Source organism: Peromyscus maniculatus, chromosome 4, assembly GCF_049852395.1.
Source record: "Peromyscus maniculatus bairdii isolate BWxNUB_F1_BW_parent chromosome 4, HU_Pman_BW_mat_3.1, whole genome shotgun sequence".
Classification (NCBI taxonomy): Eukaryota; Metazoa; Chordata; class Mammalia; order Rodentia; family Cricetidae; genus Peromyscus; species Peromyscus maniculatus.
Window position 1 is genome coordinate 136,901,983 of NC_134855.1, and position 283,713 is coordinate 137,185,695.

The window sequence follows — 283,713 nt, forward strand, 5'->3', positions numbered from 1 at the left end:
TTCCCTGGTACCAGGTTTCTTCCTAACCCCCTAATGGCCCCCTCTATCAAGATGTTTCTTTTGTTGCTCTCACTCTCTGTCCCTCCCCCAACTCAACCATCCCAATCCCTCATGTTCTTATCCCCCAGCCCCTCCCTTCTACCCCCTCTACCTGACCCCAGTATACCCAGAAGATCTCATCTATTTCCCCTTCCTAGGGCAATCCATGTGTCCCTCTTAGGGTCCTCCTTGTTACATAGTTTCTCTAGGGCTGTGGATTGTAGCCCAGTTATCCTTTGCTTTACATCTATCCACTTATGAGTGAGCACATACCATATTTGTCTTTCTGGGTCTGTGTTACCTCACTCAAGATGATTTTTTTTCTAGTTCCATCCATTTGCCTGCAAATTTTGTGATGTCATTGGTTTTTTGCCATTGAGAGTAATACTCTATTGTGTAAATGAACCACATTTTCATTATCCATTCTTCGGCTGAGGAGCATCTAGATTGTTTCCAGGTTCTTGCTAGTAGGAATAATGCTGCTATGAACACAGATGAACATGTGTCCTTGTGGTATGATTGACTGAGCATCCTTTGGGTATATTCCCAAGAGTGGTATTGTAGCTAGAGTTTTCCTGCCTTGCCCACAGTCAGGACAAATCTTTGTCACCCACCAGTCCCACAGACGCTCAGACCCAACCAAGTAAACACAGAGACTTATATTTATAGCTTAAATTAATCCATTTCCATCAATCTATACCTTGCCACGTGATTCGTGGCTTACCGGCATCTTTTCATGCCACTTGTCAGGGTGGTGACTGGCAGTGAGTCCTTCTGCCTTCCTGTTCTTTTATTTCTCCTCTCTGTTAGTCCCGCCTATACTTCCTGCCTAGCCACGGCCAATCAGGTTTTATTTATTGACCAATCAGAGCAACACATTTGCCATACAGACCATCCCCCAGCACAGCCAAGTGCAGACCATCTCAGACACCTGCACTCAGGCCTGTGGTCCTAATCATCTTCTATGCGGACCTGCTGGGTAAAGCCATGAGGAACCCAAGAACGGGCTCCCACAGGACATACAGAACATCCCACAGCAGTGGTATCACTGGGTGTTGAGGTAGATTTATTCCCAATTTTCTGAGAAACCATCATACTAATTTACAAAGTGACTGTATGAGTTTGCATTCCCACCAGTAGTGGAGGAATGTTTCCCTTGCTCCACATCCTCTCCAACATAAGCTGTCATCAGTGTTTTTAATCTTAGCCATTCTGACAGGTATAAGATGGTATCTCAGAGTTGTTTTGATTTGCATTTCCCTGATGATTAAGGATGTTGAGCAATTCCTTAAATGTCTTTCAGCCATTTTAGATTCTTCTGTTGAGAATTCTCTGTTTAGATCTGTACCCCATTTTTTAATTGGATTATTTGGTATTCTGATGTCTAGTTTCTTGAGTTCTTTATGTATTTTGGAGATCAGCCCTCTGTCAGATGTGGGATTGATGAAGATATTTTCCCATGCTGTAGGCTGCCGTTTTGTCTTATTGAGGTGTCTTTTGCTCTACAAAAGCTTCTCAGTTTCAGGAGGTCCCATTTATTAATTGTTGCTCTCAGTGTCTGTGCTACTGGTGTTATATTCAGGAAGTTGTTTCCTGTGCCAATGCATTCAAGGCAACTTCCCACTTTCTTTTCTATTAAGTTCAGTGTGACTGGATTTATGTTCAGGTCTTTGATTCACTTGGACTTGAGTTTTGTGCACAGTGACAGATATGGATCTATTTGTCGTCTTCTACATGTTGGTATCCAGTTATGCCAGCACCATTAGTTGAAGATGCTTTCTTTTTTCCATTGTACAATTTTGGCTTCTTTGTCAAAAATCAGGTGTTCATAGGTATAGACCAGATTTTTAACATTTATCCAGTTGAGCTCCTCCTTCTCTCTCTCTCTCTCTCTCTCTCTCTCTCTCTCTCTCTCTCTCTCTCTCTCTCTCTCTCTCTCTCTCTCTTTTTAGACAGGGTAGCTTTGGAGCCTATGTAGCTTTGGAGCCTATCCTAGAACTCACTTTGTAGACTAGATGGCCGTGAACTCACAGAGATTCACCTGCCTCCGCTTCCTGAGTGCTGGGGTTAAAGGTGTGCGCCACCATTGTCAAGCACTTTTTTTCTCTTAAAAATATTTATTATTGGACTAGAAAGGTGTCTCAGCAGTTAAGAGCACTGGATGTTCTTCCGGAAGACCTGGGTTCAATTTCCAGCACTCACATGGCAGCTCACAGCTGTCTGAAACTCCAATTCCAGGGGATCCAACACCCTCACACAGACACACATGCATGCAAAACACCAATACATATAAAATAAATTATTAAAAATATATATTTATTTGTGTGTGTGTGTGTGTGTGTGTGTGTGTGTGTGTGTGTGTGTGTACACATGACATGGGCAGGAAGGCACACATGCTATGGCACACATGTGGCGGTCAGAGGACAACTTTGTGGAGTTGTCCACTTTTATGTGGGTTCTAGGGATTGACCTCAGGTTACCAGACATGTGCAGCAGCACTTTGACAGAATAAACTATCTCCTTGGCATTCTTTTTTGTTTGCTGGTTTGAGACAAGTCCACTTTATTTAGTCCTGGCTGTCCTGGAAATTGTTATGTAGATCGGGTTGGCTTGGAACTCATAGAGATCCTCCTGCCTCTGCCTCCAAAGTGCTGGGATTAAAGGTGTGTGTTACCATACCTAGCTTTTTTTTTTTTTAAGACATTGTCTCATCTTGTAGCCCAGCCTCAAACACATGATAACCCTCCTGCCGCAGGCTCCCAAGTGCTGAGATTACAGGTGTGAACCACTATGTCCAGCTGATATACTTTTATAATGATCCTGTCTCCACAACTTGGTAAAGCTCATTTTCTGGTATGACAATGAATAAAGAAACAGGGTGGTGGACCTCAGGGTCTCCATAGAATAAGAAGCCCTGGACCAGCCATCCCAGCAAGAACGGGAGAGGGAGAGGACCTCGGCTGCTGAGGATGCCCTGTTCCAACTCGGCCCCAACACTGAGTTTCCATCCCAGACCCTTGGAAGGAGAGGAGGGGCTTAGGGAGCCCTATTCTGTTCATACCATCAATAAAGTTCACTGCACTCCTCTCCCGCAAAAAGATCCTGTCTCCAGATAGTAGTGAAGGTTGGTTCCAATATATCTTTGGGTGGAGGATATATAACTCAACTCATAAAACATCTTCCTTGATAGGTATGGTGGCTCACACCTTTAATTCCAGCACTAGGGAGTCAGAGGCAGACCTATCTCTGTAAGCTCAAAGCCACCTGGTCTATGTAGAGAGTTCCGGTCCAGCTAGGGTGACATAGTGAGACCCTGTCTCAAAAACAAACAAACAAAAACACCCCCAAAACAAAACTGCTGTCCTTATCCAGGCTTCATACTTACCCCTTTAGGACAAGTCCTGTGTTAAAGATTTGTTCCCTTCCGACCTCGGCTCCATCTCTGTATTAGCTACTTTCTTTTTTGTTTAGTTTTCCTTTATATATATTTATGACATTGTCTCATCATGTAACCAGGCTGGGGTTCTCTCTGTATTTCAGAAATATTACCTTTTCTTTATATACAGGCCAGAAGAAAGCTTCTGACCCCTTGGAAATGGAGTTATACAAGATTCTGTGCCACCATGTGGGTGCTGGGAACCGAACCCAGGTCCTCTGCAAGAGCAGCAAGTGCTCTCAGCCCCTGAGCCACCCCTCCAGCCCCTAGTTAGTCACTTGCTTATTGCTGTGATAAAATACTTTGACAAAAGCAACTTAGGGAGTTCGTTTTGACTCACAGTTTGAGACTATAGTCTGTCATTGGGAGGAAGTCACAGCAGCAAGGGTTTGGAGCAGCATGCTTGAGGTTTCATCCACGGCATTGGAAAAGAAAAAAAACAAAACAGAAATCCATCTACACAATTGATTTCGGCACTGGGGATGGCTCCGTGGGTAAGAGTGCTCGCGGAGCAAGCATGAAGATAGGAGTCTAAATCGCAAGTACCCAAGTACAAAGCCAGGTGCGGTCACACATACACCTTTAACCCCAGTGCCAAGGCAGAGTGGAAACAGGATCCTGGGGCTTCCCTTTCTCAAGGGAAAAACGTGGAATGTAATAGAGCTGGACACCTGCTGATACACGCCTCTGGTCTCAGTCTGTATAGGTGCATATGCCACACCCACCCACCCACACCTACACACCCCACACACAATTAAAAGATTTAGGGGTCAGAACCGCAGTCAGCTGACCTGGGACTGGAGGATGAACTCTGGAGATAGTTAATCCATTTGGCTGCCATGCTGAGTTAGTTGTCGACCGGAGGCTTGGTAACTGCCCATGTGAACCTCACTATGTGGGATTTCCCATGAGTGATCAAGAGAGAGCAAAGAGGAAGTCACAGTGTTTTTCTGACTTTGGAACTCAAGCTCTGTATTTCCCCAATATCCTATGGGTCACACTTGTCAGCTCCATATAAGAGGCGACTGTAAAAGGCCTGGCTATCAGGCACCGCTAACATCACTGCCTATTGTGGAGGCTGGCTACCACCCTCTGTCTAAACTGGAGACAAACACACCCGGCTCATTTACTCCGATACTCTGTTATTTACCTTTCAAACACTTATGGCATTATGAATTCCATATCCACACTTGATTTCCCTCTCTGACTATAAATTCCATGGGAGCAGAGATGTTCAGTGGCCGCTTTTAAATTTATTATGGTGATTTCTTTTTGTCTGAATTATGGCACATGAGTCTGTCTTCCCCTTATAGTATAGGTTTCCAGCTCAGTCTTAGAATTCATTTCTAGTGTGGAGACAGTCTGCAATCAGACAGGAAGATCGCTCCAAGTTCGAGGCCAGTCGGGGCTGCACTGTGAGCTCCGTCTCAAATCAAACAAAAAAATCGTTAAGGCGGCAGGACGAGCGCGACGAAGTCGTAGCCCCAGGAAAGCCGGCAGAGCGGAACCTGCGGCTGCTTTGGGCGCGTCGCTTCCGGGTCTCGAGGAAACACTTCCGGAGCAGCGGAGCGGCGGTACTGGAGGTAAGTATTCAGGTGCCGGTACCCGGCCCGGGGCGGGCGGGATCGGGGCGGAGCTGCCGGCCTCAGCGGCTTCCCCGGGCCGCGGAGGAAAGTTAACTTGGGATGGGCAGTCTGCGTGCCGAGGAGACGGGGGCCTCGCCTGGGTCAGAGCTCGGGGTCCGCGAGGCCAGGGCCCAGCCTGCCCTCCGCCCGGTGGAGCCGGCATGGCAGCTCGGGTGTGCCCCGCCCTGCCGTGTAACCCCCGACATCTCGCCTTTTCCCTGCCTGGTTTCCTCCTCCGCAAAGGGGCACAGAAGCCTGTGCAGAGGGTGAAAAGACCATGCATGTGAAAGTGCTCAGGTGCACGGCATGTGCTTGAGAGACAACTCTGGAAAAGAAAGGGACGATGACGCAATGGCCTCCCACTTAGTTGCGGTTTCCTTTACCCGTAACCTGAAAATAGTAAGCGGAAGACTCCAGAAACAAACAGCCCGTGGCTTTTAAGTTCTGTGTTTTGAGTAGCGTGTTTAAGAAGTCAGTGGTAGAGTGCTTACCCAGCGTGTTTGAGCCCCGGGTTCAATCCCCGGTACTGCTCTTCCCGGCCTCCTAAGAAAGAGAAGCATGATGAAGTTTGACCCATTTGAAGTTTGCTTTGCACGGACATCATCTTGCTCATAGGATCCCTGCATGTACGCTACCCACTCATTAGTTACTGCGAACAGCTGACTGTGCCAAGTAACCCCATGTAATCAGCACGAGAGTAGAAATGCTAGCTTTTCGGTTCTGCCGACGCAAAACTAAAAAGTGCTAATGTTAGGTAAAAAGATGCTTGGCATAAAGTAAATAAAATAAAATGAACCCAAAGGCTAAAGTTGCTAAAATCTTCAGTAAGAACAAATCTTTTATTGTTGTTGGTTTTTGTTTGTTTTCCGATGCAAGGTTTCCCTGTGTAGCTCTGGCTGTCCTGGAACTCATTCGGTAGACCAGGCTGGCCTCGAACTCAGAGATCTGCCTGCCTCTGCCTCCTGAGTGCTGGGATTAAAGGCCTGCGCCACCGCTGCCCTACAAGAACAAATCTTGTATCTGTGAAATTATGAAGAAGAAAAGTTTGTGCTGATGTGGTGTTGCAGCCCTCTAATCCCAGCATTTGAGGCAGGAGGTAGAAGGAAAGTGGGTTCGAAGTCAGCCTGGGCTCGATTGCCAGACTTGTGTAAAAACAAACAAATTAGGGGTGGAGAGATGGCTCAGTGGTAAAGAGCCCTTGCTGCTCTCCCAGAGGAACGGATTTCACACCAGGCAGCTCCCAACCAGCTCCGAAGTGTCCAATGCTTCTGAGGCTTGTGTACAAAACAGGCAGACACAGGCAGCTACTCAGAACTGAAAAGAAGTATTTAAAAAATTAAAATCGGGGCTGGTGTGTAGCTTAGTTGGGAGAGAGCTTACCCAGCACGCAGGAAGCGGTGGGTTTTATCCAGAGCACCGTAAGACCCGTGTGCTGGAGCAGACCCGTGTGCTGGAGCAGACCCGTGTGCTGGAGCAGACCCGTGTGCTGGAGCACTCCTATACTCCCGTTCTCGGCTGCATGGCAAGTTTGAGGGCTACATGAGAACTTTTCTGAAATCTAAATAAATAAGTGGCCCAGGTTACAGCCACAGTGCCTAGTAAGTGTTTACTTAGGGTAGACAAGCCATTACATGGTGAGTAGAAAACAAGACTGGTCTTCTACTGGACAAGATGCCATATGTCAGACCTTTATGCCTGTGTGGAGGCTTCAGCTAGGCAGGCCCTGAAACAAGAGCACAAAGCCACTCCTGGGAGTAAGGATTGGCTACGCAGGGTTAGGAACAGTTTGTTCTGAAAAGCTCTGCATGGAGGCTGTAGCTGCCAATGAAGCCTCTGCCACATTCCCACATACCCAGCAGAAGCAGAACACACTGAAGGCCGTTGCGAAGTGCCAGCGAGGGGGGAATTGGAAGATGTTTGCTTTTCTGTGATGGAAGAGGACAATGAAGCAGAGCTAGCCATGTGGACATCATCAAATTTTGTCAATGTGTTTCAAGTTCTACATGCCCCGAAGAATAAGATTATGGATTATGATCCTTGATGGAACAAAACATTGAAGTCATCCATGGGATCGCTTAAGGACTGTAGCCCCTGCAAACATTATTGATGAATTAACAGACAACTTCAGATTGATATGCCATTAAACATTTTATTTGTTTATTTTTAGACAGGACTTCACTGTATAGTTCTGGCTGGCCTGGAACTCAATATGTAGACCAGACTGGTTTTGAACTCACAGAGATCTGCCTGCCTCCCTTGTGTGGGGACAAAAGGCATTGTCTTTTTGAAAGGTTTTTATTAACTGGAGATTTTAGGGCCAAAGTCTGGGCTCTGACAGTGCTAACAAGGGAGATTTGGCCACTGGTCCCCAATATTTCAATTTATGAGACAACTGACAGCGAGAAGCAGTAAGAGGAGATGATTTAGTGTGCCCACATTGGGAAAGGAACAAATAAAGGATCCTCTGACTTCCGGTTCCTCCCTGGAATACTGACATGAGCTTTAGGCATAACTAGAGGGGTTAGAGGTGTGCATAGCTGAGCAGTCCTGGTCAGGATGCGGTCCCTTCGGCCACTGGTCCACCACTGCCCTGGCTCCAGTCTGCCCTGCACGGTCGTCTGATGCTTTGTAAACACTGAAATTCTTTCTGGGCAAGTTTCTCTTGTGACTGGCACCAGAGCTTCATCCTTTCTCTTTCCCCAGCATGAGATCCCTAGGGAAATACCGCCTCCCTTTCACCAGGTGTGGTGGCACATGTCTTTAATCCTAGCACTAGGGAAGCCGAATCAGGTGGAACTTAGTGAGTTCAAGGCCATGGAGGTCTACATGGTGAACTCCAGGCTAGCCAGGCTAGTAAGACTCTGTCACAAACACATAGAGTATCTCCTTTTCCAGCCATGGTGGTTACAGTGCTTATTGAAAAAAAAAATGCTAGGTGGCAGTGGCACACGCCTTTAATCCCAGCACTCAGGAGGCAGAGGTAGGTGGCTCTCTTTGAGTTCAAGGCCAGCCTGGTCTACAGGGCGAGTTCCAGCACAGCCAGGACTACACAGAGAAACTCCGTCTGGAAAAACACAAAAGAAAAGAAAAAGTCGTCAGCTGTCACAGGTCCCCAGTCACCATTACCCTCTGCTCCTGACACCTAGCCGTTCCCATCATAACTGTGGCTTGAATGGTTCCCCTTTGTTGTCAGAAAGTCAGAGGCAGCCTAATGCTGCATCACAACACCCACCTCACCCACCACACCTTATTTCACCATACAGGCATTTGTGTCATCCATTCATCACAACCTGGGTTTGATCCTTGGGACTCACATGGTAGGAGAGAACTGACCCCCGAAAGTTGTCTCCTGACTGCCTGCCACACAGGCTTCTCCCCACCCACTAATAATAATAGATGTAATTCATTTGTTTAAAGATACCTAGAGCCAAAGGCCAGGTTTAACGAGCTTTGTTGCAGCAGATTCGTTATCATTGTTACTCTCTCGCTGGCCTCATCTGTAGCCTTTATCACAGCTGTGTGTAGAGAGGAAAACAACGTATTTAGGGTTCAATATGAGCATGGTCTCAGGCATCCACTGGATAAGAATGAACAACTCCGGTATCTCATACTTTTAAATGACAATAAATGGATCAGCAATTATATTTTGCAAGATGGCTGCACATCAGTTTCAGGCCATCAACTACCGACTCCCTTTAGGAGGCAGCTTAGCTTTCTATCAGACAAAACTTGCCCAATTGTGAGCAGTTCTTGAGAACTTGTCACGATTGCTATAAGGAAGTATCTACTGATATTTCTATTCCCCTGCCTCTTTTTAGTTGAATTCTCAGAACAGCTTTGGAAAAACCCCTCATTAGGAGGCAGGAATCCCTGCCCAGAGTATGTACAGCACCCAGGAACAGTTGGGAGATGCTGAAACCTCTGGCAGTTTTGGAATCTATGTTTTCAGAGTTAGTACTTGATACGTCTTGCGATCTCTATGAGTGCCTGTAGTTATTTATTTTGAAATGTTGTTGGTTTAGAAGCATTTTAAGGGCTGGGGATGTAGTGCAGATGAAAGTGCTGTCCTAGCGTGCATGATGATCTGTCTGGGTTCAATCCTCAGCACTGCATAAATGGTGACTGATGGTTCATACCTGTAATGCCAGTTCTGGGGAGGTAGAGAGAGAGAGAGAGGGCCAGAGTTCAGGATCACCCTTGATACATAGTGAGTTCAAGGCTAGCCTAGGATACATGAGACTGGCTCAAACAATATTTAAAAACAATTTGGTGTGTGTGTGGGGGAGGGGGAGGCTGGAGAGATAGCTCAGCAGTTAAGAGCACTGGCTGTTCTTCCAGAGGTCCTGAGTCCAATTCCCAGCAACCACATGGTGGCTCACAACCTTTTATAACGGGATCTGATGCTCTCTTCTGTCATGCAGGCAGACATGCAGATAGAGCACTTGTATGCAAAAATAAATCTTAAAAAAAATACCCCCCAAAATTTTAGGTTTATGGCTATTTTGATACACTATTGAGTTTCCAGATAGAACATTTACCATAATTAATGAACCAGTAACAGTACATCACCATTAACCGGAATCCCTGCTTTGTTCAGATTTCCAGTTTCTTCCTAAAGCCCTTCCTCTGTACTCTGTCCAGGATAGCACAGTACATCCAGAGAGCCTGTCTCCACAGGCTCCTCTTACTGGCCACAACAGTTTCTCAGAACGTCCCTGTTGTAGATGACCCTGATGGTTTTGGGGATTACTAGTGTGTCAGTTATCCTGCAGAAGAACCTCCTGGTTGAGATATGTCTCTTTTTCTTGTGAGCAGACTGAGTCACAGGCTTCGAGAAGGAAGGCCCCCAGAGGGGCCTGCTGTGGGTGTGAGTGTCACTGTTGATACTGTCCAGGGTCTCTTGGCTTCAGGGAGTGGTCAGGTAATTCCAGAGTTACTCCCGCTCGGCTTTGACACTGTCCTTGTAGAAGAAAGTCGTTATGTGCGGCCCACATTGGGATTGTGGAAGTATATGCTTCACACACAGGCGAGTGGCTGCGTCAACACTGCAGTTCATATGAAAGACGAGTCTGTTCTCTGCTGGTCGTCTCTGCGTCAGTATTTTATACCCGGGCTTCTTGTTCTTGTGTCCCAACTTGGGCTGCTGAATCCCTGCTCTTGACAATTCCCTGGCAATGTTTGGTTTTGCTTTTTTGTATTTTAAAGCACTTGCATGCTTTCTGCCCCAGGCTCATCCTGTTTATTCCTGCTTAGAAATTAACCACTTCCTTAAGGAGTCCTGGTTTCTTTTATGGAAGCCCAGAAACCAAGATGTGGACACATGTGTGCTCATTGCTCTGGGGCATTCTTGTTTCTGTGTTTTCTCAGTGACCAGAGGATGATATGTATGTGTATACATGGCTATAAATATTTCTGTAAATGTCTATAGTAAGTACACTATGTCTCTAATCCTTGTTTAGTATCCTGTGAATGATTGTAGCTTCCTTCTCTTATCTGGAACCTCCTCCCCACTGCAGCAAACCCAATTTCCCTGTGGTAGTTTGAATGTAATTGGCCCCCATAATCTCACAGAGAGTGGCCCTGCTAGGAGATGTGGCTTTGTTGGAGTGGGTATAGTCTTGGGGGAAGTGTGTCACTGTGGGGGTGGGCTTTGAGGTTTCCTGTGCTCAGGATACCACCCAGTGTCTCAGTTGACTTCCTATTGCCTGCAAGAAGTAGGACTCTCAGCTTCCTCTCCAGTACCATGTCCGCCTGCAAGCCATCATGTCCCATCATGATGGTAATGGACTGAACCTCTGAAACTGTAAGGGAGCCACCCCAGTTAAATGTTTTCGTTTTGAGAGTTGCTGTGGTCATGGTGGTTTTTTTACAGTAACAGAAACCCTAACTAAGACATTCCCCCATCTATTCACTTACAGTCAGCCCTGGCATGTGTGTGCGATGGCTTCACAACTGGACCAGGTAGAAAACAGCTGTTTTGTTTGGTTTTGGTTTTCAATACAGGGTTTCTCTGTGTAGCCCTAGCTATCCTGGAACTCACTCTGTAGACCAGGCTGGCCTTGAACTCGGAGACTTGCCTGCCTCTGCCTCCTGAGTGCTGGGATTAAAGTGCCACCATGTCCAGCCTGGGCAGCAGCTTTTGGCAGCTGGTGCGAGGTGCCTATGCCAGGTGCCTATGCCAGGTGCCTATGCCAGGTGCCTACGCGGGATGCCTATGCGGGGTGCCTATGCGGGGTGCCTACGCGGGGTGTCTATGCCGGGTGCCTACGCCGGGTGCCTATGCCAGGTGCCTACGCGAAGTGCCTATGCGAGGTGCCTATGCAGCTCCTCCAGCCTTTGTTTTAGAGACGCCTCTCGTTTTCAGAGTCACTCGCGCCTGGACCTCGTTCCCACCACTTCCTCAGTGTTTAAGATCCATCAGACTCAGAATGGCGCCCTGTGTTCCCTTCTCAACACTTAAAACCGTTTGTGTACATTGTGATGTGGCTTTTTCTAGGGGGTTTTGACCTTCAGGGCTTAACATTTTCTGTTTACAGTATTAAGCTGAGCACTTTCCCCTCCAAGTATTTGAACTTCATTCATAATTTTCCCATCAGTACTGTTGTTCTCTCTTCAGAGTACGTCGTAACTTCAGAATTATCACCTCTGTGGCTCCTGCCTGTCATGAGCACTTCTTGTGAGCATACTAGTATTATTGTAACTGTTTGTACTCTTGTTCCCTAGTCTGGTCTCTATACAGCAGCCAGAGGCAGTATGTGATTTCTTTGACAAGCACCTTATAATGGCTTCATTTCCACTCAGACTGAGAGCCAAATCCCTTTTAATGGTCCACATGGCCCTGCCCAGCTTGCTCGCTCTCCTGCTCACCTTGGAGCATATTCCTGTCTTGAGAACTTTGCCCTAACTATTCTTCCATTCTAGAATATTCTAGTAGGTAGTTAAATGACATTCTTTGCTTTCCTTTTTGGGGGGTGCATGTGTGCTGGGGATTGAGTCCAGGGGCTTGCATCCTCAAGCCTTGTCAGAAATGTCACTTTCTCAGCTCTTCCCTGACCACTCACGTAAAATAACATGCCATGCCTTCTGCTCTGGGTTTTCGAATTTTCAGCTCTAACATCCCACTGTACATGTCTATAAGTGCTCACTAGAGAGGAAGCTCATGACACACCAGAATGGCATCTGTCTGTCTGTCTGTCCACAGTGATACTTTGCAAGTGTCTGCCTTTGGTCTTCAGCCAGTGAAAGTCGTTTATACAGGGCTGCCGTCGCTCTGTTGATATCTTAGTATCGCATTGCCAACCCCCCCTCCCCCGGCTTGATCACAGTGTTTATGTGCTGGCGTGCTGTCCTTTCAGTGAAGCCCCACTGTGTCTGTCCTCCGTCACCAGCCCCCTTCCTGCTGGACACTGATGTTGCTTCCTGCCTTCTTCCAGTGTTAGGAATGGTGCTGCCAAGACTGCTTGTACCTGGGGCCTTTTCTTTTGAATTGTTTCCTTAGTCTAAATTCTAGGAAGTAAGTTATTCAGACAAAGGATATCATCAGTTTTATGACCCTTGTTACATGTTGGCCTGGTGGCCACTAAAGAAAAAAAAAAGCCTAAGTAGATATGGCTTTGGGCACATTTGTTGATGGCTGAAAATGACATCAGCTCTCTAAGCAGTCAAGGGATCAGCCACAGTGTACTAGATGTCCGTAATCAAGCCCTGTGCACCTCCAGCTTCCTGATGCCTAGCCCTGTCTATCACAGTACCTGTGACCCTCACAATAATGATAAGTCTGACGATCGATACCCTCGGTAGACTTCTCACAGCCTTGAGCATGAAGTGTGGTCAAGGGCACTAAGTTTATGAGGTGCCACTGGAGGAGTACAGCTTTCTTCAGCCTTGGCACTAGGGCTGGTGCTCTGGAGAGCCTGGCAGTTCCTCCAGGAGCCGTGCTGGGCTGCCTTGGAATTCACTTCAGGGCCAGCTTAGGAGCTGCTCCAAGCAGTCTGCCTGCTGTCTGCACCTCCCACCTTGTACATGACCAAAGATGGTGTCCCTGAGCACCGGGCCCCACCTGATTCACCATAGTTGGAACCAGACAACATTGGGCTCTTTCCAGAAGTCTCGGGAGGAGGGAGATCGGACAGCTCTCAGGGTGGGGGTGGGGACAGTGAGTGAGGGGTTGCTCAGGCTTGGAAAGGCTTCTAGAGTAAGCTGAACTGATGCCAAAATTGGCTGTTTTGCTGGCCAAGCACATGGCCTTCCAGAGTGACCAGGTTGAAGGGGAAACAATAATCATTTGTGTAAGACCCACCCCGTTTTTACATAGTGGGCCATTTTATAATCCTTCAGTTGTTTATCATGTTGGAAAAATCATTTAAAGTAGAGGAACAGCAGGGCTAAGATGGAGAAGGTCATGAGGATGGCCTGTGGTGGCGGGGCTAGTCTACAGAACCATATAACGTATGTTCAGCTAGTTACATTTAAAGCATACAAAGCAAGTAAGCCAGGCATGATGGTATAGACCTGTAATCTCAGTACTCAGGGGTTGAAGGCAACGAGATCAGCAAGGCTAGCCTGGGCTACATGAGAACCTGAGTCCAAAAAAGTGAAATGAAAATAAACAGAAAAAAAAAAAAGAAAAACAGATGAAATTTTGTTTTGTATTAAAATATACCATAAAGTTAGCCTTTGTATTAAAATATACCATAAAGTTAGCCTTTTGGAGATGGTCTCATGTAACCCAGGCTGACTTTGAACTTGTGATTTTCCTGCATCCACCTCCAAAATCCTGGATTTATAGATGTGTGCGTTTAAATGTAGCTCAACATTTACCATTTCTGAAAAGTTCAGTGTCATTGGCTGTGTTGTGCCACTATTACCACTACTTCTGGAACTTCTTAGACAAAAACTCCACAACCTACACAGAAACTGGTTGCCACAGCTACTGTGCCAGCTTTATGCTCCCATCAGCAGCTGTGGCGGTGTGGATGAGAATGACCTCCGTAGGCTCATATGTTTGAAGCGTGGTCCCCAGCTGGTGAACTGTTTGAGAAGGATTTGGAGGTGTGGCCTTGGAGGAGGTGTGTCACTGAGAGATGAGCTTTGAAGTTTCATAGCCCACACTATGCACATTCTCTCTGTCTGCTGCCTGTGGATTAGGATCAGGGTGTAAAGCTCTCAGCTACCGCTCTAGCACCATGCCTGTCTGCTTGCTGCCATGATGATCATGGACTAACCCTCTGAAAATGTAAGCAAGTCCCCAATTAAATGCTTTCTTTGCTAAGAATCACCTTAGTCATGGTGTCTCTTCACAGCCATAGAACAATAACTAAGATAGCAGTGTATACAGCTTCCAGTTCCTCCACATTTTCACTGATGCTTGGTGTTCACCTGCCCATTTTATATACTCTTTTTACAGTTTAGAATTCCACTCCCCACCCCCTCACCCGCATCTGCGTATGTACGCGTGCATTTGTGCGTGTGCGTGTGTGTGCATGTGTGTGTGAACAACTTGTGAGAGCTGATTCTGGGCTTCCACCATGTTGATCCTAGATCAAGCTCAGGCCTTCAGGCTTGGCCTCAGGTGTCTACCTGCTGAGCCACCTCACCAACCCCACCCTCCTGCTTTTGAGACTGAATCTCATTAAGCGCTCATGCTGGCTTTGAACTTGCTGTTTTTGTAGCACAGGCTGGCCCAGAACTCATCTTCCAGCTGAGTACTGGGATTACAGACTTGAACTGACTGCCTGCTGTGCTCCCCCTTTATTTACTTTCTCACTTGGTTTTGGGGGGCAGAGGCCCACTTGCTACAGCACATGTGTGGTGGTCAAAAGATAACTTTTGGGAGTCTGCTCCCTTCTTCAGATTCAGGTTGTCAGAGTGGGTGGCAGGTGCCCGAGCCAGCTGAGAGGTGCCCTGTCTCCCAGACCCACTTTGTGGCTCTGTTTTTTGTTGCCTTGGGGAGTTCTTTGTCTGTCCAACCTAGACCTTTACCGTAGGAGTGAGTCACAAATGTCTTCCTCCATTCTCTGGGCTGCCTTTCACTCTCTGAGAAATGTCCTCCAAACAAAAGGTTTTGATTTTATGTGGAGTCTAATTGACTTCTTTCTTTTGTTATTTGTGCCTTTGATGTCACTTCCGAGAAATCGTTGCCAAATCCAGTATTGTAGAGATTTCCCTTACGACTTCTAACAGTTTTATACTTTGGACTCATGCTTAGATCTCGGGTCAGTTTGAACTGATCTGTGGGGGGTACAAGGGACCGGCCGGCCTCTCTTGTTTGTTTTTGCGTGTGGACACTGGATTTCCTAGCACCATTTGCTTAAAAGCCGTCCCCTCCTGTATGAGTTTATCTGGAGCTCGCTATTCCATTGGTCTGGATGTCTGTTCTCATGTCGATAGCTCTCTGTTTTGATTGCCTTAGCTCTCTAGTAAGTTTTGACTTCATAAAATAAGTTCCTCAACTTTCTTTTTTAATTAGCTTAATTTTAGTAATTTAACAATATGCCATTTCAGCATATAATCAACATAAAACATTACTAATGAGATATTTTACATTCTTTCATAATAAGTCTTGAAGTTAGGTCTGATTTAATTTAACATTCACTTCACTTCACACCAGCTGCATTTGGGGGCCACTGGTGGCCACGAACACCATATTGGGTGGCTCAGAGTTAGCTGGAGATTGCATGGCATGGCCCAGATCTCTCTCTGAAATCTCGAAGGCTGTCACTCACGTGCACCTGAGGCCACATTTGTCTCTTCACTGTTGGGGCGGCAGAAGGAAGCCACCTGGAGAGGCCCTGATGAAGAAGTGAGGGAGAAGGGTAACCCGAAAGGCGCGATGGGGAGCGTGACTCTTACACTCAGAGACTGGGCCGTAGAGTAGGGCTTTGGAAAGCAGTCATGGTGGGAAGGCTGTTCTGGGCAGATGGAAGCTTCCTAGAGGGCTCAGGGTTCGAAAGACTCAGGTACTCTTGGAGAGCCACAGGCAGTTCTTCCAGCTTTACCAAGGCATTAAGAATGGGATGGCGGCCAGGCGGCGGCGGTGGTGCACACCTTTAGTCCCAGCACTCACAGAGACAGGAAGGTCTCTGAGTTCGAGGCCAGCCTGGTCTACAGAGCAAGTTCCAGGACAGCCAGAGCTATTATATAGAGAAACCCTGTCTCAAAAAACCAAAGAGAGAGAGACAGAGAGACAGAGAGACAGAGTGACGGGGTGGGGTGGGGAGGGGAGAAAAGAATGGGATAGGGCTGGTGAGAGGAGAGGTGGGCTAAGGCCTGACTGGCCGTCCACCTGTTGCCCTATCCACCAGCTTTCTTGTGTGGGCGAGGTTTTCATGTGTCCTTTGCCTCTCCATTCAAGCTTGTAGTTTAGAGCTGGGCGTGGTGGTGCACACCTCTGTATGCCAGCACGTGGGAGACTGAGGCAGGAAGGTTTCCTTGAGTGTGAGCAGACTGTGTCCCACAGGCAGATCCTCTCTCGAAATAACAGCAACCAGGCTGGGTGGTGGCGCACGCCTTCAATCCCAGCACTTCAGAGGCAGAGGCAGGTGGATCTCTGTGAGTTTGAGGCCAGGCTGGTCTACAGAGTGAGTTCTAGGACAGCCAGAGCTGTTACACAGAAAACTCTATCTCAGGGAAAATAAAGAAAGAAAAAGAAATTTGGCTGTGGTGGTTTGAAGGAAAATAATCCCCAAAGGGAGTGGCACTATTAGGAGGTGTGGCCTTGTTGGAGTAGGTATGGTCTTGTTGGAAGAAGCGTGTCACTGTGGAGTCGGGCTTTGGGATCTCATATGTTCAAGATACTGCCCAGTGTCTCAGGCCACTTCCTGTTGCCTATGAGTCTAGATGTAGAACTCTCAGCTCCTTCTCTAGCACCATGTCTCCCTGCACACTGCTTCCCGCCATGACAGTAATGGACTGAACCTCTGAACTGTAAGGGAGCCACCACAGTTGAATGTTTTCTTTTATAAGAGTTGCCGTGGTCATGGTGTCTCCTCACAGTAATAGATACCTAACTAAGACACTGACATTCATCCTTTTCATTTAGAATTTCGTTCTGGAGAAGGACGACTCTCAAGAGGCTCCTGGCAGTGGTGACTTGGGCCATGGCCTCCGACCTGGACTTCTCGCCTCCTGAGGTGCCAGAGCCCACCTTCCTGGAGAACCTACTGCGGTATGGGCTCTTCCTGGGAGCCATCTTCCAGCTTATCTGCGTCTTGGCCATCATCGTGCCTATTCCCAAGTCCCATGAGGCGGTGAGTCCTTCCCTGGGATCCCAGCTTTCTGAATGGCAGGCTAGGTTCTTGTCCCAGCAGTTATCACCACAACCAAGAGCAGCAGGGACTGTGCTGGCCCTTATCAAGTTAGCATGGTCCCTGGATTCCTACCTGATGGATGAGACCAGGTGGTCAGCCCTTCAGTTGTTCAGGTCTTTTTTTTTTTTTTTTTTTTTTTTTTTTTTGGTTTTACGAGACAGGGTTTCTCTGTGTAGTTTTGGTCCTGGATCTCGCTTTGTAGACCAGGCTGGCCTCGAACTCACAGAGATCCGCCCGGTTCTGCCTCCTGAATGCTGGGATTAAAGGCGTGTGCCACTGCTGCCCAGCGTTCAGGTCTTTTTTATATTGATCTATTTTTTGAGGCAGCGTCTTACTGTATAACCTAGGGTTGGCCTCAGACTCAGTATCTCTGAGTCCTGAATGGTAGATTTCTATTAAGCTTTTTATTTTATTCTGAGACAGAGTCTAGCTGGCTTTAGGCTTGAGGGAGCCTCTCTGCCTCAACCTCCTGAGACTAGAGGTGTGAGCCATCACCCTTGGCTTCTGTTAAGACTTCTCTTAACTCCTTCTGCATGTCAGACTGCTAAAAAATGTGACCTCTGCCTTCAAAGAGCTTCTTGTCTTTGGGAGGGATACAGATATAAAGCAGTTCTTACTGATGATGCATGCCTGTAGTCCCAGCACTTAAGAGAGCAAGGCAAGAGGGTTGTGAATTCAAGGCCAGCCTGGGCTGTATAGTAAGATCCTGTCTCCCAAAGTTGGGAAAGAAAATAAATAAATTTGCTTTCATGAGCCTGGTGGTGGTAACACACACCTTTAATTTCAGCACTCAGGAGGCAGAGGCAGGCAGATCTCTGTGAGTTCAAGGCCAGCCTGGTCTACACAGTGAGTTCCAGGACAGCCAGGACTACACAAAGAAACCCTCTCTCAGAAAAAAAAATATTTTTTTGCTTCCATGAGAAGCACAAGGTAGAATATGAGTGAGTAACTAGGAGCAGGGACCCAATCATACCCTGGCCTAGGGCTGGGCTGTCCCTGCTGCTGAGACCGAGTGAGGAGGCTGCTGCCAGGCGAAGGGGGAAGGGTGGGAGGGTAGCGTTCCAGGGCAGGGGGAGTGCTACAGGGAGCCGGAGCACTGGGCTAGTCCAGGGACCTCAGAGATGACTGTGGCAGGAACTGAGGGGACTGGCGGAGAGGTGCAGCCAGAGGTGTGGGCGGGGCCCAGAGAGTGACGTGATCACCGTGGCTTTGGGTTTGACTCTTACTCTATGAATGTCTTTATTCTGCAACACCCTTCTTCCACCCACTCTTGTACAACACCCCCATTTTCTTCTGACATTGATTGTTAGAGAAAGCGAGTTTTTATCATCTGTGACTTACATGTTCCAGGATTTGGCTGATTACTTTGTGTGGCCACTGTTCCCACAGGAAGTTCCATATAGGCACCTAAGGCCATTCATTCTGTTATTTGGTGTACCTGTCATAACTGGTGCTTTGGACTCGCTGTTTTTACAGTTGTGGTTGGCGTCAGCAGGATCTTGGTGTCTGGCTCCTGTACATAGGGAGATCATCATAAGTTCAGATGGTCTTCCCTGAGTCTGAACTCTTTGTCCTAAATGGCTGCAGCATCCACTGCTGGTCACTGCTGAGATTCATTATTCCCCTCTGTATTGCCAGCTACAGTTCAGGGAATTTGTGGATGCTGGGAACTGAACCCAGGGCCTCTTGGAAGAACACTGAGTACTCTTAACCACTGAGCTATCTCATTGCTGTGGTGGTTTGAAAGAAAATGGCACCCCAAAGGGAGTGGCACTGTTAGGAGGTGTGGTCTTGTTGGAGGAGTTGTGTCACCGTGGGGGAGGGCTTTGAGGTCTCTTGCTCAAGCTTCCCTCAGTGTGACAGTCAGTTGACTTCCTGTTTCCAGCTGTTCCTCCAGCACCACATCTGCCTGCATGCTGCCATGCTCCCTGCAATGTGATAATGGACTGCACCTCTGAACTATAAACGAGCCCCACCCCCCACAATTAAATGTTTTCTTTGTAAGAGTTGCTGTGGTCATGGTGTCTCTTCACAGCAATAAAAATTCTAAGACACCAGCCCTCTATTTGATATTTTGATTGTTTTTTTTTAATTTTTTTTTGGTTTTACTTTACATGTATGAATATTTTGCCTGCATATGTGTATATGAACATGTGCATGCCTGTTGGATCCCCTGGCAGTTCACAATGGACTGTCCTGGGAATTGAACTCAGGTCCTCTGCAGTAGCAACAAGTACTCTTAGCTACTGAGCCATCTCTCTAGCCCCCTGTTTTAATTTCTAAATTACATTTATATATGTATTTGTTCGTTGGGAGTGTGTGTGTGAGAGAGACAGAGACAGAGAGAGAGAGAGAGAGAGAGAGAGAGAGAGCGCTTGTGTGGAGGTCAAAGGACAACATTTGGGAGTTGGTTCTCTTCTTCCAGGGATAGAACTCCCTTTGGCAGTCTTGGTAGCGGGTAACCTTTATGCCATGAGCCTTCCCACCGTCCTGGTTTTTGTTTCTTTGTTTTGTTATTGAGACAGGCGGGTCTTGCTTTGAAGTCCAGTCTGCCCTTGAACCCACTCTCTTCCCACCTCAGCCGTGCGTGTGCACTGTGAAGTGTGCCCGGAGTGTGCCAGCACACCCAGCCACACTGAGTTTTTCGGGAAAGCACTTGTACCAGGTGTCGTGGCTCACACCTCTAATTACAGCGCCTGAAGCTAAAGCAAGCAGCTGCTGTAAACTGGAGGGCAGGCTAGACCCTAGTAAACTGTAGGCCCGTTTGCTCGCGGTGAGACCCTGTCTCAGTGGACAAAGAACTGGAATTCACGCTGGTGTTTAGAGTTCAAACTGAAGACGCTGGTGTTTTTTCTTGTGAGGTACATTTGTATCTTAAGACTTTTTCTTTACATTTATTTATTGTGTGTGTGTATATGTGTGAGTGTGTGAGTGTGTGCATGTGCCAATGTGTATAGAGGTCAGAGAACAAACAGCCTTCAGGAGTTGGGTTTTTCCTTCTACTGTGAGGGTCCCTGGGATTGAACTTAGGTTGTCAAGCTTGGCTGCAAGTGCCTTTACCCACTGAACCATCTTGCCAGTTTTAAGCGTGTATCTTTGGTTTATACTGGCAGTCTTATTCCCTAGAAAGACTAACAAAAATGACTAATTTGTTCTGTCCTGCTATGTTGGAGGTCGCCAAGGCCAACTTAGGGTCAGTGATTAACTAGGAGGCCTCACAGCTGTGGTAACCGCAGTGACAGGACATAAAAGGCATGGGATAAAGCTGGAGGGAGGGACACTGACCCAAGTCCAGAAATGCCCCCACTGGAGCTGCACAGATGTGTCCAACTCCAGTAGCAAGGAGTCGATAGGTCATGAAGCATTGTCCAGCCAGGAACTCTAGAGACTGTGTGCAGCGCGTGCGTGCGTGCGTGCGTGCGTGCGTGCATTGGGTTTGGGATGTTTTTGTTTGAGACAGTCTCATGTAGCAGAGGTTGGCCTTACATTCCTGATCTTTCTGTCTCTGGATCCCTAGTAATGTGATTTCAGATATGCATTGCCACGCCTGGTTTATGGGGTGTTGGGGCTAAACCCAGGGCCTCCTGCATGCTAGGCAAGCCCTCTCCCAGATGAGCAGCATCCCCAGTCTGTAAACACAGCCACTGAAAGCTAAGTTTTCTGTTTCTGTGACAGTATTGGGCATTGGATCCAGAGTATCACGTACTGAGAAGCAAGCTTTCTACCCATGAGCTCTAGCCCCGGCCCACAAGGCTTTTTACTGGGGTCACATGACTTGTCATATGAGCTATAGCCCCGGCCCACAAGGCTTTTTACTGGGGTCACATGACTTGTCATATGAGCTATAGCCCCGGCCCACAAGGCTTTTTACTGGGGTCACATAACTGGTCACATAAGCACTGGCTTACTACTGTATACCCAAGTTCCAGACTTCCGGAAAAGCAGGTGTCCACCATAAGCCAGATTGCTTGACTGGTTAGGCAAAGTGCACTCTTGGGAGCTGTGGGAGGGAGGGGAGTTTTTGAGGTGCCCGTGCCCAGTGCCAGCAGGTTCCGGAAAGACACCATTGTGTTTTATGTTACTTTATTCTACATACCTACAGTGTCTGATTCTCACTACTAACCTGGGGCTCAGGCGGAAATGTGAGGGTTTGTTTTGGGCTCAGGTTGTGTTCCTGAGGGAGATGGGGGGCAGGGGGGACTCAGGTTGTGTTTCTGCGGGAGAGGCAGCGGGCACAGTCCTCTCAGCCAGCTCTCTGTGTGTCGCTGCACTCTGGAAGACATTGGGCACATTTGCTACAACTTGTTTTTAATTTCTAGGAACTTTTCTTTTTAGTTTAATTTGTTTTTGAAGTCTTATGAAACATTTATATATAACATTTCCAAACTCTATAATAAGGTACATTCTCAGAAGTTTCCTTTAATCTCATTATGCCCCTCCCAGTCCCCTCTTCCTCCCATAGGAAGCCATTTTTATTACTATGATTCATCTTTATCATTTTGATTCATTGTTGTTTTTTAAAACCAAACAACGGCTTGTGTGTGGTAATGTATATGTATATGTAATTATAGTCCTTCCTCTGAGGTACTAAGTCAGCACATAGTCATAAACATAGTTTTGCACCTTCTTTTTATTTTTCTTCCTGGATTCTCCCCCCCCCCCCAAAGTCTCACTATGCAGCCCTGGCTGGCTGGAACTCACTGTATGCAGACCAGGCTGGCCTCACACTCACAGAGACCCACCTGTCTCTGTTTCCTAAGTGCTGGCATTAAAGATACGTGCCACTACACCAGACTTTTTTAACAACGCACAGTACGTTCTGGAGACTGTACAGTCTTGGGGCTTGCTGTGTTCAGAAGCTCCTGCTGATGTCGTGGAAGGGTGATGGGTACTGGTGCAGCAGGGAGCCAAGTCCAGGGGACAGGTGTGACATGGGGCCAGGGGAGGGAGCATGCCAGGTTTTAAGTTTTAAAAAAGTGCCTTTAAGGGGCTGGAGAGATGGCTGAGTGGTTAAGAGCACTGACTGTTCTTCCAGAGGACCCAGGTTCAATTCCCAGCACCCACATGGCAGCTCACAACTGTCTGTAACTCCAGTTCCAGGGCTTCTGATACTCTCACACAGTCATACATACAGGCAAATGCCAATGCACATAGCTTTGTTGGAGTGGGTGTGGCCTTGTTGGAGGAAGTGTGTCACTGTGGGGGTGGGCTTTGAGGTTTTCTATGCTCAGGATACCACCCAGTGTCTCAGTCTACTTCCTGTTGCCTGTAAGACGTAGCACTCTCAGCTGCAGCACCACGTCTGCCTGCACACTGCTGTGCTCCCCACCATGCTCCCTGTCATGATGATGATGGACTGAACCTCTAAACTGTGAGCCACCACCTCAATTGAGTGTTTTCCTTATAAGAGTTGCTGTGGCCAGGTGGCGGTGGCGCACGCCTTTAATCCCAGCACTCGAGAGGCAGAGCCAGGCAGATCTCTGTGAATTCGAGGCCAGTCTGGTCTACAGAGCGAGATCCAGGACAGGCACCAAAACTACAGGGAGAAACCATTTCTCAAAAAACAAAAAAAAAGAAAGAAAAAAGAGTTGCTGTGGTCAGGTGTCTCTTCAGAGCAATAGAAACTCAGCTAAGGCAGCTACACGGTAAATTCAGGACCGTGCTGAGCTGCATAGACAATGTCTGAAGCAGGGGATGTGGACATGGCTGAGTGGATAGAGGGCTGGCTGAGCAGCATGAGGACCTAAGTTTGGGTCCTAAGCGTCTGCATGGCTAAGTGCATGTGACCCCAGCACTGGGGTGGGTGAGTCAGGCAGAGTACTAGGGCTTGTTGGCCATCAACCTAGCTGAAAAGTAGCAAGCCCCAGGATTGATGTCTTCCTTTAGTCTCTGTACGTGCACATGGATGCGTGTGCCACATACATCATGAGCACAGACTCATGCACACATACACAGACGAGACAAAGGCAGAGCGTTGAGGGCTCCAGCACACACAGGCTCGTGGCCTCTGGTGGTTTTGTCTGTCGTGTGTTCTGGTGCTTTGTGGATGTCACCATTGGACTTTCCGTCCATAGTCACATCATACTTTAAAAACAATCCCTGGCCCCGGTCCTCAGACAGGGCATGCTGTTGGGTCTAATAGTGACAAACTTTGACTGTCTCTAGTTGCTGCTGAGTCTCCAGGGAGGGAGGTGATGACCATTGTTTTATTTGGAGGGCCAGGAGGGGAAGCCATGTTCCGCTCATTGTTCTTAACCCTTTGAAGTGAGCCTCCTCAGTCCCAAGGCTTGCAGGGAAGGACCACAGCAGGTTAAGGGCCTTTGAGGCAAGGAGCTGACAAAGGGCTCAGAAGTAAGTCTCCCCCAAATCAAATCAAAGTTTCTCTTTGACCTTCACACATGTTCACTGTGCCCCTCCTCCATAGTAAATCAATAGATGTAATTTGAAATTTTTAATACATGCCTCCTAAAAAACGGGCAAAAAAAATTTTTTTAAGTACATGCCTCTTAACTCCCCCAACAAGCAGGAAGACTTAATTTACCTCCATCTTTTAAAATACAAATACACTGCAGCAATTTTTAAAATTATTTTTTATTTTATTTTAATTTTTTGTAGTTTAGAGGGAGGGAACACAGGGGAGCTACCTTTCTACCTGAAGTTTACTGTATTAGCTTTGTTTTACTGAAACAAGATTTCACACTGTAGCCTAGGCTGGCCCAAAACTTATAGTAATAGCCTTCCTGTGTCAATTTCCCAAGTGCTGCCATGCAGAACTATTCTAGCAATCTTTGTGAATGCGTGTGCGTGTGCGTGTGTGCGTGTGCGCGTGTGTGCGTGTGTGCGTGTGCGCGTGTGTGTGTGTGTGTGTGTGTGTGTGTGTGTGTGTGTGTGTGTGTGTGTGGAATCAGAGGACAACTTGCATGGGTCAGTTCTTTCTACCCTGTGGATTCCAGGTATCAGACTCGGGTCAGCGGGTTAGGTGGCAAGTCCTTTTACCTGCTGAGCCATCCCATTGGCCCCAGTTTTAGCTGGACTGGAACTCTCTGTAGAGCAGACTGTCCTCAAACAGATCTGTTCTCCTCTGTCTCCCAAGTGCTGGGGTTAAAAGGGTGTACCACTATATTTGCCCTTTTAACCTTTAAAAAAGTCAATGAATACCGCTTGCCAGGGACTAGAGAGCTGGCTCAGTTGAGTGCTTCCTGCTCTCTCAGAGCACCTAAGCCTGCTTCCCAGCGCCCACACTGGCAGCTCACCACACTTGCAACTCCGGCTCCAGAGGCTCCAACACCCTCTTCTGGCCTCTGCAGGCACCCACGTAAACACACATACACATAAATGCAAACAAAATAAATCTTAAACAACCAAAGACTGAGGTTGGAGAGATGGCTTCACTGTTAAAAGCATTTGTTGCTTTTACAGAGGACCTGGGTTTGGTTCCCAGCACTCATGTGGTGGTTCACAATCATCTGTAACTCCAGTTCCAGGGGATCCCAAAACCTCTTCTGGCCTGACGTCCCATCTCTGTAGGTACCAGGCATGCACATGGTATATATACAGGCAAGGAGACAAATCACTCATGCACATAAAATAAAATACATGCATCTTTAAGCCGGGTGGTGGTGCACGACATAAATTCCAGCACTCGGGAGGCAGAAGCAGACAGATCTCCATGAGTTCAAGGCCAGGTCTACAAAGCTAGTTCTAGAATAGCCAAGGATACACAAAGAAACCCTATCTCGAAAAACTAAAAAAATAAAATAAAATAGATGCACCTGAAGAGCCTGGTGGCCTGACCAACTCTGCAGCTATCCAGGCCCAGATTAATGCTTCAAGTCAGTCAACCCCAACTCCTACTCCATCTACTAGCTGCTGGACCCTGAGGAGGAGCTGGTGCTGCAGAGAACTAGATCTGGGAGCACGTCGTCACCACCAAAAATGAAAACCTAAAGCATGACTGTGATTGAAGAAGTCTCGAAAATGGTCCAGTATTTGTGGTGCTTCAGAGACCAGAGGCCTTGAGTCAGTCCAACGACTCATGGCAATGAGTATTTGCATGTAGGGCTATATGGGCAAATGTGCGTGTGTATGTGTGTGTGTGTATGTGCGCGCGCGCACACACACACAGAGTGACATGCTGCAGTTTCCAGTGCCACTGCAAAGAATGAATTTTTGGTGAAGGTGGGAAGATGGCGGAATAAAGCAGTGCATACTCAAAGGAGAGAGGCTGAACCATGTTGATGTCTGAGGCCTGAGCTACCACTGGAGGCCATGTTGATTGATGTCTGTGGTCCATGCTGCCACCAGGTGCCATATCTGAGTCCATGATCCTGTTGTGCTCATGGCCAGTGTTAACCACTGAAGGTCATGGAGATGTCTGTGGTCCAGGCTGCCACCAGGGGCCATGGACCTGCTACAGCTGGAGGCTGTGTTGATGTCCGTAGCCTGTGTTACTAGCAAAGGCCACGCAGATGTCCGTGGTCTGGGCTGCCACCTGAAGTCATGTTGATGTCCGTGGGCCAGTCTGCCATGGAGACCATGCTGAGGTCCGTGGCACATGCTGACACTGGGGGCAGGTAGATGTCTGTGGTCCATGATGTCACCTTGTGGAGGTCCATGATCCGTGCTCCTGCTGAGTATAAAGGACAAGAAAGCCTCTGCAGTGGCATCCATGACTGCAGACTCACAGTTGAGAAAGAGAGACATGGAAGGTTTCTATGGCAACCCCCATTCCCCAAAAAAGTAACAACCTAGACCGGAAGCCATTGAAGAGAACTCTTAGAGATTGTGATGGGGATGCTGAAGTGCAGCTCTTGACAATAGCCAGCTACTGGTGGTGGAGGGGAAGGTCTCACTCTTCTTTGTGGGGGCTGGCCACCGGAAATTTAACCGTGCTTCAGTAACTAGATTGACAACGCAAACTGGACTTTTTTTTTTTTCAATTTCTTTTTTTTGGGGGGAGGGGGAGGCCACAAGAGTAGGGGTGGACCTGGGAAGTAAGAGTGATCCAGGTATATTATGTGAAATTCCCAAATAATCAATGAAAATATTAAGAAAAAAATACATCTTAAAAAAAAAATTATGCCGGGCGGTGGTGGCGCATGCCTTTAATCCCAGCACTCAGGAGGCAGAGGCAGGCAGATCTCTGTGAGTTCGAGGTCAGCCTGGACTACCAAGTGAGTCCCAGGAAAGGCGCAAAGCTACACAGAGAAACCCTGTCTCGAAAAACCAAGAAAAAAAAAATTTAAACAAAACCTTTTCACTGGTTCAGTAGCGATGATGATGATGATGATGGTGGTGGTGGTGGTGGTGATGGTGATGATGATGATGGTGGTGGTGGTGGTGATGGTGGTGATGATGGTGATGATGATGATGATGATGATGATGATGATAAAGATAAAGTGCTGTGAACCCACTGCCTTAGGCCAGCACATGGCCCCTGGGACTAGGGATTCTGCTACAACTTTCTTCTGTACGTTGCCATGAGACAGCCTCCTCTCCCCCACCACTCCTAACGGCCCCCAGGGGAAGAAGGGGCTTTAAGTGGAGGACAAGGGAGGTCTTAGGGAGGAAGGGAGCCTGGGAAAGTAGGGGCAGCTTGTGAGCCTCCTCGCGGCCTGAGGGCAGCAGGGAAGGGCGTCCTTGGTTGCAGAGGACGTAAGGGAGGCAGCGGAGGGGCAGAAGTGGGACAGACGAGGAGACCCAGAGAACAACGCTGCTCTTTGCTGGTTTGCTGAGGGCAAAACTGTCCTCTGGTTGGCATATAGAAACAAGGTTTATTAGTAGCTTTTTGGGTCAGAAGATAATATTTTTGGCTTCAGACGATGGGAAAGCCTTTGAAAAGCAAAAGAATGTCTTTCCTCTTGTTCCAGTAAGCTGATTTCTTGCAACTGGTTTATGACTTCAGTGCTTCAATACTTAGCAGATTATTTGAAAGCTCTTTGGGGGCTAATCAGAGAAGAAAAAAAGAACACATAAATGCTTCCCACCCCACCCCCTTCCTTTTCAGAGGAGAACAAGAGCCCATTGGCCAACATAAGCCAAGTCTCTTGAATTCTAAGCCAGATGGAAGGCTTTCTCATTGACACCTCATTAAGCTGAGACCTGAGAAAACATTTATTTGCCCCTAAGGCCAAGGCCACACAACCCAAGTCTTTTCTTGTAGGCTGGATTCTAAACTGTGAGATAGAAAGAAGGTCCTTAGACAAGACAGCAGATACACTTGTCTCTCAAGCCAAGTTTGGTTGTATGGAGGATGGTAAAAAGGATCCTGGGGACTGGTGACATGGCTCAGTGACAAAGGCCCCAAGCCTGACGACTTCTTCAGTCCCAGAACCCACGCAGTGGCAGAAGAGAACTGACTCCGTAAAGTTGTCCCCGACCGCCACAATATACCCACACATGTACAGGCCCATAGTAAATAATGTTAATAAGATTTAGGCTGTACGTAGTGGCACACACCTTTAGTCACAGCACTCAGGGAGCAGAGGCAGATGATCTCTTCTAGTTCTCTGTGTGGGGGGGAGTCACGGTCTTGAAACTGGGTCTACTCCTGTATCCCTGACTGGCCTTGAACTCACTTTGGCTTAACATATTCACTTGAAACCTAAGAAGGAGTTGCTGGTCTCTGCAGGGAAACTAAGATTCCAGAAAGGTCTGAACTTGACCCCAGCTACCTACGCTGCTTGAAGTTTCTATGTACTGTAGAGAGACTGAGATGTAGCTGCTGCTTGGCTGGGAACCCAGGACTCCTAAGGTGCCCTTCGTCTCCCCTCTGGCCCTCTCTTGTCTCATGGCCCTCAATAGGGCCTGCTTCCTCTGCTCCCTGACCCTGTGGTGAGATGACGGCTTCCAGGCTTTCTCTCCTTCAGCTGCAGCATCCCAAGGAGGCTGCCTTCCCGCTTGGTCTAGTTCAAAGGCTTCTAGAAGGAACTGTATGGCTGGCCGCTGGGACGGCAGTGGTCCGTGGGTAGGAGCTGCAAAGTGCCAAGAGGGGAGGTCTATTCCTGCAAAAGATGGAGTCCTGGGGAGCTTACGTAAAATCTACCTCCGAAACTAGAGGCGAGCAGGCTCGGCAGCGCTCTTCAAAGAGGTTCCGGCAGAGCTGACTTTGGGCCTCACTGGGTGTGTTTCTGGGGAGGTCTGTGTAGGTTTTCCTAGGTGAAAGGCAGCAACCCTGGGTAGTAAGCCAGGCATGCTTGTGCACACATTTAACCCCTGCACCCTCAAGGAAGAGGAGGTGGGCGCTGTGAGTTCGAGGCTAGGCTGATCTACATGGCAAATTCCAGACCAGCCAAGGCTCCATAATGAGACCCTGTCTTTTTTTTTTTTTTTCTTCGAGACAGGGTTTCTCTGCGTAGCTTTGTGCCTTTCCTGGAACTCACTCTCTAGACCAGGCTGGCCTCGAACTCACAGAGATCCGCCTGCCTCTGCTTCACAAGTGCTGGGATTAAAGGCATGCACCACCACCGCCCGGCGAGACCCTGTCGGAAAGGAAAGGAAAGGAAAGGAAAGAAAAGAAAGCTGGATGGTGGTGGCGCATACCTTTAATTCCAACACTCGGGAGGCAGAGGCAGGTGGATCTCTGTGAGTTCGAGGCCAGCCTGAGCTACAGAGCAAGTTCCAGGACAGCTAGAGCTGTTACACAGAGAAACCCTGTCTTGAAAAACAAACAAAAGAAAGAAAGGGAGGAGGGAGGGAGGGAGGGAGGGAGGGAGGGAGGGAGGGAGGGAGGAAGGAAGGAAGGAAGGAAGGAAGGAAGGAAGGAAGGAAGGAAGGAAGGAAGGAAAAGAAAGAGAAAAGACAGGAGAAAAGAAGCAGTAATGAGGAAGTGTAGGTGGATGCTCCTCTGCCTCATCTGGCCTGAGCTTGCCTCCCAGGCCTTTTGGATCAGCTTCTGCACAGAATGCCGATCCAGTTGGCCCTGCGTGAGTGGGTATTTGCTTTGTTGAGTGACTCACGTAGCTAGCTGCCAGCACCTAGAGGGTAGGCAACTTTGCTTGCTCGTGTGTCTGTCCAGGTCTGTGGTATCAGTGAAGACTCAGCAGAGAGCTTCCCCGCAGAGGATAGCGAGGCAGAGCAGACTTGGACGCTGAGAGTCTTTGGAGCCATCTGTCTCCAGATCCTGCCTTTCCCAGGGGCACTGACTTCCTTCTTAGGCCCTGTGGTGGATGGGGAGGATGTTGCTATCAGTATCCCCGTCGTCCAGGATTTACAGCTCAGAGCCATTTCTCTGCTGTGTTCACTTTGTAAGTTCCCTGGCGGCTCTACTTGACCACGTGCTCTCCTGGGCAACTCACCAGACTAGATAGTGAGTGCGGTGGCATTTAATGTGCTGCCCACGGAGATACCACTTCCAGCCTGAAGCCTGCGGTGTCTGGAGACCTGAAAACCCTTCCCTGAGCTCGGGGAGAATGGCCTGGAGAGCCAGAGCTCTGTGCAAAGCTCTGTAGAGGGCCTTGAGTTTCCACGCCCATCAGGGCCACCGTAACTGGATAGTTAACTTGAACAAGCACGTGCCCAGTCCTGGCATCCAGGGACAGACTAACAGCCAGCTCTGGTTCTGCTGCCATGTGGTTGCAGCTTGGGAGGAGCTTGTAGTTGGCTTGGGGGGCGGGTGTGCTTTACTTAATGACCTGTTCCTGAGAGCGCTGTGTGGTGAGCAGGGTGAGGGCATCATCATGCTCCCACAAGCACCAGGCTGCAAGTGTGTGCCAGACTAACCAATGGGAAGGACCTGTAAAGTCCTGCCAACGTGTTTCTAGAATGAGCTTCTGGGGCTGGTGTGTGTGTGTGTGTGTGTGTGTGTGTGTGTGTGTGTGTGTGTGTGTGTGTGTGTACTCAAGCCCCAGGCATCTTGTCTCTGTCTCTCTAATGCTAAGATGCCAGCTGCATGCTGCCACACCCCACTTTTTACTGGTGTGTGTGTGTGTGTGTGTGTGTGTGTGTGTGTGTGTGTGTACTCAAGCCCCAGGCATCTTATCTCTGTCTCTCTAATGCTAAGATGCCAGCTGCGTGCTGCCACACCCCACTTTTTACATGGTTCCGGGGATCTGGACTCAGGTCCCTTACACTCGGACACCGGGTACTTTTCTAGCTCAGCTGTCTCCCAGCCACCCCTCCCAGACCGATTTTCCTGTCACAGTTCTACTTGCCTGCCACGCATCTGAGATGCCATGTCTTTGGCGCAGTTGAGCCCTGGTGGACAGCTTCCCTGTCCCCCGTCCCCCCCCCATTTCTGTGGTGTCTTGTCCTCTTCTCGGGCCACTGCCTTGCTCGTCTCCATCCTCAGGGGGAAGGGCCAGAGCTCCAGTGTGAGGCTGACCTGGTCCCTGTTCTGTCCAGCCTTAGTCTAGCTGAGCCATAGGAAGAGGAGAGCGCCTGGCAGGTCAGAAGAGACGGTTCGCAGCGGTGCCCGGTGCCGAGCAGAGCTTGTGCTTTCCTTCCCGGGACTGTTTGCAAGGGAAGAATGAGAGTGTTGAGTGACACACTGTCCCGATTACAGGCGCCCAGCCGCCTCCAGCCGCTCAGGGCAGAGTGCGGCTCAGTGCCTCTCCATTGCCACTGCACAGATCCCATGGCCGGGGCCTGACGGGAGCAGCAGTCTTCTGGCCTGGGGAGCTGTTCTCTCGACACTCCATTGTTGATGGAATTGTATCCACAGGCCAGGAAGCTCCTGGCAATGGAGGCTTCTTTTTTCCCTCAGTCACTTCAGATGGGACGGCGCCCCCAGTCTTCAAGGTGAGGCTGTCGGGTATACAGTCCGCTCCTCCCTGGCTTTTCCTAGCCGCACACATCTGAGGAGAAATGAAATCACTCACTTGTTGAGCCTCTCCTGTCAGCCTAGAGTGGAAACTACCCCTGTAGGCCCTGAGGACCCTGTCACACTGGGACTGCCCTGTGCTTCCCTGTACCTTGCCTGCAAGTTCCCCGGGTCAGAGCCTTGGCCTTCTTGCCAGGAAATGAGGCTCCAGTGGCTGCCTCATCATCCTAAGGCCCAGTGAGCAAATGACTGGGGTGTACTGACCTTCTGCAGCGCCCCACGGGGAGCACACATGAAGACACGCTAAGCACCTCTGCAACAGGTAGATGTCTGCTCTGAAGAAATCACTGAGAGAGCCTTGGCGGTTTGGAATAAACCTTCCCTTTTCCACACGTAGCAGCTATTCTGGTTTCTTTACTGCACCTATTCCGTTCATGAGGATCCTCTTTGTCTTCCAGAACCAGGATGTAGCCTTAGTCTGCTTTTTAATTTTTCTGTTTTAACTTAAGATCAAGGAGGCTGGAGGCTGGAGCGATATCTCAGCAGTTAAGAGCACTTGCTTCTCTTCAGAGGACCTGGGTTCCATTCCCAGTACTCACATGGTGGCTCACAGCCATCTGTAGCTCCAGTTCCAGGAGATCCAACAGTCTTTTCTGACCTCCGGGGGCACCATGTGTGTATAGACACACATACACAAAACACATAATAAAATTAATAAATCTCACAAAATTAAAAAAAAATAGACCAAGGGGGTAAAACACACAAGCAGCAACTTTCCCCATATTGAATTCCAGACCAGCCAGGGCTACACAGTGAGACCTTGTACCCTGGGGTGTGCTGGCACCTTGGGGTGTGGTCTGTGAATACAAGGACAGTGCTCTTGAGCCATTGCCACCACGAGGGGACACGGAGCTACCGTCACTGTGTGTATAAAGTATCCAAAGAAGCTGGGAGTCCAGGTTTCATGGGAAGTCATCCAGTTGTGTGTTTTTGTGTATGATGTGTGTGTGTGAGAGAGGGAGTGAGTGTGTGTGTGTGTGTGTGTGTGTGTGTGTGTGTGTGTGTGTAAGTCAAGAGGACAGTTGCAGAGTTAGTTCCTGTCACCTTCATGGAGGGCCTTGAACTTGAACTGCATGCCAAGTGCTTTTCCTCACGGAGCCAGCTCACCAGCCTGGCATGGATTGTTTTTATCACATTTACTTGTTTGTTGGTTTGTTTTGCGGGGGAGGGGAGATACATGCCACGGTACATTTTTGGAGGTCAGAGGACAACACAGTTTTAGAGTCAGTTCTCTCTTTGAACTGTGTGGGCCCTGAGATGAAACCCAGATCACTGCTGTTCCCTCACCTGCCGAGCCGCCATGCCACACACCCCACCCCACCCCCACCCGGCCTGGATTTTTGAGAATAAACACTGCGTACCAAGTACAGCTTGCAGACAGAGCCCAGGCCGCGGCTGCCATTCCCTCAGCTGACCTGCTGCTGGGGTCCTTCGGGCTACCACACAGGCTTGTTATCACCGAAGGAGATACACGAACACCAGATAGGCGCATTCCTGATTCTGCTCTGGTACAAGCGCAGTAGCCTGGGGCAGGCCAGCCCCTTCCTGGGGCTCACTTTCTTTATCTGCACAGTGAGAGCCAGACCTAGATCTGTGACTTTGAACTTATTTTTTTCTTTTCAGCAGTAAAACCTTTGTTTCAGCCAAATCTTACAAGGGGATCATCACAGGGTATGAAACTGTCCCAGTTGCTGAGAATCTGGGGTTCTGGCCCGGGGCTGCCTCAGCCCTCCCTGGGGCACCCTGCCAGACTCTGCAGAACACAGTGTAGTGATAGCCCACCTGCCCGCTGCCCCCCCCCCAGCCCAAGGTCTGTGGATGACGAGGGGGAGGAGAGCAATCTCCAGGAGTGTCAGCCATAGCAGCCCCCCACAGCGACCCTCACTAATGCTCTCCTAGCATGAGGCATCCTGACAGCCACTGGGTGCCACCAACCCTGCTGGTGCTCCTGTGACTTCACCTCCCCCAGGTGTCTGTCACCGTTCCCAGCTTATACATGGGACATGGGACTGAGGGGCCCATAGACCACTGAACTGGGAGGTAAAGGAGCCCGGATGCCACCTGGTGCTGTGTCCATTCAGAATCTAGTCTGGGTAATAATCCTTCCCTTGTGTTTCTTCATGCTTCAGTTGACAGAATCCCGTCCGTCAAGGTGGATTTCTCTAAACTTGACTCTGTCTTTCTAAAAATCACCACACAGGAGGCCGAGCAGTCCGAGCCCAGAAGTGCAGAGGTGCCGAAGAAGCCCAAGGCTGCCGTACCTTCCATCAACAAGAGGCCGAAGAAGGAGACGAAGAAGAAGCGGTAGAAGCAGAGGCCCCAGAGCCTGTGGCCTTGGCCTTGGGGGCAGCCCTCCTGGGAGCCGGCATCCTGTTTCCGCTCACGGACTGTCTCTGTCCTTGGCTCGAGGTCTGAGAAGATTGAAACTCCCTCTGACCACAGAGATCTGAGCAGGCCCGAGGCCCCAGCTGTTCAGACCACCACTTCCTCTTCCATCACTCTGGTACACAGAGACTCTCCGAGAGCAAACACTGTCCCGGGGGCGTTCGGAGTCAGGTCAGGCTCACAGAGCCAGTTATCACGTTAGTCCCCGGTCCAGTGGTCTTCGGGCCAGGGGAGTCACATCGCACTGTGGAATTGTTACCTAAGGCTACAAGCACACCTTTACTTGTGTCACATTTGTGGGTGTGGGTGTGGGTATTGTGGGTGACTTTTGTATGCACAGAACTTCACGTGTGTTCAGCCCTCTCACTGCGGCAGCCAGGTCCTGAAGATGACGGGGGACGGCAGGACAGCAGAAGGCCTGGCCCGGTGGCGCCTGCCCGGGAAGGTGGTAGCCGAACGAGGCCAGACTTCCTGGGCACAGACTTCGTAAGCCTTTGAAGTGGACTTGTCACGTGCAGACAACCTCATTTCACCATTCTAACATTCAAAGTGCCTTTGACTCTGGCCTGTCACCCCCGCATCTGTCATTCCCTGACCAACCAAGAAAAATTACGTGAAGTAAAGCCAATAAACTGTCACGCACGCTGAGCCTGCCTGTGTTGGTGCTGAGGAGGGGAAGGGACAGCCTGGGTTTCTCTCCTGAGAGTAAGGAGAACACTGTCCCCATAGAAGTGGGGCAGTGTGGGCAGAATGGGCAGCTGTGGGCGGAGCCCTCCAGGCCAAGCCGCCCTGGAACAGGGTTTCAGAAAGGGTCCAGTCAGTGGCTCTACGATGTCTAGTCATTGGGAACACTCGCGAGTTAGTGTCCACAGGGCCCAGGCCCCTCTCACTCCATAGGTTCCTACAGCCAAGAGGACAATGCTTGCCCTTAGGGATGTGAGAAATACACTACAATATGGTAGAAAGCCTCAAGACTCCAGGCAGCTCTCATCACATGCCCTGAGTCAGCTGCCCAGAAAAGCAGGCTCATTCTCTTGCCAGACCCTTTCCCAAGAGTCATGGGGGGGGGGGCGCTAAGGGACTTAGGTACGGACACCTGTCCATTTCAAGTGCTAGCCCAGGCCACCTGAAACGTGACAGTAGAACAGGATCCCAGGCCCAGGATCCTGGCTATGCAGTTTAGCAGGCGTTTACCCTGGTGTGGTATTGGTGTTACTGGGGCAGGTGCTCGGCTGTGCAGAGGGCTTTGACAGGGCCTCCCAGAACCTCAGGTCTCCGGAAGTTCAGTAATTCTGCCTGGCAAAGAGCCACCTTGTGCAGACAAGCGCGCGCTTCCGCTGAAGGCTTCTGCTCGTCAGTCACCTCTCAGACCCCTGGATCTCAGGCCGCAGGAACAAGGGGCCTTTGTGGAAGCCCCGGGTGCACCTGGCCTCGTGGGAGCCTGACATTCAGTAAGTCCTAGCGGGTTCTATGGGAGCCCAGTACAGGGGCCCCGTCTCAGACCGAGGGGCAGCCCAGATGCCTGGCAGAGTGCAAGTGAGGAGCTGGCCACAGGCAGGAGCTGAGAGCTGAGGGTTAGGGTGGGTGTGGGGCCAGGCCACTGTAGATCTGTCCCCTGAGGGAGAGAACACCTAAGCTCCCAGGAACAATTCCACCTTAGGGTCCAACTCCTTAGGTTGCCTCAAAGGCTGCTCCAGAGACCATCCTAGGTGGCAGGGGGATGTGCTTTCTCCACACCACAATGTGGGACAGAATTCTTGGGTAAAGCAGGTTTGTTAACAGGTGAGATTAATAAAGTACACTCACAACACTGATTCAGTTGTCTAGTCCTGCCGCTCTGCCCAGGGGATATGGAGCCAACTGCAAGCTCCCTCATGTCTCCTGACCCCCAAGAGAGCACACAACCCTTCTCCCTCTGCTCTTAATCGGTCACATATTCAGACAAGACCACACCCTGAGGCTTGGTACCTCAAAGCTATTGGCTGAACTGAACTAATTCCCACAACACTTCTCCTTTTTTGTCTAAATAAAAGGGTTCTAATCCTAACACAAAGCTATATACAATAAAAACAATTATAAAGCATTATCTAGAAGAAAGGGTAATAACATAAACAAAAATGGAACTACAACCAATAAGAACAACATCAAACAAGAAACACAAATTAAATGTCCAGGCCAAAGGTAATTGGCAAGTTACAGAGATACTCCAATAGCTCTCCTATCCTGAGGAATCTAAATCTTGTGGGGGTTTTGTTGTTGTTTTGTTTTGTTTTGAGACAGGGTTTCTCTGTAGTTTTGGTGCCCATTCTGGATCTCGCTCTATAGACCAGGCTGGCCTCCAACTCACAGAAATCTGCCTGTCTATCCCCCTTTTTCTATTCCAAAAGAGATCCCTCATTCTAAACTTTATTGTTCCACCCCCAAGCCTATAACAACTTATAACCAATCCCTTACAGATGACCATTATCCATAACCCTGACAAAAATCAAAAACCTGTTGGGAGAGGGGGCATCGTTTTTCTCAGAATTCCTTCTTGCTATCTAGGGGGTGACGGTAAATAATAAAAAAAATAAAACTGATTAATTCCCATGAGGACTAGCTGTAACATTTGTAGCCAGTTTCAGAGTAATGGGTAAAGTTTATCTGGAGTTCTGGCTGTAGTGGTGTAAGCTAGCCTGGCTAGCTCAGTTGGTAAAACTTGAGACTCTTGGTCTCAGGGTCATGGGTTCAAGCCCCATGTTGGGAGCCAGATAATGTGGGACAGAATTCTTGGATAAAATCAGGTTTATTAACAGGTGAGATTAATAAAATACACTCACAATGGAGATGAGAAGCTGCCACTGATTGAGTTGCAGAGTCCTGTTGTTCTGCTCAGGGGAGAAGGGGACCAGCCACCTGTGGTTTCACGCTGCCTGACCCAGTCCTCACCCCCAAACAAGCTTGCACGACCCTCCTCTCGGCTCTTAAGTAGTCAGACTCAGACAAGACCACGCCCTGAGGCTTGTTACCTCAAAGCCATTGAACAGAATGAATTCCCACAATACCCTCCTCCCCTCTGTACTGTGGAAGAGGTGGCAGCATCAGGCTCTGGTGGCTTCTGACCATCTTTCCTAGGTCCCTGGTTCCCACTAATCAGAGAGCCCTGGAGAAGCTCCAGCCTCTACCTTCTGCCTGACACCTGCACCCTGAGCTCTTGTCTAGGCTCCAGCTTTCCTGAGTTACCTGGGATTTCCAGAGCAGAGGAGCTCTCTCTCTCTCTCTCTCTCTCTCTCTCTCTCTCTCTCTCTCTCTCTCTCTCCCTCCCTCCCTCCCTCCCTCCCTCCCTCCCTCCCTCCCTCCCTCCCTCCCTCTCTCTCTCTCTCTCTCTCTCTCTCTCTCTCTCTCTCTCTCTCTCTCTCTGTGTGTGTGTGGTTTTACGAGACAGGGTTTCTCTGTGTAACAATCCTGGAACTTGTCCTGTAGACTAGGCTGGCCTCACAGAGAGATCTGCCTACCTCTGCCTCTTGAATGCTGGGATTAAGGGCTCTCTGATTGTAAGTTTGACAAAGGAGATCATAGTATCCTATGTCTGCCTGTGTCACTTAGTACATCATCCTCCAGTACCCTTTCTGTTGTTACAAATGGATAAAAAATGGATAAATCCTTCCTTTCTTCCTCCCTTTCTCCTCCCTCAACCTCCTGAGTGCTGGGATTGTAGTCATGCACCACAATGCCTAGCTTTTTGTTAAAATGAGTTATTCTATTGTTTATATAGCCCCCTCTCTCTTTCTTTGAGACAGGGTCTCACTGTGCAGTCCTGGCTGTCCTGGAACTCACTCACTATGTTGATCAGGCTGGCCTCAAATTCACAGAGATCTACTTGCCTCTGGCTTCTGAGTGCTGTGATTAAAGATGTGTGCCACCATGGTAGACTATTTTTAACTTCTTGAGCCTTTTTTAAAAAATGTTAATTTACATTCCTGCTGACAGGCACCAGGGTTCTAACTCTTCTGTGTCCTTGCCAACACTTAGGCCAACACTTAGCTTTTCCTTGAGACAGCTATCCTAACAAGTGCGAGGCGACAGCTCCTGGTCTTGTTTATACTTTTCCGATGATGGGAGTTGAGGACTTTGAACATGCCAGTTGGCCACGTGGAGACCATCTTTGGAAAAGTGTCTGTTCGGGTCATTGAGCTGTTTATTAAGTCAGACAAATGGCTGTTTTGGTACTGGGTTGTGTGCATACTGTTTTAGACGCTAGCCCTGTGTCAAGTGTTACTTGCCACTTTTCCCTTACGTAGAGTGACTTTTCGTCTTGTTTCCTTTCTCGTGAACCTTTAGTTTGATTAAGTTGCACCTGTTTATTCTGTCTTTGCACCATGTGCTTTTAGTGTCCTTTCCAAAAAGGAAAAGAGAAGAAAAGCCAGGCGCGGCGGTGGTGCACACCTTTAACTCAGGAGCTGGAGACAGGCAGATGGATCTCTATGAATTTGAGGCCAGCCTGGTCTACACACTGAGTTCCAGGCCAGCCAAGGCTACATAGTGAGAGTCTGTCTCAAACAAACACCTGCGGCCAAGGTTAATGTCTAGGGACTTCCCTCCTTCTAGAAGTTTCCCTTTGTCAGGTCCTATGTCTCAGTCTGGGCCCTGTTTTAATGGGCCAGAGAGATGGGCTTAGTGACCTGAGTTCAGTCCCCAACACCCATGTATGTCAGACATCTGTCAACCCCAGCTGCAGAGGATCTAGATGCTGTCTTCTGGCCTCCAAGGGCACCTGCACTCACATGCATATACCCACACACAGACACGCACACGTACACATAACCAAAATGAATCTACTTTGAGATCAAATTTGTATATCATGTAAGGTGAGGGTCCAGTTTCACTTTTTTGCATGTTGCTGTCTCCACACCATGGATTGCAGAGAGATTCATTTCTCCACTGTGCATTTTTGGTGCCCTTGTAGAAGATTAATCAACAATATGAGCTTGGGTTTATTTCTGGGCTCTCATTCTGTTCTCCTGCTCATGTGTTTGTCTTTATACCCGTAGCATCCCATTTTGCTTATTATACCCTTGCTGTTCAGCTTGAAATGGGTGTGCATCTGGCTTTACTTTCACATTTGGCTTTGTTCTTCCTGAAGACATTATCTGAGGTCCTTGGCACCATATGAATTTTGAGGTGCTTTTTTTATATTTCTGTAAAAAATTAATTTTGGAAGGGATTACACTAAATCTCTAGGGCACATTGGCTAGTGTGGACATTTTAACAGTATTGTTAATTCTTCCAGTCCATGAACATGGGAAATCTCTCTTCGAGGCTTCAAGAATCCTGTGGCTTGCGTGTGGCTTGTCTCCTAAGGCCTCCTGTAGTGGAAGCCTGGTACCTGGTGTGGTGGTGTGGGATGTGATGGAAACCCTCTTTAGCACATGGGCCAAATGGGAGCTTGCTCTGGCCTTGGGGGGCATCACCCTCATAAGGGAATGTTGGTTTCATGAACTGTCATGAGAACAAGTCAGAAAAGCGTCAGCCTGTTCCCTGAAGCCCTCTGTGGCCTCATATCCTTTGAGGTGATGCCCCTGTTCCTAAGCATGCTCCTGCCATGACGTTACCAGCTATTAGCACTACGCAAAGCCCAAACAGAAAGATTGCATCTCTCATTCACTCCATCTTATTGGAGTAAAGGCCAATTTTCTCTCCAGAACCCACAAGGGCTGCAAGAGCTGTTTCTTCCAATCCCGGATTTTCAGTTTCCAAAATGTGAGCTAAATAAACTTCTTTTCTTCTTAAAGTAGCCTGCCTTGGGTATTTTGTTATAGTACTAGAAACATACCAATACAAACAGTGGTTTTTTTTGGAGGGGGGGGGAGCAAGAGTTGCCAGGATTTGAACTCAAGAGCTTTGTGCATGGTAAACATATGCTATACTAGCAAAAAGCTATATCCTAATGAGGCAAACATCTGGGAAAAAAAAAAAAAAAACTTGGAGTCATCTTAGATTTGCCCCTCTCTGTTGATCCTGAAGTATCTCCCTGCAACTCAAAATCTCACCTCTTCCTGCCACTGTTGAAGTCTGGTCTACCATCATCCCAGCCTGGGTATTGAGCAGCCTCCTCGTTGTGAGATTGGGCCAGCAAGATGGTTCACCAGGTAAATGTGCTTGGCTCCGAGGCTAACATGAATTTGATCCTTGGGAAACACATGGTGGAAAGGGAGAGTCAACTCCAGCAAGTTGTCCTCTGACTTCCACCATGTATGTGCCCCTCCACACAAAATGAATGAATGAATGAATGAATGAATGAATGAATAAATAAATAAATAAATGTGAGAGTGAAAAACAAACAAAAACTAGTGAGATCATTTCTCTCACCTACTCCCGCCTCACTCAGGGAACGACCAAAGTTCTCAGTGGAACCCACAGAGGCCCCAAGAGACACATCACCTCCTCTCCCTAACTCTACTTCATTTTTATGGCTTTCCATCTTCCGAGATGCCAGGCAAGCCCAGCTCAGGCTTCTTCAGCCCCATGTCCCTTCAGATATGGTGCCCCACGGATATCTGTGTTCTAATCCCCAAGCCTGGGCCAGGGGGCGGGAGTGCATGTATAACCAAGTTAAGGATTTGAGCATGGGGAGTTATTCTAGAATATCCAAGGGTAATCACAAGGGTATAAGAAAAAGAGGGAGAAAGGAAAGTTGAAATCAGAGAGGGTGTGACCCAGAAGCAGAAGTTGGAGCCATGAGCAAGGAATGTGGGCTGACTGTGGAAGTCGTAAGATGAGGTAGAGAATTCCCGGCACCCTATAGAGGAAGTTCTTCATGGTGAAAGCCAACATCTTGATTTTCATCTAGAGAGACCCATTTTGGATCCTTAATCTTAAGGACTTTGAAACACTAGGTTTTGGTTGCTTGTAGCCTAAAGGAAGTGAGGTGTATTCCTTTCTCAGCATGAACTTTCAACCTGACAGGTTCTAGAGCAATGTTTCTCAACCTGTGGGTTGTGACCCCTTTGGGGGTTGTCAAACGACCCTTTCACAGGGGCCACATATCAAATATGTAGATTACGGTTCATAACTATAGCAAAATTACAGTTATGAAGCAACAACAAAAATAATTTTCTGGTTGGGGGTCACCACAACATGAGGAACTGTTTTGAAGGGTGGCAGTATTAGGAAGTTGAAAACCATTGTTCTAGAGTCACCTGAGAGATGTGCTTCTGGGCACGGCTGCAGGGAATTGTCTTGATGGCATTAACTGAGGAGGAAATACCTGCCCATTGTGGGTGGCACCATTCCCTGTTAGGATCTGATGGGCAGCGTACATTCATTCTTCTCTGCTTCCCGATTGTGGATGTGATATGAACAAATGCTTCAAGCTTCATCTGCCATGATATCTCTGTCGTAATGGTCTGTACCTTTGAACCTGTGAGCCAAAATAAACTGTCCTTTCCTTGAGACGCTAGACAGAGGCAGTAGCTATAAACAATAATGCCAGGTTGTACACTTTAAGATGCTTAATTTTATGGTATGTGAATTTGACCTCAATAAGTTAAGAAATGGGAAAAAAAAAGAATCCTAAAACCAGGCATGATTTGGTGGCCCAAGACTGTAATCTCAGCACCTTGGAGATAGAGAGGCAAGATCAAAAGTCCAAGGCCATCCTTAGCTACATAGTGAGTCCAGGGCCTGCCTGGGCTTTTCTGAGCCTTTCCTCTCCCCCAGCAGAAGCCCTCCTGGATAATTCCAGAAAAAGGGAAGAGAACAGCGGCATGGAGAGAGTGGGCACCGGGGCTTTGGAACCTAAGCTCAATTACGGGCACCTCCACGTCCTTATCTGTGAAATGGAGGAGGAGATCATGCTGCAACCTCATAGCGTTACTGTGACAACGCAGAAGTCATGAGCATAAACGCCTGCACCCTCAGAGCCTTAGTCACTACAGTGTGGTGTCGGGTGGGACACCTCCCACTCTCGCTCATACCCCAAACGTGCGAAGCCATCTTCTTTTGAGCCCGCGTGGAGATTCAGCCCCAACCCCTCTCCCTGGGTCCCCACTTGCCCAGCCATGGAGTTACAGGTGGTTCTGGCTCTCTTTCCCCCCAGGACGGGTGCTGGGGATTGAACTTGGGTCCTTATGCTTGCACAACAAACACTCTACCAGTTGAGCCGCCTCAGCAGCCCCATCCTTTCTTCCAAGAGCTCATGTTCTTCTTGGAGCACACGGAAGGAAAAGTAAACAAATATTCTGTGTGTGAGATGGAGGTATATGCTAAGGGGGAGGAGCAAATAAGGGCCGAAGAACAGGAAGTTTGGGGCAAAGTTTAAGATTTCAATTTGATGTTTTAGTTACCTGTTTCCTTGCTGTGATAAAATACCATGAAAACAGCTACTTAAGAGACAGTTTATTGCCAGGCTGTGGTGGCACACACCTTTAATCCTCGGCACTTAGGAGACAGAGGCAGGATAATCTCTGAATTCGAGGCCAGCCTGGTCCACAGATTGAGTTCCAGGACAACCAACAACCAATGCTACACATAGAAACCCTGTCTTGAAAAACCAAAGGAAAAAAAAAAAGGAAAGAAAGAAAGAAAGATGTGTGCCTATTAAGCACTTCTCCGATTATGAACTGTAGTTCCTGCACTGGCAGTCTGCTGTCTATATGGATTTCTCTGTTCTGAATATTTCCTATCAATGGATTCATGTAACATTCGGCCTTTTGTGAATGGCTTCCTTCTTTCAGCATAACCATTCCCACGCTTACCCACTGTGTAGCAAGAACCAGGACCTCACTGAATAATATTCCTTTCAATGTGTCTACGAGACAGGATTTTCCTAGAAGACAACTCGGTGAATGAGATTCTCCCATCAGACACTTGCCTTTTGGGTGTGGATCCTTTGAAGACAGAACTGAGGGATGTGGAGGGGGGTTCCCAGCTCTGACCCTCAGAACTGCTGTGATGAAGGTCAGTCACATGACAGCCTTGAAGGACTATAGTAAAAACTGGACATACTAGCTGGGCCTGGTGATGCATGCCTGTGTTCCTGGTACTGGGAAGGTAGAGGCAGTAGGATAAAAAGTTCAAGGTCACCCTCAGAGACTCAGTGAGCTTCAGCCCAGGCTTGGAGACATGAGACCCTCCCCGCTCCAAAAACAGAACTTTGGATATGGTGTGTCTATGAAGTGTGCAGAGTATAGTAAAGAATTTATAAGTGGGGCAGTGAAAAGGACTGGAAAATCAAGAACACCATTATTCTAAAAATGGCCGTCCTCGGGCCAGCCGAGATCGTGGGTACCGTGGAAGCTGCACATGGGATCTAGGCTGATGTCATGCTAGCTCTTGTATTCACAGATCACTGAATAATCTAGTAGATTTTGCCATTCACTTTTCCTTCCCTCATTCACTCAACAACCCAGATCATGGAGGGTGAAAGTAGCAAGGACGTGCTGTGTGTGCATTGTTAATAATAAAACTGAAAATACTCTGGAAAAAATAATTCCAGGGTCATTGAGGAGGCCCAGGGAGTAAGACGTCTGCCCCCACGCCTGCTAGCTTGTGCTAGACGCCCTGAAGTCACGTGGGAAAAGAGAACAGGCTTTTGCAAGGTGTCCTCTGACTCTCTACACACGTGCCATGCCACTTGAGTGTGTGTGCACATCAACTTAACACAAAACAAATACAAATACACAATAAATATGTGTAAAAAGAGTTGAAACTTTTTGTTTTAATTTCGGGGGGCATAAAATGGCTCAGTGCTTAACGGTGTTTGTTACCAAGCCTGATGACCTGAGTTCAATCCCTGGGACCCACAGGTGGAAGGAGAGAACCGACTCCCACAAATTGTCCTCCAACCTCCATATACACGCCATAACACACGTGCCCTCAACCACAAAAAATGAATAAAAAATGTAATAAAGGAAACCCAGGGGAGACTGGGGATGTTGCTCAATCGATAGAGTATTTGCCTAGCATACATGAAGCCCTGGGTTCTTTTCTAAACACTGCATAAAACAGGCCTGCCCTTTATTCCCAGCACCCCGTGCTTGCAAGCCGGAGAAACAGAAGGCCAAGGTCACCCTTGGCTACACTGTGAACTCAAGGCCAGTCTGGGCTCCGGGAGACCTTGTGTTACAACAGCCAACCAGCCTGGCAAGGCCCTGGCTCAGCGTGTGGGGTGGCAGCTGTGGAAGCACGAGGACCTGAGTTCAGATCCCCAGCACCCAGGTAAAAAAAAATAGACGTGACAGCATGTGTTTGCAGCCCTGGCATACGGGGGAGGTGGGAGGGTAGAAGAAAGTTTGGGGGTTCGGACAGATGAGATTGTGGTGCCCACGGGCAGCTAATATAGCAGGAACAGTGAGAGGCAGGCTCAGCCAGAGACCCTGTCTCAAAACTAAAGTGGAAACAGAGGAAGACAATCTACATGAATCTATGACTCCTTCCTTCCTTCCTTCCTTCCTTCCTTCCTTCCTTCCTTCCTTCCTTCCTTCCTTCCTTCCTTCCTTCCTTCCTCCCTCCCTCCCTCCCTCCCTCCCTCCCTTCCTTCCTTTCTTCCTAGATTTTGTTTTCTTTTTCTTTTTTTAAATTAAGAAATGTTTTATTCATTTCACATACGAATCACAGATCCCCCTCTTTTCCCTCCTCCCACCCCCCCCCTCCAGCCTTTCCCTGTCCCAACCCACCCCCCATTCCCAGCTCTGAAAAGGTAAGGTCTCTCATGGGGAGTCAGCAGAGCCTGGTACATTCAGTAGAGGTCGGTCCAATCCCTTCCCCCTGCATCAAGACTGTACAAGGTGTCCAGCCATAGGTAATGGGCTCCAAAAAGCCAGCTCATGCACCAGGGATGGACCTGATCCTACTGCCAGGGGCACCCTTAAGCAGACCAAGCTACACAACTGTCTTATGCAGAGGGCCTAGTCCAGTCCCGTGCAGGCTCCACAGCTGTTCATCTAAAGTTCATGAGTTCCCACTAGCTTGGTTTGGTTGTCTCTGTAGGTTCCCCATCATCATCTTGGTGCCCCTTGCTCATAGAATCCCTCTTCTCTCTCTTCAATTGGACTCGTGGAGCTTGGCCTGGGGCTTGGCTGTGGATCTCTGCATCTGCTTCCATCAGTTACTGGATAAAGGCTCTATGATGACAGTTAGGGCAGTCACTGATTTGATTACCAAGATAAGCCAGTCCAGGTGCCCTCTTCCCTATTGCTAGTAGTTTAAGCTGGGGTCATCCTTGTGGTTTCCTAGGAACTTCCCTAGGACCAGGTTTCTCCCTATCCCCATAATATCTCCCTTTATCAAGGTGTTTTGTTTTATTTTTGAGGGAGAGTTTCTCTGTTGTAGCACTGGCTGTCCTGGAACTTGCTCTGTAGACCAGGCTGACCTTGAGCTCAGAGATCCACCTGCCTCTGCCTCCCAAGTGCTGGGATTAAAGGCGTGTGTCACCACTGCTGACTAAAAAGATTTATTTTTACTGTTTTAAATCACGTGTTTATGCCTGTGTGTGGGAATGTGCACATGAGTGCATGTGCCAGCAGAAGCCAGAGGGGTCCAGTTCTGTTTGGAGCTGGAGTTACAGGTGGTTGTGAGCCACCTGATGTGGGTGCTGGGAATTGAAACTGGGTCCTCTGGAAGAGAAGGACATGCCTTTAACCACTGAGCCATTTCTCCAGCCCCAATCTGTGACTTTTGCACACATGTGTACAGGCTAGTGCACCTCCAGCCCCACAACATTCTAGCTCATTTGGTCAAGTACTTGCTGTGCAAGTATAAATAAGGACTTGAGTTTGATCCCTAACGCCCCCCAAAAAGTGGGTGTGGTGGCTTTTGGCCTCCATGTGCTCAATTGCACACACACACACACACACACACGCACACGCACACATGCACACGCACACACATACCTGCGCACACATAAACATGCATGCTAGGTCTGCACATATACAAGAATTCTAGATAAGTCTGAGAAACGAGTTCACCGTGAAGTCATCAGGGAAATACAAACGAAACCATAATGTTCCTAAGTGCCCCAGATGGGCTGGAGTCAAAAGAATGAACGCACCAACTATGGAGAGGTTGGCGTGGCTGGCAGAAGTGGCAGGAGTGGGCGAACCTCAGCAAAGCAGTGGGAGTTGCTGTAGGCAGCTCCACAGGCCTCTCCGCCCAGGGGCTCTGCATTCCCTCCTCGGCATCACCCAAGGGAGGTCCAAACATCTGTCCACAGAGTCTTGTGCTGGATTCTAGCAGCAATGTTCATGGCGGCTTTCTTCGCAAAAGCCAAAAACTGGAAATAGCCAGATGTGGTGGCTCATGCCTTTAATCCCAGCACTCGGGAGGTAGAGGCAGGAGGATCTCTGTGAGTTTGAGGCCAGCCTGGTCTACAGAGTGAGTTCCAGGCCAGCCAGGCTACATAGTGAGATCCTGTGTCAGAAAAACAAAACCAAACCAAACAACTAGAAATAACCCCAGTGCCATCAACAACAGAATTGGCAAAGTGTGCCAGGCATGGTGGCACACATCTATGTCATCTCTGTACTCAAGAAGCTGAGGCAGGAGAATTGTAAGTTTCCCATCAGCCTGGAAATACATAATGAGACCCTGTCTCCTTGCCCCATCCCCCTTTCCCAAAAAGAGAAGAAAAAAATTTCCTGAAATGGGTAAAATGTGGTATATTTAAAACCAATGTATCTAAATAAATCTGAAAAGTATTTTTGTGAATGCAATAAGCCAAGCGCACATACAATATATACCTTCTGTTTCTAGTCAAATGGGATGAGAAAACAGACAAGCTACGCTGGAGGCCTCTAGCAGGAGGGCTGAGTATAAAGGCTTTCTGGAGGGATCCAGATATCCGAGGGTGGAAAGATGGTTCAGCAGGTAAACACATTTGCTGCCGAAGCCTGGCAGCCTGAGTTCAGTCCTTGGAACCCAGGAAGGAGAGAACCGACTCTACAAGGCTGTCCTCTGGCCATCACGTGTGTGCGGCAGCATTCACATGCATGCATCCCACACATACACATACACACAACACACAGACATACACAACACATACACAGCAGTAATCAGTACACTTGTAAGATTGTCTGTGTTGACGTTCAGTCCTCAGGATGGACGGATGCTGAAGAGAGCTCTGGCTTCCCCACTCCATGTAAACAGACTGTACTAAACAAACCTTCACCCAGAGGACCGGACAGTAAGTCAAATGCTCTGCCATTTGCCTCCTCGGCAAATCTCTTCGGCTGGTTTGCCTGTCTCTGGTTGCAGATGAGGGAACTGAGGCACAGGCACATTAAGCAACTTGCCTTGAGGAACTTGCAGGAACCGTGAGATCAGAGCCCAGGTGCCGGTGACTTCATGCCTCTGGCCAGCTCTTTCTCTCCAGCAAACCTTTTTCTTCCCCAAGGGTTTGCTGTGCTGGCGGCTGACTGGAGACCAAGTTCAACACAGCCACTGAACTCATAGGTGTCAGTATCGTGCCGGGACCCAGAAAGCCTGGGGCAAGGAGGCCAAGGTCATTCTCACATCTGCCTAGCTTGGGCAGCTGTGAGTGTAGTTTTATTTGTCTATTTCTGATGAAGGTCAGGACGTCTACCGGGCTAGGCAAGTACTCTGTTCTGAGTTATAACCCCGGTCCTAAAGTTTTGTTTTTCTCATTTATTTGCGTGTCTGGGTGTTTTGCCTGCATGAACGCATGTGCACCACATGGATGCAGTGCCCTCAAAGGCCAGAAGAGGGCGTTAGATCCCCGGCACTGATGGTTGTGTGTCATGGATGCTGGGAATCAAACCTTGGTCCTCTGGAAGAGCCACCAGTGCCCTTGACCCCTGAGCCATCTCTCCAGCCCCTCTGTTAGAGTTTTGAGACAGGGTCTCATTCTGTAGCCTAGAATGGCCTTGAGCTCATGGCAGTCCTGCCTCATCCCCTGAGGCAAAGATGACTGGCAGGAACCATCACATCTGGTTTCCAAAAGTATACTTTTTAGTTTTAGTATGTAGCCCAGGCGGGCCTCAAACTCAAAACGTAGCTGAAGATAACCTTGAACTTTCTGGTCCTCTTGCCTCTGCCGCCCACATGCATTGCTCAGCCCTGGCAGCCTGTCTTTTTTAAATTAGAAGACATGGGCGGCCCATAGACTGGAGCATCATTGTCCTATGATTCAAAACGAGCTCTTCCCATCTGTCTTGGTTTGTTTGTTTGACTGTTGGTTGTTTGACAGGGTCTTACTATTAGCCCTGGCTAACCTGGAACTCACTTTGTAGACCAGGCTGACCTTGAACTCATCGGTCTGCCTGCTGGGATTAACCTTGTGTGCCACCACACATGGCTCGCCATCGTCTTTATAATGCTAGGCTGGTTGTCTGTGAACCATGGAGTTGGCCCATATTCCTCCAGACTTATCACCTCCCTTCTTGTCAATGCGGAGCAAACAGTGTCCAGCTCCAACAGTGAGCAAACTGTTTCATGTTAGAGGAATATGTGTGACGGATTAGTTCTGGCTGGATTAGCACCCAGAGCAACTAAAGCAGCCACTCTATAATTTTGTTTCATTTTCTTTGTTGTTTCTTTAGACAAAACCTCACTCTACTCTATAGTCCAGGGTAGCCTGGAACTCTCCCTCTTCCTGCCTCAGTTCCCCCAAATGTTGGGATTCCAGGCACGTCCCACCGTGAAGGGCTTCTAAACTGGATTTAACTGCACACAGTAGGTCAGCTGTCTCAGTGGCTGTGGTCATGCCAGCCACCCCTGTTTAGAGAGCAGTGGGTCTTCTAGTGCTGTTGGCCAACACTCTCCTGGGATGTGAGTGGACTCGGACGAAGTCTCAGTCCTCTCAGAAGGCTCGTCTCTTGGGGAGGAAATGTACACACACACATCCAGTGTCCCCAGCTGCTGTCCACCAAGGAGAGGCACTGTCTGGGAATCCCCTTCTGCCCTTAGAAGTCCCAGGACGGGTTTCATGATCTATGTTTTCCCAGGAACTGGCAGAGGATGCTGTGAGTGAGTCATTCTCTTCTTGGCGGGCTTTACTCCAAAAGCCTGGGGTGCGACAAGATGACCAATAACCTCCCTGCCCCCACAGGCCGGACGGAGCCTGTGAATTCCTGGAACCAAGCAGTGGCCGAAATTCTGGAGACTATTGGGGCTAGCACAGTTGTGAAGGAGGACCCAGATGTCGCCTCAGTGGGAAAGGGCCATCTAACCTTAGACCATGCCTTACAAGCCTCTGCTGGAGGGAAGTCTAATGTGCTTTTGTCTTTCTATTACTCAGGGTCTCTGAGACTTTGCACTGTGGTTAGCTACTCTGCTTCCCAAGTCAGAGGCTGATGGAATCCCTTAGCAAAGCAACAAGGCGCTCAGACACCCAGGGCTCTCCAGCCACATACCAAAGCCCTTTATCTCCTCAGATCTTGTTCTGGCATGATGGGTATGACTTTCATTTTACAGGGCCAGGAGATCACAGATAATTACAATAGACTCTGGCAGGGCTGGAGAGATGGCTCAGTGGTTAAGAGTTTGTAGTGCTCTTGCAAAGGACCTGAGTTCTGTTCCCAGCATCACATTAAGCAGCTCACAACTTCCTGTAACTCCAGCTCTAGGGGACCCCATGCCCTGGGCACCTGCACTCACATGCACATACCCACACATAATTTAAAATAAAATAACTCTTTGGGGTCAGACTTGCCTGTGCATGCCTTTAATCCCAGCACTGGGGAGGCAGAGGTTAGCAGATCTCCATGAGTCGAAGGCCAGCCTGGTCTAGTGAGTTCCAGGACAGCCAAAGGTACATAGTCCGACTGTCTCAGTAAACAGAACAAAACATCAGCAACAACCAAGACAATAGACTGTGGCGAGCTTGTTGACATTATGGCTGAGAGGCTTTGTAGAGGAAGGCCTAACTCAGCCTAGGGAGGGATGAAAGGCTTCAGGAAGTGGAGGGCTCGCGACCTGGTGCGATTACAGGAAGCGACGGCCACGGAGAATGAGGTCTTAGACAAGCCACTTTCCAGTTATGCTGGCTGGTTTTTCGTCAGCTTGACACATGCTGAAGTTATCTGAGAGGAGAACACCTCAACTGAGAAAACGCCTCCCTAAGATCGGCCTGTAGGCCAGCCTGTGGGATATTTTCTTGATTGATGATGGATGTAGGAGGGCCCCGCCCACTGTAGGTGGTGTTACCCATGATACGTGGTCTTGGAGTGTATAAGAAAATTAATGAGGGGCTGGAGGGATGGCTCAGCAGTTAAGAACACTGATTACTCTTCCAGAACCCCCAAGTTCAATTCCCAGAAGCTCACAACTGTCTGTAACTCCAAGATCTGACACCCTCACAGACGTACATGCATGTGCTGGACATATCTTTCTTGACCTGGTCTTCCAGGAGACTACTCCTGGGAATCCCAGGCACTTTTTAACAGGTCCCTGCAGAAGCCGGTTAGATAGGAGCGCTCCCTGGATGCTGTCTGGCTTTCTCACATTATCCACAGCATCCTATTCTGAGCCTGTTTCCACAGCAGAAGAATGGGGCTCATAGCAGCACTCTTCCCTAAGGGCAAATACCCATGAAGCACCTGGCACCTGCTGCGGTATGTTCGGTATTATTATTATTTTTTTTTGGCATCCCCATGGGCAGCTAGAAAGTTTGACCTTTAGAATTCAGTCCAAACCTGACTGATTCTTCCCTTTCAAGAAGAGGAAGTTCCTACTCAGCCCCCCCCCAACACACACACACCACACTCCCCCACCCCCAGCAATCAGCAGCTTCCTCCACTCACCCTGAAGCCTGAGGATCAGTTCAACCGTCCTCTCGTCCTCTCGGAACAAACGTCCACATTCCTGATCCACCAGCAGGCGCTGGGGAGGGGGGGAGTAGGGGGGGGTTCTCTGTAGGTGCTCTCGCCACCTCCTCTGCCACTGGTGAGCCGCTGTCACCCACTCCGGCGTGACTTCCCAGCATTCCTGCTGGCCTCCCTGCCTCCCTGCCTCTCCCCGGCCCTCCATCTGGCTGCCATTGGGATCTCTCAGAAACAGACCCTGGGACACGTGGCCACAGGCTGCCCCTTCATTTACTGTCCCCAGGGAGTCCACAGGTTGTCCCTTCCCACAGTCAAGGCCCTCCAGTCCTGCTAAGGGCTCCAACTTCCTCTCCCATGCTTCTCTGTCTGCCCCCACCCAGGAGGTCAGTTCAAACCCACCTGTGCATGGCCTCTGCCTGAAGGCCTCTCCTTCACACGGGCCCTTCGAGCCTCCCCAAACTGCAGTCTTCGGGGGACCCCCGAGCCCCTGTCCTCAGAGCTCTCCACCTCTTCCCCACCTAACCATCTCAAACACCAACCTGTGACCTCCCCAAGAAAGGAGAAGGCCTCGTGTTTAGCCAGTGTGTCCCCACACTGAACACTGAACCTGCTCCCAAGGCCTTGGCCAGAGCCAGGAGTGCTTCATCCTTTCTGACACGGAGCTTCCGGTGTCTGGCAGATAGAGGAACAAGGTTAGTATAACGCCTGAGCTTGGTCCTAGTCGGAGCTGCCCAGGTTAGCCCTCTCCTGCTTTCTCCTGAGGGCAAGATTCCTCCAGAAGGTCTGAGGAGCTGGTTGAGTCACATAGCCCTGCCCTGAGGCCCAGCAGGCACAGCTGCCTCAGCTTCAGGAATAGGAAGCCTAGGGTGAGCCAGCTCACGGGCTAGGCAGCTGATTTAACTAGTGGCTACTTAAATAATGCCCAATTGTTGGGGTTGCAATGGAAAGTCGAACACAGGCCACACCCCGGCTCAAATCTGGGGGTGAAAAGGACCCTCCCTGCTGGGCACCCCCAACTCAGACAACTGGACGGAAGTCCACAGTCCGACCTGTGGTCCTGGATTACTGTAGAATGATCTGGGCTTTGTCCAGCCCCCTCAGGAATTCCCTCCCTGAGGCTCCTCCCTGAACTGGCAGGGGCTGTGGAGAAGGTGAGGCGAGACCCAGGGTGTGACCCAGGATGGAGTGGCTGGCTGAGTTCCCACTCTGGGAGCCAGAGCTGATACATAGCCTCAGGCCAGGGCTGAGCTTGCCTGGCACCGTTCCTGCCATCCAGGGGAATCTAGGGTCAGATTCTTGTTCCAACAAGTCAGATGTGGTCTGAGCAGTGCTTCGACCCAAACCTAACCGGGGCCCAACCTCTACCCTAGCATTCCTGGCATGCTGGGACAACACATAGGTCACTATTCATTCCTCAAGAGATACAGATGTGGTTCATGGGGCGAAGACCCAGCCTTGGAGATCCAGAGAGAGCCCCAAAGCCATCAGGAGCTAACCAGGGAGTTAGCAGAGAGGAGGCAGGGCAAACACAAAGGTGGAGAGCAGGTGAAGGCGGAACCAGACTGACCAGGCCCCGTGTGACGTCTTAAATGTGGGCCTGTGTTTGTGGCTGCACAGGGACCCACAGGAGGAAATGGGTTTTGGAAGGGGACCTGGGGCGGTGGCTGGTTGAGTGTTCTGAAAGAGACCAGGGTGGTTGAAGTGGACGGAATCTTAAGCATGCCAAGCCCAAGTTCAGAAATGATCGAGTAGTCATCCCTAGTTGGGCCAGCGTGAGGGGAAGGGCTGGAGGCTGACTCCACCGCTGCCTCTCTCCCAGAGCGTCAGAGGGACAGTTCTCTGGAGGAAGGGCGAGGTGTAAGAAGTGAGATCTGGCCGGGCGGTGGTGGCGCACACCTTTAATCCCAGCACTCGGGAGGCAGAGGCAGGTGGATCTTTGTGAGTTCGAGGCCAGCCTGGTCTACAGAGCGAGTTCCAGGAAAGGCGCAAAGCTACACAGAGAAACCCTATCTTAGGGAAAAAAAAAAAAAGAAGTGAGATCTGGGGCCTGGGGAGATGGCCCAGCAGTTAAGAACGCTTGCTACCCTTAAATAAAACCCAGATTTGGTTCCCAGAACATCCATAACTCCATAACTCACAAGCATTCATAATTCCAATCCCAGGGATTCAACATGATGCCCTCTTCTGACTGCCCCATACACTATGAATACACAGAAAACACCAGACCCTGCTAATGCCTGCTTGTCTAGCTGTCCACTTCACTCAAATCCTAGGATGCTCTCCCATGCCTCGCCCCAAACTAGAAGTTTCGAGTTTAAAAAAAACAAAACAAAACAAAAAAAAAACCCTAAGAGTTGAACTTGCCTGCAAGGTCATGCATCTGCATCTGATAAGATTTAAAATAAACTGGATATAAGGCAGAGAGAACCCACGCATAGATTCTGTTGAGAATGAATGAATAAATAAATAAATAAATAAATAAATAAACAAACAAACAAACAACCATAAGCAATGAAGGGAGAGACAGGACCCCAGGACTCCAGATGGCGTGCTCCTGCTCTCTCAATAGGAGAAAAGAGAAGGGTCACGTGTCAGGGTTTCTAAATCCTTCTCTGCACCTCAATGGGCGGCCTGCCTGCGGTTCCAAGCTGACACCCCAACCCTGTCAAGTAAGCTGTCTCCTTTCTCTTCTCTGAGTCTCCAGTGCTCTTATTATGACGTGAGGACCACAGACTCTAGGGGGCTAATTCTTCTGGAAGTTTCACCTCTCTTCTGCTCCTTCCTCCCGGTTCCCTTCTCGCTTACTCTTCCCTTCTGGGACCACTTAAAAACAGTCTCCGCTCTACCTCAGGAGAAGTCGGACTAAGATCCAGCGAATCCACCGTGCACGGCTTCCCCAGACCAACATTAACAATGAGCTTGCCCCAACCCGGGCCAAGGGCAAGGATTCCACTACTCAGGACCGGGTCCTTCCGGGGAGTTTGTGGACAAAGCCAGGGTCTCCAGGGACGCAGGGAAGGGGCGGAGCCAGGTCCTAAAACAAAAACTGAGTGCTCGCCAAGGATTTCCACTCCTCAGGAGGTGGAACCGGACCTAGAGCAAATGAACAACAGAAATAGATTTCCCTCCGAGGTGTACCTGGAGGAGCCCACTTAAGGGGAGAGGCGGAAAGGCCAAGTTTGCCATGGAGGACTGGAGGACTCTGGAGGTCTTTGGCCTCTAGGAACTTGGTGCTATGGAGCTGTGAGCAGGTCATGTTCTTGGACATACTGACTGACCAACTGGACCCAGATAATTTGTCTTTATTTTTATTATTTTAGACAGGGTCTCACTCTGTAGACCAGGCTGGCCTGGAACTCACAGAGATCTGCCTGCCTCTGTCTAGTGAGTGCTGGGGATTAAAGGTGTGTGCCGCCTCCTTCTCCTTCCTTCTCGTTATTGTTATTCTTTGCAATTCTGGGACTGCTCATACTAGACAAGTGTTCTACCACTGAGCCACATCCCTGGGCCCCTAGCTGAAGCTTAACAAATAACATTATTTTCTATGGCACAAGAATTATATAAGTTCACTGTAGAAAACTTAGAAAACAAACAAAAATCACAAAGAGCTTCACTTCTTCAAACAATTGTGACCTGTCTTTTAGTCAGGTGTTGGGGGCACAGCCTGTAACCCAAGAACCTGGAGGTAGAGTTGAGAGGATCAGCAGTTTAAGGCCATCTTTGGCTACATAATGGGTTTGAGGCCAGCCTGGGACACATGAAACCTGTCTCAAAAAACTGAATTCCACACAGAGAGGACATTATTAAACTCATTTCAGATGCCTGCCCTGCCCTCGGGACAGCAACTGAAAATACTGTATTTATCCCTTCGATTTTCTCCACGTCCACATTTTGAAAAATACATAAATGGGGTTATGTCATCAATACTACAATATTTAAATCCAGGTGTGATGGATTATGTCTGTTATCCCAGGACTGGAAGGCATGGGAGCTTGCCATGAGTTCTAGGCTAGCCTGAGATACATGAGCCCCTGATTCGAACAACCACCAACACTACAAAGGCCAGCAAGATGACGCAGTGGGTAAATGTGCTTGCCACAGCCTGACAACCTGACATCGACAGTACAAGATAACCTATAGGATATCTTCTGGTTTGTTTGTTTTTTTTTTCTTTTGAGACAGGATCTTTCTATGTAGCCCTGACTGTCCTGGGGCTCCTTATGTGGATCAGGCTGGGCTCAGACTAGAAACCTGCCTGCCTCTGCTTTCAGAGTGCTGGGATTAAAGGTGTGCATCACCATGTTCACACACACACATGCACACACGCATATAATCACAGAAAGTGAACAAAAATAAAATGTGATGATAATAACAATAATAATTAAAATAACCACTAATTATCCTTGGCAAGCAAATGAGAGAAGCCAGGGTCAGGCAAGGTTAAACCTGGTCCGTGAAGCTGCTTTTTAACCATCCTGTCTAGTCACCTGCTGGTCCTCACTTCGTGGAACCCACATCAGAGCCGTGTGTGCACTTTACTGGTTCTCCACGGAGGAACTTTGTTGGGATGGGGCTAAACTGGGGTGAACTAGAGTGGGGTAGAACAGTCTCCCTTACCTCGTCCACCAGTTACTTCCAGGATCCCAGGACAGGGTACCTCTACCCTGAGCTGTGGAGTCAATACTTGCCAGAGAGGAAAAAGAACTTGTTAAGGCCACCCCGTGCATAGGCTGCAGAAATCTGAGGTCCCCACATACCGGATGTAAGGATTAGAGTGTGTGGTGGTCTGAATAGGAATGGCCCCCATAGACTCATGTGTTTGTATGTTTGGCCCATTGGCACTATTACGGGGTGTGGCCTCGTTGGAGGAAGTGTGTCACCGTGAAGGCGGGCTTTGAGGTCTTAGATATGCTCAAGCCACGCCCAGTGTGGTAGTCTCTCCTGTTGCCTTTGGATCAAGATGTAGAACTCTCACTTTCTTCTCCAGCACCATGCCTGTATCAGTTAGGGTTTCTATTGCTGCAACCGAACACCAAGACCGAAAGCAACTTGGGGAGAAAAGGGATTATTTGGCATTGCTGATCATCACTGAAGGAAGTCAGGACAGGAACTCAAACAGGACAGGATCGCAGAGGCAGGAGCTGATGCAGAGGCCATGGAGAGGTTGCTTTCCATGGCTTCCTCACCCCACCTTCTTACAGAACCCAGGACCACCAACCCAGGGATGGGACCTCCCACCATGGGCTGGGCCCTCCCCAATGATCACTAAATGAGAAAATGCCTCGCAGCTGGATCTCAAGGAGGCATTTCCTCAACTGAGGCTCCTTCCTCTAATGACTCTAGCTTGTGTCATGTCGACACACAGAACCAGCCAGTGCACCTACTCTAACTCACTCTTCCAAGTTCCAAGGAGCAGAGACCAAATCTGTTTGGTCAACTGCTACATCTGTAAAGGGCCCGACTGGCAAGAGGAGAGAGGGTGGGCGTGGAGGAACCTCTGTGGAAGACTTCCAGGAGGGGCCCAGGGTGACCTTGGGCCAGCAGAGGCAAGGTGGGAGGGACCTACAACACATACTTGTTTTTGAGACAGGCTCTCACTAAGTAGCCCTGGCTGGCCTTGAACTACAGATACCCACCTGTCTCTGCCTCCTGAACACTGAGGTTAAAGGTGTGCGCCACTACAGTCAGCAGCCAGCAGACTTTTAAGGGAGGAAGGATGAGCGTGTAGGAGGTTGGCGATGAGACCATTGGAAACTCCACCAGCAGTGAGTGAGCCTGGAGTAGCTGGAGAACAGCTGGGAGGCTCCAGCCCCAGCCTCTGGGCCGCCAACCCCCGCATACCTGGTAACCCCTGAGTCACAGCAGAGGAAGTGGCACTACCACTCAGCTGGTGAGTGAGAGTCGGGCCTCAGCTTCCCTTCCTGACGTGCCCTGAGTTTCTTCAGCACTGGGACCTGCCCCCAGCCCCAGCCCAGCCTCTGCATTGTGCATTGACTTGGGCGGTGGTAAACTCAAGATCCCAGGAGGGCTGAGAAGGAATCCCAAAGACCACGACTAGAGAATCCTAGGGACCGTGGCTTGCTGTGTCTACTTATTTGGAGACCATGTTGTGGTTGGGCCTGGGCTGCGGCTCTCAGGTCTTGATGGGACAAATTCCTTTCCATTCTTCAAGTCTTTACCCAAATGCCACTTGTCTGGGAAGCTCTGGGAGTCCTTGTAACAGTCGGGTCCTCCTCTGAGCTCCCGCAGCTCTCAGAACACTCTGGAAGAGACCCTGACCACTGAGCACTCACTGTGAGTGAGGCCTTCGGTGTCACACAGTAGGGCTTCTCACAGCATCGTGGTGCCAACATCTCCTTCTGTCCTGGGCCTTTTGGAAGTCACATGGTATGCAGATGGCCAGGCCAGGCCTCCAGGACACTGACTCTCCTGCTCAGTGTTCTCTCTTTCTCGCTGGGAAATACCCGAATGGCAGGCCAGTATCCTTGGAGACCTGGTTCAGGACCCCACCCCTCCCCTTCATCATTATGAGTCTCCAGGCTGGTCTCTTGTATACAGTAGGCAGTTAATAAGTTCTTATGACACCGATTCTAAGTTCTAGTCTAGATGCTGTTATGATCTTGGGCGAGTCACTCTGTTCTCCTCATCCTCAATGTCCCCAGCTTTAGGAGGCACGTTCAGAGACAGCTTTGGCTGGCTGGTTTTATGTCAGCTTGCCACAAGTTAGAGTCATTTCGGAAGAGGGAACCTCAATTGGAAAAATGCTCCCACCAGAGTGCGACAAACCTGGGGTGCATTTTCTTAATTAGAGATGGAGGTCGGAGGCCCGGTCCATTGCGGGCATGCTCCTCCATGGTATCCAAATCAGCTCCTGCCTCCAGGTTCCCACCCTGCTGGAGTTCCTGCCCTGACTGCCCTCACTGATGGACCGGGCTGTGCTGTGAAATCTGTCTCCTCTTTGTCTCAAGGTTCTTAAATCTGGGAGTGAGAACACGGGACATGCCATTCCTGTCACCACGCCAGGAGCACAAGTTATCAGGGTGACTAGGCATTGGTGACACTGACGTGGTCACCTGACAGAAGGAAGCCTGGGTCAGGTGTGTCCCCTGTCCAGTTAGTCCCTGTTCCTTTGCCCACTGTTTCCTCTGGGACACGCACGCAGGGAGCAGGAGCTGGCGCCTCCCCCTCATGGGGAATAGCAGCGTTTTTCTTCTGAGCACTCAGACACTGCTGCATTCCATCTCCAGGGGAAAGTGGAGAGAGTTTCCAGAGGTGCAGACACAGGCCTGAGGGAGGGCTGCCCGGTGCGGGGCTTGTCCCGCAGGTATGAAAGAGGGGAGCCCAGAGACTCCCAGCAGGAGCCTTCCGCGGTATCTGAGCCCAAATTAGGGAGGCTGACTTCTGCTCTCCCTCGCCATGTCACCAACCACCATGTCACCGTCGTGTTTCCGCTCTGAGCTCATCCATTCCAGGGAAAGGCAGTATCTGTTCTCTCTCTCCAGTGAGGAACAAAGGACTGTTCTGAGGCTACACGTAGGCATTATCAGTGAGTGCATTGTCTCTGTAATTATCCCCCCACCCCTACCTGGAATCCCCCTACCCCCACTCCCCCCACCCCTCCCCAGTGCCCTTTCCCTCAGCAGGCTTCTAAGCTGCTCACACTTGGAAGAGAATCTCTGCTTTTGCTGCAGACTTCCGGCTTGCCCTCTGCCCTCCTGTCAGGCTTGGGGAGGGTGCGGGAGGGGGGGGCACGGCGGGATATCAAGGGCCTGACTGACTTCTTTCATGTTTCTTCACAGACATTTTAGAGGAAGGAGGCCTGGGCTGGAGGTCTCCACCCCTCTGCTCTGGGTGACCTTGGGAAGCTGTCTGGCCCTCTCTGGGCTTCTCCTAGGGCCTGAAGGGAGTGATTCCATAAGCCATTGAGTTTATTGGCACTTGGCCTTCTTGAGGGCCTGGTGGGACTGGACATCTCCCTAGTTTCCCACAAGCAAATTTCATTTTTTTCCCCCTCCGGTGCTGGGGACCCTCATGCCCACTAAATGAGCATGCTACCACTGAGCTGTATCCCCAGTCATTTTCTACTTTTAATTCTGAGACAGGATCTCACTAAGTTGCCCAGGCTGGTGTTATCTTTGTAGCCCAGGCAGAGATTGAATTGTGAGTCTTGGGCCTCAGCTTTCCTGGGTACCAGGTTGACAGATGAGACTCCTGCCTGCTCTTGATATCACGTTTGTTTTTCTCTCTTCCCTGGTCAGTGGGTAGGGGGAGGAGGGCCCTGCTGGTGGCTGGTCATGCTTCCGTTTCCGGGTAGCCAGCCTCTGAAGGGACGGCACTCATGGCTCTGCCTGTTTCCTGGCTCACAGGAGGCTGTGTTAGGGTTTAGTTGTCCAAGACACTTGGCCTTATTTCCTCCAACACAGATCTGTGGTCACGCTCATGGGTGCGCGTGTATTCACACACAGCATAGGCGCTCAGGCGCTCAGGCATCCATCCGCCTCACCTGTGTTCTGGCCCCCTGGGCCTGCCATCAGCATGAGGTCCCCACTGCCCCCTCCCTGCCTTTCACTGTCCCTCCCACATTCTCTACTTCTCTGCTCACCATCCTCTCTGGGGTCCCACTTCTGTTGGGAGGAAAGTAAAGCTGAGTCCCTCACACTTGCTGGTCTTGGCTTCTCCTTGGGTCACAGGAGAGGCCCCAGGAGCCTCAGCCCACGCCCCGCTGCTCCGCTTAGCCAGACCCTCACCACACCCAGCACACCACTGTTCCGTGGCCCGCTGGCACTTTCCCTAAGTTCTAGCTATGAGAGTGTGTGTAGCCTTGGTCCTCCACACAGCCCCTCTGCCCACATATTTGCCGTACCTTACCTGGTCACCAACTCTCCAGCTCTTCAGATTCCACACATGCTGGGTGAGCCCCACCTCGTCCCTTAGTCCCCTCTGTGCTTGCCCGGCCTCTTACTGTGGGCTCTTGCAACTCACAGCAGGTCTGGCTTCCTCACTGCGGTGTCCCCAGCCCCGGGCCCAGACCCTGGTTATCTACTAGAGACTCAGTAAGTACCCGCAGAAGAGAGGGAGGCCTGGGGGTGTGGGGGAGGGGCACTCCAGCAGAGATCAGGCCATGCAAAGGCCCAGGGTCCCAATGAGGCACAGCAGAGAGCAGGCTTGACAGAAAGGCCAGGAACCTGAGAAGCTGGCGGAGGCCAATCAGAGGACAGCTCTGTGTAAACTGTGAAGTCCTGGACCCGGCAGGAAAGGCCAGCCTCATCTAACAGCCTCAGGCTGGAGCCTGGCTGGAGCCTGTCCGGAGCCTGTCTGCCCCTCTACCCTCTCCTGCAGTTTCCAGGCTGGTGGCTTTAAGTAGAGGACTCACAGAAGGTCGTGCAGGGTATGGTGGGACTGGGTTGGAATTCCCCCGGAAGACTGTGATGGGTCTGATTTCCCAGCCTTTGCTCGGAGGGTGCTCTGATTTCCCTGCAGATCAGCTCCCATAGACGAGGGCCACCAGGGCTCCTAGTGAGGATGGGAATTGTCCCTGAGCCCATGACATGGGACAGCCTTGACCCATGCGTCCACTACCATGTGTGAAGGGCCAGGCCTCTACAGGCTCCATCCTGTGTTCCATCTTTAGGCTTTTTTCCTCTATAGGGGAAAAAGGGGTCTGAGGCACGGCACTGTGTGCAAACATTGCTTTAAAAACCAATGTGTAGTGGCACACGCCTTTAATCCCAGCACTCGGGAGGCAGAGACACTCAGATCTCTGTGAGTTCGGGGCCAGCCTGGTCTACAGAGTGAGTTCTAAGACAGGCTCCAAAGCTACACAGAGAAAACCTGTCTCAAAAAACAACAAACAAAAAACCCCAAAAAACCAAAACAAACAAAAAAACCAACCAAACAACCCCCCCCCGCCCCCCGCAAAAAAAAACCAAAACCAATGTGTATATATATTGTGTGTACATGTGTGTGCATGTGGAAGTTCACGCACAAGTGTGTGTGTGTATGTGTGTGAGTATACTTGTGTGTACGTGTGTGGAGGCCAGAGAAGGATGTCCAATGTCTTCCTCTATTGCTCCCCCCACCCCCCTCTCTCTCTCTCTCTCTCTCTCTCTCTCACATACACACCCACTCCCCTCTCACACACACACACACACACACACACACACACACACCCCGCCTTACTCCCTTGAGGCAGGGTCGGTCACTGAAGCTGAATCCTGCTTTTGTGGAAGCACTTTATCTCCACCCTCCACCGATGAGGTTTTCTGCAGGTGCAGCCGTAGGTGGCCGGAGATTCAGACTCAGATCCTCGTGTCTGTACATTGTAGGACAAATGCTCTGACCCACTGACTCATTCTCCCCTTCTGGCTGTGCAGTGCTCCTGACAATGTCACACGAGTAGAGTCTGCCCAAGCTAGGCAAGATGGCTTCTGCCTGGGCCTCTGGGCCTGGGAGGCCGAGACAGGACGGTCAGAAGTTTGAGTGAGGCCAGTGTGGGCTACAGAGAGAGAGATTTCTCTGGGGATGGGTGCTGGGTTCCAAGCCTGGCCCCGGATGTTTCATAATAATGATGTGCAGACTCAAAGCTGTAAGTTGCTATTTTACTAACACAGAGCAAAGTCATGTACACAGTCATTTGTCTGCCGGGCCAGACCACCAACCCTCCCACCATGTTCTGCAAAGTGGTGGGACGCTCACTCCCATTTGACTGATGAGTAAACTGAGGCCCACAGAAGAAGGGTCACAGTCAGTGACAGAAAGTGTTGGAACTTGTTCTCAGAGAGTCTGTGGAGACCATGCCAGGGTGTTTTCCACAGCCAACTGGCCAGTGACCATTAGATGCTGGGCACAGGCCAGGCCATGGTCCCTGCCCTCAGGGTGGGGACAGACACACCCAGAATGGACTCGGGTTGTGTCTCTATCGGGGGCGTGTCTAGAAACAAGTCCTGGAGGACATGGCCCTTACCCAGGATCTTGAAGGTCTGGGAGGGTGGGGAGGCTGGTGATAGCGGTGGGCATTCCTGGTGGGGGCTATAGTCTGAGCAAAAAGCCCAGAGGGGTGGTTAAAAATAAAGAGCGCTCTGATAGCTCAATAATGAAACCATTGTGCTGGCCATTTTCTCAGAGAAACTCGCCTGTCACTCTGCCCTCAAAGCGAGGTAGCTCCAGGTGTGAGGCTGCATCACACCAGAGTCAACACCAGTCTTCTGTGTAGGGCTGTGAGCGCTTAACCCTTCAAACCTCCCTCACCTCTCTGTACCCTCATGCCAGCCTTCTCAGGAGGTGTCCTCCTTACCCATTTTGCAGGGTTTTGGCACGCTGAGCTCGGAAAAATAGCATGCTCTAGGTCATTCATTTATTTTCAAAGTGGTAGAGTTGAGGCTTCAACACAAGCCTGTGGGTCCAAAGTTTGTGCTTTGAAGCTTTGTCTCAGTTCTAGCAACGCCCAGATCTTTTTTGTTGAACTTCTGGCAATGGATTTAGTGATATGCTGGCAAATATTTAACAGCCAACTCTCAGGAAGAAAAAGCTAAGGCATGGTTTGTCAGATTTCTCCATTTCCAAGTAGAATGTACTTCCTCTGCGGCCGATGCCAGGTGACCAATCTGACATCACCGAATATGGCACTGGGAAGGACAACGGTCATAAGTTCTTGCAAGCCGCTGAGAACCAGCTCCAGCACCTCATAGGAAGAGTATCCACCCTTCCCCCAGCCCAGTGTGGCCAGTAGAGGCCATTAGACAACTCTTTGGCGGAGAAGAGGGCGGAGAAACCTGCTCCTCCAGCCGGGGCCTGCCAGTGGAGTCCTGGGAACTGCCGTTAATCTTTAAGCAAGTCTTGCAAACAGGAGTGGCTAGTTTGCCTGCTGTTCATGAGGAACCCTGATCAGCCCCATTCCCTCTTCAGCCTCAGTGGGCTACCCTGGCCACACGTCAGCAGTCAGGCCTCCAGTTCTCCAGTTCTCCAGTTCGTCCACTCCTACTTCAGAGGGGGCTGGAACAGGAAGCTGATGGGCTGAGCAAGCCCTGAGGCACCTGGCCTAGATGTGAACTCAGATCAGCCTGACTCAAAGCTTTGCTCCTTCCTGGTCTCCTGGAAGAGAGATTGTATCCTGAGGCTGGAGCCTCTTACATTCTAGGAGGATAGGGAACCTGCCCTTCAGGAGGGATCTCCAATCAGGAGAAGCTCAGGCCTGGTGCCATGGTGCCACATTAACCGGGTTGGATCTCAGTTGCCCATCTGTGAGATGGGAGCAATTTCAAGAAAGGATGGTGGAGGCAGATGGTGATTGACAGCTGGTCAGACCCATCTTTGTAGAGCAGAAAGGAGGAGTCAAAGGTGGACCCCTGCCTGTCCCCAAGGGGCAGCCCTAGAACCTGGACAGGGACTGATTGTGTGTGGAGTGGTCTTCAAGACCAACCTGAAGCCACATCCTGCCCCCCTCATCCCATTTTCCTTCTCCACTTCCTCTCCAGCTGGTCCTGCTGTCCTCAGTGGCTGGCTACCTGCACACTGCCCAGTAGATGTACATAGTCTCTGTATGCATTGAAAATGAATTTTGGTTTGGCCTGATGCAGTCCCTTCCCTCCGTAGGCAGAGGCTGGAGGCTCCCACAAGTTCAAGGCCAGCCTGGGCCACATAGTGAGCCACTGTTTCGCCTCTTGATACATTTTTAATAATGCTGCCTCTCCTCAGCACTCTGCCCTTCTGAACCCAGTCTCCGTTTAAAGACACCCAGGGCAAGGCTGGTGTGACCAGTGCCTCAGTTTCCGTGTCTGGAAGACAGTGCCTGCCATCGGCGCGTAGCTCAGGTAGCTAGGGTGCGATCCTAACGTGGTTCCGGGCGGCCGAGCCAGGCGCGTGGCGTGGAGGGCGCCCCCGCGGGCGGAGCTGCGGGGAGGGGGCTGGGTGCGGGAGGCGCGGGCCCGGCTCGCGCAGCAGGTCCCCCGGGTCGCCGGCGGGGCCCGGGTCCGCTCTTCCTTCTTTCTCCGGCTCGCCGCGACCGCGGCCCCTCCTCCCGCGCGCTCCCTCCCCCTCGCCGCCGCCGCCGCCGCCGCCTCCTCCTCCTCCCTTTCTCTAGGTCTGTCTCTCCCGGCCCGGAATCCACCCGGCCGCCCCGCCGGAGCGGCCAGGCCGCCGCCCGCCAGCGCCGCGCGCCCCGTTGGGGTCCGCCCGGGCGCATCCGGAGCCCGCGGCCGCCGCGCAGGTGAGCGCCCCCGCCCCGCCGGCCCCGCGCCCCGCTGCGGGCTCCCGCCCTGCCCACTCCCCGCCGCGGCCCGCGACCTGCCCGGCGCGGCCTTTTGTTGGGATGCGCGGGGAAGGCCGGGCGGGGCGCGGGGGGCACCGGCGCTTGGGGACCCTCGACCGCGGACTCCCCGGCCCGGCTAGGCCACATCTGAAAACCCGGCCGATCGGCGCCGCCCGCGATCGCGGCTGCGGGGCCCTGCGCCCCCGGCCCGGAGTGGGTGGTGGGGGTGGGGTGGACCCTGAGGACTGGGTGCCCTGCCGGCCACACGACCTCCTTGGGTCTCGGGGCCTCGGTTAGGGCCTGGTGCTCCTGGCCTGGAAGAGACTGGGCCACTCTGTCCTCGGCCACCCCCAGCCCCCCAGCCTCGCCCCTGCTCAGGCCCAGCGACCGGCCGGCTCAGAAGTTGGCAAAAGTTTTGGGGTTTCACTACCACCACTAAGTCCGCTTGCCCACCCGGGCAGGTACTGGAGGTGAGTTTGTGTCCCCTACTAGGACCGACCACCACTTGTCATGCATGCTGTGTGTCTTGGGGACAACTGCCTTTGCTCTCTGAGCCAAGGTCCTCCTCAGTGATGGGTGGGCCTGGCCAGGACTGCTGAGCTGGTTGAAGGGTGGCGTGAACAGAGGGGACTCACCCCTGGGTAACCTTTAAACCTCTGGGGTATTCAGAGGGAGAAAAGTGGACAGAGGCATGTGAGCCCTATGAGGCCCTGAACAAGATCTTTCCAGCCCCACAAACTGCCCAATAAAGGCAATGCTGACGGGTTCACCTGGGTGGAAGTCAGATTCAGTTTCCAAGGTGGGCATGGGGGCGGGGCGCGCGCGGGGTGGGGTGGGGGCTCTTTCCAGACTTGTGAGTCCAGGCATCTAAGTCTCTTGTGTTTCGGCGTGATTTGAGCTGGGGGCCAGCCCCTTGGACCCTTCACACCAGCGACAGGGCCCTCAGGTGACTAGTCCCCGCGCTTCTGCAGCTGAGGAGTTGGCATACATGGGGACGGGGAACTCAATAAATGAGTCCCATCCTGGAGCCTGCTCAAGATGGCTGGGGTGCTTGTGGCACAGCCGCCTGCAGAAGAGGGTAGCTCTGTGCCTCAAAGGGTGCCCTAGAGCCCCGCCAGAAAGAAATAGCGGGGCATCCTCCAGCGGCCCACAGCTGTGTGAATGTGGTTCTCTTTGGCCTCAGTCCTGTCAGGGAGGGATGATCAATTGGGTTGTGAGGGAACGCAGTGGTAGAGCACGGGCTTCGAGTGCCCGAGGCCCCGGTGCTAGCCGCGGCACCTCAGGGCGGACAGAGACATCAGATGGAGCCATGAGGACCAGAGATGCTGAAGTCCGCTGAACTCCTCCTGGGGCTAGCTCAGTCTGCAGCTGGAACCGGAGCCTGGACTTCAGAGGAGCTGGCTGGCTGCCCTTTAACCAGCAGGGACACCGAAGGCTGTGCAGTTTGGGGTCAGGCACAAGGCATTGTTGGAAAAGGCTCCTCCCATATCACCCCCACCTGGCAGAGCCATAAGTCTCTACTGGAGATGGGGTGTGTCCCGGTGAGGTGGCCTTTTCACAGGGGAAGTGAGTGACTTACAGTGTGTCATCTCTCTCAGCTGACCGCCTGCCTACATCCTGGGGTACACACTGAGAATGAGTGCTAGGAGCACCCCTATCTCATGTTCATTCTTCTTCCAGCCTTAGGGCAACCCTATCTCTCCCATCCCATCCTCTCCTGTTTCCTGTTGTGCCCCGTCCCGTTCCCCCCCCCCCCCAGCCTCCAGCGCACAGGCTGCCTCCCCTTGTCATCTGGGAGTCCGGGTGGGGATGGGCTTGTCTGGGTCCTCTAAGCCCCAGGGTCTAGGGAGGACTTGGTTAAATGACTTTTGTCCCTGCTGTCCATCTGGTCCTCGGCTCTCTTTGTTCATTGAGCACTTACTATGTGCTAGGGCCTGTGAACTTTGGTGAACAGCTTTGTGGGGCTTCCTGGAGGAGGGGCTTGAGCTGCAGGCAGCGGTGGCCAGCTAGCCAAGAGTGCAGCTGGGCCAGTGTTCTTCCTCTCTGCCCAGAAGGTCATCTGCCTGGGGACTTGCTGGGAAACTGTGAGCAGGTCCTTGCCTCCTAGAAACTGGACAATGGGGGATAAGCCAAGTGGCCAGATAAATGAGTATATAATCATGGCTGTGATAAGGGCAGGGCCTAGGGAACAGAGGAATCTTGAAGGAAGGGTGTAGGAGGGACCTGGGCATGAAGCTAGGGGAAGGTGCCCCAGGCAGAGGGGCAAAGTATGTGCAAAGGCCCTGAGGTCGGGGGAGTGTATGCCTTGCTGTGGAGAAACAAGGGGAGAGCCGTGAGAGAGGACTGGCTGGTCTCTGTGAGGGCTCCCAGAAGCCTTGAGAAGGCTCTTCTCCTCCATTTTTACACAGGGAGCTGTGTGAACCCGCTTCTGGAGGCCAAGGCCCAGAGCTAATGGAATAGATGTGTAGGCTGGTCTCTAATAATATTCTGTGGGGGCCTGCTCAGGTCTCAAGAGGAGGCAGTGTGTGAGGCTAGACTCTGAAGGTACAGTAGGAGTTCAACCCATGAAGCCAAGAGGCGGTGAGAACCAGGGATCAGGAAGCACAGGGCCGTGGAGGGGGGTGGGGGGCTTGGGAGTGAGCTGGAGGACAAGGATGGTCAGTCAGGAAACCGGAGATCATCTTGTGCGTCTGATAGGCCTGAGTTCAAGTTCTGACTGCTGACTGTCCCATTTGCTGTGTGTCTTTGGGTTCTTCGCTGTGTCTTTCTGAGGCTTGCCTTCTTCATTAAAAATGAGGACCAACAATCTCCCCCTTTCCAGTTAGGGTTGAGAGAAGGCCCTGTGCCTGGCACTACTAAATGCCCGGGAAATGGGACCCAACTGGCTGTATGTGGCATTGGGAAGCCTGTTGGTATCTCTGGGCTCAACCTTGCCATCTGGCCATGGCCTTGAGTGATGGCATGGATCTGAAGGTCTCAGTTTGGGCAGAGCTTGTCTAGAAGAGGATGTTGATAGGAAAGGACATCAGTGTGCTGGGTGACCGTGAACCCCGTGCTCTGGGGGTTGTGCACATGAGATGGTCTAGCTTTCTGGATGTAAACTGTTGTTAAGACCTAGAGAGAAAAGGCCACTTGCCTAGGGTTTCCCAGGTGACGTCCAGGGATGAGCTGTAGAGGTCTGAACTCCGCATTCAGAATTGGTGCTACTGGAGTCTCAGAGCCCTGCAGAGGCCCTGTGTGGAGGCCCCACTGTGAGCCACAGCCTCAGTTTGAGGTCCTCCTGCCCCTCTGTGGTCCTCCAGACTTCACAGCCCTTTGGCTCTCTCATATACCTTTCCCCTCCTCGGGGAAAACCTCTCTGGTTTTCTGGGGAGAGGTCATCACCTTTGAGGGGCCTCAGTTTCTTCATCCATGAATTAGGGCTGACACATTCAGGGCTTACTAAATGTGAGCAGGTTGGAACCAGACATGGGCCAAAGTCTTGCCTCCTCTAGCAGTTGGTCCTGGTCCTGGGACACAAGGCTGGAGCTGTAAAATGGACTAGCAACTGACAGGGCCAAGGAGAGGCTGGGATCCCACAGGCCTTCACTGGACCTGGCTCTGCCTCACTGCTCTTAGAGAGGGAGACCTGTTGCTCAAGGCCTCATTCCATTGGTGAGCCCTGAGTCAAATCACAGCCTCTTTGCTAAGGTAATCCCAGTAGCTTAATCTACTGATTTTTTTTTTTTTTTTGTACATTATATATATTTTCCCTTCTCTGGCTCAGACAAGAAGTTCTGACTTCCAGTTCCACAAACTGAAGTGCTGTGTTGAGCATTCTGACATCCAGTGTTGGCTTCATGGGAGACAGTGCTGTGATAGATTAGTAATGTCTGCTCTGGGCAGAAGATCAGCAAACATCGTCTATGTTCTATGAGTTTGTCATTCCTGATCTATCCAGACCTTCTCCTTCATTGTGGGGGACGTGAAGGAGACAGACCCAGGGCACGTTAGCCAAGTTGGGAAGAAAATTCTAATGTCTTTTGATGTAGGACTGTCCCCACCAGCCAGCCTGCCCACAACATTGTCAGACGGCCTGATGAGAGAGAGGCCAGGCAATGAGGGAGAATCCCAGAGCAGGAAGCCAGAACCCCCATCTCGCCACTCGTTGCTATGGGACTCGGGGCGAGTGACTTCCCCTAGGACTACTCAAAGGAGTTCTAGAAAGGAGAAGCAGGAAGCGAGAAGAAATTGAAAGAGAGTGGTTTATCTCTTCCTGTTCTGGTCCTCCGTGTCTTCGTCATGGAGCTCTTCCCTTGCTTGAGAACCTGAGTCAGGGTCCTAGCTGGAGTCGGGTAGGTGTTCAGGATGGGTAGAGGGCGTCTGTCAACTGTTGGTGACGGTAGCCGTGGGTCCATAGGTGTCCTTGGGCCTGCTGGACTGCGCAGCCAGCACGATCGAATCTGACACTGGAGGTTGGAAACAGGGCTGGCGTGGCACCGGGAGGCATGGTGGTCTTGCTGGAGGCTGGTAGCTTCTCTCAGGCCACTCTGTCCAACTTGTGGCCTCCACTTGGCTTTATCTGATGTCAGAATCCACACACTGTGTTCTCCAAAGCTGGGCCACAGCAGGATGACCCACCGTATCTGTTCCTTATCCTGGAGTGGGTGGAGCTTTTATTACGTGGAAGATGAGCAGGGTCCCCGAGAAGCAAAGGGCTGTGGCTGTAGTCATCCAGCAAGTGAGATATGAGCATGGACTTCTGGAGTCTGCATGACTGTGGATATCTGATTCCTGCTGAATGTCCCTGTGACCCCAGTGTGGCTGACATCTTTCTTAGGCAGAGTATGAGTTCCCTGACTGCCTGGGCCTGTAATGTGGCTGGTGGATATTGGAAGGTCCAGGTGCATGATCTGGTACTAGGAGATCCTAGGGAGGCAACTGGCTCTGGGTTTGAATCCTGGCATAGAGACCTGTTTGTTGCATCTGTTTGTGGGAAGAATGACTGCTCTGTGACTCAGTTTCCCCAACATGTGTAGCTCTAGTATAGCTGTGAGAAGATGGCCTGACCGTCAGGCATGCTAGTATATGTCCAGTGCTTGGGCACAGGGCCCATCAGGGTGTTTTTGAGGCTATGAGGGAAGGTGATTCTGTGGTGAGGCAGAAAGGCATATTGATCCGGGAACCCTCAGGGCTGGCACGGGCCACCTTGGTTTCTGGTTGTCTTGCCCTATGCATCTAGGAGGGATTGCATTGATTGGGACCTGCCAGCTCCGTCTAGCTAGCTCCCGCCTCTCCCTGCCCCTCCTAGAACCTGATCACATATCCGTCCCATGACCTCCAGTGCCCGAGACTCCCCTTACTTGTGGAGCCCTTTCTAGGAGGTATCTGCCAGTGGGTGCTCCGCATGCTGGTCCACACGGCTTGGGTACAAGCTGCACTTTCCTTGTGGTGGCAAGGAGAGTCTCATAGAAGGGCCCGAGCTCTGCCTAGGTCCTGGAGAAATCTCCTGTTGGGACAGAGTTCCTTCCTGAGCCCCAGCCTCCCTTCTCCCATGCGTCTCTGTTGTGGGTTACCCTGCAGGCGCTCTGAGCCACTGGCTGGTTTCATGTTGGTCTAGATAGTTGGGTGTCCATGCCTTTGGCTATACAGGTTCTCCACTCCCGGGAAGGTCCTCTGTTCTTTTATTGGGCAGGTGTGTGTGTGTGTGTGTGTGTGTGTGTGTGTGTGTGTGTGTGTGTGTGAGAGAGAGAGAGAGAGAGAGACAGAGAGACAGAGAGAGACAGAGAGAGACAGAGAGACAGAGACAGAGAGACAGAGAGAGAGAGAAGGAGAGAGAGAGAGAGAGAGAGAAGGAGAGAGAGAAGGGGAGAGAGAGAGAGAGAGAGAGAGAGAGAGAGAGAGAGAGAGGTCTTGCTATATAGCCTAGGCTGATTTGGAACTCATCTTGTAGCCCAGACTGGCAGCAGTAATCCTCCTGCCTCAGTTTTCTGAGAGCTGGAATTACAGGATCCACCATTACACCTGACTGGGTACCCCACTGTTGCCCAAGGCCTCTAGTAGCTAAAGTATCTCTGGCCCTCCCCTTTCTCTGCTGTCCTTCAAGACTCCAGCTCTGTCTGAGGTGGCAAGTCCTGACTCTAGGCTGGTTTTCTCTGCCTCTAAGGAAATGTGTGGTAATTATCACTCCCATTGGTATAGCACTTTATAGTTTACAAAGCACTTGTGTGTCGTTACCTGTGCACCCCAGCAGGGCTGTGAGGGAGGTGGAACCCAGTGAGCAACTTCATTTGACAGGTGAGGAAAATGGCCTCTGGTTGGCTCTCCCTGCTTGGGTAGCTAGAACACCCCCCACTTCTGAGTCTTGAGTTTGCCTTCCTGTGAGTTCCTAGATGGATCAGAGAGGTAAAGCGACTTCCCTGGGGTCACATAGCACTGGAGGGGTGACATTGGGAGGTTCCTTCTAAGTAGTCGATGGCCAGGGTGTGCCCTGTGGACTTTGTTCTGAGCTGTCCCTCGTCCCCAGAGCAGGCTGAATCAGCTGGCCCTGTTCCACTTGCCTCTCCTGGAAGCCCAAGAAAATGGCTTCTTCCTTGTCCATGTCCGGAGGCAGCAGCTTTTTTTCTCTTGGGTTAGCTGGAAGATGACAAGCTCCTCCTCTCTAAATATCTTACAGCTTTAGGAAGTTTTCCCTCAGTGGTTGAGGTCGAGGGGCAGGAAGGGGAGATTGTTCCTGGCAGAGGATGGTGTGATCCAAGGCTTGCAGGTGGGGCAGCCTGGCATCCAAGGGGGGAAGGTTGTGGGTTCAGTGGGTCCCCACTGCAAGAGTTGCCTCCTGTTCCCCACCCCCACCCCTCCAGGTGTTCCAAAAGCCCGGAACCAGATGAGCCACCGTTCTATTTGGGGATAATTCTGCTGTTCCCGTTTCAATCCTGTGCCCTAGTTTTAGAAGCAATGTGGGTTTGGTTACCAGTTGGCCATTTGCAGGCAGCTCCCCCTCCACCCTCTCTGCCCACACCTTAGATCCATGGGCATCATGGTCAGAACAGGCCTTGGCTGCCTTTGGGGTGCCCTGCCTTTGGGGCTGTCTGCATGGGCGCTGATTGGCAGCTGATGGTGTCTGAGCCAGTGATGGGACGCCCACCTGGTGGGGTGGGGTGAGGTGGTGCACGGGCGGCCGTTCCCGGGCTCTGAGAGGAGATGGACTTGGGAGGACAGGACAACTTGATCAGTCTTGGGGACTGATCTGGGACTCTCTGGGAGCAATGCTCTGGGGAGCCAAGTACAGACCCTGATGGTTGCTCTACTGTGAGCTAGGTACCACAGGAATAATGGCAGCCTAATAATGCCGGGAGGACTTCCCGGAGGTGACACCTAGGACTTAAAGGGTGAGCAAGAGGTCGTGAGAGAAAGAAAAGAGTGAGGGCATGCTAGACAGAGGGAGCCCAGGGACCAAAGTGGTGTGTGTGTGTGTGTGTGCGCGCGCGCATAACTTGGGGCTGTGGTCATGCATAGGTACTAAGAAGTGCCCTTGGTTCATCCAGCACACTCGGACTCTTGTCTTAGAGTGATGGGGGCAGGGCAGGCGTAGGTGGTGGAGGGCAGAGGAGGAAGAAGGGCTGGGATTCAGAACAGGGATCAAAGCCCCTCACTGGGTGGAGGACAGCGGCTGGTTGAGGAGGAGCCTGATCAGGGCCTGATGGTACAGTGTGCAAGCTCCCTCTGAGCACTGGGAGCTGAGGTTTGGACCTGGTGCCCTCTGTGGACACCCCAAGCGTAATGCTGAAGTGTTTACACACAGCCTTACGGGGTGGGAGGGCTCTGGGGAGATGGATATAGACAGTTCTGTGGGTCATGCCTGGCTCAGGCAGTGTGGCCACCCTGCAGTGGCCCAGGGAACTCTGCCGAGTGCTTCTGTCTGGGAATAGCAAGAGCCTGGGTGGGGTGGGGGAGCAGGGGGGCTTGCCACAGTCCCCTCTTACAGCATTCTTGGTCACACTGCCCCTCAGGAAATGGGGGGATCCAGTGGTGGGTTCCACAGGCACCTGGGCTGGGCTCTGGTCCAGGTTCCAGCCTCCTTCCTTTTGAGTGAGCCTCCCGGGGCACAGTCCACCCTCTCTTGAGCTCCCCGTGGTCTGGGAACTATCTACTGTGGGACCCAACAGGCCTGGCTTTGAAGCCTCACTTTGATTCCAGCTGGGAGAGCTTGGCTAAGTGATTTTGCCTTCCTGAGCCTCAGTTTCTCCCCCCACAGAAGTGGAGACTATCCTTTGGAGGGCTGTGTCCAGTGTTGTACGGTCCTGGGAGAACCTGGCTCAGAGCCGAGGCCTTGCCGAGCTGCCAAGGGGCAGCTTCCGGGCGCCCTGGGTTCTCAGTTCCAAGGACAAAGCCCCTTTGTGGGGAGACAGATGGAGCCTGGGAGCCCCCGCCCTGGGGAGCAGAGCTGTCTGCCCCTCCTCTAGACTCCATCCCCTGGGAGAAGGAGTTTTCTGAGGCCGAGGGTGGGAACCCCATGGGTTGCACAGCCTTGCCATTATGGCTGGGGAGCTCATGTCTCTTCCCTGTCTTGACCATTTCTCAGGGGCCCAGGCATCCCTGGCAAACCCTGAGCCTGCTGTGGGTGCTCTGTGCATCTGTCCTTCTGTCCACTATTCATCCTTTCATTCACCCATTCATCTTCCCATCTGTCCATCTTCCTTCCATCCCTCCACCCCAGGAACCTTCCGCTTGCTGGGCCTGTGCTTTTAGCCACACTGCTCTGCTGAAGGTGTCCAGCTATGTGTTAGTTTTGTTGTTGTTGTCTGTTTGTTTTTTTGGAGACAGGGTTTCTCTGTGTTGCTCTGACTGTCCTAGAACTCACTCTGTAGACCAGGCTGCCCTCGAACTCACAGCAATCCACCTGCCTCTGCCTCCCAAGTGCTGGGGTTAAAGCCGTGCACCACCACTGCCGGGCACTGTGTGCTAGTTTTAATACAACACTAACTACCAACTATCCATCTGAGAGCGAGTGGAAGTGGCCCTGCCCTCATCCAGAGATTGCTGCCGTCAAAGCAGAGATCCAGGCTAGGAAGGAGACATGGAGGGCCTCAGGCTGAGGGACCCTCCAGTGCCCTGAGAACGTCTCTTTTGAACTGAGCCTGGAAGAGTGGAGATGGCTGGGGTGCTGTCATGGAAGTGCCTGCTGGAGTGGGGGACATGAGCCCTGAAGACTCAGAGAAAGTGAGGGAGGGAGGCATGTAGATGCGGGTGAGGTAGAGTAAACTCCGGGCAAAGAGAATGGCCTGTGCAAGGGTCCTGAGGCAGGAGCATGCTGTTTCCAGGGAAGGGAGAGCTATTGACTGTACAGCAGAGGGAAAAGAGGGGAGGGGAGGGCTGGTGTGGTGACCGGGAGGGTATTGGGGCCCCTGTACAGACCTGGTCTATCCTTTCGGGTAGGGCCTGTGGGGAGGACAAGGGCTGAAGGATTCAGATCAGAGTTTCTGAGAAGCTTTCTGCTCCAGTTTGGTGGTGCATGAGAGAAGGATCGGAAGTGTTTGGAGCTGGGATTGACAAGGTTTGGAACCGGGCTACTGAAGACAGGAAACTGAGACTGAGAGTGCCTTCTCCATGGCCAGGATCACAAGCAGGGAGGGCTGGATTGGGGCTGTCAAGGCCTAGGGGATCTGTGGCTTTAGAGAATACAGACCCTGGTCCCCAAATCCCAGCCAGCAATTTAAAAATATACCCATTTCTTGTCTTGGGAAGCGGAGACTGCCCAGTATGCCTCTAGGCTGGGGAAAGCTTGACTCCAACCTGCTGTATGAAGTGAGCCTCGGTTTCTTCTGCTGTTAACGGTCTCTCCCTCACAGTGCTGCAGGGAAGCCTCAGTCAGTGTCTGGGGTGTGAGGGCCGGCCCGTCCACAGCTGGGCGTTGGAGCAAGGCTGGAGTTTCTTTTGGATATCTCAGCACCTTGGGGTTGAAGGTTCCTGGAGTCAGAGCCCAAAGCCTCTTTCCACGTGGAGAAGCAGCCCAGAAGGGCTCCACGGTTCTCAGAAGGCCCCTAGCCTGGCAGAACCGGACAGAGTTCTTTGTTCAGTCACTTAACTGCCTAGCCCCAGGGCCCGGCTCGCCCTGCCCTGCTCAGGCTCCACTCACTTCCTGGCCTTGCCCTTCTTCATCCTGGAAGCCAAGTTCCCAGCTTCTTGTCATTTCGACACAATGTTGTCATCTATATGGTTCAAGCTCCAGGGACTCTTGAGTTACACAAACAAAACAAAACAAAGCGGGGCGGCGGGTGGGGGGTGCGGGGGATCTTGTTTTAAGCAAGTTACAACTTTGTGTTGGGTTGCATTCATAGCTGGCCTGGGGTGCTGTGGCCTGAGGGCCGCAGTGTGGACACCTTGGACGTCCAGGCTTAGGATACAGCCTAGTGGGAAGGGATCTTGTTCTTCATGGCCCAGGGCAGGGGCTGAAGTCCAGAAGAGAGCAACAGGGACCAGTGTGCCTGCACCAGGCTTGCTGCGTGAGCCTCGTTTTCCTCTTGCTTAGCTTGTGTCTTCCCAGGCTGCGGGTCCTGGGTCCCAAAGCACCACCCCTCCACCTTTGCCAGGGCCAGCTGGAGCCTGCAGGCACTCTGCCCGGCGGCCCTGGCAGAGCCGGTTTGAGGCGTGACGGCCCCCAGCATGCCTGTACCGAGAATGCAGGGCCAGGCATGTTCTGACTGCTGTGGCCCTTGGAGCTGCCCGCTCCCCCACCCCCATGCGCCCTCGATCACTCCTGCTCACTCCTTACTCACTTGGCAGACACCTCCCCCACCTCCCACCCCGTTCCTGGCCCAGGCCTGTGCTGGGTGGGGCCTGGGACGGGAGCTGCTTTATATTTTACTTTGCCTGTGTAAGCTGGGTGGTCAGAGTCTCTGCGGGGAACTCGTGCAGTTCAGGGTCCATGGAGAGCAGGGCATGGGGCTCAGCCTCGGGATGAATAGACCTGTGGTTTAGGCTCCCTCTCCTTCCTGGGAGGCTCTAGTGGGGCCCATCCATCCCCCTAACTACCCACCCACTTGTCCACCTACTGTCTATCCACTCTTTAATCCCCACCCTGCCATCTTCTGTCCATCCGTCCATCCGTCCGTCCGTCCATCCATCCATCCGTCTGTCTGCCCATCCATCTGTCCACCTACTTACCTACTCATTCATCTGCCTATCTCTTAGTGGGGTCCATCCATGTGCATATCTGCCCACTCACCTACCTATCTGTCCTTCATTCATCCACCTACCTAGCCATCTTCACCCATCCATCTACCAATCCATCCTCCTACCTGTCCATGCATCCACCTACTATCCATGCATCCATGCATCCGTCCACCCACCATCATCCATCCATCCATGCATGCATCCATCCATCCATGCATCTATCCATCATTCATCTATCCATGCATCCATCCATCATCCATCTATCCATCCATCACCATCCTTCTATCCATGATCAACCCGTGCATCCATCCATCCACCATCATCCATCTATCCATGAATCCATCCATCCATGCATGCATCCATCCTTCCATGCATCAATCCATGCAGTCATCTATGCATCCATCCATCATCCAGCCATGTACACTGGGCACTTCTATGCACTGGACAGTGTTCTGGAGGCTGGAGACACATCAGAGAACCAGCTGGACACAGCCCCTGCCTTTGCAGTTTGTTGACCCACAGGGCAGCCAGAAAAGCAGCAAACAAGGGATCAGTGCTCATGGTCTGCTAGAGGGAGCCAAGTGCTGTGGACCCTACATAAAACAGGGAGGGGAAGTGGGTGGGCAGCCGGGAGGGTGCTCACACTGAAAGACTGGCTGGCACTGGGAGAAGGGTGGGCTTACAGCTCTCAGGAAGAGAACCTAGGGAGGGAATGCCAGTGCCAAGGCCCCGAGGCAGGGGCATGCCTGGAGTGTCGGAGCATCATCAAGAGTCTGGGGAGCAGGGTAGAAAAGGAGGAAGAAGAAGGCAGGAGGCTCTGAGGGGCAGAGCTGGTGCCCAGGGTTGTCTGTGGGCTGGAAGTGGGGCGGGGCTGCAGTACATGCTGGCGAGGAGCAGATAGCTGTCTGCTTGGAGTACTTGGGTACTGAGTACTGGAGTACTCAGGCATAGTTCGCTGTTCATTGTAGCCATCTTCTTTCTGTATCGAGGAGCCACAGCAGAGCCCTTGGCCCCTGGCCCTTCCTTTGCTCTCTCTCATGTCGTGATAAAGTAGATCTCCAGTGTCCCACGTCGAGTGTACACATTTCTGCAGAGCCACGGATCTGTAGTCTGCCCAAAGCCCACTGTTCCTTCCCACCAGTGGCCTCCTCCTTCCCCTGGTACAGTTTGCTGGTGAGGTTGATGTGGGTTATATGGGCAGCCTCCCTGCTGTGATGAGTGGCCACACTAAGCCCAGGGCCTAGCACTCAGTAGGTGCCCCGCACACAGTAGCCACTGCTCTGACGGGCAGCAGATACACAGAGCATGCTTGCTGGGCTCTAGGTCCTATTCTCAGGGCTCCACAGACAGGAACTTACTTTATTCTCATGGCCTTTCTTTAAAGTAGGCTGTTTGTGTACCCTGATTATAAAGGCGAGGAAACAGGCACAGAGAGGTGGAGAATCTGTGCCAAGGTCACACAGCGAGGAAGGGTTGGAGCTGGGTTTTGAACCAAGGTGGTTCTGTTCTTAATCCCCATGTTGAGGGAGGGCTCTGTTAGCCCAGATAAAGAGGAGCACCTCTTTTCACCTGGGTAAAGACAGGTGAGGTTGGGAACTGACCGTGATCAGCCCCTGAGGAAGGAGCAGCATGTGCAAAGGCCGGGAAGCTGGAGAATCGTTTAGGGGTGAAGTATTGGGAGGGGGTGGAGAGAGATGGAGCAAGCCCCCAGCAGGCAGGGGCGTGTTTGGACCATCTTGCCGACCACTGCCCCCACTCATATTCAGTGCCTTGCCCTCAGTTCATGGAAAGGGAAAGGAGATGGCACCTTTGGACCAAGGGGTGGGGGCGGAGCTTAGGACTGCTAGTGCTGTGGGGCCCTGGCCACTTGGTGTTCCTGCCCACCCGTGTCCCCAAGGGAGATGCCACCTGGGTGTGGGCGGGGAGGAGGGGGCACTGTGTTCCCAGACTCGAGAAGCAACCAGAGCTGTTGGCAGGGAACAGCGGGCACCGTGGGCAGGGGCCGGCTGGCAGTCCCCCTCAGGGCCCATCCTCCTGCTGCCAGTGGGGAGAGGCCGCCCAGATGACCTTGGAGAGGCTGGGGAAAGATTGGAACTTGTTGCCTCCGCGTCCCACGAAGGTCACTCCCTCATCCTGAGCTTGTCAGAGACCGTGCCCAGATACTGGCTGAGGCCCAGAGCAAGTGTGGCCTGCCTGTGTAGGGCCACACAGTGATGGGGACCTCCCTGAACTCATCAATAAGCCATCCCGGGGTGTCCCTTAGGCCTCAACTAAGTTGGGATAGCTCTAGCCATCCCTGCCTGCCTTTTTCTGGGAGAGCATAAAAAGGAAGGGTTTCCTGGCCCCCAGGAAGTCTCCCGAGCCCTGCCTTCAGATGTGAAACCATGAGGCCGCGGCTGCTGAGCGCTCCATTCTGGGTGGTGTGAGCTCTTCCGGGAGGATCTGTCCCTGCCCAACGGCTCCTGTCTTCTTCCCAAGAGTCTGAGCTGGGTTCCAGGAAAGACCAGCCCAGGTGCAGGCTCTTAGAGCCTTTTGCAGCCCCTGGAGGCAGCCTGCTGTAGGAAAAACCTGGGGGCTTGTCACAGGAGTCACCAGCTATCACAAGATGGGACCTTAGACTTGCCTGTTCTCATCTGTAAAATGGGCTGAAGAGTGACGCAAAGGGCCAGGCAGTGTCCGTGCACACCTTTCTTTGATCTTAGCACTTGGGAGGCAGAGGCAGGAGGATCTCGGTGAGTTCAAGGTCAGCCTGGTCTACAGAGTGAGGATAGGCAAGGCTACACAGAGGAACCCTGTCTTGAAAAAGGGAAAAAAAATGACACATAGAACTGGTATGGTGGCACACACCTTTAATTCCAGGACTTAGGAGGGAGGCAGAGGCAGGTGGATCTCTGAGTTCAGGGTCAGCCAGATCTACATTCTGAATTCTAGGCTATCCAGTGCTACTTAGCGTGACTCTTATCTCAGGAAAACTCATGAAAGGTGCTGGGGATGCCGCTGGGTGGTAGAGTGCTTACTCAAGGCCCTGGGTTCAGTCCCCACCACTGTGTAAGCTGAATTTGGGACGTGAAGGCAGGAGTTCGCACTTCAAGGTTATCCTCAGCTGCGTAGTGAGTCTGAGGCCAGCCTGGGCTATATGAGGCCCCGTGGGGGTATTCAGTAGATGCTAAGTAAGTCTCAGTCACCACTGCTGTTGCGCATATTTCCTTAGTCCTTCATCCTTTCCACATTGTTAAGCTGCTTGTGGACGGCTACCCAGGCAGTTCCCATGGTAACGCTAAAGACAGAGTCAGGGAGCTTCCCCCCAAGAATGCCGCAGGGAGGATCCCTCCTGTGAGATGGGTGATGCCCTCCCAGGTCCTTTGACCCACTACAGGAGGCCACTGCTGGGACCTGTCAGAATGTCAGCTGGGAACCCATCCTTTGGTCCCTGCCACACCCCTCTGCCTGGGAGGCTGGAGGGGAGGCTGTGGCGGCTTGGCTCCTGGGGCCTGTAGTGTGTACCCCTCTTTCTGTCTGGTCTCTGTTCCCCTTTGGAAAAATGAGCTGGACCGTGAGCTTAAAGCTCCCCATGAGGTCAGCTGGGACAAGTGACCTTGGGAAGAGGCCTGGAAGATAGCTGGGACCTCAGATGGTGGCCCAGGCACCTACCTGACTTCGCTTCTTTGAGTATTTCCTGCCAGCTCTGCAGACAGATATGGCTGTGTGTCTGTCCCTGTGCCCAGGGCCTGGGGGAACTGGGGAGCTGGCAGTGAAGGTCCCTTGCCAAGGCAGCCTGTGGGTTAGGGTGCTGCCCCCAAGGATGACACCAAAGGAGGTTTCTAAGGACTTGTCCAGGAAATCTCAAACCATGATGCTCTCTTGACCTGGCTGAGTAGATGCCTGTGGGGACCGCTGCATTGCCCAATGTATGTGCCACCTCCTACTCATTCCTACATGGCAGACATGCCCACTTTCCCAGTGCTCAGTGGTGCTGCTGGTGTCCTGACCTTGCTGGGAACAGCCTGAGGGAGAATGGACAATGGCAGACACAGGCCCTGCTAGTCACCATGGGATGGTCCCTGGGATATAGGAGACTCTGGACCCCAGACAATCTATGCTTGCTTTCTAATGCTGTCTCTTAGCTGCTGTAAACCTCTTTGTGCTCCAGTTTTCTCTTCTACAGAAGGAGCTGACCACACGGGTTGGGTGGAGCATCCTGGATCCATGCATGGAGTGTACTGTTTAGCATGGTGTCTGTCCCTGGGAGTCACCCTCCTCTGAGAGCCCCCAGTTGAGATAGATTCTGGGGTTTGTCCTCTGGGTTAGGGGAGAGGAGGGAGGGCTGAGAGTGCTAGGTGACTTTGAACAGTCCCTCTCCTGATCTGTGGGGTGGGGGCTGGGGGAAGATCTGCTGGTCACAGCGCCCTCTCTGGTTCTTCCTTTGTGTGCCCATCCCTTGGCTGCAGCCAGCTGGTCGACCATTCAGGCATGGGTGACTGAAAGACCCCCTCTGCCAGAGACTCCGTCCCTACTCCGTCCCTTCTCTCCCCGCAGCCCTTCGTGGGGCTGCCCCTGCAGGAAGCCTGCCTGCTCTCTGCTGCTCTCGCACGCACGCCCCCTCTAAGGCTCTGGGTGACTAGGACAGTCAGTCACCTGGTGTCCATAGCAACATTGATCAGAGACTAGCCGGGACTGGGGCTCACCACAGCCATGGGGAGATGTCACTGACAAACATCCTTCTGCAGGACAGAATACGGAGACTGAGAGCGCCGAGTGGCCTGTGCGTACAGCCATGACAGGTTGAGCCAGGATCTGATCGGAGGCAGGTAAGCTGGGTAAATGTCAGTTTCTGACTCAGGGGGGTGGGTCTCATGTGGTCTAGGCTGGCTGTGAACTTACTGTATAGCCCAGGCTAACCTCCAACTGGCTGGGTAGTCCAACTCACTATAAAGCACAGAATCACTTCCAACTGATTGTGTAACCCAGGCTGACTACAACTTACTGTAGCCTTGGCTGGCCTCCCGCTCACTATGTAGCCCAGAATGGTCATGAACTCATGTATAATTCTGAGGTTTTAATTTGGGTAGTGTTAACAGAGTATCTTTTGGAGAAACAGTAGCTATGTGTGCTACCTTTCCTGGTTCCCCTCTTTCCTACCAGAGTGGAGATGTTACTGGATTTGAAGCTGAATTATAGAAGTATCAGTTTGCCAATCTCTTGGGTGAACACTGATTTCCAGAATAGCTTAAAAAAAATCACAATGATATAAGATAAATTTCAATGGCATTAATCCTTTTGAAGTGGTACATCACATGGTCTCATCAGAGTTGATTGTCTCTGTTCACTTAGCATAATATTTTCAAGATCTACTTAGTTGGGGCATCATGTATCCAGCTGTGCCAAGACTTCATCTTATCAAGTAATATTTCGTTGTTTGGATATACCCTATGTCTGCCTGTCTGTCTCTGACCTCTGTCTCTCTCTGAGTGGGTGTGTGGGTATGCGTATGCACTTGGAGACTGGATTTGACGTCTTCCTCAATCACTTGTTCATCTTAATTTTTGAGATCGTGTCTGTCACTGAGCCTGCCTCTCACTGTCTTAGCTAGACAAGGTCAGAAAGTCCTCGCAATCTGCCTGTCACTGCCTCCATCCCTGGGGTCACAGGCATGTGCCGCCATGCCCGGCTTTATATAGTGCCAGGCATCTGAACTCAGGTCCTCATCATGCTTTCATAACAGACACTGTACCCACTGAGGCATCCCCCCAGACCCCCTATAGATCTATTTTTAACACATTGAAATGTTTTTGAGGGCTGGTGAAATGGCTCCATGGGTAAAGAAGCTTGTCACCAAGGCTGACAACCTGAGTGTGCTCTCCAGGGCCTCCATGTAGAAGGAGAGAACTAACTCTTCCAAACTGTCCTCTGAGCTCCACATGCACACAGTGGCAGGAGTGTCGTGTCCCCCCACCACCACATACACACAAACTGTAGAGGCCAAAGAGATGGCTCAGTGGTTATGAGCACTGGCTGCTCTTCCAAAGGACCTGGGTTCAATTCCCAGCACCCACATGGTGGCTAACAACAACCTGTAACTCCAATTTCAGGAGATCCAACACCCTCTTCTGCACAAGGTGCACAGACGTACACGCAAGCAAAACACTCACATAAAATAATAAATAAATCTCAAGACATGAAATGTAGTAAAAAATACCTTTAAATTTACATAAAATTGTTTATGGATAATGTGATTGATTGGTTGATTCTGTGCTGAGACGGAACCTTCTCTCATTCCTGCTAGGCAATTGCTCCATCCTAAGCCATAATATGTGTGTGTGTGTGTGTGTGTGTGTGTGTGTGTGTGTGTGTGTGTTTCTCTGTGTGAGAACATTCAGAATCACTCCTTGTGGCTTTTTGAAATGGGCAGTGCATTATTACCTATTGACACCCAGCTGTTCAGTGACAGGCACACAGGGACCTTAGTCCTAGAACATTCTGCACACTGATCCATCTTTCCCATCCGCTTATTTTCTCTTTCCTCCTCATCCTCTGGTAAACACTGTTCTATCCCAGCATATGTGATGTCAACACTTCTTTAAAAAATATTTTTATTTATTTTACGTATATAGATATTTTATCTGCGTGTATATATCTGTATTCCAGAAGAAGGCATTGAATCTCATAGGACTACAGTTATAGACTGCTGTGAACTGCCATGTGAGTGCTGGGAATTGGACCCAGAACCTTTGGAAGAGCAGCCAGTGCTCCTAACCACTGAGCCATTTCTCATGATGTCAACATTTTAAAAAAACATTTATTTTTATTTTAAATATGTGTGTGTGCATGTGTTTGTGAATGCAGATTCCTGAGGTGGCCAGAAGAGGGCATCATTCCTCTGGAGCTGGAGTTAACAGATGGTTGTGAATCACCATATAGATGCTGAGAACTGAACTTGGGTCCTCTGCAAGAGCAGCAAATACTTTTAACTGCTGCCTCTTCAGCTCCTGAGAGTAACTTTTTGAGGCTCCACATGTGAGTGAGATCAGGTGGGACTTTTGGTACCTGACATATTTCACTTCCCACATGTCCTCCAGTTCTGTGTTGATTCAAATGACAGAGCTTCCTCTTTCTTTACTCGTTGATTGGTAGACATTGGGCTGTTTCTTGGCTATTATGAATACTGCTGTGATGGACGTGGAAGTTACCATGTCCCTCTGATGTATTCATTTTATTTTGAAACCAGAGGGCACTTTTATTGGCGTTTGAGAGAAAAACAACAGGATAGGCAGGCTGAAGACCTCGGGTGCCAGGTGGAGGGGGATAGATAAGAATAAGGGAAAATCATGGCTTCCTGAGTTGGAGGGCAGGAACCCAGGTGGGCTCTGTGATGGACATCTGCCAACCAGCCTAATGGAGTTAGGGAACTCTTCAGATGGAGTAAGGATGCCCAATAGTGCCCAAGTGCCAAGCCATGGGAGATGGAAAGAGGAGAAAGACAAACAGACTTTCCGAGTGGGTGGGCACAGCAGTGAGCCCTAAGGCCAGTGTTACTCCCCTGGCTGTACCCAGCAGGTGCACATTCTGCTCACAAGTTCATCAGTTGATGGGCGTTGGGTTGTTTCAGTGTGAGGCCACAGTGAGTGCTGCCCTGTGTGCGGTGGGGTGTGGGTTTTTGTGTGACTGTGTCTTGTCATTGCTGCTGATGTGTACCTGGGAGTGGACTTCCTGGATGGCGTGGTAAGTCTCTACGGAATCTTTTAAAGGAAGGCCAGATTTTTTCCAAGTGGCTGCATCGCCTGATGCCCCCCAACTATGGAGGAAGGTCCCAGTGCCCATGTTCTTGACAGTGCTTGGTGCTGGCTGCCTTTCTGATGACAGATGTTCTGTGGGTGGGACACAGCATCTCACATGACTGACTTGCCTTTTCTTGTGGGTGCTGGTGATGTGCTTCTGTCCATGTGGGCTGCAGGTTGGTTCTTGGGAGAAATGCCTGTTTGTGTCCTTTGCCCGTTTTTAAGTTGGATTGTGATTATTGTCCATTTGTAGTGCTGGGGTTTATACCTAGGCCCCCACTCACACCAGCAAGTGCTCTGCCCCTTAGCCACCAGCCCAGGATTTATGTGTGTGTGTGTGTGTGTGTGTGTGTGTGCATGAATACAGGTTCCCTCCAGGCCAGAGAGGTTGTCAGTTCCCCTAGAACTGGGGTACCAGTGGTTGCGAGCTGCCTGATATGAGAACTGAACTCTGGTCCTCTGTAAGGACAGCAAGTGCTCTTAACCACTGAGGCATCGCTCCAGACTTAGAATTTTTTTCCCCTAAAACAGGGTTTCTCTGTGTAACAGCCCTAGCTGTCCTAGAACTCACTCTGTAGCCCAGGCTAGCCTCAAACTCACAGAGATCCACCTGCCTCTTCCTCCAAGTGCTGGAATTAAAGATGTGCACCACCACCACCCAGCCAGAACTTTTTTTTAACATTGATTTTTCTTTTCTTCCTTTCTTCCTTCTTTCCTTCCTTTCCTCTCTCTCTCTCTCTCTCTCTCTCTCTCTCTCTCTCTCTCTCTCCTTCCTTTGGTGTGTGTGTGTGTATGTGTGGTGTGTGTGTGTGTGTGTGTGTGTGTGTGTGTGTGTGTTGCTCAAGTGTCATGGCCCGTGTGTGATAGTCAGAGAACAGTTTGGGGAGTTATTTTGCTCTTTCTACCATGTGGGTCCTGGGAGTTGAACTCAGATCTTTGGGCTTGGTAGCAAACACCTTTACCTCTCTGAGCCATCTTGATGGTCTAGGGTTCTTTATATCTTCTAGATATAAATCCCTTGTCACCTGATTTGGAAATATCTTCTTCCGTGCTTTGGACAGGGATTATCTTAGTTGCTTTTCCTGTTGCTGTCACGAAACACTTTGACCAGAGGAGAAAGGTCTCTGGTTCACAGTTCAAGAGCACAGTTTATCATGGCAGGGGAGTCAAGGTGCAGGAGCTGCACCCAGCTGATAACGTTGCATCCACAGTCAGGAGGCAGGGAGGGCGAATGCAGGCTGCTGCCCAGCTCTCAGTCTGCTTATACGGTCCAGGATCCCAGCCAGGGAATGGTGCCACCCACGGTGGGTGTGTCTCCCACTTCAGATAAAGCAATCAAAATAATCTCCCACAGTCTTTCCCACTGGCCTGTCTTCCTAGTGAGTCTAGATTCTGTCTAGTTAACAATTAACATTAGGTGTAACGTGCCTTACTATGTAGCTCAGGCTAGCCTCTAATTCATGATCCTTCTGCCTCAGCCTCCCACATGCTGGGATTCCAGTCCTGCTATACCTTGCCTGGCTCCTCTCTTTGCTTTGTTAGGGGTGTCCTCTGGAAAGACCATCAAAATTTTAATTTAGGATAAATAGTAACTTCTTTTTCTTCTGTTGCTTGCTACCTTATTGTCCTGTGTGAGAAATCATTATGCCCAAGGTCATGAAAATTTTGCTTATATTTCTTTATGAGTTTTTGCTTCTTTGTTTCTTTTTTTGCTCTTTTTGACTTTGTAGTAGAGGTTGATGCCCCTGCCTCCACTCCACTTCCCAAGTCCTGGGGTTACAGGTGTGTGCCACCATGTCCAACTTTCTTCGTGCATGGTTTTCATTTTACCTCTTAGGTTCAGGCTTGTGATCCTTTTCAAGCTGGTTTTGTGTCTGGTTGGAGGAAACTGCCAAGCATCCTCCTGCTGTGTGTGGCTTCCCAGTTGCCCCAGCAGCCTTTGCTGAAAGACTGTGCTATCTCCACTGAGTTGTCTTGGCACCCTTATAATGTCACCTGACTCTTTGAGTGTGTATTTCTTTCTTTCTTTCTTTCTTTTTTTTTTGTTTTTGTTTTTGTTTTTTTGTTTTTCAAGCAGGGTTTCTCTGTGTAGCTTTGCGCCTTTCCTGGAACTCACTTGGTAGTCCAGGCTGGCCTCGAACTCACAGAGATCCACCTGGCTCTGCCTCCCGAGTGCTGGGAGTAAAGGCGTGTGCCACCACTGCCCAGCTCATGTATTTCTTTTTAAAAATCCATTTATTATTATTAATAGTGTATGTGTATGGGTGTGCATCGAGACAGGTTCTCTCACTGACTTTTGGCTCTCCCTGTAGGCTAGGGCGCTGCAAGTGAGCTGCAGGGATCTGCCTTCTCCACTTCACACAGCTGGGCTGTCGGCAGTGGGTGCTGGGCTGGGCCTACAGGCGGTGGGTGCTGGGCTGGAATTACAGGCGGTGGGTGCTGGGCTGGGCTTACAGGCAGTGGGGTGCTGAGCTGGGCTTACAGGCGGTGGGTGCTGGGGCTCAAACTCAGATCTACATGGTTGTATGGCAGGTGTCTTGCTGACAGCACCCCCCCCCCCCAGCCCACGTTGCGATCTGACCAGTATTTGCTCTCGTGACCTGTGAACAGGGTGACTTTCCTTTCATCAGCTCTTTAATTTCTTACAGCAAGTTCATAGCTTTTGGGAGCTTAGGTCTTTCCTTTCTTTTGTTGATCTTGCTCTAGATTCTTTGATGTTATGGGATATTCTTTTCTTATTTTCATTTTTGGTTTATTAGTTGCTAGTGTCTAGAAATGTATTAGTTGCTAGTGTCTAGAAATGTATTAGTTGCTAGTGTCTAGTTTCTGTATTTTGTGGGGCTGGGGATGAAACCCAAGGCCGTGTGCAAGCTGTGAGCACTGTACCATTGAGCCACACTCCAAGCTCAATTAAAAAAGGTTTTTAAAATTTTTTATTTTGTGTGTGCGCACGTGTGCATGTGCCACAGCATGGCATAAGTGGAGGTCAGAAGGCAGCTTTTGGGAGTCGGTTCTCTCCTTCCACCACGTGGGTCCTGGGGAATCAGTCAGGATGTGTGGCTTGGCAGCAGGCACCTTTACCCACGGAGCCGTCCATCTCTCGAGCCGCGTTTTTATGCGTTGATTCTGGAATGTTCAACCTTCCTGAGCTCACTCCCTAGTTCTGAGATTTCAGTAGAATCCTTAGAGTTTTCTCTGTATGAATCATGTTGGCCCAGCATGGCGGTACATGCCTGTAATCCCAGAATTTAGGAGATGGAGGTAGGACAATCAGTTAGGAGCGAGCCTTGGAGCTCAAAGCCATCCTGGGCTACCTGAGACTGCTGTCTGCAAGGAGAGGTCATTTGGCACCTTCTTTCTTAGCCCGAGTGTGTTGTAGGTTACTTTCCTCCTCAGCTGCCCTGGCTGGAGCCCTAAGTACAGTTTCAGACGGAAGAGCTGCTGGGGACGTCTGTCTGGGCTTTGCTGTCTGTCACCATTAACGCCACGTGAGAGCTGTGGCTTTTCTAGACGCCCTCTGTCAGGTAAGGTAGTTCCCCACTTGCCCCGTCCATCTTCCCCATCTCTTCCTCTCCCTCATCCTCCTCTCTCACTTCCTCCTCCTGTTCCCCGATTCTTCGATAGCCTCAAAACCCGTGCTCTTTCTTCTTCTGCTTCCTGAGTATTGGAATCTCAGGTAGGGCCCTCTGCTTTTTTTGTGTGTTTTGTGGTGAAAGGGTGTGGGGTTCCATCAGACATCTTTTCCGTGTGTGTTTAGATCACCCCACGTTGAGATCATCGTGTGGGTTTGTTCTGTAGGGTGGTGTGTTAGTCACCGGCTTTTAGAAATGAAACCAAACATGCACCCTGGGATAAAGAGGCACTTAGCCTGGGATAAAGAGACACAGATTTTTCCCTATGTGTCCGGAGGCAGTTTGCTTGTTATCTGTGGACAGTTTTTACCTCCAGATTCTGAGATGTCAGTCTGTTATTGCCTATGATGTCTTTGTGGCATTCCAGTGTAAGAGAGCACTGGCTTCATGGAGTGAATTGGAGATGTGCTCTGATGGAGAACTGGCCTTAACGCTCCCTGAGTATCTGGTCCAGTCCACCACTGAAGTCTCCCAGTCATTCGGCTAAGGTCAAGGGAAGTGAAGCAATCTGGGCCTCTTTCTTTCTTTCTTTCTTTCTTTCTTTCTTTCTTTCTTTCTTTCTTTCTTTCTTTCTTTCTTTCTTTCTTTCTTTCTTTCTCTCTCTCTCTCTCCCTCTCTCTCTCTTTCTTTCTTTCTCTCTTTGTTTCTTCTTCTTCTTTTTTTTTTTTTCTGTGTAACCCTGGCTGTCTTAGAATTAGCTCTGTAGACCAGGCTGGCCTTGAACTCACAGAGATTCGCCTGCTCTCTAATGCTGGTATTGAAGGCATATGCCACTACTACCTGACTTGGTCTGGGCCTTTTTAAGGGAAGTTTTTTTTTTTTTTTTTTGGTTTTTCGAGACAGAGTTTCTCTGTGTAGTTTTGCGCCTTTCCTGGAGCTCACTTGGTAGCCCAGGCTGGCCTCGAACTCACAGAGATCCGCCTGGCTCTGCCTCCCGAGTGCTGGGATTAAAGGCGTGCGCCACCAACGCCCGGCTTAAGGGAAGTTTTAAAATGACTAATTCAGGGACTGGAGAGATGAGTCAGTGGTTAGTAATGTGTGCTACTCTTCAAAGAGGATCTGAATTTGATTTCTTGTTCCCATGTTGGGAAGCATATGACCACCTGCAAACCCAGCTCCAGAGGATCTGACACCCTCTTTTGGCTTCCATGGACACCAACACATGGGTGGCATGCGTATATGCAGGCACAGACATGCACAAATAAAAAATGTACTGATTTAGGGCCAGCAAGGTGGCTCAGTGGATAAGGACACTGGCTGCCAAGACTCGAGTTCAGTTCCTGGGACCCACACAGTAGAGGGAGAGAGTTGACATTCACAAGTTGTCCTCTGATGGTGGTCTCCCCTACCCTTCTAATGTGCTTTCATTATGTAGCTCAGGCTACCCTCAAGCTCACCATCCTCTTGTGTCAGCTTCCAGAGTCCAGGGATTACAGGTATGCGTCACCACATCCTGCGTATTTTATTTCTTTCAGGGTTTTGATGATCTGCTTTCACTCCGGCCTGGGTAGTGTGAGTCTTCTCTTCCTTTCTTGCTCAGTAGCTATTAGAACTGTATTGTTGATCTTTCAAAAGCACTAACGTGCTTTTGTTGATTCTTCTCGCTCTTCTCTGCTCTGTCAATTCCACACTGAGCTTTATTATTTCTTTCATTTTGCTTACCCTGAGTTTGTTTGTTTAGACGGTGGTAGGTCAGCGTATTGTGTCGACCTCCCTTTTCTGGCAGAGACATTTAAGCTGCAAAGTCCTCTTGAAGTTCCCTGTTCACTGCATTCAGAATCTTGCTATGCTGTGTTTTCACTTTCTTTTCTAAGTATTTTCTGATTACTTTAGTGCTTTCTTCCTCTGGAGTTTTCACCTTTGAGGTCCCCGATCACTTTCTGTTATCGGCGTATTCCACTCTGCCAGGGCTGGAAACACGCTCTGTGTGATTTCATTTCTTTTAAATGTACTGAGCCTTGTTTTATGGCACAGCACATGGTCTGACTTGGAGAATGTTCCATGCACACTTGAGGAGCCTGTGGACTCCGCTGTTGCTGGGTGTCCAGTGAGGTTCAGCTTGTGTCTGTCTGTTGAGGCTTGTGGTATGTTTACATCTCTTTCAGTTTGCTTTTCCTGTGAACTGACTGAGCTTATTTTTTTAATCTTGTGTGAGCTCTTTATATATTAAGAAAAAACTCTTGTCTATCATATGAGTTGCAAACATTTTTTTCCTAATTTAAATTTGTTTATCAAGCCAGGCAGAGTTTGTGGCTGTTTTGTTTTTTGTTTTGTTTTTTTTTTGTTTTTGTTTTTGTTTTTTGTTTTTTTTTTTGAGACAGGGTTTCTCTATGTAGCCCTGGCTGTCCTGGAACTCGATCTATAGACTAGGTTGGTCTCAAACTCACAGAGATCTGTCTGCCTCTGCCTCCCAAGTACTGGAATTAAAGGTGTGCGCCACCACGCCTAGCCTAAGTAATATTTTAAAGACTTAGGTTTCTTTAGAAAAAGAAGACAAATCAGTCCACATAAAAAACTTAGACCATAGCTAAGCATGGAGGCACACTTGGGAACCCAGCACTGTCCTGGTGTAAGTTCCAGGACAGCCAGGGCTTTGAAGGAAGGCCTGTCTCCAAACAAAAACCAAAAGCAACAACAAGAAAATTGACTCGCTAAAAGAAAAAGAAAAAAAATCAGGCCTAGAAAGATGGCCCAGTAGTTAAGAGCACTGGCTGCTCTTACGGAGAACCTGGGGTTAGTTTCTAGCACCCGCATGGTGACCCACAGTTGCCTGTATTCCAGTCCCCAGGGACCCAGTGTCCTTTTCTGGCCTCTGTGGGCAAAAAGCACAGCAAGGTGAACATATGTACATGAAAGCAAATACTTGTATATGTAAAATAAAAATAAAAATATATTTTATAAATCCCATTAGCGTCTTTTTTTTTTTTTTTTTTGAGACAGGGTCTTATTATGTGGCCTTGGCTGTCCTGGAACTTACTTTGTAGACCAGGCTGGCCTTGAACTCACAGAGATCCACCTGCCTCTGCCTCCCAAGTGCTGGGATGAAAGGCGTGCGCCACCACAACCAGTCCATTAGGTTTTTTGTTTGTTTTGTTTTGTTTTTTAATTTGTTGGTTTGTTTGATTTCTGGAGACAGGGTCTTACTATATAGCCCTGGTTGGCCTGGAACTCACTATGTGACCAGGTTAGCCTTGAACTCACGGAGATCCACTTGCTTCAGCCTTCTGAGTCCTGAGATTAAAGGCAATCACAACCTTGCCTGGCATCTCATTAGGGTTTTTACAGGGCTCACACTCACCTTGAAGGTTTTATGGGAATAATGCTGTTTATAATGCTAAGCTTTCCTTCATTTCACGTTTAACGCTAATGGTGTGTGAATATGTTACTGACTTTCAGATAACAGCTTAGCCTACTGTTGTGTGTGACTGATTTTCGGTGTATTCTTTTTTTAAGATGTATATTATATTTTAGCTATGTGTATGTGTGTGTCTGTGTATGGGTGTGTGTACTTTAGTGCCAGTGCCCATGGAGGCCCCGGAACTGGGGTTACAGGTGTCTCGGGGCTCTCTAAACGTAGGTGCTGGGAACTGGATGTGGGGCCTCTGCAGGAGCAGTATACACTTTTAACCACGGAGCCATTTCTCTGGTCTCTAGAATGTTCTCTCTGGCCTCCATACTGTCTATAGACTGTGACTCTCTGATTCCTTTCCTAGCCTGTCCCTTGGTGCTTGGGGAGACTTTGGGAGGTCTTTGTCCGATGGTGACAACAATCAAAAGAGGTCAGAGTTCAAGACAGCTCTTCCACAGAAATAGCGGTATCAGCAGACACTTCCTGCCTGCTGAAGCCTGTGCAAACACCACTACCCTGAATCTTCCCTACAACACGCTCGATTAAACAGGAACAATCATGCCATTTCAATTTTGGAGGGGTCAACCGAGGCCTGCCTAGTCTGTGTGCCTAGGAGAAGGTGAGCTGGCACCTGCCCATGGCATTGTAGCCCCAGGCCTGAGATCACTCTTTGACTCCTGTGGTGCCTTAGGCAATGGGGACCCTCTGCATGTTGGGCAGAGTCCAGGGGCATGTCTGGCACCCTTTATTTCCTCTGTTGCCTTGGGCCAGGCTCTGGCTTCTCTGAACCTTGGTCTCATCTTTGAGGGGTGCAACCGTAGCCTCTACTTGGCTATGCTGTAGGGACAATGGGAATCCCTTGTAAGTACCCAGCTTCGTGTTGGCATCCAAGGCCCCCCCAGCCCCTCTTGTACTGCTTCTCTGTTCTCTGTGAGGACAGTGTTTATCATAAACCAATTCTGTCCTGTCATGTGGACTCTTAGCTCCAGATGGTAGGCTTATTATCAACCCTGTCTGTCTGTCCATCCGGCTGTCTGTCTGTCCACCCACCCATCCACCCATCCACCCACCCACCCACCCATCCATCCATCCATCCACCCACCCACCCATCCATCCATCCATCCATCCATCCATCCATCCATCCATCCATCCATCCATCCACCCATCTACCCATCCATCCATCCATCCATCCATCCATCCATCCATCCATCCATCCATCCATCCATCCATCCATCCATCTCTTCGTTTGCTTGTTTTGATTGTGGTGTTAATGATGGGAGTGGGGTCTCATGTGTGTAGGCGAGCATCCTCCACTGAATCATACCCCAGCCCATGCCCACTTGACAGGAGGGAAACTGGAAGGGCACCATGGCTTGTGGAGAAGATTCAGTTATATGCAAAGCCATGCCCCCGCCACACCTGGCCTCCCTCAGCCTGAGAAGAGGAAACAGGTCTTCAGGGAAAAAGGACTATTGTGAACCTCCCAGAGAAGGAGTGTGGAGTCCCGGGCAGTGGGAGGCTGGGCAGTGAGGGCCATACCCAGAGCAGATCAGTGGACCCTGGGCCAGCCACTTAGGCCTTAGCACAGGGGGACTGTGCAGTACTCTCAAACGTTCTTAAGTACTCAGTGGTCCCGGGCTACTTGCCCAGTGAGCACGAGACCTCAGGTTCCACCCCTAACACTGCAGATAATAGTTATTACCATGAGAAACTAACTTCCAGATGTCACCTGACACAGGATATAAAGTAAAGAGGAGATTTCCCTTTTCTGGTCCTACCCCTTGCCAGATAAAACACGTGAAGACTTGGGGATTCTTCCAGAATGTTCTCTAAGCCTTGAGCACGTGAGCATACATCTGCACACACAAATCATGCACAAACCAGTCTTACTACAGCAGTAGTAGTTCTTGTTTGTTGTAGACAGCACAGAGCCCAGGGCCCGGGTCATCTCAATCCCTCACCAACCCTGTAGGGTCGGTAGCTGGTGAGATTGACCCCACTTTCCAGATGAGAAAATCAAGGCTCCACGATGCCAGTGGAGATAGCTCCCTGCCATCAGGAGACCATAATCTTTACATTTTTCTCTCTACTTTGACAGGCAGGAGCATCTTTCCAAACTATACTGAACTCTGGCGCTGCCCAGTGTCCTCAGGGTCATGAGACTGTTGTTTCTTTCTTTTCTTTAGATGGTTTATTTATTTTTATTTTATGTGTATTGGTGTTTTGCCTGCATATATGTTTGTATAAGGCTATCAGAACCCCTGGAGGTAGAGTTACAGGCAGTTATAGGCTGTCATGTGGGTGCTGGGAATTGAACCCAGGTCCTCTGGAAGAACAGCCAGTGCTCTTAACCGCTGAGCCATCTCTCCAGCCCCCTGTTGTTTCTTTAGAGCCCCCGATCTGTGGAGATCATTAGCCCTATTTGATTTGTAGAGAAGCCTCTGGCTTTAGGGTGGGGGTGAGGGGATTCGATGGCTGTGTCTTTGAGGGTGGCAGGGCCCTGGCTTGAGGGATGGGGCTGGGTTGGGTCAGGTTATATTGGGGGAAGAAGGTTCTGGAGTTTCCTCAGGGTTCCGTGCTGCAGCAGCTAGACGAGGCTCTCCCAGAGCCAGTGCTCTGCAAGTATTTGGTGACAGGCTGAGCTTCACAGGGCGTGGGGGCAGGCCTATGGAGATGCTGGCTTCCGCAGGCCCTGGTCTATGGGTACTGGGATGTGGCAGGGGGTGTGGAGTTAATCAGGAGCCTATGGTCAGGCACTCGACCCACGGGAAAGGGCCACCTTCCTCTTGGGACCTCAGGCCTCCCAGTTCACATCCTCCACCGCTTCCCTTTGGCCCTCAAGGACCTATCTCTCCTTCATAGCTTTCAAGTGGCGGAAGAGATGAGGGGGGCCCTCAAAAGGGTGACTCATGGTGACTGGGCAGATGTCACACCCCTACTCCAGGGAGCCTGAGGTCTGGGTCTGAGTTCCAGGAGAGATACCCTCCAAAGGGAGCCTCAACTCCACCCTGTATGTCCCCCCCACCCCCCCAAAAAGCAACTGCTGAAGGCCTTGTTGGTGTACTCCTCAACTGAGGGAGGGAGGGAGGGAGGGAGGGAGGGAGGGAGAGAGGGGGGAGAGAGAGAGAGAGAGAGAGAGAGAGAGAGAGAGAGAGAGAGAGAGAGAGAGAGAGAGAGAGAGGTCGGTCCTGGGGCGCGCTGAGTTCCCTCCGGTCCCCTCAAGGAGCCCTTTTCCCTGCCTGCCCTGTGTGGCTCTTGCCGCTGTCACCCTCCCCTTTTCACTCTTGCTGTGTGGCTCCAGGCAGGTTCTTCAACTTCTCTGGGCCTGGGCCTCCCCATCAGTGAACTAAGGATGCGGTTAACACCCACATCCAAGATGCTCGTGAGAATGTAGTGTTTGTCAAGAGCCTAGAGTGGGACCCAGCTTCTGGCGGGTCTGGACACTGACGCCCAGCAATCCTCGCTCGGTCTATGTAATGTGACCCTCTCAGTGACTAAGCGGGCCACAGTTTTGCGAGGCTGTGCTCAGTCAAATGTTTCCCGAGCAGCTGGTAGCGGCCTGTCTGTCCTGGGTGCTGCTGAGAGGGAGCCTGGTGTCCAAGGTGCTTGGTGTCCATTGCCTCCTCATAGACAGCAGTTCCCAAGTCCACTTGGGCTGGTTACCGTGCTCCGAGGCCGGTACAGGCCCTCCGTTTCCGGTGCTGAGCTCGTCTATCCCTGCGGACCTATGCACAGAAGTTCCACACTGCCGCCTGCAGCAGCCTGCAGGGTGCTGGTCGGAGAGCTCCACTCATGTGGCGCTGCAGAAAAGAATTCCAGGATGAGTCGGTATAAAGCAGAGTTGAGTTCATTTAGGAAAGAGTTTGGGGGGTGGGGAGCTAAAGAGAGGGCTCAGCAGTTAAGAGCACTGACTGCTCTTCCAGAGGACCTGGGTTCAATTCCCAGGACCCACATGGCAGCTCACCATTGTCTGTAACTCCATTTCCAGGGAACTGACACCCTCACACAGACACGCATGTAGGCAAGACGCCAATGCACACGAAATAAAAACAATCATTTTTAAAAAAAGAAGAAAAGAATTTAGGGCTAAGTGCTTGCCCCACATACAAAGGCCCTGGGTTCCCTTTCCAACGGGATAAACAGGGCTTGGTGGATCAGGAGGCTATCCTCAGCTACCTAGCAAGTTCAGGGTCAGCCTGGGCTATGGGAGAGCCTGTCTGGAAAAGATAAGGTGACGAAGCAGCGGAGGAAGCCGCCCTCCTGCCAGCATCTGGCTTCCGGTGTGCATGTGCTGGTGAGTGTACCCACATATGCACAGAAGCATGTACACCTCGCACGCACACACAGACACAGATGTAAACATGGTTCGTTGCTGGTTCAGTATATATTTATTATTGTGTGTGTGTGATATGCGTGAGTGTGGGCACAAGCATGCCACAGCGAGCTCGTGGAGGTCAGAAGACAATTTTTGGGAGTCCCCCCCTCCTGTGGTTCTGTGGCTGGAGCCCTGGTTGTCGGGCTCCACAGTGGCCTTGGCTGGCTGAGCCGTCTCGCCAGCCCTCCTTTAGCTTCTTACTGGAAATACCTCTACAAGGAAGGACGTTGTCTAGGTTGGCAGCCTCTCGGCAAGCTTTAGTTGTGCTGGAGTTACTAACTCTCAGCTAAAGAGAGACTTGGACAGTCTCTGTGAGAGGTTCTTTTCCTTTCCCACAATCCCTTGATTTCCCGTCTCTCTGTTCGCCCTCAGACTCAGAGGCTGCTGAGTGTCGCCTGCCCATCTGCCGCAGCTCACTCCTGGGCTGGCTCCCAACCTTGCTGCCTCTTCAGATACCTGGTGTTTGTATAGCCAGCATTAACCACAGACCTCTTCCACAGACAGCTCCTGCCCCCCACACCAGCCAGCATTGCCACTGTGGTCCAGGCCCCCTTGGATTTGCCTTTAAGGCCCCCACTTTACTTTTCTGTATACTGGGCAGGGGTTCCCCTTGGTGTAAGGTCTCGGGTGCAGGGCCTATACCCGTGTTCTACCTCCTCAAAAGATGGGGCATACATCTTCCGGGGGCTGGTTCTCCCCCTCCATTCAGGCACATCTCTCGATAGACATGTCTGACCCCCCCTCCAGTGACAGGGGGCACACTATGCACTGCTGTGATCATTCCAAAGAAAGCTCTTGCTTCCAGATAGTTCTTTGTATATGGTAGATAGATTTTATTTTTAAATCTGTTTTATATTTTGCATTGTCTCTTAAAATCCTTCTGGAACTGTTAGCCAAGGACCTGATGTCCAGGAACTATACAACTTCCTGGGGATTGGGGCGGGGGGTGGGGTGGGGGGGCAACTGGGTTGGCTTCTAGCAAGCCAGGCTGTAGGGAAACCCATTGATCAGCAGACCCCTCAGAACAGAGTCTGTGAGTGCGGATGGGCACTGTGACCTGGAAACAGGCCCTCCCTAACTGCCCACTGCTGGCCTGGCCCTCAGGAGTCTCTGATGATCCCCTTGGGCCATTGGGCAGGCCTCCCCAATCCCACGTCCCCAGTGTGAGCCTCCACAGCTCTGAGAGTAAAGGACGGGCTGCTGTACCCAGGTCCTGGTGGGCAGGAGCCACAGCGCTGGGCTTGGTACTGAGGACACCTGAGGAGACTTGTTCTGTCACTGTACTTTGAGGAGCTCTGGCCTAATGCTGAGGTCCTCTGCATCCCAGGGATTTCCCCCAGCCCCGGCCCATCCAGAGCACATGCCAGTGACTTGGTGTGCAGAGTAGCCGCTGCTGTGGCCCCATTTGGTCACGCCATAGCTGTCACAGAAAGGGAAGAAATGGCATAGGGATGATGTCTCATACCAGTGTAGGCTAGACAGCTGAGACCAGGACTGGGGAGTTGGCTTCTGAGCCTTCCAGACCACTGTGCCGCCTCCTTTCTCCTGTTCCCAGGATCTTTGGAAGGGACAACGGGCATTTTGGCAAGGGGAGGCTTCTGATGATCTTAGGGTGAGAGCGCTAACAGTTTCCATGTTCCCATCCCCACAGAGGCTCTGCAGATGCGGACGTTGAGGCCCAGAGAAGGGGAGCCACTCGCCTAGGGACACACAGCAAGAGAGGTGGAGCAAGGTCTCTAGGTCAAGACCCCGGACACCACAGCTGGCATTTGTGCCAAGCCCCCAGGCTGCTCCCCAGACCCGCTGGGGTAGCCTTGCTGCCCCCCAGGTGAGCGGAGATGAGAAAGGGAGCCCCTGCCCAGCCTCCTGGCTTGGGCACAGATGTGGAGGAGGGTAGCAGGGTATTGGATGCCATGGAGCCTTCAACATGGTTCTCTCTGTGTCCTGGTCCCAGGACCTCCCAAACCTTGGGCTTCATCTTTGAACTCAGGCTTCTCTCACCACTCATCATCCATTTGGCTGTTTATTAAGCACCTGCTGTGTACCTCACTCTGCACAGCAGTGAACAATTATGGGAATTAAAAGAAGAGGGGTTGCATGTAACCAAGGGCGGGTACAGTGGTCAGGGGGCTCATGAAAGGATTTGGAGGCCCCCTCCTAAAGGAAGTGACTGGAAATGTTTTTGTTGTGCTTTATTTATTTATTCTGTGTGCTTATCGGGAGGCGTGTGTGTGTGTGAGCCATGGCATGTGTGGAGGTCAGAAATCAGAGGGTAACTTGCAGGGGCATTTCTCCCCTCTCTTTCCACCGTGTGGGTCCTGGGGATTGAATTGAGGTTGTGGCTACCTGCTGACCTCTACCTGCTGAGCCGTCTCCCCAGCCCAGGAAGTTGAGTGTTGACGGGTACTGATTTGTCCTGGGGAAGCTGTCAGTGAACAGTTTGCAGAGGTCCTGTGGCTGGAGGGAAGGCCCAGTGGCCATCCCTTCTTCAGGCCACACACTGTACTGTTGCCTCGATGACCACATTTAGCACAGCACACCACACCCCGTGGTAGACAACTGGTCAAACCTGAGTGAGCCTCCTATGTGCTGGGGACACAGATATGACTCAGTGTCCCTGCAAACGAAAGCCTGAAACTGACTTTGGGTAGCGGAGGTCAGAGCTTTGGACTGGCGTGTCTTCTCTCCGTAGCTCGGTCCTAAGGTGCCAACAAGTGAAGAAACCGTGAGGCCAGCTCTCCGGGGCTGGCTCTTCCCCTTCTCAGGACCTGTTTCCCTACCCGCTGAGTGGGTGGGGTGCTTGTCTGCTCCCAGAGGCTCCCCTCTACTCAGGGTCTTCTGTCGCCCCCAGCCAGGACCATGGGCAGCAACAAGAGCAAGCCCAAAGACGCCAGCCAGAGGCGCCGCAGCCTGGAGCCCGCCGAGAACGTGCACGGGGCGGGGGGCGCCTTCCCGGCTTCGCAGACACCGAGCAAACCCGCCTCCACCGACGGCCACCGGGGGCCCAGCGCTGCCTTCGTAGCCACCGCGGCCGCTGAGCCCAAGCTCTTTGGAGGCTTCAACTCCTCAGACACCGTCACCTCCCCGCAGAGGGCGGGGCCTCTGGCAGGTCGGCTCTCCCCCTTGCTGTGTGTCTCTGGGCTGAGGTGCACCCTCTCTGGGCTCCGGGGGCTTGGTTTACCGGAGACTGCGAGTGGGGTAGGACTTGTAAACTGGAAAGCGGGGTTCCTGTCACTTTGGAGGCTGCTAGGCGCATAGCATAACGCGTTCCGAAGGAGAGGGCTGTAGGGGACCCCGAAGTCCAGAGGGAAGGACCGCCCCGGACTGCCTAGCTGCAGCCTCCCGCCCAGCCTTTGTTTCCGACTGTGCCGTGCGGTGGCCCGAGTGCGCCCCTGCGCCCTCTGTTGGCGCTGCGAGGTGCCGCAGCCCTGTCGCCGAGGGGCTGGGCTGGGTGACTCACGCTCCTGCCAGATGAGTGCACGGCTACACACCCACTCGTGCAAATCCTACGCTTAGACCCAGCCACACGCACGGCTGCACACCCCCACGTGCAAACACCATGCTCAGACTCAGACCCAGCCACACGCGCGGCTGCACACCCCCACTTGCAAACACCATGCTCAGACTCAGACCCAGCCACACGCGCGCAGCTGCACACCCCACACAGGCACCTCTCATGGCCAGACCCAGCCATGATATGCGCCCACATTGGGCATGTGCCCACACTGAGTGGAGACACCAATGTCCACTGTGCACCTGGACGCACAACTAGGCCAGACACCCGCAGTGCAACACACAAGGATACAGGTGTGCCTACAGCCTTGCACCCTCAGACGCACTGTGCACCTCCAGTCATTGCTTGCACACGGGATGCAGACAGAGGCTAGGGTGCCCGGCCCCACAGCCCACCCCAGGCGACCCTTGGACAGGCTGCCGACTTCTGCCTGAAGCAGCCACACACCATCCGTTCATTTGAGAAGCATTTGGGGGCCTTAGGCCACAGAGGGTGGGCTGCAAGAGTCCAAGGAGCCGCTGCAGGTGAGGAGAGACTCTGAGGGGCCGGGCTTTGCAGCTCGGCCCAGATACCCAGAGCTTCCAAGGACACAGACACCGAGGCAGAGTCCCCACTGCATGGGGCCTGAGCAGAGCAGGACGCCTGTTCTCCGCGGCCTCTGATTGTGTCGATGGGACGCACCAGGCAGGGAGCACCTAGCCTGCCTGTCGCCCCTCGCTCCCTGCGCGGGGAGGACGCAGTGTGCCACTTCTCAGGGTTGGGCAGGTGGCTGAGGCAGGCAGTCTCCTATCCCAGCCCCAGGGCTCTGACACCTCACGTCCCTCTCTGCAGGTGGGGTGACCACCTTTGTGGCCCTCTATGACTATGAGTCACGGACAGAGACTGACCTGTCCTTCAAGAAAGGAGAGCGCCTGCAGATTGTCAACAACACGTGAGTGGCACGCCGGGAGAATGCACTGGGGCCGTGGACCCATCTCTCCCCAGAGCTGCCGGCAGAGGGCAGTGCAGATCCCGCACGGCCCCTCTGCCCGTGGTGGGTGGTGGCCCTCCCTAGACCCCCCCACCTCTGTCCTCCCTCGTCCCGGGCCCTGCCTTCGCACCTCAGCCTCTCCCTCTCTCTGCTTCTCTCTCGCTGGCCCTTAGGAGGAAGGTGGATGTCAGGTGTGTACCGAGGCCAGGTGGAGGGGGATGCTTCGCTGAGGCTGGGGGCTGCTCTCTGCATGCGCTTCCCCCCACTGCCCCTGGGTGTGGTCTCCAGCTCCCCCTCTCATCCTGCATCCCGCCCTTTAAGCCAACCCCTCCGTCTTCTCCCCACACTTTCCTGTTGGCTCCCCCCACCCCCCCACCCCCCGCCCTTTCTGGTTTGTGATTCCACTCCGAGTGCCAGCGACACGCGGGACCCAGTGCATTCCGGAGGCCAGGGAGGGCGGCAGTGTGGTGGGGAGTGGGCTACCCCAGGCCAGGCCAAGGGTGGGTAGAGGTAGGCTGGGGTCCCCGAGAGGTGGCCCCAGGAGAGGGGCTGCCCATCAGAGGAAGGAGCAACCTCCCTGGGAGGTGGGCAGCTGATGGTTGGAGGTGCGTGCTGGGCTGCGGGGAGGCCGGGGGCCCTCTCCTTGGAGCAGGTAAGGTTTGGGGAGTTTGATTTGGGGCGTTCTAGAGCGTAGAGGAATCCGTCACTGAGAGCCCACAGGCCTGGCCAAGGAGGCAAGCTTTCCACATCCTTCGGTGTGTCTCGCTGCATTGCGCATGCTGTTCATTTGCCTGCAATATTCCTTCTCCTCTGTCCATCTGGTGAACTCCTATTCATCCCTCACGATCCAGGGTGGGACTGCCCGCTGTGGGAGGCAAAAGCGAGCAGGTGCCATGTGCTGTGCCAGTCCTTCTCACCCATGCCCCCCATCATCTTGTCGTCGCTGACCCTGGGGGCAACAGTAATGGGGGAGGGGCCGGCCCTAGTTTACATATGAGGAAACTGAGGCTCAGAGTTGTGAGGGCCCTTGTCCAAGGTCACATGGCTCCTGGGTAGCAAGCCCCGGATGGAACCTGGACGTTTGCCCTCCCTTTCCTAGACTGCCATCCTGTCCCCTTGCTTCTGGGGGCCTCAGCCTCTGTGGATTCGGGTTGCTGCGTTTGGCTGTGGACGCCAGAGGCTCCTTGGACTTCAACCTCTCTCTGTCGTGGACTATGCTGTGTGGCTTTGGGCAAATCATGACTCTCTCTGTGCCTCATTTTCCCCATTGGGGAGATGGATGCTTTGGATTGAAAGATTTTAGAGAGCTTCTGACCTGAGTCTGTGTAGCTTTGGGCAAATCCTCTCCTACTCCGTGCCTCAGTTTCCCCAACTCTATAAAGAAAACACTGGTCTCTCTCTCCAGAGTGACTGCGTTTTCCTCCTCTCTCAAATGTGGTTTCTTCAGCCGGGGGTGGGAGTCTTGCCTTCTTCCTTGTAGGATGACCTTGGGGGTCAAATCAGACAGGAAACTGTGTGCACCCCAAGCAGAGGTGGAGCTTTGGGGCACGGGTGCTGGGTGAGCTTGCACCCTGCCGTGTGTCTGTCCTGCACGGCTCAGTCATACCCTTTCACTGCACATGTCCATCTAGAAGGGACCCCTCTGGCCCAGCACCAGTCACCAGAGCCAGGTCTGATGCCCGCCTGGCCTCCAGCAGGTCCTTTGAGCTTTCCCAGCCCTGCTTGCCCCTGGCCTCAACCTCTCCGTCTATAAAGCTGGGTGCAGATATGCTCAGACATCAAGTGTGTTCAAGCTGGGACTGTGTGATGTGAGGCCAGGGCCTTTCTGTCTCTGGGCCGGGCTGGGGTCGCTGTACATCTTCTCAGGGTCGAGGCAGGGGCCAAGGACCACACCAGCTGGCTCATTTGATACCCACCTTGCCCATCCCCAAACCTTGCATGGAGATGAGCTGGAAAGCCACTGAGCCTCACGGTACCCACAGGGAGGCACCTTCCCCGGGACCAGGACCTGGCTTGGCTGTGTGACCGTGCACAGAGCCCTTTGCTTCTCCGGCCTCAGTATTTCCATCTGTACAGGGGGTGTGGGAAGGGCTGGACCCTACCTCCCAGGCCCTGTGCCCCGATCTTCCCTCAAACCTCCAGCCTTTGCCCTGTCCCCTTCGGTTGCTTTGGATGTGAGGCCTCTGGCTGTCCCCTGGCCCCCCGTTCCCAGTGTCCCCAGCACTGCCTGGCTCTCGCTCTCTCCCTCGGCCCCCGGCCACGGCCTCTCACCACCCCCATCTCTGCCTCTTCTCTCCCGTCGGGCTCTCGCTTGCTCCCTCCTCCTCTGTCTCTGGACCCCTGCTCCAGCCAGACCTGGTTCACATTCAGATGGCTGCAAAGGTACTTCCGCCCCCCCCCCTCCTGCCCAGGCCCAGAGCCCGACCCCTGCTGGGATCCCTTCTCCCTCCTCCCTCTTCCTCCTCCCTTCCCCTCTTCCTGGGGCAGCTATTGTAAAGGGCCCTGGGCACCGGGGCTCTGACACCTCCTTCCCTAAGACTCGCTGTGTGACTTTGGGCCTGGCCCAGTTCTCTCCGGCTTCACTTCCCCTGTGGACAGGGGTAGGCTGTAGTTTTGGTTAAGGACCTGTAGGAGTGAGCTATGATTTGGGACAGCGGCAGGTATGGCTTGTTTGAAGGGATGGACCTGGACTGTTGCTGGGCCCCAGAAGGGCCAGCCTTGTCTCCATTGGGTGTCAGGGCTCTCAGGGCTTGGCAAGACGTTGAAGGTCTAATGTGGCATTCATCTCATGTAACCCCTGCTTACCCCTCCTTCTCCCCTAGACAGGGAGCTTCCTCCCTCCCTCTCTCCCCAGGCAGCCCTTGGCACCTGCAGGCCGCTATGCACTTCTGGACAGTGCCTCTGGGCTCAGTCCTGGGGCTGACAGGGCTCAGTTTTGCTGAGGTTTTGGGTGGCATCCTTCTGGGTCAGCGTGACAGGGAGGTGTGAGTGCCAGGCTAGCTCCTGCTGGCTTGCTGTGGACACAGGCTAGCCCAGCTTCCTTTGCGGCAGAGCCTGGCCGTGCACCTGGGAAGGTCAGGGTTGCTGACCCTGCTCCTCTGATGATGCCGTTCTTTGCTCCCTCCCATCAGAGAGGGGGACTGGTGGCTGGCACACTCGCTGAGCACGGGACAGACCGGTTACATCCCCAGCAACTACGTGGCACCCTCCGACTCCATCCAGGCTGAGGAGTGAGTATGTGGTTTAGCGTCTGCCTGCTGCCATTGCCACCGCGAGCAGTGGCCCTCCTGGGCCTGAGTGGCAGCAGTCTGGCCACTCTGGGTCCCAGCACCCAGCGCCAGCATGGTGGGCAGTGAACACTGGCCAACCAACACAGATTTGTCCCTCCCACCCCAGGTGGTACTTTGGCAAGATCACCCGACGGGAATCCGAGCGGTTATTGCTCAACGCCGAGAACCCGAGAGGGACCTTCCTTGTGAGGGAGAGTGAGACCACAAAAGGTATGTCTGAGACATCTGTGGCTGGTGGAACTCGGCTTTGAGGGTATTGTCTGGGCTGGGTATTGGAGAGTAAGTAGGAGTTTGGTACATGGGATGGAGAGGGAAGAGCCCTTCGGTGGAAGACAGATAATCCAGAGGTTTTCAGGGCAGCCACACTGAGGCTTTCTGTGTTGGCCTTGGTTTCTCACACGGGGGTGGGCACAGGTAATGAGGAGCTCTGAGTGCACACGGCCACACTTGTCCCTTGTTCCCGGGACGGTACAGATGCTGGGGGGCCCCCTCTGTTTCCCTTTCCCCTTTCCCAGGGGCCTCTCCTGGCCTTCCCCTTCCCCCACAGTCTGTTTCTGCTCTGTTCCTGCCTCTTCTCCTAGCCCATCACCATGGCAACCAAGCCAGGCTGCTTCCTGTGGGCCTGGGGCTCAGCGGGAGATGGAAAAGTGCCTGCTCCCCCCTTGTGTGCTTATGCATGGCTGGAGCTGGCCAGTGCTGCTTGGGAGTGAGATGTGGTGTGGTCCTGGTTCCTGGGACTCGGGGGTTGGGCGGTGATGGGCAAATGTGGTCACCGGGCATAGGTACATTACTGTGGGTATATGTGGTCCCTCTTGGCTATGGCCTTTAGCCCATGCCTTCCGTATAAATGTGATGTGTACCTTCTGCAGAAACCATGACTTCCCAGTGTAGCTTTGAGACCGGGAAGGATGGGTCCCAGGTCCAGCCCCGCCTAGCTCGCTCACAGGTTACCCGAGGATCATCGTATCTACCTGCCAATGTCAAGTGGGACTCCAGGGGCCTCAGCAGTGGGTCGTAGGGAGGCAGGCCTTCCATTCAGAGCTGCCCACTGCCTGTCAGATCCCTGGAACCTGTGCCCCTCCTCGGGGGCTCCCCTTGTTCCCTGATGCTACCCCCAGATGTCCCTGGCTCTATTTAACAAAGGTTTCTGTCTAGGACATTGCCAGCTGTGGTTTTTCTAGGCTCCAGGGAGGCGGGGTGGCCCCACAGGCCACACTCAGTGTGTGCCTCCTGCCCTGGGCTGCTATGGCTGCCAGGGTCAGTACTCACACATGTCCACATAGCCAGCTATTACTCCTGCCTGCTCCGTGTGTCTCCAGGAAGCAGAACAGGACAGACATGGCGGTGGGCAGATCCAGAGAGGGCAGCGGCCAAGCTAAGAACACACAGCTGCCTGGGGCCTTTCCTAGACCCCAGCCAGATTTATGGAGTGCTTGCTGAGGACACATAAAGCTTCACAGTAGTCTCGTTGTGTAGAGGAGGAAACTGAGGCCCATAGAAGAGCAGCAGTGGCTTGTCAGGGTCTCACAGTTGGGATTCGGAGTCTTACCAGAGCTAAGAGTTTGGGGTAATCCCTGCCCTGGGGGCTTCGCGCCTTGCCTGAATGACTGTGCCTGCGTGGCTGCTCTGGAGCCTGTTCCTGGTCACACGAGGTGCTGAGAGAGGGTGGGGGCTAAATTCACTTCCTCGAGCAGGGGGCACATCAGCAGGCTGGCACAGCTGTCTCCTCCCTGCCTGTCCACAGGTGCCTACTGCCTCTCCGTATCCGACTTCGACAACGCCAAGGGCCTCAACGTGAAGCACTACAAGATCCGCAAGCTGGACAGCGGCGGTTTCTACATCACCTCCCGCACCCAGTTCAACAGCCTGCAGCAGCTGGTGGCTTATTACTCCAGTGAGTGCCCCCTGGCTGCCACCCCAGGGGGGCGTGGGGTCCCGCAGGGTGTGCCTCCTCAGCCCTGGGGTGCCGCTCCTCCACCTCCGCCCCGCTTCCCTCTCTCCCTGCCCAGCCCCCTCCTCTCCTTCCCCTGCAGCTGGCTGATGAGGAGGGGGTCTGCCTTGAGCAAGTTAGAAGGGAGGGGCGGAGGCTGGTGGTGATTGTTTCTGCAGCCCTAAGACTGGTCTGAACCGGTTCCTGGGAGAGGAGGAGGGGGAGGCCTCTTTGATAGAGAACAGCAGAGGGGGGCTGGAGCTGGGGTGCGTGCGGGGCCATGTGCAGCAGAGGGGCTGCTGTGCCCGGCTGTGCATGGCGGCTGCAGGCATAAGCTGCTAGGGCGGCCCCCTCAGCCTGAGCCTCTGGCTTCTTTAGGACCCGCTGCCTCTCTATTGGTCTGCCTCTGCTCTGGGGCTTATTTGGTCCCCAGACCAAATCCTCCAGGGTGAGGTAACCACCCTAGTTACCCCTCAAAGCCAGACCAGGAACCTCTTCCTCTGGAATGCTTTCCAGAGCCCCCAAAGGATTCCCAAAGCCTGCTTGATTCCTCCCTCCCAGTCTATCCTCTGTCACTTCTGTGGTCCTGAGAGGCGACTAGGGAAGCTTGACACGTGTGTGTGTGTGTGTGTGTGTGTGTGTGTGTGTGTGGCTTCCTAAGGTAGGCTCCCATACCTGTTTGAACGCCCCTGGTTCTCTGGCACCCTCAAATCTGATGGATGAGTGAATGAATGAGTGGGTTGAGCAGGTGAATTTCATGTTGCAGGCCTGTGAGGAGTGGAGACTTACAGGAGGGTGTCTGTCTATCCCCCCCCCCCACCTCCGAGCTGGTGTGCACGCGATGCATAGGGCCGTCCCCCCAGGACAGGGAAGCCAGCTTGCTGGGGCACCCTGCCTAAGCCCTATTCTCTGCCTCCATCTCCAGAACACGCTGATGGCCTGTGCCACCGCCTCACTACTGTGTGCCCCACATCCAAGCCTCAGACCCAGGGCCTGGCCAAGGATGCCTGGGAGATCCCCCGGGAGTCCCTGCGTCTGGAGGTCAAGTTGGGCCAGGGCTGCTTTGGAGAGGTGTGGATGGGTAAGGAACACACACCCCTGTCCCCACCCCAGCCAGCCAGCTCAAGGACCTCGGGTCCCCCTCTCCTTAATTGTCTCTGCTGAGCAGCTAGTCTGCTTTTATTTTATGATTGTACATTAACTGTACAGAGTGTCACATTTCCTGCGATATTTTCAAACCCACACGTAACATACTTGCTCATGCCCCTTCACCCTGACCATGACCCAACTGGCGTCAGCACTGAGATGGGCACACCCGACTCCTTGTAGCCCATGCGTGTAAAGACTAGGGCAACTGTGTACCAAGAGCTGCTGGGGCCTGGGCACCACGGTCCTCCAGGCCTGTGAGTGTCTGGTCAGATCTCGCACCAAGCCTCGGCCTCCTGATGTAAAATGGGGACCGATGTTACTCTTCAAGATGCATCTGCATATTAGCTTGGCACAGAAAGAGAAAGTGCTGTGGCGAAGGGGAAGTCAGTGTCCTGTTTCCTGTCTAACCCTGGACCCCTGGGAGTCCCCTGTGACAGTGAGCTGCAGACAGCCCTAGCCAAACCCAGGGCCCTCTGCCCAGCCAGGAGGAGCACAGGGGCACTGATTGGGGCTGCGGTGGCCGGACCATTTCACTCTCCTCCCTTCAGAGGGCGCTAGAGGAGCTGGGGCCAGGTGGGGAAGGGACGTAAGTCCTGGGCTGTGGAGAAGAAGGGCAGAGGGAGAAGCCAGCTCCCAAGCTCAGACCAAAAGGAGGATTTAGGCAGAACCTGGGTGAGCCTCAGTCTTTCTCAACTATGATTCTTGGCAAGTGTGCAGTGGGGATCTGAGAGGGCCTCCCACTTCTTTCTGGGGCTCTACATAGACCATAAACAGATCCCTGGATAGTCTGACTCAAGAAGGGCCAGAGAGCTGACCTGTGCTACCCTCCGACCCAGTCCTGTGACAAGGGGGTCTCCCGGGCTGGCCTGTCATTTCCCTGCCTGGTGAGGTGCTGGCACTGAGCTAACCTCTTGTTCTGGTGGCCCCAGTGGCCCCAGACATAGGCTTCCCTTGTCCTGGTTGCTGATGCCTGGAGTCCTGGCCGTGCCCCACCCAGCAGAAACATGGTCACCTCAAGTGAAAGCAATTGAGATGGGACCTCGGTCACCTACCCATCAGGCTACTGTCCTGCTCTCTGGCAACATTCCTTACCAATCACTGTCTCGTAGTAGCTATGGTCTGTTCGCAGGCTCCAGACACTCCTTTCTCAGCCCTGGGAGGAGTCTCCGTTCCTTGAGTCTATTTTAGAAGTGGGAATACAGAGTCTGAGTAAGGTCCCTGGCCATGGCTGAGCCCGTTCCATGCGTTGGGAGGCAAGAGTTGAAATTAGGCACCCACGTAGGCCCCAGTGCAACAGCATGGTGGCCTGTGCTGAGGGCACTGTCACTCCCCCACAGGAACCTGGAACGGCACCACGAGGGTTGCCATCAAAACCCTGAAGCCAGGCACCATGTCTCCTGAGGCCTTCCTGCAGGAGGCCCAAGTCATGAAGAAACTGAGGCACGAGAAACTGGTACAGCTGTACGCTGTGGTGTCGGAGGAACCTATCTACATTGTGACAGAGTACATGAGCAAGGGTAAGTAAGGAGCGTGCCTGGGGAGAGCGCCGCTCAGGGGCCTGCACAGAGCAGGCCACACGAGGGCAGCTTACTTCTTACCCTGAGCCAACCCTCGCTGCGTGGACGGTTGGATGAGGGACCGCCTCCCTCCTTTCATAAATAATAACAAGAAATAATAATACCTTTTTTAAAAAAGGCATTATCCTTCTGTCCTTTACCACTGTCAAGATTCTTAGGTGGTGTGGTGGCTCACAACCGTAATCCCAGTGCCCAGGGGGTTGAGGCAGGAGGATCTTGAGTTTGAGGCCAGCCTGGCTACATGGCAAGAATGCCTCAGTAAATGCCACGTGGGGCTGGGGCTGGAGCTCAGTAGGTAGGGTACTTGCCTAGCGTGCACAAGGCCCGGAGTCTGGCCTTAGGTTGGATCCCTAGCTCTGCACCAATTAGGCATGATGACATAGACCTGTGGTCCCAGCACTGAGCGGGTAGAAGGAGGAAGATCAAGAGTTCGAGGTCAGCCTCCATTGCATAGCGAGCTGGGCTACTTGAGACCCAGACTCAAAACACAAAATATGTATATAGCACCCACGTTACCTCAAGCTTCCCTGCTGCCCCTAGTGACCGGGACTCTCCAGTCCCAGGCCGCCACTGGTTGGCAGGCTTGGTGCAGATAAACATAACGTGTCTTGGGCTTTACACATAGTCTTTCGCGTCTAACATCCCCCATCACACACCACCACCACCACCACCACCACCACCACCGCAAGGACCCAGTGGGATTTCTTGGTCTAGCTCCCTGGAGTGTATTGTATGCCTGAGTGTCAAACACTGAACTGAGGCTTTTGAGCAGGCGATCAGGGTCTGGGAGCCACAGCTTCCTGCACAGGGAAACCCTGGCAAGCCTAGAGCTGGCTTTTTCTCTCCAGGGAGTCTGCTGGACTTTCTCAAGGGGGAAACAGGCAAATACCTGCGGCTACCCCAGCTGGTGGACATGGCTGCTCAGGTGAGTCTCCCTTCCCACCTTCCTAGACACCTTTAGCTCTCGGGCTCAGAGCGCCCCCTCTGGGAGGCCTGCTTTCATTACACCCAAATCTCCCCTTGCTGCTCAGTGGAGCCCTGGCTGGTGCCTGGGGTGGTAGGTAGGTAGTTCTGGACAGCACACCATATCTGGGCATCAGAGACGCACATGTACAAAATTAAAAATAAAAATAAAATATTAAAAGTTTAAAATTTGTTGTTTCCATTTGACAGATGAGGAAACCGAGGCTCAGAGAGGGGACTTGGGACAACAGGCAGGACCAGGCATGTTCCTGTGTCCATGGGTCATCTGGGACCTCTTTTTATACTCACCTGCTTCCCTGGTTGCATCTTATTGTGACTTCCCCATCGCCCTTTGCCTGGCCCCCTCCCCCACTGAGCTCTGGTCTACCTTTTCTTTTTCTTTTTAAAAATTTTATTTATGTATGTTTTTTTGGGGTATAAGTGCTCTGTCTGTACATATGCTTGCACGACAGAAGAAGGCATCAGATCCCATTATAGATGGCTGTGAGCCACCATGTGGTTGCTGGGAATTGAACTCGGGACCTCTGGAAGAGCAGCCAGTGCCTTAACCGCTGAGCCATCTCTCCAGTCATGGTCTATTTTTTCAAACCAGCGATGATTACTCTAAGCTGAATGAATTCCTTGCTTGAAAAGACATGGGATGGGCAAGGCGTTGGCCCTCTCTCTATCCTCGGGCATGAGCAGCCCGGGGCACCGGTTTACAGCCCTGGGGTGGGTGTGGGTTGGCCCCTGAGCCAGGCTCTCCGTCTCTACAGATCGCCTCAGGTATGGCCTACGTGGAGCGGATGAACTATGTGCACCGGGACCTCCGAGCCGCCAACATCCTGGTCGGGGAGAATCTGGTGTGTAAGGTGGCTGACTTTGGTCTGGCCCGGCTCATAGAAGACAACGAATACACAGCCCGGCAAGGTGGGAGCCCCGGGGGGGGGTGCATCCGATGGTTTCAGTCCACCAAGTGGAAAGCAGAGTAATGCCCCTGTGGCAGACTGGTAGTGACGCCCTGCGCTTTCTTGCCGTTAGGTGCCAAATTCCCCATCAAGTGGACCGCTCCTGAAGCTGCTCTCTATGGCAGATTCACCATCAAGTCAGACGTGTGGTCCTTTGGGATCCTGCTGACCGAGCTCACCACCAAGGGACGGGTGCCCTACCCTGGTGAGGAGGCTACACCTGTGTCCCTGACCTTGGCCCTAAGGGCAAGTCTCACCCCCTACATTACCTCTGGGCTTCCTTTTCCTGGGGCTGGTTACCAAAGAGGCTAATCTCTGATCTCAGGCTGCCTCTGGTCAGGGCCCTTAGCCTCAGAGACAGGCTGCCTCGGTCTCCTAAGGCATCGCCTCACAGCCTTCTGTTCGCAGGGATGGTGAACCGTGAAGTGCTGGACCAGGTGGAGCGGGGCTACCGGATGCCTTGTCCCCCCGAGTGCCCCGAGTCCTTGCATGACCTCATGTGCCAGTGCTGGCGGAAGGAGCCTGAGGAGCGGCCCACCTTCGAGTACCTACAGGCCTTCCTGGAGGACTACTTCACGTCCACCGAGCCTCAGTACCAGCCTGGGGAGAACCTATAGGAACTGTGTGCACAGGACTGTCGCCCCTAGGCTTCTGGGTGTGGCCTCCGATGCACCTGCCTCCCTTCACCCTCTCTTCGGGGCTGGGTTGCCTCAGGGACGGGGCAGCCTGGAAGGACAGGTTGAGGCTGGTACAGTGACTGCCCCACAGCCTGCCCTGGCCACAGGCCGGCTCTGCATTCTCTCTGGAGTCAGCCTACTTCTCGTAGAAGACGCTGGGTGAAGAGCAGGGGTTGGGGGGGAGGGGGCGGTTTTCCAGCCTCAGCCCACCCCACTCACCTGGCTCCTCCCCACATTCTTCACCCTGGGTCTGTTTCAGGCTGGCCAAAGAGCCTTTCCAAAGAGGAATGAGGCCCAGCCCTTGGCCTAGATCTACTTCCTGCCCCTGGCCATCCTTGTTGGAGGCTTCTGGGTGGAATTTTGGGTCTGGAACCACCTTCCATGGCTCTCAGGCTAGACAGCCCAAGGCCCAACATGCACATGTTGGGATGAGAGTCTGAGTGAGCTCTCCGTCAGCCCTGTCCTCCACAGGGGACCCTTGGCGATCACCAACACATTGTCCTCATTTCTCTGTTGGAAAATGGAATCCAGAGGGGCTGTGACTTGCCCAAGACCACGGGCAGTTCAGGGTTGAGGTGGGTTAGCACCTGGTGCTCCCTCTGTCTTCCTCAGGAACCAATGAGAACTGTCCTTAAAGGCGATGGACAGGCCGGGGCCTGAGACTGGTTTGCCAGTGGCAGAATTCTGCCCCTGACACCCATGGGTCTGTCGTGGGGGGAAGAATGGAGGCAAGCATAACGCTGAGCCAGGGATGAGGGGTGCAAAGTGATGGTGTGGACCAGGGTCAGTCACAATGTGGGTGGGCTTTGACCTTAAGCGCCAGCCATGAAATGGAGTGAGCCCCCAGGCTGCAGAGGCAATCAAGCGGAAGAGTAAGAAGTTGGGAACCCCAGTTGTCCTCCTCCTTTTGTCCCGATCATTTCAACACCTGGCCCCTGCTCTCCGCCCATGCTGGTACCTCAGCTCATGGGGAGGGAGCTCCTTGGCCAGGGAAAGGTGGGTGGGGAGACCCTCACTGCTGTGTCCCGACACTGGCCCTGCCCTCTCTCTGAGCTACAGTCTCTGCCCTGTGGCTGTGGCCCAGGCCATTGTTCAGCCCCTGTATAGATCACAGCTGGGAGGCCAAGGGGCCCACAGCCCCCCGGACAGCAGTCAACTGACTGCTTGGTCCCTGACTCTTCTGCCCAGCCTTGGGGTATGTGGTGGCTTCCCTCTGCCTCAGTGTCCGCATCTGTAAGGTGGGGTAGTTGATGGTCTGTGGCATCTCAACTGAGGGCCCCTGTGTGTATGTGTGTGTACATGTGCCTGTGTGTCTCTCCTTGTGTCCATATTTAACATGTAAAAACACCCCACTCTCTCCCCAGACATGACCATTTCACCCACTGCCCGCCCCTTCACAGCAATAATGTCCTCACTGCCGGGGCTTCGAGCCAGCCAGGCCCTGCCTGCAGGGAAGGAGGCCAGGCTTGGCCTGCTCTGACATTTCCACTTCCCTCGCATCGTCTCTCGCCCAAGTTTTCCCATCTACCTGGCAAGTCTGAGCTCGCCACCCCATTCTCCCCACCCCGCTCCAGCTGCCCAAGGACCTTTGTAAATGGTGGCCTCAACTGTCCTCTTTTCTTCTTTTTTCTTTTCTTTTCTTATTTTTTTTAACAGTGTTTTGTAGATTTCAGATGACTATGCAGAGGCCTTGGGGACCCTCCAGCTCTGGGCAGGACCTGGGGATCCCACATTCCGTGGCCCAGGTTTAGAGGGAGGGAACCCAGAACTGGTTGTACATACTTTGCATACTGTCTGATTAAACACAAACAGACCTCAGTTTGGCCAGCTGTTTATTGAACATCTACCACGTGTGGGAGAGAAAGAAGAGTCCTGGATGTGAGGGGACACAGCAGTCAGGCACCTTGATCCCTGCAGCTGGGTGGCTTCCGGGACTCGGGGGTGATGTGATCAGATGGGACAGAGGCAGCACCAAGGGCCTGGGGGAGGCGAAAGTTTAGGGCAAGGATGCTCATGAGACACTGGCAGCTGGCGTGATGGGGCAGGGCTGCCTAGCCTGCATGGAGTGTGTTCCTGGGTGATCTCAGAGGCTGTGTGTGTGTGTGTGTGTGTGTGTGTGTGTGTCCTGGTGGGGTGTGTGTGTGTGTGTGTGTGTGTGTGTGTGTGTGTGTCCTGGTGGTGTGTGTGTGTGTGTGTGTGTGTCCTGGTGGTGTGTGTGTGTGTGTGTGTGTGTCCTGGTGGGGTGGGTAGGAGCGAACCCATGCAGACCCTGAGCCCCCCGGGGAGAAGCCCTGACACCTTCCTTGCCTTGTCCCTGACCCATCTGGAGACCTGCAAAGACTTCTTTTCTCCAGAGTAAACTGGGGCCTGCAAGTCCCTGCCAGCTGCTCAGTTAAAACCAGAACACGTCTCACTTCATGTCCCCTTCACAAGCCAGTACCACGGTGGACACCGAGGCCACCCCATTCTCCCGACTCCATCTCCCAAAGACTTTGTATAAGGTGGCCTCGACTGTCTACCTGCTTTCTTTCTTTTTTGAAAATGTGTGTCAAGGAACAAGGCAGGTGTGGATAGGGGCTTATGGCCTGTGTCTTCTGCTTCCCCGAAGATCTTCTATACTCAGTGCGGTCACGCTCTCTCTGCGCGCGCGCTCTCACACACACACACACACACACACACACACACACACACACACACACACCCTGTGCTCTGTGAGTAGGGGTGATCTAGGTGAATGTGACATGCTGCGATAGGTGATGTGAGTTCACATCCACCTCCACGCAATGCTCTCCAGCTTTCCCTTTCCACTGTGACTCAGTTTCTCCTCCCTGTTGTCCTCTGTCCATTTCCAGCTTTATACTCTGGGCCTGGCTGGTCCTACTCTGGAAATCTCTATCCTCTTTCTAGCTCCTATTCAACCTTCACAACATGTCCACGGCCACAGAGCACCAAGTTTTCTCTGAGCCCTGGGACCTTCAGGGGCTGCCATGGTGGTTCACAGAGCTCCACCCACTGGACCAGGTGCTGGGGGGCTGGCTGAGATGCCCCCAGACCCAGCCCGTGGGGCAAAATCTGTGCAGGGGAGGGAGGCGGTGGTCCCTTGCCTCTCCACTCCCCACCAGTTCCTTCTCTGGTTTCTAGTTCCACAGTCTGGCCATGTAAAGTTTGCTTTCACAGGGCCTCTGCATGTGAGAGACAGGGACAGATGCAGACAGCAGAGGTGGAGGGGGGCATGGTTTGGCCTGCTTAACTATCCTGCTTCAGAGCAGGAGACCCTGGGGCCCTTTCTGTGGCCATTGCTCCTACTCTGCAGATCTCTGGAGTTTGAGGCCAGCCTGGTCTACAGAGCAAGTGCCAGGACAGCCAGGGCTACACAGAGAAACCCTGTCTGGGGAGTGAGGGTCATGTGTCACCCATCCCCCCCTTTTGTTTGTTTGCCCTGGGTGGTGTGTTTATATGTGTGTGGCGACATCTCTCTGGCTCTGTAATTTCTCTACCCCTGTCTTTTACCCTCGCGGATCTGTCTTTCTCTTTCGTTCATTCATTCATTCATTTCACACCAAATGACTGTGGCTTTGATGTCTGCTGGTCTGTAAGGGGTGGGCCCAGCCCCCATGCTGTCTCCTACCCTTCAGGTCCGGGTTTCTGCAAAGCTCTTCAAACCTCCCCCTCCCCAGTCCCTTGATTCTGCCTCCCTTCCCACTCTCCTTGCTCCGGCTTTGGCTTCGGGGTCACTGCCATCGGCTTGCTGGGGGCGGGGGGTTTCCTTTTACTCCCATGGTTCTTCTGAAAACACGAACAGTGGAGCAGCTGTTCCTGCCCAGCTGCACGTGAGAGCGGGAGAGGGGCAGATAGAGGCCCTCATCCCTCCCTCCGTCCTCTCCCTGCCTCCAGGGAGTCGCCCAGTCTCTGGGACTGTGCATGCATGTGTGTGTGCCTGTGTGTGTGCTCCATACGGGGTAGGGGGGCTTCACTCACCCATTTCCTGCCGCCTTCCAGGTCTCCCTCCTCCATCCTGATTATTCCAGATGTGCTGGCCTCCCTCCGTACCCTTCCCCCTTCCCCTCTGTTTTTATAATCTGCAAACCCTGAAAGCTGTCTCCAGCCTCCCTCCATCCCGCATGTTCAGAACACTGGCTCCTCCGTTCTCTCCCTCCTGGTCCATTCATTTGTTTCCTTGACGATTTGTATGGAGTCCCTGACTCGGCCCCGACTGTAATTTGGGGGCTAGAGAATAAGCTGGGCCCACCAACCCCCTTCTGTCTAAATGAGAAGACAGGCCAGATGCAGAAAGTCCCTAGGCTTCAGGAGTGACAACAGGCCCTGAGCTTGTCTGGATGGGAGGGTAGGGCTCCAGGGAAGTGAAAGCCTGATGATGTGTGTGTGTGTGTGTGTGTGTGTGTGTAGATGTGTGTTTGCATGTGTGTGTGTGTGTGCATGTGAGCTTGTGCACGTGTGTGTTCGTATTCATGTGTGTGCGTGCGCGTTTCCTTGGGTCTGAATCCCCCTTTCTTACCCAGCACCACCCGAACTCCCACAGTCCAGGTGTGTGACTCCCCCGAGTTGTATGTGGAATGTGGCACAGGTGTGGTGTGGTTGCATTTTGTATGGTGGGAATTTGTGGTGTGTGGAGTGAGGCATCAGTGGCACACGAGGTGTAGTGTGGTACATAACATATTTGGTGTGCGTGGCGTGGAATGTGTGGCATGTGACACACAGTGTGCGTGTGGCGGGGCCGTGATAGGACTTTGCATGTATGACGTACAAAGCAAGGCATGTGTGCAGCCTTGGTGGTATGATCCCGGGTCTCTCCTGTCCCTGGATCCAGCAGGAGTGATGCCGAGATCCCTTCCACGGCTGGACAGAAACGGCTTCGTGTTCCCTGCATTCGTATCTTGCCCCTGCATTCAGCCCTCACTGCTGTTCTCATGAGGTGGTCGGTGGCTGTCTGTCCTCCCTGTCTGTTTCCCAGTCTCTCCTGTGTCTCTGCCCCAGGTTAGAGCTCTGTGTGTCGCCTGCTCTGGTACTGATTAGTTTCAATTGAAATGTGATTGCATAGTCCCAAGTGTGCGTCCGCCAGCATCCCACATGCCTTTCTGGCGCTCTTTTCAACAGCCCCCCCCCCCAGCCTCATTCAAGTCCCCTCAGGCGTGGCCTGTGGGGTCAGACTACTGGCTTCCTAGTGTGCAGCCTTCCCTGGGCTTTGGGGTCACTGCCATTGGTTGGGGAGGTTTTGTTTTTCTTCATTCCCATGGCTCTTCAGAAAGCACTCCTTGTAAAGCTGTTGCTGCTGCTAGCCATGTGAGTGTGAGTGAGTGTGTGTGTGTGTGTGTGGGGGGGCGTTGGGTGTCCCTGAAGCTCCTGCCAGCCCCGATCTGTGGCCTGTGGCTTTCATGCCAATCTCGATGGCCCGTGCTTGCCGGTCCACACACCCTTTGTTCTCCATCCGTTCAAGTGCACGTGCTGTAGCCTGAGACTCTGAGCCCTCCTAGTCTTTTCTGTCTCCAAGGTACTTCTGAAATCTGCCTGGCTCTGCGTGCATTCAGAGGTGTGTGTGTGTGTGTGTGTGTGTGTGTGTGTGTGTGTGTGTGTAAGCTGCCTGGTAACATGTCTGTCTCCAAGGTACTTCTGAAATCTGCCTGGCCCTGCGTGCATGCGCGCGTGCGCTCGCGGCATTCAGAGGTGTGTGTGTGTGTGTGTGTGTGTGTGTGTGTGTGTGTGTGTGTGTGTAAGCTGCCTGGTAACATGTCATCCCTGCCACTTTCCCTGCTCCTTTGTCCCATTCTGGGGTAATTCCCTTTACATTTTCTTTTGATCAGCTCCCGTGAGGGTGTGGGTGAGCGGCAGCTGCTGTGGTCAGCTCAGCTCTGCTTTCTCCTGCAGCCTGCCTCGCTCAGCCTGCAGCCTCTCCCCAAGCCTCTCCCAGGCCCTTTGCGGGGTGGGAGGGCTCTCCCCGGCTTTGTCCAGTGTTTACATGTGCCCTGCAGATGTGTTCCAGGCCCACCTGCCCATCCCTTTGTCCTGCCCACCTCCTGTTTGTCCAAGAGTTATTTTAATTTTTTTCCCATTTATTTATGTACTTAGTGTGTCCCAACTGCCTGAACTCAGGTCTTCAGGTTCCATACCAGGTAACTCTGCCGAGCTATCTCACTGGCCCTCGCTGATTATTTCCAGGCTCCTTTCTTGGGTGCCACAACTGTCTATCCTCTGAGTATCTATCCTCCAACTCCATTCCCCACGGTGGGGATCCAGGCATCCAAGGCCTCTCTGCCCACTCACTTCCCAGCCCCCAACCCTCAAGGCCCGCCCCTTCCTTCCACTCCCCGGCCTGTGCCCTTGCTTCATCCCCACCCCACGGGCCCCCCACTAGTGGACGTCTCCTCTCCAGGTAGCTCCTTGCTGCCGGCTGAGGGGTCGGGGGTTGTCCCTTCGCTCTGCCCTTTCTCCGTGGCCTCACTGCTCACTGTTTGTGTTGCTGTTGTCCTGACCTTGCCTGGGTGACCTGGCCACCCTTCACGTGGGACCTGCTCTTGTCACCTCTTCCCGTGGACATGTCCCACATCCCTCTCTTGTCTTCTTTCACTTCGAAAATGAGGAATAGCTTGTAGACCACAGAATGTGTGACTCTTCCTGATTCCCCCGGTATTGCTGACATTTGTTTTGAATTTTAATCTGTTAGGGTGTTTTAAAGAATATTCACTTAGTTATTTAGAAGTGTGTGAGTGTGTGTGTATGTGTGTGTGCATGTGCGTGCAAGCACACACCCCATGTGGAACTCGGAGGATATTATTATTATTATTATTTTATTGAGGCAGGGTCTCTCTATGTAGCCCTGGCTGTTCTGGAACTCATTATGTAGATTAGGCTGGATCTACACAGAGATCCACTGCCTCTGCCTCCTGAGTGCGGGGATTACAGGAGTGCACCACAATGGCTGGCTTGTCCTCTGTGGCTTCTCTCCCAGGAGCCCCTTTGTCTTTATTCATTCAGCTCACATTTTCTAACATGGCTCTGTAAGTATGGTTTCTGCTCCCTCCCCAAGTTTCATTTAATTCTGCCTCCATGCTGTGTGCATGTGTGTGTGTGTGTGTGTGTGTGTGCGCGCGCGTGCGTGCGTGCATGTGGGGGGGGGGCTCCTCACCATCTTCCTCCCTCTGTGCTTCCCTGATCCCCTGATCTCTGCCTCCCTCCATGGACACTCCTGCTGGACGTTTTCAGGGGAGGCTGGCCCAACTTCTCCCCTGGTCCCTGCCTCCCCTTGCTGTCTCTGAGAGGTGGACCAGGATTCTGGCCTCCAGCCTTCCTGCCTTCTCCCTCCTTGGCGAGCTCTATGCTCCCTGGTGTACCCGGCTTTTGAGTTAGGACCTTGGACCCACATACCTACCGTGGTCTGTCTTTCCTACCCGAGAAGGACCTTCAACCCCATGTTGCCCCGCTCTGGGAAGACTTCATGCCTGGCTCTCCTTAGCCCCGACCCACAGGACTTTCTGCCGCCCCTTGACACACGGCTCTCAGGAGCTTGCCTGACTTCCACCTTCTCCCCACCCTCTTGTAATTGTCCTCAACCTCTAGAAACACTGGGCCAGCCTCCCCTACTCCCAAGGGGTCCTCCTTACTCTCTCACTGGGCCCACCACCCCTGTCCCTACTCGGGAGCTCAGCACCCCCTCAGTAGGAACCACCCTGGTGTCTGTCGCCCCAGTGCGGGTCTCCCAGCATTCCAAATTCACTTCTAAGCCACCCCGCTTTTGTGCCGGTCCCATCTGGAGGCCCCTATTATAGCCTTCACCACCCACTTAGAACCCCGGTTTGGCCGGCACATCCCTTATGTCCCCCATAACCCCTGCCTCTCCTCCCGGGCCTGGCTTCCCTGCCACCTGTCACTTGGTACAGGGGCTACCTGTGGTCTTCCTTCACCAGGCAAATCAGGGTATTCACCAGCTGCCTTGTCTCTGTCGGGCAGCCCAGGGAGGTAGACATTTGGCTTGGGCAGGGCGGGGTGGGGGACACAGCATGTGCTCCATATAGTCCTCCTCATCTGAATCTCTTCACCTTCTCTGCCTCCCTTCCTTCCCTTCCGCCCCATCCTTGAGGTGTGTCTGGTGGCTGCCCAGATTCCCCACAAACTCTATCTATTGTCGAGGGAGGTACTGTGAGCCCTTGCCCCAGACAGAGGACTGGAGTCTGTCACCTCTGGGCGTTGGAATGTCTCTCTGTGGGTCAGCCATGCATCTGACTTGCGTGCGTGCGTGCGTGCATGCGTGCGTGTGTGTGTGTCAGTGGGCATGTGTCTGGCACTCCATGTGTTGGGGTGTAGGTCCAGCTGGCCGTGTTTGCTCATCTGTATGTGGGTCACTGGTCATTCTGCCAGTGCACGTGGTGACTTGGGTGTCCGTGTCTCCTGTCTGCGTGGCTGTGTGTCCTTCCTTTTCACCCTCCTACCCTGCCTACTCTTTCCCTGCGCCCCTCCTTCCCCGAAGCCCCTCTCCTGGGGACTTTGCTGGGGTCTGCGCGTCAATGTCTGTGCGTGGCAGCCTCGCAGGCGAAGTGCGTCACAGCCCTGGCTGAGACGGCTCAGCGTGGGCTCAGCTTGTGTGCGTCATCCTGAGCCCTGGTGGAGAGGGGGGTCTCGCCTCGCCTTGAGGCTCCCGCTCTGGCAGCTCCCTCTCTCCATCCTTCTCTCCCTCCTCCCCTCCCCTCCCTTCCTTCCTCTCCAGAGCTCCTCACTTTGCCCTTCCGGTTGCCTCTGCTGGAGAGTCAGTGTTGGGAGAATCTGGGGTTCACCTGAATCTCCCATCAAGTCTCCCACAGGGGTGGAACTGGTCAGGGGCTCCTCGTGGCCTTGTCTTCTTTCCTCCACATGTTCTCCCTAAGGTCTCTAGGGCACCCCATCACAGAATCAAATTCCCAGTACTAACTACAACCGAAGTACAGCTCTAGCCCTGTGCTTCCCCCGCCCATCCTTTCCTCAAATACGATGAGTTGCTCCTACCTTCGTGCATACGATTCTCCCTGCTGGAACCAGTTGTCAGAGGTTTACCTGCCCTCAGTTGCCTCCCTCAGGTCCCTGCTCCTGTGCCTCCTCTTTAGAGAGGCCTTCCCTGGAGTACTCGCGGATCTCAGCACCCTCTTTGCTGGGCTTCTCTGCTGCCCACTTATGCGTTCCTTTGGGGTGTATTCTTTGTCTCCCACATCAGTCTCTCTTTGCAATGTTGCTTCTCACCACCCTCCACCGGTTCTCCACCTCCAGCCTGTCCCTCCAGAACCCTTCTCCTCAGGGACCTGTTCCCCAGCTCCCGGAGCCTCCACTTGTTCAAGCCTCGGGGCCTCCACATGTTTGATGGTGCCGCCCTCTGTCCCGGCTTGTTGAATTCTAAAGTGTGCTGCTGTTTCTTTTTAAATTAAAAACTTCAAAATTGAGATAAAATCGCATCCCACCTAAAACTAGCCTCTGGAGGTGAACAACTCAAAGCCTTAGAGCATTCCCAGCGTGTAAGGCCGCTGGCTCTCACCAGCTCCCCCCGCCCCCAGCCTGTCCCTGGAAACATTGTCTGTGCACTGTCCGTTGGACATCTGTCCCGGACACACCGTGTGAATGGGATCTCAGCATGCGACTGCAGAGTGACTTCTTTATTTACTGCTATTTGAGGGCTCATCCCGTAGGCATGGGCTCACCCCTGGGGGAGCCTGGGCTTTCCTGCTTCACGCCTCTCCAAGGCCCATGGCTTTTGCTATCTTTATGAGCCACACTCTGGCCCCTCTTGCTGCGATGATCCAGTCACGCCAGCTGGCTCCGGCCCACGGCCCACTGAGGCTGTGGCTCACAAGTCTCCGTCCCCGTTGCCTGCCTCTGGTGTACACCCTTAGTGTCACTGCTGTTCTTTTCCAGTGTCCCCTGCTACCCTTGGCTGGCCACCTAGCCCTGACCCCTCTATCCCCTCTCTAGACATCAGCTCCTCCAACACACCCTTGATCTGCTTCAGCCATCCTGTCCCTTAAAGCTCCAGAATGGATGCAGTTCAGGCCTTAGCCAGGTGGTGGCATACTTTCCACACCTCGCCTCCCTTTGTCGCCGGCTGGGATGGGATGGCCACCAGCATCCAGATGGCCAGCCACACACCTTCTTGCCCTCAGGGCCTTTATAGCTGCTACCTTCCCCAGCCACGGGGTCCAGCCTGATGTGCCTTAGGCTGCCATCTGGCTGAAAGTCCCCTCCCCAAGCCTGTGAATGGTTTCTGGTGCTCTGCATCTCTTGTGGTTAGCATCTTCCCTTTGCGGTATCCTGAGGGAAGAGCGCCCAGAACAGCCTCCCCCCTGCTGTGTGCGGGCGGTATCAGGGTGTCCATCGGGGTGCCCATGAACCCCTTAGCACACGTGTGACCGTACCAGGATGCTTTCCTCCAGCAATTGTGGAGAAAGGCACTGGGTGAGAAAGGTAGAAAAGAGACGTGTCCCAGGCCATCACTCCTCCATCCCCTTCCCCCGAGTCTTAGTGTTAGCTGGATGGCTCTGGACACCTTGAGCGTGCAGCAGAGATGTGTGTGCCCGTGTGTGTGCACAGGAGATGCTGTAGCATACTAGGTCTCTCTTCTCTCAGTAGGATTGTCTGTCTGTCTGTCTGTCTGTCTGTCCATATGATCCTTTTACTGTACTGCTTTCTTCTCTGCTCTAGCCCTGGGGGTCACGTTCATTCTTTAAGAAGGTAGGATTGAGCCGGGCGGTGGTGGCGCACGCCTTTAATCCCAGCACTCGGGAGGCAGAGCCAGGCGGATCTCTGTGAGTTCGAGGCCAGCCTGGGCTATCAAGTGAGTTCCAGGAAAGGCGCAAAGCTACACAGAGAAACCCTGTCTCAAAAAAAAAACCAAAAAAAAAAAAAAAAAAAAAGAAGGTAGGATTGGGTAAGACAGGAGTCCCTCTGGGCTTCTCCACGGCCTCTTTTTTTTTTTTTTTGTGCTCTGGGAGTCAGGCTTTCATCCTGCATTCAATGTGTGTGTGTGTGTGTGTGTGTGTGTGTGTGTGTGTGTGTGTGTGTGTGTGTGTGTGTGTGAAGGAGTGTGTGTGTGTGAGAGAGAGAATGTGTGTGTGTGTGTGTGTGTGTGTTGACGGTGCCTTCCCCTTGATCTGTTCTGTGTCCAGAAGGTGTCACTTGGGAGGGTGCAGGCAGCACCGTGTCCCCAGCTCTCCACCCCCCCCCCCCCCGCATGCCCCCCACTCCTCTCCCCAAGCCCTCCGTGTGCGGGCTGAGCTGTCAGGGCTTCCTTTCTCTGTCTTCAGTCTCCCCCTCTCTCAGCCCCCCACCCTCTTCCTTCTCCTCTTGGCCTGTCTCCTCTCAGCTCACTTTTTCCAGATGTGCCACGTCTGGCTACTTCATGCCTCATGCTTCCCTCACTCATCCACCGCCCCCCCCCCTCGGCTCTGTCTTCTCCTCTTCATCCCGCTCGTGTGTGTGTGTGTGTGTGTGTGTGTGTGTGTGTGTGTGTGTGTGAGAGAGAGAGAGAGAGAGAGAGAGAGCGCACACACAAGAGCGCCCATTGTTTCCTCTCACCCACTCTGCCTGCCCTTGATTGCCAGGCTCCTCCAGGCAGCTGTCTCAGAGCCCTGTCTTCTTGCCGCCCTGGGTCCCATTGTGGTTCACTCACTCCTGGGTACATTGTCCCCTGCTCCTGAGCTCTGGACATAGGATCTGGAGCCAGATGTGTGTACCAGTCATTCCTTCCCACCCCTCAGAAAGCCCCTAAGTGGCTTCCAATCCACTCTGCAGCTCCATGTCAGGCCACCCCGACCTCCCCAGGGAACCACCTTTCTGGCGTGGATCAGCAATGCTCCATTCCAACCACATCGGCCTTAGGATGTGTAAAAACACAGCTGCCTCGTGGCCTCATGGCCTCGTGGCTAGGGTGGGTGTGGGTGAGCGGCGCCCTGCTCCCCGCCTGCCATGCCCTTCCCAGCCTCTATCACTCCTGCCGTTTGAGTCCCCGGCCGGCCAGCAGCGCTCCCTCTGCCCCTGCCTCCCTGCTTTCCTCCCACGTCTCCGCATCCTGGGCTCTGGGACTCTCTTCCAGAGGACCGTTGTCTGCCCTGGCTCAGACCAGACTTCCTACCCCGGCTGACCCTGAACTCCAGGCAACAGGCTGCAGCCTCAACCGGCACAAACCTGGTGAAAACACCCTTCGGAGTGAGGGCTACCTCTGTGGGGTTCGGAGCTCTAGGTCTTGTTGGTTTGCTTCCCTCTAAGTCTCCTCTCACACCTGTGTGCTCTTGTGCATGAGTGTGTACACATTTGTGTGTGCGTGCGTGAGTGCGTGTGTGTGTGTGTGCATGTGTGTGTGTGTGGCTCCCCGTGCCCCCCCCCCCCCCCCCCCCCCGCCTTCCCCATTCTCTCTAGCTTTACTTTGCTTTGTTCCATTTTTCTTTCTTTTTCTTTCCAGGCACGTGGTTTTGCCTGATGTGAAAGGAATGAATCTATTTTTTTATGGCTGAACATGTAGGAGATAGAGGGAGAAAAATAAGAGTCTCCTGACGTCCCTTTTCCCAAGGCCAGGGACGGGCCGCAGCACCTGCTGTCAGTGTGTGGGAAGGGGGCGTGTGTCCGGCCCCCGCCTGCCTGCCTGCCCCTCTGCTTTATCTCAGTCGGGACTCTGTCCCTCTCCACCTCCGTCACCGGCCCTCTGGTCTGTTACTGAGACTGCCTCCCTGCTCATTTCTGCCTCTGCCCTGGGTCCCTCCTCATTCACTTCTTCATTCACTCATTCGCGCCTCACTGAATTTAGCCACCTCCCTGGAGTCCCAGCAGGACACTGGAGTGCTTGTGTCCGTATGTCCCTTGGTCAGTGTCCACCTGTCTCGCTTCTGCCTCCCTGACTCTGTGGCCCTTTTCACTTACGCTGTGTGTGTTTACGTGTGTGTTTATGTGTGTTGTCTCTCTGTAGCTGCCTCCCGGTCTCCCTGGGGCACTCAGAAGGACTTTTGCTATTCCAAAAGTAGGACACAATTTTCTTCCGAATTGTGGGCCCTGAGTACAAAAAGCTTTGTTACCTTTGTAATAAGAAAAGCAAACCAACACCGCAGCCCTCACCGCCATGAGGGCGGACTGGGCCCGTGTAGCCTGGTTACTGAGTTGTGAAGGTGGGGGCAGTATGGGGGGACGGGCTGTCCCTCCGTGGCTCCCCTCGCTCCTCTCCCCTTTCTCTCCCTTAGAGATTTCTGGAATTTCAATCTCTCTGCTCGCGCTATGAGCCTGAAGGATGGTGTGTGTGTGCGTGTGTGTGGCTGTGTGGCTGTGTGCCTCCCGCCTCTCCCTCTCTCACTGCTTCTGCAGCTTCTCCATGGGCTTTGTTCCCGCTCCGCGGACAGCTTCGTTCTTTGTGAAATGACATTTATTGTTTTCCTTCAGCTTCAGACAGAATACATGTTCGCTGTAGAAAAAGTAGGAAAAAAAAAAAAGCAAAAAGCACGTGCAGAAGAAGATAACATAAAATGTCAGGGTGTCCACCTCCCGGTGAGGAGGGACCAGGTGACTCTGGGGTGCCTCACCACCTTCTTCGTTCCCCTCACTTACGCACCCCTGCTAAAGCACTGGGACCCCGGCTTGGGAGGTTTGCTTTGTCTGGAAAGTCGATCTGTCTGAGATGTCTGCGTCTATCCGGGGTGCCTGTGTTGTGGGGAGCAGAGGTGAGACGGAGAGGGACACCCCGGATTAGTGGTCTTCTTCCTCTCCCCGTGCTCACTAGTGTGTCAAGGACGCGGCTGGGCCCTGGGCCCTTTGTTCTTTGGGACGGGAAATAGAATTGAGGAGGGACAGGAGGCTTCCAGGTGTTTCTAAAAGATTCCCTGGAGCTAAGGGCGATCTGGGAAGTGCCTGGGGAGGCTACCCACTGCCTCTCCCCAGGAGACAGCAAACACCTTCCCTTAGGCTCCCTGGGAGAACTCAGTGGGTCTCCATCTGTCCCTGTCCTTTGCAGGTCCCCCTCCAGGCTCTCAGCTCCATCTTGCTTTGCGTCTGACCCGCCCTGGGTCAGGAAAGTGACATCTCTGGAGCAGTGTCTTGGCCTGCAAGGTGAGGACAGGAAGGGCTTGGAGACCAAACATGACAGTCTGTGTGGAGAATGCTTGGTGTGTGGTGGCAGGTGATAGAGTGGGTACCACATCACACAGCCAGATAACCGCTTGGGCGCCGTCCACCATTTCCTCCTTTCTGGCTGGATCATGGTAGTGGGGCCCAGGCAGCCATCTTTGTCCTCTCTTCACCTTTCCGCAGTCCACTACCTTTTTGGTGAGCCGAGGTGGCTCAGCCCAATTCGCTGCCCTGTGTCACAGCCCGGGGCACCCAGCACATAAGGCACCCCACGCCCTCAGGCATCTTCTCACGGCCAGGCTGCCTGAAGTGACCCCTATGCTGCCAGTACATGGGGCGGGGATGGGGTGGGGGGCTCAGAACCCTGGCCTCTTAGGCTTGGGCTGCCCTGCCTCTTGACAGTCTTCCCCAGAACATTTCCCTGGAGTCTGGCTTCTAGCCAGTTCCCTTGTTCTGGCTTGGCCCTGGTTGGTGTGGGCCCCTTCAGTAGCCTGTGGTCTGCTTGGAAGTGCCTGGTGTGCAGAGGGAGCCAAGGAGGAGGCCAGTAAGGGGTGTGGCCAGGAGATGGAGAGGTTCTCAGCGTGCTGACCCTGAGCCAGCTCTGGCCCTCTCTGTCTCCTCAGCTCTCCAGTAAGACCCAGCAGTTGGGTGACAGGGCGTGGAGCAGGCATGAGGCAGGCCTGCACCCCAGGACCACCACTTCTGCTTCTGGGAAGCTCCTCACTCTGAGCCTCAGTTTCCTCCAGACTGGATCATGGTGGACAGTGGACTTTTGGGTAGGAGTGGCAGGGATGGAGGATGATTATACAGGGCTTAGATGAGGGCCTAGCATGTGACTTGTGCTCCTAGACGTTTGCTCTTGTGCTGTGCACCTTCCTGCCACTGTTCCGGCCCTTTCCACTGGGGTCCTATGTCCATTACTGGCCTGTAGTGGGTGTAAATGGAAACACAGGGCCCCCCTGGGAGCTGACCTGGCCAAGGCTGGCCAAGAGATGTACAGATGAGTGTAACACGAATCTTAAAAGGTCTTATTAATAGAAAAAAATAGAGCCAGCTATTGGGGTGAAAACTGAAAGATCAGAGAAACAGAACAAGCCACAGCCAACCTCACCTCACCAACTCCTTAGCCGATCCTGTTTCCACGAATCCTCAGACAGAAAGCCTGAGTCCTCACCCCTGAGGGTCTTAGTTGAACTGCTCAAAAGCCTCTGGTTCCTGGTCCTCACACCTTATATACCTTTCTGCTTCCTGCCATCACTTCCTGGGAATACAGGTATGTGTCTTTCCCAAGCAAAGACATGAGATCTTAAGTGCTGGGATTAAAGGTGTGTGCCACCATGCCTGGCTATGTTCCCAGTGTGGCCAGACGGATCTCCGCCTCCCAAGTGATAGGATTTAAGGTGTGTGTGCCACCACTGTCTGGCCTCTATGTCTAATCTAGTGGCTGGCTCTGTCCTCTGATCCCCAGATAAGTTTTATTTGTTAGAGCACAAATAAAATATTACCACAGATGAGCGTGTGTGTGTGTGTGTGTGTGTGTGTGTGTGTGTGTGTGTGTGTGTGTGTGTGCAGGCCAGTGTGCAGCAAAGCTGGACCAGGCTCAGAAGGGAATTGAATTCAGCTTTAGACACCAGCAAAGAGAGAAAGGAGACAGAGGTTTCTGAATGAAAGGCCTTGCTGGGCAGGCCCAAGCCCAATACAAAACCTGGGACATATCACCAAATCTGCCCTGCAGGGGCTGTGAGGGGTGGAGCCAGGAGGTGCTAGAGAAAGACCAAGACCCAGGCGAAACAAAGGAGAAACACAGAGAGACAGGAAGACAAGTGGGACCTCAAGTGTGGGATGAGTGACAGAAGAAGACATGAGCTTGGAGGAAGATCCTAAAAGGGAGTGTGCCCAGAGGGCTGACAGGGTGAGCTGGCGCCTGAGGTATGGCCTTGGCCTTGAGAAGAGTCTGGACCAATGCTAGGAAAGATCTTTGACTCCGTAGGGTGTGGTTTGGCAGCCAGGGTGAAGTCTGTGTTTTAACCCACCAGCCATTGGGGGCTAACAGAAGCTCTGGGGTGAGAGTGTGACCCTGTGACCGTGGTGGAGCTTGGAAACGGGGGGGGGGGGGGAGCTTAGCATCAGGGGAAGAGGTTGTGTGGAGGATTGGGTGCCAGTCGGGAGCTGGGAGGGAGGGAGGGATGTTGTACTCAGGCATGGCTCTCCTAGGTGCTGAGGGGATCGAGAATGGATGAGTGAGAGAAACCATGAAGGCCTGTGGGTAGTGAGGGTCAGGGAGGGAGGGCTGATCAGAAAGACTGGGAACACCAGTGCCCTTCACCAACACAGGGGCCCCAGCTCCTAGCTTTGCTGTGGCTGTCCCCTCTGCTGGGCCACCAGCTTCCTTTCCATCCCTTGTCTCATGTGTCCCATCCTACCATCCCCACCCCCATTCAGGTGAGCAGCCCGCCTTGGGGATCCCAGGACCTCTGGGTGTACCGCCATGGCTGCTATGACCGTATTCTCTTGTCTGTCTTGGTTTTCCCACAGACTGGGAATGTTGAGGGCAGGTTTGGCACAGGGTCTCTCTTGTCTGGGCATAAATGAGGCATCTGGAGACCCTGCAGAGCATCTGGGAGGATGGCTCCATTTTCCCTTCCCCCTGGAAAACTTGTATGTGCCCTTCCAAACCCAGGTCAGTTGCTAAGATGTCTCCTGTTGGCAAGTGGCCGACACACGGGTATCTAAGCAAATGGCGGGCCATGGCATGGTGTGTCCTTTATCCACACTGACCTTCCTTGTTATGTGTGTGTGTGTGTGTGTGTGTGTGTGTGTGTGTGTGTGTGTGTACCAGCCAAGGACAGAAGAGGGTGTTAGATACCCAGGAGCAGGAGTTGGTGAGCTTTTAGGAACTGAACTCTGGTCCTCTGTACGAGCATGAAGTACTCCTAATGGTTCAACCATCTCTCCAACCCTGATGTTGGCCTTTCTAAAGTTCTGAGTGCTCAAGGGCAGAGCAAGACAGAGCTCTCAAAAACAAGAGCAAGCTGGCTGTGGTGCCACACACCTTTAATCCCAGCACTTGGGAGCCAGAGGCAGACAGATCTCTGTGAGTTCAAGGCCAGCCTGGGGTACATGGTAAGACTCTGCTCAAGAAACAAAACAAAGAAACATACAAAAGACAGCGAATTTCCCCAGAGTACTTACTTCACTCTGGAAATACCCCCGAGGACCTCGTATAGGTGGCAGGGCTGTGTAGTCCTGTCCAGAGTAGACACTATCACTGCTCCCATTTTATAGAAGAGGAAACCACAGCCCAGGAAGGTTAAGCGATGTACCCCAGTAAGTGGTGGAGGTGGGATTGAACCAAGGCTGGCTCCAGAGGAGTAAGGCCATACAGAGGGCTGCTGTGTAAGCCTTTTCTTTCACAGTGTCAAAGCCTCCTCTGCATCTCCTGCCCGAGCCCCGGGCCCCTGGACCCTCTTTCTGTTCCTCCCTGCTGGGCAACTGCTCCCTCGGTGCTGTGCTAACCCCGGAGTCCTCCCCAGAAGCCCCCAAAGACAAAGAAACAAAGCCAGCTCCATCTGGTTCTCTCACAGTCGCGCGCTGCAAGCCTGCCACTACAACTGTTTTGTTTCCTCCTCCTGTTCTCATTAGCGCCTGGCCTCACCACCCACGGGGGCTGCAGTCAGAGCCCCGAGTCATCCCCGACCCCTCCAGCTTCTGCCACCCACCACCCATCTGCCCCACTCGCCGTGATTCCATCCCACGCCACCCCCTGGGGTGCTCGGCGCCCCCTGCTTGGGCCCCACCTCCACCCTCGCCCCTCCACTTTTTGCTCAAACACCTGTTACTTTCCTAAGTCCCTTGTCTGTCAACACCAGCGACAACGTGTTCCTCTCGAGATGTCTCGGGGATTAGTCAGGCGCAGAGGCACTGTCCGCCAGGGTCGGGCGCCCAGCCCGTGCCTGTTACTGGAGATTAACGTAGTCGTATTATCCAGGATGCCTCGGCCGATGAGTGGATGACCCTGGGGGCATTCTCTCCTCAGAACTCTCGCCCACCCTTCCTCAGAGCAGGCATCTTGGTCCCTTTTGAGGGAGGGCTACCTTCTGGACCGTTCTCCTGTCTGTGTAGTTGCAGGCCGAGCTCTCCCATCTTTGAAAACCATCCTTCCCCTGCTTTTCTTTCTCCTTCTCAGAAAAGCTTTGCAAGACTTCCAGGACTTCTCACAAGGTCAAGGTCATCAGTGGCACCCATGTTGCCATTTTAGTCTATTTTAAAGATTTTTTTCATTCATTTATTGTGTGTGTATGGGTATCAGTGTGCCACAGTGCACACAGTACGTGTGAGATCAGGGGACAATTTGTAGGTTGGTTCTCTCCTTCTACCATATGGCTCCTGGGGTCCAACTTGGGTCACCAAGTATGGCATCAAGTGACTTTATCTGCTGAGCTGTCTCTCTGGCCCATCCCATTTTTATTTTGTACTGTATTTTATCTTTTGAGACAAAATCATGCTCTACGTTCCAGGCTGAACTTGAACTCGGTACCCACCTATCTCTCTCAGCCTTCTGGATCCTGGGATCACAGGTGTGCACCCCCACACTTGGCTCCTAAGGTATATATCTTTTATCTTTCATCTTTTTGGATTCACGGCAGCATTTCAGGAGGTGGGGAGTATTTGTGTCGGCATGTTTATGTGCATGTACATGTATGTGGGCATTCATGCACACTGAGGCCACAGGTCAGTGCTGGGTGTCTCCTCTACTGACTTCCACCTTATCTTTTCTTAAAGGTTTATTTATTTTTATGTGTATGAGTGTTTTGCTTTCATGCATGTGTCCATGCAATGTTTATGCCTGATACTTGCAGAGGCAAGAAAAGAATGTTGGGCCCCCAGGAACTGGAGTTACCGATGGCTGTGGGTGCCGGGAACCAAACCTGGCTCCTCTGCAGTGGGTGCTCTTAGCTGCTGAGCCGCCTCTCCAGCCCTCTGCCTTATTTTCTGAGATAGGGTCCCTCACTGAACCTGGAGCTTGCCGATTTGGTTAGACTGTCTGGCCGGCAAGCCCCCGGGGTCTTCCTGTCTCTGCCTCCTCAGAACTGGGGTTACAGACATGTGTCACCATGTCTGCCTTTTGACGTGAGTGCTGGAGATCCCAACTCAGGTCTCAACTCCGCCATCTCCCCACCCCCTTCACGGCAGCATTTCAAAACTGCTCTCAAAACCCAAGACCCCCTCTCCATCTGCCCTCATGTCCTTCTGTGACCCCTGGAGGAAAGCAGGGAAGCTTTTCTCAGGCCTGTGGAAATGTGAGAAGCCATCGCTAATCCTGGCTGTGACTCCCTCCCGCTCTGCCCTTTCCTCGGGACTCTTGATTCACACAGTCTTGTGACTTGAACTCTACCCCCAAACATTTCTTGTTTTCTGAGACAGGGTCCCGAACTCACTCAAGGACAACCTTGAACTGCTCAGCCGTCTCCTGCATGCACTGCCGGAAGTACAGACACGCACGACACACCTGGTTTATGTCCTGTGCAGACTGAACCCAGGGCTCAACGCTCTGCCAACTGAGTTACAGTCCCGTCCTCAAACCCCAGCAAGCCTTTTATTCCTGACTTCTACCCTGAGGCCCGAGCCCCAGACGTCCGTGTCTCACTGCCCAACAGACGTTCCTGTGGAACCTGTAGGCATCTCTAAATGAGCTCCTGGCTTCCATCCCCTTCGCCTTACCCCACCCCGGCCTCCCTCACTCCAGTAACCTGGAGGCCTGCTGCTGCTCAAGCAGGCAGCACGGGTCCACTTCCAACAGTCCGTCCCTCATTCCCGGAGCCATGTTCCCGGCCCTCCCTGTTCCTCTCCACCCCCCTCCTCTGCTCATGCTTTCAGTAACTGCTCAAATGCTTCTGTCTCTATCGGTTTTATCTCCAGACCTTTCTTGATGCTGGGGATCTGAACTACGGAATCAGCATTCTTTGCATACTTCCCTAGACGCTGGGTATTTGACGTTCCCTTCTGGGATCCATGTGGCCTATCATGGAGAGGACATCCTACAGCATTATTTTTATTGGTGTTGTTCTGGATGTTGAACCCAAGAGCTCGCACATGCTCCGTCCCAACCTGTACTTCCAGCCTCCTCTTCTACATCCTCCTCCTTTTCATCCCGAGACATGGGCTTGCTAAGCTGCACAGGTTGGCCTGGCACTTACTGTAGCCCACGAAGGCTCTGAACATGGGATCTTCCCACCTTAGCTTTCCCAGTAACCTGTATCACTCTGGATCCCGCCTCCTCTACATCGTCCTCTTCCCTCATCGTCCCTGTCATCAGGGTGGTCATCTGCCTACCTCTCATGGTCTCCTGTCACGTCCTGGACTGTGCCTCCCAAGCACCAGCCATCTTGTCTCTCACCTTTAGCTGGGGTCACTTCTTTGACCTTGCTACACAATCAAAGCGCCACTCTGAAATCCCGGCTCCAGCTGGCCTCTCCCGCCCAGCAGTCAGCTTCTGCCGTTTGATTGCTGACTCAGCAGACCTTCAGTCTCAGCGAAACTTTCATCCCCAGCTCTTCTGTCCTAAGCCCCTGGACTCAGCCTTTTACTCCCACTTTGCTGCTGACATTGCTTTTGGCAAAGACTGCCTGGGGCCTCCACCCTGTCAAGTTCAATGGCCGTTGCTCAGCTCTCATCTTCTTTGTCCTGGCTCCAGGCAGTGATGTTGGATGTGGCCTGTGACTTCCTCCATCTCAAAAACTCAGCACGCGTGATCCTATATTCTTTGAGAGGTCCTCTTCTGGCTTCGCTGCTGGACCGTGATGCAGCCCCAACCTCTGGGCTCCTGCACACTCTCGTCTCTCTCAGAATTCAGCCTAGGCGCTCGACCACTGAGCTACATCCCCAGCCTCTTTGATTTAGTTTTGAGACAGGGTCTTGCTACACAGACCAGGCTAGGATGGATTTACTATGTAGTCCAGGCTGGTCTTGAACTTAGAACAATCCTCTGGTCTGTCTCCTTTATGAGTCCCCTCTATCTGCACCCTCCCCTTAGATCAGTAGTTCTCAACCTTCCTAACACTGTGACTCTTTTTTTTTTTTTTTTTTTTTTTTGGTTTTTCGAGACAGGGTTTCTCTGTGTAGCTTTGCGCCTTTCCTGGATCTCACTTGGTAGCCCAGGCTGCAGGCTGGCCTCGAACTCACAGAGATCTGCTTGGCTCTGCCTCCTGAGTGCTGGGATTAAAGGCGTGCGCCGCCGCCGCCGCCGCCGCCGCCGCCGCCGCCGCCGCCGCCGCCGCCGCTACCACCCGGCAAACACTGTGACTCTTTATTACAGTTCTTCACATTATGGTGACCCCCAACCATAAAATTGTTTTGCTGCTACTTTATAACTGCAATTTTGCCACTGTTATGAATCGCAATGTAAATATCTGATATGTAACTCCCCAAAGTGTCAAGACCCACAGGATGAGAACCACTGCCTTAGGAGATCACCCATTCATGAATATGGCACTCTCCTGTTTGCTGGTGAACCTGTCCCTGAATGCCACACCCTGTTCCCATCCATTTCTCTGCTTTGGTGATCATAGAGATCTCAGAGTCACCATGTCCAAAGATGAACTCATCCCCTCCCCTACAATCAGCCCCTTTTTTATTTGTCCCCATCAACGTATCAGTGAAATGACAGGACGCCAACGTCCTCCCGTCTTCCTGGAGTCCTATGATCCTTCATGATTCGTGCCTATGTTTTAGCTACTGGAGTTCACTCATCTAGGATCCCAAAGCAGCCCAGATACACCCATGTCTTCTCCTCAGCCGCCCCCTCCTCACACAAGCTCCGCCGTTTCTTGGGGACACCAGCCCAGCCTCCTTTCCCGTTCTCTGTTTCGACTTCAGCTGCCAGTCTATTTCCCACCCAGAACCAGAGGGGTCTCACCAATCAGATCATGTGACCAATGCTTGTAAAGTCCAAATTTGGGGGCATTCCCTACAAAACCTGAGGTGACCTGGCTTACACCCCTCTCCACGTCCATGTCTATCTTCCTTCCATTCACGGAGTCGTGGCCCCACCAGCCTGTTCGCCACCCCCAAACTGCCTTGGGACTTAGCTCTTGCAACTCTGTCAGGTCACAAGACTTCCCAGAAGTCCATGGGGCTTCTTTTCTCCTGCCACTCAACACAGGGGCGCCTTCCTTCTCTCTGGTCGGCCAACTCCCCTTTGTGCATACCCCACCTTGGCTGAGGCCTCTTGGGTCTGGCCCTCTCTTGAGGAGTGTATGAGTGTGTGAAGGCACATGTGTGCCCAGGTATACCCACCTGTGCTTGTCTCTCTCACCTTGGTGCATGCGCCTTTTCCTTTTTCTTTCCTTGCATTTTGGTCTAATTCTGTCATTCATTCATTCATTCATCTGTTGCTTTATACCATTATTTCACTTTGAAATATTTTGTTGCCAGGCGGTGGTGGTGCACGTCTTTAATCCCAGCACTCGGGAGGCAGAGCCAGGAGGATCTCTGTGAGTTCGAGGCCAGCCTGGACTACCAAGTGAGTTCCAGGAAAAGGCACAAAGCTACACAGAGAAACCCTGTCTCGAAAAAACAAAAAAACAAACAAACAAACAAACAAAAAAAAAAGAAAGAAAGAAAGAAAGAAAAAGAAAAAAGAAAAAAGAAATATTTTGTTATACTAGATGGTTTGGTTTATGATGTATAAGAGTGTCATGCAAGAGTATTTTCTATTTCAGGCTTCTATAAGAATTTTTATTTTGCATTGGCTTTTTTGTTTTGTTTTGTTTTGTTTGTTTGAGACAGGGCCTCTCTGTGTAGCCTTGGCTGTCCTGGATCTTGCTCTGTAGACCAGGCTGGCCTCAAACTCACAAAGATCTGCCTATCTCTGCCTCCTGAGTGCTGGGATCAAAGGCATTCACCACCTCTGCCCAGCTTGCTTTGGTTTTTTGAGACAAGGTCTCATTAGCTCAGGCTGGCCTCACACTCACTATGTAGCTAAGGATGGCTTTGAATGCCTGCTCTTCCGGCCTCAGTCTCCCAAGTACTAGGATTACAGGCGTTGCCCCATACTAGCTTCTTGTCAGATTTTGTCCTCATTTCTAGATTATTCCATCCCCTAATTCATCTATCCTCCGATCTATCCATCTATAAATATACTCATCCACCTGTAACTAACCCATCCACCATATATCTACCATTCATGCGGCCATATCCACACATTGTCTGTTGTCTTCTCTCCACCCGCTCCTCCATCCACCCACCCACCATCTAACTAAACCCTGTGTCAATCAGTGGGAAACAAGCGTGCAGTCCCTCGGGTCAGAGTTCCCCACTTCCCTCCCTCCCAGCCACTGCCTCTATCTTGTTCCAAAGCTAGTCTCTCTCTTTCACACGGGACTCTCCCGTTCTGCTTTTTCTCATCTTTCTTTACACAACTGTGGGTCTCTCACTTCCTTTCCACTGTTGCTTGGGCTGGGGGCTCCCAGTCTCTGGTCCCCATCATTCATACTTTGCCCATCTATTTCTCGGTTAATCCACAGAAGTTGGTTAAACACTTGCTTTGTGTCAGGACCTGGCCAGTCCTGTGTATCTGTGCGCATGTGCACAAGTGTGTTGTCCACGGCTCCTCCCTCCTCTCCCTTCTCACCTGCTTTCATGACTTGGGACCTCACTACATGTCTCTCCTTCTCCGTCCCCACATCCCATCGTTGATGCCGGCAATGCTGCAGGCCAGATCTTCTTGCTCCTGAGTGGGAAACTCAAAGCTCATCCCCATCTGGCTTTGGTACCACAAGCCCCCTCGCCCTCCCCTCGGCAGATGACAAGTTCACCGCATCACATCATTTCCGCACTGTGATGTGTTTCTTTCCCTGCTCTCATTAGCGCTGAGTGTCATTGCCTGCCTGGGTCCAGAGCCAGGAGCCCCAAGTCATCTCTGAGCTGTCATTCCCGTCACCCACAGCCCATCTGTTCTCCTTCCTCAGAAAGCTGCTCAGTCCCCATCCCACTGTCTCCTCAGCCTCGACTCATCCCAAGCCCAGACAGTCCAAGTCCAGACCACTGCATCCAACCCTCCCTCTATCCATCCATCCATTGACCCCTCCCTCCCTACATCCCTCCATCCATCCCTCCCTCCATCCATCCATCCATCCCTCCATCCCTCCCTCCCTCCCTCCCGCCCGCCTGCCACCTGTCCAACAAATCTGCACTGAGCGTTCACCAGTCTTCTTCTGAGGACACAGCTTCTAAGGCTCAAGCCACACCTTGCAGAAGTCCAGTGTCCCGGGGAAAACGGGGCCATTGTCACCGTGCTTCAAAATGAGGCATCACACTGTGTGGCAAGGGGGGAGTGATAGTCATCTTCTTGGCCACGGTTGCTTTTTCTTTCTTCTTTTTCTCCTTCCTCCTTTCTTCCCTCCTTCCTTTCCCTTTTGTTTTTATGTGGTATGTGTTTGTGTGTAAACACATGTGTCTGTTTGTGCTTGTGGAGGCCAGAGGACAATTTCAGGCGTCAATCACCTTCTGCCTGTCTCTGCCTCCTCGGGGCAGGATTGCTGGCTTGTGCTACCTTGTCGGATTGCTTGTTCTGTTTTTAACGCGGATTCTGGGGACTGAAACTCAGGACCTCAGCATGCAAATTCTTTACCCACTGAGCCCCCGACTCCAGGCCCTGGGCCGTTTTCTCATCCCTCCTCCTTTCATGTTTTCTTCTATATCTGCTGTTCATCCTGGGCATTCAGAGGCCCCTGGCCCTGCAGGAAGCCCTTCACAAAGGTCTGCAGTCTCTCCCGCTGCCCCTCCTACCACCCCATATGATGCCCAGTGACATCACAGATTCACCCAGACAGGATCAACCAAGAATCTAGATCCTCCTCTGTCTACGCGTCTAACCCTCACTGAACTCCAATGACCTACCGAACCTTCCTCTGGCGTCCCTCTCCGGTTCCTCCCTCTATATCACCCCATCTCCATGGCCCGTACTGTCCCTTGGCCTACGCTACCCTCTACCTCTCTCCTGGCTCCTCTTGTCTGGCATCTTGCTTATGTCTTTCTCACTCATGGATGAGTTCTCCATCTTGGCTCATCTCCCTCCTGGGGACAGTGGGTGGGGTAGGAAGGGCATTTAGCGTTCCCCCTCCTCCCAACCACCACAGTGCTCATGCAGACCCCTCCACCAACTCCCACGAGCCCCATGCTGGACCCACAGTTACCTACCATGTCCTCTTTTCACTTCCCCAATCTTCTCTGTCAAGGAGAAGGGATGCTGTCATTTTCAATGACTGCCCACAGTAGGATTCCCGTCTCATCCCGCCAGGTGTACCTTGGGTATAATTTTCTTTGCAAAAAAAAAAAAAAAAAAAAAAAATCCTTCTCAGTCTCACCAATGATATATGAATACATCAGCTCCCCAAGTCACAGACAAGGTTGATCTCTCTGCTGTTCCATACCCCCTACTACAACATCCAGTCCTCTTTCCCAGTGGGAAACTACCATATCAGTGACAGAAAAGTCACCACACACAATGACCTATGTGTGTAAGAACTAGGGGTCAATCCCTACTACCACCAAAAATCCAAACCAAAACAACAAAAACCAAACCAAACCAAACCAACAAAAAAGTAACATGAACATATTACTATAAAACAGTCCAATCATACCCAATGGGGAAAAGCTGCTTTCCTCCTGAAATCAGCAATGAAGACATGGCGTCTTTCGCTGCTCCTATTGAATACCACACTGGACACCTGAGTCCATTCAATAAGGCAGGAAAAAGAAATAAATGAGTGTAAAAACTGGAAAAGATAAACTGAAGCTGTCTCTATTAGAAAGTGACATTATTATACACACAGAGAAACTTCTAGAGAGTCTAGAGGGAAAAAAATCTTCTAATGCTATTAAATGAATTTAGTTGGATCACAAGAAAAAAAGATAAATATAAAAACAATCAATGAGCAACTATACACCTCGTCAGAGAACAGGAGATGCAATATTGTAGTCTTGTCAGAACTTGTTTTATTTTTGTTAATTTCTAAGTTTAAAAATTTGTTTTTCTTTTATGTGTATGAGTGTTTTGCCTGCATGTATCTTTGTGAAGCACACGAGTGCCTGATGCCATGGAAGTCAGAAGAAGGCTTCAGATGCCGGAGAACTGGAGTTACAGATGGTTGTGAGTGGCCAATGTGAGGGCTGAGAATCGAACCCAGGTCCTCCAAATGAACAGTTAAGTGCTCTTAACCCCTGGGCCATCTTTCCAGTCTCTTATTTTATTTTTAAAAAGGAATTGCCTCAGGCTGTATAAACTATTCCCTTCTAGGCTTTTGTTCTGAAAAGCTCTTTCAGGGGCCCTCCTTCTCTAGTGGTACCCAAATATTTTCTCCTGTTGCATGGGACTATATAGGAGAAGAATATGGGCTCCAGCTCTCTTCCTGTGGGGACATACGGGTGCCTCTTGCATTTTCGCCATTGGAAACAAGGGCCATGCCTCCCCTGGTTCCATTTCTTAGGTTCTGGAAGCCCCCAAGCCCATGTGTTCGCCTGACTCTCGGCTCTCCTCTTTCCTTCTTTTCCTCAGTCTGTTCCTCATCTTTCCCCATCACCTTTGAACCTGGCCCTAGCCTGTGTGTGTGTGTGTGTGTGTGTGTGTGTGTGTGTGTGTGTGTGTGTGTGGTATGTTTGCATCTCTACCTACCTGCGTGCTCTCTCTGAGGGCTCCTCCTTCTCTCATTAACGCTTTGGCTTCTTAATTCACACATCACTGAACTTCTCTGCTCCCTCACTCAGCCCTGTTCTCTTCTACTCTCCTAAGAAGTGTGACTCGGTTGCTCTCTGAGTCTGGGTCATCCTCTCTCCCTGTGTGTGGGGGAGGGTACGTGCACTCACAGCCGCCACCCCTCAGCTTCTCCTGCTTACGAGGTTTTCCACCTTTTCCAGGTCTTGCTTGCTGTGTGTGTGAACACACATTAACACACATTGGTCATGAATGGGCTCTGCCTCTGCCCTCAGGGACTCCTCGTCTATCTGCCTGGGTGACCCTCTGGAGCACCAAGCTTGTGGCCATCTATCTGTCTGTCCAGCCTCTCTCTCCTTTCCTAAGTACTTTACACAGCCGCACATCTCAGGCTCTGGATGCCTATCATGGATCTTTCCCTCTTCCACATTCACTGGCCTTCTGGATGAGTCCACAAAGTTCTGTGTCCCTGTACCCCAGACCCTGATGCTTCTGTCCCTGTCCTGCCACCTATGGGGTCATGGGGGTTGGTGCCAACACTCCAAGCGGCACATCCTTCCTATCGCCCTGGACCCGTTTCTTGTTTCCCACCCAGTTCTCATTAGCGAGGAGCGTCACCACCACCTGGGACTTCACAGCTTCGAGCCCGAGTCATCTCTGACTCCATTTACTCCTACCACCCACCACCCATCTGTCTCCCCTTCTTGTCAAATCCTCTTCCAAGGGGGATCTCAGCGGCCCCCTCCCTGCTCCAATCAATCCTTGCCAGAGCCCAACCGTGAGTGTTTTGATATATGGACCATTCATCCATCCACCCACCACCCACCCATCATCCATCATTTACGCATCTACTCATCCAACAAGTGATCACCCACTGGAACAACGCTGAAGACACAGGTCCCAAAGCCCTGGGCCATATTCTGCGGGAGCTCAGACTCTGGGAGAAAACAGACCAGCTATTGCTGTATCCAGAGTGGCTGGACTCTGTGTCACTGGTGCATGGCACCGCATGCTCCTTGATTTGTGCTTGTCCACATGCGCAGGCGCTGTCTATCCTAGGTACTTCTCCAGACCCTCCGCCCTCCTCCCAGCTCCCTCACGTGGATGCTCTCAGCAGGGGAATACATCTCCCTCTGTCTCTTCCTCTCTGAGTCCTCTTTGCCATCCACTCCCAGAGGACCAGTGGCCTCTCCTCAAGATGCTCGGATGCCCATGGTAGCCTCAGACACTGCCGTGTGTCCAATGCCACAATGCTACTGGCTCTGCGTGGCTGTCAGTACAGCCTCACCGACTCACCGAGGCAGGACAACCTCCCTTTTCCCTCTGCTCTCCCACAGTCTTGCTCTCCCTTTCGCTAGTTCCTCGGCGGTCCTCAGAGCATCCTCATGCCACTCCCACACTGTCCCCTGCCTCCCTCCGGGTCCTCTCCAGGGGCACATGCTCAGTCTCTTCAGCCCTTGCGCTCACTCCTCCACGAAGGATGGACAGCCGTCGCTGGCCACTTCTTTCCCCTGTGACTCTGAATGCCTGCCCTAAGCCACGGAGCATTTGGACAGGGCCACTCCTGCACACTCTGACAAACTGAGAGCCTGTTTCTCTCCTAACTCCCCGTCTCCTGAGCCTGTAGAGATTGGCTCCTGGGTCCTGGGGGCTCCGTCTCCTTCTCCCCGGCCCTGTCTGGGCTCCTGCCTGCTGCTCCTGCCGCCTCTCTGATTCCAAGGCTTGCCGAGACCACGCCAGAACCCCGGGGACAGCCGCACAAGAGCTCGCTTTGCAGTGATGCCGTGCCCTAACCCCTCAGCTCCACACCACGAGCAGAGGAGAAAGTCTGCTTCATCCTCTCAGAGAGTCTCTCCCACCCCCTCTTAGGGCCCCACGGGCACAGCAAACACGTCCCTGGGAGCAGGGTGTGTGGGGGCACCTTTCTCCTGGTCAAGCCCTAAATCTGTATGTAAGAGTGACTTCTCAGCACGCACACACACACACACACACACACACACACACACACACACACACACTCAGAGAGAGAGAGAGAGAGAGAGAGAGAGAGAGAGAGAGAGAGAGAGATCTGTGCTCTCTGCTCTTCTCTGATAATACATTCTCTTTGTTGCTTCATGTTCCCTTTAGAAATAATCTCTTAAATCCACCAGGACCTACTGTATTAGTTAAAAACAAAACAAAACCCAAAAACCCAGAACTTAGACTATACAGGCCGAGGGCCTCTGTGGCGGTGCCTGAGCTTTTCATGACCCAGCATCACACAGCTGTCCCTTCAAAGTAAGGACGTTTGAAGAGGGTGTCTTCATCAAGGGCTGAGGCGGAAGCGTGGGAGCTGACAATGCAGAGCCCAGAAGAGCCATGATCAACTTATCAGCAATGGAGAGCTCTCCAGAATCCCAGGGTCGCTGTGAGAAGAGGAAGCAGCAGCTTGAGCCCCCACACACACACCTCCGTGTCCTTGGGGCTTCTTTGTCTCCCCAGAGGTTTGTTCCGGCCTCTCCCACCACCTGGACGTCACGCATTGTCTCCTCGCGCACGCATTGTGCCTCACTGCCCATCCCCCAGACCTCCCGCCTCTCTGGTGCCTCTCCGGTTCTTTGTGTGTCGTGGCCCCTCTGTCTTCCTCTCCCTCAGCCCCGCTCCCTCCTCCCTGCTCTGCAGACAGCCTTTATAGAATTTTGCTCTGTTTGTTCATCATTCCTGCTGTATGTGTGTGTGCACACACACGCATGCGTGTGCATGTGTGTGTGTGAATGCACACGCATGCCTGTGTATGGAGAAGCCAGGAACCAACAGGGATCTGCTTGTCTCTGCCCTCTCAGCTCTGAGACTATGATGCCAGGCCACCAGTCCTGGCTCTAACATGTCTTCTCGGGATCTGAACTTGGGTCCTCATGCTTTTGTGTCATGCACTTTACTTACTGAACCATCTGCACAGGTCTTACCTTGTTTTTGAGACAGGGTCTATCATTGGCCTGGAGCTGGCTCAGTTAGGCTGGAGTGGCTGGCTATCAAGCATCAGGGACCCATCCTTCTCTGCCTCCCCAGTGTTTGAATTACAAGCACAAGAAACATTATGCCAGGCATTTTTATGATTCTGGGATTCTTCTTTGTGTTATATGTGTGTTAACAAACAAGATTAGTTCCCACCTTTTCTGTCTTTCTTCATTTGTCTGCTTGTCTGTCTATTTACCACCCATCATTCCATCCATCCACTATCCACTCACCCATCACTCATCCATCTATCCATCCATCAATTATCCACTCTTCCATCCATCCATCCATCCATCCATCCATCCATCCATCCATCCATCTATTCATCTATCCATCCATCCATTATCCACTCATCTATCACCCATCCATCTCTCCATCCATCAATTATCCACTCTTCCATCCATCTATCCATCTATCCATCCATCCATCCATCCATCCATCCATCCATCCATCCATCCATCTATTCATCTATCCATCCATCCATTATCCACTCATCCATCACCCATCCATCCATCCATTATCCACCCATCCATCCACCTATCTATCCATTCATCTGTCCATCATCCATCCATCCATCATCCACCCATCCATCCATTCATCTATCCAAGTCAACAAATGTGAACTGGGCAGCTATTGTGTTCTTGCTGAGGCAGAGAGCTCAAAGTCCTAGTGTGCTCTAAAGAATGTGAGTCCACCACACCCCAAGGTGACTGAGGGTGACAGAGGCTCACCAAGAGTGCTTTTGGGTGTCACACTTTGGGGGTGTCTTTCTGTGGTACCCATGTCTCCTCCTTGCATCGCATCTTCCCAGCTTCAATAGGTCACAGGGAAGGTCATCTCCTGCAGCACCTGTTCACACACAGACAGTTCCTGGATCATGCCACCCACTTATGAGGCTCCTGAGACAAGCTTCCCTCCCCTTACCTCTGCATTGCCTGTGCCCTCCTGTGGATCTTGGTGTGGAATTATATTCACACATCCACACTTTCTAAGCCTGTCTGGAAGCTTCCTGAAACATTGCCGCAAACCCCAGGAACAATCAACTTCTAAGGGAAAAAAGAGTTCTGTGGGCCTCAGTTCTGGAGATTTTCAGTGCTTGGTTGAAGGCCTCTGTTGTTTTTAGAACTGCGATGATACATCCTGGCAGAAGTACGTGGCAGAGAAAGCCATTGACCTCACGGCATGAAAGTGGGAAGGGAGGGGCCAGACCCCACATGCATTTCCAGTTCCGTCCCACTCTAAAGGTTATGCCTGTGACCGCACCGCAGCAAGCCTTTACCACAGGACTAAATCGTAACCCTGGGCGTTTCTGGGCTCCAGCCTTGACCTTCTGCTGCTCTTCTCCACTGCCCTCCTCCCTTGCATGCCTCCTACTTCAAGTTCAGCCAGCCTTTCCTTTCAGCTCCAGCCTCCTGCCTCCTTTGTATTTGTATACCACACCTCTGTGGAAAATCTCCTCTCCTGGGGTTTTGGAGGGAAGCCTGAACTCATTCGGCTCCCCCAAATGACCTTTAGTTCCCTGGCCATTCTTCCCTTTAGTCCACAGGCCACAGGGAACTGGAAGGGATGCTGGGCGCTGACCCACCACTTCCCTACCTCACACCTTGGCCACCTCCTGATGTGGCCAACGCCTGAGTCCACCGTGTCCACCTCTCAGCCCCCTGGAGGCTGCCAATAATCCATCTGCCAATCAAATCAGCTCTTTCCTCTCTCATTCTCCCCTCCAACCTTCACCAGACTTGGGATGGGTCCTTTAGCTTGTCTTGATCCCAGCAAAGCCAGCCTCCTGCTTTTCCCTGCTCCTTTCCTCTCAGGGCTCCCTTACCTACGGTGTCCTTCCCAGGGCCCGGGGGCACTCACGCCTTGGCTTTCTTCTCACCTGGGATACCCCACGTCCATTGCCATGGCTGATGAGCAGCCCCCTTTGCCAGAGTCCTAGGGGATTTTGCCATGGGCACTGGAATTTGGCTTTTTCTCTGAGCCTCTCAGGCTGTGTCTGCTTGCAGGGGTCACAGCACTGGGATGGCTAGAGGGGTCATGGATGGGTGGACAGAGGGACGTGTTTGTCCTGTAAGCTCTCTGATCCTCCACTGCTGCCTCCACTGGTTTCATAGTTAATCTTTAATCTCTTAAGTGATGCATGGCTGCATCATCTTTGTACAGAAAGTGAAGTCCTCCCTAGGGCTCCAAGTCACTCTCTCTCTTTCCTGTCCTCTGGTCCCTCTCAGCTTCCAGTTTCTCTCAGTTCCTGTTAGGTGTGTGTGGTCATCACACTCCTGTCCCAGTGTGGTGGTGATGGTGGTGTGTGTGTTGGGGGTGTCCCCACAGGAAAGGGAGGGGACACTCAAACTTAGGAATACTGTAAGGAGTTTACCAAGCTTGGGGGCTAGAGAGATGGCTCAGTGGTTAAGAACCTTGGCTGCTCTTCCAGAGGACCCGGGTTTAATTCCTAGTACCCACATGGTAGCTCACATCAGTCTGTAACTCCAGTTCTAGGGGATCCCCTGGCCTTTTCTGGCCTCTGAGGGCGCTGCACACACAGGGTGCACAGACACCTGCAGACAAAGCATGCATACACATAACGTTACAAATAAAATGAAAAAAGATCAAAAGGCCAGGCACGTAGGCACAGACTTAGAATCTCAGAACTTGGAAGGCAGAGGCAGGTGGATGTCTGTGAGTTCTGGGACAGCTAAGGCTATATTACTGAGACCCTGTATCCAAACAACCAGCAAAGAGTCTACAGAGGTCTGTGCTGCAGGATCTGAGAGCTGAAGCACCAAAGAGGTTCTACAGAGACACAGAACTGACCGCCGCAGGACTCTGGCTACCTCTGCCTGCTGAGGGGCGAGGGCAGCAGCGACCAAGACCTGCAGGAGAGCAGGGGCTGCCTGGCCTGCCACCTCATCACATCCTAACTCTTGCCAGGCCAGGATGGCCATCGGCTAGACCCACACTGAACCCACTGACAGTCAATCGTGGGGTCAGTCTCTTGGGGCAGAGAAAAGGACGGAGAGTAGCCCTGGAACTTTCTCTGAGCCCTTTGTTAGATTTGTTAGCTGTCCATCTATCTGTCCGTCTATCCATCCATCCATCCATCCACCCACCCACCCACAGAGCCAGCGGGAACTGAGAACGCTCACGCTCCTGGTGCGCCAAGCAGCGTGAGGCGCCCGTTGGACCCCAGCTGGGACCCTCCATGCCCCATCTGTCAGGTGCTCGTCCTGCTCCCCCTCTTCTCTTAACTTCCTTGTTGACAGGTAGCCCCCCTTCTCTTCCTGTATCTGATTTCATCTTGCTCATCTCCGCTTCACTCCTCTCTCCAGAGGAGAGTTATTGAATTTTGCTCGGAGGCTGTGCGTCATTCTCGCTGTGTGTACGTGCTGGCTGCCTTTCTCCCGAGTCTCTTCTTTCCTGGGGCTCTGTGGATGTTGTTCTCAGGCTCTGAGATTGTTTCTGCTTTCATCGATCCTCACTCCCACTCCTTCTCCTCAGAGGAAGTCTTGATCATCTCCATAGCCTGCAAAGCGGCCACATCAGAGTCTTGGCCTGGAATGTAGCTCAGGCTGGCCTCAAACTTGTGGTAATCCTCCTCTGTGTATACCTCCTGGGTGTTGAGGTTATAGGCACGTGTGAGCACATCTGATTTTTCTTTTGGTTTCTTTATCCAATTTTATTCTTACTCTCTGACTTACTCTATTCTTTCATCCTTTCTTCTCTTCCTCCTTCCCTCCCTCCACCATCCGTGAATGACCTATCCACAGACCCACAATGCCTGTATACCAGGACTTGTGTCCTTTTTGGCTTACAGTCTCACCAGGAACTCTGTAGGTTTCTTCCTTCCAGAAGCATGGTGCGCATGGCCCCACCCTCTTTGCCCTTCCCCTTGCCTGTTCGTGTTCTCCATCTTTTGTATGTCTACAAACTGCTTGATTAGCTCAGTGCCAGGGAATCTCTGTCTCTTCTCCAATTCCTCTTCCTGCTCTCGGCCTTGAGCCCTTGAGCCGGCAAGTGATTCTCCACTCATTTGATGTGTTTTCCAGGATGAACTAACCTAAGCTCCCCTGTGCCTAACCTGTCCTTTAGAAAAGATCCCCCACCCTTCTCCTCAGGCCACAGGTCCTACCAGGCTCCTCCACCCATCATATTATTTCTATGTCAGCAAGATGTGACTCCATTCTTAATAGCACTGGACATTGCTACCACCCAGGGCTCATGTTCAGGAGCCTGGAGTCATTTCTGCATGTCCTTTTCTCCCACTTATACATTGGGTCATCCATCCATCTACCCATCTACCCATCCATCCACCCATCTATCCATCCATCCATCCATCCACCCACCCACCCACTCACCCATCCATCCATCCATCCATCCATCCATCCATCCATCCATCCATCCATCCACCCACTCACCCACCCACCCATCCATCCACCCATCTACCCATCCATCCACCTACCCACCCACCCACCCACCCATCCATCATCCATCCATCTATCCATCCATCCATCCATCCATCCATCCATCCATCCATCCATCTACCCATCTACCCATCTACTCATCCATCCATCCATCCATCCATCCATCCATTCATCCGTTTATTTATCAGTCCATTAAATGATCTGTTCATGCATCCATCCATTCACCTACCAAACTATCATCCATTGTCTACACATCTATTCATTCATCGGCTTATGCATCTGTCCACTCATTTATTCATCCATCCATCCAGAGAACACAGAACACTTATTGGCCGTTCCTTGAAGATCTAGATCTCATAGGCCACAACACATCCTGGACCCGAGTCCCTGGAAGAAGCAGACCCATTATCTACAGTAAAAGTATAGCATAATAGGTGCAATGTAAGTTTTTTACTTTAAGCATCACAGTGTGTGTGAAAGATGTGATGATCCGCATCTCTGGGTTCATTGCAGACATGACTACAAAATGCCCAGGGCATTTTGGGCCTGTCGGGCCAACCCCACAACCAGAGCCTCACCAGTAGCAAAGACTAACCAAGTCCAAGAACTCTGCCTTTCTCTCCTTTCTTCAGATCCATGACTGGAAGCACATAAGCGCTTCCCCTCATCTACCTTCCCCGTCTAACCTGGCTCCTTCTCCTGCCATGGTCCCCTCCCTCTCTTCCATCGATCATCTGCTCCACCGTGCTGTTGCCCTAGCAACAGTTGTTTCTTCCTTCCTCCCTCGCCTGGGCTTTCTCAGCAGGTGGACCGGCTCACCTCTCTCCCACCCGAGGAGACCTTGACCTTTTGTTCTCAACGTCTTCCTGTCCTCTTGGCATTATAGAACAGCTGGAGATGGGCACTCCACTGTGGCTGCTTCCCTTAGCCCGGCTCCACCCCCGCCCAAAGACCCTGGAGCTCTTTCCCTGCCCTACCTTCCTCCCTGTCTCTCAGGCCATTCTTCTGTTTGTCCTTCACCTATTCCCGTACAGTCCCGGGCTCCAAGCTCCCTCTCAGAACCCTGTGCTGCCCTGGCTGATCTATGAGAGATGGTCTCCACTTTTGTGCTGACCACACTCAGAGTGCCCTCGTCCCACCCCAGCAACCCTGCTGAGAAGGGTCACTGGGTATTCTCAGGAAGCCCTGGGTCCTCTCCAAACAAATGTTTGCCACATAGACACGCAGGGATGTATGTTATGGGGGCATCTTCTCCGTCCTCTGTGGGCTGCTCGAGGGCCGGGCCAGCATCCATGCATCCATGGAGTGCTGGGAACCACCTGTGGCTAGAGAAGAGACAGAAGATCCAAGGGTCTGGAGATCCCCCCTTCTCCTCTGCCAGCCCCCACTCCCTCTTTCCTCTCTATTTCCCTCCTGATTAAAAAAATTAAGGGGTGTGTGTGTGTGTGTGTGTGTGTGTGTGTGTGTGTGTGTGTGTTGTTCTTTGAGACAGTGTGTCTCTATATAGCCCAGGCTGGCTTCTAACTGCCTTAGCCTCCTGAGGGAAAGAAACGTTTTTAATTATCTATGGGATACAAAAAGAAATTCTCATGGCACAGTATTAAAGCATGGCACGGGCTGATGCTTCCTCTTCTCCTCCCCAAAGGACATTATAGTGACCAGCTCCTGTGACCCATCCACACAGAGGTATCTTCTCATTAGGTGTGGTGTGGTGTGTGTGTGTGTGTGTGTGTGTGTGTGTGTGTGTGGCCCATGAGCACAAGTGTGCATACCCACATCTCTAGAAGACAGAGGAGGATGTTGTATCTTGAGACAGGATCTCTCACTGAACCTGGAGCTGGGCTGGCAGCCAGCAAGCTCCAGTGACCCTCCTGTCTCTGGCCCCAACAGCACACCAGGCTATAGGAACGTACAAACCTTTTTATGTGGGTGTCAGGGATTCAAACTCAGGTCTTCATGCTTCATAATGGTGCAGCAAGTGCTCTTACCTACATTTCCCCAGCCCGACCAATGAGTTTTTTTTTTGTTTTTGTTTTTTGTTTTTGTTTTTTGTTTTTGTTTTTGTTTTTTTTAAATCTGGTGTTAGCTTGGGTCTCTATGGAGCTTGGTGAGGTCCTGGTTGGCATCTCCCAGCCCCCCCTTAGCACCGGTGTGTTGCTGGTTTGACTTGGCCACAGTGGTAGCATTTACAGTGTAGAAAAGGACAAACATACAAAATGGCGCTTTTTCCTTCTTCCCCTTCACCAAGAGGCCGTTTGTCAACTTGCTGCAGGCACAGGGCCCCTGTTTGAACACCTGCCAGAGCCCTTCCAGAGGAAAGGTGGCCTGCGTTTGCTTTGCTCTCCTGTGGATGGAGTGTTTTTCTTTTCCCTTCAGGGCCCAAGAGGCTGCTTACCACACCTGTGCTCAGGCAGGGCTCCCTCCCTCCCTCCCGCCGTTCTTCTGGGTTCCAGGGTGCGGTCTAGACCTTGTCCACCATGTTTCTGTCTGTGGGCCTGTCACATGCACACACCACCTCCCTCCCTTCATACTCTGTTCTCCCTCACACTTCTCCTCCTCTCTGCATTTGACCCTGGAGGTTGCCCGCCGCCGTCCCCCCTCCCCCCCCATCTGCTTTGGGTGAATGCGTGGGCCGCCTTGACCTCTCCCTTCAGGCTTTTTCTGTTCTCCTCCTCCTCCCCTTCCCATCCTCCGTGTGCACACGCCTGCCCGCCTGCCTGCCTCTTGCCTCTGGAGGGTCCCACTTCCCCTCTTCCATTTCTTTTGTAACTTTATTATTGATGTTCCACTCTCCACACCCCTGCGGCTTCTGCCTTCATCCCGCTCCGCCTGCTCCCTCCTCCCTGTAGAGAACATATTGGATTTGGCTTGGGGTTCGTGCGTCATCCCTGCTCTGCCTGTATGTGTGCCTGAGTGTGCGTGTGTGCGTGTGTCCAACACTTTCCCCTTCAGCTCCTTCTCTCTCTTTCTGGAGTGTGCAGAGTTTTGCAGTTTGTCTCTATTTCCCAGCATGCTTGAGTGTCTGCCCGTGCCCCGGCATGTGAGCCACATCTTTGAGATGCGAGGTCCGGCTACAGAGTGACTCATGAGCACTGGACCCGGGTCTGCCTGGCCCCTCACCTCCTGCCCTTGCATGGCCCACCTCCTCTCACATTGTGTTTCCTTCTTACACGAGCTCACCTCCTGCTGTCTGTGAGGACCCCCAATCTCTTCTTGTCCCCTAAATCTCTCCGCCCCCTCTCTCTGGCATACACCCCAGATTCAGGGTTCAACTTCATCTCATGGTCCCTGTACCCCAGCAACTCCTTCCCTGCTGTCGTTAATGCAGAGTGTGCCACAACCCAGACCCCCAGAAGGGGGGCGACACTCCTGCATTTTCACCCACCACCTTTCTGTGCATCTTCCTCTGAAGGCTGCTGCAGCCCAGGCCCCTGCTCCCGGCATTTTGTGGCCAATGAACAGATGGCTACCGTTCAGCCAGCCATCAAGGATGTCTGCGGGGCCCCTGGGAATTCTGAGGGGATAGAAATTCCAAGACCTCCGACCATGTCCCAAGGAGTTCAGGGACAAGAAAGATCAGTTACTACCAGATGATGAGTGACAGGACCTCCTAAAGTCTCTCAGCCTCTCTCAGCTTCACTGAGTGTGTGTGTGGTCTCACATAGTGTCCATGTGTGTGCGTGTGAATACACACGTGTGTGCTTTGCTGGGGTCCGCCTTGGCCTCTTCCTCCACCCTTCTGTTACATGTCTATCTCCCTGCCTGTGCCCTCCAGGACTGGGTCCTCACTCCTTTTTGCCCCTCTCTCGGGTGCTTTAGGGTCACACTGCTCCCAGTGGGCTTCGGGGACTCCATCTACACATGTCTGTCCTCACAAGCCCAGGTCCTGTGGTTCAGCACAGCACCAGACCTGTGGAGTCACCTTCCTCTCCTCAGCCCGGCCCAGTCTCCCACATCTGTGTCAACTATCCATCCCAAACACATCCCTCCCTGCCCCCCTTCAGATGGATGAAGACCTCCCCTCCAAACCTCTTGTCCTGTCCTGTCTTCTCCCCCTGTGGCCAGCATGGCCTCCGCCTCTGCCCACGTCCCTCCAACATGAAGTGGGTCAGGCTCTGGCAAGTCACTGGTCCTCTCTTCCTGTGTCCTCTTATTCACAGAAGAGACTGGAAGGGAACCCTGGGACTGACCACATCAATTCTCTTCCAGACCCAAACTCAAGCCAGCCTTGGTCACTGACCTAAGCTTCCTGGAGCCCACCCAGGATCTTGAGCAAATCCCCCAGAGGCTATTTGGTAGCCAAATCCCACCTGCCTTTTGCCTCTTCATCTCCCTTCCCTTGCCCGTTGGGCCCCAGTGACAGAGAGAATTCATCCTCGCCTAATCCACTCTCTCCTCCTGGCTTTTCTCCCATCCTTGGGTATCCCTGCTCCAAATCTTCTTCCTGTTGGCTTCTGAGGGGAGAGTTGCTCCCTAGGAGACAATGATCGCTGCCTCTTGTTCTTTGTGGGCACAGAGCCATCTCTGCACACTCATGTCCCTGAACACGGACCGGAGGACAAAGGCTTGTTGTGCACACCAGAGAGGATCCCTCTCCCTACACTGGCTTCCACTTCTTTATTCTCAGCCACTTACAGAAGTGTAACGACCAAGCCGCGGGCACCTCTGATTCCTCCAGCGATGTTCAGCTCTGTAGTAGCAGCCCGGGCTCCTCCCAGCATCTAGGACAGTGCCTTGGTCCTAAGCAGATGCCACCACGTTATCTGTGTGCCGCCTCCATCTACAGCCTCCCTCCTTCCATCCACACCAGCTTGCTTGCTTGAATGCATGCACACTTGCTTGCTTGCTTCCTAAACATTTACTATTTTATGTGTAAGGGTGTTTTGCCCGCATGTAAGTCTGTGTACCACATGCATGCCTTATGCCCACGGAGGCTAGAAGAAGCTGTCAGATCCCCTGGAACTGAATTTACAGATGGTTGTGAGTCACCATGTGATTGCTGGGAATCAAGTATGGGTCTTCTGCAAAAATGGCCGCTGCCCTTAACCATTGACCAGCACCAACACACTGGTTTTCTAACTCCCCTATCTGGGAGCTCACCCTCTGCTGGCTTAACCCTTCTCAGCCAGATCCCCACTGCACCCCTGGGCAAGTTCAAGCTGACTAATTTTGCTTCATGGCTTTCCAGATCAGCCCAAATTCTTTCAGGCTTTGAGATGTCTACTCTGTTCCTAGCCAGCCTCAGGAACCTCTTGCAAGAGGCAGTGGTGGGGTGCAGGTCATGTACCATCCTCATGCTGGTCTTTGCACTGGAGCTCAGCTCACAGCCTCCCTATCTGACGGAGGAAGGTTAGACCACGGGCACACACCCCAGACAGCCAGGCCCAGGCGTGTGTTTGGAGATCTTTTCTCCCCACCAGACCACAAGCATCTCCAGGGCAGGGTCTGTCTGAGTTGTCTCCAGTCTTGGCACCTGCCGGGGAGGATGGCAGGACAGACAGAGTGTCTGTCTGTCTGTGGCTAACTTCTTTCCCATGCTGTCTCTTATTCCCTTTTGCTTCCTTTTTCGTTCTCTGCCTTTGAAGAATTAATTGTTAATTATCTCAGCGATGGTGTGAACATGTTTGACTTAAAAACAGCTTCAAAACGTCACAGGAAAGACTAAAGTCGGCTTTGAACTGCCTCCCAAGTGTGGGCTCGGGACTGATCTTCCTTTATGATTCACAGTTATTAGATTGGTGTGAATTGCTCTGGTAGATGAATAGGTGGATAGACAGTGATTGGCAGATAGATAGATATGGAGATAGATATGAAGGTTCTAATCGGAAGGGGGCAGGGAGGACGGAAGGAAGAAAGGCAGGCAGGGGGCACAGCTCTCCCCGTTGGTCTGGCCATTGCCGCTGCTGTCTGAACATAAATCTGGCGACAGAACTCTTCATCCAGCAATGCTTTGTGGGCTCATCCTTGTCAGAACTTAGACCCATCTAGCCTTTTTTATCATCTCTCACCAGGTGCAGCCTGTGTGTATGCATGTGTACATTCAGGGTGTACGTGTATGCATGAGTGTGCACTGGTATACATGTGCGTGTGCCTGGCACACATGTCTATGTGTGTGACATTTCTGTATATGTGTGAATATACAAACCACACATGTGTGCATACAGAGGTTTGTGTGAGTATGTGTGTGTGCACACACATGTCCACAACATGCATGTATGTTCATGCATGTATACTTGCAGGATTTGTGCACACATGTATACACATGTAGCCTCGCCTCTCTCTCAAGCAGAGTCTGGGTTGGCTCCCACTCCATCATTCTTACAGACATCTCCCCTTTTGGCCTCTCCCTTCCGCTGCCTAAGATGAGGCCAGGTCACTCTGGGAGGCTCTCTCTCTCTCTCCTCCTACCTTCTGCACTGCTGGGATGACTCATCCTGCCTCCCCTCGGGCTGAAGCCTCCCTCCCTTGTCCTGCAGACTGGACCCTCCACAGGCGCCTCACACATGGTGGGTCATCTCTGCACTGAAGCGCATTTCTCATTAGCACCACTGCCTGCCCGAGGGCGCAGACCGATCGATCCTGAGCCATCTCTGACTTACTGCTCCCCCTCCACAGCCCGCCTGTGCTGCCTCCTTCCATGCCCCCTTCAGGACCTTTCGGCCCCTGCTCCTGGCAGGTCCCAGCATCTTGTGTCCCTCCTTGGGCCTCAGCTTCAGCTCCTACCTTCTCTTCATCCCCCACTGACCTCTGTTCATCCATCTCCCCCACGACTTCCTGGTGGCCTCAGGCATTACGTTGTTATCTCTGTTTCCTCCTGGCTGGGGCTTCTCCATCACACTGGCCTCCTGGACAGACAGACCTCACTCAGGACTCCTTGACAGCATCCGGTAGAGGATGTGAGTGGAGTCAAACCGCAGCCCTGGCTTGACCTTGCCTCTGCTTGGAGAGATGCTTCGTTTAAGTGCACAGTGACACAGCCACACACACCCTTTCACACTCCTGCCTCCTTCTTTTCAATCGTTTCCTGTCTTTTAATTTGTCTTATGGTTCTGGGTTACATTTGTTTGTTTGTTCGCTTGTTTCTTGGCCTGTCCAGGAATCTTTGGTTGGACCTAAGACACCGCTGACATCTGGAGTTTCCTTGTCTCTAGTTTAATATTGGCAAGAAATTAAACTCGGTGTTAATTGTTCCGTTAAACTGTTTTAGGGCAGCTCCCCAGTAGCCTTCTTTCGGGAGTCAGTTTATTCTCGCACTAGGGCTGGGGTAAGTGTCCTGGGTGATCACCAAGGGCTAGGTTGAGGGGACATTAAACCTGAATCTCTCTGTGAATGCTGAGAAATTTTTGAATGCTGAGAAATAAATGCTCCGGCTAAAATTTCTCAGCCCATGTTCTTAGTGCTCCAGAACTTCCAGCTAAGTAAATCCCATTTAAAAAAAAAAATAGCTGGGTATCATGGCAGCACACACCTTAATTCCTCACACTCAGGAGGTAGAGATAGGAGGATCCGAGTTCCAGGACAAGCAGGATGACACAGTGAGACCTTATCTCAGAAAAACAACAACAACAACAAATATAGAGCCCAGCCTCGGGAATTTGGTCACGGCTACGCAGAATGGACTAAGATTCTCTGGATTTCATTTCACTCAAACACATTTTCTTTCCCTTTTAGGTGCTTCTCGGCACACCAGTCAAGTGCTCTACCTCTAAACTACATGCCAGCCAAAAGCTGAGTCTTCATCTTGGTGTTGGGTCTCCTGCAGAGCTTGGCACTGGGGAGCCGTGCAGGCCTGGTCTCCCCATGTTTGACAGCTGCTAGTTAGTTTATCTCTTTCATGTCCCATTTCACTGCAAACACCAGAAATAAACCAGATGGCATCTTCAACATTCTGCCTGGAAACCCTGTAACTAGATCGCCCCGCTCATCTCATTAGGCGCGTTTCTGACTGTTTATGTTACTCTGAGTGAGTGGGCCTACACACTCTGCCCCCGCCTCAGAGGATCCCAACTTGCCCATTTCCAGTGAGCTTCTCCTCTTGTGCCCTCACCACTGGCTCCCCAGAGGAGACATCCTTTGACATTTTCCCTTAGAACTCTTCAGTTCTTCATCTTTCTCCTCAGTCTTTCTTCCCTATGTGGTCGCAAGGCCACTGTCAAACTTCAGGTTTTCATTACTGGAGCTGTCCATTTCCAAATACCAAAATATCATTTATCTGCCACTGTTCTTTGCCCTGCAATTTTCTTCACAGGGCTCTCTGAATGTCCCCAGGGCATGGCTGCTGGTTCCCTCCCCACAGAAGTAATAACCCCCAAATTCCATGCTATCAATCCTGCTCTGTCCTGTTAGAAGCAAGTCACGGAGTCCTGGTCACATCAGGCTCTGCTTCTGGAGGGAGGATTGCCGAAGAATTTGCAGGCATGGTTTAAAACCATCACACTTGCTGTTCAAGGCCCCATGTGACCTAGATGACTCACACATCACCTCTGAACCTTTGAAGCTTCCCAGAGACATCTTGGAGAGCCCAGCGGGTCCAGTTGAACCACAACCGGTTCTGGGCTTCCGGGGAGTGTCTTTTGTGCTGGAGATCTGGGCAAGACCACCATACTTTCACGGTATGTGGCTGCACAAGGTCCCAGGACTGCCCCTGTGTGTTGCAACACTCAGGCCGTGGCTTCCTTTCCCTGGGGCTCGGTTTCTTCATCTGCAAATCACAAGGAGCTGCCTTGCCGGGACTAAAGATGGCGGTGGAGCTGAGGCAGAGGAACATCTGTTTTGGGCCGGAGGATGCCAATCATCGCCATGCTGATTGATTGGAGTCAGCACAGACTAATTTCCTCCTACCTCAGCTGCATCCTAAGTGCCATTCAACGGCCCCTGCTCTGGTCTCCCGGCCTCTTCCCTTCCCATTTCCACAGCTGTTCTACAGCCTCTGTGTCCCTGGGCGGGCGGGCGGGCGGGAAAACGGGAAGCTTCTGTGGCCAGCCCCTCCCTCTCAGGCATCTGCAGTCAGGGGCCCCGCACCTTCCTGTGTCAGAGGCCAGCTGTCTCTTGTCTGTCTCCTCCTGGGCCCCACACACTTTTCTTTCCCTCTGATTTTTTCCTTCCCACCCACAGCAATGCTCAGCTGCTCCCGTCCATGGTCTCTGTCCTCCTGGGCAAGGTTCTCTAGTGAGCTCTCCGGGGCTCACTCTCTTGTCTCAGGCTCCACTGTCCCCAAGGCAGTCTAAGCTGCCGCCAGGCTCCCAGCTCTCCTGCCCACCTTCTTCTTGGGAACTTCGGACATGGTCCACAGTGAAGTGGGGCAACTGTTGGAGACCCCAGACGGGATTTAGCTGACCTTCCTGGGACCCCCTACAAGGTTCTTCTAGGATACGGGATAAAGTTACCAGTGAGGTCTAATTACTTCACTGGCAGCTCAGCCCAACACTGGGGTATTGTTCCCTTCTAATCCCTCTCCTCAGCCTGGGTCTTTTCACTGTCAGTGTGGGGTCTCCAGCCGGCTTCAGCCCACCCCCCACCCAGGTTTGGCTAAGACCTGGTTTTACACACTAGACAGCCCCTTCTAAGCCACTCTGAGCTCCCAGGGCATTCGACACTCCCTGGCCAGAGTCGTGATCAAACGTTCCTGTGTCCGAGACCCCTAAACAGCTCTTCTCTGCAACAGTGGCCCCTGAAAGTTCCCAGTGCCATCCCCTTCCTTGGTTTCTTACCTGTCTCTCTGGGTACCCCATTCCTCCGCTCCCCGCCCCTGACCTCCCCGCCCCCCCCCCCCCCCCCCCCGTTGCTGTAAGCCCTTAAGGGCTTGAATCAATCAATGACCCTCAAGTTCTTGTCACAGAGTCTACTGCTGAGGCCCTGACCCGGGTCAGTGGGAACTCAACTATGATGAATGGTCAGCAGCAATGATCGCTCTTTGAATCCTGTTCGGATTCTGTCACCCACTGCATCCTTGAGTCCTGACCCTGGTGGGTGAACCGGGCTCTTCCCAGCTCCAAGGGTCCACACTTGTCTGCTGTGATCTGACTCCCTTTGCTGGCTAGTTTTATGTCCACTTGACACAGGCTAGAGTCATCTGAGAGGAGGGAGCCTCAACTAAGAAATGCCCCCGTAACACTGGGCTGTAGACAAGCCTGTAGGGCATTTAACATTGGTAATTAGTGTGGCAGGACTCAGTCCATTATGGGTGGGGACACCCCTGGGCAGGTGGTCCTGGCTGCTGAAAGAACGCAGGCTGAGCAAGCCATGAGGATCAAGCCTCCATGGCCTCTGCATCAGCTCCTGCCTCCAGGTCCCTGCCCTGTTTGAGTTCCTGTCCTGACTTCTTTCATTGACAACCAGGGATGTGGAAGTGAAAGCCAAATAAACCCTTTCCTCCCCAAGTTGCTTTGGTCATGGTGTTTCATCACAGCAATAGAAACCCTAACTAAGACACCCTGCTCCTGCCTGGGACACAGCATTCATTTCCCCACTCAGTACCCTCCCAGCTGACCTGACACTCAGGGGCTAAACATTCGAACTTCCATGTTCTCACCAGCACTGCTGAAATGTGCAACACTCCCATCCCCTAGCATGAGGCTACGCTACCAAGCCAAGGAGCAGGGGAATGACCACTCATGATTTAATGGCCTGTGGTCCAGTCTTCAAAAGCTGCTTGGCACACTAGGTGGAGTGACCTGAACCTTGTAATTCCGCCTGCTCCAGAGGCTGGTGAAGCAATTTGAGGTTTGCCCAAAAAACTTAGCAAGACCTTTGTCTCAAAATAAAAATTGAAAAAGGTGGGGTTTGGGACGTAGTTCAGTATTATAGTGTTTCCTCACATATACAAAGCCCTGCCTGGCTCGGTCCCCAATACTGCAAGTCAAAACACACTGTCTCTGGTGAGTGTGTCTCTCCTCTTTTGCCCTCTTTTGGCTTACAAACATTTATTATTATTAGTAGTAGTAGTAGTATTCTTTTTGTTTTTTTGAGACAGGGTTTCTCTGTGTAGCCCTGGCTGTCCTGGAACTCACTCTGTAGATCAGGCAGGCCTTGAACTCAGAGATCCTCCTGCCCCCTCCCCACCAACCCCCAGTACTGGGACTAAAGGTGTGCACCACCACTGCCCAACTTATTTCATTATTTTTTAAATAATTATGTCTATGTGTATCTGTGTTCATAAATGCAAGTGCCTATGGAGGTCAGAGACATTGGGATTCCCTAGAAGTGGAGTTATAGTTACTTTTTGAGCTGCCCCAGCAGTTGCTGGGAATAAAACTTGAGTCCTCTGCAAGAACAGAATGCATTCTTAACCACTGAGCCACCTCTCCAGCCTCCTGGCCTCTTGGCTTTTTGAAATAGGGCCTTGCTGGCCTAAGCCGATGCTGGAACTCTGACCTTCCTGCCCCTGTCTCTGATTACAGACTTACCACCATGCTTCCTTTTAAAGAAATGTACTTAGCTAATTAGACCTTGCTAGCCATGTTGAAATTCTGTGCAGGCTTTTTCTTTTCTTTTCTCTGTAGTGCTGGGGAGCTCAGAGCCAGGGGTTCTACTACTGACCTAACCCTGAGTTCCATGTTTATATCTCCACCTCGTGGGGTTGTGCAGTTACATGTGTTTGCTAAAAACTGCAGAGCAAAAGAATGGAGGTCACGGTAGGTAAATTATACCCCAACAAAACCAGGCTAAACAATAAAACTCTCTCTGCAGAGTGCAAATTAGTGTAGTAGCTTTGTTAACACCTGCAGAAGCAGGACATAGTCCTTCCTCCTGGAACAGCAGCTCTGTCTTGAGAACATGGCAAACAGAACTGCATGCATAGGGTCCCCAATGATGGATGCATGCATTCAGGGTGCCCACAGCGTGGTTACCTGTCACACTAAGGCTCTGGGGACCACCTAAACATTCGCCGACAGAAGATGGTAGATAAATAGGTCCACTGGTGTACTCACATGAGGGAGTCCTCCATGGAATGAGAAAGAAGAGGGCCTGGGGCCACAGCTCAGTCAATAAAGTGCTGTTGCACAAGCGTGAGGACCTGGGTTCGATCCCAGCACCCATGTAAAAGGCTGGCTGTGGTGGCATGCACTTGCAGTCTCAGCACTGGGAAGGTGGAGGATGGCTCCTGAGGAACAACACCTGAGGTTGACCTCTGGTCTCTATGTGTACCCACCCCCGGGAACACACACACACACACACACACACACACACACACACACACGCACGCACGCACGCACGCACGCACGCACGCACATGTGTGTGAGCACACACAGGCACACGGTCACATGGTTGAATCTCACAGATGTAAAAACATACACTGAATCAATCACAGGAAGTTCAAGAACAAGCAAAGCCATCCGGTGTGAGAAGTCTCCTTCTAGGAGGAGGGTGCTGAGCAGGAAGAGGTGCAGTGGAACCTTCTAGAGGGCTGAAATTGTTCTATACCTTAGTGGTTATGTGAAAACATCATTAAAGATTCAGTGTGCCACACTGTCCAGATGTGCGCAGGGCATGACGTGTTTCCCAGGTGTGTTTACCCAATCGAGTACATCCAGCACTTGTTTCTGTGCTGACCACCACAGGTGGCCCTCGAGGGGGGTGGGAGAAGAGGAAGAACAACATGACTCTCAGCAAGAGGGTACCTGTGAGGCCACCCTCACCCATAGATGGAGAACGCTAAGTCCCTGGGCGGACATTGGGATCAGGTTTCCCACGAAAGAGAGCTGGTTTAATTAAGTCTGGCTCAACCTAACCCTTGTGATTATTTGATGATAATCCCTGTATCCGTGCCCTCGGCTCCATCTGCTCTCTGACTGTCACATCCTTAATTGCTCTATGTCCCAGGCTGCTGCTTCTCAGAACACACACATGCTCACCTCTCCCATTCCATGAGGACCGGTGTCCATCGGACCCACCCGCTCCCGTCAGCTGCTCTCATATGACCCCCAAGCCTCCCAAAGGCCACACTCAGGAGCACCAGTCCTTCCTGACTCCTACCCTATTTGGCAGCTCACATCCCTCAGTAACCATGCCCACCTTCTAGAAACACTCTCCCTTGGGTGCCGTCTGTGACCCAGGCCCCAGCTCCTACCCATCAGCCTCTTGGAGCTTGTCTTCAGGGATGCCCTACATTCCCACGTCTCTTACCATGGTTCCACCATGAGTATGTACAGAACAATGGGGCCCTAGGTGGGAACCAGGGCACCCACAATGGATAGAAAAGGAGGCCACATCTGTCTATTACAGACTATTTGTGGAGAGACTGAGGTCCAGAGCAAGGCAGTCATCTGCCTGGGGGCACAGACAGAGGGAAGAGGAAGAATGGGGGACAGAGAAGCCCCTGCCTGAGTCCCCTCCACCCTTACAGCTCCCCGCAGTCTATAACACCTGCTTCCACAGAGTGGGGCGCTGCTGAGATTAAAGGGCAAACTCCTATATGTCATGAAGGGGGCTCTCAGAGCTCTTGAGGACAGTGTTGTCCTGTGTGAAGCCTGGGACCCCTCCCTAGCATAGACTCTTCTCCCTCAGCCTCCCTCCCTCTTCCCCCAGCTCCAGAAGGTCCAGTAATGTCCCCTTGGACACTTCAGTTGTTTCAGTAATTAAGAAAGATTGAGCCACAGTCACTTCATGTGAGAAGGTTTATTGGCAGCTGCCAGGCTTCGTGCGCTTCGCCAGGTGCCGAGGTCCTTTAAAGGGGGCAGGCGGGGGCTCCAGCTGTGGAGTCGGGCAAAATGCTGTGGGCGCCGGTTGCTATTGGGCCCCAGAAGACGTTCAGCTCATGTTCCTTGGCAGAGGGAAAATGATTCAATTTTTTGCTCTTCGGTGAAACACATGTTCTCGTCCCATACTCATTTCCCACTGCTGCACTTAGGTCCGCTCCCCAAGCCCCTGGTGCCTCAACTGCCTCCCCTTGATGCCATCCTTCCCTGAAGAGTCAGTATGGCGACTTTATTTTTTGGTTCCAGCTTCCAGATTGCGACAGCATGAATTTTATTTTCTGTGCGAGCTGCATCTGTGAAGGGGACCCAGGGGGCAATAAGGACAGGAGACAGGCTTCTCACTGGGCATTTATTTTGAATTTCGAACCATGTAAATCTTTTTTTTATTTCAAAATACTAATTTTTAAGAGTTTCTTTTTAAAAATACCTATCTGGCCAGGTGTGGTGGTGCATACCTATAATCCGAGCACTTGGAAGGCAGAGGAAGACTAACCTCTGAGCTTGAAGCTAGCCTGGTCTGTATGGTGAGTTCCAGGCTAGTCAGGGCTACAGTGAGACCCACAGCAGCAGTAACAAAAACTTCTTGGAAGCCCAGTGTCTTGGCCCTTGTGATGCCAGCACTCAGGTGGCATTAGCGGAAGGTAGTGAATTAAAGACCAGCCTTGGCCACACAGCCAAGACTGCTTCTCAGATTAACTTCCCTCATTCCCTCTTGCTTACCCAGCCAGTCTAGTTTGTCTCCTTTGGTCAGAATTCCTTAGTGTCCCCTGAGGCTGCTCTGGGAAACATCCCCGAAGCCTCCCCATGGGTGAGCCAGCTCCTTGGCCTCCTTGGGCATGGGCCGCTGTTACTCAGCCTTTGGGGTGCTCTGTGTCCTGAGCTGGAAGGCTCTTCCGCGCTCATCTGTCTTCTGGCCTCGCCTGGTCCCTTTCCCTCAGCCTGGAACCTTGCCCTGTATGTCAGTATCTCTAGAGTTACAGCTCCCTAGCGGGCCCTGTGACCTCCGGTGTATGGGCCACACCAGTGTCTGTCCTGCCTGGGGTTTGCGCTTACGATGAAGCTTCAGAGTCCAGATCCACCTGTCTCTAGGACACCCTGATTGTTTACTCCAGGGATGGATGGTACACTGTGTGTCTGGATTGCCTGGCTCAGGTCTGTCCTCTGTCACCCCCCTGATGTGGGACAGCTTCTCCTGTTCCTGTTTCTGTTTGAAGATGCACTCTCATGTCAATGTATTGAGGGCTGGGGTATGGCTCAGTTGGTAAACATCTTGCCCAGCATGCGTCAGTCTCTGAGTCCTGTTACGGGCACTGCAAAACCTGAGCGTGGTGGCCCATGCCTGTAATCCCAACATCCCAGGAAGGCAGGAGGATCAGGAGTTTGAGGTCATCCTTGGCTACATAATGAGTTTAGTCAGCTATGAGACCCTGTCTTAACTTTTTTTTTTTCTTTTTTGTTGTAAGCCAAGCTCTCAGGGCAGAGTCCATCATGCTGCATATTTATATAAAGGACACATTTGTGAGATGCAAATGTCCCAAGTCAGCTCCTAGTCTAACACACGCAAGCCCCATCCTATTGCAGGATCTCCCCGTTGCCATCCAGTTCACTCCAAGTGCAGGAGCCCAAGGGTCTTGCCGGAATGCCCCCTTCCAGAGCATGCCCATTGTGAACTCTGGCCTCCCTGCCTCCAAACTGTGTCCCTGCCTCCACACCCTGCCTGGCCTGTGGCCTCATGAACTTGCTCTCATTAAGCTCATCAGTGTTCTACTAATTGCCAGATCAGAAGGAAAGATTCAGCCTTCATCGGTTTGGATTTTCTGCTACATTTGGTCCTGCTGATCCCATTCTCCTAGCAATGGCTCACTAGCTCGGTTTCCATGGCAACCTGGTCTGCCCGATCTGCTCACGTGCCACGTGATGCTGACATTTCGTTCTCTCTGATGCTGTTGCAGGTGCCTTGGGCTCCTCAGCCTCTGAAATGGTGGTGTGAAGGTCCTGAAATGCTGCCTGGGAACTTGTTAACTCTTCATTTCCCTGAGGATGGCCAGATTTACAGTGAGCACCTCAACTCTGTCTCCAGTTGGGACACCCTGAGAGCCAAACTGTTAGACCTAAATCCCTGCTGGATAGTTCTCCCAGGTGTCCACAAGCCTCTCAAAGTCAACCTTGGTCTGTTTCCTTCCCCAGTCCCCAGGGAGAGCTCCATAAAACTCAGATGGTGGGGATGAGCTCGGCAGCGAGTGTGCATACATGAAGCTCTGGCTTTAAGGCCCAGCACCGAATAACCCGGGCATGGTAGCACTCACCTGTAATGGCAGCCCTTGGGAGGTTGAAGCAAGACCAGAAGATCAGAAACTCAAGGTTATTCTTGGCTACACAGTAAATTTGAAGCTAGCCTGAGCCACATGAGATCCTGAATAAAACAGCAAAACAACTAATAAAATGGTCCATGGCCCTTGCCTACTCAAAAGTCTTCCCTGGCTTGGCATTAAGCTCTTTAACTGTCAGGGGCTGCTACCCACTGATGTTTTCAGATGCCCTTCCCACCATGGCCCCCATCTCATCCAAAACTCCAGGGACCTACCAGGCCACTTGGTTCCATGCTGTGTCTTTGTCTCCTCTGTCAGAGAGCCCTTCTGGTCTCTCTCTCCATGTCCCCATTTCTCAAGTAGCGGCTTCTTTAGGAAACCTCTTGCCGACAGCTCACCCCCATTTCTGAGTCCCCAGAATGAGGTGACACCCCCCCTGCCCGTGTTCTTGGCACACTCTAAGTGGAGGATCCTTTCTCCCCAGGACAGTTCTGAGTACAAGCAACATACCTGAAGTCAGAAAGGGCTTTGAGTCAAAGAGGAATTCATTAGCTCAAGGAGGAGAGCAGAGTTCTTTTGAGCTTTTGGGAAACTGAATGGAGAGGCGAGAGATGGAGGAGGATCCCTGGTACTCAGCCATGGCAATACAGAAACCATTTTATCATCATGTGCGTGTATTGAGGTATAACTTACAAATAAACCAACACATAAAATGTACTATCAGATGAATTTTGACACCTGTATACACTTAGCACAAGCCAAGAAAATGGCTGTTACCCATCAACCCCTGGGAATTCTGAAGTCCTTTGTGACTCCTTACACTTTTCATCCTACCTACCCCTCTCCCTCCATTCCCAGGGCAACTGCTGATGCTGCCACTACAAACCATCTGTAGTTTCTAGAATTTTATGCAAATGGACCCATAGCCCATTTACTATTGTTTGGTCTGGCTTCTTTTCTCAGTGTCATTATCTGAGGTTATCCATATTGTGTGAATAGCTTATTATCCCCATTCATTGATGGCTGGCAGCCCATGGTGATTGCTTATCCATTCTCCTGGGGATGCATGTGTGGTACGTTTCTAGTTTGAGGCTTTTGCAGATAAAATTTCTCTGAATGGTCATGTACCAGTCTTTGTAAGGGCCCCTGCTTTCATGCCTCTGGTTAATTTACAGAAGAATGGCTGGACCACACCATAAATGTGATCTGAAATAGCCAACCTCTTTTCCAAAGTGGTTGTGCGATTTCACACTCCTATCCTGGAAACCATGAGAGTGCCCGTTGCCCCCACATCCCCACCCACACTTGGCATGGCCAATGTTTTTAACTTTGGACATTCAGGCACCATCGGAGTTTTCTTTTCTTTCCTGTGTGTGTTAGTACATGTAGGTGCAGTGTGTGCAGGCCAGAGGAGGCTGTCGGGTACCTTGCTCTCCACGCTATTACCTCTCACCGAACCTGCAGTTAGGTGGGTGGACAGTAAGGCCCAGCAAGCCTCCCGTTTCTGCCCCCACAGTGCTGGGTCTGTAAGAGCACATGGCCAAGCCCATAGGTGTTGGGGACCCTCATGTCTGAGCATGGGGACAGGTGCTCTTCCCTGGCTGAGCCATCTTCCTAGCCTGCCTCCTGTGGTTTAAACTTGTTTTTCCACTGAAGAACGGTGTTTGTTTCCATCTGTTTATCTTCAGGGAAGTCTCTGTTCAGATCTTTCCTTAGTTTTTTTATTGACTTTTTTTTCTAAGCTTGAGTTTGAGACTTCATACAAGTCTTTCATTAGATATACTATTTACAAATATTTTCTCCCAGTCTGTGGTTGGCCTTTTTATTCTGTCAGTAGCTCTTTCAAAGAGCATAAATTTTTAATACTTTCTGCACTGTTGAGGATCAAACCCAGGGCCTTGGGCATGCTGGGAAAATGCTCTACCATCATCGAGCTAACTCACAGCATAAGTTTCTTGATTCTTATGATCTGGTATACCCACTTGCTCTTTTCAACTTTTTTTATTTCATTTATTTATTTATTGTGTGTGTGCACACATGCATGCACAAAGGCATGCCACGCTGCACAGTGCAGGAGTCACTTCTTTCCTTCTACACGTGGGTCCCAGGGTGGAATGCAGGTCGTCGGGCTTGGCTACTGAACCATCTCAGCCCTGTTAGTTCGTTCATGCCCATACTCTTATCACTGTCCTCTCAGGGTGAATTTAAATACTATTTGCCTGTCTCTGGGAGCTAAACATTTCCGTGTGTGTTCTGTTCTTCACAGTTTCTGGTTTTCTCCATTTTGTTTGGCTTTTATTTTTGGGCTAAGTTAGTGGGGATTTGGTATCCATCTGAAAAGCAAAGCCCAAGCCTTCCCTGGCTCCTCCTTGACTTTGGAATAAAATCCCAGGCTCCCTACAAAGGGCCTGCAAGAGTGTTCTGGCCCAGCTGGCTACCCCTCTCCTCTCTGGCACCCTCCCAAGCACTGTGCTCTGGATACACCAAACAGATCCTTTTTTTTAGGCTCAGTGGCACAGCAACCCTTCTTCTGGGCTTTGGGGCAGGCTGGACCAGACAGCCTGGCTGAAGCAAGACTTGGCTGCCCTCTGGTCCAGAGATAATGGTTTTGACTTGGAGACGGCAGCCAGGACCCACTGGGCACCTTCCATTCATAACCTGCTCTCTCACGCCGCCATGGCCCCCATGCTTCACCATTCACTCCAGTGTCCCAGCACACTTCTATTTTTTTTCTGGATGTGATTTTGTTTTTTTGTTTCCACAGTGGGAATTATATCGTGTATACAATTTTCATCCTGGCTTCTCTGTTGTTGTTCACCATTAATATATATATATATATATAATTATATATATAATTTTCCAGAGCTTCTTGTAAAAAAAAATCAATTAGTCCATGAAGAATAGTCCAGAGCTTTTTATAAAAATACAATTAGTCTGTAAAGAATTATCCACGTGAGTGGATATAAAACAATCTGTTAGCGTTTCCCGATGGTTGGTTATTTTGCTTATTTCCATTTTTTATTATAAACAAGGCCACACTTCTCTTTGTACATAAATCTTTTGTCAATCTGAGATTATTTCCCTCAGATGGAGCGCCATGAGTGTAATTACTGGGTCAGAGGCGGTAGTAATTTACATTCCCATCAGCTGAATCGTGTGTTTCCTCACACCCTAGCCAGCATGGGGTATTCTCATTAAAATTTCCCTCTTCACTCAGTGATGGGCAGTGTTATCTTGCTGTTGTTTTAATTTACTTTTTAAAAAATAATTAGATATTGGAAAATAGGTTCAACCTATGAGCCATAAGAAATTAATCTTGTGTTAATGAGTGTTCCTACCCGTTCACATTTATCCAGCAGTGACTTGAATTTTTAAAACTCAATTTGTGTGGGTTCTTCAACACCAAGGATATTAACCTCTGCATGGAGCCGCAATGTTATTTTCAATTTTCCTACAATTAAATTTAGAAATTTCAAACCTCTCTTTCTTTTCCTTTGCTTTTAAGCTCGTGAGGCTCACCCAGAGCTCCGGGTGAACCTTTCTACTTTATTCAAGTGTGTTTTGTTTTTAATTGAAATCTTTAATCCAGCTGAACTTGATGCTAATATATGACAGAAAACAAAGAAGAAAGTGGATTTACTTTTTCAGACGACGTCTGGATCCTTCCAGCATGTCTCTCAAGCGTCCTCTCTCTTTGCTGCTGGGGGTAGGGTAGGCCCCTACTCAACTGTGTGGAGCGTTCGGCTATTTTCTCTCTCTTTGGACTCTGCTTTTCATGTTCTTTTCCTCACTCTCTACCCTCTCTGTGAGCTTCTGGGCACACTGCGCTGTAGAGCTGGCACCTCGGTCTTCTGCCCTGCCTGGGCTGGAGGCACTTGGGTGGGCTTTTGTCAGTCCCAGGCACAGAAGGCAGTTGTTAGGAGTGTTGTCTAAAGGATGGCCAGGAAAATGAAAGGCGCAGCTTTTGAGGGCTGGCCCTGGGGCTTGAGAAAGCAAAGGCTCCGGAGTCCCCAAAGCTCTTGGAGACTCGAGTCAAAGCTAAACCGAGTGGCAAAGCTTACATGGAGAGAATAGAGTGGAAAGAATTCACCATGCCAGAACCTGAGCCTCATGAAGGGGTAAGACCTGGGTAGAAGCAGGGACGTCGAAGATTCTTTTAGAACCTGATATTGCTTGAGCCTCCACCCTCAGAAGAGGTCCACCTCTTGTCTTCTAAGTTCCGAGGAGAAATAGGGTGGGGGTCCCCCAAGCAGAGTCCTCAAATCTAACCTGAAGCTTGCAGCAAAGACAGAATGGAGTCCCAGCACAACCCGTGAGGACCGTGGACCCCTGAGAGCTGAAGTGAGTGGCCTGGAGTCCTCCTCCATCACTCACACACAAGTTCTGCACAGCAGTCTAGTGACTCATCCGTCCAGTGGGCTCAGGACTCAGCTGCCTGGAGACTTCGTGACAGTGACCCCCCGCACAGGTCCTGGCTACACAGTGGAGCCCCGCGTCTCACTGGGGCCCTTGCCCTTCGTGACAAAGCCACCAGACACACTCTGTCCCTCCTAATCCCTCTCCCTCTGCTACACTTGGCTTGCGTACATGGTGTTGGCGTATTCCACTGATTGCAAACTTTCAGGCTAAACATTTTTGACCCCACATTTCAGGCATTTTATTTCAAATCAGAAAAGATTTCTTTGGCAGCCGCCCATCAGCTGTCTCAATCAAACGAGACAGAGATTCCTGCCAAGGAGAGACACAGTTAAGTCACAAGGGGCCACATGTACATTCCCTGGAAGGGAATTCTCTATAAACAGCCACACGTGGACTTCTATCTAGAAGATAGCTCCTTCCCAGGGGCCCCCTCTCTTCGAAGGCCTCATTTAGCTAATGGCCCCTGCTCTGCAGTGACTTGAGTCCCACAGGTGTCTTCCTCTGGGAAAACTGGAATGCAGAAATTGCTCTCTCCTCTACGACCTCCTCCCACACACAGGTGGTCCCTAGGTCACCCGCATTCCTGACTCTTCCTTCAGGCCCTCTGGAACACTGCAAATTGGTCCCAAAGGCCAAGCCCAGGGCCACCAGTCAGCACTAGTGTCCCATGGCCTCTTTGTTCTTCTGGAAGCACTCTCTCTGCTGCGGTCCTGGGACCTTCCTGGCATATGTCTCTGTTCCCCTTGTTCCTCTCCTCTCCAAATCCATCCCCTGCTGGTCTGTGTAGAAAGGCCTGGGCCTCTCTTCTCTATGAACTCCATTCCTGCGTGCGTGCGTGCGTGCGTGCGTGCGTGTGTGTGTGTGTGTGTGTGTGTGTGTGTGTGTGTTCATGCAAGTATGTACATGTGTGTATGTAGGCCAGAGTTTGACATCAAGTGTCTCCCTCAATCACTCTTTATCTTGTTTTTGGACACGGGGTCTTTCCTTGAACTCAGCCAGGATGCTCCAGTCTTTGTCTTCCCAGAGTTGGATTTGCCTGGCTTTTTACGTGGGTGCTGGCCACCAAGCTTGGGTCATCATGTTGGAATGGCAAGCACATTACCAGCCAACTCCCCAGCTCTCTGTCTTCCCTGCCTCCTTCCCTTCCTTCGTGTGCGCGTGCGTGCGTGCGTGCGTGCGTGCGTGTGTGTGTGTGTGTGTGTGTGTGTGTGTGTGTGTGTGTGGTTTCTCCATGTACTCCAGGCTGTCCTGAAACTCACAGAAATCCACCTGCCTTTGCCTCCTGAATGCTAGATTCAAGGCATGTGCTACCATGCCAGGCATGTATGCTTCGTTTCTTAATGTCACCCTGCCTGCCTCACCACCTTCTCTGAAGCCTTCTGTTTCCACCTGAGTCCTCCTCCCTAGGCCCCAAACCACAAGTCCCCAAGGCCTCTCATACTCAAGATATTCAACAGACAACTCTTTGTCCCCAGCCTACTCATTCCCCAAAGTCTCCCTTCCTACGGAAACACAGCACTGACCAGTGGATGCCAGGGGACTTTCTCTGGTTCTTCCTTGTCCACTCCAAAGCTTTGACCTCCCACAGGTGTCCCACCCTCAGTCCCTTTCTGCCCCCTAATTGTGTCCAGTCCAGCTGCTGTCATTCCAGGTCTGGGTGACAGACAGGAAGGCAGAGATCTGTTTCTTTCCCACAGTATCTGCATCGGCTCCACTGGAGAGGCTCAAAGATCATGTGTAGAACTGAGTTGAAAACTCTTTCTTGGCTTCACAAGTTGCTTTCCAGCTCCAAGACAATATTGCTCTAACTTTTCTAATTATCTGCACTTAATTATCGAAACTTCTGCACCAGGGCCGCCTTTGCCTCTAACTATCTGTCATCCTCAGGCAGTGTGGTCAAGTTTCTGCTCCATCACACCCCCGAAACCACTCTTGCTGCGGGCTCCGATAACCCCCTAATTACCACCTCCAGTGGGTGTTTTTCCATCCCTGTCTTATTGGAATTCTCTGCAGGGTTTTGATATTGTTGATCACTCCCCTTCTCGGAAGCGCTTGTTCTCTTGGTTTCCATGACAACCCCCCTCTCCTTGTTTTTAAACCATCTCTATGACGACTTTTCCTCCCCACTCTCATTAATCAGAGTTTCTGACTCAACCACCCTTAAAATGTTAGGCTCCTGAAGATTCGATTTTGTGAAGCTGTCAGCTGGCCCCAAACTAATGAGCAAACCTGATGTGTTCCTAATCAAAATCGCACTAGGTTTTGGTTTTGTTTTGTTTTGTTTTTTAAATGGTACTTAATACATTGATTCTAAAAGCCATATGGTAGAGGAAATGGGCAAAAACAGCCAGGATGATGTTAAGAAAGAAAAACAAGGTTGGGAACACAGGAGGAGGAAAAGGCCTGAATCTGCCCTACTAGGCGACAGATGACAATGTGACTGTGATTAGAGACTGAGGGAAATGGGAGAGGACTGAAGACTTCAGTGTCAATCAGGCCCGGGAACATTTGCTAGACATGAACAAGGCACTCCTTCCTCAGTTCCTGGCTGTCTCCCTCAGGCCGGATTGTTTCCTTCCTACCTCCCACCCCCACCCACAACCTACCCCGGCAAAACTTCCCTATGTGGCACCCATCCCCTTAAGATGCCCCTTATTTTCTTCTGAATTGTCCTTTGTTTAGGCTTTCTTTCTTTTTGGGTCTAAAGCAGCCCAGGCTGGTCTCAAATTCTCTGACTGAGGATGGCCTTGAACTTCGGCTCCTCCTGTCTCTTCCTTTGAGTGCAGGGATCACAGACGTGTGCCACCGCATTCAACTTGAGTTTTCCTGTTGTGCAAGAAATACATGATCTTGGATGGCAAGTGTGTTCTGAAGTGGTCATTCTATCATTCTTGTACTCTTTTGTGTTTTTAAAATAAGTTGCCATAAACGCACTGACACTTGAACATGGCACAAAGTTTGAAGACTACTCGAAGCCTGGAGAATTTTTAAAAGTCTTGATAACAGTTCCAGCATCCACTGTCAGGTTCTGGGGAGCATCCAAAAAGCAGATCTCTTCTCATACACTTTTTTATGCTGAATGCTTTTATTATATAGCTACATAATCCTGCACCATAGTTTTACACTGATTATATGCTAAACATTTCCCAGTGTTAGTCAACAGTCATTGTAATTATTGAGTTTAATGACTGCTTAATAATCCAGCTAATGAATGGAACATAATTTGGTTAACTGCTCCCCTGAAGCTGGAGCTTTTGAGAGATTCCTCCCCACACTTCTGCCTCTCCCCCCCACCTCGATCCCTCTCGGCACAAGGCACATTTTTCTGCACATATCTTTGAGCACAGCTTTCGATCATTTTCTTGGGATGAATTTCAAGCAAATGGAGTTCAGAGTCCCAACATTCTGAATCCTTGCGCATCTGCAGCAAATGGCCTCCTACAGAGGTTTGCCATTTCACAGTGTGGCCAGCTGTGTGAGAGAGGTCCGAGGCCACAGCTGCCAGGGCTCGTGTTTGTAAAATGCTCCTCAGATGGGCCCCAAATGCCATCTCTGCATCTTCATTTACACTGATTTTGTTATGTGTAAGTTCAACATTTGCAACCGAACTTGCCCTTTGAACTAGATCTTTCATAAATGGACTCTTCACGCTTTTTATTATGCCGACATTTTGTTATGAAAATCCTTTCTGCCTCTGTGAATGTTTTATTTATGAGAGTTTTTGACACACATTCCCTCCAGTCAATTATATTTGTATTTCCCAGTGTAGTTCTCTCTGACTGTGACAGTTAGAGCGGCCTCCCGCACCACTCTTAGGCATATGAACGTTTCCACTTTGGGTGGTTTTTAATGTGCTTCCTGTTTTTGCATTTAAACCGCCTGACATTGATTTAGGTACCTGGTATAAAGGGAAATAAAAAGTGTAGGTATTTTGTTTCCCAAGTAGAGAAAATAATTGCATAGCTTCGCTTAGTGACGCATCTTTCCATTGCTCATTAGTTTGTGGAATGTCTGCACCATACATCACAGAGTTAGACACTTTCGGATCGGCTCTGGACTTCCTAGTCTGTTCTATGGAGACGGCTTCCTCTTTCTTTTTTTGAAAAAAAAAATATCTCTTTTACTTTATGTCATAGTATCTGTTTGCATTTAAAACTCTGAATTCTCCATTTCTTATCCGGTCAGTTGCTGCTGAGTCCTGTTTCACATCTAATTTCCGACTTGGTGTCTCACCGTATATTTTTCCCAGCGTCACTTTTTCACACAAAGACATATTTTTCTAGCTCCCTCTTGGAAGGACAGGTCATGTCTCGTTGTATTCCACAGAGCTAGGCCAGTGGTGGGCCCAGCACTGAAGTCACAGTCGGGGCCAGGAGACACAGATGTGAGTCTGTCCCTGGCAGCTGGGTGCAGTGGTGGGCCACCCCACAACACATCACCTGCTGATCTGGAAACCGGGGTTGTGAGGTCCATGGGAGGCAAAGGATTTCAGACAGTCTCGTTCTTCACGTAGCCCGTCCATGCTGCTGCAGGAAGATGAGAGTAGGCAGACTGAGAAGGTCTCTGCAGAAGTAATTCCCAGCCTGTGAGGGAGAACCCGTTCCTTCAGAGGGGGAGGGGGTCTGCCAACGATGAGGTGGCGAGGGCCCACGGGACCTGGAGCCACACTGGGGAAGAAAGATGGGCAAGTGGCTATGGGGTGTGGGGGGCTCTCTTCAGGAACACTGAGGCTGAAACAAACTGGTTGAGAAGTAGGTGTCTGGGAGCACATTTGAGGAATCCACAGAGACATTGCCAAGCTGGGAGGAACTGAAGGATTTCTCAGGGCAGGAGGAGCGGGTGCTGGGGTCCCCAGAAGGGGCAGATGTGCATATTGGGGAACCCGGAAGGCGGAGGGGGGATGGGACTTTGTCCTAGGTGCAAGTGAGAGGTCACTGGAGGATGGACAGATCCCATGTGCTCCCGAGTGCTGGAGCAGGAGGAGGAAAGTGGGAGGCTACTGTGTCAGGATCGGAGGTTGTGGGAAGGGACATCCCAGGATGGCTCTAGAGACTGGATTGCCAGGACTGGCTGGGACTGAGGAAGGAACAGTCAGCTGGCCTCTGACGACCATAGGACTAGCCCACATCCCTTCCACCCAGCTGCCACCTCTCTGCCCTGTCTCCCTGTCACACAGTTGTCACAGCATCTCTGTGACAAAAAGAATCTATCTGAACCTCCATTTCAGACACTGGAGTTGAGACAGACAATAATTATTCTGCCCCTACCGCGACAGCTGCCTGTTGCTAGGCGCCCAGAGCTACGAAGAGCGATAAGATGCGACCCCAGCCACCAGACAAGAAGAAGCCACAGCTAATTAAGGCTGCAGTTAGGACCCACAGGGCAGATGAAGGCTCCCTGAGAACATGGAGATCAGGTTCCCTGCACAAAGGAACATGAGTGCAGTTTGCTCTTTCTACCAACACAACTAATCCCCTCACCTCAACACTTAATCCCACTGCTCTGGGGCCCTCTGTGTCTGCCCCGACTCTGCAGGCGGGCTGGCCCAGCCTTCCCCTGTCCTGGTGTGGCCGGGGAGCAGGGGTGCCTTCCTGGTGCTGGAGCCCCTGCAGACCCCTTCTCCCTCCTCACAGCCACATTAGAGGTCGACTGTCCCCCACCTGGGGGACTTCTGCCCTGTCCTCAGAGCTGTGCGGCAAAGGTCTCCAAAGCCATGTCATATTCTCCTCTCAGTGCTGGGCATATGGCCCATCAGTGGCCACTCATCCTTCTAGAAATTCTTCCCTGGCTTCTGGGACCCTACCTTTCCCTTCCTCTCAGGCTCCCCTTCCATGTCCTGTATATCTGCCAACACCATGTACTCCAGCTTTCTACTGCTGGGTGTCATTTCCTTCAGCCCCGTGAGGCACTAAAGCTTTGTTCACTTCCAAGAGGTGGCTTCCCCCAAACAGGGCTGAGTGCTGGACCACCACCTGTCCATTTCCAGATCTAAACTCTCCCCTGAGCGCTAGAATTTGATAGCAATTCCCTTAGACATTTCAATATGGCTACGTAGGCATCCCAACACCAACCAGACATCTCAGCACTATCATCTAGTTATCCCAGCATCATCACCTATATATCTCAACTCCACTCAGATATCCCAATACCACATAAACATCCCAACATCTCCCAGACATCCAATACCACCACTATCTTGATATGCAACATTTTCCAGACATTTCAACACCACAAAGACATCTGTATATCTCTCAGACATCACAATATCACCATCTAGGTATTCCTATATCTACTACCCAGACATCTGGACATTACCACACCAACATCCAAAACATACCAGCACCATCCAGATTTCACAACACTACCTACACATCCCAAACATCACCCAGACAGCCCAACACTCCCTACACATACCAGCATCCCTCCAGCTAAACTCCATTCATTTTTTAAAATGTATTTGTGTGTATGACCAATGAGGTTTTTTTTTTTTTTTTTTTTTTTTTTTGGGTTTTCGAGACAGGGTTTCTCTGTGTAGCTTTGCGCCTTTCCTGGGACTCACTTGGTAGTCCAGGCTGGCCTCGAACTCACAGAGATCCACCTGGCTCTGCCTCCCGAGTGCTGGGATTAAAGGCGTGCGCCACCACCGCCCGGATGACCAATGAGTTTTTATGTGCACCACATGTATGCTGGGTGTCCACAGAAGCCAGAGGGACTCAGATCTCCTGGAGCTGGAATTACAGACAGTTTCGAGCCATCACAGATGTGGGTGCTGGGAACCCAACTCGGCTCCTCTGCAAGAGTAGCAAGTGCTTTTAGCTGCTGAGGCATCCCTTTAGTCCTGTCCTTTTCCCAGCGGCTTGTCTCTCCATTCAAATTTCTAACCTGTCCTTGCCCAGTCTGATCTTGCTGGTATTCTGCCTTGAGGGACAGTTCCAGCACTCTGGTGGGAGGTACTGAGTCTCTTCTTGGCTCTCCCGCTGCACGACTGTGTGAGGACACATGGCCATACTGACCCCACTCCATCACCAATAGCTCCATCGAAGCTGTCACCACCCTCTGACCCTCTGCAACTGCCTGCTCGTTGGTCTGCTCAGATTGCTTCTTTCTCCACTCTGACCCAACCGCTCCTGGAGCAGCCAATGTTCTTTCCGAAAGGCGCACATTTTAATACCCACCTCTCTTCATGCCCTTCAGCAGCCTTCAGGGGAAGAGCAAATGGGCTTCTCCAGCCTTCGAGCACCATCTCTATGCCAGCATGGCTCCCACCTAGGTTATTCCTCCTTGGATCTGGGAAATGGGGGCCATGCTCTATGTCCTTCACGGAGCAGTGAGCCTAGTTCTCCTCGGTGGTGAATCATGATTGATAATGCCCACCTCTTTTGATAGTGACTGGTTTATGAGTAACAGGTGACACAAATCTCCTTAGTGAAAAGTAACTCTATGTGGGGCTGGAGAGGTGGCTCAGTGGTTAGGAAGACTTGCTGTTCACCTAGAGGATCTGGGTTCAGTTCCCAGCACCATATCTAGTAGCTCACAATTGCCTTTCTGTGCCTGCACATGTGTGCGTGAGCACACGCACGCATGCATGCATGCATGCACACATGCGCATGTGCAAATAAGTATTTTTAAATGAAATTTAGAAAGTAACTCTGAGGGCCAGAGAGATGGTTCAGCAGTTAAGAACAACACTGGTTTCTTTTCCAGAGGACCCAGGTTCAATTCCCAGCCCCCACATAGCAGCTCACAACTGTCTGCAACTCCAGTTCCAGGGGATCTGACACCCTCACACAGACATACATGCAGGCAAAACCCCAATGCACATGAAATAAAAATAAAAATAAAATAAATAAAAAAGTAACTGTGTGTTTGTATGTATGTGTCTGTCTGTCTTCTGTGAAACGTCTCTTACTCCCTTAGAAGAGTCATAAGGAAGTGGATGTAATGCCTGGAGTGACTGCAGTCATGCTGTGACCTGGGAGTCAGGGATCCATAGCTTGAGGTTTAGAGAAATAAAAGACCAACAGTGCACAGGTCCTTGATGACATTAAAGCTGCCCAGGAGTTCTCACTGTGTGATAATCAATCTATTATTATTTCAATGTTTCTGAGTCAGGTTGTCCGACACCTGTCCCCCACTTGGCTTGGTGGCCCCACCCAGGCAGCGAGCAGGTGATATTGCACTGTACACCCGCCCTCTGTACTGGTCATAGAGCTTAGACCACAGGCCCCTGACTCAGTCCCCCAAGGTTCTGTAGGAGGGACGGTCACTGTACTGCAAAGGCTTCACCTGAAACTCACTAACAGAAGGAATCATCCAAGAGCAGGATGGGGCCGAGGGTTCCAGAGACGACAACGTGCCCGGCGTGACTGACAGGTGGAAGATACCACACTTGAAGTCTGAAAAGGTCAGAGGAGGGTGTGGTCTTTTAGAATGTGGAGAGAAAGGTGGGGACTTCAAGAGAGCCACCTCACCACGACCATAAGCCAGGTGGTGCAGTCTTCTCACAACCACAGGAAGAGAGCCAGGGATCCTGCTCTACTGTCCCCGACATCTCCTGCTGTGTCCTCCCCGGGACACAACGGAAGCCAGAGGGCAAGGGGGAGCCTGATGGCCTCAATGTCAGCTCTCTAGGGCCCCGCAAGGCTGCAGAAGGGCACAGTGCGGCTTCGGTTAGTGATTATCCCAAACAGGCATAATGGCTGGCTCCCTGCTCACTTCAGCACACCTGTTTCCTTTTAAAAAGAAAATTCCAGCCACAGGGCAGATTGGGAGTGCATGAGTCTCAATACCCCTAATCAGGGCCAGAAAGGGCACCACAAGAACCCCGCTGTGCTTCCTTCCTCCCATCAGCCATCGGCCCTCTGCAATCAGACCCTCTCACTTCATCTCAGCCTGGTTCAGAGGATGGATGCCTGATGACTTCCAGACCTTACTTCTTGTCATCCTCTCCCTCTCTGCTGGTGCCTCTTTCAATTCTAGGGGCACTCCTGTTTTTAGAAACCCTTGATCACCCCTATTTTTCTCACTACCACCTGACTGTTCTGCCCATTTACTCCATTGCCTCTGATAAGCCAGCTTTTAGCCCTCACCCCTCAAAACAGTTCCTGCCACAATAGCCCCTTGATTGCTGAATTCAAAGGACTTTGTTTGCTTCTTACTTTTCTGAGATCCAGGCATATAGCTGTGTTGATTACTTTCTCCTTGAAACCCTTCACTACCTTGGTTGCCATGGCAACCCCCTCTCCTAGTTGTTCCTCACATCACTCAGGCCCTTCCTCTCTTTCTTCTTTGTCTCCTGTCCACACCTCCATCAGCTCCTGAAGTGTCTCTAGCTCTTGATTTCCCCCATTAGGTGCTTTTCCGCCCTCTCCCTGGTGAGCCCACTCATTCCCCAGTTTCTCTCCTTTCAACCTCCATCCTTGGGTTGGTCCTTTCTAGAACCCAGGAGGGACGCTATGCCTGCTGGCCACCTAGCCGTGGCCCTGTCCCAGCTCTGCCTGACACTGAGCGCACTAGTGCCTTCCTCAGTTGACTCACGTTCTGGACCCCAGCTCCAGCACTCTTCACTGTCCACCAACAGGACATTGAGAGGAGAATCACTATCAGCCCTCTTAACACAACAGTCAACACTTGGGGTACATTGCTGACTTTATTCTCTGAATTGGTCCTCTTACCTAGAGACTGTCATCTTCAAATGTGGTGTTCCCATCTGCCACCACAGTGATCTTCCAAAATCACAGACCTGTCACTATGGAGTGAAACCCTTCACGGGCCCACTGACTGTAGGATAGTGACCAGATGTCTTCACATGGTGCCATGAAGCCCTCAAGTACCTGGGCTCTGCCCTTTTAGTCCCACACATTTCACTTTCTCTTCTTCCCACTTTCCAGAACCATGGTAGTCTCCCAAGTTCTCTTGTTCCTCTGCCTACAGTGTCCTTCCAGTCCCTTTACCTTATACCTATCTGCAATGTTCTAACCTCTTCTGGAATGTTCTGTGCCATACAAACATTCTACTGTTGCAGTTCCCATATCGTATTGTAATGGTCTACTTGGGTGCTGTGCAGTGTAGTGCTATTTTATATATTACTTGATGGTCAGCCTGCTCCTTGTAATTTTTTTTTTTTGGTTCTGTTTTTGTATGTACTAAGCTACCCCAAACTCCCACAGCATGGAGGTGTAACTTCTGTCTCAAGGCTCCGGGGCTTCCACAGCTGAGCAGAGGCAGTGGTAACGACACAGCAGCAGGGCTGCGGTCCTCTTAAGGCTTGAGAGCGCTTCGTGCTCCAGAGGCTCAGCAGGACCAGGCACATCTGCGTTCCCTCCGCATGGCTGCACCGTGGTCTGACGTCTCACAGCACACAGCTCCCCTGCACCAGGTGGGCTCCAAAATCAAGCTGCTTCTTCTGGCCCCGTGTCACCAACCCCAGGACATTCTTTCTGCCACACTGTGTTGGCCAAAAAGGCCACTAAGACCAGCCTAATTCAGCAAGGAGAGTCATTTTCTCGATGGTGGATGTATGCACATATAAGGTGGGCAGGGGAGACAGTGGTCACCTCTACAGACTGGACAGTGAGGTCTGACACTCGCTCCTGACTTGAGCAGACCTTGGGAGAGGACATGGGTGTCACAGGAATGCCCAAGTCTTTTGAAACCCACAGCAGGGAAGGCATCTGGTTAGTGGATGGGCGTTAGGAGGAAATCAAAGGCACCGGAGCCATGGAGATGCTCAGTCAGCAAGGTGCATTCTGCAGACTTGAAGGCCTGAGCTGGATCCCCAGCGCCCACCTGAAAGGTTGGGCAAGGTAGCACTGGTTTGTAATTCCAGTGCCGGGGAGGTGGAGACAGGTAGATCCTGCTGGCTCACTAGCCAGTTGGCCTCACCTAATTGGTGAGCTCTGGGTCTCAATGAGACTCTATCAAAAACCAAGGTGGGTGGCTCCTGAAGAATGCTACCTCAGGTTAATCCAATTAATTTTAAAAGGGAAGCACACAGGCAACCTCTTTCTGCCTAAATGGAAATGTTTGAACCAGTGGGACAGGAACCCTACAGAGACATGAGGAACTTATGTAGCTCTTCTCAGGGAAGGACCAACAGATGACGACCAAAGGCTCCTAGCATGGACTGGTGAGACCAAGGGCCCTGACAGAAGATGGTGAGGGGATGGATGTTCTCCCAGCAAGTAAGCAATCAGAAGGGTAGTGGGTGAGGGCTGCCTATGGTCAGGATGAGGATTTAGCAGGGATGCCTCAGTTCAGGGGAACAGTAGTCACTGGTGGAGGTAACTTCGCCAGGTGTGTATGCTCACGGATGAGCCGATGGGCCGTGGGGACAAAGGCAGGTGTGGTGGGAAGGAACTGGAAGTGGAAGGAGGATATTTGGGGCAACTCTGGATGTTTTCTTGGAAGCAGCTAAGTATTGGTGAAATTATTAAGGCCACTCCACGTAGTTAAAAGGGAGGTTTATTTTGAGGGGTAACTTACAAGTGAAGGGATAGGTAACAGGGTCTGGGAAAGGTGTAGCGCAGTCCAGCGGTGTTCTCTGGAGAACTCTGCTCGGTCTACCTCCAGTGTCCAGGGTCCAGGAACCAAGAGAGCGGCGCATCCGGATCTCGGGTCTTCAGGGTCCTCTCTCGGCCCGCCTTGTAGGAGTGACAGCTACCGAAGCCTCAGTGGGGGTTGGGACTTCCAGGTCAGAGCTGGGATGGCCACCCACTACAGCTAAGTGTGTGCTCTGGAGCAGAAAGGGGCAGAGGTGGGTGGTGAACTTGAACAAGGCAGCATGCTTTGGGGAGGCTCCATCTTCTGCCTTCCATCCTCCCTCTGTGCAGCCGGCTCTGGGCCTCCACCTCTTCTCCATCCACCCTGGGATTCATCGTCTATTATGTAGCCTGCCTTTACTGACCATCACTGACAGCCAGGGGTGGGTCCTGATTTGAGCTGCTTCCTGGGAGCACTGGCTCCGAACTGTGGGACTCATACCTGCTTGGTGCCATCCCTGAGTTGAGCATTTTTTCAGGCAGTCTCCTTGGACCTGTGACATGCTGAGGTGGGCACTGCTATGGGTTCACAGAGGGGACTGCTGAAAGGCATGGTCAGAGGGCACAGTGAGAGGACCCTGTATAGACTGTTAGACTCCTGCACTCCCAAGTCCATGCCCCCCCCCTTTTTTTTAAAGGAGTCTCACTATGGAACCCACATTGGTCTCCAGCTCACAATCATCCTGCCTTAGTCTCCCAAGCATTGGGATCACCATGGTGCCTTTAAGGTCATGATGTTGAGAGACGTGAAACACTGGTACCCACCAAATCCATCATTGTCATGAAGGGCGAAGCAGAAAGCCTGAGGAAGAGGGCTGGCCAGCAGGGACATGAGGGGGAAACCTCCAGACTCTCACCCAGTGAATGACTCCACTCTTTAAGGCTGCCCCCCACCCCACCCCCAGTTGTAAAACTTCCTGTTAGGAAGGTGCTTTCGACAGAACATAATATCACATCTAAGAGGAGCTAACAGCAAGAGCATTTCTTCAAGTGTGAACAATTCAGAAGTCAGTGGTTGCAGGTAGGCTGGCTCAGAGTCAGCAGTCTCGTTCCCTCCTGATCACAGGATGGCTGCCAGAGTTCCAAGTTTCATGTTTGCACCCAGCAGCACCTAGACAGAAAGGGAAGGGGAAGGCCAGGAAAGGCGCCAGCACATCTCTGGCGAGGGAGCGAAGCAGCGGGGCCCTGAAGCTGCCCTTCTAAGTCCCATGCCACTGAAAGGGGTTCACAGGTCTCACGACTGCAGCTGCTGTCCCCCCTTTCTTATCTGTAGGGCTTCTATGTCCCACTGACAGACTAAGCTTGGGGCTTTGGAAACCACTCCTGACAGCCCCACGCCCACACACGGTTTACAGTTCTATCTGTGATCTCTGACTGGTACGGATGGGAGCTAGCCGCCCCTTCCTTCCTCGTTCCTCCAGGTGTCCACAGCTGCTCAGTCTTCCCGCCGTCCCCCACTGCCACATCAGGACGTGTGGCAATCCTGTCACCCCATTCTGCAGCCTTAATAACAGTCCCTCAGTGTAAAAACTGAGTATGGACACAGTTCTCTGTTTCCCGTGGGTGCGCAGGTACATTTACAAGTTTTTAGAAAAGTCCACACCAAGCCATCACGGTGGCTGCCCCTGGGGAAGAGGAAGGGAATGGGATGGAAGCAGGTGGCCAGAAGGGACTCCGGCTCTAGCAGCGGTGCTCTGGTTCTTAAAAAGGAGGATGTATTCATGTTCGCTTGTGTCATTAAACTTTAATTTGAAAAAATTCCCATTCATTTTCAGCCAATTATGCTGGCTCTGTGCTCGGCTGTGCTTGCGTGTTTGTGCCCAGGGAGGAAGAACATTTACTTTGTGTGTGTCTGTGAATGAAGTGCAGCCATTAGAAAGGAGATTAAAAAGAAATGTAGCAAACAAAAGCCAAACAAAACAGGGGAGGCGGCAGTGAAGACTCATTCACAACACTAATGGAAATCAAAGAAAGAAACCCGAGAGGAAAGCCACAAGTTTCTCAGGAGAAAGCTGGGTGTGTGGAAGACATGATGGACAAACAGAGTTCTGCCTCGTCCCTGCAGTGAACGGCACAGCATTGTACTGATGTCAGTTTCCCCCGATTAATCTCGGCATTCACAGTATTTGACAAGCGGCTTTTAAAATCCGTGTGGAGGAGTGAACTAAGACAGCTGTAAGGGAGTACGGTGAAATGTGGCATTTTACTTAACAGATATCAAAAGGTGGTAAAAAGCAATGGCAAATTAAAGTCTTGTGCTGACAGGAATAAACAGATTAGTTAAAAAAAAATACCCCCCCCCAAAAAAAAATCACAGGGGCCCCTGCAGCCCCCTAGCAATGGGGCCTCCTCAGTCTAGAGGAAGCATCCCATCAGAGCGGCAGAGAAAGGATGAACAAGCCGATCATTCTATTGTGTTCCGATAATTGGCTGTCCATTTTGAGAAAGGTTAGATGCTGTCTCAATCCAATCAGAAATACATTCCAGATACAAGAAAGAGCCAAGAACAAAAACTGTGAAACCATTAGAAAAGAATAAAAGGTCCATTTAAACCAAACATGATATATATTCAAAAAGGAATAAAGGCGACTGAGGAAATGCATTAGATCGAAATTGGTAACTTCTGTCTAACACAGGAGTTTACAAAGAGCTGAAAGCCAGAAAAAAATATTTGTCCAAAATGCACAAAAGCTTACTATCCAGATTACATCAGGACATTGTACAGGTCAATGAAGAGCTTAATGCAAAAACAGGCAGTTCAGAGCGGCAGGAATAATAAAAATGCCCAATGTACACGCGAAAACCTCACTGGCAAACAGGAAAATACAAATTTAAAAAGGGATTTAACTTTTTCACCCATCCGATCGGCAAACACTGACAACTGCTCCCGGTGTGGGGATTAAAGTCAGCCTCTGGCTAGATGCTTGCATGGTACAGAGACCATGGAGGGCACCGGTGAAGTCTGCTAAAATTGAAAACGTGCAGACCCAGCATCCTACCTCTTCATCAGTGCCAAGAAAAGGATGCTCACAACAGAACAGAGACAAAGAATCAACTAAATGTTGGTGGAGCCTGGAGATGGAGAATGTGAGAACTGAGGAATACATGCTCCACTGTGTTAGAGGACAAGAGCTTTCGGAATCTGCATGGCTGTGTTGTAAAGATACTAGAGCGCGTCAAGATGCAGCCTCCGGCAAGCTCTCAACACAGTGGACTCCTTCAAAGCACCCGCATGGATTTCATGCATGCCCTAGAAACAGATGCACAAAGCTGTGGGGGAGGGGGAGGTGGGATATAGGACTTTGGTAGAGGTGACAGCAGCTGGGTGCACGCCATTCCACCTCTAAAAGGGAGAATGTATTCAGGCTTTGCTTGCTTAATTAAAGTGTAATTTGGAAAGATTCTAATTTGTTTTCAGCTAATTATGCCAGCTCTGTGTTCGGCGGTGCTCGCGTGTTTGTGCCCAGGGAGGAAGAACGTTGACTCTGTGTGTCTGCAGAGCAAGCTCGCTGATTAGTGAGTGGTGGAGATGGAGAGCATGGGTCAAGCAAGCAGGAGCAGAGGGCTGCTAGCAAACCTTAAGTACCTAAGAATAAACCAAGAAATAGGCAAGACTGTCTGTCACCAGAGGAAAAACACCAAACTTCTAAAAGGCGGGAAGATGCCTGGAACTGGGAGGTACCGTATGTGCTACAAGATAAAGATGCCCATTTCCCTCAAATTCATCCACAGATCCCCTAAAAATCCCAGCAAGGTTTTAAAGCTTGAGCAGCTGGTTCAAAAATGTAAACTGTATGACAACATACAAGACCAAGATGAGGCCACAAAACCAACAGAGTGGATTGCTCTGGCTGTTATCAAAGCAACTCCAGGGAGCAAACGGATGGCTGGAGAGGAAGAGCCGTGCTGGACACAGCTGGGAGCGAGGCAGAGTCACTGGAGGGGAGGACAGCATGGCCAGTACATTGTATTGGAAAACTTAGTCATCCATTTTAAAATGTATCAAACTAAACACCAATACCACCACACTCTAATAAACTTCGCCTGCAGTGATGTGTTAGATGTGAGAGCTGGAAAACAATCATGTGATACAAATGTAAGAAAGCAGCAGGAAGTCTTCAGTGGAAAAATATTTGTAAGGCTGGTGAAGGGAAGGCCTTCAGAAGGCAAAGTAAGAGTCTAAATCTGACTGGATGTAGCGGCCTGTACTCTAACAATTGGAGAGGGAAGCAGTGAGATTAGAGTTCAAGGTCATCCTTGGTTATACAGTGAGTTTGAGGCCAGCCTGGGCTACATGAAATCTTGTTTCAAAAATCAAAATCAACCAAAAACTCAAACAGTGGATACCCTGGCCTGGAGAGTGTTTCTGGAGCCTGTGCCTTGGAGTTCTGTGTGCTCTTTCTGACTGAGGAAAAACCGGAACTTCAGGATCGTGGTGTTTGGAAGGCAAACAGAACACAGGTGAATATGACCCAGGTAGACAGTAAATGAGACAAGTTCAGCCTAACACCCATGACTGGGCCACATCCGTTCCACATCCCCTCACCACCGCTAAGATGTATGTGATTCTGAAAAGACATCCCTGAAGCTCTGCACAGAGGCTTCCTGGAGGAGAAGGGCCCAGTCTCAGGTGGCAGAGACAGCAGCTGGGTGCACGCCATGCCACCTCTAAAAGGGAGAATGTATTCAGGCTTTGCTTGCTTAATTAAAGTGTAATTTGGAAAGATTCTAATTTGTTTTCAGCTAATTATGCCAGCTCTGTGTTCGGCGGTGCTCGCGTGTTTGTGCCCAGGGAGGAAGAACGTTGACTCTGTGTGTCTGCAGAGCAAGCTCGCTGATTAGTGAGTGGTGGAGATGGAGAGCATGGGTCAAGCAAGCAGGAGCAGAGGGGACCCGCCATCCAGAGCTGCAGGAAAACCCTGCAAGAGGACTGAGGATTAAATCCATCAAGGAACAAAAAGCAAGATGACCCAGAGAAAGCAGCCATCTTCTCCAGAGGGACAAGATGCCCTGGGCTAGGAGGGTGCATCGAGCACACACGAAAGAGAGACTGATTTCCCTCAGGCTTATCTGTGAGTTCAGTGTAACTCCAACAAAAGTTCTCTTGGAAATGGATAAATTTAAAATTCGTATGGTAGGACTAAGGTGCAAAGCAGCTCTGCACAGTGGAGAGGGTGAGTTGGCCTGCTCTTACCACAATCCAGCAGCAAGCCTGGCAGCAGACAGGCAGAAGACCAGGGACGGCCTCACAATTATCCGGCCAGTGGGCTGGTACCAGGTAAAGGGAGCAGGCTTAGATGATACCATCGACATTCTACAAAAGAGTAGAGTGATGACATTAGATGATAAGATTCCTGAATACGGAATTTATTCCTTATACATGACATAAACACAGATTTACAAACTATATATAAACGTATACATGTAAACTATAAATGCCAGAGAAGAAAATACAGGAAAAATGCCTTGAAATCAATATAAAAGAAGGCCTCTTCTTTTTTGTTTTTTTAAAGACAGGGTTTCACTGTGTAGCCTTGGCTGTCCTAGAACTCACTTTGTAGACCAGGCTGGCCTTGAACTCTCAGGGATCTGCCTGCCTCTGCCTCCCAAGTGCTGGGGTTAAAGGTGTGTGCCATCACTGCCCTGCTAAAGAAGGCTTCATAAGGTTGCCAAAAGAAGATGTAAAAGTAAAACCAACAGATGACTGTATCAAAACTTTAATTTTTTTCTAAAAACAATTCAACTAAATGGCAAAAGAACTACAATGTAGAAAAATACTTGTCACTAATGACAAAGCATTAGTATATAAAATGCATGAAATAAAGAACCAGAAACCAATGAAAGATAAAATATCTTGAAAGAAAGAAAGAGAAGAAATGGGCAAGATGTGGTATCATACCTATAATCCCAGTGCTGAGTGAGACTGAGGTTGGAGGACCCTGAATCTGAAGCTAGGATGGGGTACCTAGTGAGACCTTGTCTCAAATAATGGAAGAGAGAGAGAGACGGGAAAGAGGAGGGAAAAAAAGGGAGGGAGAGGCAGAGGCAGAGGGAGAGAAGCAGGAAGGACTTGGCCACACAATCCAGAGAGGGAACTAGGAATGAAGGTAAACAAAAGCTTCAGCTGTGGCATGGCAGGGCACACTAACCCGAGACAGTCTTTTTACCCATCCAACTGGTAAGATGTTAAAGTTGGAGAGGTTCTGGCAGGAGACTGTAGCTGTTTTTATCTGAATTCAGAACGTGTCTTCCCTGTGGCCCAACAGTTCCAAGTACTTGTCCTACAGAAATACGTGTATGTGAGCAAAAAGGGACTAATGAAGGGTACCCTCAGCATGTTTGTTATGAACACCACCAAAGGCATTTCCACAGTCAACCAACAGGAAACATTAAAACGGAAGAGGACATGCTTGTTGCGGCTGTGTGCAGCCAGCTGCGTGGAGCTCTGGAGCGAATGGAGATGCAGACAGCTGCTCGAGGCAAGACCTGCAGGGCACACAGCATAGAAAGCACCTCCAGTGGACACCACCTGCCTATGCAGACAGACCAACGAAAGAACAGACATGCTGGAAAGGGCACAAGCAAACACTAGACAAACAGAGGCACTAATACCAGCTCTCCCCTGAAGGTGTACGGACCCAAGGCAGAGGCTAAGGTAAGGGCCAAGTAGGGATGCCCCATCTGTAATGTGGACTGTATTGAAAAGAAAATGTATTTGTGTTTTACTTGTATAATTGAAATTTAATTCAAACATTCAAATTCATTCCTTGCCAATTAGCTGAGAATGCACGTGTGCTGTACTCTCATTTGTCTGTCCAGGGACAAAGCACGTTCACTTGGTGTGTGTCTGTGAATGCAGCACAGTGATTAGCAAACTGATTAAAATTTGGAAAGTGAAATGAAAAACTGGGCAAGTTTTTCCATTCACGAAAGCAACAAAACTAATAAGGTGTTCAGGAGTCAAGCCATTAAGAAATGTGGAGGATGTCTGCGACCTGCGGGGCCAGCTTTTATTAGAAGGTATTAAAAGCAGAGCAAAACCACACCAAACAAGGGAGACTGACCACGGGAGACGGCGCTGCAGTGGCAGATGGGAGAAGCTGATGGCATCCTAATGACGCTATTTTTCCCTCCAATGCAGTCTCACTTAATAAGGTTTTTTTTCCCCCCATGGAACTTTGACAAGCTAATTATAAGATATATAAAAGTAAACCAGCAATATAACAAGGTGATTTTTTTTTAAAAGAATGGAGGGCAGGGTAAGGGTACTTACCGTATCAGGTATTAAGACACTTTTCAAAGCCTTGCTCATTAAAACACAGCCTTGGCTCACAAAAACACACAGTGATCAGCAGCCTGAAGAGACGAGTCACAGGGTCTGGTTGGAAAGTCGGGCGGGACTGAGAGAGATGTTCAGCAAGCTTGCTGTCCGTGGGACTCCAGCTCTGTCACATCACACACAAAAGTGTGCCTCAGACGGAGTAAACACAAAAGCACAGCAATGACCCCGGAGAGTTGTCTGCCCCTGGGGAGGGTCCTGCCTCCAGGCCATACTAGTGCAGTGAGACAGGCCCCCGATGGGTCGCTCTCAGAGTGGACAGGGCTCCAGGAAGACATCTTTCTATCTACTCTACCTCCCAGCCTGCTGTGTCTCCTCTCCTCTCCTCTCCTGTCTGCCTCTGACTGGGCCTGCCACCCTGGCTGCAAGTCTACAATCATCTCCTGTCACTAGTGTGGTGTTGGCATGACCAGGTGTGTCTTCTCCAGCTTTCCCTCCCTCCTGGAGGGAACACAGAACACTGCATCTTGTGAAGGAGATGAAGTTCATGTGAGGTGGTGGATGTGAACCTAGAGTTCACAGGATGGGTGAGGAGAGACTACTTTTTCTTCATCCAGTCACCCAAACGGCTGCCTCCCAGACTTAACTGCTCCGGTTCCCCCTTGTGGCTCTGCAACAGTCATACTGTTTGGTTGATACAAGAATACATGTTGAGTTTTGGAATTCCAGTCTAAGGCACAGAACACTGGCTTGGCACCTAAAGAGTTCAGTCTATTGCACACAAAATATTAAGACATGATCCCAGCCACAAAACAGGACCAAACTGGTACTAATTAGACAAGCAGGCAGGATACAGGGCAGATAAAAGCTCCCAAAAGAACATGGGATCATATCGCTCTCTAAAAGGTAAATAATTGAGTTTTGCCCACATTTGGTCATATACACATTATTGCTCCAAACTAATTTATCTTCCTCTGCACTTGATCCTAGCCCCCTTGGGAGCTTATTTCAAATAATTGTCTCCATCCCTAATTGTTCAATGACTCTGGCTCCACATCCCAGAATATCCATGGACCAGCTTTGCTCTTTCCTTCAAGATGAAGAAAAAGGCCAGGGCTCTGTTTCTCCCTTTCTCTCCGTAGCTCCTCCTTGTCTGTCTGCCTCTGGATTCTACTTCTGTCTTTCCTGGGGTAAGCCTCTGGCACAGGATTGCCCCTGACCCAGAATATGCTCTGCTGGACTTCCCCTCTTGGTCTGGAGCATGTTTCTGCCAGAGCACCCATCAATATGGGGCACTCTACACCGATGAGCATGACTGATTCTTTCTCCTCTTCTGCTCCAGAAGCCCTACTCACTGCACGGTGTGCCCAGAGAACCCACGGTGTTAGGCATACTGCCAGGAGCACAGCAGAGGACACTGGAAGGTGTGGCTGTATACACTGGCTAGTGAACAATGTGCTCACCTTTCCTAGCCTCACCTCTACACCCCCATCTTTCACATCTCCAAGTTTTCCTTCTTGATTCCTTAAAGGACTTAGTGACAGTCTCATGCCCCACTTGCATGTCAACGTCAATCCCTCCTTTATGTTCCTACAACTCCCCCTAAATGCTCTTTTAAGGCCACTACAAGTCAGCTAATCCTCAAGTCCAAAGGGGAAATTCCTGTCTTACCTGATTGGAATTGCTGCCACATTTGACAATGTTGATTACTTTCTCCTTGAAACTCTTTACAACCTTGGTTGTCATGGCAACCCCCTCTCCTAGTGGTTTTCTGCATCTCTCAGGTCCTTTCCTGTCTGCCATCTCATCAGCTCCTTGAATGTTTCTAACTCCTGGTCTTGACCTAGGCCCCGTGCCATCTTCTCCACATGATCCCTAACAAATCACTTTTTCTGGGTCCCCATTACAGAGTGGCAATGACTCCAGGCCAGTTGTGTCTTTCTTCAGTCCTCAAGCTAGAGTTCAGGTGTCACCAGGCCCACCTGTCTTTGTCCCCAATACCCTGGCCATATCTGAGCCACTTTCCAAAGTCTCTGACTGTCTTGTAATACTGTGTTCCCCAACCCAGAAGCTTGCCACACACCAGGACTCCACTCAAGACACCAGGGCCACTCCAGGCCTGACCTTCTAAGTGTGTGTGCATGCCAGAATGTATGTGTATGTATGTGAGTGCAGGAGCCTGAAGAGGTCAGAAGACCCAGCATGGATGGGTACAAGAAGCTAAGTTCTTAACCATGGAACCTCCTCTCCAGCCCCAGCCTGACCTCTTAATAACAGCCAACCATTCTAAGTACGTCTAGTTTCTGTCTACCAGAGGTTCTGACCCACTCCTCTGAAACCCTACTGGTCTAGTTGAGAGCTGTCTCTCATATAATCTCCTGCCTTTGAAGAGACCAGATGCTTATAGGAGATCAGAGATCTGGGGCTTTCTATATCCCTCACTCCTCACATAGCTCTAATACCTATGAGACTTCCTGGTAGAAATTCTCATGTAGTTTTGGTGGAACCTGGGCTGATCTACTATGCAGAAGACACACTACCAAGTCCTGTAAGGCATGCATGCCCATGCTCAGGCCGTTCAACAGACTCTGACTTCTGTGCAAGGCTGGAAGAAATGGTTACAATTCGGTATATGCCGTCTAGGAGAGACCTAGCAACTCCAGGCCATGCCCTTGTCCTCATCCCTGTACTTCTCACCACTCTCCTTGCTTTGCTTCTCCAGGTCTCCTCTCTCCCCTATGAAACAGGCCAGCGGGCTGGCTGCCTCACTGCATGTAGGTGGAGGGGCTGTAGTGATCAGCCGAGCAGTGGCCATGACCCCATGACACACATTATGAGGAGCTGAGCCCACACTAAGGCCAGGGAACATTCCCTGAGATCTAGACCGAGTAACCATGACTGCTATGTCATTTCTTCATTCCTTGTCAAGATACAATGTCTCTATGACAAAAAGAATCTATCTGAACCTCCATTTCAGACACTGGAGTTGAGACAGACAATGATTACTCTGCCCCTACCGCGACAGCTGCCTGTTGCTAGGCGCCCAGAGCTACGAAGAGCGATAAGATGCGACCCCAGCCACCAGGCAAGAAGAAGCCACAGCTAATTAAGGCTGCAGTTAGGACCCACAGGGCAGATGAAGGCTCCCTGAGAACATGGAGATCAGGTTCCCTGCACAAAGGAACATGAGTGCAGTTTGCTCTTTCTACCAACACAACTAATCCCCTCACCTCAACACTTAATCCCACTGCTCTGGGGCCCTCTGTGTCTGCCCCGACTCTGCAGGCGGGCTGGCCCAGCCTTCCCCTGTCCTGGTGTGGCCGGGGAGCAGGGGTGCCTTCCTGGTGCTGGAGCCCCTGCAGACCCCTTCTCCCTCCTCACAGCCACATTAGAGGTCGACTGTCCCCCACCTGGGGGACTTCTGCCCTGTCCTCAGAGCTGTGCGGCAAACTCTTTGTTGGCTCTCTGGAACCTATGTGCTGCTGTGGTCTCTTCCAATGGCACCTTCTCAGTCTCCTTAGCAGGATCCATGCTGTAACTGCCCTTGTGTGCCAGCCACAGCTCAGCTCGGGCCTGGTTCCTGTGAATCTGTCTGCACCTGTGTGTATGTCAAGCCACAGGTGTCCTCGTCACTCTCTACTTTATTTTCTGAGATGGGACCTTTGGTTAGAGCTCAAAATTTGCCAGGCTGACAGGCAGCAAACCCCACCAATCCTCTCTAGTCATCTGGTGTGTGCTGCCAATACCTATCTTTGTTTTTTTTATACAGGGCTGGGGATTGAACTCGGGTCCTATCAACTAAGCTCTGAGGTGGGTTTAGAATAGGGCTCTCTTTGTAGCAAACAACAGATCAACAATCTGAACCTTGGCTTCAAACAAGCCTTCTCCTCTTGCCCAGTTCTGAGTTTAGCTATTTTTGATTGATGATGACATCTGGAGCTATGTTCTCAAAGAATGTGCCACTTGGACAGAGACCCAGAAGACTAAGGAAGGTCTGACTGGAAACAATGACAGTGAACACAGAACAGCATTTCAAGGTGAGAAAGCCGTTAGAATTCTGCCAGGAGATAATGTGGAGAGACGGCTCACCTACTTTGCCACTGTGGATTGATCCATCTAGTTGGCATCCACCAGTCTGTAGGCATCCAATCCTGCAAGGAAACATTACTCAGGGGCCGAAAGAGTGTCAATCCCACCCTCTCCCTCACCTGTACCAACCTACCTGAATGGTCTGCCAAGACATTTCACCACAAGCAGCAGAATCATCTCAGCCAGTTCCTGGCAAGTTCGCCTTCTTGGGGCTACAGCTATTTCAATCCCTCCATGTTCCAAATGTGGAGGTGACAAGTCTGGGGTCTCCATTCCCCATCAGCACTGTCACCGCTGAAGATGTGATGTTAGCACTGAAAAGGAACTCGGGAGAACCTAGTTCAGCGGCCTCCCTCTGCAGATGGGGGACAGGCCTGGTGAGTGGTGGTAACTCCGGCAAGTCAGTGGAGAAGCCTTCTCACTGGGGAGATCAGGATGAGGACTTTACCTATCTAAGCTAATCTCGATTGAAAACAGTACAAGGGTTGGTTGGAGCGATGGCTCAGCAGTTAACAGCAGTAGCTGCTTTTGCAGAGGACCTGGGTTCGGTTCCTGATACCCACATGACAGCTCACAATTGTCTGTAACTCTAGTTCCAGGGGATCCAGTGCTGTCTTCTGGCCTCCATGGGCACCAGGCACACACATGGTGCACTACGTACATGAAGGCAAAACACAGGGCAGGGAGATGAGGATTTAATCAGGAATCCGCTACCTCCGTCCTGCCAGGTGCTTGCCTCATAGGCTCTCCTGTACAGAAAGGGATGCCAAGCGGTGTGCTTTTTGAGGTTCTTCTCAAACGACTAGTCTGGAAAATAATCCTTGTCACTTCAGAGCTGCCAAGAGGAGTCTTGGGAGGTGATTTTCTGCCTTCGAGGAAAGACCAGTCACCTAGTGCCTTTAGGAGTTTAGCACTGACTGACTTGGGCCACCACCTATTTACCCCTAAAGCCACAGACCAACAGGTACTGTGCCGGGCCTGGTCAGGCAGGTTCTGTGACTGGTCAAGTGACAAAGTCCCTAGGATTAAGGGTCATGCAGGACCTCGATGATGCAGCTAAGGCGTGGGAACCCGGGAACTGCTGGAATGTTTTGTCTGTCTCCTCCCTCACGGGCCCTTCCACATCTGCCTTGGCACTTATGCACGCAGAAGTAAAACTCAAGTTGATTCCTCTAGTGCAAAATCCTTTGATTAAATCCTTCATTGCCTTAACAACTTTTAGCCAGCATTTTTTTTTTTTAAACTAAAGTAACAAGGGTAAAGGTCACCAATGTCTCACAGGAGATGGTTCTGGAAATGGTAAAGACTTCTTCCTTAACTAATAAATAAATGGGGCAACAGGCCTCAAGGAACATGAACAGTGAAGAACAAAGTCACATGCCAAATGGTGGGGAATCAAGCCCAAGACCCTACAATCTTCTGTGTCTCGCTGCCTTTTTTTGGAAGGCTGTCACCACTAGCATGGGACAGGGGAATGGCAGCATGGGCAAGTTGTCCAAGTATGTGCTCTCTACAACTGCCCAGGGCAAGTGAGAGGCCAAAACTACCCAGAGATTTGTCTTTAGGAGGGTCTTGTTTAAGCAGATCCAACAAGGCACCTCACACATGCCCCTGCACTGGCTGCTCGGAGGAGACAGAGCCTAGTCAGAGACAAGGAGTGCCCTCCCACTGACGAAGGAGTGCCATCGGAGACTACTGAGACTGATGCTAATGGCCTCCACTTTAAGGGGAGGAGACTACAGCTGGGGTGGGGGGATGTGGACAGGTGCAAGTCACAAAGGCCAGCATAAGACCCAGGGCTCCTTGACTCCTCCTAGCAGGATTTTTAGCCTTCTCGTCCACTCCTGGCCCTAGTATTTGAGTCCCTTTCCTAGATTCCCCAAAGAGACAGGCTGCTATGGACCCTCCAGCTATGTGGCTTGGCCTGACCCAGATGGACAATGCTGGTTCCAACATACCTGTTCACCCGGTACTGCCACGCTGAACTCACCAGGACCACTTCGGAGCCCTTTCTCCTTACTCCCAGTGAGCTACACACCCCTTCGGGACGGACGAAGCCTAACTCACAAACTGCTTACTGTGATGGCTCTTCGTCAGCTGGCAACTGGAACTCTCAGGACGGTTTTGGGGGCTTGCTAGCAGCAATTCAGCTTTAAAACCCTCCCTTAGTGCCCCCTAATTGTCACTGTTCTAGGTTTAAACAGACTGACATTTTTCCCCAGAAGCTTTCTGGGGTCTGTTTCTAAGGCAGCCAGATACTAGTGGTCCTTCATTTTACTTTGCAGTTCAGTCTCTATCTGTAGGCAAGATGCTGGATTAGATGGTGACAAGCAACATCTCATGTATTACTTCACTGCTCAAACAATCACATTTGATCTCCAGGTCTGAAAGCCAGTCCTAGTCTGCATCAGCTCCTTCCTGAGACCCTAAGAACCCTGCCACAGTGCCTAGCCATGGGTCTCTAGGATGACTTGACCAGTAAATACTCTCCCCTTTTTCTTTAGTCTGGAGGACACTGTGACAGTGGAAACTGTCCACTGTGGTCCCAGGGTCTCACCACATGAGACTGACAAAAACTGGAGAATAGTAGGGCAGGTCTCCTGAGCAGGACTCATGGGCCATGCCCTCCAGGGACTCAGTTGCTAAAGGAACTCTGCCATAGCTCAGAAACAGTATGCATGACAGCTGAATGATGGATGGGCTGTAGACAAGCTCTCAGCACAGAGAAGGAAGAAATGAAGTTCCCCACCACAGGTAGGGTCTGGGCACACATGGCACACTGATCAAGGCATATGCAGGCAACTCCCAAGTACTCTGTCGCCAACTCAGTCCAGCCACCTTCCTCGGCTGGGCTCTCCCATCAGCCTAGGATTCAAAGAGTAAAGACTCCCAGATCACCAGGGCTGGGAGAACTGTATTTGTTCCAAAGACCACATTTTTTTTTGATCAGGAACTGACAGCGGAAGCAGGACACCTTCTCAAAGAGTCCCAGTGGCAACAGAATTCTGTACAGTGTGGGGCCCTCGAAGACCTGGGCCCTTCTGCACAGGAAGTGTCTTCTTTTTGTTTTCCTGAAAGATAGTTCAGGAAGAGGGATAGCATCCTAGGTGATGTAGGGAACCCTGTGGGCAGACAGAACCCTCAGGTGGCAAGCACCCTGAGAAGGATGGGCTATCAGCACCCTACTGAAAGGACCACAAATCTCTTGGAGGGAAAAGCCTATACGTGACTCTCGAGCACAAGATCTAGGACAGAAAGCTGCTTTCCAACGGAGAGCAAAATAAGCAATGATCTTGGCTTCATTTCCAATCCAGGTGCCTCCACAGGAGAGGGACACAAAAGCCTCCGTCTGTTTGTTTTGTTTTTGGAATCTGCAGTTGTCTGTTTTGCTAAGTCTCCCCACTAGGCTAGAATCATGAGGTCCTGGAGTGTCAGGCCTGTGTGTCCTGAAATCCCCAGCAAGCCTTGTACAGGGTCTCTGTGCTTGTTGAACAAACTGGCCTTTCCCTACGCCCAGCTCCTCAGCTTGTCCGGCTCTGCAGAATCCCGAACAGCTACGCACAGTAAAGACCTCAAGAGGTACGAGCAACACCGAAGCAGACAGCCGTCCCAAGAATGATCACTGCCCATTTTCAAAGAAAACCCTTCTAAAACAGACACATCTTTGGTCATCTGATTTTGTTTTGTATTAGATAGGTTCTCACTCTGTAGCCTAGGCTGGCAATCCTCCTGCCTCAGCTTCCTAAGTGCTAGGATTATAGGTGTGAACCACTACACTTGGCTCTTTGGAAAGTTATAATCAAGACGAGGAAAGCATGGGCCAGCAGTATGGGCCAGGAATGCAAAAAAAAAAAAAAAAAAAAAAAAGGCAGAAGAGCAGAGGTAAATCCAGTTTTCCCACAACAAAGGAAAAGTCTAGGCAGGTCACCATGAACTTCCCTAACATCACCAAACCATCCTCAAGCATTATCTTAGCAACCCTCACGACAGCTCCCATTTCTCAGGCAGTGCTCCTATTCTGCATTTTGAGAGGGAGGAGACTTGGAGGTGATGCCCAGCACAGGGTGGTGACATGCTGCCACAACTGAGTGTCCCAGGTCACAGCCACAGTTAACACACGTACGTCTGCAGCAGAGGACTATATCCCCTCGTGCTTCTAGCTATCACTAAGATGTGCCGGGTGGATGGCAAGCCTTATTTATTTCTCCAGGTGAAATGCCATGAGGAGTTTCACTTATTTTTACTTCAAAAGCAGCACCATAAAAATCCTTGATTAGAGAGAGCCCCAGCTGTCCCAAGTTGTTTATCAAGGGATCCATTACTAAAGTCTTCTATGGAGCAAACAGTTTCAGGCGGGAAGCCATGGGAGCTGAGAAGTGCAAATGTCTCATCTCTGAAAACTTTCAGACTCCCTCCTGTTTGCCGCCTGGACTGCCCCCTGCCCCTCCCCCAACACCACCATCTGCTCGCCACAGAAGAGATCAAATTCTCTAGCTAAGGTGCTCTGGCGCCAAGGACTCAGCCGAGTATTTTACCCTGCCCCCCACCAACTCAGAAATCCAACACCATGACCCAAATGGACTGCAGCCACATAAAATCACGAAGTAAAGTTTATAAAGCTTTATTAAACATTTCAAACAGCTGTAGAACGAACACACCAGGAAAAAAAAAAAGCTTTACAACAGCAGTCCAAGTGTTTCCCAAGTGTGGCCTTGAAGTCCCACTCCCCAGATGCTTGCTTCCAGTTCTGTGCCTGGCCCATCACCCTCACTCGTACACAAGAGGACATTTCCGACTGGAAGAACAACCATGCTGATCCCCAGTGGGCAGGGGCCAGGAGAAAGTCTCATTTGCCAACACTTGTTACTGAAGCGCAGAGAAAACAGAACAAGTACCCAGTCACCAAGTCTTCCTGTGTATTCTTCCTAGTGGACAGTCTACGTGCACAAACGAAGGGGCTCCTGGCGGGAGGATGATGGCCACTGCTCCCTGGGTCTTGTCTGAACCACCGTGGAGTCCACTGTGCTGGTCACTCTGCAATCCCCATGCTAAATAAAAACTGCAGTGGACCTACTACAGCTAGCTACTACTACTAAACCTCAAAACCAGAACACATTCAGTAAAGCTTCTTCACAAGGAATATACACATGTATTTGTATGTGTACACACACACACACACACACACACACACACACACATTCTCACACGCATGCGTGCACACATACACAGAGCACATCAAAAAATACCCAAACACCTATCAAGGGAATCATGGCTGCTATGAAACACATAATACTTTTCCGTTCACTCAGGGGGGACCACTGGGTCTACAAGAACACTGCACACCTCTCTCCTGAAAAGCATGCACTGGAGCCCAGAGGCGGCTCCCTTAGGATGGCTGAGAGAGGCAGGAGGAAGAGCAAAGGGAGAGAGGCTGGGCTGGAAAGCCAGAGCCTAGACACCCAAGCCAAAGAACAATGTCTCTCCATTGCTTCTCTCTTAAAAACGAGGCAGAGAAAATACTGGAGGTTTATGGACAACAAGCAATTGAGACATGATTCCGTCTCACCTGCTCGGCAGGGAAAGAAGAATGAAAAAGCGAGGCTCTCGGGCGTCAGCAATCTCTTCAAATTTGAGATAAGTGCAAAAACAAGCCCTGTCTTGGACAGGTGTTCCCCCAAAAGGAAAGGGGTGGGAGAGAACCAAGGGGAAACCAGGGAAAGGGACTGAGGAGGGAGGAGGAAGATCCTGATGCGGAAGATCCTGATGAGGAAGGGTCATGGAGGTGACAATGAAACTAGCATTGTCTCTGCCCAGGTCATACCAAGGGCGGTTGACCAGGATGGGTGTAGAGTCCCCACAACGATGAGCAAGGGGGTGGGCCAGTCCGTCATCCGGGACCCAGATGGTGACAGAACACACAACCATAAGACCACCCACGACTACAAGACGCTACAACAGAAGCACCGGTCAGTGCCATTATTCACATTGTAAGGATAAAACATCACAGGCCAAAAGGCTCCATCAGGAATGCGGCACCCGCAGGGTTGCGGGATTTGAAACTCCAATGCTTTATGACCTATGTCAGTACCTCCCCTCCCGTCTTCTGCTTCCTTGGAAAGCTATTTCGGCAGCTATTAGGTGCCCACAACGCCAGGGTCGTGGGCGGACTCCGGAAGTGGGGAATCGGAGCAGTGGTACAGGAAACAATTTCCCCAGCAGCTATAACAGATGAGGAAGAGGGCTGCCAGGAAAACCAAGGCACATATTGTGCAAGGTTTCCGCTCCAGAAGGAAGCTGAGCAGGTAGAAGCCCATGAACATGGAGTGGCTGAACCACAGAGCGGGGTTGAGGGGCTTGGGGATGAGGAGGACGGGCAGCAGCCACTGGAGGCAATACATGATCTCTGTCGGGCAGGGCCTTCACCAAGGCTGCCAGGCACCGCTGCAGGAACCGACCTAATGGGAGCCAGCAGGCACAGGTGGCTACCCTCCGTTTTCTTCGACTCTCTCTCCAGGAGCTGAGCCGCTGTGCTCTCTGGCTGTCAGCCTGGGATCACCAAGGCAGCAAGGATCCTGAAGAGAAAAGTCAACACAACAAACAAAGAACAGACAGACAGACAGACAAAAAACAAAACAAAAATAACAAAAAACAAACAAACAAAAAAACAGGAACAAAATGTATACTTATTTGGGAAAATGGATCATGGTTAACAACAGCAAATGTGAATGCCCTTTCCTCCCCACCCACCCATGAATATCTACTCCTATCCAAATTACTAGTTTAAGATAGCCTCCTGGGGTGTGTCTTCCCTGGGCTTCTACTGGAGGCTCCCAGGAGGGCACGGTCCCCACAGTGGACTGGCTTTGCCTGGGCCCTGCCCAGCAGAGATCATGTATCGCCTCCTGGGGCTGCAGCCCGTCCTCAAAGGTCCCAGACCTCACAATACCGCCCTGTGGTTGCCACAGGACACTATGGACTGAGTGTTGTGCCCCCATGTGGTAAGAAATGGTTCTGTATCTAGTCTCACATCTGCAGTTCCAGAGAGAATGTCAAATTACAGCAGTTATCTGTGAACTGCTAACCTGGAGATGCCAGACAACAGATCCTCAGATCCTGGCAAGATATGGGAAGACACAATAAAGTGGCGCCAAATATTTTAAGATGGCAGCCTGGGCCATGCTTGCTTTTTTCAAATAGCCCAGTATCATTCATCCAAACCAGCCAACTCCTTTGAAAGTCAATGTTAAAAAAAAACCAAAAAAACCCAAAAAACAAAAAACACAACACTTGGAACACTAAACCTTCATCCATCTGTTACTGACATTGAACAGAACTGGGTCTCTATAAGTTTTTAATCAAAATTAATATCCTATCCACATAGGGGCAAATACATTTGGCCTCTGTGGCAAATAGTTCGGAGGCAATTTGGTCTTTCCACCCAAGCCGCGCTCCACTAGAGATCTGTAAGATCACACTAAGCAAGGGGTACTCGCTTTACTTTGAAACTAGGTAACAGTAGCCATATTAAGACACAACCCTTGGCGGCTATAGCAAAATCCTGTTCTGTGCTCCAGCCGCGAAGCAAACTGGTACAAAGAACCACCGTGGCTCAGGCAGACCTACTAGAGATTGGGGGAGGGGAGCACAAGACAGAGATTGATATCATCTGTCCCACAGAAACTAGTCCCAAATACATCTGGACCACTTCTTCATAAATCTTGCTCCTTTGGCACACAAAGGGCATCAATCCTTCCTACATCTCTCCCAGAGTAGATACAATCGCTTTAGCTACTAAGAGCAGAGCGCTGTTCCAGCTCGGGACCGCAGCCACCACCGCCTGCTGGGCAGAGCAGAGAAGCAACAGCCAGGAAAGTGGTACAAGATCAAGGACTCTCACAAAACAGTTGGCATGAGTTTAAAATTCACTGAATATTAGGAGTACTGAGAAAGGGGTATGCTTTTTGCCGAGATAGATAGCCTTCCGTAATTTCGGCAACCGTATAGGAGGTATATTTTGGCGCGGCACTGGTTCCGCGGCTCGAATTTGCAGACCTGGGCGTGTCATACCACTCCTACCCTCACTCTACACTCTAGAGCCATGACTCCCCTCCATTTTACACCGAATTTCAAAAGCAGGCCGAGCAGAATCTTCTGGAAGGGTGTTACGAGCGGACTCGAGAGGTGGGGGTCGGTGTGGAAAGAACAGACGGATTTTTTTTCCCTCTCCTGGCGAATGAGGAGCGCCCCCCGCCACCCCGCCACATCAACAGCCCCCCCAAGTGCGCATGCGCACTTCGGTGGCAGGAGGGTACTTAAGGCACGGCCACCGGGGCTGCGGCAGTGCGCCCAACAGCGGACTCCGAGACCCGCGGACTCCGAGACCAGCAGACCTCGGCGAACCCTCGCTCGACTCGACCACCCACTCTCGGAACCATGGCCGCAGTGGCAGCAGCTTCGGCAGAACTGCTCATCATTGGCTGGTACATCTTCCGCGTGCTTCTTCAGGTGAGTATATGCCCGGGCTTTGGGTGGGAGAGGGCCCCTGAAGCGCGCCCCGGACCCCTAACCCCCGTCGCGATTGCCGCCTTCCCAACCCATCCTTCCCAATTGCCGCGATTCCTGCCTACCAAAGTGCCGCGGTGGTACTATTTGTCCCTGCCCGTTCCCGTGCCCACATCCTCGCACAGACCCTGTCCCCAGTGCGCCCGCGCCCGGCCGGGAACAAAGACTCAGGGGTGCGGCGGTCGCCCGCTGCGGACGATCCCGACCAACGCGGTAAGAAACACCCGCTACACTCGACCCCAGGAGGGAGGCGGGGCACTTGCGTGCTGTGAGACTTTACAGTTCGCACACAAAAAATTTTTGCCTTAAAAAATTGCGCATTGCGGGAAATTTTCTTTAAAAAAAAATACACTATATACACACACTTGTGGGGTGGGATGAAAATTAAGTCAGAAAATGCCACTTTTCAGGAAAAAAAAATCCAACAAAAAGAATCTCAATAAATCAGGAAAAAAAGGTAAAGGGGAGGAAATAGACAAAATGTGCATTGCAGGAAAAATAAACCAGACAAAAGCACTTGGTAGGAAAAAAATTCATTTAGATAAAGAGCATTGGAAGAGAGACAAAGGGACAGGAAAAAAAACTGGATACACACATTGAATAAAACAATTAGAGGAAAATGCCCTTCGCAGGAAAAAAATAGAAAGGTTAAGAGATCTTCCAAAAAAAAAAAAAAAAAAAAAAAAAAAAGAAAGAAAAAAAAGAAAAAAAAAGGACAAATCATTTTATGGAAAAAGAGCGCGCGCAAAAGTGCTTTTCTTAAAGCCAAATTGGAAGAAGGCGCTTTGTGCATAAAACCATCTACCCCAAGAGCTCCCTTTGCAGGAAGAGTTCCCTGCTAAAGGAATCCTTTGCCAAAGGAATCGCATATTTCCTTCAAGGTGTTCCTGGAATGCTGCATTTACTGGGTAGGATTCGCTTTTCGAAATCCTCCAGGGACACAGCCCATTGCGAGAAGTGAGGTATACCTAAGTTGTGGGTCCAATCAGCTTGCAGCCATGCAGCTCTCAGCACAGTTGGAAAAGCTCCAGCTGCCCTGACTCGTGGACAAGCTGGGCGACGCCCGTCACTCCAGGCTACACTGGACAGACGGGCGGGGCCGGGGGCGGGGCCGGGCGGGCACACAGCAGGATCAGCAAGCAGCAGTAGCAGCAGTACTACACTGAGTCATGGGTGCTTCTCTAAGGGTGGGTCCTGGATCTCTCACCGCAGGTGTTCAGGTACTCCCTGCAGAAGCTGGCGCACACGGTGTCCCGGACCGGGCGGCAGGTGATGGGGGAGCGCAGGCGAGCCCCCAACTGAGGCCCCAAATCCCAGCCCTGGGCGGCCGTGTCATCAGGTGCTCCTGTGCTTCTCGACCCGCACAGGAGCCAATGCCGCGCAGGAATGGGGGGTCTCCTGTGCTCCCTCGTCAACGGAGCACCTGCCAAGGTCAGTGAGGGGCCGGTAGGCCCCCGGAGAAGCAGCACCGTCAATGATGAAAATATCAGTTCCCTCCCCAGCCCCTTTGCCCCTCCCACTATCGGCGGGTGGGAGAGGAGGGGGAAGAGGGGAGCAAACCCTCGAGATCTGGGCGTAGGCACCACATTCTGATCTGGACTAAGTCGGAACAGCACCATCTCAGCCACAGAAGAGATCTGACCACAGAGATCCAACACCCCACCAACCAGCAGAATGGACATTCTGACATCACCAGCGGAAGCCCTGAATCTCAGTGCAGAAGAGAAAACATCAACTGCGTGCCCCATGGCGGGACTGGAGGGCGTGGATGAGGGAGGAAGAGGGTTAAGAAATTCAGAGGGGCCCTCTCACTGTCCCTTGCCTATGGCACACACATTTCTGCCTTGCTCCCTCATTCCCCTTCCTTCCAAACACCTCCCCAAAATGTGTCACCTGATTCGGACCCATTTAAACAGTAACTGAACCCCACCTTCACCAAAACGCCTTCTCCGACCCCCGGGCCTTCACTGATCTTGCTATCCCTGATCTCACGCAGCAGTTGTGATTAATATTGTGGTAGTCGCTAATTGTACTGGTTTAAGTGTGCATTAGTTGTGTCTCCCCAGCTAGACTGTAAGCTCCTGGAGATCAGGGACCACCCTCCCCAAAAAATAAAAAATGGACTCTCCTGTCTTGTACAGTCCTAGGACCGTGCAGGGCAGTGGGGGTGCACCAAAAAGTTCCTTTGTGGCTTCTTTTGCGACATCGTCACATGTCTCTAAAGCTGGGCAATGAACCCATTGGGGAGGGGCACACCACTTGGGAAAAGGGGTAGGGGGACAAGAATGAACGAAGACTCTCTTGCATGCCTGCCTCATTTCAATACTGTCCTGAGATAAAGGACTATTTCTCATCCCCAATCCAAAAAGTGTTATTCATTTGTCCCAGAATAAGGGACATTTCCCCTTCCCCAGGATGATGGGTGCATTTACTTGGTGGTCCTGAGATAAGGCACCATGGCAGGTTATCAATTGGAAAAGAAGAGAAAGTAAATGGGAATGGCCCTCTAAATGGGATCCTGAGACCGTGAGGGCTGATTTGAGACTATAAAGCTATACCCCAGAACTCCACCCAGGAGCCTCAAGAAATAATTGCTGGGCAGGAAGAGGGGGGCTTGGACAAAGATGTGGCTTGGCAACTCCTCCACCCAGCTCAATGCTCCAGGCCCCAGGATTGCCCCAAGGTCATCATGCCTGGCTTTTCCAACCCTCCAGCTGGACACCCCCACCCCCATCTTTAACGGCCTTATCAGGTCCCTAGCCTGCACTTTCCCCTCCCATTGATTGCACCAGGAAGGGTGGGCTGGCCGATTAGTTCTCCTCCTTGGTTAGCCATGGCTCTTCTTCCAAGTGTCAGCTGACTGCCTCACTAAATAGGCCTGCCACCTGTTAAACTGCAGCTCGATTTTTTTATCCGTCACTGCACACCTGTTCCTATGCCAATACTAAGGGAATGAGTTGGAAGGCCATCAACCTCTCCCGCTACTTCCTTAAATCCCTTAGTCATGGTTGTCACATCACAAATATTCAGGCACACAAAGCACCTTGACCCCCTTGAACCTTGATCATGTCTCTATCCCCTGAGAAAGCCTGATGTTCAAGCCAATCATTGGCACTTTTGAAGATACTTGTAATTTCATTCAGCACCAGGGAATTACAGGGGTTGGTAGTGAAGAACTTGGTGTGGCCTTGGCTTTACCATCAAATCAGCTTAGGCTACCCAGCCAGGTTGCTTTTTGTTCCCTACCAAGATCCAGATGAACCCATGCACATCAGAGGCAGTCAGAATCCACAGGATTTGGATGTGGCATGCATTCTAAGACTCCATCTTCCTCAGCAGGGTGAATACAACTACTGTCAAGGCTTGAAGTTAGGTCAAGTCCTTTGCCTCAGGGTTACACATCTGCAGTCAGTGCCTACCTCCTTATTGATTGGAAATTTCTGTTGTTTGCCATACTAAACCCATTGAGCCAGGAGTACATATTAACCCAGGTTCCCAATGAAGGCTGACTCTCCCCTTGGAGACTTGGAGGGAGGCGGAGACTGTCACTCTACTATTCCATATGTTCTAATCTCAGCCCAAGTTGGATGCCAGCTGAGTTCACAAAGGCAGGCCAAAGCAGGGGGAAAAAAGTCTGGCTACTCTGGATATAGCACATTTTGTCCCCTCATCCCCAAGCCAGGAGGTAATCCCAGGGCTTTCCAGATGATCTTGGCAAAACTTTTTTCCTCCATCTACCCTCCAGCATTGCTGAGTGTGGCGTAGTTAGGTGGACTTCCAGGCAAGGGTTGCTCTGGTGGCTTTTAGAATGTGAGATGTCCACTATCCACTTTTTTCTCCCACCCCACACCCTGTCCTAACAGCAAACTAAACCCACCAGAGAAGACAGAAGGAACGTGTTCATGCCCCACCCTTGTGTTATATCTGCAAGCCTGATCCAAACATACCTTATTTATAAAATGTTTCCACAAGCTATATACTATTAAAACATTTTATTCTCACATAAAACAACTTTTAGAGATGTGGGTTCTAGGTGACTGCTACCTCTATCTGTATCGTAACTGAATTGTGATTGAGAGAAGGGATTCGTTAGAGGGACAGAACAGGGATTAAGCTTTTTGGCTTGGGTTACGGGGCCAGCCAAAGATAGCCTAATTACACCGAGGCTTTGAGGGAAACAGGCTTGCTGCTGGTCACTTCCTAGATATCTACTTTCAAACTTGGATCTCTTTAAGGAGCCAACATTCCAAAGGGAGAGTCTCAGCTGGCAGTTAATCTCCCCCAGGGGATTTAAACGTGTACACATACATAATACTAGTCTATCAAAAGTTTCTTTCTCCAGGTGACCACTGACTTCTTCCACATGCCAAAGAGACACGTTTGCCAAAATCTTCTCTGGAAATGAACCTGTTCCCCTTCCACAGGGCTCATACCATGGCAGGATGCCGATTCCTGACCATTCCCAGGGCAGAGCCGGACAGAGAGGAAGGCAATACATGGCTCTTGGTAGACCCGACAGTGACAAGCTTGCAATGGAATGTGTGTGTTTCAAAGATAGAGAACAAGAACAGAGGGCAGCCTAGATTCCCCTTAGAAACAAAGATAAGAAGTTAAACTGTTTTGGCAGCAACTTGAAGATGGCCATTTTCAGATACAGAACTGATCTAGTCCCTGGAAACTGACCAAGGTTCCAGAAACCCAATCTTTGAACAGGAATTCTTGACATTAATGAACCGTGATTTAAAAGAAACAAGTAAGCTTGCTCTAACACTCGACATGAACACATAAAATGGAACTTTTTTGGGTCCTGGCTTTGGTGTTGAAGTCCAGAAGGCTGACAGGATGGTTGGACCATGTCAGGCAGGGCCGAGAAGCCGTCCCCAATACATCAGTTCCCTGAAAGGGACAAAAGAGGATCCGAACATATAAACAGAAAGAACCTATAAACCCGAACAGGTCCCAGTTTCCCAACTAAAAAGGGACATGAGACCTAGAAGGAAACTTAAGGTAGTTTGGAAGGAGGAAGGAAAAATCAATTGTCCCCATCCCCCATTCTTCTTTTCCAGGCCAAGGCGAGTGTGACAGGCATTCCATTCCGTCTGCTGCCCTTGAGGGCCACTCCCCACACACCGGAGGAGAGGGAACCCGTGTCCAGAATCGATGAAAAGTTGGTGGGAGAAGGACCCGGGACCCGAGGCAGATGGTCACCCTATTACTCCAGACACCAAAGACAGGGTTCAGGGCCTGGCTCTCCCTTCTCCCCATACTTCTTCGGATGGAGAGAGACAGAGAAAAAAAAAAAGAAAGAAAGAAAAAACAGAGACTGAAGTGGCGAGGGAAAAAAAGGGGCGGCTTCTTAGAAGCTGAGCCCCTTGCCACGGGCCCGAGTGGAGGAGGTGGTGGTCGCACCCCGCGCTCCCAGCCCCATCTCCCGGGAGCTCGCTGACCTTGGAGGCCAGAGTGGTAGCCGGGAGTCCCCGAATCCCCCATCGGGACGGGAAGGGGAACCCCCGCCCCCCAGGCCCAGGTTGGGGCAAAGCGGGGCGGTCGCCTGACGCCAGACAAGGGTGCGCCCGCCCCCGGCCGCGCGGAAGGAAAGCCCCGGCGAGAGGCCAAGCGGCGCCTAAGGTGACCCTGGAGGGCCAACATGGCGCCGCGGCCGCGCCGAGGACCTCTCACCCCGCCCAGGCGGGCGACGCCACGATACCTGCGAGCCCCTCCATGGTGCTGCCGCCACTGTCACCGTCGCCGCCGCCGCCGCCGCCGCCTTCCTCCACCTTAGCTCGCCGCCGACGCCGCAGAAGCTGGGGAGACGCCCCCTTCGTCTTCTAGTCGAGCGGCCCAAGGACCCCGTCCGGAGTCGGGCTGTCCGCCGCAGACGCCTGACATATAAGCCCAAAGTGGGGCTACTCTAGGGCACTCTTCCCCTAGTATCCGCTACAAAAGATAGTTTATAAACTTCATATGGACTTGAATAAAATTGCGGGGCTCTGAGGCCTTCAAGCCCGAGGAATTTTTAGTCAGGCGCAGCTTGGGCAGCCCCGAATCTCTGGTCTATGGTCCCCCTTATGCATATGCAAGCAGATTGTGATCCTTACTCTTTAAGAGTCGGGCGGGCCCGCCTGGTTTAGTTGCGCTGATTCCCAAGTTCTTGTAGCTTGTTGTATGTGCACTCGGGGAAGACTTTTCGTGGCTCAGATTTGGCCCTTTCAACCATGGGCAAAGACCTAGGCTCAGAACGTGGTTCCTTCTGGGTGATGAAATGGCTTGCCCCAGGCTTGTTAAAGTTTGGATGAGTCAGTGCGTTCACTTACTAGCTAATTAGGCACGTTCCTGGGCGCATACTGTGCGCAGGCGCAATGCTAGAGGCTAAGTAGGTAGAATTAGGCTCCTGACCCCAATTTTCTCAATCAAGAGGTGAGCGTGAGTGTTGGAGGACCGGAGGGACTGTCACCCAGTAATCACCGTATCTTAATACTTTTAAACCATATCAGTACGTGATTAGGCATCGTGGGAAGCACCATGAGGCTAAGTAAAGAGAGTTATGAGAAATTAATGGGACCCTGGTGTCTGCAGAGGAGCAAGGAGGGTTGGAGCCTTCTTGGGCGGATTGAGTTTGTGCATTGTGAGAGTGAAGAGGTCTTGTTCCAGAAGGGTGTGGGGATGAACAAGGAATATGACAGGTACCTTGGTCGTAAGTTTGGATTTTTGTCTTGAGCATGGGAAGCTATTTTCTTCGGGGAAATGAAAAGGAATTTGGGTCTCTCCAAGGCCGCTGGCTTTCAGGATTAGAAAATATGGAGGCTCGACTCGGGATGAGAGACCTGCTAAGCAATCTGAACAGCTTTCCAGACACAAAGTTACCGTGACTCAGACAGGGAGCTAGAAGAGATCCTATCAGACTGGATGTGGGTCAACAGTGAGGCACAGGCATTGGTCCTAACTACGAAGGGGTGAGGAGCTCTTGGCCAAAGTAGAAAAACCTGAAGAAAGACAGACTGCAGGGGACAGTCAGGAGTGTGACTGAGAAGTTGTAGCTGTAGCTAGACCGGCTGCTGGGGCTTCCGCGGCAAGTGGGTCATGGTGTTGGTGAGAAGTCAGGGGATGGAAGGAAGGAAGGAAAGTGGGCAATGATGGTCTAGGGAGGAGCCACGAAAAGAGCTGGAGAAACGGGGATGCAGTGAGCAGACTTGACTGTCTCGACGGCCACAGTCTGGTCTGTAAAGCAGGAATTCAGTTAGGAAGAAATACTCTGTGGGGCTGGCGGCTGCTGACTCCTGTGGGAGACAAAGGACACCTTGGGTTTGGGAATGAGATGGGTTTGTAGCCTGTGTTCTTTATGTTGCAAGTTTATATATATTTATAGATAGATAGATAGATAGTAAATTACTGTCTTAAAAAGGAAATGGGCGGCAGATGGAGCTGCTCAGCAGTGTCACGGAGGACATGGGTTTGTTCCATCTCTCTGTTGTCCTTCAGGTGCTTTCATGCTCATAAGATGCCTATCCTAGTTCCAAGTGTCCCGTCGGAGCTAAGACAATGTTCATTCTTCTCTTAGTTGAGACCACAGCAGGCCTATGACCTCTTGTTTAGTTGCTTATGAGCCCATAATGATCAGTGTACCTGTCCCTGGTACTCCTGTCATCAACAGAAGGAAACCGCAAGCCAGGAAGCTCTTGATTGGATGAGGAGAGGACTGCCAGGGGCAGGGCAACTAACATTCCCGTGTACGGCTGGTGGTGCAACCCCTCGAGAACACTCAGCGTCTCCTGGTTCTCATCACACCCCTGTGCTGTGCCAAGAGTCTCCACTCCCGTGGACCGTCTGGGGCTCCCTGGAGACCTGTGCAGTGTCCATCCAGAGGAGAATGGACTCTCCATGGTGTGGTGCTCAGTCTGTGGGATACATTTGGCACTTGCTAGCCATAACTTCTGCATGGGAGGTTCAAAATGTTTCTAAAACATTTGGAAGGAAACATTGCATCGGTACTAAATATATATATATATATATATATATATATATATATATATATATATATATATATATATAATTGCTTATGTAGCTTGGAGGTTTTAGCTCAGCCATCTAGAGCTGGGATGAACTTCATGAGAGGGTATGTGTAGGTTATGTGTAAATGCTGCACCATTTTATTCGAGAGACTTGAGCATCCTCGTTATTCAGGGTCTTTGGAACCAATCTCCTCTGACTTTTGAGAGACATGTGTATTTTACACATAAATGTAACTACTGGCACATGAAACACTACAGATTATTCTGACGTACAGGGTGTGGGTTAATAGGAGCCGGGGCCCAAACCAGTGCAAAGAGCATGATCCCATTGTTCTAGTTCAAGGGCAGGTGAACCTGATCTGTGGTGATAGCAGTCAAATTCGTGGTTTCAGGGGGTCTGGAGAGGAAGGGAAGGTGCAAAGACTTACTTCAGGTAGGGGAAACTCCTGTCAACTTGGTCCTAAAGCCAGGGAACTTTATATAAGTTATTCCTCAAGAAAAAAAATAGGAAAGGAACATTTTAAAAGACCCCAAACAAGGGTCAGGAAGTATGTTTCTGGTACTTTTGTGGCAGGTCTGGGCATTGGCAAAGCCCTAGTGGTCAACTTTCTTATGGGAGCTCCGTAAATCTGGGGGCAGGTAGGGCTTCTGACCTCTGTTCACTGACCCGGTTCCTTCTGTCCTCAGGCTTTCTCCACTTGGAGTCCTTAGATTTTAAATGACCCAGAAGCCCTTTCTGCCCTAAAATTTGGCTAAGATGACCTTGACTTCCTGCCAAGGCCTCCCAAATAATTTCTACCAACTTGACACCCCACCAGGAATCCTGTTCTCATCTCTGCACCCTCCAAAACTGTCCTTTCCATCGGGACCCCTGCTCCTTTTGTCTTCACTGCCAAAGTTTGGTCCTGGTCACCACCCTTCCTCCCTGGGGCCTGTACTGGTCTCTCTGTTCTGACTCCTGTCAAACCCAGCACAGTCCTTGGGACGGCTAGCTTTGTCCACGTGACCTAGAATCACCTGGAGAGAACCCCAGTGAGGGACTATTTAGATCAGGTTGGCCTATAGTCAGGTCTGTGGTCTCAAATGCCTTAATGAGTGTGGGAAGACCTGGCAGCACCATTCCCTCGTTTTGGAGCCTGGACCGTGTAAGTGGAGAAAGCTAGGTCAACACTAGACTTGTGTGCATTCATTTCTCTCTGCCCGTGACCGTGGATGTGGTGTGACTCGCTGCTTCAAGCTCTTGTTGCCTTGACTTCGCTGCAACATCAAACCATGGCCTGGAACTGTAAGGCACACCTCCCCTGAGTTGCTCTCTGTCGTTTTTTTTTGTTATTGTTTTGGTTTGTCTGTTTTAATCATAGCATAGTGTTGGGGGGGGGGGTGGCAGGAGATGGCGTCCATAATGTCGGGAAGGCATGGTAGCATGGTCAGGAAGCTGAGAGATCACATCTCAACCACACATGGTAACAGAGAGCAAACTGGAAGTGTGGACAGGCTGTAAACTGTCAGCATCCATCCACCTTCAGTGAGGCACTTCCTCCAGCAAGGCTCCATGTCCTAAAAGGTCCAAAACTTCCCCCAAACAGTGCCATGTGGTTAACTACAGGAGCCTATGGAGATCTCTCTCATGAAAACCCAGCCGCAGGGCAGTTTGGAGCCCGCAGAAGGCAGCAGGTGGTGGATGGTGTGTAATATACATTATATTGGTAGGCTGTCACATGCTAAGAAGCTGGCTCTGAAAGTGGGTGCCCCCCTCCTCGATTCCGGACCCAAGTATGTTTCTGTTAGGTGTCTTCCAAGAGTCCTCGTCTGGAGACGGCCGGGTCCCTGTAACAGAACAGCCAAGCAGCCGGAGTCAAAACACTGTCCTGAGAACCGCTACAAGAGTAACTATTCCCTACATATGTTCCTATGTTTACCCCATGATGAAGAGAGTTCAGCCCACGAGAGAAATCACAGTTGGAACCCCCGCAGACTGCTTCCGCCTCCGGTCGCTTTCAGCTGGAAGTTTTGATGTCTAGCTGGATCTACTGTTTTTTTTTTTTGTTTGTTTGTTTGTTTCTTTCTTTTCCTTTTGCTATATTCTAAGGTGTATCCGAAAGCATGGCTATGGAAGGTCTTCTTCAGACCACCTCAAACACAATCAAAGACTAAGTTCCACACTTTCTTTTTTGTTGGTTGTTTTTCCTGGTTGGTTGAGACTGGCTTAGAAGTCACTGGATAGCCCAGGTTAGCCTCGTACTCATGATCCTCCTGCCTCAGCCTCCTGAGGGCTACCCTACTTAGCTGGTAACTAGAGTCATAGAAATCAGTCAGGGGTGCATTGCAGGTTTAGGGTGCAGGGACTAATCCTCAGGGAATTTATGTCGCAGGTGGGAGACCAGTGTGTAAAATCTGGATGCCTGCCTCCCGACACCAACCCAGCACTGCACAATTCTGGTTTCTGAAAGTTAGCATGGCTTTCTTCCCAAGAACTAGATCCAGGAAATTGGACCTGTAGTTTCCGGAACAATTAACATTAAAGGCACCAAAGAAGCTATGAGATATCAACTGATTTAAAATGTAGCCAGAAATTTTACCAAGGTGATTACAGAAATACCTAAGTTCTGGAAAAAAAGACAGCCACTCGAGTGCAGTGTGGTGTGTGGTGTGCTGACCAGCTGTGTACCTCAAACACACTCATAACACCTGTGTGACTTATTTTCCCGCCTCTAAAGTGGGCAAGGAAACATTAGCCTTAGCTGATACAGCTTTGGTGGGGACTCTGAGTTCTTATTACAAAGTTCTTAGAATAGTGTCTGTCACCTGTTACCATTAAGGATCGTGGAGCTCGTCCCTATGGTTGGCTGCCTTGTGGAAGCCCAGCAAAGAAGGACTGTTTTAAGTCTGCTCTCTGCTGCTGTCGGAGTACCTGAGACTCTGACTTAGGAAAGAAAAGAGGTTTATCTGGCCCGTGGATCTGGAGGCTGGCAAGTTCCAGAGCATGGTGCTGGCATTTCTTGGCGTGTGGGAAGATCCTTCTTCCTGGATAATAATGAGGGGCGAAGGCATTATTGTGGGTAGGGGGGGAACTTAGTTAGACAGGGTTTCTTTTCCTGTTCTTAGCCAGAAATGGCACAATCTCATTTGAGTTTAGTGACTTCCCCAAAGCTAAGTCCCATGAATTCACCAGATAACTTTTGAGCGTGGCGATTAGGTTTTGTCCACAAGTGACCTTTAGGGACATATATTCAAACCATTCAACTCCAGATGCCCCTCCCAGAGCTGGCCTCTGCTTTCCCTGCAGAGAGGCCCCTTTGCTCAATCTTAGGGCTCTCTGCTTGGGAAGCAAGAAGTTATTTTAGCCAAGTCTGTGGTGACACCTAGTGGTATAGTGCAGAACTGCCTGATTTTTAAAACTTCCACTCCCTTTAGCTGTTACTGTGTTCCAGACACTTACATGAAATTTGTAGCTAACTTTCATCATGACCCTGTAACATATAGACTATTATTATTTATATTACACATGATGAAATGGACTCATGAAGGGGGATCCATTGGCTGGGTCTGCACAGCTACAGGTGTGGTTAGATTTGAATTCAGGCCATATGGGCTTGAAGTCTAAATCCCCAGACTCTAGTTCCTCTATGCCAGACCCTTTGGAGAACATGGAAGTTCATATCTCTGTAACACGAATTTTAAAAAGTCTTATTAATAGGAAACTCTCAGAGCCAGATATTGGGGGTAAATTCTGAAAGACCAGAGAAACAGAACAAGCCACAGCCAACCTCACCTCACCAACTCCTGATCTTGTTTCCTCAGATTGAAAACCTCTGAGTCCTCTCTGGATCTCAGATGAACTGCTGCTAAAAAGCCTCTAGTTCCTGGTCCTCACACCTTATATACCTTTCTGCTTCCTGCCATCACTTCCTGGGATTAAAGGCGTGTGTGCTTCCCAAGCAAAGATGTGAGACCACAAGTGCTGGGATTAAAGGTGTGTGCCACCACCGTCTGGCCTCTATGTCTAATCTAGTGGCTGGCTGTCTCTGATCCCCAGATAAGTTATTAGGGTGCACAATATATTGGGGGACACAATATATCACTACATACCCCTGCCCTCAGGCAGAACATAAATATACAATCTGTGGAAGGAGTAGGGAGGTGGGAGAGGAGAGAGCTAAGAACTAACGACCTGCCATGAGCTTGCAAAGATCTTGTTGAGGTAGGAATACCCGCCCACTGTGAGTGGCACCAGTCCCTGGCTGGGATCCTGGCCTGAGTAAATGAAGAAAGGGAGGGGTTGGGGATTTAGCTCAGTGGTAGAGCGCTTGCCTAGCAAGGCCCTGGGTTCGGTCCTCAGCTCCGGGGGGTGGGGGGGTGGGGATGAAGAAAGTGAGCTAGCTGGAGACAGCCTGTGTTCACCCTCATGTGTCCTGATGTGATGTGATGTGACCTGGTTCTTGAGGCCTTATCAAGGCCTGTCAGATGGACTGTGCCCTTAAACTTGAGCCAAAATAAACCTTTCTCCCTTATGTTGCTTTGGTCAGAATATTTGTTCTTTTAAAAAATATATTATTTGTGTTTGTGTGTGTCGGGGGCGGGGGCGGCAACGGATGGACATGTGTGTGAGTGTGCAAGCTTGTGCACACACTCAGACTGGGAGAAGGCACCAGATGTCTTCTCTCACTCTCCACCTAGTCTGTCGGTCCCAGGGTTCCCCCGTGGGAACGGATGGGCTTCCTAGGTGTGTCAGGAAGGAAGTCTTGGAAGAAGGGAAGGTGAGAGCCAAGTCTCTGGTGGTCTCTTTTGTCATTAGTGTCCCTTCAGGGCCCCCACCATAGCCCAGGCTGGCCTCAGGTTTACCGTGTAGCCAAAGATGACCTTGACCTTTTGATTCTCCTACCCATCCATCCTGAGAACAGGTAGGTGCCACCATGGCTGGCACAGTATCATTTTGATTAAGGAACTGATTCTCAGTGTCCTCATCTATCAGAGAAGAGGGAGCCGGTCTCTCCACAGCTTCAGACTCATGCTGACTGTCTTGCTCCTTTCCTTGGTGTCTGCTGGTCTCACAGAGCCGAAGCCAAGAGGAGATCCTTCCCAACCGCCTCACCTAGCCGCCCACACCGCTCTCCCTCCCTGGTGTCTGGGTCCGTTCGGTCTCTCTATTGGCGTAGGTGAAACACCTTTAGTTGCCCTTGTCCCGCCCCCCCCCTCCACTTCTTGTCCATGTCTGTGGAAGCCCACAGCCCACCGCTGACACTCAGCCGGGGAGCCTGTGCAGAGACCTCTCACTGCCTCCGTGTTCCCAGCAGCACCGCCAAGATGCAGAAGCTAGGGTAGTTTGTTAAAAAAATCAGATCATTGAGGGCCGGAGAGATGGCTCAGAGGTTAAGAGCACTGGCTGCTCTTCCAGAGGTCCTGAGTTCAATTCCCAGCAACCATATGGTGGCTCACAACCATCTGTAATGAGATCTGGTGCCCTCTTCTGGACTGCTGTCATACATGCTGTATATATAACAAATAAATAAATCTTTTTAAAAAAATCAGATCATTGAACTCTTCAGTGTCCCTCCCTTCCAGAGGCCAGTCCTGCTATTATAAAATAGCCTACAAGCTGGCTCCCAGCCACCGCCACCCCACTTCCCACCCCACCTGGTTCTGTTACTTGCTGGATTCCGGACATGCTTCTCATAGTAATGTGCAGCGGCTGTTCCTTCTCTGGGAATGCTCTTCCCACGGACACGGACACAGCCCCCCTACACAGTCTGTAGGTTTTGCTCAAATATGATCTGTTGAATAAAGTTGACCTTGACCCTCCTTTCTGGCCTCCCCTGACACCCACACCCTCTCTCCTTTCTCCATTTCAGCCTGGTAACATTTTATGTAATTAGTTTATTTATTCTGCTGTTAATCATCTGTCCCCACCTAGGATAAGTTCCGGGTTAGCAGGGGCATTTTCCTGTTGTAATCATGGATGTAACTCCTGTTTCTAGAAGAGTGTCTTGTGAAATAACAGGTACTCAGAAAATATTGAATGAATGAATGAATGAATGAATGAATGAATGAATGAAGCATCGTGTGAGGAACACTTCTCCTTGCTGAAGATTACTTTTTACTTACTTATCTTCTAGGTTTTATTTATTTTTATTTCATGTGTGTGCGTGTTTTGCCTACACCAGTACACCATAGAGGCCAGGGTAGGGCATACAGTCCTCTGGAACCAGAGTTACAGATTGTTATGAGCCACCATGTGAGTGCTGGGAATTAAAGCCAGGTTCTTAGGAAGAGCAGCCAACGCTCCTAACTGCTACGCTGTGGCTCCAACCCCTCCTTGCTGGAGTTTAAACAGATTGGAAAGCTATGACCATCTGTTGCCTTTATTGTGTAGAACTTCCTTGGTGTTCAAGGCAGTCAAGGCGCTGGAGCAGGCGCTCATCCGGGCTGATCCTCGGCTCTTCCCTCGTTCCTGGAAGCTGATGTTCTAAGACAAGACACAAGAGCCTCCACCTTCCAGCCGGTGAGCGCAGCTGAGCCACCTTGCCCTCCCCAGCAGCGCAGGACATCTCTGCATCCTCACAGACTTGGTGTGAGCACTGTTTATTCTAGTCACATCAGCAGGTGCAGCATTGCACCAGGGTCTTGGCTGCATCCTCCCAATGGCCATGAAGCAGGGACCATCTTCTCATATATTTAATTATCATTTGTTAATTTCTCCATGAAATGTCTGGGTTTTGTCTCTTTCCAAAGAAATAGTTACATTAATAATCTATAAATGAATTAGTAAAAAAAATTATTAGTAGTAATTATAACAACAATTGGAGGTGTTTTTTTTTTTTAATTCTGCTTAGCCAGGTGGTGGTGACATACACCCAGCACTCAGGAGGCAGAGGCAGGTGCCAGATCTCTGTGAGTTCGAGACCAGCCTGGTCTACAAAGAGAGTTCCCGGACAGCCAGAGCTGTTACACAGAGAAACCCTATCTTGAAAAACAAACAAAACAAAAAATTCTGCTTCTGTAACTGCAACAGAACATGAAACACTTAACAATGAATCTACCAAAAGGTATCCTAGGGCTGGCAAGATGGCCTAGAGAGCAAAAGCATTTGCCACAAAAGCCTGATGACCTGGGTTCAATTCCCAGGACCTACAGGTTGAAGGAGAGAACATGACTTCCTCATGTGTGCTATAGTATGTAAGTGACCCACCATGTTCAAGGCCTCTGTATTAAAAATTACAAAACGTTGCTGGGAAAATCTAAACATCTAGATGAATTCAGAAGTATACAATATTCATGGATGGAATGACTCAGCATTCAGAAATTGTTTCTCACCAAAGTGATCTTCAAATTAAGCACAACCTCAGGCAAGATTTTAGAAGAGTTTTCTACAGAAATTGACAATATGATTACACAATTGTCTGGGATGGACAAGGATGTAAAATACAGGTCAGTGCAAGAGAACCTTCTTTTCACAGTGTCAGTTTCCATGGCACAGATTTGTTATTACAGGTGTCTGTGAGTTCGAGGCCAGCCTGGTCTACATGGTGAATTTTACGACAACCAGAGCTACATAGTGAGACCCTGTCTCCAAACAAACAAACAAAAATGTATTTATTTCGAGACAAGGTCTCTCTATTATGTAGCTTCTTCCCTAGAGAAGACTATTTCTCCCACTCTCAGCAGGGTCTGCAGGGTTGAGGCCTCATAAACTCCCTTCCCTTCCATCCACATTACCATAGCTGTTGGTGTCATCCTTGTTCAGGTCATGTTTGGGCAGCTGTGTTGGTCTGCGTTGGTGAGACTTTATAGCCGTGGCTTCTGACATTTCTAGGAGACACAATCTCACACAGCCTAATTCCCTGTTCTGGCTCCTAACGCCTTTCTGACCGTTCTTCTGCAATAGGTTGTAGTTTTCCCTTTTTTGGCTTTTGAGACAGAGTTTCTCTGTGCAACAGCCCTGGCTATCCTGGCTTTGAACTCACCGAGATCTACCTGTCTCTGCCTCCCTAGTGCTGGGATTAAAGGCCTGCACCACCCTGGCTGTGGTTTCCTTTAATGGTCTCCATCTGTTGCAAAGAGCTTTCTTGATAAGGAGTAAGTGTTGTGTTACAACTTTGCTCCTAGAAGAGTCCTGGCATTGGGGAGTCAAAGAATACCACAAAATCACACAGACCTCACACAAGAGATTTATTGGGAGGGAAAAAACCCAAGAGGGTGTCTGCCTCTGCTCAGGTAAGAAGCAGCAGAGAACTGGACAGAAGATAGGGTTATATAGTTTCTTGGAGGCAGAGATTTCCAGGGTGGGGACTGGGCGAGATTTCAAGTCCTAAGCTTGGGCTTTTTACTCTGTAGGGTCATTAGGGCAGTTAGAGTGTTGTGTTGGTGGGACCTGGTGGTTGGAGGTCCTCAGGGGAGGGGCCTGGCCACTCACATTCCTCAAAGGGCTTGCATTCCCCCATTTTTTGTTTACTATTGATAAACAATCAAGGGTTAGGAAAGAGGGGCAACATTTTCATTAGACACTTCCTGTTGAATGGGAGTGTTGAAGTCCTTTGACAAACTTGACCTTGACCATCAAGGTATAACTAGGTCTTGTAGACCTCTGACTCCATAGTTAGGGGTCAGAAATCCTGTAATAGCAACTGATTAAAAGTCTGATTAGAAATCTTTTGAATCTGTTGTTGAAGAAATCTAGACAAGTTTATAAGGCAGGGTGTGACTAGTAGGATTAAGAAAATATAACGAGAAATACACGGAGTCTGTTTAAAGGGCAAGGAATTTACTAAGGGATTAAAAACTCACTACAGCATGAGAGATTTATCATAGGGTACTGGAAAGCCGAACTATGGTCCACACTGTTCTTCCAAGCCTGGTCCATCTCAGCATCCAAAAGCATGAGGAGAGAGAGTGATGCCTACTTGCATCCCAGATCTTAAGGGTCCACGAGGCTACGCCCCAGGGGCAGGTACTTCAAGGTCATAGGCAGGTGGAACAGTTACCTGCTGCCTCTCTGGGGTGGTGCTTCAAGGTCATAGACAGAACAGCTGCCCACTACAAGAAAAGGAGGAGAAAGGGGGTTAAGAAGGGTAGTATCCAATTGCATATTGGACTGTCAGTGAGCCACTGGCCAGAGGCATTGAGCTGTGTCTTGGTTTTGGCGATGCATCTGGAGTTGTCAGATCTTGTCTTTTACTCTACCTGACTGGTTGACATAGAAGCAACATTCCTTCCCGAGACCACCTCTCTCTGCTGTTAGTAAATCTAATCCTCACTGCTTTTGTAGCTCTATGGTGGCCAGTGAGTCTATTTGGCCCTGGAGGGTAAGGATGGTCTGAGCCACCTGTTTGAGATCCTAGAGGAAATTAGATGAAAAACAAAGGTGAATACCTAGGGAAGTAGTCAGTCCTGCCACTCCAGTGGTGACATCAGCGGTTATGTGACAAAGGGTTGCATCTGAACTGTTCATTTGTCATGATATGCCATTACAAACTCTGTGATGGGAATCAGCAAGAGTTCTTTACCAGGTCCCACCTCTAGTTTTGGAAAAGGGAACAACAGGGCACAAGTCCCATACCACCCAGTGCGTGCCACAGAGAATCGAGGCATTGTGAATGTTTGGCCATAGGGGCTGGGTGGTAGTACTAGAGTTAAGGTATGGCTGCGGTCCAAGGAATTCAATGTGCCCACAAAGCATGTTCCTGAGGAGTTAAGGCAGTCTGAGATAGCAAAGAGAGAGATGTGGGAGACATAAGGGATGGTAATAATATTTGGCTTAGAGCAATTAACAAGTGGTGAGACCAGAGAGTCAAGACAGTGGATGAGGCTGCAAATGGTGGTCTTAAGTTTGACCTAGAAGGGACGCATAACCAGCACTCTCCAAAGCCACCAGGCAGAGTGTTATTCAGTCGCTGATATGCAGTTAGGACAGCCCAGATTTGTCCCATGGTATTTGCAGGACCAATATGGGGGACCTCTTTAAGTTTCTGGCCACTTTTTACAGTAATCTTTCTTTTGGTCACAGAAGAACTAGGCATAGGGGTAAGCCCCGGTGAGGGAGAGCTGGATAAGGGAGTTGTAGGGGACTGAATCAGCCTTTGACAGCCTGACATAGTGTTGATGTAACCAACCGTCTTATTAAATAAGAAACACAGAAACAATGTAAAAGAGAAAGCCGAGAGGTCAGAGCTCAGAGCTAAAATCTCACCCTTCTGCCTGCGGTGTCCCAGCTTCCCGAAAGAGAGCTATTTCCTGTCTGTTCATCTATTTATAGTATTTTGTTCTGCCCTCTCATAGGTTGTAAACCCAAACACGTGACTGCCTCGTCACTGTCTGAATGTACAGCCCCCTAGGTCTTAAAGGTATATGTCTCCAATGCTGGCTGTATCCCTGAACACACAGAGATCTATGGGATTAAAGGCGTGTGCCACCACCGCCACACTCTTGCTATGGCTCTAATAGCTCTGACCCCCGGACAACTTTATTTATTAACATACAATCAAAATCACATTTCAGTACAATTAGATTACCACCACATTTCCCCTTTTCTATTTTAATAAAAAGAAAAAAAGCAAAAGGTTATAACTAACAAAAGAAAAACTATATACAAAAGTATAATAACTATATACAATATATACAAGTAATAAATACCTAAACAGGTATTTGACAAATCAGAGAAAATAATTCCATTATCTATCCTATTTTGGTAATTCCAAGATGTATCTAATGTACTTTCTATCCTAATTAATTTTCAACTATAACTAACTAATCTTCAACCATAACTAACTAATCTTCAACTCCCTCAGAGACCCAAGAAGGGAATAATATTAGCTAACAAAAATAAAAACAGGAAGTGCATGCAAGCAACTTCCAAAAAATTTGTGAGTTGACAGAAACAGCCAGCTGCCTGGGCAGTCACCTGAGGTTTCTCCGCAGTGTTGGGGCATCATCTTCAGCCTATAGGCTTAGTGTATCTGACAGACTCATTTGTGATGTAGGATGTACACAAGGTCAACAGTTCAACCTCACATTGGGTGAGAGCAGTCCATGTACCAGAAACACCTGAATTCCACTAGTGTCCTGTCATGATTCAGGATTTTAAATTCTGGAAATTGTTGACAGTTTTTAAATTCAGCTGTCCATTCTTCTTGGCTGTGTATATATGGCTTCATCTCAGCATCCCCTTCTTCTCCACATCCCTCTATTAAATGCCAGTCTACTTTCGAGAGGCATGAGCTTTCAGCTGCTGTTCCATTGTACAACAGAATCCATCGGCCCTCTGCCTATTAAGCTGCCTTCGAAGAAAAGGGCACTGTACCTTTTCCGGATGCGAAGGCCACTTCAGGGATGGGGCCATATTGTCCTGGCCTCAGAAGATGCCTTTTGATAAAGCCATAACCACACTTGTTTTGGCAAGAATCAGTAGTCCTTTGTTTCGTGTTCTGTCTGTCCATTTTGTCCTGTTGATTCGAGGATACTTTGTTGTCCAGTGGCTAACTTTTGCCACAATGAAAGTTGACTCCATATGCAGTTTCTTCAATGCCCATATTTTCTCTGAAGTAGATTAGTACTGCCAGGAGCTGACATGTCTCAAAAAAGAAAAATTTTCTAAGTTATTAAAACATTTTAAATGCCATATTCTGTAGATCTCTGAAGGGTTTGAAGATGACCTGTCTAAAACATCTCTGCTCAATTTTTAAAATATATCTAATATGACTGCAAGTTCTATTGTAATGTCTAACTACTAACTTTCATTTCTTTATATCCTAATAGTTGGTAATAATAACATTCAAGGATCAGAAATTTGCATTACATTGTTAAATGAATGGTATAAATACAATTAGAAATATACATATAGCATTTTCTAACAATATCAATTTCAAATTTGTATACAATATAAAACAATTCAATCCAATGTAAAGTATTAGTAATTGTCTTTTTCTTTTCTTTCTTTCTTTCTTTTTTTCTTTTTTTTTTTAAACAAGAACCTTAAATCTAATCTCCTTTGCTTAGCCTTTTTCTTAACCCTTGACAATAACTTGTAACCAACCCCCCTAAATACTGAATATTATCCCAGACCCAAAACCCATTAAAAAGACCAAAAAACCACCCGCCCCACACCACCTCTTTGGGAATGTGGGCGTCATATTCTTAAAATTGCTTCCTGCTGGGTATGGGCGAAGTTTTCTTTATCCTGAAAGAAAAATTTTAGGTTAATTGTCAAATTCTAGGAGAGGTAACTATATCCTTCATTATCCAGTCTGTGTATAATGCCAAAGTTCAGGGTTTATCTCAAGTCCTTATTCAAGTAGTCTTTGAGACTGGATCATCTCAGCTAGTCATCTCAAAATTGCTCTGAGCACCTTGTAGTTCAAAGCTGATCTGTGGATGATGTTTGTCAGCTTAATGATATTATTATTGTCCACGTGGAATTGTTGTTGTTGTGGGGCCCCATCTTCTTTCTGGAGACTTCAGTTGATGTTAGGCCTGGCCGTGATTTCCCGCAGAAAACTGATAAGAGACTCGAACACAAAAACATATATATGCAGCTAGCCTTTTTTCTAGAATTAGTTAGTACTCTATATGACCATTCATATCTAAACAAAGTTTAAAATATATATATATATATATATATATATATATATATATATATCTTTATATGTTAATCTTGTAAATTTTGATATAAAATTCATACTTTAAGAAAAGTTTGAAGAATCAGAATAGAATCAAAGAGTTGAGATTAGTAATAGAATAGTCCCTTAATTAATTTTGCTTTTGTCCTGTACCATAGCAGAAGATGGCTCTTATTCTGGCATGATACAGGGAGTTTGCATTTTCCTTTTAACAACATGCTTGAGTTTAAAGAAGGAGAGAGCCATTCTCCAACTCCAAAGTCAGCTTTAAATTTTAATTGAACTAGGACTATTAGAAAACCAATAGTGTTAAATCTTTAGAGAAAAGCAGAAGCAAATATTTAGGAAGACATAAAATTTTTTAGATAATATATACCCATACACCGTTTCATTCTGTTTCTTGGGATAGATGATTTGTCCCTTTTCTTCAGTTGTCTCATTTGTCCAGTGTTCTTCAGATTCCTTAACCTTCATTCTCCTAAAAGACAAAAACAAAAACCTTTCCACAAGACTAATTTTGGGGATGTTCCTTTTTGGCAAGTTATTATCTGATGAAATGAAAAGGCATGTGTTACTGGTACAAGTTAGTTTAAATTGGATGTTCATGCTGGTTGATGAACTATCACCTCCTCAATTAAGAGGTCTCTCTTGTTCAAATCGAACCTTTATCAATTTTGATGGTACCCATAGCTTATCTTCTCCTGTAGAAACAAAAGCAAAACCTCGTCCCCAATGTAATACATACCCTGGTTTCCATTCTGAGGTCAGCACATCCTTAAAGTATATAGGCTGATTTAATTCTGTAGTTTTTTCTATTATCCAATGTCTCTCTGCAGCTGTTGTTCCTTTCTCATTGGCATTCAGAAAATTCAAAGTTAGAAGAGCATTATGCAGTCTATTTCTGGGGGTTTTTGTTACCCATTTCTGTTTATTTAGCATATCCTTTAGAGTTCTGTTTGATCTTTCTATAACTGCTTGACCTGTAGGATTATGTGGTATGCCTGTAATATGCTTTATATTGTAATAAGCAAAAAACTGTTTCATTTTAACAGAGACATATGATGGAGCATTGTCAGTTTTGATTTGTGCAGGTATACCCATGATGGCCATAACTTCTAGCAAATGAGTGATTACAGAATCAGCTTTTTCAGAACTCAAAGCAGTTGCCCATTAAAAAAAAAAAAGAGGGGAAGTGCTGTGGGATGGTCTGTATGTCAAATCTGTTGCTCTGATTGGTCAATAAATAAAACACAGATTGGCCAGTGGCCAGGCAGGAAGTAAGTGGGACAAGGAGAGAGGAGAGTTCTGGGAAGCAGAAGGCTGAGGCAGAGACACTGCCAGCTGCCGCCATGACCAGCAGCATGTGAAGACGCCGGTAAGCCACCAGCCATGTGGCAAGGTATAGATTTATAGAAATGGACTAATTTAAGCTATAAGAACAGTTAGCAAGAAGCCTGCCACAGCCATACAGTTGTTTGCAATATAAGTCTCTGTGTTTACTTGGTTGGGTCTGAGCGGCTGTGGGACTGGCGGGTGACAAAGATTTGTCCTGACTGTGGGCAAGGCAGGAAAACTCTAGCTACATATAGAGCAGCTTCCTGACCCTATTAGGGTGGGCTGTTGCTTCACGGTTCAGGATGGAAGGGCCTGTGCCTTAATCACTGTAGTGTCTAGAATCGCTATAGTGTCTGAAACAATTGCATACCCTGCTTTTCATACTCCTTCACGTAGGAAGGAGCTGCTGTGTACCAAGTATAGCTGTCTTGAGGTAGCACTCCCTCGTGTGTATGTGTAGGATGATATAATAACCCTTCTAAGGTCTCAGTACAGGAGTGAGGTGGGAAGCATTCTGGGATGGGTTAATGGGGAGCTTTGGAATGTTAAGAGGTGGGCATGGCTGGAGGGTAAGTATAGTGTCACCTGACAGTGATACCGGAAGCGAGAGAACCTGGGAAGGGACTAGTGTTCGGAGACCCTTATATGTTAGTGCTGTGGAATAATCCTCTTGTACACTGTAAAGATTTGTCACATGAATTGATTTAATAAAATGCTAATTGGCCAGTAGCTGGGTAGGAAGATAGGTGAGAAAGCCAAACTAAGAATGATGGGAAGTGTGGGATAACTCATCCCTAACAGGCTTGAGGGCCATCTGGCTCAAACCAGTAATAAGATACTTTCTGAGAGCCAACCTGGGTCTGCCTAAGGGCATTAGCAACAGTAGCTGAGGCATGATCTGAGATGATCTGGACCAATGAGAGGCAGCCATGTCACACCAGCAGATGCATATTCATCATACCTTCCCCCGGGGTGGGGTAGAGTATATATAAGGCTTGCCTCTTCCTGAATAAACTGAGCTTGTTGTTTCAACATTCTCCCAGAGTCTGTGTCATTGACTCTGTGCCTACTTGGCCCCCTCCCAGAAAGGGAACGACAGCACAGGACCCTGCCACAGAGAAGGAGAAGGGTGAAGTCAGGAAATGCCAGCCAGATGCAGAAGAAGCAAGATGAAAATGCCATACTAAGAAAAGGTACCAAGCCATGTAGCTAACATAGATAAGAATTATGGGTTAATTTAAGTGTAAGAGCTAGTTAGTAATAAGCCTGAGCTACTGGCCAAGCATTTATAATCAATATTAAGCCTCTGAGTGGTTATTTGGGAACTGGTGGGCAGGTGAGAACCATCTGTTTACATATGGCTCCCAACATGGGGCAATAATTTCCATATAAAACCTGAGAAAGCTTAAAAAAGATTCTAAACACACAAAAGAATGGAGTCAAACTCAGCTTCTTGGTAACTGCTTTTTCTTGGGCAGACTCTGTTTGCTAGCAGCAAGCAGAGACATGGCTCCTTTAAGAGACAGCTTCCTTACTCAGTGCTAGCAGCAAAAACAGAGCAGCTCTTTTAAGAGGCACTGCTACCAAATGCTTAAATGGGGTTTATGAGCACCAGATGACCACTACTTGGTAGCAGCATGGACTCAGAAACTTCCCAGAGTTGGCATGGTAAACGTGGCTCCTACCAATACCTCTGCCATGAACTAAGCTCTCACAGACCAAGGAATCAGGTGGAGCCAGCTGCCAAAGCCACCACTTTGGTCCTAGCCATGCCTGCTTAGCAGTTTAAAGACTCGTGGTCAGCAAAAGATAGAAATATGCAGGAAAGATATCATCAGATGAAAAACCTCTAAACGGTTTACAGTGTGTTTAAAAATATACATAGGCTTAGGAGAGTAAAGAGAAGGTATAGACAGTCATAAAAAAGAAATATGTAGTTTTAAAATAGTAAAGTCCTTTAAAAGGGAATAAAGTAATATAAAAAGGCATGTGAAGATGGAGAATACATAGAGTCTGGACTATGTACGTGGTTATGTTTTCTTTGGATTTTTTGACTGTTAACAAGCTAACTACTGAGAGACATTTGATTGTGGGGACTGCTAGGTTAAACTATTTCAAAGAGAATGATGGGCACTGAAGATACTCCATATGGAGTTTGTTATTTTTTTAGGCAAAAGTGGCCTATTGGGAAAGAAACTGCCTTTGCCTCAACTGCTGACAGTAAATATGCTGTCCAGTCTGGATGAGCAGGACACAAAGAAAAATGACTGCCAAACTTTGTCAAAACAGGGTAGGACAATCCCTCAAATTTTCCTGCTTCTGAAAAAGGTCTGTCAGATATTCTAGGCCTATAAGCCAAAGTTTAATGCTCCAACATTGAAGAGAAAACCTCGGGTGACTGTCCAGGCAGCCAGCTGTCTCTGTCATTTCTTACATTTTTTGGAAGTTGTTAACTTGCACTTTCTGATTACTCTGGTAATATTATTTCCTTCTCAGGTCTTTGATAAAGTTGAAGACTAGATAGTTATAATTATAGTTTCCTTAAATATGATAAAGTATAAATTAGATATAAAACTTTAGACTCACCAAGGAAAGATAGATAAGTATTTTCTCTAGTTTTGCCAAATGCAAATGGATTAGATATTGTTACTGTAATTCTTTTTTTTGGTTTTTCGAGACAGGGTTTCTCTGCGTAGTTTTGCGCCTTTCCTGGAGCTCACTTGGTAGCCCAGGCTGGCCTCGAACTCACAGCGATCCGCCTGGCTCTGCCTCCCGAGTGCTGGGATTAAAGGCGTGTGCCACCACCGCCCGGCTGTTACTGTAATTCTTAATAAATGTTTTTGTTGTATATAATCTTACTATATTAAAGTTAAAACCTTCCTTTTAATTAGAAAAAGGGGGAAATGCTGTGGAATAATCCTCTTGTACACTGTAAAGATTTGTTACATGAATTGATTTAATAAAATGCTAATTGGCTGGCAGCTGTACAGGAAGTTAGGTGGGAAAGCCAAACTAAGAATAATGGGAAGGAGAAGGGCAGAGTCAGAAGATATCAGCCAAACTCAGAGGAAGCAAGATGAGAATGCCACACTGAGAAAAGGTGCCAAGCCACATGGTTAAACAGAGGTAAGAATTAATGGTTAATTTAAGTTTAAGAGCTAGTCAGTAATAAATCTGAGCTACTGGCTGAGCATTTATAATTAATATTAAGCCTCTGAGTAGTTATTTGAGAACTGGCAGATGGGAGAGAACCATCCATTTACATGTTAGGAGGTGGGACAGGTAGAGAGGAGAGAAGACAGTAACAGGTGGCCCAAAGGTTAACTTCTTTGATTTGCATGTAAGAACTTTGGCTGTAACCAGAGGTACATTCTTGTATATGAATGCATGGAGGTGTAGCTTTAATACCTTATTTAAAAAGTATTGTTTTTAAATGGCATCTTTTTGTAAACTGAATCCAGAAAGCCCAGAGATAAATTCTGAGCTCTGGCCATCAAAGCAGCCATGTGAAGTGGCATTAGTCGTGGTGGCCAGTGGCCACATCAGCAGAGAAAGCAAAAACAAAACCAATAAACACAAAACATAGAAAGCTTACACACTAAAAGAAGATCAGTGTGGTAGCCCACAGAGGCTATCTAGTGAGACCTTACTCAGGGTTAGAGAATCTGATCTTGCTTTACCTAGCAGGGCTGCATAATGAGATGATTTGGCCATGGGCATGGTTACCAGGTGTTTGGAATGGTCTACACTTGGCTGTATGGTATGCTTTGATCTTGCAAGGGGGGTGTCTTTTGCCTCTCCCTCTGGCATGTTATTAAAAAGCCCTTTTCAATAAAGGACTAGGCTGTTGGGTATTGACCCAGGTCCTCCCGAAGCTATCCTGTGTTTTTGTCTTTCTTCTCGTTGGCTAGGTCTATCTTTCCATCTATCATTTCTTCATTCGTCTCTCCACCGCCTAAGAACCTTTCAAAAGGTGGGAGCTGGACTCCCACAGATGGCGCCCTGAGCGTGGGACTTAGGTACCGAGGATAAAGAGAAGGAACACCGGGCAGCAGGGAGCATGTTCAGTAATTAACTAAAGGAGGCAGTGATAGCCTAATCTTCAGTAGTAAAATTGTAAATATAAAGCAGAATAGTTAAAATTATGCTGCACCAAGTATCTATCTCTGTCTATGTTTCCCTCTCTCTCTTTATCTATTTAGTAAGTTAGGTTTAAAGTGGTAAAGTTTTGGTGAAAGTTTAACTTAGGGTAAGAGCAGATTTTCACAAGCGGGACCTGGGGCGCACAAAGTGGCATCCGGGACTGAGCAGACACTGCAGACCCGGTAGTCCAAGAACAAAAAGCTGCTTCAGAGGCTGCCCGCTCCCGAAGTCCCCACTGCAAGCAGCAGCAGCCAGTCATCGGCCGCTGAGACCCATGGGGTATCATCAAGTTCACAGGCAGCAGAGTCTAGGAGCCAGCACCAACAGTGGGCTTCTGCACGATTTCTGCCGTGGTGGAGCTGTGGTGAGGATAGTGCGGTCAGCCAGCTAGTGAGACACGGCTTGAGGCTACGCGCAACCGTGACAAGCTGAGACCTCTTGGATTTTTTTTCAAAATTCACTGGTTTAAGGGCGGCCTTGCAGAGACTAGCCAGGAGGCAAGTTATAAATTGATCCCTAGCTGTGACACCTTGCGCAGCCTTGATGCAGTGGGAAGGGGCTTGGACCTGCCTAGGCTCAGTGTGCTGGGCTTTGCTGACTCCCCATGGGAGACCTCGATTTTGGGGAAGTGGGGATGTGGGGTGGCTTGGGAAATAGGGCTGGGGGAATGGGAGGAGGGAGGAGGGGGGTCTGTGGATAGCATGTGGAGTGAGTAGAAAATTTCTTAATAAAGAAAAATGAAAAAAAAAATTGATCCCTAGCAAGGATATCCCCTGGAGTATTGTAATTCCATTTAGGGTCCCAGTCAGGGACTGCCTCGGCCCTGGCTGGGAGGGTGACATTAGTTTGATGGATTTGTCTGCATGCACCCTAGCATATTCCCAGACTTGCCAGCGCTCCTCAGGCAGGAGGCTGTTGGTGAGAATCATATGACCATCATGGAGGGTGAGGTTGGAAGACTGGGTAACACACTGGAATTCTTCAATAAAGGTGGAAGAGTTAGCAGTGTAGGACCCCAATCTTTTTTCTATTTGAGAGAGTTCGCTTAATGTATCCTGACCAAGCTGCCCACCCCAGCAACCTTCTCAAAAGGGAAAATTGTGGCTGGTTTAGGCCTGGTAGCAGGAGGTAAAGGGGGTCCCGTGGTGGAGTGGGAGGAATAAGGGCTTCCAGGGGGCTGAAAGTGGCCACCTGAAAGGATTGATTTGGATGGCCTATCACTGAGGGGGGAGAAGGGAAGACCAAAAAGACTAGAGAGGGAAAGAAGGGACTGTGGATGGAGGCCAATAAGGGGGGCTCATCAGCATGATCAAAAGTAGTGGAGGAATCATCTGGATTGGGCTTCATAGATAGGAGGATGGTTTTTCCTTGATTGGCTTATGCCATGTGGTCACTTTTAATCAAGATGGGAATGAAGTCACATGACAAAATCCATCCTCTCCTGCCTTAGCAAAGATGGCTGTCAGTCATGTAGCTGTCTCCATGCCTGTGGGGGCCGCAGCTAAGATGGTGTGAGCCACAGATATCCTTCAAGATTACCTGTGTGCAGATTTTAACTATCAGCTCCCTTATTATGAGTTTTAAGTTAACCCTTTTGCTTTAGATATTACATGTTTTTAATCATACTCAATATGCTTACAAATCTTGAGGTAATATTTATAACTTATTAAAAGTCTTAGAAAGTTAAATCAGAACCAAAGGTGCCGGGGTCCGACCTCGGCTCGGGTTCGGGTCCTGAGGCACAGAAGGGAAATCGTCGGCACAAGGAAAACTTCTGACCACCAAATGGATCACACTCAAGTGGGCCCGAATAGCTCAGGCCATCTTTATTTATACTTAAACAGAGTTTTTTAAATCAGGGTTACATGAACAGTTTTATTATTGGCTCTTATTTTTGACTTTTAAGAAATACATTATATTTTAAGAAATACATCATGATCATTATGAAAGCCCCCATTGGCCCCCTTCTGCTTCCCCAAATACACCTTCCCACCCCTACATAACCTTATCCTAGACATAGAGCTCAGCATTTTTGCAGGCTTAACCAAACAGCCAGACACATCCTGCTCTGGCAGCACTGAGGTCAGCTGGCAGCCACTGTGGTTACAAAGTTTAAAAGTCATAGACATGGGTACAATGCTTTAAGGACAACAATATTCAAACCCAGACAATTCTTTCATGTCTGCAAGATATACTTTTATACATTTCCCTTTTTTAAGAGGGTCCCATGTCTCAGTCTCTCTGTAAAAGGCAGACTTTGATAAAGCGCTCTTTTCCCATCTCCCTGTACCACACTTCTTCCACCACTATAAGCTCCTATGTATGGTAAGGATAGGTCTATCCACCCCACATTTTGCATTGTAATTTTTCCTCTTGGATCATACCAGATCCTACCAATAATTTTTGCTTGGTGTCCAGGGAACTTACTCTCAACAGTTGGCACTATATATGTATTCCTGAGGCCGTTTCCCTATTCTGTGTATGCATGCCTTATTCTCCTTTTCAGAACTGTGAGACATGGTTAATGTTCCAAGTGTTGTTTTCTCATATGTACCTAACTGTGTCTATTGAGTCAGAAAAGTTCCCAGGGTTGGGAGTAGTAGTTAGTAATTCCAGATAAGAGATTTAAGAAACATTAGCCCCCTGCTGAATCTTAGGGGAAAATATGTGAGAAAGAGCAGAATTTCCAGGGAAAATTACAGCTATTGCATGTGTGACTGACAAAGTAAAACTAAAGACCACCCAAAAGAATCACCAACATAATGAGAGAGAAAAGAGCCTGCAAGCTGCACAAATTTTGCAAATTCCTGTGCTGTCCCATAGACTGCTGGTCCTTGCCAAGTGAGAGTCCATTTTCACAGGTGACTTGTCCTGAGGATTCCTGTTGGACAGGTAGTCAGTCATATGTTGATCTGAGACTAGATTGTATTGCTTCCAACACAAAGGAGAATGAGATGAGTAGCAATAGTCCCCATTAGAAATAGTCTGTCCCTTTATTTATTTATGTTTTGAAGCTTTTATCTAATTATTCTTTATCTATTAAAAACTCAGGAGTCAGATATTGGGGTAAGAACCTGAATGATCAGAGAAACAGCCGAGAAGCAACCAGTGACTTCTCATCTCTCTAGTTCCTCAATACAAAAAGGGCTGAGACTCTCTCTAAGTCCTGCTCTGTTATTTCCTGTGTCTATCTGTCCTCAGCCCTCCAAAAACCTCTATGGTTAATTTTGGTCAGTTAGTAGCTAGCTCTGCTCTCTGATTCAAAGCGAATTTTTTTATTTTATTTTATTTTATTTTATTTTATTTTATTTTATTTTATTTTATTTTATTTTATTTTATTTTACAATACCATTCAGTTCTACATATGAGCCATGGGTTCCCCTATTCTCCCCCCTCCCACCCCTCCCCTTACCCCCAGCCTATCCCCCATTCCCACTTCCTCCAGGGCAAATCCTCCCCCGAGGACTGCAATCAACCTGGTAGACTCAGTCCAGGCAGGTCCAGTCCCTTCCTCCCAGACTGAGCCAAGTGTTCCTGCATAAGCTCCAGGTTTCAAACAGCCAATTCATGCAATGAGCACAGGACTTGGTCCCACTGCCTAGTTGCCTCCCAAACTGATCAAGCCAATCAACTGTCTCACCTATTCAGAGGGCCTGATCCAGCTGGGGGCCCCTCAGCCTTTGGTTCATAGTTCATATGTTTCCATTCATTTGGTTATTATTTTTTTTTCAAAAATTGAGTAAAACCAAAATTTATTATAAGCCACAGTCATCCTAGGGACCTCCAAGCTATATATATAGCCTCCATGGTTATATGGGTTGTGGTCTGATTGTTCTTTATTTTATATCTAGAATCTACTTATGAGTGAGTACATACCATGACTGTCTTTTTGGGTTTGGGTTACCTCACTCAGGATGATTTTTTTCTAGTTCCATCCATTTGCCTGCAAATTTCATGCTTTCATTGTTTTTTTCTGCTGAGTAGTATTCCATTGTGTATATGTACCACATTTTTTTCATCCATTCTTCCGTTGATGGGCATCTAGGTTGTTTCCAGGTTCTGGCTATTACAAATAGTGCTGCTATGAACATAGCTGAGCATGTATCTTTATGGTATGTATCAGCATTCCTTGGGTATATGCCCAAGAGTGGGATGGCTGGGTCTTGAGGTAGTTCGATTCCTAATTTTCTGAGAAACCGCCATACTGATTTCCACAGTGGTTGTACAAGTTTACATTCCCACCAACAGTGGAGGAGTGTTCCCTTTGCTCCACATCCTCTCCAACATTGACTGTCATTGGTGTTTTTGATTGTAGCCATTCTGACAGGTGTAAGGTGGTATCTTAGAGTCATTTTGATTTGCATTTCTCTGATGATTAAGGATGTTGAGCATTTCTTTAAATGTCTTTCAGCCATTTGTGATTCTTGTTTTGTGAATTCTCTGTTTAGCTCTTTAGCCCATTTTTTAATTGGACTGTTCAGTATTTTGATGTCTAGTTTCTTGAGTTCTTTATATATTGTGGAGATCAATCCTCTGTCAGATGTGGGGTTGGTGAAGATCTTTTCCCATTCTGTTGGCTGTCTTTTTGTCTTATTGACTGTGTCTTTTGCCCTGCAAAAGCTTCTCAGTTTCGAGAGGTCCCATTTATTAATTGTTGTGCTCAGAGTCAGTGCTGTTGGTGTCTTATTTAGGAAATGGTCTCCGGTGCCAATGTGTTCAAGAGTGCTTCCTACTTTCTTTTCTATTAAGTTTAGTGTAACTGGATTTATGTTCAGGTCTTTGATCCACTTGGACTTGAGTTTTGTGCATGGTGACAGATATGGATCTATTTGTAATCTTTTACATATTAACATCCAGTTATGCCAGCACCATTTGTTGAAGATACTTTCTTTTTTCCATTTTATAGTTTTGGCTCCTTTGTCAAAAACTAGGTGTTCATATGTGCATGGATTAATGTCAGGGTCTTCAATTCGATTCCATTTGCTTTTTCAAAGCAAATTTTATTGGCAGTCTCAGGAGCATCAGAATGTGATCAAAATGTCACAATTTCCCCCTTTTTGTATAAATAAAAAGCTTTAACTCTGATGTGGAAAAACTACATACAGGTCTCTGATGGAATTGAAGACTAGGTAGTTATAGTTTTCCTTGTTACCAAATTTAGAAAAGAAAGTTACATAAGAGATGTAAAGTTTATAAGCTTGGGAGACATAAAATCTTAAATTGTTTATCTAATTATTATTGTTAATTCCATCCTCTCCCACAGTTTCTGGGGGGGGGGGGAGGAAGTATGTTCAGTTGCTAGGCAACTTGGCTAAGCAACTTCCATCATAGCTAGATGCATCTGTAAGTTAATTGTTAAGGGTGGTCTGTATATCGGTTTTTATACCAGTACCAAGCTGTTTTTATTACTATAGCTCTATAGAAGAGTTTGAGGTCAGGGATGGTGATGCCTCCAAAGGTTGCTTTATCGTATAGGATTCTTTTAGCTATCCTGGGTCTTTTGTTTTTCCATATGAAGTTGAGTATTTTTCTTTCCAAGTCTATAAAGAATTGTGTTGGGATTTTGATAGGGATTGCGTTGAATTTGTAGATTGCTTTTGGTAAGATTGCCATTTTTACTATGTTAATCCTACCTATCCATGAGCATGGGAGATCCTTCCATTTTTCTGATATCTTCTTCAATTTCTTTCTTTAGAGATTTAAAGTTCTTATCAAAAAGGTCCTTCACTTGTTTAGTTAGTGTTATCCCAAGGTATTTTATATTATTTGTGGCTATTGTAAAGGGTGATGTTTCTCTGATTTCTTTCTCAGCCCTTTTATCATTTGTGTATAGGAGGGCTACTAATTTTTTTGAGTTGATCTTGTATCCTGCCACTTTACTGAAGGAGTTTATCAGCTGTAGGAGTTCCCTGGTAGAGTTTTTGGGGTCACTTATGTATACTACCATATCATCTGCAAATAGTGAAAGTTTGACTTCTTCCTTGCCAATTTGTATCCCTTTGATCTCCTTTTGTTGTCTTATTGCTCTAGCTAGAACTTCTAGTACTATATTGAATAAATATGGGGAGAGTGGACAGCCTTGTCTTGTTCCTGTATTTAGTGGTATCGCTTTGAGTTTCTCTTCGTTTAATTTGATGTTTGCTGTTGGCTTGCTATAAATTGCTTTTATTATGCTTAGAAATGTTCCTTGTATTCCTGATCTTTCTAAGAACTTTATCATGAAGGGGTGTTGGATTTTGTCAAAGGCTTTTTCAGCATCTAAGGAGATGATCATGTGTTTTTTTTCTCAAAGCAAATTTTATTGGCAGTCTCAGGAGCATCAGAATGTGATCAAAATGTCACAATTTCCCCCTTTTTGTATAAATAAAAAGCTTTAACTCTGATGTGGAAAAACTACATACAATAAAAACAATTATCAGGTAAAAATTACATTCACGATGTCCAGTCCACTTGCATTTGGCAAATTCAGAGAAAATGCTCCATTATCTATCCTATCTTAGTGAGTTCAAAATTTTGTTCCTAATTCACTTTCTATCCTAACTTACATTATCAACCCAAAACTATTTTTTTATACTTCAAAACATTTTCTTAGATAAACAATTTAAGATTTTATGTCTCCCAAGCTTATAAACTTTACATCTCTTATGTAACTTTCTTTTCTAAATTTGGTAACAAGGAAAACTATAACTACTTAGTCTTCGATTCCATCAGAGACCCGCAAAGGATATAATATTACCTGAGTAAACAGGAAGTTCAGAGCAAACAACTTTCAAAACTATAGAAATGACAGAAACAGCTAGCTTTCTGGACAGTCACCCAAGGTTCTTTTGTAATGTTGGGGCATCTGTCTTCGGCCTATAGGCCTAGAATATCTGACAGATTTTCTGTGAAGCAGGAATTTTGAAGGACTGTCTTGCTTTGTCTTGACAAAGTTTGGCAGTCATTTTCTCTTGTGTTCTGCTTGTCCAATTTGGACAGAATACTGTTAGTGGTTGAGGCAAGGGTAGTTTCTTGCCCAGTGGCTAGCTTTGCCACAATGAAAGCAAACTCCATATGGAGGTTCTTATATGCCCATCATCTTCTCTGAAGTAGATTGGTGCTGCCAGGAGCAGACATGTCTCATTGTGAAGAAAAGCTCTATGTTACTAAAACATCTTAAATGCTAACAGGGACTATTGGGGTCCAGCCCCTTGATAGTCCTCTCCTGGGGTCCAGGAATAATCTACAACCAGCTGATAATCTAATCTTAGATGATATGAAATGAATTTACATACAGGATACTCTTAGTCCATACATTTTATTCTTCTGAGTCAGTTCTCTCTCTACACAGCTTCTATTCTGCTCTCATGCCTTGCTCCTTTCTTGCCTGATTTCTCTCTACATTTATCCCATCTAAGTTCTATCTTAATTCTCTCATCATAGTTCTGCCCCATCTAGGTTCTCACCCATCTAATTATTTCCCATCTTAGCTCCTCTCCCATCTCCTTCTTTCTCATCTTGTTCTTCCCCATCTGACTCTTCTTCATCTTCCATCTTGTTCCTCTAATACTCTCTTCTAGTCCTTCAATCTAGTTCTTCCCCATCTCAGTTCGTTCCTCTCCAGTTCTTACTCACCTAGTCCTTCCATTCTCTTTTTTCTTCTCTGTCTCCTCTGCTCTGAAAATAAAACTGCTTTTTTTTTTATCCCTTTGACCCTTATCTCTCCAAGCTATCTCCTCTCCCACACTTTCGGGGGGGGGGGGAGGAGGAAGTATGTTCAGTTGCTAGGCAACTTGGCTAAGCAACTTCCATCATAGCTAGATGCATCTGTAAGTTAATTGTTAAGGGTGGATCTAAAACTAGAGATAAGACTTTGGAAAGGAGAAAGTTAAGCTTAATTAGCCCATTCTCCAGGCCTTCTCAAACAGATAGTCTGGATGCTTATGTCTGTTCTTGGAGAGTACAGAGTTATCTCTGATAAGATACTTTCATCCATCCAGGGATGGTCCTAGATGGATGCTGCTAATGATGATAATTATAGAAAGGCCTGAAATTAGGGACCCTGGCTGAGTTACTGCACAGAAGGTTATCTAAATATTCCTTTAGTAGAGGGGAATAGTACCCAATAAATGATGAACAAGCTACAATAGCACATGAGAAATTTGTAGCAGGAAACAGCTAATAATCAAAAGCCAATATCACTAAGACTCCTTGAACCTCGGCTTGACCTCTGGAAGGCCCTTGGCTTCTTCCAGGTATTAGCTTATCATAATCAGCTAAAATCCTACTTCATATATTTTTGCAGCTTGCAGAAAAATGCTATATTCTGTAGATCTCTGAAGTGTTTGAAGACCACCTGTCTATCTAAAATATATCTCTGTTTGACCTTGAAAACATAACTAACATGGCAACAAATTTGATTGTTATAGATAATTATCTACTAACCTACATTTAATATCCTTTAAGGACTAGAACTGTACATTACATTTTCAAATGAGCTGCATAGATACAAATACCTTAAATAAGAGTAGAAACATTGGGCTGGAGAGATGGATCAGAGGTTAAGAGCACTGGCTGTTCTTCCAAAGGTCCTAAGTTCAAATTCCAGCAACCACATGGTGGCTCACAACCATCTATAATGAGATCTGGTACCCTCTTCTGGCAAGTAGGCATACACCCACCAGCAGAACACTGTATGCATAATAAGCAAATAAATAAATCTTAAAAAAAAGTAGAAACATGTACAGTATGTTCTAACAAAAATAACCTTAAATTTGTATCAATATATAAAAATGCCTTAAACAATGGTAGAAACTTATATACAATATAACAAAAATAACCTTAAAATTGTATCAATATACAAAAATCTATACCAGTGCAAAATATTTAAGACTAATATGGCTTTTCTAGTTTAAAAGTAGATTCAATAACCGAGGTGGCTAACCTTGTGGCAGCAGCCTGAGGAGGGAGTCCAGGGGAACCCATGGGGGAAAGGAGCCAGGGAGCCAGCCCTCTCAAGAGTGGACATGGGAACATGTGGGAACAGTGTGTGTGACGGTGAGAAGAGAGAGCACAGAGCTGCCTGAAGACAGAGCTGGCCGGTGGTGGGCGGCTAACTCGGGCAGCCTTTGGAGCCCAGGCACCTGTGGAGGAGTTTGGGTGGCAGCTGGAGGCTTTTGTAGAGAGGCTGCAACAGAAAAACCCCAGATGTGTGCAGAGGGCCTGGAGCAAGGGAGGAAAGCCTGCCGAGTCTGGTGGCTGCAGCGCCTGCAAAGCCAGGGACTGGTGGCTATCTCGTGCTTCCGTGCCCTGTGTTGGTGCCAGGTGATGCATTTATCTAATTATTCCTTATCAATAAAAAAATTGGGAGTCAGGTATGGGGTAAGAATCTGAATGATCAGAGAAGTGGAGAAGCCACCAGTCACCTCCTGTCCCTTCTGTTTGTCGATCCAAAAGGCTTGAGATCCCCTTCAGCCCTGCCTTACTATTTTCTGTCTCCTATCTGTCCTCAATCTAAGATCTCTATGGTTAATTGTGGTCAACTAGTGGCTAGCTCAGCCCTCTGACTCCAAGCAAGCTTCATTGTCAGAATACCATCAAAATATCATACAACAGTGTCTCTTCACAGCAACTGAAGCCCTAATTAAGACAACTAGCCATAGCCTTAAAGACTGTGGCAGGGGTGCCTCGGCCTCCTAGAACACTAGAGGGGTGTCGGACACTCAACAGTCGCTTCCTTGGACTCGGGGAAACATTTACAGTGACCAAATGGGAAACTTACCTAGTTGCCACTGGTGGATGGGGTGCTGAGCAATCAGTGAGCCAGAAGGTAAATGTTGTGGGTGGCCTGGAGATGAAGGACAGGGTCCCCATGCAGCTTAGACCCCAAAGGGGAATGCAGGCACCAGGAGAGCCTATCTGAGTCATGGCACCAATATAAGTGTTACAGCTTGGATGGAAAGGTATCCTGGCAGTGGGGTGTAGCAGGATTTGTCTTTTGGCTGCCGGCTCTCAAAAAAATGACATGAAGGAAGACTTACCATTAATTGTGAAAGCTTGGCCTATAGCTTAGGCTTGTCCCACTAGATCTTATAACATAAATTAACCCATTTATATTAATCTAGGTTTTGCCTCATGGCTTTTTACCTCTCTTCCATCTTTCACCTCCTGTTCCTCTTTGTGTCCTCTGGTGTCTCTCCTGCATGCCTAGATTAATCTCCTCTTCTCTCTCTGTCTGGAAGTCCTGCCTAACCTCTTCCTGCCTAGCTATTGACCATTCAGCTCTTTACTAAAACAACCAGAAGGCACCTTGACAAAGACACATCTTCACGGTGTACAAAAAGATTATTCTACAACAGTGGGGAGCCAAGGAATACCACAAAGTCACCCAGCACAGCAAACCTCACACAAGAGATTTATTGGGAGGGGAAAAAACCCAGGAGGGTGGTTGCCACTGCTCGGGCAAGAAGCAGAAGACAACTGAGCAGAAGACAAGATTTTATAGCATTTCTTGGGGGCAAGGCTTTCCAGGGTGGAGCTTTCCAGGGTTGGGATTGGTGGGATTTCAAGTCCTGAGCTTGGGCTTTTTACTTTGTAGAGCAGAGTCTCAATCTGGTCATTAGAGCAGTTAGAGTGTTCTGTGGGTGGAACCTGGCAGTTGGAGGTCCCCAGGGAAGGGGCCTGGCCACTCCTCAAGGGGCTTACAGTGAGGACTACTGTGGAATATTCCTTTACACTATGTGAATATCTATCACTGTGATTGGTTTAATGAAGAAGCTGACTGGCTAATAGCTGAACAGGATAAAGATAGGCAGGAGAGCTAAACTGAGAATGCTGGGAGGAAGAAGGGCGGAGTCAGAGGATATGCCAGCAGATGCAGAGGAAGCAGGAGATAAACATGCCATGCTGAAAGAAGGTACTGCCACGTGGCAGAGGGTAGATAAGAAATATGGGTTAATTTATGTAGAGACCCACAGAGGTTTCCTAGTGAGAACTTACTCAGGGTCCAAGAATCTGAGCTTGCTTTACCCAACAGGGCTGTATAAGGGGATGATTTGACCATGGGTATGGTTACCAGGTGATTGGAAGGGTCTACACTTGGCTGTGTGGTGTGCTTTGAACTAGCAAGGAGGATATCTTTTGCCCTGCCCCTTGGCATTGCTATAAAAAGCCCTTTTGAAGAGACACAAGGGGCCATTGGATTTTGATCCAGGTCCTCCCGAAGCTATCCTGTGTTTCTGTCTTTCTCCTCTTTGTTATCTTTCTATTTAAAAGTTTCTCATCCCCCTCTCCTCCTCATAGGAACCATTTAAAAGGTGGGAGCTGGCCTCCCACAAATTTAAAATATAAGATTTAGCTAGTAACAAGCCTGAGCTATCAATCGAGCATTTTTTTTAAAAAAAATCTATTTTCTTTCTTTCTTTCTTTCTTTCTTTCTTTCTTTCTTTCTTTCTTTCTTTCTTTCTTTCTTTCTTTTTCTTTCTTTTTTTTTTAAGATTTATTTATTTATTATGTATACAGCATGTATGACTGCAGGCCAGAAGAGGGCATCAGATCTCATTACAGATGGTTGTGAGTCACCATGTGGTTGCTGGGAATTGAACACTCAGGTCCTCTGGAAGAGCAGTCAGTGCTCTTAACCTCTGAGCCATCTCTCCAGCCCCCAATGGAGCATTTTTAAAAGACTTATTTATTTATTATGTATATGGTGTTCTGTCTGCATGTGTGCCTGCAGGCCAGAAGAGGGTGCCAGATCTTATTTACAGATGGTTGTGAGCCATCACGTGGTTGCTGGGAATTGAACTCAGGACCTTTGGAAGAGCAGTCAGTGCTCTTAACTGCTGAGCCATCTCTCCAGCCCCTGAATGAGCATTTATAATTAATATAAGCCTCAGTGTGTTTATTTGGGAGCTGCTGATGGGAGAGAAGCTTCCACCGACAGACTACGCTTGTCTTACGGGGATAAGCACCAACATTAAAAATGTAGTTAGGGATTATTCTGGTTTAGTAAAGTGGTTGTTGTTTATTTTCCTCCAAAATCCATGACTTCACTAGCCCTGGATAGCTGGTTAGGTTTCCAGTACCAGGCATGGTTTCCCTCTTGTTAAGCAGGTCTTAAGTGTAATTAGAGAGCTGTTGGTTACTGCTAAGGTATGCATGCCACTACCGCACCCTTAGGTTGTTGTGCCATGCTGGTTGTTGTGTGGTTCATAGGCATCATAGCTAGGTAGGACTGTTGGTTACCTTCCTTCTTTGGAAGCTTGCACGATACTTTCTGGTACCATGAAAGCTGGTCCTCAGGGAGGATTTATTGTTACGTGTATTTATTTATTATTTACTTGGAGATGAGATCTGTCTACATAGCCCTGGCTTCCCTAGAACTCACTATGCAGACCAGGCTGCCCTCAGACTCAGAGATCCGCCTGCCTCTGTCTCCTGAGTGCTGGGATTAAAGGCGTGCACCACCATGCCCAGCTACTGTTACTTTTAAAAACCAACTTCTAGGGCTGGGGCTGTAGCTAGTGATGGAAAGCTTGTCTGGTATCCGAGAGGCTCTTGGTTCAGTTTCTGGTACTGTCAATACACGAAAATCAGTGACCTCAGAGCTGGGGAGATGGTTCATTGGGTGAAGTGTCTCTCTAGTGTGAGTGCCTGATTTTTGAATCCCTGTGTAAAGCTGGCCATGTAAAGGTAGTGCCTGCTGGAATCCCGTTGCTCCTACTGTGAGATGGAGGGCAGGGATGGGGAATGTCCAGAAGCTCAGACAGCTGGCCTGGGGTACCATCAACAAGCAAGGTAAAAGGTGTGACCCAACAGCTGAAGCTGTCCTCTGCCTTCCATGTACTATAACATGGACGGGGACACACACACACACACACACACACACACACACACACACAGCTTCATCGATGGAGGCTCATGTCTACAGTTCCAGCACCTGAGAGGTTGAGGCAGGATGACCAAAGCCTGCCTGAGCTGCAGAGAGTCAACTTCATTGAGGCATATTTTTTTTTTTTTTTTTTTTTTTTTTTTTTTTTTTTTTTTTTGTTTTTCGAGACAGGGTTTCTCTGTGTAGCTTTGCGCCTTTCCTGGAACTCACTTGGTAGCCCAGGCTGGCCTCGAACTCACAGAGATCCGCCTGGCTCTGCCTCCCGAGTGCTGGGATTAAAGGCGTGCGCCACCACCGCCCGGCATTGAGGCATATTTTACATAAAGTGAATAGTAAAACTAAATACAGACCTACCCAGAGAGACTGGAGTTACAGGCCTGAACCACCACACCTGGCTAATTGTATATATATTTTTTAACATCTTTGTGTAGCTTTATCTGCAGGTGACCTAGAAAGAGTAGAGTGGGCTGGGCCATGTTCCTTTCTGGGTTTTCTGGAGAAGCAACGATCTTGTTCCAAGTTATTTTAAATGAATAGAAATTTAACCTTGATCATACAGATATAAAAGAAGACACAAAAAAGAAACAAGAAAAATTCAGTCCATTTGCCCCGTTTAAATTTATTTATATAACTTTTTGGTGCTGGGACTTGAACCTCATGTGTGATAGGCAGTGATTCTACCACCGAGTGGTCCCTTGTCCCCCCTATTTTGAATTATGATGTCTTCGTTTTACATCCTTTTAAACTGTCAATCTCTTAATAAATTAGTGTAGTTATCCTTCGTGCTAAACACACAGCAACCTATGCCCCATGCTCTTATTGATGTATTAACATCTCTTTCTTCTGGTGGTGATGACTTTGTTCAGCTTTTGGGGGGGTATTTTTCTCTTTTTTTCATTTCTGGTAGCCATTTGGCTGGGCCTGGCACCGTTGGTTGGCAAAGCCTCCCCTCAGCACACTGTATACACCATCCTCCTCCTTTCTGGCCCCAGAATGTTTCTGTTGAGAAATCTGCTGGCGGGTGAAGTACAAGCCAGTGTGTGCTATTCATTCCCTTTTTCTTCTCGCTTGGGGATCCTCTTTCTGTTTTTGATCCCCGAGAGCTTGAATCCTGCTGCCTTGGGGTCCATTACCTTGGAGCTGAAAGACCAGTGACTTTTAACCTCTGTATGGTTGGAGGATCCTTGGCCTCTCCCTGGCAGGACTCATACTTCCTCTTTTATGAGGGCCAGCTCGTCTGGAGGTCAATGGCCTTTCTTCTGTTTTTTCCCCACAAACAGCAGATCTTTGATCAAGAGATGGGGACTAGGGTTTCTTGTCTTTCCTCCAGGAGTGTCTTGCTTTTGCACAATAAGGGAAAGACTGAGGATTCATGTCCTGGAGGCCCAGGTGACTGAGGGGAAGAGCATGATGATGACTGTGGCCTCCAAATATCACCGGGGGCCTACCCTCGGCCTTTAGAAACATGCTGAAATTCCAGCCACTTATTTTTTTTCCAGTTTGCTCTTTACATTTGTTAGCAAAATACTATAGACTGAGATATTGTATAATTAACAAAAACTTGATTTCCACATTTCTCTGGGGCCGAGGATGTTCAAGGTGAAGTAACCAGCAGTGCTGGGGTTGAGCAGGGCTTTCAGACTCATGCTCGGTTAGCTTTCTTACACAGCCCAGGACCTCCTGTCTAGGGATGGTGCCACCCACAATGGGCTGGGCCCTCCTAGTTCATTAACAAGCAAGACAGTCCTCTACAGACATGCCTGTAGGACAATCCCCCAAATGAGACTTCCCAGGTAACTCCAGCCTCTGTCAAGCTGACAGAGCTAACTAGACAGTGTTTTGTAGCCAGGTCCCCCACACAGTGAAAGGAGGGAGCCAGCTCTCTGGCATCTCTGCTCTGAGGGCACAAACGGTACTCATGAAGGTTTCAGTCATCTTCCAAAGGGCCCACTTTGCAATACCATCACATTGGCAGTTGGGTTTCAGCAGATGCATTGGGTGGGAGACCTGCTGCCCTCCAGGACAGACGCCGTCTCTTCAGTGGTGGGTCCCTCCCATGGGATGAGACTTTCCTCCTCCCCCTCCCCAGAACCACATCACTCTTGTGTCTGTGTTTCCCCAGAAGCAGTGGAGCCCAGAAATGAAGGTTTCTTGTCTGTCTTCCAAGAATGTCTTGTTTTTGTGCTATAGGATAGAAGATTCTGGAAAGCAACTTGGAATGAAGCCGTTTATGTGAGGACAGTTTCCTGGGTGGCCTTGGACTGAGCCAATCCCCTGGCTTTCCTGCTTGTATTTGTCAAAATAACAAGAATGTCTAGTGACCAAGACATCCTGAGATAAGGAAGAGCTGGCTGAGACTCTGTACTCTGTCCCTGTCCCACGCAGGGACAGGCTGCCTTACCACAACTACATGCAGCCTGTTACATTGTCCCAAGGATCTGGGAGCTGAGAGGGCCAATTTCTGGGGCTCCTCAACTGCACTGTAAGTGGGACCTGTATATGAAATGCCGTCTGCCTCAGGTCACTGTGGAAGACCCACTAGTTGTGACCTCTGGGCTTTTGGTGACCCTTGCTGACTTCATGTAATGTGTATATGTGTGAGAGACGAAGTGTGTGTGTGTGTGTGTGTGTGTGTGTGTGTGTGTGTGTGTGTGTGTAAGTTATTCCACAGAGTACAGGCTCCCAGCAGGGGTAAGGCTAGTCCCTGGAGCACCTTGCATGGATCCTGCAGTGGGTCCTGATGCCTCTTCAAGCAGGTAGTCACACTTCAGAATCTGACGCACTTGGTGACCATGTGACCTCAGGTCTCTGATGGATTTAAGAAGAGTCACAAGTCACTATTCTGCTGATAAGTTTGTTGTTTCCTCCTGGCTGGGAGGGGGTGTGCTCTCTCCCACAGCTTTCCATTCTCTAGGGAAATGGAACCCCAGAGTGAATCAGTCTCTTAAGATCAAGGAACTTCAACTTGTTTCAAATAAAACCAGCTCATGGGGCCTCAGATGGAGAACAATACCATATACAATGTTTCCAGGGAGGGAGAGGTCCCCACACCTGCAGAATCTGTCTTTAGAAAATTACAGAATTCTGAAGAATGAAACCAGAGAAGATCTAAGTGGCTGACCGTGCTCGTGGATCAGAAGAATTAACATAGTAAAAAGTCAATTCCCTCCAAATGATCTACATTTTTAGTGCAATTCCCATAAAAATCCCAGAAAAGCTTTCTGTAGGCATAGGCAAGCCTATTTTAAAGCTTATATAGAAAGGCACGAGCCCCAAGTAATAAAGCCCAGGAGAACAAAGAGGAGGAATTACTTGAATTGATACATGGGAATTTAAACAGTGCTGCGCTGGCAGAGGGATAGACATGGAACAGACAGGCGTGCAGCCCAGAGGCAGAGCGCTTGCCTGGTGTGGGAGGCTCTGGCTTCCACCCCCAGCAATCCCATCCCAGGAGAGGAACCCAAAGCCGCAGGGGGTGATGGTGGCTCACTTGCTATCCCAGCACTCAGGAAGCAGAAGCAGGATGGGGAGTTCAAGGTCAGCTTCAGCTTCAGCCTGGGCTCACAAGACTCTGAGCTCCCTCCCCGCGCGCGCACGTGTGTGTGTGTGTGTGTGTGTGTGTGTGTGTGTGTGTGTGCAGAGCAGTGACTCTCAGCCTTCAGGTCTCGACCCCTTTGGGGTTGCATATTACATATTTACATTACAGTTCATAACAGTAGAAAAATTACAGTTGTGAAGTAGCAACAAGACAATGTTATGGCTGAGGGGTCGTCACAACCTGAGGAACTGTATTAAAGGGTCGCAGTATTAGGGAGGTTGAGAACCACTGCTGTAGAGCCTGAGGTTGATACTGTGAATCATCCTCCATCACTCTTCTACCGTCTTCACGGAGGCAGGGTCTCTCAATCAGTCCTAGAGCTTGCTGGTATGGCATGTACACACCCTCATCTTGCACTGTCTAGTTTTATGTCAACCTGACACAAGCGAGAGTCATTTTGGAAGAGGGAACTGCCGCAGAGAAAATAATCCTACCAGACTGGCCTGTGGGCAAGTGTGTGATGCATTTTCTTGATGAATCATAGGGGAGGGCCCCACTCCCTGGGGCGATGTCACCCCTGGGCTGGTGGTTCTGGGTACTATAAGAAAGCAGGTTGAGCCAGCCATGAGTGAGGAAGCCAGTAAAAATACTCCTCCTGGCTTCTGGTTCAATCCTGCCTCCGGGTTCCTGCCCTGACTTCCTCAGAGGTGTGAGCTGAAATAAAACCCTTTCCTCCCCAAGTTGTTTTTGGTCATGGTGTTTTATCACAGCAATGGAAACCCTAATATATATATACACATATATACCCACACATGAAAATATTAACAATAACACACACACACACACACACACACACACACACACACAAATGGTAAGCTCTGAGGGAAAGGTTTCTGTTAGTTCCCAGCTCTGGCCCTAGGAGGAGAGGATGGCTTTGCTGATACAGTCCCCGTGTGGTATGGGGAAGATAACAGGGAGCAGCTGGCAGACCTGGCCACACTGGCTCTTACAGCAAGCCCACTCTCCGAGAGACCATTAACCCCTTCGTCCTCCAATCTCACAAATGAGTCCAGCTACCCAGTGAGGGTGGAGCCCCAGCCACCTCTTGATGGTCCCATAACGGTTCCTCATAGTAGATCACCAGGCGGATTAAATTCAACGGGAGTTTCAGGGGTAAGCCATACTGACCCAACCCAAGCAGGGATGTGTGGTTGTATTTCTTTCTCATATTAGTAGTAATCGCTGGGTTATTGACTAGCCTTGCTTTATCTTGTAGTTGCTTACCTCCCCACACCTGTGTGTGTGTGTGTGTGTGTGTGTGTGTGTGTGTGTGAAGTGCATTCCTTCATTACTCTCCTCTCTATTTATTGAGGCAGGCTCTCTAGCTGAACCCAGAGCTCTCTAATTCCATCTAGTCTATACATCCAGCTTGCTCCAGGGATCCCGAGTACTGCCTCCAGAGTACTGGGATCACAAGCGGCCATCTCGTTTCAGCTACCTGGCTTTTAGTTTCTTTTTTGTCAATACTGTACCCCTCACCCCCATCCCCTACCCCGGAGGTCAGCACCAGGGTTGGGAGTGCTCTGGAAGCAGTGCTCATCAAACAGGAGGCACCGTCTACACAGTGAAAAGCCGGCAGCCCTAATTTCAAATCTAAGGGCTTGCACACGGGATACTGAGTCCCGGTTTTCTTCTTTCTCCCCTGCAGACTGAAGTCCCTGAGCGGGAGAGCACGCATACAAGGCCTGAAACCACAGCCTGAGTGAAGGCTGGTGAGACGCTGAGATGGGCAGAGCCCTTGCCTCATAGCTTCTTCCTGGAGATGCCTGGCTCCATCTCTACCCTCCCACCCCTTGGGAACTCAGGACACAAAGCCTGTGCATTCAAGCCCTATCTACGCTTCCACTAACAGTATCATTTTGCTTTATTGAGTGCCATCTGCCCAAGTAAAGGAGGACTAACATCGTGCATAAGTTTAGACTGGTCTGGACCTTTGAGGCTGGTGGGTGTTTATGTGTATGTCTGCTCTTCTCTCGACACACGAGGTTCCGGAGGACTTGCAGCGCTACACAGGGGTTGGATGGAACTTGCGCCCCATCTCAAGTTAAGTCGAGTCTTGGGCCGGTGGAGAGCCCGGCCTGTGTGTTCGCAGCTTTCCAGTAGGGGGCGCCCACGCTCCGCGGAGAGGCCGCCGTGGGCGGAGAGGCCCCGCTTAGGCTGGCTGAGACTACCATTCCTCTGTTCAGAAAAAGAAAGTGAGATTGTGAAAGGAGATTGCTTAATCTTTTAAAATCCCGGCTCCATAACACCAAGCCTCTCTTTAGAGTTCATGAGCACGAGAGGGGTTGCTTTCCCGCAGCTGAGCTGCCTAGAGCCACTCAGAGGCAAGGACTTGGACTCAGTGACTTTTGTCCCTTCAGACATCCGAAGCTGCCAGGAAGTGTGTGAGCCAAGGTACTGGGCAAGGCCGAAGTTTCAAACCCTCCATCTGTCCCCACCCCCATCCTCTTGGCATTCTGGGAAACAGAAACCTCCTCCTCCTTTCCTGCCTTTCCACTTTCCTGCCTTTCCTCTCTCAGCCCAGAGGCTTCAGAGATGGCTGGGTGCATCAGAGGACTCCCTGTATACTATCCAATCACACCACATCTAGGTCCTGCCCATTCCCGGATTTGTGTATCTGGACAGCCGGACAGTGGGACAGTGATCTGAGCCAAAGGTGGGGTCTTCCTTCCTTGGCAGCCTGACTCTCAGGATGTGTCCGGCCGTCAGACACTGCTCTACTCTTTGGGCCCTCACTGTGGGCCAGGCCTTCTGCTGCTTGCTGGGAGTGAGGCAGGAAATAGGGAAGCCAGGCTTTGTCCCAGGGACTGTGCTTTCCGGGGAGAGGGGGATGGTCTAACTAGTAAGCACCCCAACAGTTACAGGTGGAGAGGACAGAAGCCACAAGAGCCTTGGGTGAAGAATAACCCAGAACTAGACATCTGCACTCCCAGTGTGTGGGAAGCTGGGACTGAAAAATCACAAGTCTGAGGCCAGCCTGGGCTATATAGAAAGATCTTGTCTTAAAAATGAATTGAATTGATCGATGATCGACTGATTGCATGAGAAAAAGGCTAACGAATTAACATTTAAGCCATGAGCGGGCAGGTGAAATGGAGTCAGCTGTGCAGAGGCCAGGCAGGCAGAAGGAGCGACAGAAAAGGCAAGATCACAGCCATTTTCATGAAAGCTCCTGTGGCTCCTGGGCGGGGGTCTGACAGGAGCCGGAACCCCAGAGGAAACTGATGGTATAGTTCCGCGGGGTCTCTGTGTGGATGCTGCCGCAGGGTTGAGAGGGTGGGGACAGGCGGGGATTCGGGCTGGTGTGCAGAGGTGCCCTTGACCAAGGTGGCAGGGGACTGGCATGCACTGCGGGCAGGAATGGAGCCTACAACAGGAGCTCGGACCCCACGCTTCCTCTTCTTGCCCTGTCCTTGGGGTGGGTGGACGGGTGGGTTCTACCAGCAAGCATCGGGCTCCAGACCTCAGCCTGGCGTCAGAGCATGCTCACACTGTGGCAGACCCATCCTCGAGTCCAGGTGAAGCTGAGAAGTCCTCGGCTGCACTAACTCGTGGAAACCCCTGCCCCAGAGCTTAGCATTTGTACCCACTAGGACTCTGGTGACGTCTGTCCTCCTCTTCCGGACCTAGGTGAGCGTGAAGCAGTGGTGGTAGTTGGGGGTGGGGGGCCTCACAACAACAAAGCCCCTTTATCTTTTGACCTCCTTTCTAAATTACCCTCGCTGCAGAGAACAACGTGATTCTTTAGTCCCCTGGAAAGTGGCTGAAGGGCACCACCCAGGCACAGCAAACAGAGCAGAACCCATCCTTGGAGGTGGAGGGGGATGCTGCAGCCGAGTCTGTAACCAAGGACCTAGCCTACATGGGGTTCACATGGCCAAGATGTCCCTTCGCCGGGCAGGCTGGGGAGACCCGAGGGACTTTCTCTTTCCTTGGTCTTTGTGGGACTCGTCCTTCAGGTCTCGTCTCTCTGGGTGCAAGTGAGCCTGGCACAGCCCCCCTTCCACTCCAGGGGTGTCCCTAGCTGAGCTCTACTCATCCTGCAAGGCAGGCTGGCTGACTCCACCTATAAACGAAGCCTTGTGCTTCAGATAGTGCGTGCAGCTTGCCCAAGGTCACACAGCAAGCGCATGTCCTTAAACTCCCACTGGTATGCACTGTGGTGGCTGCAGACTTGTTGCCCTGCAATGCAAACCTATTGTTAGACCAGAAGACCCCTCAATGGCAGGAAACTATGGGTACTCAAGATCACACAAATCTTCTTAAAGGACCAAGAAAACACCAAGGTGGGGCCCAGGCACAAGACTGGGGTTACATTTGAGATACCACAGCACGGTCCTGAGATCCACCTTAGCTGATGGGACCCCCTCCCTTTCCCCAAAGTCAGCTGCTTCTCTTTCCTTGGAAATGCCTGGGAAATGTCAATGGTGGGCCCTCCCTCCTCCCTTGAGTCGAGTAGCAGCTCAAATATATTATACATATTAAAAGAATATATTCTCTGGCAGCCCTGAAGGGGATAATGAAACCTATATATATATATCTATATATTTATACACAATGGATTGGCTGGGAATGCTCCGAATATCCCTCCAGCTGTGGCAATCCTTTGATATATGGCACAGGACCGATGCCTCCCCACCAGCGCCTGGCGGGAGACATTAAAGATTTAAAAAAAAAAAAAAAAGAAGAAGGAAGGAAGCAGAAGAAGGAGAAGAAAAAGGACGCAGCTGCTTTCGCCTGTGGCTGTACAGCGGGAAGCTGTGTTTAAATATTAAAACCACCCATCACCCAGCCCAGCTGTCTGCCCCCTCCAGTGGCCTGGGACTGCATTGGGTCTCCTGGAGCTCTGAGAGGCTGGAGTTAAGTCCAGACAGTTGTGGCTAGACCTAGTAAAGGAGCGAGGGTGAGGGAGGGTGGGGGTGGGGTGGACAGGTGGGCTTCAAGTCAGACTTTAGCCTTCGGCTTATCTTGTCTGGGGAAGGGGCTGCTGTGGGAGTGAGGAAGGGTGTGGGCAGTTTGAGACAGATTTAGGCTTCGTCCTGAGTGGTGCTTTGGCACGACACGACCTTGACCTTGTCCTTACGCCATGAGAGATTTGGACTGGTTTTGGGAATTTTAGGGTCTCTAGGAATCCTCAGACGTTACTTGCCACTTAAGGGCAGCTCTGAGGAGTTGGGGGGCAGAGAATCCCTTTCTCTCACTGCTGACTCTTCAGGGTCCCCGGCAGGTCTGATTTCCTCTGTGTCCCAGTGTACGCAGGAGAGGCACTCTGTAGGTGTCTGTTAGTGATCAGGGACACAGAAAGCCTCACCATGCTCAACGACATGGTTAGAGGTGCTCAGAAGTGACCTTCAGGAAGGGTCTTGCAGGGACAAGCGCTGGACACTGAAGGAATCCAAACAGAGGTCAAGTGAATGAAGACACCAGAGAGAAGTTTCAGCCTTTGACGGGAGCTGGCTGCGACATCCCTTCCAGTCCCACATTTCTATGATTTTAATTTCTGATGATTATATTGAACTTCAGCAATGGCTGGGGAGAGGTGAGAGCAAGCAATTGGGGGGTTCTCCATGCCTGTGGAAAGTCTCGGTACATGGCTTTGCCCCCTGAGTGCCTCTTAGGGTGAGCACATTCCAGGGTTAAAAGACTCATAGTTTACTATGCCCTCACTTTGGACTCACGCCAAATATTTTATCTCCTCACCTGCAAGGGCAGAGTTCCTCCTCCAAAGGAAAAACAGGCAGGCCCATCATACCCAGCCAAGTGAGCACTCTGGGTAGACTCCAGCATGGATCTCTCGGAAGGGTTCATCAGGGCAGTGTAGACGATGTTAGGACATTTGCTCACACTGTCCTTCTTGAACAAACCTATAAATAAGAGGTTTTTCAGATCAGGACACTCCATATAGGATTCCAAAATCTCAAATTTCCATAACTGGATTTTCTTAAGTGCCTATGAGTCAAGAAAACTTTCTGGTGGGTGTGGTGGGCAATCTCAGCATTCCAGAGGCAGAGGCAGGTGGATCTTCGTGAATTTGAGGACAGGTTGGTCCACATAGTGAGTTCCAAGTCAGCCAGGGCTGCACAGTGAGACCCAGTTTCAAAAAAATAAGATAAAGAAGAGAGAGAGAGAGAGAGAGAGAGAGAGAGAGAGAGAGAGAGAGAAGAAAGGAAGGAGAGATGGAAGGAAGGAAGGAAGGAAGGAAAGAAGGAAGGAAGGAAGGAAGGAAGGAAGGAAGGAAGGAAGGAAGGAAGGAAGGAAGGAAGGATTGAACTAGGGTCTTGTGTATGGCAGCTAAGCACCATATACCATCTCTTTTTTCTCCATGATTTGTATTTGGAGCACTGTCGTGCCACATTGCTCAGGCAGACTGAAAATCCAGTTCTCTTTTCTCAGCCTCCTGAGTAGGCTGGAATTGCAAACTTGTGCCACCAAGTTTAGCAGCAAACCAAGAAGTCTTCGAAAGGATGGTCCAGTTAGGAGTTTCCCCAGCATGTGAACAGCTGTGGCGCTCAGCCACACCTGGAAAGCCTGCTGGTTGTTCCTTGGGTGCCACCCAAGCTCCAGAAAGCATGCTTCTTTTTTAACTTAGAAAAAGACAAAAGTGCTTGCTGCACCCATGATGGACTGAGGCTCGGGTAGGAGTTTGGGAAGGAGATCCATCCATCCATGCTGCACTTATTAAGTCCCCTCCAAAAAAAAAATGCCGCCAATAACACCCTCTGGTTTTCGGGTATGAATACCCCACAGGGCTGATGTCAAGTGCCAGCAACTTAGCAACTGGATCCCAGGGGCTCTTTATCATTTTCCCATCTCCCTTCATGGCCCAGTAAAAGCCAGGTCCAAGCCAGGTGTGGTAGCAGACACCTTCATCCTAGACCTTCGGCGGCAGCAAGATTGTTACAAGTCTGAGGCCAGTCTGGACCTTATTGGAGATAAAATGCAAGGTCTAGTACACTGACAGATCCAGAAGAGTCAGAAGGCTGTAGCAATGGGGACAGCTGTTCACGCAGGAAAAGAAAGGCCTGTGCTGATCCAGTATGACCTGTGGATCACATTGGAAGCTCTGCTACTTCTGGTGGAGGAAGGCACTGAATGGCAGAGCAGGACAGGAAGTGTAGTGGCAGGGTGACTAGGAAGGGTGGCCACTGTCCTGGGTCTACACACTGCTAAGCTTGTTAAGGCAGCCATTATCCCGACCCTTGTTGTTACTTACCAGTGATCATCCTGTAGATGAGCAAATTAGCCCAAGAGGCAGAGGATTGTCTATCTATCCACACCGCTAGAGTCAGAGTACACCACCAGCAAATCTACAAAGACCACGGTGCATTGGGCTGAGGCTGAGGCTTAGCTGGTAGAGTGCTAGCGCAGCATGCGCCAAGCCCTGGGTTCCAATCCCAGCACTGTATAAACAGGGTGTGGTGGGGCAAGGCTGTAATCTCAGCACTGGGGAGGCAGGAGCGGGAGGATCAGAAGTCCAAGGCTGTTCTCGGCTAAATGGTGCATTAGAAGGCAGCCTGAACAACATACGAATAGTGTGTGTGTGTGTGTGTGTGTGTGTGTGTGTGTGTGTGTGTGTGTGTGTGTGTGTGTAATACAGCTCTGGGCAGACTTACACTGTGCTAGGTAAAAGTCATCTAGAAATGATGTAAATGACCAGGAGGATGTGCATCAGTTTTATGCAGAATATTACATCATTTTATATAAGAGGCATGGGCATCCTCTGATTTTAATACAGGAGTGGAGTTTGTAACCAACACCCCGTGGCTGCTGAGGGACATCTGTGTCTGCTCGTGGCCACCCTGCTGCCTGGAGATAGACTGGTAGTGGCCGAGCAGCTATCTGCCTGGAGCCTGAACCATGCTCGGGAGCCTGCCTTGCTGCTTAGGTTGGGGTCTGAGGAGCAGACCTGGAGACAAACATTTACTCTGAAGGTGGGCATGAACGAGCAAGAGACCCGGGAAGGCTGCAGGGCTGCCCAGCGAAGGCGGGGACCCGAGCAAGGGGAGGACTTCAGAAGTGCCCTACCTGGTCCCATGCGGGGTGGGGCCTGTGTGGAGTAGAGTCTGGTGAGGGCGGACCTTTCAGACTCTTGCACCTGTCAGTCACTGGCTAAGGCTCACTGCAGTGTCTGATGTCACAGGGACTCTGAGTGTGCCACAGTCCCAGGTAAGGCCCCTGAGTCGGGGCTACTTGTTAGCATAAAAACAGAGAGACTGGGGACATAAGGAGCGAGCCTGAAGAGTGCAGGAAAGGCGTGGTCCCACAAGGGCTTGTCCTGTCCTTAGAGCAGCCCTAGGTGGTATTATTTGGACTTTTCAGATGGGAAATCCAAGGTACAGAGGAGTGGAGCAACTTGCCCAGCACCACACAGCCAGAGGATGTCACAGCAGGGCAGAGCCCTGGCCAGCTGGGTCCTGAACTCTCAGGTCCTGTCACCTTCCTCTGCAGGGAAGGGGGACGTGGCTGGAGCGGGAGGGAAAGGTGCCAGGTGTAGCAGGGAAGGTGCCTGATGAGCGGGGGGTGGGGGTAACACTGGGTGTGGCAGAGAGAGGGGGTCCACACAAATTCCCTTGCCCACCCAGCGTCCTCAGCCCAGCTCTCTGCAAACGAGAGCAACAAGTACCTGTCCTCTCTGTTGTCTAAGAAGTAAGGTGCCAGCCCAGCCCCCCGGGGGCTGAAAGCACTAGCAGGGGTGCCAGCTGGGAGCCGGGCTTTGGCCTAGGAGAGGAGAGGCTGTGCTAGACTGCTAAGCCTGGAGTGTTTGGTGGGCAGTGTCCTTGGGAGGGGCCGGGTCTGGTGTACTTCCCATCCACTGAGCCATTGCAGCCCCAAGGCACTCTAGCGGTTATTATTTATCCCAGCAAATGCTGGAGAATTCCAGAACAGCCAAGCCATTGCTCTGGGTCATTCAGTCAGAGAAGAGTAAGCAGGGTTTGACTCCAGGTCTCCTGTCCTGTTTCTCTCTGTCTCTCTGTCTCTCTGTCTCTCTGTCTCTCTGTCTCTCTGTCTCTGTCTCTCTCTCTCTCTCTCTCTCTCTCTCTCTCTCTCTCTCTCTCTCTCTCTGTGTGTGTGTGTTTCTGTCCCTGTGTGTGTATAAAATGACACTGGGCCCTAGCTCACTTACTGTGTTAGCATATATGAAGTTCCACCGACCTGCCCTGTGCCAGGCAGAGTGTGTGTTGGGGTGGGGTGGGCGGAATGGTAGGGAACAGAGCAGGCCTGGCCTCAGAATGCTCACTGCCCTGGAAGGAGAGGGCACTCATATGGCTTCTTCTTGCAGCCTCTTTCTGCCCCCAGAGTGTCCAGCTGGGCTGGGGTCAGGGAGGCCACCAGAGCTGAGTAGGGTCAGCTGGCAGGTACGGAAGATGGTGGGAGGGACTTGTGATCCAGCCAGGGGTCTGCATGTGCCAAGGCCCAAGGGGCTGGAAAAGTGGGGCCCCAGGAGCTGCATGAGAAGACAAAGTGGCCAGAGAGAAGAGCTGAGGTTAGAGGCTTTGCCTAAGATCCCAGGGCAACATGAATCTGCTTTTAGCGGGGACCATCTTTACTACAGTGTGGGCTGTGGACAGAAGGTCGGAGGGGCAGCCGGGCACCAGGAGAGGCTGCCCGTATCCAGAAGTGAGGGAAGCATGTGGCTGTGTTAACACTGTGGCTTAGACGGCTTGTGACCTGAAGCCGGGGTTCCTCTTCCCTCTCATACTAGCTGATGCCTAGCCATGGCCAAGGCTTGTGGGTGATGAGTTCTCTTAGTCATTGGCATTGTGCCGGGATCAAAGGAATCCAGGCTGGGAATGGAGCTGGTGGTGTCCAGTGGAAGGACAGTCTCAGTCCAGAACTGCCTCCTCAGGCCCGAGAGTGGAGCTCTGGACTGTAGCAATGGACTTCCAATGGGATACTTTAGCCAGGGATTGGGGTGCAGGTGGGAAGGGCAATATTCATAGTTGAAAGCCTCTGGAATCCCGACAGGTCCCCCAGCCTGCCTTCAAAGCCTGAAGTAACAAGGGCTCCTGCCACCAGCATCCACAGATCTTCCATTCTCAGGATTTCAGGGCCAAGAAACAGCTTTGGCACCTGCCTGTCACTCCAGTACCATCCGCAGTCCTTTGGCTATGCAAATCTTCCAGATGCCCTTTTTAAAGATGTACGTCTTCAGGAAGTCCTCCAGGTCCATAATGACAGACAGTGGAGATCAGAACTGCTAGTTGGCTAGGACTCTGTGGGGCCAGTACTTAGAGGAAGATTGTCAATCCAGGTCACCATACTCTGGCTGAGGGGTCCTCTTAGAGGAAGGAAGTACTGCAAAATTATTAGGGAGACAGGAAAGTGCGATAAGGTAAACTGAGGAAGCAAGCAGGCCAGAGTAAACACCCTAGTAATAAACACCTTAGTCCGTGGTGGTGCTCCTGGCAGCCGTCTCCAGAAAGTGGTAACACCGCAGTTAAGCCAGAGTGTTGCTTCGCAACCATCTTTACGATTAACACCGGGTACACTGCAAGCTGCATGACCAACACCTTAGTGGGCAGCCATACTGGAGTCAACAGTGTACACAGGGCTCATGGCGACCCTTCCATCCGCAGCTAATTCCACAGCAGCACCTGCTCTGCCAGCCCTCCAGTTGGCAGGAGGCAGGGGCAAGGGCCCAGCCTCAGTTAGGACCGGACTGGCATTAAGGAGCCTGGGGAGACAAGGCAGTTTGCCCCACCATCCCGCCTGGTGGGGGCACCCACAGTCCCAGCCAGGTCTTCTCCGGCAGCAGGCTGGGTCACCCCTCCAGCTCTGTGCACCCCAGCCAGCCTCACTAGCTGCAGTTGCTCAGCTCAGGACCCTGGCGAGCATGTGAGTAGAAGATGAAAACCGCCAGGACGTGAAATGCATTATGCAGCTCGGCCTGCCCACCCCTGCCTCCCCCAGGGGCCTCGCTTCCTCTTTTGTGTCAGAGATGAAAGTCCAGACAGAAGTGTGTGGGAGCCGAGAGTGACTGGCAGCCCCTCTCTCCCCCCACCTCCTCTGCTCCTTCCTCCCAGCTAACCCCCCCCCCTCCCCCCCAGTCTGTCTCTAGCTCTCTGTACCGCTGCCTGGCTGGCTGAGTCTGCTGGCTGAGTCTCTCCTCTACCTGGCATTCCTGCTGACTCTCATTTCTGGATCCTTCTGCTGGCCCGCCATCTTTTTTCTGCCTCTTCCTCCACCTCACCTACCTCATCTTGATGTGTCCTTTCTTATGCTTCTCTTTCCTAGCTTTGCATCTCCTATCATTCTCCAGATGTTAACCCAATACCTCTTCCTCCAGGAAGGCTTCCTTGACGCCCAGCCTAGCTGTCCCCAGTCCTCTTCCCTCCTGGAAGTGTGTCCTTGCTTTGAGCACTGCTACTAGGAAGAGATGAATACCATCTGTAGCCTGGGTTCCTGGTGCATAGTAGGTGCTTAATAGATGGTTGCCTTTCTCTCTGACTTGTCCCAGCTCCCTGGGTGCCCCCACTTCTTCCCAGTCCCAATGTCTCCTGGTGGCCCTGCTGGGCCTTGGCTCTCAGACTCCTGTTCCCACGGCTCTCAGAGTGGGGACTGGTGCCAGCACGAGGCTCTAAGTGATAGGTGCCAGGCCAGGAGGCACCCATCATTCCTTTGTTGAAGAAATGACAGGACCAAAGAGAAAGGGACTTAACACTTCAATCCAACAACTGGACCAACATGCCTTGTGACCCTGGGCAAGTCACGACATCCATTCTCCATCTGTGGGGGGTGACAAGGGGCAAGAAGGACAATGGATGAATGTGGGCTCTGGATGGCGAAAGGCTTCTCGGTGGCTGTGACCTCCCATACCTGACCTAAGAGAACGAGAGGTCAGTCTGCAGCTCCCAGTGAGCCCAGACCTGGGGCCTTGAAATGCTAGGGCTCCTTAGCGAGAGGAATCAGTGGAAGGGAAGTCAATGCTGTGTGATTATTGAGCACCTACTGTGTACAGACACCAGGCTCTTGGGCTCCACCACAAGGAGAGCAAGAGTCTATCTGGCTTCCCAGAAGGTTCTGCGGCATTGCCGGCCCTAGAGCTGGCACGGAGCACTTGGGTGGTAGGGATATCAGGATGGGACAGCCATCATACCACCCTACTGTGCGCAGGCAGTGGGGACACCCACATGGGACAGCTGATAGGATCACCCCACTGTGTGCAGGTGACAGGGATGCCAGGGCGATAAGCATCAGGACCACCCTGGCCAGCTTGAATGCAGGCACCTTGATTTGGCTTGTGAGAAATTTCCCAGCAGGCCTGTCACTAGAGGTCAGACCCCAGATCCTCCTGACTCCTGGGCCCTTGTTCCCTGGGGCCCTTGGCTCCACCTACCCTCTATCAAGTCAGTCTTGCTTTCACTGATCTTGAAGACCCCCTAGTGTTGTTCAAGTTTCTAAAGGTCTTTTAATAAAAATCCTGCAGTCAGATATTGTGGTAAATGCTGAAAGATCAGAGAGACAAAGGAACAAGCCACTGCCATGTCTTACCCCTAGGACTCCTCAGCCTGAAAAGCCTTTAGTTCCTGTCTCCTCATGCCTTGTATACCTTTCTGCACCCAGCCATTAAAGGCATGTGTGCTTCCCAAGTACTGGGATTAAAGGTGTGTGCCACCACTACCTGGCTCTGTTTCTCTCCTAGGCTGAATCAATCTCATGTAGTCCAGGGTGGCTTTGAACTCACAGAGATCCAGATGGATCTCTGCCCCCTGAGTGCTAGGATTAAAAGTGTGTGCCACCACTGCCTGGCCTCTATGTTTAATCTAGTGGCTTGTTCTGTTCTCTGATCTTCAGGAAAATTTTATTAGGGTACATAATATATCACCATGTTTCCCCTTTTTTGTCTAAAATAATAAAAGAATGTTATAACTAATATAAGAAAAACTATATACAGTAAGTATATACAATATATACAGTCAAGAATTACATTAATAATGTCCAGTCCATTAACATTTAACAAATCAGAGAAAATACTCCATCATTTATCCTTTTTTGGTGAGTCCAAAATGTTGTATCTAATTCACCTTCTATCCTAACTTATATTACCAACCCAAAACTGTTTTTTGATGTCTCTCAAACTTATGCACTTTACACCTCTTTAGTGAGTTTCTTTCCTAGTTTGTTAACAAGGAAAACTATAACTATAACTATCTAGTCCTCAACTCTGTCAGAGACCCAAGAAAGAATCTATATCCTCTTCTTTTTCTTTTCAGAGTAGATTCAACAATCTACCCTTTATCCAATTATTTCTTTTCTTCCTTCCTTCCTTCCTTTCTTCCTCCCTCCCTCCCTCCCTCCCTCCCTCCTTCCCTCTTTCTTTCTTTCTTTCTTTCTTTCTTTCTTTCTTTCTTTCTTTCTTTCTTTCTTTCTTTCTTTCTTTCTTTCTTTCTTTTTCCTTCCTTCCTTCCTTCCTTCCTTCCTTCCTTCCTTCCTTCCTTCCTTCCTTCCTTCCTTTCTTTCTTTCTTTCTCTTTTTCTTTTTTTTTGGTTTTTTTGAGACAGGGTTTCTCTGTGTAGCTTTGGAGCCTTTCCTGGAACTCACTCTGTAGTCCAGGCTGGCCTCGAACTCACAGAGATCCACCTGCCTCTGCCTCCCGAGTGCTGGGAAAGAAATAATATTACCTAAGCAAACAGGAAGTGCAGGCAAGCAACTTCCAAAAAATGTGAGAAATGATAGAAACAACTGGTTGCCTGGACAGTCACCCAAGGTTCCTCTGCAATGTGAGGCATCCATCTTCAGCCTATAAGCCTAGCATATCTGACAGACTTTTCTGTGAAGCAGGATATTCTGAAGGGCTGTCCTACTTTGTCTTGGCAAGGTTCGGCAGTCCTTTCTTTTGTGTCCTGCTTGTCCATTTTGGACAGCATACTGTCAGCAGTCAAGGCAAGGGCATTTTCTTGACCAGTGACTAACTTTTGGCACAAAGAAAGTAAACTCCATATGAAGTTTCTTTGATGCCCATTATCTACTCTGAAGTAGATTGGTGCTGCCAGGAGCAGACATGTCTCATAGTCATTAAAAAAAAATCTATGTTATTAAAACATCTTAAATTCCATATTCTGTAGATCTCTGAAGTGTTTGAAGATGACCTATTTAAAATATATCTGTTTGACCTTGAAAACATACCTAATATGACTTACAAGTTTGATTGTAATGACTAACTACTAACTTGCATTTCTTTATATCCTAATTAGTTAGTAGTAAAAACTTTCAAGGACTAGAAAATTGTATTACATTGTTAAATGAGTTGTATAGGTACAATACTTTGAACAAGATTAAAAATGTATGTACAGTATGTTCTAAGAAAAATAATCTCAAATTTGTATCTATATACAAAATTTGTATACAATATACAAAAATCCAATCCAATGTAAAATATTTAAAACTAGCAGTTGTTTTGTAAAAGTAGATTCAACCTACCTTTTTATCTTATTATATCTATATCCTCTTCTTTTTCTTTTCAGAGTAGATTCAACAATCTACCCTTTATCCAATTATTTCTTCTTTCTTTCTTTCTTTCTTTCTTTCTTTCTTTCTTTCTTTCTTTCTTTCTTTCTTTCTTTTTCTTTTTCTTTTTTTGTTTTTTTTTGAGACAGGGTTTCTCTGTGTAGCTTTGGAGCCTTTCCTGGAACTCACTCTGTAGTCCAGACTGGCCTCAAACTCACAGAGATCCACCTGCCTCTGCCTCCCGAGTGCTGGGATTAAAGGCATGTGCCACCACTGCCCGGCCTTATCCTATCATTTCTATATAATACATTCTATATCATATCCCCCTTTCTTCGTTTAGAAAGAGATTGACTTATGACAAATAACAGTTTTTAACCAACCCCTAAACAAAGACAAACCTCCATAATCCATTTTTTTGGGAATGTGGGCATAGTTTTCTAGGCTCCTTCCTACTGATTGAGGGCACTGGTAGTCTTATGGAGACCCAAAGAAAATTTAGGATTATGGTCAAGTCCTGGCTAGAGTAGTCTGTGATGCTGTACCACCTCAGCTAGCTATCTTGATATTGTCCTGAGCAGTTTGTAGTCCAAAGCCAATCTTTGGGTGGTGTTTGTCATCTTAATGGTGTTATCATTATCCTGATGGAGTCATCATTATGGGGTCTCACCATCCTTTTGGAGACTTTAAAGGTCACTGTTAGGCGTGTCATGGTTCACTGCAGAAAATCTTTTTTTGTGGGACATTTTTTTCTGGATGATTTGTCTTTTTTCTTCAGATGTCTCATTTGTCCAGTGTTCCTCAGATTCCTTAGCCTTCATTCTCCTGAAAGACAAAAACAAAATCCTTCCCTAACCCTAACTTTGGGGAGGTTCCCTTTTGGCAAGTTATATCTGATCAAATGAAAAGCTTTTGTTAGTTGTATAAGTTAATTTAAATTGAATGGTCATGCCAGTTGATGAACTATCACCTCTTCTAATTAAGAGGTCTCTCTTGTTCAAATTGAACATTTATCAATTTTGATGGTATTCATAGCTTTTCTTCTCCTGTGGGAATAAAAGCAAAACCTCATCCCCAAACGTAACACATATCCTGGTTTCCATTCTGAGGTCAGCACATCTTTAAAGTATATAGGCTGACTTAATTCTGTAGTTTTTTCTATTATCCAGTGTCTCTCCACAGCTGTTGTTCCTTTCTTATTAGCATTTAGAAAATTCCAAGATAATAAAGCATTATGTAATCTATTTCTGGGAGTTTTTGTTACTCCTTTCTGTTTATTTAGCATATCCTTTAGAGTTTGGTTTGGTCTTTCTATGACTGCTTGGCCTGTAGGATTGTGTGGTATACCTGTAATATGCTTTATATTGTAATAAGCAAAAAGCTGTTTCATTTTACCAGAGACATATGCTGGAACATTGTTAGTCTTAATATGTACAAGTATATCAATGATGGCCATACCTTTAGCAAATATGTGATTATAGAATCAGCCATTTCAGAACACAAAGCAGTTGCCCATTGAAATCCTGAATAGGTGTCAATAGTGTGGTGTACATATCTCAATTTTCCAAATTCTATAAAATAAAACACATCCATCTGCCAGATTTTATTCCTCTGAGTACCCTTTGGGTTACATCCTGTTGTTAGTGGAGTTTGACTGTGTAAAGAACAACTAGAACATTTCCTTATAATTTCCTTGGTTTGTTGCCAGGTTATGGAAAAATCCTTTTTCAAACTATTATTATTATTATTATTATTATTATTATTATTTTGTTTTTTGAGACAGGGTTTCTCTGTAGCATTGCGCCTTTCCTGGATCTCACTCTGTAGCCCAGGCTGGCCTTGAATTCACAAAGATCCACCTTCCTCTGCCTCCCAAGTGCTAGGATTAAAGGCATGTGCCACCACCGACCGGCCATCAAACCCTTACTATTGACATGATTTTTTTTATGAAATTCTGAGGCCTCCAGCACATTTCCTATCAATAGCTGATCAATCTCATCATTACCTTGTGCTAGAGGCCCTGGCAGATCCATATGGGAGCTGATGTGATTTATATAAGGGATGATTCCTATTCCTGATTACTTCTTCTAACTGAATAAATAGTGAAATTAATTCTGACTCATTAGGGATAAATTCAGTAGTTTCAATGTGTAAGACCATTCTTTCTGCATACTGAGAGACAGTAACTATGTTGAGAGTTAAATTCAAAAAATCCATTCATACCATTAGAATGGCATATAATTCCCATTTTTTGACAGAATTATAAGGACTTTGAACCACTTTACTTAAATGTTCTGATTTGTAGCCTGCCTTTCACTTTTGGTTTGCATCAGTATAAAATGTAGGGGCTCCAGATATTGGTGTTTCCCGTACAGTTCAGGGCAGGATCCAGTTAGTCTTTATAAGTTTAATTCTGTTGCTTTTTGAGATATTTGTTGTTAATTTCTCTCCAAAAACTACTGCAAGCTCTTTGCCAAGTTTTATTTTCTGCCCATAATTTGTCAATTTCATCATTAGTTAAAGGTACTACAATTTCTGCTGGGCCTATTTCCTGCTAATTGATGAAGTCTCAATTTTCCTTTTAAGATCAACTCAGCGGTCTTTTCCACATAAGTTTTTAATTTTTTACTCTGTTTATTTGGTAGAAATATTCATTCTAATATAATGTCTTCCCTCTGCATTAAAATTCCTGTAGGAGAATGCTTAGAGGGTAAAATAACCAAAATGCAATCAAGCTTTGGATCCAAATGATCTACATATGAATCCTGTATTTTCTTTTCCACCAAAGCCAATTCTCTTTCAGCTACAGCTGAAATTCTTTTGGACTATTTAAGTCCTTGTCACCCTCTAAGGTTTTGAACAAATTACTTAGTTCATCATTTTTTTCTGCAATAGTGGTCCATAGATTGGAAATGTCTCTTAATAATCTTTGAAAGCCATTAAGCGTCTATAATCGATCTCTCCTAATTTGCACCTTTTGGGGTCTAATTTTTTTGTAGACCTATTTTATATCCTAAATAATTAATAGAATCTCCTCTTTGTATCTTTTCAGGAGTAATTTGTAATCCCCAACAGGGCAAATTTTTCTTTACTTCTTCCAACATTCTAAAGTATCTACATTTGAATCAGCTAGTAAAATGTCATCCACGTAATGGTAAACTGTAGATTGAGGAAACTGTTTACACATTACTTCCAATGGCTGTTGTACAAAATATTGGCACAGGGTTGGGCTATTTAACATTCCCTGTGGGCGAACCTCCCATTGATCTCTCTCTTTTTTTTTTTTAAATCATATTTCTTTTTTTTTTTAAAAAATTATTTATTTATTTATTATATATACAGAAGCGGGTGCCAGATCTCATTACAGATGTTTGTAAGTCACCATGTGGGTGCTGGGAATTGAACTTAGGACCTCTGGAAGAACAGTCGGTGCTCTTAACCTCTGAGCCATCTCTCCAGCCCCCCATTGATATCTCTTAACAGGCTGAGGATTATTATAAGTAGGCACCATGATGGCAAATTTTTCCCTGTCTTTTTCTTGTAAGGGTATTGAGAAGAAACAGTCTTTTAAATTGATAACTATAAGAGGCCATCCTTCAGGTAACAGAGAAAGCAAAGGAATTCCAGATGGTCGAGAGCCCATTGGCTGAATTACCTTGTTAATAACTCTTAGATCTGTTACCATTCTCCACTTACCAGATTTCTTTTTAATAACAAATACAGGAGAATTCCAAGGGCTGGTTGATTCTTCAATATGCTGAACCTTTAACTGCTCTTGTACCAGCTCTTCCAAGGCCTGTAGTTTCTCTGTTGTTAAAGTCTATTGCTGAACCCATATAGGCTTGTCTGTTAACAGCAAGATCAGCAGCTGTTGTGTCCTGTTCTTGTACAACCTGGATGGTCAGTGACTCTTCTTTATAATACCTTCTAATATTGTTCCCAGAAACATATGTTACTTTATTGGTTTCTGAGATTGGAGGAATGTTAATCTGAGTATTCTACTGTTGTAATAAATCACCATAAATTCATAGCCCAGCTAGCTCAGTTGGTAGAACATGAGACTCTTAATTTCAGGGTCCTGGGTTTGAGCCCCTCATTGGGCATCAGATGTTTGAATTTCTAAAGGTCTTTTTAAATATAAAACCTGCAGCCAGATATTGTGGTAAATGCTGAAAGATCAGAGAGACAAAGGAACAAGTCACTGCCATGTCTTACCCCTAGGACTCCTCAGCCTGAAAAGCCTTTAGTTCCTGTCTCCTCATGCCTTGTATACCTTTCTCCACCCAGCCATTAAAGGCATGTGTGCTTCCCAAGTACTGGGATTAAAGGTGTGTGCCACCACTGCCTGGCTCTGTTTCTCTCCTAGGTTGAATCAATCTCATGTAGTCCAGGGTGGCTTTGAACTCACAGAGATCCTGATGGATCTCTGCTTTCTGAGTGCTAGGATTAAAAGTGTGTGCCACCACTGCCTGGCATCTGTGTTTAATCTAGTGGCTTGTTCTGTTCTCTGATCTTCAGGTAAATTTTATTAGGGTGCACAATATATTACCACACCCCAGCAATGTCAGTAGGTGGAGGACAGGGCACAGGAAGGGCACCAGCCTCATGCCCCCTCCTGGGCCAGCCTGCAGCCTCTGCAGAACTTCCTTTCCCGGTCCAGAGGGGCTTCATATTATTGCCTCCAAATGACTTTTGCATCCATTTATTTGTTGCATTTTGATTTTGCATTCAATTTCCGGTCCATTCATGTGTCCGCGCTACCTGGGGGATGTGAAATTGAGGCAGTTTGGCTATGCCTGACAGCTCCCGCTCCTGAGAGTAAAGCACTTCCCTGACAGGCCTCAGCAGGGGGCTGGGCACTGGGACTGCTTCCCCTACCAGGCTCCAGCTAGATTAAATCAGAGGAGCCCCCTGCTCTGAAGCTGGATGCCCACCGCACAGACCCAGTCCGTATGTATGGGTAGGGGAACCTAGCCAGAACTGGGAAGAGGCTTAGGTATGTGGGGCCCTGGATTCCAAGACTTGCCATACAGCTTGAATGTGCAGGATATGCCCAGGGAGACCAGGGTTCAAGTCTCAAATGGACCTTTCTGACCCCTCTGTAACCGCTGTCTATGGCCTGTTCAAGCACATAACCCGACCTGGCCACTTTTCTGCCAAACCTTTCCATGGTTCCCCATTGCCTTCAGTCTCAAGTCCTCCCTAGTGCCTTTCCTACTGACCAGACCAGCTCCACACCAGCCTCCTCCCTCCCAAACCCCAGTATCTCCCACAGGCTCCTATTTCTCCTTCCTCTAGGAGGCATCATGTGGAGTAAGTTCTACACCTTACTTGATTCTCAATCAATAAAGTGGGAAGGCTCAGAGAAGGTAAGCAAGTTGCCCATAGCCACACAGCAGGATGTCCGCCAGACTGTCTAACTTTAGAACCCATGCCTCTGATCCTGGAGTCTCAGAACCCAGCTGAGACTGCCTCCTGCTAGTCCCCAGACACACCTCACCCACACTCATCAACTCCCACTCCCTATTCCACCATGCCCACCACTTTGGTGTCCAACAGAGGGTCCTGTCCTCTTAGGAGTTCCTGAAGCTGTGGCTGCATTTGCATGCGCCCACTCTATTTATTTATGTTTAAGTTTTTAGCACACCCAGCTCTGCCCTGAGGAAGGCAGCTCTGTGCTGAACACCAGGAGTGAATGCAAATCAAGATTACTTTCCCCTCAGATAGGCAAGAATAGAAGAAGAGTTGTGAGTTCCTGTGTGTGTGTGTGCGTGTGCACGTGCACATGCATGCATCACACCACTCCATCCCCTACCCCATCCTTGGGGAGTCTAAGGAGATGGAAGGTGTTATCTGGAGGAAGGGCCTAACAGACACCATGAATCACATCTGAGGAGAGACACAAAAATGATTTTTTCCCCCTTCTTGGTTTGTTTAATGGGGTGGACATAAAATGGCTGGCAAGCTGGGGAGCCAGGCATAGTTGCTTGGGCAGTAGGGAACATGAACATCTATCAAAATCCCCTCCACTTCCCACCCCAGATACTCTCCTCAGCTGAGGGCAGGGTAGGGATGGTGCAGACTACCTGGGTGATGCTGGGGTAGAGGAGGAAGGAGGGCATGCATGAGACCCCTTCTGAGTCTGTTTCCCGTCTGGTTCAGCTGTCTGGGATCCTGAGCCCTGAAATGATAACATTTCTCAGAAATTCTTTCCAGTCTCAGTCTTGCAGGACCTGGAACAGCAGCAAGTGGCCCCAGGAGCCCCGAACCAGACTGTTTTATTTCCAAACTGCCCTTGGACCTTGGGTTTAGGAAGTTCTGTGTTCTAGAGTCTGGAAAACTGGCCTTCCTAGAAGCCCAGGGTCCCCTCTGAGTGGGGTCACTGTCCACCCACACTCAGGTTTAGAAAGCACAACTTTCTAAATTCTTAAAGACACAGCAGGGTTTCCATCCTGAGGCCCTGCGGGGTAAAGGAAACACAGGCAGTCTTGTCTCTTCTTTGCCATGGGCTTGGACAACACCTTGGGGAACTGCAACTGGCCATGGCTGGTCCCCAGTTGTCCTTTGCCCACGGTGACTTACTGCCCAGCACAGCCATCTGTGGTGGATCACCATGGTGCATTACTGCCCACGAGGCACCTCCAGCCTGTCAATCTCCCCAGTGTTCCCACACCACACAGGGCCTCAGGGTCTACAGCCATTTGGGATTAGACCTAGTAAATCTAGACTTCTCTGAGGTCTAGCCTGGAGTAGTCTGGGCCATTCCTGCCTTCAGGCCTTCCAGCCTTGGCTATGAGTTTCATCAGTCCTGAAGGTTGGGTAGGTTCCTGGAACAAAGAATGTAGCGGCTTCTTCTTCCCACTCCTCCTCTTCCTCTTCTTCCTCCTCCTCTTCTTCTTCCTCTTCTTCTTCTTCTTCTTCTTCTTCTTCTTCTTCTTCTTCTTCTTCTTCTTCTTCTTCTTCTTCAAGAGTATAGCAGCTACTTCTCCTCCTCCTCCTCCTTCTTCTTTGAGTCTCAAGTAGCTCAGGAGAAAACCCAACCCCCTTCTCTCTCTTCCTTCCTCTCTCACCATGAGGGAGTGTGCCTCCTCCCTTCCTTTTCTCTCCTTTTCTCTCTTTTTCTTCTTCTCCTCTCCTCAGACCCTGTACATTTTCTCTTTCTCCCCCCCTTAATAAAACTTTCCATATGTGTGCCGCATCTGCATGGTGTGAGTGCCTTTCCGCTGTGCCCCTTTGGCCGTTGCCTGCCGTGTCTGCATGGCGAGTCTCCCTCACCCGCCGTGGGGCACCTTGGCTTCACGCGACAAGGCCCTCTCGTGTGTTTTTACAAAACTTGCTAACTTGACTTCCTAGAACTGCATTTTCCTAGACTATGCACGGATGGGGCCAGGAGAAAGTTCCAGATCCTAACTCAAGTTTCATCAAGCAAGGAGACTTTGTTAAGACTGGGGAGGCATGGGCTAAAGAAACAGAACAGATTCCTGCTTCTTAAATATCATGGCATATTGGGGGCCTTCAAATGTCAAAGCCGGACTCAGCACCCCTCAAGGCCTGACTCGGGGAGCTGAGAAATCAGAGAAGAGCAAGAGTACTGAGCACTGGTGAGAACTGTGAACTTCAGCCACACTCATGGCTGCAGAGAGGTCTGGAAGCTTCCACTAGTGAATGGAGAAAAGAAGGAAATCATGGAGGGATCCGACAATTTGACACCATTGACATAAATATAAAAAACCCAACAACTATGCTTAGTGTCTCACGCCTTTAATCCCAGCACTCAGGAGGCAGACAGAGGTGAACAGCTCTCTGTGACTCCAAGGCTAGCCTGGTCTACATTTGGAGTTCCATGCCAGCCAGAGCTACATAGTGGGGTCCTGTTTAAAACCAATATGCACTGACAGTGTGGTGCATCACAGATGCAGTTATAAAATACAATAGCATCTATCCTGTCTCCTGAGACCATGTCATGGGCGGGGTGAGGAGGTGTGGGGGGGGCGGGGCAGGTAGAGGAGAGAAAGAACACAGATGAGGGAGAGAAAAAGAGGAATTGGGTTAATAGAGTGATCTACAGAGGGCTTTCCATTGCATCTGTAACATCTTAGTTCCTTAAAAAGAAACTAAGTAACAAAAGATAATCACAGGACACAATGTGGATACCTCTGGGTATGTCGGGTGAGTTGCTATGGTGTTGGCTAAGAGCCGCTCAAGAGCACGGAGGGGCAGCTTCTTCCCCTTGCTATTGTCTGGCTGTAGTTTAAGTTCACCGCTGCCTGGTGCTGCTGTCTATTCGCTTTGCTGCTGGGTAGCCTCCTACCGTGTGAAGACAAAAGGACGCAGGTCCGGAAGAGCTCTTGCAGGCTGCTGGTAGAGGCAAAACTGATACAATTACGTTGTGTCCAAGCTCATCCCAAGAGCCTGCCCGACTGCATGTGTACATGCTCCAGCAGACAGGACCAGAATTCACATACCAGCTCCGGCTGTGTCGTGAAAACCTGGAACCAACATAAGAGTGGGCAAATGCATTGGCATGCTGACACAATAAAAATTATAAAATAAATAAAGGCAAGAGCTGAAGAAGGTCATGATTTCAATGTTAGTTCAAACTGGGTAGTGGAGAGGTAGGGCTTCATTATATTAGTCTTTAGGTGTTTGAAAGAATTCATAATAAGAAGGGACTGTAGTTGTGAAAGTCCTAAACTGTAGCCGTGTGAGCTCGGGAGACCTGCAGCCTTTGTTGTCAGCAGGGATGGAATGATCAGCTGGCAGGGAGGCCACACAGCTCTTTCCCAGCTTTGGATACATGGCGCTGCCTGCAGTGTGTGGCTCTCTGTGGAAGATGAAATTATTCCCAGGAGTCGGGTGGTGAGCAGAGAGAACCCTTATCTGCCAACACTGCCTGTGGGAGGGGTGTACAGGGAGTGTGATCACAGCTCAGGGGTCTGTGGGGGGATTGGGCAAGCTATGAGCAGGGCTCCTGCTGGGAGGGGTTGAGGAGGGGATCTCAGAGCAAAGGGAAGGATATAGGTCCATGCTGACAGAGAGAAACTGGAAGGCTCAGGACAGTCACACTTTCTTCAGCCTCCCCTCCGGAGACCTGCCTGACTTCCCAATTCCTTCATGGTCCATGATCCAAACTCCAGTTCCGATGCCTGGCATGGTGGGACATCTTATATCTCTTTATCTGGAGCAGTGTGTTCCAGATTCATGTGCTCCAGAATATGTGTGCCACCGTGCCTCATGTGCCTCAGGCCAGGGGTCATCAGCTGTGGACTTGCACACCCCTCCAAGGCAAATCTAAGTGATGCCGACAATTTGGGGACCACCTCTGCAGTGGCCTCCTGTCTCTTCCTCTCCACCCCAAAATGAATCAGCAACTCAGACAGGGAGAGTCTGAGATGGGCCAACTCTGTCACCTACAGTGACTCAATGAGCGTGTCACAGGAAATATGAACATGTGTGTGCCCAAATCACACAGGAGCATCTGTGCATATGAACACAGCACTGCTTGTTTTTATACTTGATCTCAGCCAGAAGGCTGAGAAGCAAGAGAAGCAATAAACTTCTCTTCATATTTTACCTCTCTATGTGTGTAAGAAATTAACTATTATAGTTCATTTTTAGTATGAGGTGCGTTTAGAGTTCATCACAGACAAACAGGGGTCACTAGGCCCCTGCCTCCCTAGCCAGCAGCTGGAGCCTGCGTGTCTAGGCACTCTCAGTTCACCTCAGTGTTGAAAAGTTACAGGCAGTCTGCTGTGACTGAGCCCACATGACAGGAGAGGAGCGACTCTTACGGCCTGGGATATATACTAGGTAAAGCTTTGCATCCTGAACCAATACAGTGGGTAACTGGGGAGGGGCAAAGCTAGACCCCTGGAAGACTGTACCCTTCTTAAAGAGCTCAGCCAGCGAGAACTAAAGGGGACAGAGGGATGTGATTAGGGATGAAATCCCACTGTTCTCTGCCAAACCAGCACATCAACCGTTTTTGCCTTTCGTCCAGAATGATGTCCCTGCTTCTGTAGAGCCAAAAATAAATCTGTCTCGCTTTTGCTATTCTGAGTCTCCAGCATTCTTATTACGGAAGGCGGATCATTGTTTCTTACAATTTGGGGCCTCATCTGGGATTTGTGTCGTTGAGACAAGAACCTCTTGGCCTCTGGGGAGTGGAAGGTGTGTCCTGCCCCACATTTGGGCAGCCCACTCTGCTGGATCTTGGTCTTTCCCCAGCACTTCAGATAAGACCCAACGGAACTTTTGAGAGAAGTGCAAACTGATGCAGGGTACCTAGAGAGCTCAGCAGGAAAAGGGGGACATCACGTGACAGCCAGACAGATCTTAGGTATGAGCCAAGGTGGGGAAGTTGGCAAGGAACACAGTGCTCCTTGGTGATCGAGCATTTTGGGGAAGGTGAGAGTGCGAATTGTAATACAGACACCTTTACTACAAAATGTGATGCTGTGTTGGTTGTTGTTTTGTTTTGTTTTAATCAACTTGACATAACCTGGAGTCCTCTGGGTAGAGGAAACCTCAATGAGAAAATGTCTCCTTCAGATTGGCCTGTAGGCAAGTCTGTGGGGTGTTTTCTTTGTTAATGATTGATGTGGATGGAGCCATTTCTGGGCAAGTGTCCTGGGTTGTATTAAAAAAAAAGTAAACTGAGCAAGCCACCAGGAAAAAGCCAGTAAGCAACTCCCTTCCACAGTCTCTGCTCTGGATTCCTGCCTCCAGGTTCCTGCCCTGCTTGAGGTCCTGCCTCCAGGTTCCTGCCTCTGGGTTCCTGCCCTGCTTGAGGTCCTGCCTCTGGATTCCTGCCTCCAGGTTCCTGCCCTGCTTGAGTTCCTGCCTCTGGATTCCTGCCTCCAGGTTCCTGCCCTGCTTGAGTTCCTGCCTCCAGGTTCCTACCTCTGGGTTCCTGCCCTGCTTGAGTTCCTGCCTCCAGGTTCCTACCTCCGGGTTCCTGCCCTGCTTGAGTTCCTGCCTCTGGGTTCCTGCCTCCGGGTTTCTGCCCTGCTTGAGTTCCTTCCTCCAGGTTCCTGCCTCCGGGTTTCTGCCCTGCTTGAGCTTCTGCTTTGGCTTCTCACATATGAACTGTGATGGGGAAGTGAAAGCCAGAAGAAGCCCTCTCTTCTCCCAAGTTGCTTTGGGTCACAGTGTTTTGTCAGAGTGCTAGAAAAGAAAACTAAGACAGATGCCTTCCTCATTCCACATCGTGTGACAAAGTCAGGGACAAAATTCATAAATATGGTTAAGATCAAGGATTTGATTCAGACCGTGGAAGGGAAAACAGGTTGGAGAATGAGTACTTGGGTGGAATGGGTTGCAGGGACAATACATATCTCAATAAGAGTGGTTGATGTGCTTGCGTGGCAGGACACCCCCAGGGCCAAGGAGTACCCTCCACCTTCAGATACAACACAGAACCCAGAGCAGTAGTTTGTGTGTTCACCTTGTTTTGGAATAAGGATGCTGGGGCGGGGGCAGAGATACGACTTGCTGGAGTCTGTTGCTCCTGTTCCAGGCTGTACAGGCCAGTGCATCACAGGCCCTTCCTTTCTCAGTAGGAAGGTGAATTACTTCTCATGTGTAGCAGGAATCTTAAAGGTTCTTATTAATAAAATCAAATCCGAGGCGAGTTATTGGGGTCCATGCTGGTAGATCAGAGAGACAGAATAAGCCACAGCTATCTCACCTCGCCGGATCCTCAGCTGGTCTTGTCTCCTCAGACTGGAGGCCTCTGAGTCCTCATCCGGAATGGGTCTCAGCTGAACTGCTGCTAGAAGCCTGAATGCTTAACCAGCCCAAATCTTAACCAGCCAAATGCTTAACCAGCCAAAATCTTCTAGTTTCTGGTCCTCACGCCTTATATATCTTTTTGCTTTCTACCACCACTCCCTGGGATTAAAGGCTGGCTTTCTGGGATTAAAGGCGTGTGTCACCATGCTTGGCTATTTCCAATGTGGCCTTGAACTCACAGAGATCCAGAGGGATTTCTGTCTCTGGAATGCTAGGATTAAAGGCGTGTGCTATCACTGCCTAACTAGTGGCTTGTCTGTTCTCTGACCCCAAGTAAGTTTATTAGAGTACACAATATTTTGGGGAACACAATACCACCACACTCATGTCTCACATGTCAGAAGTATGGATCCTCTCACCCAGTGGGGGACCTTGAAGTCGGTACCCAGTTCCTAAATATCTCAAGCAACAGAGGGACAAATGAGAGTCACTCTGCTCTTAGTGTCTCCTGAGCTGATATATTGTGACACTGTGGACAGAGGAAACCGCTCAAGCCCACCGCCCGACGGGACCCTACGGTTCAATGAACCATACCCTTTACCCAGACCTTCAACTCTCCCCCTCCTAGCAAAGCTAATCCCAAAGCTAAGAGGTCAGTACCTGAGTCCTTTGATGTTGACAATGACTCTATAGGAATTCTCAGGGGAATTCCAAATAAATTTAAAACGAAAACCAAGCTGCTACAGGATTTGAATTCAAATTGCCTATATTCAGTAAACCAGAGTGTAGAATGATAAACAAAGACTTTGTCAGTTGCACCAGGGATGTGATTAAAGTCATGTCTAGCCACCTGGATGTCACTAGCCAAATGACTTCAACAGGCTCACACTCAACATGATACCAGCAGGGAAGGGAGATGTTTATATCATGTTTGGTGGCTGATGTTGCACTTTTATTCCCAATCATACAGTTCTGATGGGACAATTACCAAGGCCCTTCAAGGATTAACTACGCTTGCCAAATAATTAGCTGAAAATTCAGGAATTGATGATCCATTTATAGATTGGCTGGCAGTATAGCTTGGGAAATGGAAAAGGTTGATGGCTTCAGTCCTAACTTACCGCATAGCTGTAGTGGGAATATTAACTGCAGGAGGAGGCTGCATTATTCCTTCTATAAGGAGGCTAATGAAAAACTCACTGAAAAAGCAATCAATAAATAAATGCCTATAACACATCAGCATAATCTAATGCTTTTAGATACTGGATCAGAAACATCGGTCTTATGGTAAAGAGAGTCAAAGAGTGTTAGAGGAATTAAAAAAGTTAAAGTAAGTCTGAAAATAAGCCCAATAAGAGTAACATTTTAAGAGGGAGTTGTAAAAAATAGGTCATTATGGCCCATTTTCAGTATATGATGGATTTAGAGCTTGTGGTGATTTGAACCAAAACAGACCCTATAGGTTCATGTATTTGAATGTTTGTTCTCCTGTTAGCAGAACTGTATGGGAAGGATTAGGAGGTGTGGCCTGGTTGGAGAAGGTGTGTCACTGGGGGTAGGATTTGAGGTTTCAAAAGCCCACATTATTCCCTGTCCTCTGTCTCTGTCTCTTTGCATCTTGTCTTCCCTAGTTGGCAGCTGGTGCCTACTTGTCCAGGCTCAGTTCATCTTAGTGTTGAAAAGCCACAGGCAGTCCGCTATGTGACTGAGCCAGGTATCAAAAAAGGAGGGAATCTGCAGCCCCAGAGTAGCCACTAAGTAAGGCTTTGCATCTCGGATTAATAGAGGGGAAATTGTGGATGGGCAATACTGGACTTCAGGCAGATTGTAGCTTCATAAAGAACTTAGCCAACAAGAACTAAATAAGACAGAGAAATGTGATATAAACCTACTGTTTTGTGTCAAATCAGTATGCCAGTCATTTTTGCCTTTTATCCAGGCTGACACCCAGATTTTGCAGAACCACCCAAATAAAGCTGCCTTGTTTTTAAGTCTTCAGGACACTTATTATGGAGTGAGAATCAAAGACAGTCCCTCAGGCTCTAATCTGCTGAGCCAGCTCGTTGGCTGTTCTTTTTTTTTTTTTTTTAAAGATTTATTTATTTATTATGTATACGGAAGAGGGCGCCAAATCTCATTACAGATGGTTGTCAGCCACCATGTGGGTGCTGGGAATTGAACTCAGGACCTCTAGAAGAGCAGCCGGTGCTCTTAACCTCTGAGCCATCTCTCCAGCCCTCGTTGGCTGTTCTGAGAGTCTTGAACAGTGACAGTGTATATCAGATGCCTAGTGGCCATTAGAGGGGGCAGGGACCCTTCACTATTTGACTTGATATCTCCTGGCCAAAAAGCTTCGATTCAAAGTTTTGCAAAGTTTTGTCTCCATGGGACCTGTGTTAAAGCACACTGTGTGCCTAGCCCAGAGACATTTGTTGAAAATATTAGCAATGAGTTAGTGTGGCAACTTTCATGGGCTGAACCCTCTAAAGCTGTGAGCAAAAAGGAGTCTTACCACTCTTACATTGTTTCCATCAAGCACTCTCTCACAGCAATAAGGAATTGAGTAAAACAGAGCTTTTATTTATTTATTTATTTATTTATTTATTTATTTATTTATTTATTTATTTATTTATTTATTTATTTATTTTTTAAAAAGGCATGCCTGACAGATTGGAGGAACAAGGCTGGGGGCTAGAGGCTTGACTTAGCAGATAGAAGTCCCAGCCATTCAAGGCTGCTAAGCCAGGTTCAATCTCCAGAACTCACGTAAAAAGCCAGCTGCAGTGGTGTACATCTGTAATCCTAGCATTCTCAAAGCTAGATGAGAAGTAGAGACAGGAAACCTCCAGGAAGCTCTCAGGCCCTCTAGCCTGGAGGACACAGCTCAGCCACAGAAGAGAGACCCTCCCTCACAGAAGTGGAAAGAAAGAATGGACTCCTGAAAGTTCTCCTCTGACTCCCACATTGTCATGCATGTGCCTGCAAGTCCACAAGCATGTGTTTGTGTGTGTACACACACATTAAATGAATGAATGAATAAATGAATAAGTGAAATTTTATGAAAGAATTGGAGAAAAGGATGGAAGTGATATCTTACTGAATAATCAATGTCAAATAAGAATTTATTTTAATTTAAAAAGTAAAAACTCTGTAGCTGAAAAATGCTGTAACTTAAATGAGAATTTCTTTTAATAATGGCTGGAATAGCCATGCAGAGGACCAAGACTGAAAGTGAATACACTCTTGGTAACTGGACCTAGCAGGTGTCGGTAGAGAAATCTCCTCAGCAACAGTCACTTCCCAGGTCCACAAGCAGGACAGATGCTAGGTTAGCTCCCAAAGCAAGAATCATGTATCTGCAAGGCTTTAAATCATACAAGGAGTGTTGTGTGACCTCACAGAAGTCAGAAATCATAACGGAAGAGATGTACAGCCACGGAGACTAAACAGCACACTGTCAATCAGTGAGCCACAGAAACATAAAATTATGAAATGTTATCTTTTTGTTTATTTTTGAGACAGTCTTATGTTGCCCAGGCTAGCCTTGAATTCACTATGTAGCTGAGGATGACCTTCAACTCTTGATCCTCCTGTCTCCCCTTCCTGAAAGCTGGGATTACAGATGTGTGGCCCCATACCCTGGGATCAAACTCAGGGCTTGCTTTGTGCTAGGCAAGCACTTTACCAACTGAGCCTCTGCCTCATAAATGGAGATGAGAATACAACAAAACAAAACTCATATGCCCCTGCTGTAAGTGCTCCCATTTTAAAAAAGGAAGCTGAGGGTAGAGATACCTCATTGGTTAAGAGTGTGTGCAACTCTCGCAGAGAATCCAAGTTTAGTTTTCAGCCTCCATGTTGCTGGTAAGTGTGCCTTGTGTATCACTGACAGGGATGTAAAGTAGATCAGCCTCTTACAGAACGGTTCACCAACTTCTGAAAGTTGGACATAGAGTTCCCACATGACTCAGTGATTCTGGTCTTGGGTATACACCCAAGGCACATGGAAACAGCTTCACGCAGTGTCCAGATATGTCCACAGTGGCTCTGTGCACAGTAGCCAGGAGGAATCTGTTGTCACCTCCTCTTTTATCTCTACTTCTATTCATTCGGGTCTTCTCTATTTTTTGGTTATTTTGGCTAGAGATTTGTCAAACTTGTTAAACTTTCTGAAGAACCAACTTTTTGCTTGGCTGATTCTGTGTATCATTCTTTAGATTCCATCACATCAATTTCTGCCCCAGTCTTCAGTTTTGTTACGATCTATTGCTTTGGGGTTTGGATTCTTCTTTTTTTTAAGACCATGAGTTGCATCATTAGGTTATTTAGTTGAGATATCTCTGTTTTTCTATCATCATCATCACATTATTGCTATAGACAGGGTCTTGGCTGGCCTGTAACTCACTATGTAGACCAGGCTAGCCTTGAACTCACAGAGATTCTCCTCCTCTTCCTCCTGAGTACTGGCATTAAAGGTGTGTGCCATCACCCACCTGGCTGATTCTAAGTATTTTTAAATTTCTGATTTCTTCCAAGGTCCACTGAGGTCATTCAAAAGTGTTCGGTGTCTAAGTATCTGTATAGTTCTTGTAGTTTCTCTTGCTACTGACTTCGTTTTATTCCACTATGATATGATAAGACAGAATTGTTTTGTTCAGTGGGATGAATCTGAAGTGTGTCCTATAGCGCCAGTTGGTGGGTGTCCTGAAGAAGGCCCCATGATAACTGTCTTAGGGTTTCTGTTGCTGTGAAGAGACACTATGACCACAGAAACTGGTATAAAGGAGAACATTTAATTGGGGGCTAGCTTACAGTTCAGAAGTTCAGTCCATTATCATTCAGACATTATCGTAGTGGGACATGGAGCATGCTGGCAGACAAGGTGCTGGAGAAGGAGCTGAGAATTCTACATCTTGTTCCGAAGGCAACAGGAAGTGAACTGAGACACTAGATGTGACTTGAGCATATATGAGACCTCAAAGCCCACCCCCACAGTGACACACTTCCTCCAACAAGGCCACACCTACTCCAACAAAGCCATACCTCCTAATAGTGCCACTCCCTATGAGCCAATTACATTCAAATGCCCACAAAAACTCACCCATGTTTCTCATCCTGATTTCCCTCTGACCTTCCTGGTGTCTCACCTAAACTACCTTCCTAGATGCTCTCTTTGAAAGAGTCCAGACCGAGACCTCCATGCATCGCCTGTGCATCTGTTAATATGGGTGTGTGAGTGTTCAGCTTCATGGCTACATAGGAGCTAAACCATGAATGCCTGCACATCTGCCTCTTTTGTGTTGAAAACCTGCATGTATACACATGTGCTCCTGTGCAAGCCCTAATCTCCAGAGTGCGAGCATCGGCTGCAGGCTGCAGGTCAGAGACTGAGTGCAAATCTACGCTTGTCATCTGGACATAGACAGCTCTCAGGTCTGCTTAAGGCATGTCTGTGCAGGTGCATGCACCACTGGGGTCAGAGATCTCTAGAGAGGCCCTCCATGGCTCTCTGATGATTAAAAGTCTCCTGTTGGGTGGCGCCAGGGAGATGGGCAGGGTATGTGGTGTAATGACAACCCGTGGCCTGCCCCCTCTTCCTCGTCGATGCCTGTCTGGAGACAGCCTCATCAGTCTGGTCTCAGATGTGTGTTTTCCCTGACGAGAGGCAGCTGGAGCAGCTGTCAGGACTCCCGAGATGGTGAGCGGCTGTGATACCTGTCGGCAGCCACCTCATAGCTGTCTTGGTGACAGGTGCCAGCAGCAGGAGGGGAAATCGGCTCTTCTTGGACTCTGGGTTCTTGTACCGCTGCTGCCTCTCGACCTGCCCACACCCCGGCAAGGGTGAGCTGGGCCCAGTGTATCTGACATCACGGCCTAACCCCTGGATTTGATTCACTAGCTTTAATCCTGGTCTTGCTGTCTACGTGATCTGTGTCTGTTCTTTGCTGGAGACCTACAGACTGCTTGGCCCACCTGGGTTCCCTGGTCCTGCAGGCCCCAAGATGCTGGCAATCCCTCTTCCACTCGCTGGCTCCCTGGTGAACCCATCTCTCCCAGGGCCTGCACACCAGTCCTCGGGCCTCCTGCCCTACTTCACCCAAGAGCTTCCCTTCCTCCTCACAGTGCCTCTGTCACACACATTAGTTCCCACAGAGGAGAATTCAACCCTCTGCCTCACAACCCAGATGCTTGTAGCCCAAGGAGGGAGACCTGGTAGGCCCAGGCCCCTCCCCCAAAGGCACCAGGGTCAGAGTTGGGCAATACAGGGTCTGGATCTCAGAAACGGGACTTTGTGGTTGCTGAAATTAGGCTCTAGCTGGTGATTGGAAGTGAAGCTTAAAAAGGCGGAGAAAAGATCCCAGAGTGGGCCTGCCTCTCAGGACAAAGGGTCAACTACCATGGAACAGACTGTCAGGGGGCTGACCTCCCAGAAAAAGTCAGGACATGGTGGCTCTCCAGCAGGGACTGGAGCAAAGACTCATCCTTCTCACTGAGTCATCAAAAACAAAACAAAACGAAACAAAACAAAAAACAAACAAACAAACAAAAAAACAGAGTCTCTCTGGATGGACCTGGGTTCAAACCCCAGAACCTCCACTTATCTGCTGTGTGACCAATCAGGTCACGTCACCTCTCAGAACCTCAGTGCCCATCATTCTTTTGTCTTCCTTCCTTCCTTCCTTCCTTCCTTCCTTCCTTCCTTCCTTCCTTCCTTCCTTCCTTCCTTCCTTCCTTCCTTCCTTCCTTCTTTCCTTCCTTCCTTCCTTCCTTTCTTTTCTTTCTTTCTCTTCCTTCCTTCCTCTTCTCTCTCTTTCTTTCTTTTTTCTTCCTTCCTTCCTTCCTTTCTTCCTCCTCTCTCTCTCTCTCTCTCTCTCTCTCCCTTCCTGCCCATCATTCTTATGAGAATCACAGTAGTCTCCTTAAGGGAGGACACTCCCAGGGAGAGCCTAGATAGACTGCTGTGACGCAGCAGGCAGTAGCTTCTACCTCGGGGAAAGAAAGCCATCACTATGAACAACTGGGGCTGTCGGAGACAAACTCAGGAAGCAGAAGCATGGCCCTCTCTAGTTCCTGTGCTGGTGGCAGCCAGGCTCTGGCAGTCCCTGGTTACTATGAGTTAATCTCTGTAAATCTCCCCACCACCAGGGTCTGGCACACAGTGGGTGTTACACACTCGAGTCGTACTGAGGCAACATCTGGGCATTGACTCTGTGTCAAGTTTCATGTCAGCTACCCGGGGCCTTGGGAAATGGTAAAGCTGGGCCCCTCAGTCCCCGAGAACCTAGAGCCCAGTCTAGTGTGGCAGAGAGGAGACACAGAAACACTTACTGACCTGTGCCAAGTCCAAACACCACAAGGCCAGGTCAGATGAAGTCAGGCAGAATGGTTCCTGGAAGCAGATGCCGGGGAATGTAGCAACAGGTAAGCTGGTCACCGTGGGCACCGCCTGTGCGGGCACTCTGTTTTGTCTACACAGTCTCATTCAAAAGCTCAAAACAGCAGTCACAGGGACTTCCAGCCCCTTTTATGGATATGGAGACTGAGGCCAGACAGAGCACGTGACGGCTAACCTTCACTGTCAGCTTGATAGGATCATGGTTACCATGGCAACAGACCCGCAAACATGACTGACGGGGATTTTCTAGACTGGGCTAACTGGGGTGAGAAGACCCACCCTAAATATGGGCAGCATCGTTTCATGGCCTGGGGCCGGGGGCTGGATTAAAGGAAAAAGACAAAGCATGCTGAGAACCAGCGTTCATCCTTCTCTTCCTGACTGCAGATGCAATGTGACCAGCTACCTCATCCCCACTCCATGCCTTCCAGGCCAGGACAGGCTGAGAAGAGGCAGCAGGGAGCCCTCCTGGGAGATGGCGCCGTGTTGCTGCCTTTAAATGACAGGAGAGCTGGACAAAGTGGCTGGGCTTCTGCCGGATGAGGAGCGGAACCCTCAGCATGAGAAATAGCCAGGCCTGGGGCCATTAGCCTTATCAAAAAGCTGATTGCTCTTAGCAAAGTATTTAATACGGTTCCTGCTATTAGGGCCCAAACCTGGACTAGCAAGATTATTAATTCTACAGATAATCATTGAGAGGGGAGGACCATATTTTAATATATGGCAACAGGCAGGCTATTGTCATTTTTCCTCTCTATCTTGATTGTGGGTTACCCAATTAGAGCTGGCTTTCAGTGCCCCTTTCTGGAGGGAGGGAGATAAGGCTTAATGTCCTCGAACAAGATCTATCGGCTGTGACGAGAGGCCCATAAATATTAATAAATCTATAATTAGTCCTGTGGAAAGGGGTATCCATCCACGAGGAGGTTCCACCCATTGATGACAGGAAACCACTTTTGCTAGGAAAGCAAGACTTTTCTTTCCAAACTACCAGGCTCTTTGTTCCAGAAGGAAGCAGCCCGTAGATTGCCCAGACCCTGATACTCTGAGACAGACCCCAAGAGCAGCCAGAATCTCTGCCAAGGTCCCCAGAAGCAGGAAGTTTAGCAGAGGTGGTGACGGGAGAAGGCTGGGGGCCCTGTAACCTTTTCTTACACTATTTTACTTTTTAACTGAAACTGTGTTGAGTTATTTCGTTTAAAGTCATCTGAAAGACCCTTCATATAAAATTTGAGAGGCCAGTGGACCAGCGAAGGGCCTTAGAGTTACCCACAGATAGGAATATGGATTGCTAGTTTAAAGACTTGTGTGATAGCTGGGCATGGTGGCCCACTCCTTTAACCCCAGCACTTGAGAGGTGGGAGGATCCCTGGAGTTCAAGGCCAACCTGGTCTATATAGTGAGTTCCAGGCCAGTCAGGGCTACATAGTGAGACCCTGATCTGTTGCCCTTCCTAAAAATTGTATGTATGTGTGATGTACATACTTGTTCATCTGTGTGCATGGGTGCATGCATGTGTGTGCATATATGTGTGGAGAGTTTGACATCTGGGATCTTCCTATAGCATGTTCCAATTCATGTTCTTTTTGGATATGGGGTTTCTCACTGAAGCTGAGGCTCACCCACTCAGCTAGACTTGCTGGTCAATTAATTATCTTCAGATGTCTTTCTGTCCTACCTCCCTGATGCTGGGCTCAGCCTTTATGTGGGTGTTAGGGACCTGAACTCAGGTCCTCATACTTGTGTGGAAGGCACTTAACCACTGAGCCATCTTCCCAGTGCTACTGAGAAATGGTTTTATTGTTGTGGTTATTGCTTTCTTTGGATCTAGAATGTTTGCCCAAGGCCCACATGTGGGATGCCTGTGTATTAGTCAGAGTTTTCTATAGCAACAGAAGTTATAGAAAGAATTTCTCTCTCTCTCTCATATATATGGGAAGGTATGAAGGGGATTAATTAGAATGATTTACAGGCTGTGGTCTAGCTAATCCAGCAATCATCATCTATGAATGGAAAGACCAAGAATCCAGTAGTTATTCAGTTGTTCAGTCCATGAGTCTGGATGTCTCAGCTGGTTTTCAGTAGACCCTGGAATCCCGAAGAAGTATGCTCTAACGCCAGTGAAGGAATAGACTTGCCAGTGAGAGCAGGAGAAAGCAGGCAAAGAGCAGAAGCTTCCTTCTCCCATGGCCTTATCTAGGCTGCCGGCAGAGGATGTGATCCAGGTTAGAGGCGGGTTTTCCCAGCTCAAAAGATCTGGATTAGAAGTAGATCTTCCCTTTTCAAATTAAGCAAAGATCCCTCACAGGTGTGCCCTCCATTTTTGTGTTTTAGTTAATTCCAGATGGAGTCAAGTTGACAACCAAGAACAGTCATCTACCTGGTCTCCAGCCTTTGACATGGGTGGGAAGTTCTGGACCTTTGAGAGCCGGAGTCAGGGAAAGGCACTGGAGTGCCATTGATGGGGACTGTGGAGGGCAGGCTCGCTCTCCTGTTTTCCCTGCCCCACTCTAGCCAGGCACTGCCCCACCAGATGCCTCTGTGCTTATTGACCACAGCCCTTTTAACAAGGAACCCAAACTACCCTTTGCCTTCTTCACAGATGCTCGCAGGCACTGACTCAGGGTCGGGAGCTAACCCAAGCTAGCACACATCAAGTGAGATTCACACCTCCCGACGGCCTCAGCTCCACAGCTTCCTGCACCCTGGAGACCACCACCAGGGAGCTGGGCACTGTTCTCACCAGTCCAGAAGCTCCTGGGACCTGCCCAGTCCATATCACCATGGTGTCAGCTCTTCTGCCCTCCAGGGCTATGGATGCCAGCTGCCTGCCAGGGGCCTTGTAGACAGACTCAGAATGAACTTCTGGCTCTGGCTCTTGTCACTCATTATTACATCCTAATATCAGGATGAATTGTCCATTTCAGAGCAAATGCTGTTTTCTTTCTTATCGTGAAAGTAACACTTGTCATTGTAGACATGACACAGAGGCAGATGAGAAGAAAAGGGTGGACATTGCCTTTGTACCTGTGCTTCATTTACGTATTTTAAAATGATTTATCATTTATTATTATTATTATTATTATTATTATTATTATTGAGACAGGGTCTCACTATGTAGTCCTGGCTGTCCTGGAACTCACTCTGCAGACCAGACTGGTCTTGAACTCACAGAAATCCACCTGCTTCTGCCTCCTGAGTGCTGGGATTAAAGGCATGTGCTGATTTATTTATTTATTTATTTATTTATTTATTTATTTATTTATTTATTTATTTATTTATGCATGCCTGGCTGATTTATTCTATTTTTAAGTATGTGTATGAATGTACACATGTGAGTGCCAAGACCCATGGGGACAGAAGAGGGCACTGGATCTTCTGGAGCTGGAGTTACAAGGTGGTTGTGAGCCACCCAGCAGGGGTGCTGGGAACCAAACTCAGGTCCACTGCAAGAGCAGCATGTGTCCTTAAATGGGAGCCATCTCTCCGGCCTCCTGCACCTGAGTGTTTCTAAGAGTATCCACATTACACTTTAATTAATTGATTAATTAATTTGTAACTAGGTGGCTTGCGAGAGAAGTTTGGAAAGAAGACTTGGTTATAATAGATAGAAGTCCGACTTCAACTGGCTGGAGAAGATTTAATCTGTTGGTTCAAGTATCAGTTCTCCTAACTGTCCCGCTCCAGGGTCTCTATAGCAACCTCAGACTGGATTGCTAGGGTTCCGCTTTGCTTGGACCACCTGCTATGGCTAAGCTGATAGAGGACTCTGACGGGCCAACCACTGAATGGCTGGGACAGTGTGGTGATTTTTGCCCCTCCATAGCCAGAAAACAAGAGGGGAAGGGCTCCCCAAAAGCACCAGACTAAAGAAGGCCAGGGAGAGCAACCTAAGGCGAGCCTGTCCAGCATGTGAGGACAACTAGTAAGAATAAAAAGGGGAAGGATGCTGTCTGTCTGCTCTGTGGGGCAGGACGCACCTCAAGGGCAGGGCCTGGGACCACTTCACCCCCTCCTGCCCTTACTCAGCTCCGTATTTCACTCCTCTCTTGTGCACCCCTCATATTTTTCAAGGTCTGAAAGACTTTGGGACCCGAAAAATGAGGTATCATGTACAGAAGACAAAGCTTAACAATCTAGTCAAAGCAAGCAGTCTGTGAGCTCTGGGGAACCAAGCCAACCTCCCACGAGGTGACCACCGACCAGTCCAGGGACCAGACCCAGATGACAATGACATCAGACGCGTCAGATGAGTGGCTGGAGCATTTACTGATCCAGTCTTCCAGTGCTCTGGACATCTGACTCCTTGCCATTGTCTTCTGGAGTATTATTTTGATTCCCCTTGTAACAGATGTGCTTTTATTTATGATACAATTCATTTACTGAGTATTAGGAGATACCAGCTCCCTTCTACTCAGAATGCACACGCTAGTGCACGGGGATACCGAGGCACCCATATAAATTGAGCAGGGCATACACTGGGATTAGGTGGGAGGCCCTCTGGATCTTTTGCTGGAAAGAATCCAGAATAATGGGGGAGGGGTAGCCTGAGCTCTCTAGCAAGCTAGAGGGAAGGAAAGGAGTCACAATCAATGCTTTCTCAGGCCCTTACCGGTTTCATCCAGTACGGGTGGGCAGGCCGCCTCAGCCCGGCCCTCCCTCTCCCTGGCTCCTCCAAACCTCTTCAGCTTTGCTGGTGCGGTGATTGACACAATAATTGGTGTGTAGGCTGTGGGCTAATTGAAGTGGGCTGCAGATTGTGGTGGGCTGCGGATGCAGCGGCCCTGGAGGAGGCAGGGATGAGGCCACCGGCTTTGTCCCCTCCCTGGTGGTGACTGCCTCTCCAGGATCTAGGGAGGACCCTTGGGCTGCCCACTGAGACTAGGGACCACTCCTAAACCAGGTGGAACCCCCGCTGGTGCGGGAACTCCTGGAGGCGGGGGGGGGGGGGGGGGGGAGAAGTAGCACCCCTATTTGTCCTTGTCACTTACAGGGCCTGGGGGCTTGGAAAGTGAATTCTCTATTTGGAGCCTGGTTCAGGTTCCTTGATTTCTCTCCTTCCACTGTTGAGTGCTGGATTACTGAGTGACTTAGGGGTTTGAGATTGGAGTAACATTGGAAATAAGATGAAGTGCAGAAGCAGAGGGCCGGAGGGAGACACCCAGACCAGTACACACTCTCACACAAGGGTGGGGGCAGTGGGAGGGAACAAAGAACAGTGGGAGCAGGCTGTGCCTGTGTGAGGAGGGCAGGGAAGCCGGCGGGTACTATGCTTGGCACGCACCTCTCTGCAGCCTGCACTCAGGCCTGGCACACTGAGCCAGGGTGGGTATATGCCGGTCTAACCCTTCATGACTCTGCCTTTTCTACTGGATGAGATGCTCGTAGGTAGAAGGTTGTTCCAGCCTGGTTTTTGAGCCAACACCAGAGGTGATTTCAAAGTCTTCTGTACTGTGGGGCATGGTCAGGGCATGGGCAAGAAAATAAACCCTGCTGGTGACAGGTAGCTGGCATGAGGGGGACATGTCACATTGTACAGGGACAGCGGCACACAATCCACAGGACTTTGCAGTGTAGCACAGCCAGAGAAGGGCTTGGGCTGGGACACAAGAGATGGCCTGAAGCCATCCTGGCTCAAAGGCAGTTTGTGGGGAAGGCTAGGCAGGGCAACATCTCCACTTGTGAGACTAGTCCCCAGAGCTGTGGCCACAGCGCAGACTCCAGCTGTCTCCTAGCTGGCCACGCACTGACTTAAGGTTAACAGTCTTGGGTTTACAGTCAGCTAAAGGAAGTGGTGAGAGTATGGCGTGGGTCCAGGGCAGATGTCAACCACCTCAGCTGTTAGGTTGGCCCTTAGATGAACGGATACCAAACAGACAACAGAGATGCTAAGAAAACACAGGCAGGATGCCAGCTGCAAACTCAGACCTTGTTATGGTCCACAGCAGGATAGCTGAGGAAGGAGAATGGACCTCAAAACAAACAAATTAGGGTGCACTGTCCCTTGAAGCCAAACCGGTTTCTCCAGTGATGATTCTGGGCCAGAAACAGCTTTTGCTGGCTTCTCAGAGCAGCAGAGTTGGGGGACAAAGAGAGACACATGTGGCTTCCAGGAACCTGGATTTCCAGATTCACTCTTTTCTGCTTGAAAACTAGTCTAAGACAATTACAGAAGTAACACACACACACACACACACACACACACACACACACACACACACACACACACAGAGTAATAGTTACTACTGAGGTGTGGGATTGCCCCCAGGCTCCCAGTCCCCCTTTCACCAATAATAGTTTATTCTGGCCTGACCACCCACAGCTTTGCCAACAGATACACACAAATAATTCCTTTCCAATATAGCCAAAGATTTTGCACCTTGATTCTTTTCAAAAAATTGCTTAAGGATTTATTTACTTTACTATGTACGAGTACTTTGCTTATGTGTTTGTGCCCCACATTCATGAAGTGCTCTAAGAGGCCAGAAGAGGGCCTGAAACTGGAGTTACAGACAGTTGGGCCTGTAGATGCTGGGAATTGAAACTGCAACCTCTTTAAAAGCAGCCAGTGCTCTTAACCGCTGAGCCATCTCTCCACCCCCTTTTTTCTTTTTTAAAATTATTTACACACACACACACACACACACACACACACACACACACACACACACACACGTCAGAAGGAGGCGTCAGATCCCCTGGAGCTGCAGTTACAGGTGGTTGTGGGCCAGGCAGTTCACTGCAAGAGCAAGTACTCTTAACTGATGTTCATTTCTCCAGCCTCTCCCACACCCCCTAATTCTTTTCAGAATGTCTTGGAGAAGTCTCTTCCTATCGACTCTCTTGACTGTGTGTGCCAGTGAACCATAATGGACGTCTTGGTAGCTGCTTTCTTGTATCTACCTGTGAGAGGGAACCTGAGGTGTGGGCTGGTTAGTTTTTTGTCAACTTCACACAAACTAGAGTTACCTGGGAAGAGGTAACCTCAACTGAGGAATCACCTCCATCAGACTGGCCTGTGAACAACTCTGAAAAGGGATTTCTTGATTAACGATTGACATGGGAGAGCCTCACTCATTGTGGATGGAGCCAGCTCTAGACAGGTGGTCCAGGGTTGTATAGCAAGGCAGTGGAAGCAGTGGTGGCGCACGCCTTTAATCCCAGCACTCGGGAGGCAGAGGCAGGCGGATCTCTGTGAGTTCGAGGCCATCCTGGGCTATAGAGTGAGTTCTGGGACAGCCAGGGGTACACAGACTAACCCTGTCTTGAAAAACAAAACAAAACAAAACAAAAAGGCATCAGAGCAAGTCTGTAGAATCAGCCCAGAAGCAGCATTCCTCCATGGCCTCTCTTTCAGTTCTTGCCTCCAGATTCCTTCCTTGGGTTCCTGCCTTTGTTTCCCTTGGTGATGAACTATAACCTGCAAGCCAAATGAACCCTACCCCAAAGTGCTTTCCATCAGTGTTCTATCACAAGGATAGAAAGCAAACTAGAAACACATGTGAATGATACCTAAGGGTCCAGGGTGTTTTTTTTGTTTTTGTTTTTGTTTTTTGTTTTTTGTTTTGTTTTTTCGAGACAGGGTTTCTCTGTGTAGCTTTGTGCCTTTCCTGGAACTCGCTTTATAGACCAGGCTGGCCTCGAACTCACAGAGATCTGTTTGCCTCTGCCTCCCTAGTGTTGGGATTAAAGGTGTGTGCCACCACCGCCCGGCTGGTCCAGATATTCTTATTCTCTCTCTCTCTCTCTCTCTCTCTGAAGGTGTCATGTGTGTGATGTGCGTGGGGAGGCCAGAGGTCAACAGTGGGTGTCTGTCTTCCTTCCACCCTAGTTTTTGAGACAGATTTTCTCACTGAACTGGGGGCTGATTGGTTCAGCCTGGCTGGGTAGCCTTTGGGCTCAGGAGATCTGCCTATCTCCCCCTCCCCACTCCCCCATCACAGCCCTGGGCTTACGGATGCGTACCACCATGACTGGGCTTTGTGGGGGTGCTGGGCACCCCGACTCCAGTCCTCACAGCCACATCGCAGGCTCTTTTCTGGCTGAGCCGTCCTCCCACCCCACCCCCAACACACATAGTCTTGATGCCAGTAACTATTTCTAAATCTGTTTTTGGAGACACTGTTAGTCCCCTTGGGTCTTTTGATGTTTTTGTATGTTTTTCTCACCTTCTCTGCACTTCACATCTAAGCATTGACGTTGATGACCTTCAGAGGCCCATCCCTCCTGGAATTTCCCTGCCCACTCCGCAAGTCTGCAGTATTGGCAGTGAAGTTCATCTCGGGAACATTGTGACGGGCAGGAGGAGGGCACCGGCCCAGTTCCCTTAGCTCTGACACTGGATACATTTAAAGTGCTAGTTCAGCCCAGAGCCCCTCACAGGGGCTGAGGACATTAAGACTTTGTCTAAAATCTCACAGAGGTGGGCCGCCTCTAAGATGACCCTTGTACAGTGGCTTCCTGGTGGCCACACCCTGTGTGAACCCCTCCCTCTGAGGGCAGGTTATAATACGACAGTGCTTCCAAGCCAGGCCCATGGCTTCCATCTTAGGGGACTGTCTCTTCTCCTTTATCCCCTCCAGCATTCTCGTTCTACGAGAAGCCAGCTGCCTAGTGAAGGGAGGTCCTGTGGAGTAGCCATGGGGCAGGGATCTGGTACCTCTGGTTAGCAGCTGGGAGGAACTGAGATGTGTCCGCACTCACAAGAGTGGGTTTGAGGTATGTCCTCCCCAGAGTGGATCTCCCCATGACTGTCAATGTGGCCCATAGCGTCTGTGAGGTCACGTGACCTAGGCCAAGTGCACCCTGTGAGGTCACCTGAATCCCTGATTGACAGAACCTGGAAGAAACTGAGGCTTGTTTCAGACACTAGTCTGGTGGCTGCGTGTTATGCAGCAGAGAAGGACCAGTGCATGTACCTGGGCGTGGCTTCCGCGACTCCTGGTGGCACCCCACTCTACCTGTCTCTTGCCTGCTTGGGAGCAGCTTCTTTATAAACCACCCACAGAAGAGTCCTTTTTTGCCTGTGGGGACCCAACTCAACACACCTTTGGCCTGTTCCAGTGTCCCCTGCTGCCACTGGGTGAGAGCAGGCTATTTTGACTGTCTTCCCTGTAGCATGGGACTTTGAAACATAAATGAGCTTGTACATAAATGTGATTTCAGGGACTGAACAGCCGGGTCTGCCTTTCAGAGCCTCAGACATTGGCCTCAGCCCCCCTTCAGCACTCCCTGTGAACCCCCACCTCCCTGCCTCTGCCCAATTTGGCCTGTCTTCTCCTCTGCTCTCCTACCTTTGTCCTTCTCATCATGCCCAGACCTTGAGTGCCTGCCTTCCTGGAACATCATGCACTGAGCCCCCTCAGCTCCCCTATACTGCCTCCCCCAAACCTCTGTATTTACCCGGTGTCTCATTATTTCTACCAGCTATAATTTTCCTGCTTGGACCAAGAGCTCTTTGCTGGCCAAGGCCTACCTCCAAGGAGAGCACTTAACCCAGAGAAGTTACGAGGGTGCTCTATGTAAATGGATGAGTGAATGAACCACCTTGCTGAGACAAGGGGTGGGTAAGCCAAGAGGGTACAGTCACAAACCCCTCCTCTCCATCTGCCTAGCCCCCTTCCAAGCATCCCACAGACATACCTCTTCTGTCCTCATTTCCTGGGCTAACAGTTAAGGCTGTTCCTGTGCCACCCTTGCCCTGGCCCCTCCCCCACTAGTTCTGCTATCCATCCTTGCCTGTCTTTAGCACCTCAGAGCTATTTACAGACCTTGGAGAATCAGATCACTAGGCTAGGGAGATGGCTCAGGGCATGAGGACTTGAGCTTGGGTCCCTAGCACTCACACAAGAACCTGGGCATGGTGGTGAGGACCTGTGATAGCAATGCTAGGAGGCAGAGACAGGGGGATTTCTGTGACTGGTTGGCCAGGTGCTCTAGCCACTCAGTAAATTTCAGGTTCAGTGTGAGACAGTGTCTCAAAAAATAAGGTGGAGGAGCTGGAGCGGTGGTTCAGCAGTCAAGAGCACCGGGAGACCTGGGTTGAATTCCCAGCACCCACGTGGTAGCTTGCAACCCTCCTTAACTCCAGTTCCAGAGGATTTGATGACCTCTGCTGGCCCCCACAGGCACTGCACACACACACACACACACACACACACACACACACACACACACACACAGATAAAACACCCATACATATAAAATAAAAATAAATCTTTTGTTTGCTTGTTTGTTTTTTTAAGACAGGGTTTCTCTGTGTAGCTTTGGCTGTCCTGGAACTTGCTCTGTAGAGGCTGGCCTTGAACTCACAGAGTCCCTCCTGCCTCTGCTACTCAGGTGCTGGGATTAAAGGCATGTGTTACCACCACCAGGCTAAATAAACCTTAAAATAGGGTAGAAAGGTCTTGAGGAAAACAACTGATGTCCACCTCTGGCCTCCACACATGCACATAGAGGTGCACATACCTACCCGTGCATACACCACACACACAAGAAAAAAATCAAGTCATGACAGCAACTGTTTGCAAAGCTAGTTTCCAAGGCCCAGCATCCCATACCCCGATGAGTCCTCTGCAGGAAGTGTCTCCATCAGCTCTCCTTTGCAGGTGAGGAAAAGGAAGAACAGAGAGGCTAGGTCCACATGTTGCCAGGCAGTGGAGAATGCTCCAGGCCTCTGCCTCACTCAGGACCCCAGGGGTCATCAGTACACAGATCCTGGATGTATCCCAAGGGCATTCTGCCCATCTGAGCAGGTCTTAGCCAGTGGGGCAAGCTGGCAGTGTGGGAAGCAGCTACCTCGGTGACAACCTTCTTCATCCAGTGGAGGCCCTGAGTCCAGCCCCATCACCCTCTCAGGCAAGTGCTGAGCCTGTGGCACTCTCTCTGGGCCCCCAGGCATGAGCCCCAGGGCCCATGGCAGTACCCACCCAGTATTGGCTTCCTTTCCTCACTTGTCTGGTGTCTGTCACCTCCTAGAGTCCCAGCAGATGACACAGCGACATAATTGTCATCTACAAAGTTGAAAACTGTACAGTCCAGTTACAAGGGGGAAAATGTAGAAAAATATTTTGTTTTAAATAGGATTAGAATTTTGTGTTGATAATCATATAAACATTCATGGCTATCTTTGGTCACGTGAGTCCGGCATGCCTCTTAGAACTAGATAAAGCTGTCTGGGAGTCTGTTTTGAGAAAGACTTACCATTGACCTCAGGAAGTGAGATTCCTTCCTGCCTAGAAGACAACACTGGTTGTTCCTGCTCCTGGGACTTGGCACATCCTCCCAGCACCTGCCTGGAAAGCTGGAACACCTCTGTTCCTGCTCACCCACTTCATTGGAAAGACCAGCTTACAGAGATCTGTATAAGGAAGTGTGTCTGACACTCCTTCTCACACTCAGAATTGACCATCCCCTCGTGTCACAGCAGACAGACTTTTCTTGTGCCCCACTCAGGAACCTCGGGTGGGACCACACCTGCCTCCTCTCGGAAACTGCAGGTCCACCCAGGACTCAACACAGAGTAGGTGTACCCTTTGAATCACCCCCTCTCGTTTCCTGCTTTCACAGCCTGGATCCTTACTCACCACGTCCCTTCCCAGGGGGACCACTTATAACTTGGCCAGCCCTTTCTCTTTCTGGCCACTGCTCCATCTGCCTCAGGATCTGGCAGTCTCTCCAGGCTTCCTTCCCCTTCATTACGCTGGTATGTTTTCCTATCTGCTTCCCTGGCTGGATTGCAAGTCCTTCGAGGCCCGCACTGTATCTTGTTGATCGCCACATCGCTGTGCTACACAGTACCTATTACATCGTGCATGCTAGTAAATGTTTGCAGAACCGCTGAATTAATTAATCACCTGACACACATATCCTTGGGTCCCTGAATGGGAGGACACAGGAACTGCCACAAATCATCCAAGACTGTGTATTGTAGCCCCAGAACCCAGCTCAACTGTCTTAAACAAGAAGGGGATGTATTTGTTTGCTTTTTTTTTTTTTTAAGAATAATTTGGTTGGCTTGAGTAATTTGTAGTTATTTGTGTACATGTGTGGAGAGCTAGTGTTCCTTAGATACTGTCCATCTTTTTCTTTGTGTGCTTGTTTTGGTTTTGAGATATGGTCTCTCACTGGCCTGCAGCTCACGTTAAGCTGGCTGGCCTGTGAGCCCCAGGGACCTTTGCCCGTCTCTGCCTCACCAGTACTGAGATACAAGCATCATTATCACACTAGCCTTTTTACCTGGGTTCTGGGCTCAAACTCAGATCCTCATGCTTGAAAAAAAACAAGCATGTTTCCAACTGAGCTATCACCCTAGCTCCTTAGCAAGGCAGGGTCTTACTATGTGGGCCAGGCTAGCCTCAGACTCATGGTCCTTCTGCCTCAGCCTCCCAAATGCTAGGAGTACAGGAATATCTACTAGGGCTAGAAGGGTATTTATTGGTATTTATTGGTTTTATCACTCAGCAGCCCACGTAGACTTCAGGAACAGCTGGGTTTAGAAATGCAGTAATGTCAGCTGCTGACTTTCATGTGTTTCTATTCTCCCTATAACT

At 50.0% G+C, this 283,713-nt stretch overlaps 4 protein-coding genes and 3 long non-coding RNA genes across 37 annotated transcripts; 6 read left to right on the top strand and 1 right to left on the bottom strand.

Annotated features, from left to right (window-relative positions):
* Positions 1-4,901: 4,901 nt before the first annotated feature.
* Manbal (mannosidase beta like) lies at positions 4,902-34,260 on the top strand. The gene is made up of 3 exons (XM_006984141.4): positions 4,902-5,058; positions 17,141-17,348; positions 33,428-34,260. The coding sequence occupies exons 2-3, from the start codon at positions 17,199-17,201 to the stop codon at positions 33,533-33,535; spliced, it is 258 nt and encodes an 85-aa protein (XP_006984203.1). The 5' UTR covers positions 4,902-5,058; positions 17,141-17,198; the 3' UTR covers positions 33,536-34,260.
* A 28,813-nt stretch (positions 34,261-63,073) lies between these two features.
* Src (SRC proto-oncogene, non-receptor tyrosine kinase) lies at positions 63,074-110,753 on the top strand. 10 transcript variants are annotated; one of them, XM_076571074.1, is made up of 16 exons: positions 63,847-64,085; positions 79,494-79,574; positions 85,938-86,065; positions 95,549-95,725; positions 96,749-97,006; positions 98,243-98,342; positions 98,555-98,572; positions 101,513-101,611; positions 101,778-101,881; positions 103,416-103,565; positions 104,527-104,682; positions 106,088-106,267; positions 107,176-107,252; positions 108,067-108,220; positions 108,332-108,463; positions 108,667-110,753. In XM_076571074.1, the coding sequence occupies exons 5-16, from the start codon at positions 96,757-96,759 to the stop codon at positions 108,873-108,875; spliced, it is 1,629 nt and encodes a 542-aa protein (XP_076427189.1). In that variant the 5' UTR covers positions 63,847-64,085; positions 79,494-79,574; positions 85,938-86,065; positions 95,549-95,725; positions 96,749-96,756; the 3' UTR covers positions 108,876-110,753. The 10 variants fall into 10 exon arrangements, with proteins under 10 accessions (XP_076427194.1, XP_076427196.1, XP_076427190.1 ...); XM_076571081.1 differs by lacking the exons at positions 63,847-64,085; positions 85,938-86,065; positions 98,555-98,572 and adding exons at positions 63,084-63,178; positions 81,610-81,794; XM_076571075.1 differs by lacking the exons at positions 63,847-64,085; positions 85,938-86,065 and adding an exon at positions 63,160-63,178.
* Positions 110,754-124,599: 13,846 nt separating this feature from the next.
* On the top strand, positions 124,600-151,016 carry LOC143273056 (uncharacterized). 3 transcript variants are annotated; one of them, XR_013050902.1, is made up of 4 exons: positions 124,600-124,937; positions 127,526-127,613; positions 135,060-135,212; positions 150,804-151,016. It is a non-coding gene; the product is annotated as an uncharacterized LOC143273056 (long non-coding RNA). The 3 variants fall into 3 exon arrangements; XR_013050904.1 differs by having other exon boundaries at positions 135,088-135,212; XR_013050903.1 differs by having other exon boundaries at positions 124,600-124,920.
* A 23,988-nt stretch (positions 151,017-175,004) lies between these two features.
* On the bottom strand, positions 175,005-200,944 carry Blcap (BLCAP apoptosis inducing factor). Of its 14 annotated transcripts, XR_013050915.1 has the most exons (7): positions 200,735-200,897; positions 186,599-193,037; positions 186,466-186,527; positions 182,371-182,542; positions 180,292-180,411; positions 175,540-176,208; positions 175,005-175,291 (listed from the first exon to the last, which is right to left on the bottom strand). XR_013050915.1 is itself a non-coding variant. In XM_006984138.4 (2 exons), exon 2 carries the CDS (start codon positions 192,861-192,863, stop codon positions 192,600-192,602), a length of 264 nt encoding a protein of 87 aa, XP_006984200.1. In that variant the 5' UTR covers positions 192,864-193,037; positions 200,735-200,883; the 3' UTR covers positions 191,071-192,599. The 14 variants fall into 14 exon arrangements, 1 of the variants encoding a protein (XP_006984200.1); XR_013050914.1 differs by having other exon boundaries at positions 186,466-193,037; positions 200,735-200,898; XR_013050912.1 differs by adding an exon at positions 181,247-181,378 and having other exon boundaries at positions 175,005-176,208; positions 182,371-193,037; positions 200,735-200,944.
* Positions 194,784-197,206, top strand: Nnat (neuronatin). 4 transcript variants are annotated; one of them, XM_016002653.3, is made up of 3 exons: positions 194,784-194,970; positions 195,153-195,240; positions 196,240-197,206. In XM_016002653.3, the coding sequence occupies exons 1-3, from the start codon at positions 194,899-194,901 to the stop codon at positions 196,464-196,466; spliced, it is 387 nt and encodes a 128-aa protein (XP_015858139.1). In that variant the 5' UTR covers positions 194,784-194,898; the 3' UTR covers positions 196,467-197,206. The 4 variants fall into 4 exon arrangements, with proteins under 4 accessions (XP_015858139.1, XP_006984198.1, XP_015858140.1 ...); XM_006984136.4 differs by lacking the exon at positions 195,153-195,240 and adding an exon at positions 195,909-195,989 and having other exon boundaries at positions 194,785-194,970; XM_016002654.3 differs by lacking the exon at positions 195,153-195,240 and adding an exon at positions 195,909-195,984 and having other exon boundaries at positions 194,786-194,970.
* Positions 200,945-201,122: 178 nt separating the features above from the next.
* LOC121828916 (uncharacterized) lies at positions 201,123-207,023 on the top strand. 4 transcript variants are annotated; one of them, XR_013050917.1, is made up of 3 exons: positions 201,123-203,012; positions 204,837-204,922; positions 205,409-207,023. It is a non-coding gene; the product is annotated as an uncharacterized LOC121828916 (long non-coding RNA). The 4 variants fall into 4 exon arrangements; XR_013050919.1 differs by lacking the exon at positions 205,409-207,023 and having other exon boundaries at positions 201,123-201,444; positions 202,679-203,012; positions 204,837-205,201; XR_013050916.1 differs by lacking the exon at positions 205,409-207,023 and having other exon boundaries at positions 204,837-205,201.
* A 24,688-nt stretch (positions 207,024-231,711) lies between these two features.
* Positions 231,712-236,538, top strand: LOC121829155 (uncharacterized). The gene is made up of 2 exons (XR_006071946.2): positions 231,712-232,016; positions 236,181-236,538. It is a non-coding gene; the product is annotated as an uncharacterized LOC121829155 (long non-coding RNA).
* Positions 236,539-283,713: the final 47,175 nt, after the last annotated feature.

Excerpts from the sequence above, each read along its gene's own strand:
- Manbal (XM_006984141.4), top strand. The coding sequence starts at position 17,199 with ATGGCCTCCGACCTGGACTTCTCGCCTCCTGAGGTGCCAGAGCCCACC. Across the intron at positions 17,349-33,427 it reads TTCCCAAGTCCCATGAGGCG|GAGGCCGAGCAGTCCGAGCC; the intron begins GTGAGTCCTTCC and ends ATCACCACACAG.
- Src (XM_076571075.1), top strand. The coding sequence starts at position 96,757 with ATGGGCAGCAACAAGAGCAAGCCCAAAGACGCCAGCCAGAGGCGCCGC. Across the intron at positions 106,268-107,175 it reads GACAGAGTACATGAGCAAGG|GGAGTCTGCTGGACTTTCTC; the intron begins GTAAGTAAGGAG and ends TTTTCTCTCCAG. Across the intron at positions 107,253-108,066 it reads TGGTGGACATGGCTGCTCAG|ATCGCCTCAGGTATGGCCTA; the intron begins GTGAGTCTCCCT and ends CCGTCTCTACAG.
- Blcap (XM_006984138.4), bottom strand. The coding sequence starts at position 192,863 with ATGTATTGCCTCCAGTGGCTGCTGCCCGTCCTCCTCATCCCCAAGCCC.
- Nnat (XM_016002653.3), top strand. The coding sequence starts at position 194,899 with ATGGCCGCAGTGGCAGCAGCTTCGGCAGAACTGCTCATCATTGGCTGG. Across the intron at positions 194,971-195,152 it reads TCTTCCGCGTGCTTCTTCAG|ACCCTGTCCCCAGTGCGCCC; the intron begins GTGAGTATATGC and ends ATCCTCGCACAG. Across the intron at positions 195,241-196,239 it reads GGACGATCCCGACCAACGCG|GTGTTCAGGTACTCCCTGCA; the intron begins GTAAGAAACACC and ends CTCTCACCGCAG.